Raw genomic sequence first — 288358 nt, forward strand, 5'->3', positions numbered from 1 at the left:
GACGGACAAATCTGAGTTTGGCGGATGCCAGGAGAACGCTACCTGTCCCAATGCATAGTGGAGGAGGAATAATGGTCTGGGGCTGTTTTTCATGGTTTGGGCTAGAACCCTTAGTTCCAGTTAAGGGAAATCTTAATGCTATAACATACAATGACATTCTAGACGATTCTGTGCTTCCAACTTTGTGGCAACAGTTTGGGGAAGGCCCTATCCTGTTTCAGCATGACAATGCCCCCATGCACAAAGCGAGGTCCATATGTGACTATTCTGTTACTTATATTGCTCCTGGTATTTAATAGAAAATGACGTGGAAACAATGGGTATCCCTTGGTGCTTACAAAGAACAATACTTACAAAGAACTTACAAAGAACAATACACAATATTGATACCTGGTACCATATATTACCATGTGGTGCTTGTTTGAAAGAATGCCAAAGGAACAAACAAGTAACGTAAATTATTGCTGTGCAATTACGTTTAGCTATTTTACTACATAACTAGTAAGATGGTAAACTATTTTCAAAAGATGCAACTACACACACTTTTTGTTTTATTTCAATTTATTTTTTTGTATTTTTGAATTCCTGTGTAATAAACCAATCGCTTCTACAGCAGTATTTTTATTTTTACATTCAATTTGTTACATTCAAGTTGAATAGTGATTCTATTTCATATTTTCAGTTTCAATGACATTTCAGTGAGACAACTCATGATTGTGGTCTTTCACTATTACGGGTGACCAAAGCACAAGACAATTGATACAGAAATCTATACAATCCAAAATATCACCTTGAGATTAAATTGTTATTTTAGAAAGTGCCCATGTGCAGGTTTTACGTTTTAAGTCACTATGTGAAAGGGGCACACATTTTAGTTCACGGAATTATGAATGTAATCTTAAATATTTTGGGGATAGCAAGTTACTTTAGAAACGATAAACACAGAAAATAAATATTGAATGAGATAAGATTAAAATGTGTAGTCTACATAATATGTACGTTGTTTGAATGAAACCTGGTATGAAATAAGAGCAATGATGTGATGATAATGATGTATAATGAATGGAGTTTTGTACTATGCGGACACAGTGATGTATTGAGGCTCCATGTTGCCAAAGTAGGATTTCTCCCACTCACTCATCAGGTCAAAGTGCAGTGGGCGATCACAGAAGGTGCAGGAGACAGTCGCCGGCCCGTTCAGAAGGAGCCCCGTTTCTTGCCACACCTCCACGAGCCTCTCTGTCAATCAAAGTGAAATGGGTGAAACACAAAGAAACTTGAGTCACGGCTAACACAGCTAGTAGTATTGGCTGGAGTATCTTATTTTAAGATTATTCAGAGGTTATTCAGGGATCACATTTTTATGAATACACTAAGGAAGGATACTATTGGTAGTTGAAGTTTTCTTTCTCCGGACCCCCTGATGTGTCAAATATGACCATTAACCATTAATGGGTTGAACACCACTGGATGTATTCACAAAGAGTCTCAGAGCTGATTTAGGATCAGTTTTGCCTTTTAGATCATAATGTATATGATTATACAGACAGGGGGGGAACTGATCCTAGATCATTACTCCTACTCGGAGATGCTTGAACACAGGCCAGTTCTACGGGAAACCCTGTCAGAGCAGTAGCAGCAGGTGGCTTGGTCACTCACCCACAAAGTACTCCATCATTGCAGGGTTGTGGTGAGGGGAGGGAGCCAGACGCAGCAGCTCCTCGCCTCGGGCTACTGTCGGGTAATTGATGGCCTGGACGTAGATGTTGTGTCGCTCCAGCAAGATGTCACACACCTTGGAGTTGAGCTCCGCGTTACCAACCTGAGAGATGACAATGCATGCACACACACATAAATACAGTCTATCACCTCGATAATGAACTTAGTGTATGTGCTCAAACAGGTTCCAAGTACATCCTTGCATCATTGCTCTATTGCCAACTTCTTATGGAATACAATAAGGGTTTGCAAGAGAGCATACAGTAAACAGACTGGCACTCAGGCTACAGAGGTAGTTTGAGTGGTCAAATATTTTGATAATAGATTACATGTTGTTTCTGGGGTAGGTATACCAGTAAGTCTTATACCTGTGGAATAACAAAGCTGGTATGATACAGTACCTCTTGCACACAGTAGTAATGACTAGGGCCTTTTTCTCCACTACCTGGCCTACTATGACATCTTCGACCTACAACTATACTCAAGGTGTCACTGCAGGCTTTTTCAGACACTTCCACAACCTTCTTACTCATTAGATAATTAACACATCAGACAATTAAGTCAGATAATTCATCTCTAGAAATGTTATATCCCTTTAGTCATGGAAATGACCCAGTTAAATGAGAGGTGCACAGACAATCCACATGCTTAGAAGCTTAATTTGTGGCAACTAGATAATTATTTGAGATGATTCAACTATCAAGATGTGATGATAAAAAAAATTAAAAAGTTTAACAGGTGTCAGTAGAAGGAACTATCTATGTCTTGGTGCAGGAGGACAAAACTACCAGAGAAACAAGAAGCTGAGAAAAGGGCAGGGCCCTAGTAATGACACAGTAACTCTCATAACTGGAGTGACATAGCTAGGGTATCCACTGCCCTTAATGCTGTAGTAGCAATAGAACATGTACTACAGTACCCATAATTCTCTGCTCAACATATCCAATCGTCTTCGTACTGTCTCCTTATCATCGCAAATGATGTAGTAGCAGTGTAAATCTCTTACAGTACCTTTATTGGGATGATGTGGCTGGGGCAGTTGACCACAGGCAGTCCCTTCTCTAGGAGCAGCTGTCTCATGTGTTTGACATTCCTCTGGTGGGCCCTGCGCAGCGCCTGGCCCTCGGAGCTCTTCAGGACTCTCACAGACTCCAGGGCCCCAGCCAGCACCATGGGGGGCAGCGAAGTAGTGAAGATGAAACCTGCAGCGAAGGAACGCACCGTGTCCACCAGGGAAGCGCTACTGGCAATGTAGCCCCCCACGCAGCCAAAGGCTTTACCTGCAGCAATGGCGAAGAAGAAGAAGAAGTAACAGAAAAAGAAGAAACAGAAGAAACAGAAGAAGAAATAATTATCAAATGGAATGATTTGTATACAGTGCCAGTCATAAGTTTGGACACGCCTACTCACACCTACTCTACTCTTTTACTATTTTCTACATTGTAGAATAATAGTGAATACATCAACACTATGAAATAACACATATGGAATCATGTAGTAACCGAAAGTGTTAAACAAATCAAAATATATTTTATATTTGAGATTCTTCAAAGTAGCCACCCTTTGCCTTGATGACAGCTTTGCACACTCTTGGCATTCTCTCATCCAGCTTCATGAGGTAGTCACCTGAAATGCATTTCAATTAACAGGTGTGCCTTGTTGAAAGTTCATTATTCTACACTGGGGAAAATAGTACAAATAAAGAAAAACCCTGGAATGAGTAGGTGTGTACACACTTTTCACTGGTACTGTATATACAATAAAAGGCATATACAATATCTATAACTTATAGATATATTATAACAAACACACCTCAAATCACAATGAACCATTATGCTTATTGGAGTTAGTGTACACTATTACTGGATGGAGCGATGGAGTATTCCTTGTTCAAATAGTGTTGATCAAGTTTGAATGTGACCCCAATGTGACCTAGCTAGATTGACAACCACATACTCTGAAATAAGTAGGGCTAAGACTAGATTTACTTAATACCACCTTGTCATCTAAGGTTGCCTTTATAAGCGCTGATCTGAAGTAATATTGAGTTCTAACTTCAAATGGTGACGGTTAGGATTGAAAGAAGGTAAGCTGACCTTAGATCTGTGCATAAGATGCAACTTTTCACAGAAACTGCTCCTAGAGAGACTTATCAGTATGACCAGACTGGGTGTGTGGGAGCACTTCCACAGCTGATATGTATATCCCCTGGCCTGCAGCCTCTGCCGTTCCCTCCGTTAGCCAACACCAGAGCATGATGAAAGTTGTTACTGCGATGTCAGCGATATAAATGTCAGTTTGTGCTTGATGACAGCAGGTAGCCTAGTGGTTAGAGCGTTGGGCTAGTAATTGAATGGTTGCTGGATCAAATCTTTGAGCTGACAAGGTAAAAATCTGTTGTTCTGCCCCTGAACAAGGCAGTAACCCACTGTTCCCCGGTAGGCTGTCATTGTAAATAAGAATTTGTTCTTAACTGACTTGCCTAGTTAAATAAAGGTTGAATTAAAAATGTATTTAATAAATGACCGGCGTTAAATGGGACCTCTTCCAGGGGAGACTCACTTGGCTCAATCAAATCTATCTCTGCTGTGAGGGGCATTTCCCTAGCTCTGAGACAAGCTAAGACAGACAGAGACTAAATGGTTATAGCCATGATGGAACCTGCTTCACTGCAAGTGTGTATAATTAAATTAGTTCATAAACACATATTACTACTTCAGTTTGTGGTAGCAAATCCAGGATTTTTTAGATCCTTGAAATAAAACAAATGAAATAAGTGGGAATCAACTGGTGTCCCTCGTTGGCCTAGTCAAGAACTGTCCTTGTTACAGCAGACACATCTGTTAATTTGAATGATTTACATTTTATTAAACCAGGTGATTACCATTGATATATTCATCTCTTTTTTAGGTGAGCCATGGGCAAGAGGAAGCACCAATAGTACAGAATAAAATGCAATACAACATGGTACAAAATACACTTATAAAAACAACAACAAATCCATAAAACACAGACACTCTTATCAAACCTGTTTATTTCTTACCCAAGGTTCCAGAGACAATGTCAATCTTGTGCATGATGTTGTCTCTCTCTCCCACACCGGCCCCATGGGCTCCATACAGGCCCACAGCATGGACCTCATCAACAAACGTCAAGGCCCCATAGCGATGGGCCACATCACATAGTTCCTCCAGGGGACATATAGCACCTGAGAGTGAGTGAGATGAAATAGGATGTACGACCTTTTACTGTAAATAACTGAGTGACCGTGGATATTATTACTGAGGCACTAAGCAATACAGAATTCTGAAATGTGTAGCACTCAAAATCAACACTGACGTGGATATTATGTTTTTAGAACTTAGTATATTAATATGAGAGGACGTAACATAAAATATTAGCAACAAATGAATAATACTGCTTGCTTATCACATGTTAAACCACCACAAACCCCTAGCAAAATATATGTTATGAAAGACAACCAAAGACGAACTAACATGCAACCTGACTGTGTAGCCCGTTTCGTGCCACTTACCATCCATGGAGTGCACGGTCTCAAAGGCCACGATTTTGGGTGTCTTGGGGTCGGAGCCACTCAGCAGTTCCTCCAGGTGTTGGCTGTCATTATGGCGGAAGATGAAGCGCTTGGCGCCGCTGTTCCTTATGCCCTGGATCATTGAAGCGTGGTTCCCCATGTCAGAGTATATCTCACAGCCTGTATTTCAAAGCAGAGAGCCCACAAGGCAGAATGAGCTTCGAACTCTATGTCTTCCAGAAGTGATAGAGTGTGTGCATTATAGTACAAAGAACGTATTTTGGAATATAGATTGGTGCCACTAATGTAACCACATTGCCCTTGAAAGCAATGCTGAAGTTCTGATTAGAATGAAATGCTATAAGTATTGACTATTCTTCTCATTGCTACCTCTCATCTAGCCTGGTCCCAGATCTGTTTTGCTATCTTGTCAGCTCCTATTGTCAATGTCACAAGTTAGCAAGATAGCACAAACAGATCCTGGATCATGCTACCTCTCATCCTCTGTCAATGTTTGACATTCAGCTGGGAGACCCGGGAGGGCCCTGGGTTTAGGCTAACCTGGCAGCATTTTGGCCAGGGTGAAGAGGGTGGAGTCGTTGGCCACGAAGCAGGATGAGAAGACCAAAGCTCCGTCTTTCTGGTGGAGCTGGGACAGTTCTTTCTCCAGCAGCACATGGAAGTTACTGGTGCCAGAGATGTTCCTGGTACCTCCGGCACCTGCGCCATGCCTCTTCAGGGCATCCCTGAGATAATACAAGAAGAATCACAGTCAAACATCACATCTTACCTCAGCTCCAACACATCAAAGAAGGTATGTTTTGAATATTTTGTTTTCTTCCCCATAACAATTATAAGGACAAATTGGTTTTAATTGTATAAATATACCAAATACCAAATAGCAGCGGGTACAATTATCATCAGAAAATGCAGTTCATGTGTAGTTAGCATTAAAACTTGCTGACAAATAGCAGCAGATACAATTTCATAATACATTTATATTTTCAGAGTTTTTTAGATAAACTAGTACAATTATTATTCCCCCATGTATCCAGAGAATTTACCAAATTAGGCATTAGTATCAACGATATGTGGAAGGAGTTCACTGGATTGACAACATACAATACAATATATTCTGCATATAAAGATAGCTTATGTTCCTGATCTGCAATAAGGGGACCTATGGTACTCTCATTAGAACGTATGGACTCTGCCAGTGGTTCTACGGCCATGGTTAAGAGAAGGGGAGACAGAGGACAGCCTCACCGGGTCCCTCTACTCAGGGGAAATTCTTGTGACCTTAAACCATTGGTAGAGACCATAGCTCTGGAAATGGTATAAATCGCTTTGACCCATTTGATGAAATTAGCAACCATATGAAATTTTTGCAAAACAGAGAATAGGAAATTCCATTCAACTCTGTTGAACGCCTTCTCAGCATCTAATGACAACAATATAGGAGGAGTCTTATGCTCATTTAAATGGTTGATAACATCAAACAGTCGTCTAACATTGTCCGGTGAATACCAGTTTTTTATAAATCCCATTTGATCGGGGTAAGCAAGGGTAATAGAGCCTCTACCTCTGGCTATCAATTTAGTTATCATTTCGGAATCAAAATTCAACAAACTTATCGGTCTGAAAGAAGAGCATTCTAATGAGCCCTTCCCACTTTTAACCAAGACACTGATAGAAGCTACTGGTATATTCATAGAATAAGGCAAAATTCCCTTAACACAAAAGTAATCTATCATGTAAATATAGGACAGGGTTCTGGCCAGAACTGCTTGTGAAATTCACCTGGGAAGCCGTCTGGGCCTGGGAATTTATTATTAGGCATAGATTTAATTGCTGCAAACACTTCCTCAAGGGTAAAAGGATAATTGAGAAACAGAGGCTCTGGTTAGGATAGTTTTGGGAGAGAACTGCTGTCTAAATAAGATTTTAATTCATGAGGTGAATAGTTGGATTGCAAAAATTGGGTCATAGGTGACTGAGTTATTCTGTAAGTTAATAGCATTAATCTTGCATTCGGATTTTTCCTTTTTCAATTGATAGGCAAGGAGCTTGGTTTATTACCATACTTGTAATGTTTTTGTCTAATGCAGAACATTTTTGTCATGAATACAGTGAATTTGTCCAATATTTAGTTTAGCCCTTGCTACGGTCAACTGCTTTGAACTTTATAATATAGTACTTGAACTTTCTTGAACATTCTAATATAGTATGAACATTGAACTGGTTGGTTTCTAGACGAAGCTTTTCTTCTGGGGGTAGCGTAAGAATATAATGTACTGCAGTATGATGAGCCATACATTTAAGCAGAATACCTAATTGAATATCTAAGGAATTGATTTGGTTGAATTTAGTCTTTGGTCTTTTTGCACTACATCATGGGCTCAATCTCTATTTGTCTTTCGGTGATTCCTTGCATCCTATTGCCTCCCCTTCTTCTCAACCATATTGGAAGAGAAGGTTCAAACTCCCTCCCCTTCTCCAATGCACTTTGAGGAGAGAGGATGTGAGGGATCAAGGAAAGATGAATTGAGAAAGAATCTTAATGTCTGGCTTACTGAATTCCGTTGAGGACCCGGGGGTGGCTACCCATGCCCAGGTAGTCGTTACTGCACCAGACAGACACCTGGGAGCCTTCCCGCCCGGCCATGGAGTAGTCTTCGGCAAAGGGAAAGACGTCAGCTCGCCGATTCACTGTCTTAAAGATGCGGTAGGTGTGGTCGTTCTTCTTCTCGGAGATCGTCCTGTCGAAGAAGCCATCGTAGTCGAAACTGGGGCCCACTGTAGGGGTTAAAAGTATAATAGTGTCAGCAAATTATTTTGTGAAAGACTTAAAATTATTCAAGAGACATTCATATAGTTTCTCAAGTTACATGTGATTCTAGATCCAATAACTTGTTTAATATGATGAAGAATGAATCATCATGTATCCATTGAATGCAAAGAAAATTGGGTCCCACTTTACATACCGGTAGTGATACCTGAATGTGGCAAATTCTTATTTACATTGACGGCCTACCTCAGCCAAACCCAGACGACACTGGGTCAATTGTACGCCGCCCTATGGGACTCCCAATCACAGCAAGATGTGATACAGCCTGGATTCAAACCATGGACTGTAGTGACACCTCTTGCACCAAAATGCAGTGCCTTAGACTGCTGCGCCACTCGGGAGCCCATTTACAAATCAACTCAAATTGCTTGCGTTTAAACCTCATTTCGCTGTGCATAATTACTGCACGAGATTACGCAATTGTAAGTAGGCCTATACTTGGTAATCCTTTCCCTTTAAAAGCTGTGCAAACAGATAAGTTGTATGTAATGCAACTTGTGTAAATGTATTTACACAGTACCTGCCAATGCAATAATCATTAAACTGGTATCAAATGACCACTTAATATAACGTGTGACTGAAAACAGTTCTGTTATGCACTGTATCATGTCAATGTAATTTCTTGTAGAACTACAGTGCAACTTTTCCTCTGATTGAGTCAATGCAAACGAGTCACACTGGTCTGATTCACCTATATTGTCCTTCAGGAGGTGGGACACTCTGGGGGTTTGGACCTTCGGCATGACGGAGTCCTCGAGTTCCTTCAAAAGAGATCTTTTCATACCTGTGACAGAGAGCAGGGGTATAACAGTCTGTACTATACTGTAAAGTATTTCTCATTTATGCTATGCTCGTCCATTTTTACCCCAGGTTGTTTCTTTGTCTTCAGTGATGCTGGTTTTGATATTTTTTTGTGGCAACTGTACATTTTTTCAGTGTTTAGAACTTGGACTTGTTGTTTGTGTCTATCAAAGTGTGTCTGCTGTGTTTGCACTGGTGTTTGTGTGTCCATTGAGCAAGTTTTGGAAGCTAAACTCCTAGGTATAACAGTAGATGGTCAATTATCATGGTCAAGTCATATTGACAAGGTTATTGTGAAGATGGGGAAGGGTATGTCTGTTATAAAAATATCTTTTTTTTTTACACCATTTTTTTTACTGTCCGGTAATAGGGTCAAGTGCAGCATAGAAATATCTAGCAAAGCTGCAGCTGGCTCAACACAGAGCAGCACACCTTGTCCTTAACTGCACACACAGAACTAACATCAACAACATGCATGCCAGTCTTTCCTGTTTGAGGGTTGATGAGAGATTTTTATGTTTTTATTTATAACCTTTATTTATCTAGGCAAGTCAGTTAAGAACAAATTCTTATTCTTGTCAAATTCTTATTTACAATGACGGCCTACAGATGAAGTGAGACAGGTTTAGACCAGGTTAGATGAGGTGAGACAGGTTTAGACCAGGTTAGCTGAGGTGAGACAGGTTTAGACCAGGTTAGGTGAGACAGGTATAGACCAGGTTAGGTGAGGTGAGACAGGTTTAGACCAGGTTAGGTGAGGTGAGACAGGTTTAGACCAGGTTAGGTGAGGTGAGACAGGTTTAGACCAGGTTAGATGAGGTGAGACAAGAGGTAAGACAGGCCTTGACTATTTGAGACACAACCTTTTGCTTTCAACGTAACTCTTGAAGTATTAATCTGAGTTAACTGCTTTAAATGAACTTCTTTAAAAAACATATCATGGAACGGCAGGGAACGTGAGGAGACAAACACACAGACACACTCTAACACACTATTTTATTTTGTTGTTGTATTGTTTGTATTATTTTTTAGTTGTATAGTTTGTATATCATTGTATTTTAATTGTGTGTGTCTGCCCTTGTCTATCAGTGTATCAGTGTTTTGTTATTTGTCATGTTTTGTGTTTTTTTTGTGGACCCCATGAACAGTAGCTGCAGCTTCTGCAAAAGCCAATGAGGATCCAAATAAACAAATAAACTACCATTGTGTTGTCTTTACCTGGGTTAGACTCCGTCGGGACGTCCTCCTGAACCTCAGGACTCGCTCTTACCATGCCAATCTGATTGGAGACAAAGGGACATCCCTTGGACATGGAGACAGCCACCTGGGTTGCTGATTGGGCAAAATGACGCTTTGAGTCCACACTCAGGGGCAGGATGCCTGCTGACTGGGTAGAATGGATGGTTGTCTTCCTCTCCTTGGGGATTGAGGCACAAACAGTGATCTGGCGGGCGATCATGGGGCATCGGTCGGCCATAGAGAGGAGGGCGGCCCCAGTTTTCAGCAAAACAGGCTTGGGGGCCGACTTCAGGAAGGGGCAGTGGTGAAGGAAAGCGGCCATGGCTCTTGAAGCAGTTTTGAATCTGGATCAACACATGAGACATAGGACATAAGACCTTTAAAACATAAAATTCTGACACAGTAAATGACATTTTAATGGCATCGGACCGAGGCTCTGCATCTGTCCTCGTGCTCCTAGACCTTAGTGCCGCTTTTGATACCATCGATCACCACATTCTTTTGGAGAGATTGGAAACCCAAATTGGCCTACACGGACAAGTTCTGGCCTGGTTTAGATCTTATCTGTCGGAAAGATATCAGTTTGTCTCTGTGAATGGTTTGTCCTCTGACAAATCAACTGTAAATTTCGGTGTTCCTCAAGGTTCCGTTTTAGGACCACTATTGTTCTCACTATATATTTTACCTCTTGGGGATGTTATTCGAAAACATAATGTAAACTTTCACTGCTATGCGGATGACACACAGCTGTACATTTCAATGAAACATGGTGAAGCCCCAAAATTGCCCTCGCTAGAAGCATGTGTTTCAGACATAAGGAAGTGGATGGCTGCAAACTTTCTACTATTAAACTCGGACAAAACAGAGATGCTTGTTCTAGGTCCCAAGAAACAAAGAGATATTCTGTTGAATCTGACAATTAATCTTAATGGTTGTACAGTCGTCTCAAATAAAACTGTGAAGGACCTCGGCGTTACTCTGGACCCTGATCTCTCTTTTGAAGAACATATCAAGACCATTTCAAGGACATCTTTTTTCCATCTACGTAACATTGCAAAAATCAGAAACTTTCTGTCCAAAAATGATGCAGAAAAATTAATCCATGCTTTTGTCACTTCTAGGTTAGACTACTGCAATGCTCTATTTTCCGGCTACCCGGATAAAGCACTAAATAAACTTCAGTTAGTGCTAAATACGGCTGCTAGAATCCTGACTAGAACCAAAAAATTTGATCATATTACTCCAGTGCTAGCCTCTCTACACTGGCTTCCTGTCAAAGCAAGGGCTGATTTCAAGGTTTTACTGCTAACCTACAAAGCATTACATGGGCTTGCTCCTACCTATCTCTCTGATTTGGTCCTGCCGTACATACCTACACGTACGCTACGGTCACAAGACGCAGGCCTCCTAATTGTCCCTAGAATTTCTAAGCAAACAGCTGGAGGCAGGGCTTTCTCCTATAGAGCTCCATTTTTATGGAACGGTCTGCCTACCCATGTCAGAGACGCAAACTCGGTCTCAACCTTTAAGTCTTTACTGAAGACTCATCTCTTCAGTGGGTCATATGATTGAGTGTAGTCTGGCCCAGGAGTGGGAAGGTGAACGGAAAGGCTCTGGAGCAACGAACCGCCCTTGCTGTCTCTGCCTGGCCGGTTCCCCTCTTTCCACTGGGATTCTCTGCCTCTAACCCTATTACAGGGGCTGGGTCACTGGCTTACTGGGGCTCTCTCATGCCGTCCCTGGAGGGGGTGCGTCACCTGAGTGGGTTGATTCACTGTTGTGGTCATCCTGTCTGGGTTGGCGCCCCCCTTGGGTTGTGCCGTGGCGGAGATCTTTGTGGGCTATACTCAGCCTTGTCTCAGGATGGTAAGTTGGTGGTTGAAGATATCCCTCTAGTGGTGTGGGGGCTGTGCTTTGGCAAAGTGGGTGGGGGTTATATCCTTCCTGTTTGGCCCTGTCCGGGGTGACCTCGGATGGGGCCACAGTGTCTCCTGACCCCTCCTGTCTCAGCCTCCAGTATTTATGCTGCAGTAGTTTATGTGTCGGGGCTGGGGTCAGTTTGTTATATCTGGAGTACTTCTCCTGTCCTATTCGGTGTCCTGTGTGAATCTAAGTGTGCGTTCTCTAATTCTCTCCTTCTCTCTTTCTTTCTCTCTCTCGGAGGACCTGAGCCCTAGGACCTGAGCTCCAGGACTACCTGACATGATGACTCCTTGCTGTCCCCAGTCCACCTGGCCATGCTGCTGTTCCAGTTTCAACTGACCTGAGCCCTAGGACCATGCCCCAGGACTACCTGACATGATGACTCCTTGCTGTCCCCAGTCCACCTGGCCATGCTGCTGCTCCAGTTTCAACTTCCACCTGACTGTTCTGCCTTATTATTATTCGACCATGCTGGTCATTTATGAACATTTGAACATCTTGGCCATGTTCTGTTATAATCTCCACCCGGCACAGCCAGAAGAGGACTGGCCACCCCACATAGCCTGGTTCCTCTCTAGGTTTCTTCCTAGGTTTTGGCCTTTCTAGGGAGTTTTTCCTAGCCACCGTGCTTCTACACCTGCATTGCTTGCTGTTTGGGGTTTTAGGCTGGGTTTCTGTACAGCACTTTGAGATATCAGCTGATGTACGAAGGGCTATATAAATAAATTTGATTTGATTTGATTTGATTTGACACTTTGTTATAGTTGTAGTATCTATGCTAAATGCTATTTACACTAGTTTAGACCTACAGTACTTTTCAACAGGCTTAGGTAAGTTTAAAGTCACTGTAGGCTAATGTACAATAGTCCTGAAGTAGCCTATGTAATGCTATTGCCACCATCTTCCAGAATCTTTCATAACCTAACATTTTAAAGGGGAAATTAAAACGGACTGTATACTATGTATACTATGTTCAAGAGAGAGGGGAACACACTTTGAATCAAACTTTCAGCAATATAAGGTTTTAGTGATTTGAAATTGTTTCCGAAATGTGTGAACAGTGTGGCCCATTATTTACGTTTGAAGAAAATAAAGAGAGTTGATGGAATAGGTGCGCCTGCGGGCGCGGCTTATCTTGTCTATGCAGGCGCGCTTTTCATGCTCTGCAAGGTGCTGAAGCAAGATTCCGACAAAAAGACGTCATTGCGCAGGGACTGTGGACGATTATTAGTGAGCGTCAGTGTATTTAAAAATCGAATATCATGAGAAGACGTGGATGTCTTTTCGTTTTTGATGACAAAACACAGACATATTTGGCCTATACTATTTCTGTCACAGTGACCAAACTAGTTTCTAAATCCTAATTAATAAAAAGTCCAAGCCAGCCATTTCGGATTATAATAATAAGAATAAGAATAATGGTTTCCGCACTCATTGTTTTAATGGTTGTTTTGTTTGGAACTAACCAATCCTTGTCTTGATCGAGCATTTCATGTAAAGAATAGAGGACCCCTATGGCTACTCAGCTGGTCTGCGGTTAGGGGATAAGAAGACAATTCTCAGGATCTGTAGTTTCTTCTTGTGGTATGAGGTTATCTGACCTCCAAGTTAGTCTATCTAGATCCACAGCAGCTGAGCATTATGAGTCCGTTATTCGGTCAAACGTCCCAGGGAACTAAACCATTGACCCTAATGCTTGAGGAGTAACGACCAAACACAGTTTACATTTATTCACATTCAAGTGACACGCTATGTGCATTCCTGTAGTCCATCTATGGTTTTAGGGTTATCTTCTTTATGTATTGTTTATAGCTTTCTTTATATCTTTGTTGTTGTTGTTTTTGTTTTGCAATTAGAGATGATACAATGAGGAGCACGACATAAAATGTATTTGGCTGTTATATATTATTTAGATAACAGTCAAAACTCTTATCTTAACATTCCTGAACTTGAAATGTAGGCTAGCTGTCAATGACCATATAGACACACAGCCTGCCTACTTATGGGTTCCTTTAGTGCAAAATTGCCTAATTTGCAGTATCATACGCAATAATATAATGCTAGCTAAATTGCATAGGGCCAAACAAATAGAAAAATTCTGAACATCTTACCTGTTGACCTGCACTGAGGACGAACTTCAAAACAGTAATAGACAGAGATGCATCTGTCGTCAAAAGTTCGGGGCAGTGACGTTGTCAGCATTATGCAATATTCTTCGAAAATTATTCTTGTTCACACCCATACGTTGTCACGTAGGGGGCCAGGCTGGGGACTGGGAGCAACCAAGTTGTAAAAAGTCATGATGCATTTGAGGATAGGCTAGCCCAAATGCTTTTTTGTCTAATTGCTGCGGTTTGTGATGTAATTAATAAAAGTGTAATTACTGTTAAATATGGGCATACAAAAACAAACACTTCTGTGCAATTTATATTTAACCTTAACCTTAATATACTGTATGAATAATATACAGCTTCAGACCAGCCTATAGTGGTATCCGAATGTTACATTTGTGTTGAACATTTTGTCATACCAACGACACAAAGTGCTCTATATATTTCAGCTCTCTCTCTCTCTCTCTCTCTCTCTCTCTCTCTCTCTCTCTATCACTCACACACATCAGTATCATACAATTAAATATAACACTTTTATGTAATTATATAGATGTGGTAATATAATGTATTTCTACGATCATCATAACCAAAAGCTCTCGTTAATTAGACAGGTTGGGTGGCATGGCCTTAAAAACTGTAAGCTACACAAGAGCTCGCCGGCAGATGGTGCATTCTACATATCTTTTCATCAATAGCAATTCGCTCGTGACAGTGGAAAGGCGGGGCCGGAGTTTCTTATGTTGTCAAATCAAATTGATGTGCAAACTGGAGAGCAGCCTCCTCGAACAGAAAGCGAGGCGGTAGCCTATCGTCATATGAGCAGCATCAGAGGATAGACCACGGACATCATAACCAGGACCAAGGATTGTCATTCATTCAGAGTTAATACATTGCATCCAAAAATATTTTCAAGATGCTGGCATGCACAGAAATGATCACCATATGTCTTCAGTCTGCGAAACATGACCACCACAGGAAACAGCAGCAGCTCCAGCAGAAGAACCAAAATCAAGGAATCTCTATCTTTCAAGATGTAAGTATCCCAGTCTGCATCCATCGTCAATATAAAAAAATGGAAGCGTTTTTACTGAGTATGTCGCATCATTTGACATAATTTGTTATCATGTGGTCAAAGTGCATAATGTGGTCATTATGCACTTTGATATTATACGCCAGGCAGCTGTCAAAGCGTTCAAAGATGCTCCAGGTCGACATATTCAAGTAGTCTATTTTAATCTAGGGCTACCTTTAATCTGTTGAACCAAAAAAAAAGACATTAGACATTATATCAAATAATGCAATAATGATTTTAAATTGCCTTTATTGCACTCTTGCATGTTATTATATGATAACAAGGTGAGGGGTGTTTAAAGATCATTAGTGTGTGAAAATCATCTGATGTTAACAATACCACGAAATCTCACATCTAATTAACACATCTGCTCGATGTGTTATTTATGACCCATAACAAAAAACGGCTATAGGCTCTGTTATGTATATATATAGCATATCATTTTGCCTACCGTTGGATCTCACATGGTCATAAGGGTCATGACATTGGTGGTAGAATGAATGAATGGATGATCAAAGGAATACATTAAATAATGAATGAATAAAATATTAGCCAATTCACTAATTCAAGATCATCGTTGACAGAATGTTTTTTTTCTTTGTTTAGTTTTCCTTTTTGTCGTTTAAAAAAAAAAGAAATGTATGTGATATGTTTTTATAGTAGATCACAGGAATGAGGAGGACTATGGAAACCTTGCATGTCTGAAGTGTTGGTATTTTACTACCATTAACTTGTCCTAGATTGACAATGGTCTGTTGAGGCATCTTGCCCAGACTTTTGCTTGGATTGGTCATGCTTGCCCCAGCATTATAAAAATGCTCATTATTAATGTTACTAATGATCTAAATGAGTCGCCTGTTCTGATAGGCCTGTAGCAAGAATTATTGGTCATGAATCATGTACATAATAGCCAGCCTACAGTACACCATTGCCCTCATGTCCCTTTTCCGCAGTAAAACCAGCTCAATCTCTTTATAGAGTTCATGCTAAGGGGAATTTAGCATACACTGTTCTGGTTAGTAACAGAAAATTCTTAATAAAATATGATTTCAATAAATTAGGTGATGGAGAGCTTTTGCATTTGCATTTTGATTCTATATTTGCCTTTAGGAAGGCTATTACATAATAAATACACCTATAATGAGTGAAAGGCATGATATTGTAATCAATGGAGGACTTTTGCGCATGCATTTTAATTGTTAGCCTAAAGGTAGGCTATTACGTAATAAGCATATGATGAAGAGAAGATGACACTGTAAGTAACCAATGACCCTCAACAGCATCACTGTCTTGTTGCCTCAGCCAGATATCCCTCCAATCGGATAGAAAGATGAGCATTTTCCACATTTCATTGAGGCAGGTAATTGGCCAATAACAGGAGCAGTAAGTGCAGTAATGGAGGACTTTTGCGTGTGCATTTTAATTGTTAGCCTAAAGGTAGGCTATTACGTAATGAGCATATGATGAAGAGAAGATGACACTGTAAGTAACCAATGATAAGTGCACATTAAAGGACGAAATGCAATCGACTCGCATTCAGTGAGTCCACTGTAATGTATGAGACGGCATCTCCAAAAAGAAGCAACATTTCCTAAAGGCCTTCTCTATGGGTGGGTAGTGGATGTTCATCTATCCTGCAGTACTGTATCCTAATGAGTGTACATTGAGCAGTTTACATACATAGAACATCTGTGCTTGTCGTCTAACCATATAAACCCGACAGGGTTGCTAATTTAATGTTCTCCAGCTTGACGAAGACCAAACCATTTAAAGCACAGTTGGCAGAACTAACAATTCACTTGAATGACACATGCTGTTATTGCTTTATCAACACATGTATTGTTTTCCAGCTAGATTAAGAAGTTGAAGCCGAAAAAACCATCACAGTAATGCAAAAGGCAAAACTGTCTCACCTCAGTTTATGTGGTCTGGATATTCTGTCACCACCTCAGGAGATGTTTACAATCTGGCTGCCGGTAACGCCCAAGTCTGTTGGAAATGGATTGATCCAGGAAATTTGTGTGGAGTCTACAGTGTGTGTTGAACCAAAGAAGAGATCGACAACCAGAGATTTAATGCGATGTCCACAAAGGAGAAGCAAGTTCTGAGTCACGCCTCAGTCTATATCCAGAACAGAAAACAACAATATTTTTGTCATGACAGCAACAGTAAGAGTAAAATAATAAAACCAAGCACAACAAATAGCCTACCGTGGCAGGGCGTTAATGATATCTTAGGGTTTGTGGGCAATAAGTTCAAAGTGCATAGTGAACGTCTTCACAACTCTTTCACAGTTGTCACATTTTGCTGCTTCAACCTTAACACTAGCAAGCTATTTACTGCATCGCATTAGAGTTGCATTTGATAGTTTGTTGAACGTTTAAACATGTAGACTAGAGACAATCGATACGGGACTATCCAATACATTGGGGCTTAGAGTTCCGCTAATGAGGATAATTAATGTCTAATCAAAAGTGAACAGGATTAGTAGGTGTGTAAAAACCAGTAAGTATGAATATGTTAAAGATAAATAGTACTGTAGGCTAGGTCTGCATATGAAAGATGTAGCAAAGAGTTTATTCATTTTTCCATGTTTAAAACGATTTTCACTGCACATGGGGATGGGATTGTATACAGACATTTTGGCTACAGTAAAGAGCCTTCTTCAGTGTGTAAGCCTTTGTACTTCTACGTGTAAGCGTTCATGCATCTGTGTATGATCCCCTCCCCTACGTGCAATTGGCAGAACAATAGTTCAGTTGAACGGCACAGTGAATGTGGGAACTCTTTTATGCCTGATGCTTACAGTGGTTGTTTTCCCCCTCATTTAGTTTTCCCTCTGATTTAATGAGGGAACGACTCTGCACTCTCAGAAAGGACTCATTTGACTTGATTAAGGGGTTCTATTCAATCTCTGTCGCTGAAGTGTTACAGGTTGCGTGATGAAAATTTAAAGGTCTTTCTGATTGAGCCGACATGCAGCATTTACCTGAAATGCAGCCTCCACAAACTCTGAGACATTGCACTTAAATTTCAATCACGCTGTAACTCTGAACTTCCGCAATACGGAATGAATATTTTCCTCTGCCTCTCTCTATGATTTTATTGGCGGTGATGCACATTGCGCTGAAGGTTTCCAGGTTGGCTCACTAAATTTTGCTGAGTAGGCTAGTAAGAGTTTATGATAAACAAGCTTCAAGACATGTTGCACAACACAATTTTCGTTTGGAGCTTAATATTTCCATCTGAAGGACTCATGTTGTGTGAGTGGTTAAAACCCTAAATTGGGGTATAATCTGTTGACCTGGATAAGAATCAGCAGGACAGGCTCACAGTTTGTCACCATGTGGAATGTCTGAGGGTCAGTTGGTAGATAGCATATCAGCCCCTCATGACATGGACAAAAATGTCCGCAGGAGGTTTCTGAGACCTGCACTGTGAGATGCTTAGACAACCTTTTATAGGACAGTTCAGATGTAATTTACATAGATATGTACCAGGGTTGGGGTCAACTCCACTTCAAGTCATGAAGCAAACTGAAATTCTACTTACAATTACAATACTCCTCATTGAAAAGCAATGGCAATTGGATTTGGAATTTCAGTTTACTTCCTGAATGGACTGAATTGAAATTAAACTCAACTCTTATAGCAGGGGTGTCAAACTCATTACACAGAGGGCCGAGTGTCTGTGGGTTTTTGGTTTATCCTTTCAATTAAGACCTAGACCAACAGGTGAGGGGAGTTCCTTACTAATGAGTGGCCTTAATTTATCAATCAAGTACAAGGGTGGATCAAAAACCACAGACACTCAGCCCTCCACAGAATGAGTTTGACATATTCTTTATAGGCACCCCAAAATAGCTAGCAGGACATATCAACCATTAGAACTTACCCACTGGGCACAGCCTTCAATTCAATGTTTATTCCACATTGGTTCAGTCATTTCATTAAAATGTGGAAACAACATTGATTCAACCAGTGTGTGCCCAGTGGGTACCATCCATTAAGCTAGAGTTGAACAATGTTGGGAGTTAAGGAGCTGGTCTTAGGTGTTTTCTGAGACAGTTATTTACTATGGGATGCTCAGTAGATCTCACTTGAATGAAGGTATACTGTTGTTTTAAATGGACACCCAGCGGTGCATGTCTTGGCTCCACAGCCGAGTGCGTTTGATAGGTAGCCATTATGAACCTGTGTGCAAAGCTCAATACTGCACTCAGCCAACCATTGGACTTGTAACGGCTTTCTTCCGTCGAAGGAGAGGAGGACCAAAATGCAGCGTGGTTAGTGTTCAACATCTTTAATATTGATGATAAACAAGAACATACAAAATACACAAACAACAAAAGTGAAAACCCAAAACAGTCCTATCTGGTGCAATGACACAAAGACAGAAGACAATCACCCACAAAGTACCCACAGAATATGGCTGCCTAAATATGGTTCCCAATCAGAGACAACGATAGACAGCTGCCTCTAATTGAGAACCAATCGAGGCAACCATAGACATACAAAACGACCGAGACAGGAAACCGCCCCATAAACATACAAAACCCCTAGACCAGACAAAACACATAAATCCCCCATGTCACACCCTGACCTAACCAAAATAATAAAGAAAACAAAGATAACTAAGGCCAGGGCGTGACAGGACTCTAGGTCTTTTAGTGGATTTTGCTCTGACTTAAATACACATAGGAGTTTCAATGGCTATAGAGCTGATTTAATTGTACAAAGTGTCACTAGTGTAACACTTGATGAAGGGCCTGATTGGACCAGAAGTGCAAACACAACATTCGGCCCTCATTTGTGCAAATATGTTCCCTGCGGTGCTTCAGCCTGGTCTCAGAGTGAAAAGTATTGTATTTGACAAAATCAGCGCCACTCCATTTAGTATCATTTTTTTACTTTACTTTAGGTTAAGTTACATTGGCCGACATAAATCCTGGACACTCTAATTAATATGATATGTTACGTTTGGTATGACAATAGGTTACTTAATGGTGAAAACAAAAAGAAGGGTGGTTGGTCTGGGTGGATGGGTAGGTGCATAACGCAAATGTCTAGCAACCCAAAGGTTGAATCTCATCACGGACAACTTTAGCAACTTTGGAAATGCTTTACAAATACTTAGCATGTAAACTAGCCCTTTAACTCCTAACCCAAAACCTAACGTAGCATATCATACTACAACAGTCAAATGTAATATATCATACTAAAGCAGTCAAATGTCATATATCATACTAAAGCAGTGAAATGTCATATATTATGCTAAATCAGTTGAACGTAATATATCACACTAAATCAGTCGAACTTAATATATCATACTAAAGCAGTCGAACGTAATATATCATACTAAATGTGTCAAAGCAAACTGGTGCGATCAAGACGTTGGATACTATACATCCTACAATTCATATCATATTGTACGACTGCTATTACATTGGTAGGGCAATGTAATGTAACCAAACGTAAAGTGCATATCATACTAAATGGAATGGCACAGATTTGAGTCAAATCTAATATGTTTTGCTCTGAGACCAGGTTGAGTGCTTAGGCAACCTTTCCGGAACAGCTCGATTACAGTGTTGCTGTCACGCCCTGGCCATAGATAGGTTTTTATTCTCTATTTTGGTTAGGCCTGGGTATGACTAGGGTGGGCATACTATGTTCATTTTCTATGTTTTCTGTTTAGTGTTTTTCACCTTTCAGGACTGTTTCGGTTATTCCCTTTGTTATTTTTGTATTTAGTGTTCAGTGTCAATAAAGAAACATGAACACGTACGACGCTGCACCTTGGTCCTCACCTTATTCCACCAACAGCCATTACAGTTGCCTGGTAAAAGACCAATGTTCCTCAAATGACCAAGAATCATTTGCCTAGCAAATGACCAACTTTCATCCAGAGTTGCATCCTGCTAAACATTTAACATCATCATTTCCTGAGATGACATCTCTCTCTCAGATATAAAAAAAATGTTTGCAGAAATTATAGTTAATCTTTAATGTTTTCTTGTGCACAAATGCAGCATACCAAAACATGTATCATGATATTATACATGGTCTATGAATCATACATACATTATCTTCCTTAACGTGCCTCACAGTTCTTTTCCATCCTGGTTTATTTGTCAAGGTACAATCTCACCCTTATATTTTGTGTATAATTATCCACACAATGCAGTTTTCCAGATTTTTTGTGCCACTTTTACTGCATGTTTCACCGTGTTGATATTTGCTTTAAACATTATGTCGATTGTTTGATTTAATGTTTGTTGTTTTTTCATTTCCAGATATTTCGCCGTGCAGACAAAAATGGTGAGTACGATTTATGCTATTAATAAGATGGTCACACAAAGGATTTGCTTTCATGGTTTTTCAAATGGCCTCCTTGCAAAAACTGTATATGTCTGCAACGTGGTCTCAGAGCATTTGGTATTATTCTGTAAATCCGAGACTCTCCATTTAGTATGATATGTTACGTTTCATATGTATGTATTAATTTGTTGATGTCCATCATCCATTTCGTATGATATGTTACGAAATCCAATTTCTTGTGGCTAACGTTAGCTTGGTGTCCAACTGTAGCTAGGCTAGGGTTTATGGGTTAAGGTGAGGGTTACAGTTAAGGCCAGGGTTAAGGTTAGGGTTAGGGTTAGGTTAAAGGGTTAAGGTTAGGGTGAAGGTTCGGGTTAGGAATTAGGTTAAATTAAGGTTAGGGGAAGAGTTAGCTAAGTAGTTGCAAAGTAGCACCCTCCTTTAGTTTTTTCCTTAAGTAACCTTCTCTTATGTAACCATACCAAAAGTAACATATCATACTAATTTGATTGTCCCAGGTTTACGGTTACTACAGTATGTTACATCTAATCTATGAGACCAGTCTGGTGACTGTAGTCTAACGCTCTTCTTGATATTACCAATCATTAAAAACATCCTTCATTGTTTGGGGCTCTCGATCTTAAAGGAGCAATTTTAGTTTATTGTAGGCACAGAAAATGAGGGACTGTGGGATAACTTCATTTTGAGAGACTGGTTAGATTAAAATCTAAAGCCTAGGGTAATGTTCATCGGGTAATGTTCATTCTTGTTCATCAGATACAAAAGCAGCAGAGCCTTATCTATCTACTTTGCTGATATCTTTCTCAAACTTAGGAGCAAAATCTTGCAGCGATGGCAAAGGGGCGGTCGGTTTTATATATGAAACATGAGGATTGACAGGGCAGGCCTTGTGGAGATTCAGAGATTCGGTGGATCCCCTTGACTGAGCCTATCCACAATGCAATGCTCAATGCTCAAGTCAGGCATGTAGTCTGTTGTATAAATTGTCAGTGTTTTTTGGTCTGTATTGTTTGAGATTTGACCTGTTATCGGAAAACCCCAGACAGATCATTTGCTCTTGCTTTGTCATATCTTGTGCAAACATGGAAAAAAGAAACATGGTTGGAAAAACACCAGAAATAGACCTGAAAATGTTATTGAGTGAAATGCAGCACAACCCAATAGCATACTAGACTATAGCATCCATGTTCCAACACCTTTAAACAAAATGGTTTCTCTGGTTTTAGATTTGTTTTAACTTGATTTATTTGTGATTCAAACATAAAGTCTTTAAGTGAGTGCCGTCCCTAAACTCCACGGGGAAAAACACATTGAAACGTTTGGCTTTGGGAAATTACAGTGACAAATAGGCATTTGTGTTTCCTTCTCATGTTTTATTCATGCCTCGCATTAGAGCGTAATGGGATGTGAAATGTAATAAGGATGGTGATTAATGCATGTATGAACGCAGGACAGCTTTAGCTGGAGAGCGTTGTTATATAACAGAGTGTTAATGATGCAATACATACTCCCTTGAGCAAAGGTCATCCAAGGACACTCCTGGATTCCTCGCAACGGCTCTCCTCGCCTCCTTCTCAAAATGCATTACAGCATTTGGGGCTGAGGGACCTTGGATCTTCTCCTCCAATATGGACAGAAGGAGGCAAATAGGATGCGAGGAATCACAGAAACAAACCCATTGGTCGATCATGTCATTCAAGACATGCAGCCCTAAAATATGCCCTTTTGCTGGTCAGTGAGATGGGCTGTTGTGTATAGGAGATGCAGAGAATGTACAATACTGACGTCCAGGAGAAAAGACGGACTCTTTCCTTATTATAGATTTGACCCGTCTCTGCCAGAGAGTGACTCTTTGGCTCTGTAGGATAACAGAAGAGCAGCATCTTGTAGCAAGTGGTGAACTAAATAATAATAATAACAATAATGAGCCTAAAAGTTTAACATTAACATGTCGGATGCTGTCTAGCTCGTTAACAACCTGGATTTTTATCCTCCCGAAAAAACATAAATGAGTTGCTTTTTTCACTTTGCTGTGAAAACAGAACTTGAGTGTGTGTGTGTGTTTTGCACTAGTTATCTTCAATTTGCAGTAAAAAAAAAAGAAGCCTTCCATGGTTTTCATCTAACTCGCTGAGCCGCGCACCCTGGAGGAAAATGTATGCTTCTGAGCAACACTAAGTGGGCCGCCATGATACGCCGTGAGCACTGCAGATTTACCGCATTATGAAAGCTGGCTACTTGCCATAGCAAGTCCTTCTCCCTATGCTATTGTAATGAATAATGGACTTTCTTAAGGAGCTCAACGATCCGCCATTTTCTCGGTTTGATCCAATGCAATATCATAATGTGTTTAAACAGGATGAGATCCACTTTTTCAGGATAATTAAATTGGGCTATGATAAAGTGAACAGTTAAAGTGATCTGCTCATCAAATGAAGGGCTTTAACGAAATGCCTTAAGTGCCTTAGACATGATTTTCTGAGGGCCAACTGAGGGCCAATGGAGGCCATAACTCTGGCATGTTTCCTAGGTTCTGACCCAAATGGCACCTTAGTCCCTATATATAGTGCAGTTATTTTGGTCAAAACTAGTGCACTATGTAGGGACTTGCCATTTGAGACACATATTATCGAGTCTGAAGACAAAGAGAGAGACTTAGCTATGGACAAATCCTAACTTGAAATACTTGTGCATATTTGCATGAAAAATCCACTTATGAGCATAAAAATAGATGTCTAATGAAATGACAATGCCCTTAAATACAAACTTACATACATTTGTTCACTTATTGTACTTGCCTGTGGTCAAATCCCTACGACAGTGTATGGATATGTATTTTTGCTTACTTAGGTATTTTACTTTATTGCTGTTTAATCCACTTTTGAATTGTTTTATGATACATCAAAACATTAAATTCTCTGTCGGAGTCTGGTCTAGTGGTCTAGTGTAGTGCTGCTGCCTCTGGACCACACATTGCCCCTTATGGTATGGGTTCAACCACTGCCTGCGACTTCATATCTATGTCTACCCCTCTCACTCATGACTTTCTATCTCAGTACATAGAAAAACACTTAAAAACCTTAAAATCTGAAAGTGATTAGTTGTATTGCTGTGTTTTTTTAAAGGTGTTTTCAGGATGAATGGGACTCTATGGTGATACTGACAACACACAACATGACTATCAAATATAATTTATGTTTGAAATAAAAATCTATTTAAAAAAAGTATTGGGGATTCAACTACAGCCATGGTAAGTGGAGAAATAAACTAAGGTTGTATTTTGGTTGGAAGATATCTTTCAAATTATAAGTTGCTATATAAAATGTATTAAAGGATTAACTTCATATGACCTGGACAGGCAGAAACTCTGGTCGGGGCCCAGTATCCATAACACATTCCACACGGCACGGCATATTCTCTTGAATCATACTTAATGTCACTAAGTGTTGTCATAGCCAATGGATGCATTTGCATACCAGGTGTATGTTGTCCATCACATGAGTTGATGGGCAGTATCAATTTACAGGTGTGTGGGTGAGGTCATGGTTGTGGGTATAAGTCAGTGTGTGGGTGAGGGTGTGTTGTCTGTCCTCAAGCCTCTTTCCAGAGAAGAAGAGAACTTCATCCATTCAGGTTTGTTCATTTTGGCTCTGACTTAGTTTTTTTAATGTGAGAAACAATGAGAAACAGTGCAATATTTGTTGAATTGATTCATTTCAATAGATGTGCACTAATAATTTGATATTAAACTGATTATGGCAGGGATAGGCTGAGTATGGCATTAGTCATGTAAACGCCTTATTCTGATTATCTTAATCGGCGTGAGGTCATAATCAAAGTAAGCATACAGCGATTACAGCACCTAGATTTGTTTATCAATCGTTCGAATAATAGGACATGTAAACACCTTAATCAGAGTTCCTGCTGTGCATTCAACCTGGTCTCATAGACTAGGACGTAACATAGTAAATGTACATTTAAGGACACTCAAATTAGTATGATATGTTACATTTGGACACTAAGGCAGAAGGTTATTTAAGGCAAAAACAAAAGGCGAGTGGCAGGTCAGGATGGATGGGTGGGTATAGGAATGTCTAGCAAGCAACCCAAAGGTTGTGTGTTTGAATGTCATCATGGACAATTTTAGCTAATTAGTCAACCTAATTACAACTTTTTAGCTACTTTACAAGCACTTAACATGTTAGTTAACCCTAACCTTAACCCTTTAACCTAACTCCTAACCTTAACCCCTAGCCTAGCTAACATTAGCAACCTAGCTAACATTAGTGTTAGTCACCTAGCCACTAGCTATAGTTAGCAACAACAAATTGGAAACGGTCGCTGTGATAGAACGTTTATTTTGATGATTTTCTGTATTTTTCAGTCCCATCAGGTAGCCTGATTATCAGATGTCTTCATGCAAACAGGATTATTAAGGAGATCGTTCTTCTTGCAAAAGCATGTAAACATTTTAATCAAACTGTTACATTAATTTGAGTATTCACAATAGTTGTGTGCATGTAAATGTAGTTATTGAGTGAAAGTAACACATATCATGTTGTGCCAATATTGATGCATGTCTTGAATTGACTGACTTCACATGGAATTGAACCCTGGTTAATTTGATTGTCTGATTTACTGTGCTGTTGCAACAGGAAATAATCAGAATGACAACTCTTTATCGTTGAAGAATATCGACGCTCACACACCAGTACAGAAGGGGAAGACATGAATATCTCAAAGACAAACAGCTCTTCAGTAGCTGATCGTTTAGAACACATCTATACTGCCTCCTGTGCAATCAACATCATCCTGGGTCTCCCCACCAATGTGTGTGTCCTGTGGCTAATAGTGACCGGAGCGGGAGGAACGATGGCCTCACAGTTCTTCACTCTCAACCTGACCGTGTCTGAAATCCTCTACTGCCTGTTTTCTCTTGTCATATTTCTCTGCAAGCTCATCCAAACAACTGCAGTTACATATATTGAGGTATTTTCAATTGGTTTATTGCACACTGGCCGACCTCTGTTTCAATGCTGCATCTGTGTGGAGCGCTACCTGGCTGTGGTCCGACCTGTTTTCTTCCTGAAATACAAACCCCTCAGATACAGGGTGGGGTGTTGTGGTGTTGCCTGGCTGATTGTGCTTGGGTCCTCTTTGTTCTGTATGGTTCCGCTTAAATTGTCTTTACTCACAAGCCTATTCAACTATGCTATCTTGGTTCAGGACCTCATCCTGATGTTTGTGGTATCATTCTGCTGCCTGTCAGTTGTCAGGGCTCTGAAACAGCCTAGGCTGGGAGACAGGGACAGAGAGAGGGAGAGGACAAACAGCATGAAGATGAGGGCATTTAAGATCATTTGGATTATCCTGGTGGCTATGATGGTGAATTACCTCCCTGAGATGGTAATTATGACTTTGTACAATGTCCTCGATGAGGCTGTGCGACTTTTTTCATTCGCTATTTCTGACTCCATCACTATGATTTTTGGGATTGTGCAGCCCCTCCTCTACCTCCACAGAGTTGGGAAACTTCCCTGTATCAGTGGTCTCTGAGAAAGAGGTGACAATCTAGTATGGGTTGCTCACAAAACTCACAGTGGCCAAGCTACCTAAAATGTATAATTTTCTATTGGAGAAGACTCAATGAGTCATTCAGCAGTTTAACCGTTGGTGACTAGATAGCTTGTGACCAAAGTTGAACGTTCAAACTTTAGGCAAGTGATCAGTGATTTTGGTTGTATTGTTTATCACAAATGCATTCACTGTATTAAAAAAAACTATAATGGCATGTTAGTAGTTATTACTCTGTAGATTACCTTTCCGATTTCTATTTTCCAATAAAGGTTCAAGATGAACTACACATGCTTGTCTTTCTTCATAGATTACAATACATGCATCATTTTAAAGGGTTGTGAGTATTTTATGGAACCAACATTTATACTGGACATTGAAACTATGGAAAATGACTAGCCTATAGGACCTCTTCATGTAAATATGACTCATCTTTATAATGGATTCTTATTGGAGACATTGTTAATTAACTAATAAGGATGGATTAGTGCAGCTTTTTCATGATGGTCGCTGATCAGTTGGTGAAGGAAGGACAATTGAGTTGCCAATGCCACCAATTCCAGTTGACAGTTTGAGTATACTGGGACATGAGATGCTTTAAGCTTTCTGGCTATGATACTCATATATCCAGTGTCCTCTTAAAACTAGGCTGGTGATGGGGCTTATGAATTATTGAATGTGCTGCTTTGGTCCAGACTCTGAGAATCCGTTTTTGTCTGCCTTACTTTAGCAGACCCTCAAAGAAATATGTTTCTAGTAGGATTTGGTTAGAGACACAGTGTTGTAGTGGGGATTGCTTTGATTTATGCCAGGGCTTTCCAACCCTGTTCCTGTAGAGCTACCTTCCTGTAGGTTTTCACTCCAACCCTAATCTAGCACACCTGATTCTAATAGTTAGCTGGTTAATAAGCTGAATCAGGTAAATTGCAACTGGGGTTGGAGTGAAAACCTTCAGGAGGATAGCTCTCCAGGAACTCTTACCAGCAGTGGTTTAATATAAACTTTTCAGCCACAAAATGTTTTGAAGGAAAGTAAATGTAATTAATTTATTCCTTACTATTATAGGTTGCCATGGTGCCGTGAGGCCAGCTAGGCAGAGAGCTCCTGTAAATGTGTAAATATTTGACTGTTTTACTGTGTTTTTTTGTTAAAAAAATATTGAATATTCTTTTTATTTTGTTAGCTTAGTAATGATTGATTATTTATATATTGATTCAACGGTATATTGAATACAGTACAATATTGACAATTCTAGCTAGCGTTTGTTTTTATTTGAAACTGGAGATGGCACATGCTTGTAGAACACAGAGGATTGTTGTAATTTTGAGTGCATCGCTCACTCCAGGAAGGACTATCCCAACTATTGATGTGTACCCCCTAGCAAAATCAAATGGGCACAGGCTTCAACCATTTGAGGTGTATCTACCCATGAAGTCGGCAGAGAAGCTGGGAATGACATGGGGTGGCCTGATGATTTTACTGCTGGATGCGACCACTGATTCCCCCCTACTCAAGCCTGCTTCAGGGCATCAGAGGAGCTGAGAATGGCGTGGTGGGGAGGGGGCTTAGGATGGAAAGTGAAGGCTCTTTTTGATTGACTTTCAGGAGACTGTTGGAGCCAGGCTAGACCTTTGTGCAGCCCACCAGAGTTGGATGTAACCTGGACAGCCCAAGAACTACATGTGCTTTTTAAAAAAAAAAAAAATTTTTTTTACATCTTTGAAATTATCTGTATAATGAAAAGGATAATAATATTATTATTATTATTATCAATAATAATCACAATTCACTTTCTGACAGATGAGTGATGGCTGTTGTTCTCAAAAAGCTTGTTTGGTCAGTTAGCAGAAACCTGGCAGAATGAAATATGGGCAGTGCCTAACTTGGCCCGGTCCACACCGGTACAGAGTATGGGCACCACTAATGTTCTTCTGCTTCTGTAACAGTACTGGTGCCTCTTTTAGATTATTCATTTTCAAATATGAACACTGGTAATGTACAGTATATTTAAAGTGAGTACAAACACATTTTACTTCCACTTCCAAGCACTGAATAGTTTTTTTCTTCTTCACTACCCTTGGTGATGGGACAGTAAACCTAAAATGTGCAGTGTAGCTTGGCCGACTTGATTTGAGGGAGAAATAACAGTAGTCGTCACCTAATCATGCTAGCAGTATAGCCCATCACTATTGGGAACATGCTTGGATATTGTGCAATCTGGATTATGTTGTCTGATTACACATTTAGGTATGTAATTGGGTGTGAAACTAGAACAAAGAGATTGAAGCATATAGTAGTAAAACTACTTTAGCATTCTCCCTAAGCAGTTACTGTACATCTATGAATGAAATAGAGCAGGCTTTGCGTTTGGAATACTAAGGAAGTTTGAAGAAATTGCTTTGGTCCTTTATTTGTCCGTTACTTTATTCTTACCATTTGAGGTCAAGCCAGATTAAAAATTCTAGTAGGAGTTGTGTCAAACCTTTTTCCTCTCCCAGAGCTAAAATATCTTTCATCCTCATATGCTCTAAAAGCAGCATTTTCAAATGTTGTCGTGCATAAGAAATTAAGATGAACAATATAATTTCATAAATGAAGCCCACTTGGATGACATTATGGTTGCTTAAAATGACTTGCCCTCATGAATTAAATTCATGACATGGCATTAGGCCAGAATGATTGCAAATTTCCTCACATATGTAATTATTTACTGTAGGCCTAGCTGTCTGATGTCTGTTGACTGGTGGATCTCTATCTCTCTCATAGCTCAGTCTCTAGTGGTAGTCGGGGTTTGTGGAGCAGAGCTGGGATAGATCTCATTAATCCACAGTCAGCCTGTCAGTGAGCCCGGACCACTCTAATCACCCCACACTCTGCCTGCCTGTCCCCCAGGGCCTCCACAGGCTCTCTGCAGAGCCACCAGCATGACTTACCATAGGAATACACTGTACTTAACTTTGTTTTACAGACAAATGTTTGTGACATGGTTACATGGCTGCATATTCATTACCTTAAAGGGATAGCTCACTTTTTTACATTTATTTGATTTTGACAGGCAATAAATGTGAACAACCTCTTTAAGACTATATGTCACGCCTGTTCACACTTCCCCTCCTTGGCACTCAAAAGTGCCAGGCTCCCCAGCATTACGCACACCTGTCTTCCCCCGTCACGCGTATCAGCGTATTATTGGACTCACCTGTTTATTACCTCCCCTATATTTGTTAGTTCCTCATCTCTGTTCCCCGTTGCTACATTGATTGTCGTTTGTCGTTGTGTGCTGACGCTGTTCCTGTCTTGCTCTTTGTCTGTTCCTCATTAAATGTCAACTCCCCGTACCTGCTTCTCGACCCCAGCGTCGGTCTTTACACTTTAAGAGAATGTTGAAATATTAGAAGATGAAGAGAATCAAAGGGATTGTCAAATGTAAATCATAATTAAATTGATGATCAAGTTATTCCTTCCATATCATTGGAGAAGATGAGAGACACTGATGTACTGTAAAGTAAGAAAGGGGAAGACAAAGAATCTGAATTCTGCATACTTCAGTTTCAAGAGGGAAAACTCTTCGAATCAAATATTGCCTTGAGATAGGGTTGCCATTGACAACAGTGGTTTTGTCTTCTGAATATTTTGTTTCAGCATAGGGAGTTATGTGAAATAATTGGAATTTATACAACGGGTGGGTCTAATCCTGGATGCTGATTGGTTAAAACCGCATTTCAGACGATGTCTATTCCACACGTTACCCCCGACTAAATCTATGACGTTGAAATGCCTATTTACTCTGTTCCATCCCGCTGTCTCATCAGCTCAGACAGGCAATTGATATACTATATAGATCTACACTGTAAAAAGCATCTAGACATTATCTCCCATTTCTTTTAGACTAACATTTAGTTTTCAACAGTGGAGATTTGTACAAACCTTGCTGTCTGTCTCTCCGACATTTGCAACATTGTTTCAATATTGAAATTTGAACTCCAGCTGTCTTATGGTAATGAACTCATGAATCAGCATCATTTGTATTGATTTACAAAGAAATGTCAATATAAAAAAAGAAATGCAGCTAGTTTGCTGTCATTCCAGCTTCAGTTTGAAGTGATTGTGTTAGCTGTGTTGTTGGCTTTCTAAATGTTCTATGCCAGGCGAAATTTGCTCATTAGCTCATTTTTATGGATGTATCCTAAAAGAAATCACAAGAAAACAGCTTAAACAAATGCTAATGCAGCTACTTTGCTGTTATTCTGGCTTCACTGTTTGACATGACTGTATTAGTCAAAGTTAGCTAGCTAGCAAGCAAGGGATAACAACGTTGCCAGCCATCATGGCAACGGAACACTTAGAATGTACGACTGTGTCGTGTCCATAGATTTAGAATAAAAATACGTAACGACCAGCTGGCTTGGGTAGCAACCCTAGATTTGTGTCGGGACTATATCTCGAGGAAGGTTGAAATAGCATGAATAATTCCATCAAAATAAAGTTTTTAAAGAAAATATGTCAGTCATTATTTGAATATGTTCATAACCCATTGTATAAAAGTGATAATGCTCTTTATTCACGCCTGGCATTATCTCAATTAAGTGATAATCCCCTCAAAGCTGGTGTTTGTCGGATATATTGGTACAGTTTGTTGGCCCGAGACAAATACCCATGCAAATATATCCTCCAAACACCAGCTTCTTGGGCATTATCACTTAATTGAGAAAGCCAGGCGTGAAGAAAGATATTCCTGTACTTAATTTATATAGTGCACTCGACTCACTGAGACAGTGTTAGGTACTAATTCTCAGAGAAAATAAACTCTACGGACACTATGAAAGCTTCACCAAGTTTATTTTCCCAGAGGATCAATACAGCTGCATTAGACAACATTTCACACAAGCACTGATATTTAACCCTTCCTCCTGAGTCTCCTCCTACACATCGGTACAAACATTGTTCTTTACTGCTAGGCAGGACACTAAATGATACGGGCCATAAACTTTTATTTCTCCCTTAACATGACCTGACCTGATCTCGACCCCCCTCCATCACTAATCCATGGCTCTCTCCCCTTATCATTGCCTGCCACATGTGATCACTTCCCTGCACTCAACACAAGGCTCTGTGTCTCTTCTCCTCCCAGAGGATCCCTCCCATAGGATCCCTGATGGCTAACAATAACATATCCTGACATAATGTAAACGTTATCTGTTACCCTCTCTCCCTCAGTGACATGAATAAGTGTATTTCCTATTCTCAGAACCCAACACAGTTATTTAGTTCCAGTAACTTGAGTCTTGAACAAACTGAGTCATGAATACTCCTTTATCGTCTTCTCTGTTTCAGTAGATAGTTAATATGTCCTTGGTTTCCCTCTCTCAGACGATGGCAAGCTATCCCTGGAGGAGTTCCAGTCGTACTTTGCCGACGGTATCCTCACCCCAGAGCAGATGCAGGAGCTGTTCTACTCAATTGACAGGCAGCAGACTGAGTGAGTGCGTCTTATTTGCCTCTGGGAATCCTATTCAGTCACTGCCACACAGGTGGGACGTTTACACTTCAATGAGGATGTGTCAATATTTCATCAAGGGAGCTTAGAATCTGTACCCACTGGGCACAAAAAAATGTCAACCTGTCATTGGATTTAGGTTCAAAGTTGAGGACTTTTTGCAAATCCAATCAGTTTTCCACGTTGACTCAATGTCGCCACAATTAATTATTTTGTTAAAATGACGTGGAAACAATGTTGATTGAACCCGTTTTTACCCAGTGGGTATTTTTAGTAGTATATTGAAGGCTCCAGGAGGGGTGAGGAGTGAAGCTTGAAGCTGAGGGTGTCCTAAAATGTACACCTGTACCCCAGCATGTTTATACACAATAGAATATAAAGACAGAGGGGGAAAAATGAAAGACAATGTAGTCAAACGATGTCCTCGTAATTGATACCGTTGGTCAGGAAAAGTAGAGGTATAAGGCTTTCTTTGAAGACAATGTGTGCATTATAAAAGAAGATACACATACTATGTAATAGACTTTTACACAATCCTTTGTTTTCTTTCTTTTTGCTCCTTTGTATCTCTAGGGAATGTATCACAGGATAACAATAGCGGCTTTTCTCATGGAAATGACTTGACCTGTTGTCCTTACCTGCAGTCAAAGGACCTAGTGGCTCATGGGTGGAATGTTATTCATATTTTTTCAGAATTCCATAAGTGATAAACATTAACATTTAAAAAAACATTAACATTTAAAAAAACACGCAGAAAATCCGGTGTTTCTATGTCAAACGGTTTTGTTATATTTCATTCTTCTGTGATCTATATAAAATGTAATATTGGGATCCAATCTCAAAATTGAATACATATCAACTCTATATCTGGCATGGTATAGGTGTCTTCTTTGTTTACACCCATAACCATGTGTGTGAAGTGTATACTTTTGTTTCAAAGTAGATTTGTTTTAGACTACCAAGAAATACCTTGTGTGATCCTGATTTAGCCCACTACAGTAAAAGGTTCAAGTGGTTTGATGAGATTTCTGGTCTTCCCTGATTCCATTAATGTTTTTGTCGTCTTCTTCCTCTGCCAATTTTCATACCTCTCAGCAACCTCGACACAGACAAACTCTCAGGTATTTCTCTCTGACTCTTCTCTGTTTTTATGGACTGTTTGCTGTCGAAATGCTCTCTCAAGGCCTTTACCATAATCTAATCTCGTCTTTTACAGGATTTTAAATTACAAAGGCTATGTATATTCAATATTGTACCTGACAGCTCTTTGTATATCCACCCCCAGAATACTTCTCTCCACACCTGGGGGAATATCTGAACGTCCTTTCTGCTCTGGAGAAGCTGAACGTCGCCATCCTGAAGGCCATGGATAAAACTAAAGAGGTTTGTGGCCAATACAGCATGTTTAAAAGGATAGTTCAGTGAAATGTCATATTTAGATATGTGTTTCCTTACCTCGAAAATAGTCTCTGCACAAAGTGTGACTGAGATCCACACTTTGCTTTTGTTAAACTAGCCACTGCCAATAAACGCTAATATTGCTGAATTATCTCTTTAACATTACAATCAACTGTCTGGGATTCTTAACTGCAGAACTCATTTGGTAAAAGAAACTCACTTGACCATCTCTTTCCATTACATTTCGCTGTTGTTACCGTTCGCCATTACATATGTTTCAAGCAACATATTGTTGATGTCTACTGAGAATATTAAGTGAGCAGCAAGACAATAGCCAGTTGATCCGCCCCTTTCCCCAGTAGGATTTTGCATAGGCTTTTGTTACCTTTTGAAGCGTCTCAGATTTCTCAGCTGTGACAGTGATATGACAGTATGGAAAGTAGATCTGCACAACTGAGTCCTCTTCCTCTTTCACACTGATGCTGCATTTGAAAATAACGGGCTGTAACCTGCAGGGACCCTTCCCTAACACTTGAGCTTCAACCATGGTGGTGTAGATATTTTTATTGTGAACTGTGGTGTCTGTATGAGGACCAACATATCTCTAGTTGGACAGGTGCTGTAAATTTGGAAGTTCTTAAAGAATAATCCCTTCCAAACCCAGCAAAGAACTTCTGGTTGGTAATTTCTGGCCTATCTTGGGTCACACCCTTTAGTTAGTATTTCAAGAGTTTAAACTACTATCAGGGTCCAAGCATGAAGTAAAGCATATAAAACCATGGCTGCCTTCTTGGTCGGGCAAAGGTGGCTGGTGACAACTTAATTGGGGAGGATGGGCTCAGAGTAATAACTGGAACAGAATAAATGGAATGGTATCAAACACATCAAACACATGGTTTCCATTTCCATTCCAGCCATTATTATGAGCCGTCCTCCCCTCACCAGCCTCCCAGGTTAACTGGGCATTGCTTCCCAAAACTAGACATCACTTCAAAGAATCATGCTTGGTTATGAAGAAACAAACTAAAAAGAGAATTTGTAATAATATTTTTGAAGACATGAAGCAGAACGGTGTTAATTTGGTGCAATCTATATAGGATTTCTGCTCAGAGCTCATACGGAGGCAGCCTGGAGCCCTGGGTGAGCTTAGTGAAATGATTGCTCTAATAAGCACTGCGTTCAGATCAACATCAAAGAACCCCAGAGAAGACTTAATCGATACCACTGCGTACACTTCATCTGTCTCATCTAATTCTTGATATTGGGATCAGGCTAAGCTTTATCGTTCTTCAATTTCAGAACTTATAAGCGGATTGTGCTGTGAAAAGATTAAGGCAACTTGTGTGAACGGATGCAGATGTACATTATTGATTGGTCCATGGTACAATATGCTGTGTCTCCCCATCCCCACTTTGTGCCATTTGTGTCAGTATTGCTATAGTGACACAGCAGTGTGTATGGGTGGGTTAAGGCATTATTTCCTAAACACAGTCCTGAACCCCCCCCATGGGTGCACATTTAGTTTTTTTCCCCTAACACTACACAGCTGTTTCAAATAATCAAAGCTTGATGATGAGTTGGTTATTCGAATCAGCTGTGTAGTTCAAGGGCAAAAAACAAAACGTTCACCCAGGGGGGACCCCAGGACAGAGTTTGGGAAACCCTGGGTTAAGGGACAGCAGTATATACAGTGCATTCGGGAAGTATTCAGTCCCCTTGACTTTTTCCACATTTTGTTATGTTACAGACTTATTATTATTATTTTTTTAAAGTATTACAGTATATTGTTTTCCCCCCCTCATCAATCTACACACAATACCCCATAATGACAAAGCAAAGCCTCAAGTCTTCTTGGGTATGACACTACAAGCTTGGCACACCTATATTTGGGGAATTTCTCCCATTCAGATCCTCTCAAGCTCTGTCAGGTTGGATGTGGAGCATCATGTACAGCTATTTTCAGGTCTATCCAGAGATATTAGATCAGGTTCAAGTCCGGGCTCTGGCTGGGCCACTCAAGGACATTCAGAGACTTGGCTGGAAGCCACTCCTGCGTTGCCTTGGCTGTGTGCTTAGGGTCATTGTCCTGTTGGAAGGTGAACCTTCACTCTGGGGTAGGTTTTAATCAAGTATCAAGCAGGTTTAAATCAAAGATCTCTCTGTACTTTGCTCCGTTCATCTTTCCATCGATCCTGACTAGTCTTCCAGTCCCTGCCACTGAAAAACATCCTCACAGCATGATGCTGCCACCACCATGCTTCACCATAGAGATGGTGGCAGGTTTCCTCCAGACGTGACGCTTGGAATTCAGGTCAAAGAGTTCAATCTTGGTTTCATCAGACTAGAGAATCTTGAGGTGCCTTCTGGCAAACTCCAATCGGGCTGTCATGTACCTTTTACTGATGGGTGGCTTCCATCTGGCCAATCTACCATAAAGGCCTGATTGGTGGAGTGCTGCAGAGATGGTTGTCCTTCTGGAATATTATCCCATCTCCATAAAGGAACTCTCCCCCGATTGCTCAGTTTGGCCTGGCGGCCAGCTCTAGGAACTGTCTTGGAAACCTTCAATGATGCAGACATTTTTTGGCACACTGTCTCGGAGCTCTAGGGACAATTCATTCGACCTCACCACTTGGCTTTTGCTTTGACATGCACTGTCAACTGACCAGTATAGATAGGTGTGTGCCTTTCCAAACCATGTCCAATCAATTGAATTTACCACACGTCGACTACAATAAAATTGTAGAAAAGTGCTTCAACAAAGTACTGAGTAAAGGGTCTGAAAACTTATGGAAATGTGATATTTCTGTTTTTATTTTTTCCAAAAGTGCTTCCACAAAGTACTGAGTAAAATACTGATTTACATTTTTTTCCAAAGGTGCTTCAACAAAGTACTGATTAAAGGGTCTGAATATTTATGTTAATGTAATATTTATATATTTTTATTCGTAATACATTTGCAAACATTTCTAAAAACCTGTTTTTGCTTTGTCATTATGGGATATTGTGTGTAGATTGATGAGGGAAATGTTTGATTGAATCCATTTTAGAATAAGGCTGTAACGTAACAAAATCTGGAAAAAGGGAAGAGGTCTGAATACTTTCTGAATGCACGGTATTTGGGCTATGTAATGGGTTTGAGGGATGTGACCATGGTAACAACATGCACGCATGTGTGCACACACGCACACACACACACACACACACACACACACACACACACACACACACACACACACACACACACACACACACACACACACACACACACACACACACACACACACACACACACGCACGCACGCACACACACACACACACACACACACACACACACACACACACACACACACACACACACACACACACACACACACACCAGATAAAGATTGTGATCTCATCTGTGAACGGAGAATGACGTGACAATAACCAATGCTGACATGAACCCCCCCCAGCACTCCTACTGTCTGACGTCAAACATACTCTAGAGATAGACCAGCACCAGAGCTACATAGCTGGTTATCGTCTTTCTTTCTCTCCCTCTCTCTATCTCCCTCTTTCTCCCTCCACCCCTCACTATATCTCTCTCTCCCCTTATCTCTTTCACCCTCCCTACCCCTACCTTTCCCCATCTATCCCTCTTTCTCTCTATGTAGGTATTTCTTTCTCCACCCCTCCCTATCCCCCCTCTCTCTCACACAGTCCTCCTTTGCCTTTTCCATTCCGTCATTATTCTGCCCAATGTCTGTTTTGATTCACTGCAAGGAGAAGTTATTGCCTTGAGGGCTATACTAGGATCAACCTTGCCTTCCCCCAGTCCTAGCTTGACTGACTTCAGGACAAACCCTATTAACACTCCTCTTTATATATCAGTACTAGTTAATATGTCTCTACTTGGAACACTAAAGTGGGGGTGAACACTAAAGTGTGTCTCTACAGCCATGGTGTTGATAACATTCAATCAAATGCTTTCCACAGCGCTGGTCCCATATTCTCAGAGTAGAAATGCTGATTTATCAGGTCCCGCCGATCCATACAATCGTATTCAGTATGATCTAAAAGGCAAAACTGGTCTTACAGTATATCAGCCATCCTATTAGGAGACACAGAATGTATTTTATTGATTTTATAGAAAGAGCAGCATGTATTTTATCCATGAGGAGTTACAACTGAATACTGTAGAATTATTTTCTTTCTTTCAGTGCAGTACTGAGATAAAAAGATAAAAATAATAAATCACCCATTTTCAACAGAAAATCTGCAACTCTGAGAGAAAGAGAGATTTAGTAAAACATTTCAAATTTTTCCTTGCTCCTGAAGTATACAGGATGCTGGGAGGGAGAAAGAAAACATTGGAAAGGAATGGGAAAGGGGGATACCTAGTCAATTGTACAACTGAATGGTTTCAGAATAGGGAAGGAAGAGATACAAAACTATGTTTCCATAGGTTGCAATTTTAGCACACCTTCAAGGCACTGCACACTCAATTTCGATAACTCCATTTCATAGCGCCATGGGGCATTTTCAGTACCTTACAAAAATAAAACCAATAGAATCATACAGAGATCGGTGAGAACACAGCAGGCTTTCTCAGCTAGTGAAGTGATAAAAAACACAAAAGTATAATGAAAAATAGTTCTATGATGTTACTTGTCACACACCGTTACACATGACACCTGGCACCCTCTAACATTTTCACATTAAGCATATTTAAGATTAATTTAGCTCATTTTTGGTGTTGTGAAATTCCTCAAAAACGACACAGGCCGGGATTCGATTAAGTGCCGATAGTAGATTTCCAGATAGTGCTGTCAGATAGTGCTGTCAGAAGTGAATGCAAAATAATGTATTCAAGGTTTTAAAAGGCTTGCAAAGTTTGCAATTTCCACTTTGTCAGACTTGATTTGCCCTGACGAAAAGTGTATTAATCTCCAAAAAAATGATACAAATTTCCTGTTGCTGCAGGACTATTTTCCTGCTGTAGCGGTTGGGATTCACGGTTGGGATGGTGTTCTTTGGCTTGCAAGCCTCACCTTTTTCATCCAAACATAACGATGGTCATCATGGCCAAACAATTCTATTTTTGTTTCATCAAACCAGAGGACATTTCTCCAAAAAGTATGATCTTTGTCCCCGTGTGCAGTTGCAAACCGTAGTCTGGCTTTGTTTTATGGCAGTTTTGGAGCAGTGGCTTCTTCCTTGCTGAGCAGCCTTTCAGTTTATGTCAATATAGTACTCGTTTTACTGTGGATATAGATACTTTTGTACCTGTTTCCTCCAGCATCTTCACAGGGTCCTTTGCTGTCGTTCTGGGATTGATTTGCACGGCTGTGTGGTCCCATGGTGTTTATATTTGCGTACTATTGTTTGTACAGATGAACGTGGTACCTTCAGGCATTTGGAAATTGCTCCTAAGGGTGAACCAGACTTGTGGAGGTCTACAATTTTTATTCTGAGGCTGGCTGATTTATTTTGATTTTCCAAGGATGTCAAGCAAAGAAGCATTGAGTTTGAAGGTAGGCCTTGAAATACATCCACAGGTACACCTCCAATTGACTCGAATGATGTCAATTAGCCTAACAGAAGCTTCTGAAGCCATGACATCATTTCCTGGAATTTAAAAGACACAGTCAACTTAGTGTATGTACATTTCTGACCCACTGGAATTGTGATACAGTGAAATAATCTGTCTGTAAACAATTATTGGAAAAAGTACTTGTGTCATTGCACAAAGTAGATGTCCTAACCGACTTGCCAACTAACAAGACATTTGTGGAGTGGTTGAAAAAAAAGAGTTTTAATGACTCCAACCTAAGTGTATGTAAACTTCCGACTTCAACTGGACAGTCGTGGCCAAAAGTTTTTAGAATGACACAAATATTAATTTTCACAAAGTCTGCTGCCTCAGTTTGTATGATGGACATTTGCATATACTCCAGAATGTTATGAAGAGTGATCAGATGAATTGCAATTAATTGCAAAGTCCCTTTTGCCATGAAAATGTTCTGAATCCCCCCAAAAACATTTACACTGCATTTCAGCCCTGCCACAAAAGGCCCAGCTGACATCATGTCAGTGATTCTCTCATTAACACAGGTGTGATGTCATGCTGATTGAGTTCGAATAACAGACTAACAGCTTCAAAATGAGGGTGGTGCTTGGAATCATTGTTCTTCCTCTGTCAAACATGGTTACCTGCAAGGAAACACGTGCCGTCATCATTGTTTTGCACAAAAAGGGCTTCACGGGCAAGGATATTGCTGCCAGTAGGATTGCACCTAAAACAACCATTTATCGGATCATCAAGAACTTCAAGGAGAGCGGTTCAATTGTTGTGAAGAAGGCTTCAGGGCACCCAAGAAAGTCCAGCAAGCGCCAGGACCATCTCCTAAAGTTGATTCAGCTGCGGGATCGGGGCACCACCAGTACAGAGCTTGCTCAGGAATGGCAGCAGGCAGGTGTGAGTGCATTTTCAAACACAGTTAGGTGAAGACTTTTGGAGGATGGTCTGGTGTCAAGAAGGGCAGCAAAGAAGCTACTTCTCTCCAGGAAAAACATCAGGGACAGATTGATATTCTGCAAGAGGTACAGGGATTAGACTGCTGAGGACTGGGGTAAAGTCATTTTCTCTAATGAATCCTAATGAATTGTTTGAGGCATCTGGAAAAAAGCGTGTCCGGAGAAGACAAGGTGAGCGCTACCATCAGTCCTGTGTCATGCCAACAATAAAGCATCCTGAGACCATTCATGTGTGGGGTTGCTTCTCAAGATTTTCCTAGAACTGGCCGCCCGGCCAAACTGAGCAATCGGGGGAGAAGGGCCTTCGTCAGGGAGGTGACCAAGAACCGATGGTCACTCTGAAAGAGCTCCAGAGTTCCTCTGTACTGATGGGAGAGCCTTCCAGAAGGACACCCAAATCTGCAGCACTCCACCAATCAGGCCTTTATGGTAGAGTGGCCAGACAGAAGCTACTCCTCAGTAAAAGGCACATGACAACCCACTTGGAGTTTGCTAAAAGCCACCTAAACGACTCTCACACCATGAGAAACAAGATTCTCTGGTCTGATGAAACCAAGATTGAACTCTGGCCTGAATGGCAAGCGTCACATCTGGAGGAAACCTGGCATCATCCCTAAGGTGAAGCATGGTGGTAGCAGCATCATACTGTGGGGATGTTTTTCAGCAACAGTGACTGGGAGACTAGTCAGGGTTGAGGGAAAGATGAATGGAACAAAGTACAAAGAGATCCTTGATGAAAACCTGCTCCAGAGCACTCAGGACCTAAGACTGGGGTGAAGGTTCACCTCCCAACAGGACAATGACCCTAAGCAACGCAGAAGTGGCTTCGGGACAAATCTTTGAATATCCTTGAGTGGTCCAACCAGAGCCCGGACTTGAACCTGAACTAACATTTCTTGAGAGACCTGAAAAAAGCTGTGCAGTGACGCTACCCATCCAACAGAGCTTGAGAAAATCTGCAAGGAAGAATGTGTATATATTTATTATTATTATTAATAATCATTGAAATGACCATTGAATAGGATTTGTTTCATTGAAGCTTTCTTCCCTCCACCCTCCACTCTTCCCTCCACCCTCCCTTTCCCTTTCTCTTCCCTTTCTTACCTCCACCCCTCCCCCCCTCCCTGTACAGGAGTACCAGGGCTCATCGGTGTTGGGACAGTTTGTGACACGTTTCCTTCTGCGAGAGACCAACACCCAGCTGCAGTCTCTGCAGTCGTCATTAGACTGTGCTATGGAGGCCGTGGATGAGCAGAGCTGCACTGGCAGGTAGAGTAGCACCGCAACAACTATCTATGATACTCTGCGTTCTCCCTTAATCACTCTCTCACTGTGCACTGCTACTGCATTTCAGTTGGTAAAGCATAGCGCAAGCTTTGGAGTTTGCAACTCCAGGATTTTTTTTGTATGTAAAGCTAATTATGTGATAAATGAAAATGTAAATGCTTTTATGTGCAAATATTGATATAATAACCATAATTTCAAAGTCAATTTGATATGTTGTGTGGTCCTCCCACACAAAGCATGCAGTTTAGGCTACAGATTAAATAAATTATGAACTTCAAAGGGAGCTTGATGCTCCTTTCCAATAAGATGTTGAGGGTCTTATTCTGGTGACGTGATGATCAACGTTTGGCTGCTGTTTGACAAATAAAAATAATATTTCTCTTTTGTCCATAATATTCTCATCATGTAGGCTATACCCGCACTGTATCGGCGAGCGGTTGGCAATTGCCAAGACCAGAGTGGGCACATTCGCTATATAATGCAACTGTTGTTGTGACAAAACCATCATTAGTGTTGAAAATGCATTGGAAACCCATTTAGCTTGTATCTTTTATTTGGTACATGGGAATTTAACCGCAAAAGTTATTATGTGCACTACGTCATCACACACAGCCTTTTATCTGACCCAAGTCAATATGATGGAAATACATATCTGGTGGGAAAATGTGCATAATGTTTTTAATGCAGATTTGTTAATATTCGTATGAAAATCTGTTGCCAATTGGATAGTAACCTAGCTAGTAACAATGATAAGGATGATACTGCTGTTGATGATGATAACAATGTTAAGATGACGTTGATGATGATTGTGTCCACTGCAGGAAGATGATAAAGAAACCAGAGGATCTTTCCCTCCAGAAAATTGCCAAACGCCCAGGCCGTCGCATCCAAAAGAACCTGTGTCTCTCCCCCACAGACCCTTACTCTGGCATGCTCACTACAGGTACACATTGACACCTGTGTTTTGCCTCATTCTAAGGGTCTGTTTCAATTTAATGGTAGCAACATGTCTTTGATTGCAATTACGCATATGGCCTATAGGCCTATGGCAATGTAGGAAAATATATTTAGTGCCGTTTTGAAATATGAAATTATACGATTATATTGTTTGCCACATTGACCAAAGGTTAGGTTCCCCGAAAACATAAAGATCACCTTCAGCACTTAGAGCATCTTAAGTGCATTGGTAGGCATTGAACAAGCAATGATCTTATTGGTTAAGATTATCTTCATTTTTGGGGGAAATTCACCCCGGATCAGTTATTTTTCACTTCATGACACAAGCCATGTGTGTAGTGGTGATCTGACATTCTGTTTCCCTGGTTAAGGTGTCAGTGTGGAGCCAGACAACCACCACTGGAGCTCCCAGGTCAACCGCCTGCAGCAGCTGATAGACAAGCTGGAGTATGAGGTATGAGGTTCAGTGGTTAGCTGGAGTATGTGATACAAAGTTCACTATTTGTTAGCTGGATTATGGGGAAGGGAGTTCACTATTTCTGAGCTGGAGTATGGGGAAGGAAGTTCACTATTGTTTAGCTGGGGTATGGGGAACTAAGCTCACTATTTGTTAGCTGGAGTATGGGGTACGAAGTTCACTATTTGTTAGCTGGAGTATGAGGAACAATATTCAGGAGGCCGTGTAAGGGCTATTTGACATAGAAGGAGAGTGATGGAGTGCTGCATCAGTTGATCTGGCCTCCACAATCACCCGACCTCAACCCAATAGAGATGGTTTGGGATGAGTTGAACCACAGAGTGAAGGAAAAGCAGCCAACAAGTGCTCAGCATATGTGGGAACTCCTTCAAGACTGTAGAATGTAGAAAATAGTAAAAATAAAGAAAAACCCTTGAATCATTCTTTATTTGAATTTTTCCTCTTGAGATTTCTGAGTATTCTGAATACATTTTTAGCAAGGTTCAGTGGTCGTTAGCTGGAGTATGAGTACGAGGTTAAGTTGTTATACATAGATCATTCCATTTAGTCTTAATGATGTGTTGTGAGTCTCTAGTCAAACACTACCGTCTCTGATCAGTGCCCACTGACTCATTTATGCTTAGTCGACAATTAGCTTAAGTCACAACATCGCCCCTCCTGTTGGGAAATACTAATATTTGATAGACAATGACAACCAGCTAAAGTGCTAACTGGCAAATTCTCATCTTATTTCCCAAGCTCTCAAAGCTCAATTCAACCTGCTAAAGGCCGATACAAGCTTCACTCCGTACAAGTAAGCGCCTGTGCGCTTGTGCGGTCCATGCATTTCTAGACCCCCGAATAGCAACAATCACAAGGCTATATAGCAGCGATTTTCTTGTTGTCTTCCCATTTGTGGTAAAAGCAAAGAATCGTGTTGAAAACATCATCACCACTGTTACCTAATTTCAAATAATCAATTGCATATTTGAGTAAATGCTGCATGTATGACATTTTAGGTTTGTTTGACATTACCTTGTTTTATGCCTGCCAGTTGGCTGTAGGCTACTCGACTAGCAGCTTGCTAGCTAGCTGCCTAAAAACATCAAGCATGCTAGCCTTTTAGCTTCCCACATCTTCCCCATGTGAAATAATCAGATTTATAATGAAATAATATGCCCTGGCAAGTATTCTTATACTTACCAGTGTAACATACTATAATTATCTCAGTTTGACATGCTGCTTCAATGTATTCGCTCCCATATCAGTTCAAAATAGAATGTCATCATTTTTGCTCATGGCTAGCAGCTGTTTTTACCATTTCAAAATAGCCTAGAATCACATAGTTATTACTTCGAAACAAAATACCTTTTGGGATGATTATAATAAGGCTACAATATTGATTGGTTTATTGTTTAAACACTCCAAGATTATATTTGGTTATCAAGGCAGAAGAGACTGCTTATTTGACACATAGCCTATAGTTCAGATCAAGGAACCAGGCAGGTTTGGCTCAGCTTCATTGCCTACACAACACTGTACCCACGGTATCGTAAGGAACGATATGTTACGTTTCAATATTTGAGCAGAGAAATTCTGCGTAGCAAGCGCCGGAGGAGCTGCCCATTGTACTAAAAGGAGCCGCCCATTTTGTGACGAAAAACGACATTGAAAATCAAATCAAAATCAAATCAAATCAAATTTATTTATATAGCCCTTCGTACATCAGCTGATATCTCAAAGTGCTGTACAGAAACCCAGCCTAAAACCCCAAACAGCAAGCAATGCAGGTGTAGAAGCACGGTGGCTAGGAAAAACTCCCTAGAAAGGCCAAAACCTAGGAAGAAACCTAGAGAGGAACCAGGCTATGTGGGGTGGCCAGTCCTCTTCTGGCTGTGCCGGGTGGAGATTATAACAGAACATGGCCAAGATGTTCAAATGTTCATAAATGACCAGCATGGTCGAATAATAATAAGGCAGAACAGTTGAAACTGGAGCAGCAGCACAGTCAGGTGGAAGTTGAAACTGGAGCAGCAGCATGGCCAGGTGGACTGGGGACAGCAAGGAGTCATCATGTCAGGTAGTCCTGGGGCATGGTCCTAGGGCTCAGGTCAGTTGAAACTGGAACAGCAGCATGGCCAGGTGGACTGGGGACAGCAAGGAGTCATCATGTCAGGTAGTCCTGGGGCATGATCCTAGGGCTCAGGTCCTCCGAGAGAGAGAAAGAAAGAGAGAAGGAGAGAATTAGAGAACGCACACTTAGATTCACACAGGACACCGAATAGGACAGGAGAAGTACTCCAGATATAACAAACTAACCCCAGCCCCCCGACACATAAACTACTGCAGCATAAATACTGGAGGCTGAGACAGGAGGGGTCAGGAGACACTGTGGCCCCATCTGAGGACACCCCCGGACAGGGCCAAACAGGAAGGATATAACCCCACCCACTTTGCCAAAGCACAGCCCCCACACCACTAGAGGGATATCTTCAACCACCAACTTACCATCCTGAGACAAGGCTGAGTATAGCCCACAAAGATCTCCGCCACGGCACAACCCAAGGGGGGGGCGCCAACCCAGACAGGATGACCACAACAGTGAATCAACCCACTCAGGTGACGCACCCCCTCCAGGGACGGCATGAGAGAGCCCCAGTAAGCCAGTGACCCAGCCCCTGTAATAGGGTTAGAGGCAGAGAATCCCAGTGGAAAGAGGGGAACCGGCCAGGCAGAGACAGCAAGGGCGGTTCGTTGCTCCAGAGCCTGCAACACTGTGCTATGCTCCAAATTGTCAGTTTGCTTAGGGTCTGTTTCTCGCTTTAGGGAAATATAATATACATACTGTATATCAATCCATTTCATATCAAAGGCAATGCTCTGTTACGTACTGTTACTAGAAGTTCATACTTGAGCTTGATTTGGTCAGGCTCGTTCTGTTACAGCATTTCTTTTCATGACTGACTGAAATATTTATGCCTCCATTTGCAGAGTCCACATCTGGAACCACTCAAAGAGGACACTTTAGCCGGAACATATAACTCGGTGAGTCCAACTCGGATGGCCACTTCCTTTTAGATTTGGAAAAGTAAGGTTTCAATGTCTATCAAAAGGTGTACCCTAGATTTCAATGACTTAACATGGTGTGATACATCTACTGTATCTGTCAAACTATATCATTCTCTGCTACAGTATTGTTAATTTGTCTTTAAAAAATACTAGAATGACAAAACCAATGCACTACTGTGGTCCTCCAGATCCCCAGTGTTGGCTGATTTTCTCTTACCCATGTCCCTCTAATACTTACAGTAGTAGAGGATCGTGTTTATTAGAGCATGCAACAGAGAACGAGTGTCTTATTGGACCAGACCAGGTTTTCTTCTGTCTGGTGCCCAATGAACATAACCCAGATGCCACTGGCCTGAACCATTTTCCCCTCTTTCCTTCTCAACAGAACATCCTGCTGGTGCAGAGACAGATGTCTGTGAAGGACAAAGACGCAGAGGAGTTCCAGCAGGCTCTGAAGATCTACACAGAAGCCACAGCCTGCCAGACTAACAATCTGCAGTAGGTCTCTCTTCTACGTTGAATACATTGCCCATTGTTTTCAATTAGGATTTTACCTATTGTGAATGTAGCAGCGTTTCCTGGCTAATCACCCTAATCCTGTAGCTACTCTGGATTTTGTGAACACTTTGGCTGTATTTCAATACTAAAAAGGGACTTTCTTTCCATCATAACTATTGTTTTGCAATACTGTCAAATAGGTGACAATAGTTCAGACTTTTGTGATAAAGAGTACATACCCTACTACAAGGAACTATGGCACTACTACAGGGAACTACAAATGTTTGTCATCAAAATGCCAATTTCATTAGCAATATACTTGTGACTTCCTTATCCCACAGTGTGTCTGTCCAGACTCTTCCAGAGAGATCCTGCTTCATCATGTACGAGTTCTGGCAAGACCGTCTCTCCTGGATGAGGTACATAAATAGAAAAAAAGGTTTATTTTGGCTGTCCCCATAGAAGAACCCTTTGAATAACCCTTTTTGGTTCTAGGAAGAACCATTTTGTTTCTGGGTTCAATGTAGAACCCTTTCCACAGAGGGTTCTACCTTGAACCAAAAAGGGTTCTCCTATGGGGACAGCCGAAGAAACCCTTTTTTCTAAGAGTGTAGTCCCAACAGTTTCAAATGAATTGACTGAATGAAAATGGATTTGCACCCAGATATAGCCATTCAGAAGTCTTCCAAATTCAGTTTTCCTACAAAATGCCTTGATTAAGATGGGATGTTGCAATGCTGTTGGACTTAAAGACATTCTACAAAGCCTTATTGACGGTATGACAAAGCACTGACAGTCCAGGGCCACCCATTGACTCCTCTGTCCCCGCTCTCCGTCCCTTCCTCCTACAGTTACCTGCAGTCCCCCATCAGCAAGACATTCCAGCGCTGTATCATTGACGTACTGGAGGACCCTGAAATGGTTGCCACCATGCTCCTCCCAGGTAAGTGTCATGTGGGGGATGGATTTTTGGGAGTGGATGAGGTAGGGATGGGTGAAAGGAAAGATAAGGAATGCCTCTGGGAGCTCAGAGGGACAAAGACTCAAACCCACTGGAGAGGATGTGGTAATGCATACCGTTTTTTGATGTTCATACAGTATATTGTTGTCAATAGATTAGAAATATGATGCTCATATGTAAACGACCAGTCTATTTATTTTGTTAATTTGTTTTTTTTCCAGCATCTTGGTGGATTATGAATAACAACTGACAGAAGTAAAGTTCCCATTGAAACAATGATATTCAAAACAATAAGAGGAGGAGAAAGTGTTTTATTCTTACATTTGACTGTTTCTACTGATATGCTTTGCTTCCTTTGTTTACCGCAGCATACTAATGACTATTTCCTAGACAATATGCTGTGTGTTTGCTGTATTGTCATAATTTGAGATGAACTTATGCACGACTTAACTATGCCTGTTCAGTTAAATCAGTCCACAAACATAATGCGTTAGTGAGAAAGCGTTTTGAAATATTGCAATAACTATTGTGTTATTGAAATCCATATCATTATAATAAGTATTTTTTTGCTGTGCATCTTTCGATACATTGACATGTCTTGTATGAGTTTAGATGTAGAAATAGATGTACAAGAACAAAAATATTTGCATGAATTTGAATGATTTCCCAATGCTACTTTGTTACTAGCCTCGAAATAGACATTGTTTACTAGTAAGCTAATTGATACCACATTGCTTTAGCATTCCATGATGTACTTTGTTAGTTCCCTCAAATGTGTATACATATTGATCATTCAATATGGTCATTCAGTACTCACATTCCTACTAAAATAACAGCAGATTACTGACTACAGAGGTAGAGTTTACCAGTGTCCAATTGTTCTACCTGTTGTATTGTGCAATGTTGAACCCTAGCTCATAAAAAAAGGTAAAATAACAAAGTACCACTACAGTGATTTCCAATGTGCTTCTTAGATATAATGTTGTCACAGATCGGTTGGTTCACACCCAACCCTGAATTGGATATCGTATTTATACTTACTGTATGTCACTCATGCACTTTAGTTGTGAATGGAGCTATATTTTTTGCCGATGCTATGGATATGGATGGATAAGTATGTGGACGGATAACATGGTAGGTTTTCAGTCACTTTACTACATTTGTAATATTAATAATGTAATCATATTTAATGTCGCACTCCAGTTTCCGATTCATCTCGTTTATCACCTGATTTACTCAACAAAGGCACATCTCAATAGGTGGTCCAGATATCCTCATTACATGGTACAAGTGAGGTGGGGGGGGGCTTTCTTCTTTTGTTCTCTATTGCTCCTCTATTGTTCCTGTAAGCAAGGGGGAGGCCGATGACATCAGAAGGCGCCATAAGACCAACTCCTTGAATGGACTACTTAATGAAGTTTGCACATGTATCTGAAAAACACTATTTTGCTCAAAACACATTTTTCGACCCTTACGTGTGTCTACATTACTGTGTTCATATGTGGGATATTGTTTTTCAACAGGAAATGTTAAAACATTTGGAGTGGATCTTTAATATGCTATATTAAATCTTTAATATTATTGAAATATCAATTCCAAGGGCTGAACCTGCACTGCTATCCCTCAGCTTAAACAAATCAATGCCATCAACATTAATTATCCAGCATTATTTATGGGATTATTGTTTATGGGAGTATTTGTTTTCTGTGGTGAAAAAAAATATGCAACCAACATTATGTGTGCAGAACAAAACAAACCCACATTGTATTTTTTTGAATAGTTTATCCCTGTTAGTATGAGAGTAATCACTTATAGATAGAATACAAGTCTGAGAATCTTAATGAAACTGAAGGTAATTCACATATTGTTAATGATTATTAGTAGATATTTTGTGATTTGAGTGTTGATCATGTCAAATGGGGATGAATTAGTCATGTCCAATTGAGGATGAATGAATATGTCCCTGCTATTCTGTACTGTAGTTGTTCTTCAGTCATCCAACATTTGAAATCAATGTTACAATAATTATGTGGATGCTATGTTTTTTTTTGTTGGCATGAATTAAAGCTAATGACTTGACCATTTCACATCATTATTGATTCACACCAATACAGCTAAGTGCATGTACAGTGCTATGGGTCTATGGTGCAATTTACAGACAACTCTAACTAGAATTTATAATAATGTGTCATATTATGACATGATATCAAATATGTCATGAGGTGAAAACCAGTATTTGACCTCATTGATTTGTTTAGCATACAGTGATGGTTTACATTATGGGCTCGACTCAATCCATATTGTGGATGTTTAGTGCTATAGTGTGATTGAAATGTAAAGATAATGCTCCCGTGTTCGCGGAGATGCCTTCATATGCAGTAAACGCTGCATATGTGGGCTCAATTCAAAATGATCTTTACATTTAAATTGAGCTATAACACTGAACTTCCGCAGTACTGAGCCCTATATCCCTGTCTGGAGGACTGAAGTATGACAACAAGAGATGCATTAAACCCTGTACATACCATTATTCCACAACAACAGATCAATTCCTCAGTAACTAATCCGAGAGGTTTCAAAAATGGTGCTTTACCTCCAGCTGTCTCAGAATCCTATTTAGAATAGCTTTTTGAAAATGAAAATGTATATACTATAAACCTAATAATAGGTCTATAGTATAAGCAGCTGCAGACTTTGATTTTAAGAGCTCCGAGTTGAATATGGAGCAGTTAGTGGACTTGGTTCCGTGCTTCTGAATTTCTACTGATGTTTAAGCCTGTTAGGGAGCCCAATTCTGATATTTTGACCAATTATTGGCAAAAGATCAGATCTGATTGGTCAAAAGACCAGTTAGTGACAAATTAAACCATTTGTCTTGCTCGTCTCTCACATCTTAGTTCAGCATTTGGCTATAAATCCAGAACCATGAGTCAGTCACGTAGACAAAGAGGACGTTTTCTGGCAGAGGGAGCAAGTCTCATTAGTACATTATATGACTTTAGTTAAATGGCTAGATACACTGGATAAACAATATAACAGCAATTTTCCACCACAGACAATAATAATTTACAATAAGTTAATCTGTTTGTCCAAAGCATTAGAAAAGACTCAAGTTATCCAATATTTGTAGGATTGATGGGTTCTCTTATGTTTCGTATCAAAGACAAAAATGAATCATTCCACTATGACAGAACCAGTGGAAATTTAAGATAGCAGAGGCAGGCAGAGGCAGAACAACAGTCTGATACAGCAGCAGCAGCAGTCCTCCACTGAGATACAGTAAATCCTTCCTCTGTCCCTAATCCCATCCCTCTACTATCTTATCTGACAAGTTTTCTATATCAGCCAATGTAAAGGAACACACAAGCGGCTAGCTTCATAGGCTATTCACAGTATGCCCATAACTATAATAAGGTGATTATTGCGTGTGTGAGAGAGAGAAAGAGAGAGAGAGATCTGGGAAGATGAGATGCATCAACATAAACAGAAGGGGAACAATCCTCCTGGTTCCCTACTGGATAAGCCACAAAACAGCTGAAATCTGGAAAACTACAGAGGAAGGATTTGTCAGGGAAAGTACTTAACCCCTTATTTGGAGGTCATTGCCATTTGATTTTGAATTTTAGATTTGGCTATGTCATCATAGGTACACTTCAACTATGACAGACAAAATGAGAAAAAATATTCCAGAAAATCACATTGTAGGATTTTTAATGAATTTATTTGCAAATTAAATTCCTAATTAGGTGGAGCGTAAGTTGTCCACAAGGGTGGAGCGTAAACCTGTAGACACTCGGCCCTCTGTGGAATGAGTTTGACATGTGATCTAGCTGATCTAGGATGTAATTATTAGTCCAAAATTTCAAATGAGAGGATTCTATTGGACGAATTCAGGTATGTTTATCCCCGTTTCGTTCCATTTACTTGAGTTTGTGTTTGAGATTATTATTATTTTTTTACAGGGACATTGCACATTAATTAACGTTTCAGTAAAAGTGCTGGTTTTAGCCAGCCAGCTAATTTTCAACCGCAGTCCCTGGGCAGGTTATTAAAAACAATTACAATACAGACAATCATTGAGCAGTGAGCACACGCAGAACAACATAGAACAAGCAAGACGTAGAATGCAGACAGAGCAACATAGGACAAGCAAGACGTAGCATGCAGACAGAGCAACATAGCACAAAAAGAAGACAAAATATATAAAAGCAACAAAATGTTTCCAAACCTCACAAGCTACAGACAACATGGAAAGCAGCAATACACAACTAGGGATTATGTTCACAAATCTGATTGGCCTTTAGCCATGTTTTCATGTTTTTTTGTGAGAGTGTGATAGGTGGTGCAGTTACAGTATGTGTGTTTGATGGCAGTGTATTCCAAACATGTGAAGCTCTCACAGAGAAAGCAGATTGACTAAAGGTGCTTTTCCTTAAGGGAACCATACAGTCACCTCTCATGGCAGACCTTGTGGATCTGCTGCTATATGTTTGGGTTTTCTGTTTAACAAAAGTACTGAGTGGAGGGGGAGCCAGGCCATTTAGGATCTTGAATACAAGACATGTGTCGGTGTATCGCACAATAATTTTCCTACTCAAGAGCTCATGCTTCCTGAGGATGTAACAGTGATGATAGCTATTGGGCTTCCTATCAACCACTTTGAGAGTCTGTTTGTAGACAGACTGAATGGGTTTTAATGCTGTACAGCAAGCTTAGGCCCAACTAGTCAAGCAGTATGTTAAGCGAGGGAGTATCATAGATTTGAAGTATAGTTTTGCTACCTCTGTAGTCAAACAATTTCGTATCAATTGGAAATTAGCTAGGTTGAATTTGGTTATTTGAATTACCTTTTTCACCTGCTTTTTAAAAGAGAGGTTGGAATCAAGTACGATGCCAAGGTGCTTAAAATCAGCTTCTCCCCTGACACATATACATCTTGCTAAGTAGCATCAGTTGCTCTCTTTGTGAAGAACATGCAGACAGTTTTTTTCCCATTGAGATGCAAACATGAGTCACTTAGCCACTTTGTAACTTGGACCATTACAGTAGTGAGTTCTTGTGCAGCTTGTTGTTTGCTCTTTGCATGCACATATATCACTGTATCATCTGAATACATTTGAACTTCAGTCCCAGTACAGACAGAAGGCAGATCATTAATGTACAGGCTGAACAGGAGGGTCCCCAGTATTGACCCTTGGGGCACACCCACATCATAGCTAAGAGTGGGCGACAGCTCATCTCTCACTCTGACACACTGAGTTCTGCCTTCAAGGTATGATTTCATCCATCTCAAGGCATCGGGGGAAAAGTTGAACTTGGACAATTCTGTGATAGGAACCTCATGGTTAACAGTATCAAAAGCCTTCCTTAGGTCCAGAAACACAGCCCCAGCAACGCCCCCCTTGTTATTATGGCCGACTTCCATACCCTTGGAAACACCCCCCATACCCTTGGAAACACCCCCTAGTTTTTAGGAAAAGTAGAGTCCAGCCCAAACACATCTTTGGCTTTAATGTTCTTTAGTGGGCTAATCATCTTGTTCACCTCTTACTCAGAAACCTCCCTTATGATGAAGACAGGTTGAGTGACATTCACTAGCCCTGAGCCCAAGAAACCAGTGGAGGGGTTCTGTGTCAGTACCCTGACAGAGTCAATAAAGTAGTAATTGAAGGCTATTGCTATTTCGACTGCATCCTGTGTAAGATTGTCATTCACCATGATTTCTAGTCTTTTTGCGGTGTTACTATGGTCTTTCCCTCTTTTTTAGATTCTCCCAGATCAATATAGAATTTCCCTTTCCTTCACCAACTATGTCAATAAGAAAGTTTGCCTTGGCCTGTCTGATTTCTTTCATCACTTTATTTCTCAACATGGTAAACCTACGTCTGTCATGATCTAATTTGGACTTTAGGGCTGTTTTTAGAGCATGATCTCATTCTTTTATCAGTTTCCAGATTTCTCCATTTAGCCAAGGAAGAGTGCTCGTTTGGCCAGGTTTGGATTTGATTTTCTTTTGGAAGCCATTTATTGTAGTCTGGATTGTGGATAGAAAAACCTGACTATCAGCTTCCACATCAATATAGGACAAGATATCATTCCAGTTAATTCCCTTAATTCTGTTCAAGAAACGTTTTTCAACAGAATCGGTGGAATGAATACACCCCTGATCACACACAAACACAGTTCACTTTCATAGCAGCCATATACAAACAGCATGATCACTTCTCTAGTTAATTCCTTCTCGCATCTACACACTCCTCCTCTCACCTTTTCCCTTTGCTTCAGTGCACAACACTTCAGCTGTCTGTGACCAGGCGAAAAAACCTTTCCAAGCCAAACCTTCATATCATAACCACTACACACAGCCTACATAGTTGTCACCATATTAGCTAACATCAGTCAACATAGCTAATAGAACTAACACATTAGTAAACCTGCTACAATCATGCAGTACAGTGTTCAGTTAGCAAGCAGTTTAGCAGTTACACCAGCAGGCCCCGGTGGCAATAAATTAATAAATCCAAAAGCTTTCCTTGACTTGGAAAAAATCCAGTGTTGGATAGCCATAGCCAGCTAGCTAACATAGCATCCCTCTCTGTTTGAGCTGGGTGTTTGAGTAGGCTAAACTAGCTAGCAGCATTCGCTAGGTAAGTGAAAGTTAAAAAAAAATACAACTAAATATCTCTCTCTTTCTCTCCCTCTCCTGCTTCTCCTTCATTTTTAAATAAATACACTTGTTCAAAACTGTTCAACTATTGTCTTTCTCTGAGTCAACTACTCAACACATTTTAGGCACTGCAGTGCTAACTAGTTGTAGTGTGTGCTTTCAGTTCTAGATTCATTCTCTGATCCTTTGATTGGGTGGACAACATGTCAGTTCATGCTGCAAGAGCTCTGATAGGTTGGAGGACATCCTCCAGAAGTTGTCAAAATTACTATGTAAGTCTATGGAAGGGGGTGAGAACCATTATAACTTTTTAAAAGATTCACTGTTTGAAATTCACTGAGGACGATGGTCCTCCTCTTCCTCCTCTGAGGAGCATCCACTGTGTGTGTGTGTGTGTGTGTGTGTGTGTGTGTGTGTGTGTGTGTGTGTGTGTGTGTGTGTGTGTGTGTGTGTGTGTGTGTGTGTGTGTGTGTGAGAGAGAGAGAGAGAGAGATTTATGAAAATATTAAATATCCTCTGTATAATGGAGTGGCCAGTCTCTCTTTTAATTAACCTTACTGACCGAGTTAATGGCAGGAGAAAATAAAGTTGTTATGATCGTCAGATATGACTGTACAGACACTGGGAAACATGGATCAAGTTACCCTGTGCTTTATTACAATAACCCCCCAAGAGAAGGAGGATGGAAGACCAGATATAGGATGGGGGAAAGGAAAACCAGAGGTTGAAAAGAGGCAGTGAAAGACAATAAGGAGGTACTGTGGGATTGAGAGTAGATGTGGAGAAGGGAGGGAGGATGAGGGCAGAGTGTAATTCCATATGGGAAACAAGATCAAGGCATGGGAGTATCGCAATTGGGGTTTGAACAAACTCTAATTATAATCAATTAATCATAATACTCAGAAAAATGTATTAACTTGAATCAAAACAAATGAGGTTATTGTTGCTTGAGTAACAATCATCAAAAAGGTGTTGAGAAATTGACTTAATATGTTAGTTTAAAGACGACTGTTCTTTTTCCTATAGGCGCTGTCTCTTTAAATTTACCCATGATCCTTTTAGAATGTTGCTCTGGATTTAGGAAGTAATTTTAGTATTACAACTCTTACAATATTATTTACGAGTAATTCTTTGCAATGAATGATCAATGTTGGAAAAGGGGATCCTATGCCCCTAAAAATTCTACTTCGATAGTTATACACCATTAGTTAAACCTGTGTTACTACTTCAAGCTTTATAAATATTTTAGTCGCTAGTCAACATACGGGCATTCAGAAGGCTTGTTGACTAGGCTACTCGCTGAGAACGAAGTTTCTCCATTCTCGCCTAGGGGAAAGTCCCCGGACACATGGCAGAAAGTGCCCTGCGTTGGTTCGCAGTTTACTCGGCTTGTGCGTTACCATTTGTGGCTAAGATGTTCCATGGGACGGAGCTTGGTGCTCACGAGTCTCCTTTGTCAGTGCGATAGAAATGCAAGTAATACTAGCGCATGAACAGAACGGGGCTCATTCTCAGAATGCAATTTTATGAAAAAAAATGTACCTTTGGTGAAAACATACTTATGCGGCCAGCTTGGATGTCGCAAAACAGAAATGACCAGCAAGCACAAGCATAATCAGGTTATCTAGGTGAATTCATATGTTAGAGTGCCATCTAGTGGAGATAAGTAAAACACACACAGCTTGTATATGACAGCCACGGTTTCAATGTCATATTCAATCATCACACGTATCCATATATTATTAGGGGTTAAAATGTTTGGTTACCTCCATATTATTATCCCTTGTAGTCATTGGTTAGGTGGGTCAAAGAGTAAGAAGCAAGGATTGTACCCCAAGGGAAATACAGTAGCTCCCTGTATGTATTTAGACAGTGCTTTCTTAATCTTTATACTCCATCAAATACATGTTCATCCACTCTATTCTATTTCCCCCATTAATCTTTCAGCAAGGGAGAGAGAACAAAGACATTGGATTTTCCCATCATGGCCACTAGATGGAGTGCCGGAGCTTTTGCATCCTTTGTCCATGTGTCACGCTTGCATCAAAGTACATAGCCACACGCATGCACGCACGCACACACACACACACACACACACACACACACACACACACACACACACACACACACACACACACACACACACACACACACACACACACACACACACACACACACACACACACACACACACACACACACACACACACACACACACACACACACAGCCCAAAAGCTGACAATGACCTAGTTCCACCCTCTCTGAGCTGAGCTCTCTATCGCTCCCATCATTCATCATAAGTGGGCGTAGGCTAGGTAGCAGCATCACTATCACCACATCAAGCACCACACTAGGTCTGCTGCCTCCTCTCCTGCACTACAGTATCACACTGGCGAGAGGGAGAGAAAGGGGATGAGAGATAGAGATAGAGGGAGAGAGCGAGAGAGAGACAGAGTGTATGAGAGAGAGAGCGTGTGAGGGTAAAAGAAGGAGGTAGACATCGGAGGAGAGAAAGAGAGAGGTGTGAGGAAGACAGAGAGAGAGAGACAGTTGAGGGGAAGCGTAGGGAGGAGGAAGAGAGCAAAAAGAAAGGAAGGAAAAGGAGAGAAGGGGGCTAAAGGAAGACAGGATGGCAGAGCCAGAGCTGAAATCACAGAGCAGCCTGGAGAGCTTGAAGAAGGCAGCCGAGGGCCAGGAGAAGATGGAGGGTAGGTACACCGCTACAGAATAACACACACACACACACACACACACACACACACACACACACACACACACACACACACACACACACACACACACACACACACACACACACACACACACACACACACACACACACACACACACACACACACACAAAGACACACACACAAAGACACACACACAAAGACACACACACTGTAGCCTAGCCTAGACACCACATGGTGCAGGGTTGCATCAGTCGCTCATAGGCTGCTGCATGATCTGGTGCAGCAATGGAAGCATGCATTTATGGATATATATATATGTATTTGTCATGCACAGCTATCAGGCTATTACTCAGTGAGGTGGTACGGGGGTCAGCTAGGGTTTTCTAATATAATGTGATTTCTTGCAGGGACATGTTATGACCCCCCCATGCTGCTTGCATCCTCTTACTTTCCCTTTATGGCATAGCCTTCAGTCTATTTACAATACAGGGGCATGTAAAGTCCATGTGCTACTCCTGGACTATCAGTGTGCCAACAATCCCTTCTCGTGAACTCTCCTCTGTTCCCCCTTCCTCCTACACCCTGTTTCTCCACCTGCAGCTGAGGCGGTTCCCGACAACCCAGACAAGCCTCCTTCACCGGACAAGCATCCATCCAAGCCTCCGTCCCAATCCACCATTACCGACACAGGCACCGTGGCAGCCACCACCCCTACTGCAGATGCCTCCTCCCCAGCCAAGGCAGCGGGCGGCAAGATCGAGCTGAAGCGCAGCATCACGCTCTTCAATGGCGTGGGCATGATCATCGGCACCATCATCGGCTCGGGCATCTTCATCACGCCCACAGGGGTGGTAAAGGAGGCTGGCTCGGCCGGTCTGTCGCTGGTGGTGTGGGCCGTGTGCGGTGTGGTGTCCACCATGGGCGCCCTGTGCTACGCCGAGCTGGGCACCACCATCACCAAGTCGGGTGGAGACTACACCTACATCCTGGAGGTACATGTGTGTGGGGGGTTGTGTGTGTGTGTGCGTGTGTGTGTGTGTGTGTGTGTGTGTGTGTGTGTGTGTGTGTGTGTGTGTGATGTGTGATGTGTGCTACTGCATCTGAAGCGGGTTGAGATATGAGCAGAAGCCAAATCTCTGTTGTTCACAAATGGATTAGTAAAGTTGTACTGTATTGTATTGTAGGTGTACGGCGAGCTGGCTGCCTTCCTCAAGCTGTGGGTGGAGATGCTGATCATCAGGCCGTCCTCCCAGTATGTGGTGTCGCTGGTGTTCGCCACCTACCTGCTCAAGCCCCTCTACCCAAACTGCAGTGTGCCCGACAGCGCCGCCAAGCTCATCGCTTGCCTCTGCCTCAGTGAGTATAACCAGCACTGCCACCAGAATTGGGTGGCCTGTTCATTGATAATACTTTTTTATATATAGTGAACTATATACAAATACTGACACAAACTGTAACACACATTGACCAATCAGGTCTTTCTCAGCCAGCTGCTTGAGTATATATTTGTTACAGCTACATCTGTATTCACTACAGTATTATCGCTGCAATACACAGGCCTCCTTTTTGTCTTATTTTGGACTCTCCCTGCTGTTAAGGGACCTTTTTTCCCCACTGATCTTCTCTCACTTCTATTTATTTTCTAAAATAACAAATGACACGAATGAAATAAAATAAATAAAATCATATGCAATTTAGCTTTAAGAGGTGCAATGATGTTCTCCCTTGCGCTTCCCTCTCTCAGCATCATTGACCTTTGTGAACTGCATCAGCGTGCGGGCTGCCACCAAGGTCCAGGACTTGTTCACTGCGTCAAAGCTCCTGGCCCTGATCATAATCATCGTTTTCGGTTTCATTCAGATCGGTACAGGTAAGGTCAACACCCAGTTCACACATGTACTGGTGTATGTGTGGGTACGTCTGACACGCGTTTGACACACACTCTCCTCCTGTCTATGGGTTAGTGCTTGTTAAAGGTATTTTGCCACGGCTTAACTTGTTACATGTACTTTATTCACCAACAATGTCTTTATAAAATACCAAAGTAAAGCTAAAATTGATTTTGATATTTCTATTGTACTATGTTCATAGACCTATCTGCTATAAAGGTACGCTATCTGCACCCACCTCATGAATTCATAGCAAAATACCTTTGTATGTGAAGACAACCCACCCGTCCGAGAGATATAATGTGCAGCCATCTTTTTCTTCGCACTACATCTGGTCCCGCTGCCACGCTGGCTAACATGGTGCTGCATGTAGGGTTGCCATGGAAACTAGGCGGTGAGCTTGTCGTGCTGTGCTTTTTAGATTCTGAAGTCTAGAGAGGAGGACAGGGGGAAATACGAAAACACTGCCATCTGAAACTGAGAGGTGTCTGTTTTTTCAGGTTCCTCTCTCTAGCATCTTCTTCTTATGCAGATTATAAAGTTGAAGAGAAAGACAGAGGGAAAATATCATTCATGATTTTTTTTTAAACTCAGATTAGGAAAGATAGGACCATAATTGGTCCAAAATCTTGATGAGATTGCCATTTTGCTGTGTTGTAACCCCCTTTTCATCTTATTTTAACTGGGCCTTTGATGTAGGATGACCACGAATGTCCACAACTCATAAGAGTCTCAGTGTTTGCCTCTACAGATGATGTTACTATATTCCAACATGGACGATAAGGACCAAATGCTTCATTGGTATGCGCCCTCATGCTTGTTCAGGGGCAAGAGAGAGAGCGAGACAGAGACAGAGAGAGAGAGAGACAGAGAGAGAGAGAGAGAGAGAGCAATATGGCAATATGTACATTGTTACGTCATGCCAATAAAGCGAATTGAATTGAATTGAATTTAATTGAAATTGAGAGAGAGAGAGAGAGAGAGGGAAACATATGTACAGTATGCAAAGTAGATTCTCTGAGTTGATATAACACATGGACCATGCAATGCTCCAAATCTATTCCAAGTAATGGAAGCCATGCCATTTACACCTGAAATGAAGCGGTAGACAAGACAGTGGAGTAGAAAACAACCTTTTTCTTTATCACGAAATAAAGTCAATCCTGAAAGCATCTTCCCTCGCTGATGTAGGCCTCTATAGTAGGCTTAACACTGGACTGGACATTGTGTGAATAATTGAGTGGATAGATGTTTCTTATCATCGAAAAGGTCTCCCTCCTCATGTTGAAATGTCAACTGCCAAACATTATGTTTTCAGTGCATCAATGGCAGACGGACTAACCCAGGGTTAGGCGTTTGGAGGGTGCAGCCTGGGTCGAAGAAAATATATTTTCTTTCATTTATTTCTCAAAATGTCATGTCTTTCAGTCAAACATACAGTCTTAGGGGGGGGGGAGACGCTATCTGGAACCTAAAAGGGTTCATCAGCTGTCCCCATAGGAGAACCATTTGAAGAACCCTTTTTGGTTCCCTGTAGAACCCTTTTGGTTCCAGGAAGAACCCTTTTGGTTCCAGGAAGAACCCTTTTGGGTACCATGTAGAACTCTTTTCACAGAGGGTTCTACCTGGAACTCAAAAGGGACAGCCGAAGAACCCTTTTTTCAAAGAGTGTAGCAGGTGTGCAACGGCAAAATATATTGGGCCAAATCGCTGCAACAATTGTGATTTTTTTTGTTGATGTTCTTTGTGTGTGTGTGGACATGTGTGTGTGTGTGTGTGTATCTACCATATTCCATGCAGCAAACATTCGTGCATGTGATATACTGTACTGTTGATATTCTCAGTTTGTTGAAGTCAGTCCCTTTTGCCAAGCAGTGATATCAATGCTCCTCTCTTGTCTGTCTAAACAGGTGATGTGCCATACCTGACACCAGAACTGGCGTTTGAAGGCAGCAAATGGGGAGTCGACAACATTGTGTTGGCTCTATACAGTGGACTCTTTGCTTTTGGTGGCTGGTAAGGCCTTTGCAACACAATTTAGGCATGTTTACACCCAAGTCGTATTAGGTTACAACATAGTAAAATGTTTCAAAATGTTATGCAATGGAAAGCGTAAACAAGCGCTTCTTATTGGACAAATTTAAATAGTGTGCTTCCGTTTTCTTCTGTTTTGTGCCCAGTGAATACGACCCTGGTTTTGTCATCTGACTTTCATCAACCAGTAAAGATTATCTGATCATATAGGATGCTTCTTATATACTATGAATGTAATTACAGTTTTGCAGACTGTAGAAGGTTGATGTTATGCTACAAATCTGATTTAATAATCTGATATTATATTTTTTTTATACAATGTTGTTGTACTATATAATGCGTCATATTCTGTTTCCTCTCCTTTAGGAATTACCTGAATTACGTGACAGAGGAAATGATCAATCCAGAGAGGTGACTTCCCACTGGGCACAGACGTCAATTCTCAATGTCTATTCCACGTTGGTTTAATGTAATTGAATTGAAATGACGTGGAAACAACGTTGATTCAACCAGTGTGTGCTCAGTGGGTTATGTGTTGTGAAGGTTTTATTGAGGATTGTACAGAGTTACCACAACTACCCTGTAAATATGTCTATCACTATGTGCAACATGTGTCCTAACATTTTGATTGTGCTTAATTGCTCTCGATTGACTGCATGAGGGTGTTTTTCAATGTGATAATGACAGATCGTGACATTTCAGATAGCAGGAAATTCACAGTACTAGTAATCTTATATACAATATTTTTCAAATATCACATTCATACAATTTAACAATAGAATAATCACATTGAATACAGTCATGAAATTGCATGAAATGAAACACAAATACAGTTGACTCAAATAACCTCAAATTGGATTGGCTGACACATTATGAGTGCTTCTCCATGACATCATCTGTCATTGATGACCTTTGACCTTGATTCTAGAAACCTGCCACTGTCCATCATTATCTCCATGCCCATTGTGACTGTGGTGTACGTACTGACCAATCTGGCCTACTTCACCACTATCCCCCCGAGTGTGATGGTTGAGTCCGAGGCAGTAGCTGTGGTAAGGATGGCTTTATTAAAACATCATGTTTTGGGAGCAGGAAAACAGTGCACTGATATTCCCTTTTTCATTCATAATGTGCCTGTTGTTTATTTTGCTAACAAAAAGGCAACAGGGGACAGCATAATAATAGCAAAGATAAAGAGATTGAATGTGAATTGGAGTATTGAATGGTAACGCTTTCCCATTACAGATCTTTGGGGAGTACCATCTTGGTGTGATGTCCTGGCTCATCCCTGTCTTTGTGGGGCTGTCCTGCTTCGGAGCGGTCAACGGAAGCCTGTTCACCTCGGCACGGTCTGTATCTGTTCTACACACAGATAACTCTGCAAAAAGTGTGTGTAGATCTCTGTGTGTTTGTGTGTGTTTAATCCAGTCATTTGATACTTTAATTAAAGGCTGGAGATTGTATCAAAATGCTCAATTATGAGGGTTTGCCTGTCTGTCTCATAGGCTGTTTTATGCTGGCGCTCGAGAGGGTCAGCTCCCTGCTGCACTGGGATTGGTCCACACTGACCTCTTCACTCCAGTGCCCTCCCTCATTTTCACGGTGAGTCCTGCCATTGGTCCCTAAATTGGTTTAAAATGTAAATTGGTTTCAAATTTTGAGATCCAATTTGAGAACTCACAATTGGGCAAGGCTAAAATCATAGTCATCAACTCAAATCAATCTGGCATAGATCATTAGTTGGTAAATACAGTACATCACAAAATTTTACATAGCAACCGAATAGCAGTTATTCCCATCGCAATGCATTTTTTATTGTCTTTTTTAAAAAGTGTCATGGTAATGTTTTACAGAAAAAAAGGCACATTTATAGTCAACGTACATAAACAACACAAGAATGCAATTACCTACCCCACAATTTGACTACAGATTAGGTTTAATGCAACAGCCAAATGTCTCCCTGCAGTGTTTCCTGTCCATGCTGTATGCCTTGTCCAAGGACATCTTCTCGGTCATCAACCTGTTCAGCTTCTTCACCTGGCTGTGTGTGGGCATGGCCATTGCCGGCTTGCTGTGGCTCCGCTGGACCAAGCCAGAGCTCAGGAGACCCATCAAGGTACTGTTACTGTAATAAGACCTGTTTGAATACTCTTCAAATGCATCCTTCCTTTATCCCTTCCTTGAATTAATCACTGATCTGATATGTCTGGATTGGTGTGAACCAGATGTCCTATGCATTGCTTTCAGCAGTTACTGTATGCCATGTCAGATCAGTGATTACTTTATTAAGGAAGTGAGAAAGGATGGATGCATTTTAAGATGATAAAACAGGGCCTACTTAAAGATGCACTATGTTGAAATTGCTCTACCATTTCCTGTTTGGTAAAATTCAAATAGATTGCTTAATTTTAATTTATGCGACAAGAGAATAATTGTAGCATCTAAACTGCTGTGAAATATATTTTCCATAACTAAAAACATTGTATTTTCAGCAGTTTGAAGCTGGTGTACAGTTTGAAGCTGGTGTACAAAAAAAACAAAACTTAAGAAAGGGAAGCAGAGAAATAGCCCACATAGAACAGATCCACTGCTTCTTAGACTTGCTTTCAATGAGAATGACAGATCTATAACTCACATTTCTATGTGAATTTAGTTGGGTGACCTAAAACGTTACAATTAAAATGAGTAACCGGAGAAAGTCAAAAATAACATTTTCCATGCAACAAGATAGCACGATTGAAGTGATATGAAGCCAAGTTTCTTTTAGTTCCATCCTGTAACCGTTGGGTTTGTGTACATTAATCTAAATTTCCCTGGCAGATTTGGTTGGTGGTCCCTGTGGTGTTTGTGCTGGGCTGTGTCTTTATGATCGTGGTGTCCTTCTGGGCAGCTCCCTTTGAGTGCCTGATAGGCAGCGGGATCATCCTCACTGGTATCCCTGCCTATCTCCTGGGGTACAAGTGGAAGAAGCCCCACGTTGTAAAGAAGATCCTAGGTGAGCTGGTCATGTGGTTTCTGTTACTGTTACTGGCTTAGTTCAAATGTGGGTAGCACAACTGATGTACTGTATGTGGAGGCAAACTCATAAATCACAATGTATCACTCCTGATGTGTCAAATGTGTCATTATACATCAATTGCTTGAGTGTGAACTAGGCCTTTATATAATGGGTTGTCAAGGCTGGAGATACATTTGTGACTGGTTATTTGATATTACCATTAGCAGCCATTTCTGTTTTTGCACTTCGCAAACTGTTTTGTGTCTAAGGTTAACATCCAGTTAAATCGGTTTCCAACCGATTTACTTCTTTTTACTCAGATAAAAATATTTCATATTTTCCCCAAAAGTAAATAAAACAAAAAGTAAAGAGGTTTAAAGGAAGAAAAAACATTTAAAAAAATTGAATTTTAAATAGTTACACATGTGCTTCTAAAAATGGTGCAAACTTTCCATTGGTGCAAATGAAATGTGTCCTTCGGAGTGTGAAAGACAACTAAAAAAGAAATAATGCGAAATGGCTGTTTTCTTTCCTCAGAGATCTTTACTCTGTTCTGCCAGAAGATTTTTATGTCTGTTCCAGAAGAGCGGGAAGAGAAGGAATCAGTCAAAGTAGCTGAAGAAGTCGAAACAACAAAGGAAGACTGAGTCAATCTATTAGTTGGAACATTACATGTTTACACTCATTATTGCTTTTGTGACAGAGTTCGATGACTCTTGGTAACATAGGGTTTATACATATAGGGTTTATATGTATGCTTCAGTGTACATATTTTGTATTTTACATGCATTTTCATACTGTATCATCCCTTTGTACTCTCTCCAGTAATTCAATTCCAGTTATTCCACTTTCCAGTCATATAGAGTACTTCAAACATCCTCACATTTTATCTTACCTAACCTTTTGTATTTTATTTTTTTAACCTATTTTGTTCTTCAGTATTCAATAGACCTGGATTAAGCTAACAAAAAGAGGAGTCAGGAAACAGACAAAAGAGTCATATTTTCATCAAGTTTTGGTATGCTCCTCAGACAATCATCCAAATCTAGATAACTACACTACCGGTCAAAAGTTTTAGAACACCTACTCATTCAAGTGATTTTCTTTGTTTTTACTATTTTCTACATTGTATAATAATAGTGAAGACATCAAAACTATGAAATAACATGGAATCCCATAGTAACCAAAAAAGTGTTAAACAAATCAAAATATATTTTATATTTGAGATTCTTCAAATAGCCACCCTTTGCAATGATAAAAGCTTTGCAAAACGCTTGGCATTCTCTCAACCAGCTTTCCCAACAGTCTTGAAGGAGTTCCCACATATGCTGAGCACTTGTTGGCTTCTTTTCCTTCACTCTGCGGTCCAACTCATCCCAAACCATCTCAATTTGGTTGAAGTCGGGGGATTGTGAAGTTCAGGTCATCTGATAAGGCACTCCATCACCCTCCTTCTTGGTAAAATAGCCATTAAACAACCTGGAGGTGTGTTGGGTAATTGTCCTGTTGAAAAACAAATGATAGTCCCACTAAGCCCAAACCAGATGGGATGGCGTATCGTTGCAGAATGCTGTGGTAGCCATGCTGGTTTAGTGTGAATTCAAAATAAATCACAGACAGTGTCACCAGCAAAGCACCCCCACACCATAACACCTCCTCCTCCTTGCTTTATGGTGGGAAATACACATGCAGAGATCATCTCAAAAATCATCTCAATCTCAATTTATTTTGATTTGTTAAACACTTTTTTGGTTACTACATGTTTCCTTTGTGTTATTTCATAGTTTTGATGTCTTCACTGTTAAAATACAATGTAGAAAATAGTAAAAAATTAAGAATAACCCTTGAATGAGTATGTGTTCTAAAACTTTTGTAGTAGTGTATATATTTAACTTTTGATTTATATTATTTATTAACCCCACTTTAACTGAAGGTATGTATTTAACTCAGTGTATTTGAATGAACTATCTAGTGCTCACTTAATGTGATTGAACAATGGCCATCCATCTATGAGAAACACATCAATTGATTCAGGTAACTCATACAGCACATTCTGTCCCTTGATTTTGGAGTGTAATGTCCTTTATGTAATGTTAACATGATTTATTTGTGCACTGTATTGCTACAACCAGTTTAAAATTCGATGTTTGGAACACATAGTAATTTGCCATACTCAAATTCACTTTGAAACATTTTCAAATTTAATCGACAGAGCACTATTTGAAGCACATTAGTGGATTTCTTCCGTGTTGTATTCTGATGTGTTGCCTTAAGGTTATTGTTACACAGGTCAGTTGCTTGTATTGATACACAATGCCCTGTTACTTCTCAGTTCCTGTGTCAAACCATGCCTTCATGATATTGTTGTAAGCATTGTTTTATGTTATTCGATACAAGCAGTTGTGAATATGGCATCAAGCCGGTCAACCAACTTCTTGTGTCTCAACTTTCTACCATACATTTTTAACCATTGTATTCGGTGAAGACATTTGTATCAATGTTTTGTATTGTTTGTACTCATCAGATACCATGCCAGATGTCTGATGTCCACATTGAGCTAGCATGACTATTTCGCAACTGATGTATATCTTTGTCATGTCAGTCCAGAATTAATGTTGTGAGCATTGTAAGTGGATATTGGAGGGTCTTTTCTCTTTTGAAGGAGCGATTGCTGTAAGCGCAGCTGTCCCTACCCCAGTCCAAACCTCGTCTCACCCCAAGCCAGACCAGTTCAAGCCAAAATACAAAAAAACACACAAAAAATACCTAAATGAAATTCTGGAGGGCCTTCAGCACAAAATATTAGCACAAACATGTACATTTGACTGAATTATGGACACAATTAAGTATAGAATGTTAACTGTTCCTATTATTATAAAATATAATTTCCCCCCATTTGATTATTGAGTGGATAGGAAAGTAGGCGCAATAGGTCAAGAGCACGGTAAGTCACTGGAGTTACAGAAAGTACAAAACGGTGAAGAAGCTCGACAGGCACAGAGGGAGTTTACAGGAAAAGAATGAAGGAATCGGACCAGGAAGAATTTACAGATAGAGTAAATAATGAAGTATAAGGAATAGGGAAGTTTAAATAGATTACTGATATATCAGTGTCTTGTCAGAGTATATTCATGACTGGCGGCATGAGGGAGAAACTCTTGGGGCACCTTCCAAAATTTTGTGGCCTAAAATGTATCGCACAACACAGTTCAGGTGTGTACAAAGTCTTGCGTATTATGTACTATAAAGTCTTTAATTGTATTTAATGTTATGGTAAAATACTTATTTGTTATTTGAATTGGAAGAAACAATTGTATCGCTGTCAGCTATTGTAACTTATATGTCAGTGACCATAGCGGGTACATCTACCATTAAACTATTTTTGTTCAAATGGTCTTTGAGGTGAAATTAAGAAACACATTTTTGTTCACACATTTCATGTTTTACTCACTGGCATAGCACACGCCCCACATGGGAACTCAGAAGCCCCGTGAAAAAAATGTGTGTAGAATAGCAAGAAATTAGCTCAGCGACTCTTGATCATCCGGACAATCCTTTTCAAGCAGTAAAACTTCATTTTTATACATACATTTATTTTGATTTTGTTGCATTATTTAAGCATAGCATTTACATTTAGGGGAATTTTATAAGGAAAATATTAGTTTGGGGAATTTTCCAAATACTTTCAATATTATTAAGTTCCATGTCGGCTCTATGCCTGGAAATGCCCTTGTCTGGAGCAAAGCATCCACATTTTAAACGTTCCAAAAAAACGTTTCAAATTCTAAAAACAGGCAATAATGGATATTAACTAATGGATATAATCTTAATCAAGAACGAGCAGGGTCAGCTATACCATAAGGACGCCTTATTCATGTCCTCAATACATGTACTGTAGTTCTACAAGATCACTAATGGTCTGTAAAGTTTTCTACTTTTGATAGATTTGAACAAACAATATTGGAATCACCATGGTCACAACCATAAACTTTCAATTCCTTCTGCTTGGTAGATTATGATAGAATATGAATTTTGGTTCAAATATGTTTCATTAGGTTTAGAGTCATAAAGCAACTGAGGGAAAAAATTAATTGCTTACTGTGCATACCACTTGAATGAAGAAGAAAAATGATCATTTGTCAACTCCGTGAAACATTAACTCCGTTAGATTTCAACTCCATCTGAGACGTCAACTCCATCTGAGTATCAAAATATCTGATAGAATGGTTATGTTTTTATTGGGGATTTTTCATATTTGACAAATGTTTGTATTGAACTTTTGATTTTTAGATGCAAAAATATGTCTGTGTTTGAGTATCTGTTATCAACTCGTCACTGATGGCTAACCCCCTTAAGATACATTTTTTTGTCAATATTCTGAAACAACATTTTAATCACTGACCTGCGACATACAGAATGCTTAAACAATTGAAGTTCGTGCTGTGCTAGAGCTAAGGGATAATGTTTGCTTTACGTTCTAAATCTAGAAAAACATGCAAAAAGGCTAAAGACATTTGCCCTGGAACATTTAATAGTGCTATAAAACAAAACAAAATCAGTTTTGAGATTTGTATTACATACACTATTTTAATAATCTAATGCTAGAATTAAACAATCCTTTAAACAAGGCGTTTAAACACTTGTTGGATGATAATTGTAAATATGAAATGCCTTTTATGGTGTCTGACGGAGTTGACATAAATCCAGTTAGTTTTCATTTGATGTTTTTTTTTTAAATAATTAATTTGGAGCTTGTTCCTTTACATGGCGTGATAGCTGAAACTTTGGTTTTTCAAAATATATATCGAATATGTTGCTAATATTAAGACAAATACTCGTGGGGAAAAAGTTGAGATTGTCCCATCTTTCAAGAATCCCTGACCTATAAAACAACACTTTCTCTCAGCCTCATGGCAAAATGTGCTTTGCTTGAACCTTGAAGGGGCCCAGCAAAACTGCGCTACGCCACTGATTTTATTGTATTTTCATTCTAATTTTCAAACCCATTTGGGGAGTGATGTTGGAAATAAGCACAAACTAAAGCATGAGGGTGCAATGACTCTTGATAATACAATGTGTCAACATCTTCATTGCATCTGATTACTTCAAATAAATAAGGACTTCCATGGGAAACAAAGTCAGCTACTGCAGAACTCAGTAGCCACTGGATGCATACAGACAACAACCCATTATCTGAGCATAAGGGAACCCACCAAATCATGAAAAAGCATGGCACAACTAGGTAACAACAAGATAACATCTCCAAAGAAGAATATTGCCTATATGAGGGTCTCAGAATACAACCATGATACCAAGTACTCCGTGCAATATGCTCTGTTTTGTCATTGTCTCTGTGATGATTTATTTCCAAAGCTAGTATCAAAGGCATGGCGCAATGAACTCTGTGTTCATTGATTCCCAAACGGTGATAAGATTGAGGCCTGTTCTGGGTGAGGAGTTCATATCCGCCAGGGAAGGAAATTAGGATGCTGCCTCTGTGACTGGGAGCCAGTCACGGATCTACTGAAGATCATATTAAAAGATGGAAGATTGTCTCAGTTCATAGAGTTGGATAGAGGGTGCACTTGCCACAAAGCCTATTATAGCATGGCCTGCAACATTTAGGACTTTCACCATTTTGAAGTAGTCAACTGGGTCAAATGTTATTTGTCACATGCTTTGTAAACAACAAGTGTAGACTAACAGTGAAATGCTTACTTACGGGCCCTTCCCTATAATGCAGAGAGAAACATATAATAATAATAATAATAATAATAATAACATGAAGAATAAATAAACAAAGAGTAACTTGGTACTGGTACCCCGTGTATATAGCCAAGTCGATGTGCAGGGGTACGAGGTAATTGAGGTAGATACAGTATGTACATATACAGTAGGTAGGGGTAAAGTGAGTAGGCAACAGGATAGATAATACACAATAGCAGCAGCATATGTGATAAGTCAAAAGAGTTAGTGCAAAGAGGGTCAATATAGATAGTCCGGGTAGCTATTTGGTTAACAATTTAGTAAGACTTCTTATGGGTTAAAGATGGAATCCGCATAAGGTGAAACAGTGCCACCTTTGGCTCCCAGCACCTCTGTTATTGTTTTTGCTTTGTTAATGAAACAGAGGAGAGAAATGTCCAGCATTGTGGTAAAAAGAGTGCATTCGGAAAGTATTCAGACCTCTTGACTTTTTCACATTATGTAACTTTACAGACTTATTCTAAAATTAATCTACACACAATACCCCATAATGACAAAGCAAGAACGGGAATTTAGACATTTTTGCAAATGTATAAAAAGTTAAAAACAGAAGTGCCTTATTTACATTAGTATTCAGACCCTTTGCTATGAGACTCGAAATTGAGCTCAGGTGCATCCTGTTTCCATTTATCATCCTTGAGATGTTTCTACAACTTGGAGTCCACCTATTGTAAATCAATTGATTGGACATAATTTGGAAAGGCACACACCTGTCTATATAAGGTCCCACAGTTGACAGTGCATGTCGGAGCAAAAACCAAGCCATGAGGTCGAAGGAAGTGTCCTTAGAGCTCTGAGATAGGATTGTTCGAGGCACAGATCTGGGGAAGGGTACCAAAACATTTCTGCAGGATTGAAGGTCCCCAAGAACACAGTGGCCTCCATCATTCTTAAATGGTATAAGTCTGGAACCACCAAAACTCTTCTCAGAGCTGGTCGCCCGGTCAAACTGAACATTGGCTGGCAGATCCTCAAAGTTCTACAGCTGCATCATTGAGAGCATCTTGACTGTCTGCATCAGCGCTAGGTATAGCAACCGCAAGGCGCTACAGAGGTTAGTGTATACGGTCCAGTACATCCCTATCCAGGACCTCTATACCAGACAGTGTCAGAGGAATGCCCTAAAAAATGTCCCTCCAGTCACCCGAGTCATAGACTGTTCTCTCTGCTACCGCACGGCAAGCGGTACCGATGTACCAAGTATGGAGCCAACAGGACCTTGAACTAATATCTAATATTTAAACATTTATACATCTACGTTTAGATTTGTGTGTTGTTGTGAATTGTTAGATAATGTACTACTGCACTGTTGGAGCTAGGAACACAAGAATTTCGCTATACCCGCAATAAACATCTGCTAAATATGTGTATGCGACCAATACAATTTGATTTGATTTGAGAACAGCTTATACCCCTAAACCATAAGACTGCTAAATTGTTAGCGAAATAGCTGCATAGACCCCCCCCTTTGCACCAACTCTTTTGACTCATCACATATGCTGCTGCTACTGCTCTATATCTATCCTGTTGCCTAGTCACTTTACCCCAACCTACATTATGTGTCAGTGGCTGTCAAGCCCTGACCATAGTAAGCTGTTTATTCTCTGTGGTGGTTGGGGCATGATAATGACTTGGGTGGGTCATCTAGGTTTTTTGTATTTCTATGTTGGCCTGATATGGTTCCCAATCAGAGACAGCTGTTTATCGTTGTCTTTGATTGGGGATCATATTTAGGCAGTCATTTCCCCTTTGTGTTTCGTGGGATCTTGTCTATGTTTAGTTGCCTGTCAGCACTATTTGTATATCTTCACGTTTCGTTCGTTGATTTTGTTGATTTTGTTCGGGTTTTCATTTATTAAAAGAGAATGTACGCATACCACGCTGCGCCTTGGTCTCACTCATACGACGATCGTGACAGAAGATCCCACCAAAAATGGGCCAGCAGCGTGTACAGGAGGAGTGGACTTGGGAGGAGATTTTGGATGGTAAAGGACCCTGGACGCAGGGCGGGGAGTATCGCCGTCTGAAGGAGGAGATAGAGGCAGCGAAAGCGGAATGGCGACGATACGAGGAGATTGCTCAACAAAGCAAGCACGAGAGGCAGCCGCAAAAAAATATTGGGGGGTGGCACACAGGGAGATTGGCGGAGTCAGGGTTCAGACCTCAGCCAACTCCTCGTGCTTACCGTGGGGAGCGTGTGACTGGTCAGGCACCGTGTCATGCAGTGATGCGCACGGTGTCTCCAGTACGCATTCATAGCCCGGTGCGTTCTGTTCCAGCTCCCCGCAGTTGCCGTGCTAGATTGGGCATTCAGCCAGGATGGATTGTGCCTGCTCAGCGCTCCTGGCCTCCGGTGCGTCTTTTCGGCCCAGGATATCCTGCGCCAGCTCTACTCACGGCATCCCCAGTGCGCCTTCATAGCCCAGTGTGTCCTGTGCTAGCTTCCCGCACTTGCTGGGCTGGAGTGAGCATCCAGTCAGGAAGGGTTGTGCCAGCTCTGCACTCTAGACCTCCAGTGCGCCTCCACAGTCCAGTGCGTCCTTTGCCTACTCCCCGCACTCGCCCTGAGGTGCGTGTCATCAGCCTGGTGCCACGTGTACCAGTCCCACGCATCAAGTCTCCAGTGCGCCTCCACAGTCCAGTACGTCCTGTGACTCCTCCCCGCACTCGCCCTGAGGTGCGTGTCAGTCCGGTGCCACTTGTACCGGTCCCACGCATCAGGCTTCCAGTGCACCTCCACAGTCCAGAGCATCCGGCGACAGTTCCCAGTCCAGAGCTTCCGGCGACAGTTTCTAGTCCAGAGCTTCCGGCGACATTTCACAGTCCGGAACCTCCTGAGACGGTCCACAGTCCGGAACCTCCTGAGATGTTCTACAGTCCGGAACCTCCTGAGACGGTCTATGGTCCGGAACCTCCTTAGACGGTCTATGGTCTGGAACCTCCTGAGACGGTCGGCGGTCCGGAGCTTCCAGTGACGGTTGGCGGTCCGGAGCCTTCAACAGGGGTTCTCAGTCCAGAGCCTCCTGCGTCGATCTACGGTCCGGTTCCTCTGGCGACAATCCATGGTCCGGAGCCTCCGGTGACAATCCACGGTCCGGGGCCTCCAGCGACAACCCACGGTCCGGAGCTTCCGGTGAGGCACCCAGCACCGGAGCCGCCCCCGACACCCTGCGTCACCCATCATATATGCCCACCCGGACCCTCCCCTATTGAGTCAGGTTTTGTGGTCGGAGTCCTAGACTGAAATATCATAAATATCTGTTTTCGAGTGCACTTGAAATATGCAGCATGCAATACGAATGGTCTTGATCATGTGAAGAGGTAACACCGTTGACCATTTAGCCAATGTATTGAAAGCTAGCCAATGTTACAGAGTAGCCAGCTAGCTACTGTAAATGTTCATTTGTGTTTTGTTAGCTATCTCTCAGTGAATTCAATTGTTGAATCATGTTTTGGCATATTTATATGTCTAATTTCATGTATTTAGCTGCAGGCTTAAAGAAACATCCATATACTTTGCATGGTAACCCAAATAAAGGCATGTGGATAGAAAGATGTGTGTATGCTAGAATGGAGGCTTAAAACCAACAGCTGCATATGCATATTAGCCTATACTTATGGCATAGCTACACATATAGCATAACTTGCAATACAATCTTCTCTAAAAACAGTTGAAAAATGTGCTCTGCAATAAAAACAAGAGTTCGATTTCGAAACCAGATGAGTTCTCAAATAGCAGATAGCTGCCCAATACCATGGTGGGCATGCATAATGTTGGATGCATTGGAATATAAGGTATATGGAGAATGATAAATCAAATCAAATAACATTTTAAAATCAAATAACATACACGTGTTTATCAGATGTTATTGTGGATGTAGCGAAATGCTTGTGTTTCTAGCTCTGACAGTGCAGTAATATCTAACAAGTAATATCTAACAATTTCACAACATATTCCCAATACACACAAATCTAAGTAAAGGAATGGAATTAAGAATATATAAATATATGGACTCCACTTTGTCTCTATACTGGCGTTTTGCCTGTTTGATTGCCATGCGGAGGGAATAACTACACAATAACTACACTATTCTGCCATGTTCCCAGTCACCTTGTCATGGTTAAATGCGATGGTTTGCGTTTTCAGTTTGGGGGAATGCTGCCATCTATCCACAATTTCTGGTTAGGGTAGGTTTTAATAGTCACAGTGGGTAGAACATCTCCTATGCACTTCCTGATAAACTCAGTCAACGTATCAGTATATTCATCTGTGTTATTATCGGAGGCTACCCGGAACACATCCCAGTCCGCGTGATCAAAACAATCTTGAAGCATGGATTCCGATTGGTCAGACCAGCGTTGAATAGTCCTTAAAACAGGTACTTCCTGTTTGAGTTTCTGCCTATAGGAAGGGAGGAGGTTGAAGTAGCAGTGGCAGAGTGTTTTAGCAGCAAGAGTACTACAGTCAATGTGTTGATATAACTTCAGCAGCCTTTTTCCCAAAATTGCTTTGTTGAAATCCCCAGCTACAATAAATGCGGCCTCAGGATATGTGGTTTCCAGTTTGCATAAAGTCCAGTGCAGTTTTTTGAGGGCCGTCGTGGTATCGGCTTGAGGGGGGATATACACGGCTGTAACTTTAACTGAAGAGAATTCTCTTGGAATATAATACAGTCGGCATTTGATTGTGAGGTATTCTAGGTTGGGTGAACAAAAGGACTTGAGTTCCTGGATGTTATCACAATCCCACCATTAGTGGTTAATCATGAAACATAAACCCTGGCCCTTTTTCTTCCCGGAGACATATTTATTCCTGCGATGAACTGAGAACCCAACTGGCTGGACGGACTGTTAACGTTTGTTGACAGTATATCCCAAGAGAGCCATGGTTCGGTGAAACAGAGTATGTTACAATCCCTGATGTCTCTCTGGTAAGAAATCCTTGCCCTGAGCTCGTCAACTTTATTATCCAGAGACTGAACATTAGCGAGTTATATACTCGTAAGCGGTGGGTGGTGTGCGAGCCTCCTAAGTCAAACTAGAAGACCACTCCGAGTACCTCTCCTCCGCTGGCGGTGTTTTGGGTCGGCCTCTGAAATCAGTTCAATTTCCCTGGGTAGTGTGAACAAATGATCAGATTCGGGAAAGTCTTATTCCTGGTCGTAATACTGGTAGTGCTGGTGAGTTACTGTCGCTCTGATATCCAGTAGTTATTCCCGGCTGTATGTAATAACACAACAAGTGTTCTGGGCTAGTAATGTAAGAAATATACACTGCTCAAAAAAATAAAGGGAGCACTTAAACAACACAATGTAACTCCAAGTCAATCACACTTCTGTGAAATCAAACTGTCCACTTAGGAAGCAACACTGATTGACAATAAGTGTCACATGCTGTTGTGCAAATGGAATAGACAACAGGTGGAAATTATAGGCAATTAGCAAGACACCCCCAATAAAGGAGTGGCTCTGCAGGTGGTCGCACAGACCACTTCTCAGTTCCTATGCTTCCTGGCTGATGTTTTGGTCACTTTTGAATGCTGGCGGTGCTTTCACTCTAGTAGTAGCATGAGACGGAGTCTACAACCCACACAAGAGGCTCAGGTAGTGCAGCTCATCCAGGATGGAACATCAATGCGAGCTGTGGCAAGAAGGTTTGCTGTGTCTGTCAGCGTAGTGTCCAGAGCATGGAGGTGCTATCAAGAGACAGGCCAGTACATCAGGAGACGTGGAGGAGGCCGTAGGAGGGCAACAACCCAGCAGCAGGACCGCTACCTCCGCCTTTGTGCAAGGAGGAGCACTGCCAGAGCCCTGCAAAATGACCTCCTGCAGGCCACAAATGTGCATGTGTCTGCTCAAATGGTCAGAAACAGACTCCATGAGGGTGGTATATGAGGGCCCGTTTGGTATTTTCCAGAGAACACCAAGATTGGCAAATTCGCCACTGGCGCCCTGTGCTCTTCACAGATGAAAGCAGGTTCACACTGAGCACATGTGACAGACGTGACAGAGTCTGGAGACGCCGTGGAGAACGTTCTGCTGCCTGCAACATCCTCCAGCATGACCGGTTTGGCGGTGGGTCAGTCATGGTGTGGGGTGGCATTTCTTTGGGGGGCCACACAGCCCTCCATGTGCTCGCCAGAGGTAGCCTGACTGCCATTAGGTACCGAGATGAGATCCTCAGACCCCTTGTGAGACCATATGCTGGTGCGGTTGGCCGTGGGTTCCTCCTAATGCAAGACAATGCTAGACCTCATGTGGCTGGAGTGTGTCAGCAGTTCCTACAAGAGGAAGGCATTGATGCTATGGACTGGCCCGCCCATTCCCCAGACCTGAATCCAATTGAGCACATCTGGGACATCATGTCTCGCTCCATCCACCAACGCTGCACCACAGACTGTCCAGGAGTTGGCGGATGCTTTAGTCCAGGTCTGGGAGGAGATCCCTCAGGAGACCATCCGCCACCTCATGAGGAGCATGCCCAGGCATTGTAGGGAGGTCATACAGGCACGTGGAGGCCACACACACCAAATCCAGACCTCCATGGGTTGATACATTTGATTTCCATTGATAATTTTTGTGTGATTTTGTTGTCAGCACATTCAACTATGTAAAGAAAAAAAGTATTTAATAAGAATATTTCATTCATTCAGATCTAGGATGTGTTATTTTAGTGTTCCCTTAATTTTTTTGAGCAGTGTATTAAAAAGAACAAAATACTGCAAAGTTTCCTAAGAGCTAGAAGCACGGCAGTGCTCTCGGTTGGCACCATTTTGATCTTGATAAGGAGCCTGTAGTAGGATTATAAAAAAATCAGTTTGGAAATGAACGTTTTAGTTTCAAAGAAGGCTACTAAATGTTCAGTGAATGTGAGTATATTTAAGTGGATTAAATTATTTAAAAACTTTCCTATGAACCTTCTAAATGTTGACGAAGCCAAAATCTTGCCAATCCATTCATTATTCGACTAACTTATTCTGCATATACAGTGCATTTGGAAATTATTTAGACCCCTTGACTTTTTCCGCATTTTGTTACGATGATTAATAGTTTTTCCCCCTCAATCTACACACAATACCCCATACATTTACATAAGTATTCAGACCCTTTACTCAGTACTTTGTTGAAGCACCTTTGGCAGCGATATAGCCTCGAGTCTTCTTGGGTATAATGCTACAAGCGTGGCACACCTGTATTTGGGGAGTTTCTCCCATTCTTCTCTGCAGATCGTCTTAAGCTCTGTCCGGTTGGATGGAGGAGCGTTTTCAGGTCTCTCCAGAGATTTTTAATCGCGTTCAAGTCCAGGCTCTGGCTGGGCCACTCAAAGACATTCAGAGACTTGTCCCCGAAACGACTCCTGCGTTGTCTTGTCTGTGTACTTAGGGACGTTGTCCTATTGGAATGTCATCCTTAACACCCGTCTGAGGTCCTGAGTGCTCTGGATCTCTCTGTACTTTGTTCTGTTCATCTTTCCCTCAATCCTGACTCGTCTCCCTGTCCCTGCCGCTGAAAAACATCCCCACAGCATGATGCCGCCACCACCATGCTTCACCATAGGGATGGTGCCAGGTATCCTCCAGATGTGACGCTTGGCATTCAAGTCAAAGAGTTAAATCTTGGTTTCATCAGACCAGAGAATCTTGTTTAGGTGCCTTTTGGCAAACTCCAAGCGGAGGTCATGCACCTTTTACGGAGGACTGGCCTCTGTCTGGCCACTCTACCATAAAGGCAAAGGGTCTCATAGCAAAGGGTCTGAATACTTATGTAAATTAGGTCTTTGGTTTTTTATTTGTAATACATTTGTTTTCACTTTGTCCTTATGTGGTATTGTGTAGATAGATAAAAAATAAAAATCTAATCTGTTTTAGAATAAGACTAACATAACAAAATGTGGAAAGACAAAGGGACTGTACATTCAAACAAAGAACACCATCACGAATAGTGTTTCACCATTTATTGATTACGGAGACAATAGCAAAGGTAGTTGAAGTATCTAAATATAGTATAACCTACAGTACCAATCAATATATTTCAAGTGCCGGGGAGAGCACAATCTTACAGTCCAGTAATGAGAGCGTTACCATCTATGCCAAAAGCCTGAGCCTCTGAAGGAGACATATCAATGCATGCTTCAGTATTCCTCCTTCTTTGTGTGCGTCGTGGTGTGCTCAGACCCCATAGGCATATCAAAAGTATCCCACCCTGGTCAGCGATGTGGAGAGACATTTACATTACAGATTTTTCACCTAGTCAGCTCAGAGATTCAAACCAGCAACCTTTCGATTACTGGCCCAATGATCTTAACCGCTACGCTACCTGCCACCCTAACACTGTGTAAGACAAACCACAAAGAAAAAAAACAGGCAAATGCAATGTCTAAATCGTGACGACAGGGCTAGTTCAAACTGCAGGACTTGGTGAATAGATCACAGGAGACAAAAGTGAGAGACAATGAATAAATATGCTCAAACAAGCACATGTATCTGTAATGGGTGTTCTTCAATTCTAAAATGCACTAGACTAAGACAATATGTGGTCCCAATGTATAAATACTGACGGCAGGGTTAGTTCAAACTGCAGTCGGATGGTTCTCACAGGTGAGGGAATCAGCCCATGCTTGGTGAATAGCACTTGGTTGATCTCTGGGAGCAGGACACAGGAGAGCTGAATAGGTCATGTGAGACAAAAGTGAGAGACAAGAATGAATAAAATAAATCACAGCAAAGGAATGTCGTTTGTAGCTCGAAAATGAACATCCCGAGAGCTCTGCAATCATCCTACTCCAACTATTGACAGGGATAATGTGTTATTTCTTATTTGTCAGTATGAATACAATAAGTGGGTCCTGCCTTGATGACTGTAGTATATTTATTCTACTTGTCCTATAGATTTTTGTAGTCCTAAATTATTACTTGGAGTAATCTGAAAGCTAAAACGATCATTGTCCCGGAATGACAAGCTAGCTCGTTATAATGCTTTCTGCTCCTGCTAGATAGCAACAGATCTACTTGTTGTAACTACAGTAGCTAGCTAACTAGCTACATTACTAAGGTTGCTGTGTTCTAAGTTGAGAGTCAACTTCTGCACTATTCTGTCCCTGGTAACCTCAACCTGCCTCTCTCACACCGGGAATTTCTGATCCTCAGCTCCATGGGCACCCCTACAATTAACACATACCACTACTTACCCCAATGCTACACATTATTTTGTCTCATGCCCATAAGCTTGACACCTGTAACGACGTAATGTATTCGACACAAAAGCTTGTGCGGGATAACTTCTATATCCTAACATCACTTTGTCAGGCAAAGCCTCAACATCAAAACTTGAAAGAACAGACGACTCTGTGAATCTTCCCCTTCAGCTGGTAAACTTTCACATTTACTGCTACCCCAGTAATCACTCCTTTCAATGGCACCCTTTTCATGAGAGCAAAACAAAACAAAATCTCTTGTCCCCATGTTTAACGCAGAGGGAATGCTCCCTCTGACCAGCAGAAACACATAATTATCACAAGACCACTTCTGGTTACCTTCACTGATTCCACAGCACCCAACTCTGTTTTCACCCACCCTGAAAACACAAATGGATCATCTAAAAAGGCAAGGGTCCACTTTTTCCAAAAATGTCACTCCTACCGTCACAGACTCATCTTTTTCCTGACCCTCGGTGCAAGCCACGGACTCTGAGAACTTCACCACACTTACCACCTCTGATACTTCGCCGTCATTCACTTCCATTTCTCCTCCTGTCTTTGATCCGGTGTACAGCTCACTCTGCTTACACTTCCTACCATTCTTCTTTAACAAACCATCTCCCCTTTTTTCCGATTGAAGCTCACCCTCTTCATTCCCTCTCTTCGACCTCTGCCTCTCTTTTTCCCTCCATTCCTCATCCGTACTCCAAGTATACATCTCCTTTTGATAATACTGCACTTCTCCTAACCTACATCTTGTTCTTGCCCTCTCAATGGACGCCATTTCCTTAGGCCTAATACCATAGGTAGTAAATTGGTTAAATGTACTTTAGTCAGAAAAAGCCCCAAAACTACCACAACTCAAGAAATGACCAAGTTGCAGACACAGGAAACAGAAGGTGCAATACACAGAGTAGTTTATGAAACTACAGGAGATGGGCAAAGGGCAGGTCGAGGACAGGCATAGGTTCGTAACCAGGTCCGAGTTCGACAGGTACAGGGCGGCAGGCAGTCTCATGGGTAGGGCAGGCAGAAGTTCGGAAGCAGGTCAGAGTCAGAAAAGTACAGGACAGCATGCAGGCTCGGGGTCAGGGCAGGCAGAAATGGTCGGAACCGCGACAACTAGTAACTATAGCAATAGGAGTACAGAAAAACATGCTGGTAGGCTTGCCGAGACAACGGACAAACAGAAACGCAGGTTTAAATACACAGGGGATAATGGGGAAAATGGGAGACACCTGGAGGGGGGTGGAGACAAGCACAAGACAGGTAAAACAGATCAGGATGTGACAAAGCGTGTGCTATCCGAAGGGCAAGTACAAAGGCAAACCTCCCGGTTGTTCTGGTGAGGTCTCCAACGAGTGCTACTTAAACTCTAGATTGGCTTCTACTGTAGCATTTCTTAATGTGGGGGTGAAAAAACAGCGAGTTCAGCCCCCTTTAAGGAAGGATCACATAATTCCAACCCCCTGAGCAAACATTTGATAGTTGTAGCTGGCAGTAATTTACTAATCTTGGCTTCATGCCTGTTCAGACAACACACTCTAGGTGGCGGTATGCACCCTTCAGTTTGTCTACCGACTGTCAATAAACTTATAGAACTAGAAGAAGACATTGACTACTGTACTTTAAAATGGAGATTGCCCTCAATGGCACTGCTCATAATGTCACAGGAGCCATAATGGAAAAGATGTGGCATCTATCCAACACTTGGATACACAGCTATGCATGGTGCCACACCTTTCGGCCAAAGGTCTTCCTCAGGCAGCATTAGAAGGTTAATGTGTCACTAGGTGGAGCGTCAACATTGCATGATAACTATAGTATTTTTTTAATTGAATCTTTATTTAACTAGGCAAGTCAGTTAAGAACAAATTCTTATTTACAATGACAGCCTACCAGGGAACAGTGGGTTAACTTCCTTGTTCAGAGACAGAACAACAGATGTTTACCTTGTCAGTTCAGGGATTCAGTTAGTTCAACCTTTCGGTTACTGGCCCAATGCTCTAACCACTAGGCTACCTGCCGCCCCGGTATAGCAACAGTATGTATACATATATAACACAAATAAATAATATAAAGAAAAAGTGTGTGGGTAAAGGTATGTGCTGCATAAAGGAAAATAAAGTCAAACATGAAAGTTTAGCACAACCTAGAAGCCCCTCCCACCTATGTCTAACAGGAAGAAAGCTGTCGAAAGTGAAAATAGATTTGTTCCATCAGAAGTCATTACAGAGACTGTTTATAACTTTCACTCTCACTGCGACACACAACTGGAATGTTTCTCCTTACAAATACCAAGAGACTAAACAATTACAAGGACATACCATCTAAACTGTAAATTCTAAGCGCAGCTGTTAAAAGTGAAGGTTGTAAAGTTGATCAAAGTTTATTGACTGTATTTTAGCTTCTGGATAATCTACAATGGCAACTCCTGCTTCTGTCCTTGAGCTGCTGCTGGACACTCTGGATAGCTTGGTCTCAAGCGAGCTGAAGAGATTTCAGTATCTACTGACTAAGAACATGTTAGATGGCTGGTTTCCTATTCCTAAGAGCCGTCTGGAGAACGCTGACAGGGAGGACACCGTGGAGAAGATGGTCAGCGCCTACAGCCATGAAGGAGCAGTGAAGATCTCACTGACGATCCTGAGGAAGATGGGCCAGAATGATCTTGCTATGAAGCTGGAGAGAGGCACTCTAGAAGAGGTGCCAGCACTGAAAAAGACTGCGTCTCACCAAAAGGAAGAACTGAAATCCAATTTAGAGAGTCTTCGAAAGAATCAAGAAACGTACAAAAGCATGGAGGTCCACATTAAGAAGCAACGTGCGGACGCAGAGAGGCAGATGAAGGAGCAGTTTGAAAAGTTCCACCGGTTTCTGCGAGAGGAAGAAGAGGCCAGACTGGTTGCGCTCAGGGAGGAAGAGGAGCAGAAGGGCAGGGCTATTGCCAGCGAGATGGAGAGAATTCTCAAGCAGATCTCTTCTCTTGAACAGGACCTGCAGAAAGACGACCGCTACAAATACATCCAGAACAGCACATTGCCGGGTACACAGCAGGTCTCAGGGGTGCTTATCGACATGGCCAAACACCTGGGAAACCTGCAGTTCAGAGTGTGGGAGAAGATGAAGGAGATAGTCCAATTCACTCCTGTGATTCTGAACCCCAACACTGCAAACCGCTGGCTCTCTGTGTCTGATAATCTGACCAGTGTGAGATTTAATAACATAGGTCAGCAAATCACTGACAACCCAGAGAGGTTCGCACAGTATGCCAAGGTTCTGGGCTCCGAGGGCTTCAGCTCAGGGAAGCACATCTGGGAGGTGGAGGTGGGGGACCATCCTGAGTGGAACCTGGGAGTAGCTAAAGAAACCATAGATAGGAAGGGGGAGATTCTTGCTTCACCAGCTTATGGAATCTGGGCTATACTGAACAGGAATGGTGTGTATCAAAGTGGAAAGGGTGAGCCCCTTGCTTTTGAGAAGCTGAAGAGGATCCGAGTGCAGCTGGACTTCACCAGTGGGGAGGTGTCCTTCTACGACCCCAAAGATATGACACACATCTATACTCATAAAGACACGTTTGCTGAGAGACTGTACCCATACTTTCTTGTTGGACTGGCTGGTGGTGCCAACAACCCTGATATACATATCTGCCAATCAGAGGTGTCTCTGACAGTAATGGCATCTCAGTGAGGCATGTGATCACATCTTACGATTGAAACTTATCAAAATGAATTCAAAGGCTAGAATCTTGTGCAGAATTTTTTTGGGGATAATGATTTGAAATAATGCCTTGAACAGAACAGTCATTTAAGAAAATAAATAAAGAATATAATTTATGCTTAGCTAATCCCCCCCCCCCCTAAAGGTAATTCCAATTGAGCCGGGACATGCAGCTTTTACCGTGAATGCAGTCTCCGTGACCGCGGAAACATTGTCTTTACATTTCAATCACTCTATAGAGCTGAACTTCAGCGATACGGATTGAATCAATCCCGAGTTATGATGTGAATAAAGTTGATTAAAAAAATGTGACCAGAATTCAGGCTGCTTGATTGGTTAGTGGCTTTCAGTACGACATGATACACATGCATTCTTGTATATTTTTCCCATTGCTGAATTCTAACCTCAGTGTAATAGCATGTTCGATTTCAGGGCTGTGCTGCTGACCTCAAAACATTTGACCTGGGTCATGTTCATTCGATACCAAATGGAAGGAAACGGACTGAAACAGGAAGGGGAGACCTGGACTTTTAGTTTTCTGTTGCAATAGGGGCCCTGGACATATACCCCAGCACGCTTATCACATCCCTTCCAGCAGATGCCATTAGAGTATAACAAATGGAAGACCAATTCAAATGGAAAGGTCAAATCAGTTCACCTCAGGAAATAGTGAGCACCAATTTGCTTTTGTGTTTTCTTCTATTACATTAAAGAGATCCTCTTGTACTTTTGTATACTTTTAGCCAGTAGTTCTGAAAGTAATGCTCACGAGCCTAAAGTTTCATAGTACGCCACATACACTGTGTATACCAAGGAACACCTTCCTAATATCATCATCATCATTATCGATCACATATCTCCCTGTTACAGAAAACTTACTGGAGATGAACCTTGAACAGGTTCCTCCTCTGAGTATGTGTTTTATATAGGGGCTTTGCGTTATATGGAAAATAATGAAAAACACGTTCCTCGACTCGCCAGCCCCCTTAGTAAAAGTACTTTTAATAGAAAATGACTCAAGTCAAAGTTAGTCACCCAGTAAAATTCTACTTGAGTAAAAGTATTTGGTTTTAAATATAATTAAGTATCAAAAGTACAAGTACAAGTGTAAATAATTTCAAATTCCATAAATTAAGCAAACTAGATGGCACCATTTTCTTGTTTTAAATTTATTTACGGATAGCTAGGGGCACACGCCAACACTCAGACATCATTTACAAACAAACCATTTGTGTTTAGTGAGTCCACCAGATCAGAGGCAGTAGAGAGGACCAGGGATGTTCTCTTGATAAGTGCGTGAATTGGACCATTTTCCTGTCCAGCTAAGCATTCGAAATGTAACGAGTACTTTTGAGTGGCAGGGAAAATGTATGCAGTAAAAAGTACATTATTATCTTTAAGAATGTAATGAAGTAAAAGTTGTCAAAAATATAAATAGTAAAGTACAGATACCCCCCAAAAAACGTCTTAAGTAGTACTTTAAAGTATTTTCACTTAAGTACTTTACACCACTGATCAGAAACGAATATTCAACAATGCCATGGTATAACTAACAGTAAGGCTGCGATTCAATCCAAGTTATAGAGCAGTGTACTGGACAGCTGACAACTGCCTTTTAAAGGTTATTCATGCCGATGTTCTCAGTGTTTACCATGAGTATGATCCTGGCTAACGCCTGTAAAAGTAAGATGTTCCGTGCGCTGCTCTATGATTGAATAGCAGAGGTTTGTCCCAACCAGGCTGTGTAACCTAGGAGACAGGGTGGTCTGTGTCACACGGACTGTGTCTTTCCTCTCTACAGAGGCTGAGGAGGTGGAGGAACAGAGCAGGAGGTCATGTCCCTCAGGCTGGTCCAGGCTGGTTTGTTCGTACCCAGAGAACATGGCTTGAGGCAGAGGTATGCCGATATTTTGACGCACCTCTTCCACTCGCAAAGACTCCATGGTCTACTACTCTACATGGAGTCTAAAAGATCAATTGTAAGACTTACTTGTCAGCGCTGACTCTGTCTCTCACCCCTCCTATAGCACTTTGAGGTGGACACATCAAATTATTTAACCTTTGCCTGGATCGGAGGATTGGACCACGTTCAGTGCCCATGTATTGTGTCACACCTTGCTGTACAGTAGGTTTGGGAAATGTTAGAACAGAACCACTAAGACCCTGTACACCACTCTGATGTTCAACACATTGGACACAATGGTTGTGATTACAACTGATCTCTGTTTTGATACGACATTGAGTTTGGGCTCGATTCAATCCGTATAGCTGAAGTTCAGCGCTGTAGCGTGATTGAGTATTAAAGGCAATGTTCCCGCGTTCACGGAGACTGCATTCAAGTCAAACGCTGCACATGTTGGCTCAATCGGAAATGACCTTAACATTTTCAAGAACAGTATAGTGTTGAAATTTGGCGATACAGATTGAATCGAGCCTTTTTGTCTGTACAGAAATCTTCACTCAACCATTTTGTGGTGTCTTCACAAAGCTTGTGTTATTGTTTCTCCCCCCCAAAAAAAAAAAATGTATTGTATGGGGCTTAAATTTGAGGCTTTAAAGGGATCTGCTTGTTCTCTGGTTAAATAAATAAAATGTTCCCTACAGAACTGGGTGTGACTATGGAGTGACAGGTCTAGATTGGATTACACTAGCTGGCACACAGGAGAACTCAACAATTACAATGCCAACAGAAAGCCTTGTTTCGTGAACGTGGGAGGGACAGTACTGTCATTTGATTCTAATCACTCACCTCATCTTCAAATTCACTTAATTTCAATTGGAGAGGTCATTTTTTTATATCGTTGTTTCCTCGATAGATGAGAAATGCTGTAATGTTGCAAATTATGAAAACAAATTTTATTCTAAAATAATCTGTTATTCTAAAATAATCTGTTAAATCCTGGGAAATGTAAACTGGAAACAAAACTGAAATTTATGTAGTACATATACCAGATACTCTATATAGTATCATGCTACAGGCTTTGGTAACAATATCCTACATGTGTTTACACTCAGTGCTCTTCAGACTCTTTGTACAGCATCACTGCTCTTGTCTGAACTATATATTGACTCATGACTGAAATACAATGTAAATCTATTTTTCTTTCATCAATAGCATTTCATTAATGCTGCCTTTAATGCCAAATGTCATTGATGTAACTGCTAATAAATGCATGATGTATTTTCTGTAAAATGTCCCAAGTGTCATTAGATATAAGATTATAAGATTAAAGGGATAGTTCAATGATTTTACGGTATTAGGTGTTATTGTTTAAAAACATGTCCAAAGCTAACACTAGAGGGCACTACATGATCATGTTTTACAGTTTCAGGCTGTGTGTCTGAGAGAAAGAAGAGCAAGAGAGAAAGAGAGAGATTCGGACGCATTACCTGTTGACAATATTAGGCATTATTGTTTAAAAATATGTCCAAAGCTAACACTAGAGGGCACTATATTATCATGTTTTACAGTTATAGGCTGAGAAAGAGAGAGAGAGAGAGAGAGAGAGAGATAGAGAGAAGGGAAAATATTTTTGCAGAATTCTGCATGCAGTCTCAATTTGTTTTTTGTCCCATTTTGTAAATTCTTGGTTGGTGAGCGGACCCCAGACTTCACAACCATAAAGGGCAATGGGTTCTAGAACTATTTTTTAGCCTGATCCTAGTTGGTATGTCAAATTTTATGTACCTTTTTGATGGGTAAAAATGTCCTCTGTGTACAACGTAAAACACCAACTATTTGCACATAATATGACATTTGAGATGTCTTTATTCTTTTGGAATTTTTGTGAGTGTAATGTTTACTATACATTTTTTTAATTGTTTATTTCACTTTTGTTTGTTATCTATTTCACTTGCTTTGGCAATGTAAGCATATGTTTCCCATGCCAATAAAGCCCTTATATTGACAATTGAATTGAGAGAGAGAGAGTGAGAGAGATTTGGACACATTTATTTTTATTTGTTATTGTTTAAGGTGTTATTGTTAAAAACATGTCCAAAGCTAACACTAGAGGGCACTATATTATCATGTTTTACACCTTCATTTTACTAGGCAAGTCAGTTAAGAACAAATTCTCATTTTCAATGACAGCCTAGGAACAGTGGGTTAACTGCCTTGTTCAGGGGCAGAACGACAGATGTGTACCTTGTCAGCTCGGGGATTCGATCAAACGCTCTAACCACTAGGCTACGCTGCCGCCCCGTCTGTTGAGGTTGAGAGGTAGAGAGGTAGAGAGAGAGAGAGAGAAAGAGAGAGGGAGAGAGATAGAGAGAGAGAGGAGGGATGATAGATTAAATGTATTTTCTAACTCTAATCCATCTGTGAAATTCATAAGTGAGAGCCTGTGTTTTTTCCAGCTAGGCCTAGCAGTATCAACTCTTATAGTCGTCTAATCTTCATAGTCTAACCTGATGAAAATGAAAACATGCTAAGTGAACAAAGACATCTACATTGGTTCAGACAACTAGCATCTAAATAACTGATATGTGCACATAACAAAACATACAGGATTGGCATAAGCATTGGTTGGGTGAAGTTCCCACCATTGTAAAATCCTTGCGAGACAGTGTGCAAATGCACACATCTCAGAAGGGTGAAAAATTTGGACTCAACCTATCACACGAGGCTGCCAAGCCTTGAGAGGAACTAGCCTTTCACTCACTCGCTAGCCTCACCATGTAAATGTGATACACCTAATAAGAACATGTACATTATAAGCAGAGGCAAACTGTTTATTTTCCACTTCATTTTTTTATTACACACAAAAGAAAACAAAAGAAGCATTGCAACACACAATGAACCAAATGCTGACAAAAAGTCAATGCACCAGGAAGAAGTGATGTACAAATAATAATTATTCAAATTACCATGGAATTTTAATAATAACAATAATAACAATGCACCCTGATGAAAACAAGCCAAAACTTTACTTCATATCATTCATAAATAGATTCGAAATCTGTCAACCGAATTAAATAGCATTACAACATTGTGAAACATGTTCTTCAACTAAAGGAAATGGGTTCTCTCATCGCTGTCTTTACAAATAAAATAAGTCATTTTTGCAGGTTTGTGCGCAAATGAAATATCTACCTGGCAACCATACCATAGAAACTTAAATTGTGTTACAGTGAAAAACTAAAATGTTTTAAGAATTAAATGCATTATTTATTTATTTATTTCACAACAAATTATAAAGATTAAAATCAACACAATTCTAAAACACCTAATGAAACTAGTCAAAAACTTTAAAACCCACTGTTATGTTTTTATCTTTAGTAACATTTCACATTTAGCAAGTGGTGTTGGGGAGTGGGGGGGGACATGGTCCGCTGGACCAGGAGAGGTTTAAACTAAGGGAGAGGTTTCACCTTTGACCTCTTCAGTCCAGTAACATCCTGAGGCCAGTGCAGAGGGTGTCCAAAATGGCTCCCTATTCCTCATCTAGTGCACTACTTTTGACTAGAGTAGTGCCCTAGATAGGGAATAGGGTACCATTTCAGACGCAGACACTCTCTCTCAGAGAGCCCCCAATAACAACTGGGGAACTGAATCATTTGCAGTCTTTGTATTTCTCTCTTCATTAGAGAGGAGTTAGCCTGGTCCCAGATCTATTTGTGCTGTCTTGTCAATTTATATGGCCATTGTCACCATAGAAGTTGCAAAGACAGAACAAACAGATCTGGGATCAGATTTAGTGTGTATTCCCTCACTGAATACAGCCCGCACAAAAATCACATAACCAGACAAAATAATGTAAAAAGCAAGGGGATTGCGGTTAGATACACACATCTGGGCATAGGGGGCCAGGTTCCATCTTGGTAGATATTTACAATCACTCTGAGAAAAGAAAAATGGGACACTTGTGTTTCTCCCCTCCAGACCTACAACGACCCCTTTGTCAAAACAAAGACAGACATTTTTTGGGGGAGTTTGTGTATGGTATGTTGATGTGAGCTTAAAGCTCAACCCCCCACAAAATGGAACATTCATGGAAAAAAATAAGCAAGGCTCCTGTCCAGTCTAAGTGCTTGGCAAAAAGGTGAAGTAGTAGCAGTCTTTGGGATTTTAAAAATCCTTCAGAAAAAAACAAGCTGGAGGAAAAAGATACATTGACGTTGTTAATGAATGTTGGAAAACTCCCTGGAGTCTTGACTTATGGAGGTCCACCAGCTTCAAGTGAGGTAGAGAGGCTTGTCCCGAACTCCCATGCCACTGCTGATGAAGAGAACAAAGAAAATATGCTGTTAAAACAGGCAAATGTTGGTCCAGGAACCAAAGCATCGAATGACAGACTTAAAACTATTCATTCAATTCTGTATTATTTATTTGGTGGCAAAGTAGTTGTGTGTCACTAGCATAGCAGTGGAAGTGAATGAACAGTGACGCTGCATGATCTTGTGCTGGAAGAATGCATGCATGCTCAAATACCTACATTCCATATAACAATGTGTACTTAGTCAAACAAAGGGAAACTTAATTGGATGTCACACTTTCTCACAGTGTAGGGAAAAGTGTTATTCCACTACTACCGCTTTTGAATAAACAGTATGACTCAGCCTCAAGCCTCACTCAACTGGCAAAGCACTGTTGATAAAACTGTTCCTCGTCCCAGTATACTAGGTTATCACAACGTGCTCACCTGCAGTGGTTGGGCCCACAGTCCCGGTTGCAGTACTCGCCATCCCAGTCGGGCTTCTGTCCATGCCCTGGGTTGGGCGCCCCCGGAGACTGAGACCCACCCACACTGTTCTGGTAGTCCTGAATGTGAGAGAACCCCTGGAGCAGAAGAGGAAACAGAAGAGTGCTCTCTTAAAAACCACTACCATTTCAAATGTTCCAATGTGGTTGGAGTGCCCAATAGGAAGAGGTTCACGTCCACTGCAGGCAATGGGGTAATGCTCAATTTACTTTAAGTTGGGGAATAAGTGGACACTGGCTTCATTTTTGAATTGATCCCCATTGAAAGTCAATAGATATAAAAAATATAAAAATAAATAAAAAGAGTTCTTAACAGGGAGTTCTAACCCTGGTGCAGATCTAGGATCAGAATGGATACCATGGTCTTCAAGATTTTTTCCTATTATTAATACTAGTCCAATCACCCGGTGTTATGAGATCCTGAAAGCAAACATTATATCAGTGCTCTATCACCTATTTCAAATGTTTCCACAACACTACAGGGCTGACCACTAAAGAACAGAGATAGGACTAACCTGTTGGCTGAGAGGAGGTGAGTGCAGAGACCCCTGGAGCCCCATTGAGTGTGACTGGACCTGCTGCATGCGCAGAGAGCTCTGGTGCAGGGCGAGCTGGGAGGGATGAAGGGGCGGGCTGATCTGGAAGGGGGAGGGGGGAGAGGCACTCATGCTGGGCGGCAGCATCTGGGATTGGCTGAGGGTCCGGGTCAGGGCATGGCGGGGCGGCCCGGCGAAGCTCTGCAGGTCCGACAGGGGGAAGGAGCCAGGGCCCAGACCGTAGGGGGAGGAGGGCTGCGGAGGCATGCTGTACAAGGGCTGCTTGGGGGGCAGCATGTGGGAGGGTTGGCTGCTTTGGGCACTTTTTGGTTCGACGGGGTCGTCGTAGGTCTGGAGGGGAGAAACAAAAGAAATAGGAAGTAGGAAGAGTTAGAGAAAGCACAAATAGTTATATGTGTAAATGTGTAAAAAAAAAGTCATGATTTCATATACTGTTGGAGAGTGGACTGTCCCCCTAAAACTCATCTCTCATCTATGGAATAAATTAGTCAAGCACATTCATTCAACTCTTCCCATTATCTTTGACTACAATGGCCACAGCAGAAAGAGACGAGTTTACAAGCCCTAGCCCCAGTCAGTGTTATTCAGGATTGTATTCATTAGGGCACAACATAGTAAAACATTTTAACATTTTGCGTGATGCAAAATGTGAACCAATGTTTCTAATTGGACAAGTTCAGATAGTACCTCCCCTGTTTTGGCCTGTTTGCTTCCGTATCGTACCCTAATGAATGCAACCCAGAACTGCCAGGTCATGTATCATGCGGCTTATAGGCTCCTTATGTATATCGTGGGTGAATCATTCAGAGCAGGTGCATCCCTCGTCTTGCCCCCGCCCCCCAACCCACACCCAACCCAGACCCTATGATGAGCTGTCAGATTGCTTATCTGCACCTATCAGTGTTGATTAGAGGGGTAATGGAGCCCATTTGTATGAATTGTGCCGCCATATAATGATCAGTGGACACCATGACAGTTGGATGGGAATAGAGAGAGGGCGTACACACACACACACACACACACACACACACACATAGAGAGAGGGAAATGAGACTGTGCCAGGAGAACAAATGGAATGACAAAAGGAATCTCCCAGACGCTACATTGTGGCCTGTTAACGCGACACGGCACTAAACAATGCAATTCCACCATTCCTTCCTTCCTTCCTATCCATGTTGCTGCACCGGAGATAGGGCGCCATTACTCATAGGCAAAAAGGAGAAAGCCATAAATCTAAATTAGCAGTGGGGTGTCACGCGGAGAAAATGCAACAAAAACCCAATTATGTGTAGCATTGAATTGGATGCACATTCTTGTATAAGCAGTGAAACAGAAGACATGATGGATGCATCAATAACAAGAATAAACCATTAGTTCCATTCATGTGTCTTGTATGAACAGGCATAGCTCAACTGTAGAGAAACATAGGACTATGTCTGGACAGACCAGATAGAATTAACATTTCATGTAACGACAGACAAAGATATTGGCTCAATGGAATACGGTGTACATATAGGGCATACATACATACATACATACATACATACATACATACATACATACATACATACATACATACATGCATACATACATACATACTGTATACACAGGGCATACATACAGTATGCTTCGCAAGCACTAAAATCACTAAACTCCCTTTCTAACAAAGCTTTATAGCTTCATACCCTTTGGTGCATAAGGGAGAGAATAGTATGACCTTCCTCTATCAGAACAACTGTCCCAACCCCCAACCTATGGAAATAAGGTATTGTCCCCATGGTATACAGTATTGTTGCAACACCTCACCTCCACTCTTCTTTAGCCCCTCCCCCGCCATTAGCCAAGATTTTCCATCCAATCCATCATCACTCTAAGCAAGCCTGGTGTGTCATAAGTGTTACCTTGGAAACCAGACTCGCTCTGTACGTGGCAAGGGCTTTCAGGTACTCTTTCTTGGCCGCCTCGGTTCTCCTCTTGTATGCCTGGAAATCAAAGAAGAAGGAAAATGAGAAGAGGTCTACAGACATACTCACAAATGTCTCACATCATTTCAAGAGGTCTTCCTCCACAGTCATTTAGTACACACTCTTATCCAAAGCAAATAGAGTTAAGTGCCTTGCTCAAGGAAACAGACAGATATTTCACCCTGTCAGCTCAGGGATTTGAACCAACGATCTTTCAGTTACGGGCCTAACGCTCTTAACCGCGAGGCTACCTGCTGCCCACACATTGTTTATATAGAAGAAAAATGAACTCAAACTCTCCATAATTTTAGCGCTACAATAGACATTGCATCACACACTCAAAAGGTTTGTGCAATTCAAAAAATTTATAAATGTGGTCAATGCCTTCGTGCTCCAATCAAGTGCATCAGTTATGTTTAAAATAATATTGTGTGTGTGTGTTTTTGTGTGTTCATGTGCGTGTGGTGTGCACCCACGTGCGTACACATGCATGTCTGTGTGTGTACATTTCTGTGTGCTTGCGTACATGCACATGCATGCGTGTGTATGCAGGTATGTGTGAGTGTGTGTGTGCGCGCATGTTGGTCTGTGTGTATATTGAGGCGGGTTGTAAATAACAAGCCCAGTAAGCCCCAGGAGAGAAGAGTTGTGGGGTAGATGGAACTTAAGCCCTGACGCACCATTGGTAGGTAAACCACCACAATCATTAGAAAACAAACTGAACGGTCTACGATTAAGACTATCCCAGCACCGATACATTAAAAACTGTAAAATCTTATGTTTCAGCGAGATGTGGCTAAAGGACGACACGGATAATATAGAACTGGCTGGCTTCTCCGTGCATCGGCAGGACAGAGCAGCTACGTCTGGTAAAACGAGGGGAGGGGGTGTGTGTTTACTTGTCAATAACTGCTGGTGCAGTCTAATATTAAAGAAGTCTCAAGGTATTGCTTGCCTGAGGTAGAATACCTCATGATAAGCTGTAGAACACACTATCTACCAAGACTGTTCTCATCTATATTATTTGTAGACATCTACAGTATTTACCACCACAAACCGATGCTGTATAAGGCCATAAGCAAACAAGAAAATGTTCCTCCAGAAGCGGCTCTCCTAGTGGCCGGGGAATTTAATGCAGGAAAACTTAGATCCGTTTTACCTCATTTCTACCAGCATGGGGCGGCAGGGTAGCATAGTGGTTAGAGTGTTGGACTAGTAACCGGAAGGTTGCAAGTTCAAACCCCCGAGCTGACAAGGTACAAATCTGTCGTTCTGCCCCTGAACAGGCAGTTAACCCACTGTTCTTAGGCAGTCATTGAAAATAAGAATCTGTTCTTAACTGACTTGCCTAGTTAAATAAAGGTTAAAATAAAAAAAATGTCACATGTGCAACCTGAGGGGGAAAAAAACTCTTGACCACCTTTACTCCACATACAGAGATGCATACAAAGTATTCCCTCGCCCTCCAGTTGGCAAATCTGACCATAATTCTATCCTCCTGATTCTTACAAGCAAAAACTAAAGCAGGAAGTAAAAGTTACTTGATCAATATGGAAGTGGTCAGATGACGCGGATGCTACACTACAGGACTGTTTTGCTAGCACAGACTGGACTATGTTCTGGGATTCATCCAATGGCAATGAGGAGTATACCACCTCAGTCACTGGCTTCATCAATAAGTACATTGACGACATCATCTCCACAGTGACCGTACGCACATATCTCAACCAGAAGCCATGGACTACTGGCAACATCCGCACCCATCTAAAGGCTAGATCTGCTGCTTTCCAGGAGCGGGACACCAACCCAAGCACATAAGAAATCCCGCTATATACCCTCAGACGAACCATCAAACAGGCAAAGTGTCAATACAGGACTAAGACTGAATTCCACTACACCGGCTCTGATGCTTGTCGGATGTCGCAGGGCTTGAAAATTATAACGGACTTTAAAGGGAAACCCAGCCATGAGCTGCCCAGTGACATGAGCCTACTAAACGAGCTAAATGCCTTTTATGCTCGCTTCGAGGCAAGCAACACTGAGGCATGCATGAGAGCACCAGCTGTTCCAGACAACTGTGTAATCACACTCTCTATAGCCGATGTGAGCAAGACCTTTAAACAGGTCAATATTCACAAAGCCGCGGGACCAGGCGGATAACTAGGACGTGTACTCAAAGCATGACCGGACCAACTAGCAAATGTCTTCACTGACATTTTCAACCTCTCCCTGACACCTAATACCTACATGTTTCAGACATACCACCATAGTCCCTGTCCCCAAGAAAGTGAAGGTAACCTGCTTAAATGATTAATGTCCCATAGCACTCATGTCGGTAGCCATGACGTGCTTTGAAAGGCTGGTGAATGCTCACATCAACACCATCATGACGGAAACCCTAGACTCACTCCAATTCGCATACCACCCAACAGATTCACAGATGACAAAATCTCAATGGCACTCCACACTGCCCTTTCCCATTCTGGACAAAAGGAACACCTATGTGAGAATGCTGTTCAGTGACTACAGCTCAGCATTCAACACCATAGTACCCACAAAGCTCATCACTAAGCTAAGGACCCTGGGATTAAACACCTCCCTCTGCAACTGGATCCTGGACTTCCTGACAGGCTGCCACCAGGTGGTGAGGGTAGGCAACGATTCTCAACACCGGGGCCCCTCATGGGTGTGTGCTTAGTCCCCTCCTGCACTCCCTGTTCACCCATGACTGCGTTGCCAAGCATGACTCCAACACCATCATTAATTTGCTGACGACAACAGTGGTAGGCCTGATCACCGACAATGATGAGACAGCCTATAGGGAGGAGTGTGGTGCCAGGACAACAACCTCTCCCTCAACGTGAGCAAGACAAAGGAGCTGATCGTGGACTATAGGAAAAGGAGGACCGAACAGGCCCCCATTAACATCGACGGGGCTGAAGTGGAGCGGGTCAAGAGTTCCTTCAATAACGAACTATAATGGTCCAAACACAACAAGACAGTTGTGAAGAGGGCACGACAAAACCTTTTCTCCTTGAGGAGACTGGAAAGATTTAGCCTGGGTCCCCAGATCCTCAAAAGGTTCTACAGCTGCACTATCGAGAACATCTTGACCGGTTGCATCACCGCCTGGCATGGCAACTGCTCAACATCTGACCATAAGGCAGTACAAAGGGTAGTGCGTACGGCCCAGTACATCACTGGGGCCAAGCTTCCTGACATCCAGGACCTATATACAAGGCAGTGTCAGAGGAAGGCCCAAAAAACTGTCAAAGACTCCAGTCACCCTAGTCATAGACTGTTCTCTCTGCTACCGTTGGTACCGGAGTGCCAAGTCTAGGACCAAAAGGCTCCTTAACAGCTTCTACCCCCAAGCCATAAGACTGCTGAACAATCAAATGGCCACCCCACCCCCCCTTTGTTTTTTCACTGCTGCTACTCACTGTTTATTATCTATGCATAGTCACTTTACAAATTACACCGACTAACCTGTACCCCCGCACATTGATTCGGTACCGGTACCTCCTGTATATAGCCTCGTTATTGTGATGTAATTTTCTTGTGTTATTTTTCTCCTTTAGTCTTTTTAGTAAATATTTTCTTAACTCTATTTCTTGTACTGGTTAAGGGCCTGTAAGTAAGCATTTCACGGTATACCTGTTGTATTCGGAGCATGTGACAAATACAATTTGATTTAATTTGATTTACAGTGAATACATCATAATGGATTTAAATTCCAGATGGAGCAACATGGCAGCATTTTGATTGACAGCTGACTCTACAATGCATACAAATAAACACATACAGCCGGCTCAACAAAAATGAGCTGATTAAGAATTTGAGCTGAAATTATATTGTTACAGTATCGGTGCGAGATAGTGTTTTCTAGTCATAGGACATAAAAGAGAGGGAGCTAAACAACAAGAAGATATTTCATAAGGATCTGATTGCAATTTGTGTTTTAGGGTTATTTTAGCTGTGTGGCCTTAACGTTCAAAGTTGTAAGTGGAAATACACACGCAATACTTTGGTTGAAAATCTTTTGTTGTAGTGCGCACACATAACAACGTCATTGTCCATGTTACAGCGAACAACGTAAATGTGGTTTCTTCACCGTTGAGACGAGCACAGGTTCAAACTGCAGTGCCCCTGGATGGAGAGCATATTGTGGTGTTAAAGGTCTTGATCAAGGGCCCAACGGTAGGGGAATGTCTTTAAGATGTGAACCCAGCAGCCCTCCAGTTGCCAGGTCAATTCCTCCCTTTATTCCATGACATGAATGATGCAATATCATTCATAACTACATTCATAACAACTTTCATTCATAACAACTGATGCTTTGAAGACCTTGCCTACATACTTACGGACGGACCTAGAGAGCACCAATGGTAATTTATTTATGCTCAGTTCTATGTAGAATATTTGGCTATGGGTTAATTTGTCACACCTCCCTGATAGTTAGTATTCCTTAATTACATTTTTACACAATAACTATATTACTAAAGACTAACGAGAGCAAATGCATGGTGAAAGGTAACATCTCCATGAAAATCCCTTAAATAAACTTCTTATTTTAGCAATTGCTTTTGAGACTGATGGGTGGAGAAGAAGATTAACGATACAGCTTATTTTCCTTAATAGACTGATACAGATACCGTTCTTTCATAAAGTATTCATACCCCTTGACTTTTTCCACATGTGGATGTGTTACAGTCTGAATTTTAAATTGATCAAATTTGGATTGAAGTGGAATTATGTTTTTAGAGTAAAAAAGATATGTACAGTGTATATAAAAATGAAAAGTGAACATTATTCAACCCCTTTGTTATGGCAGGCCTAAATAAGTTCAGGAGTAAAAATGTGCTTAATAAGTCACATAATAAGTTGATGGATTCACTCTGTGTGCAATAACAGTGTTTAAACCCATTTATGAAGGTCATACCAAGGATCATTTTGCTATTTGATTTAGAATTTTAAGACCCCTTGAAGTATCCCCCCGAAAAAGATATACACATTAAAAAAAATGTATTTGGCCTTTCTACTATTAGCCCATACAAACACACTGAATAACAGATGCACTACATGGAACAACAGAGTCGCAAAACAAATCAAAAGGAAGTTTGTTCCGAAGAGTCTGTCCTATATCTGAGAGATATAAGAGAGATCAGGAAACATTTGTAATTTTTGGCACTTAACAGTCTCCATATAAAGTGCATTTGGAAACTATTCAGACCCCTTGACTTTTTCCACATTTTGTTTTGTTACAGCCTTATTCTAAAATGGATTAAATCACCCCCCTCCCACCCCATCAATCTACACATAATACCCCATAATGACAAAGCAAAAACGGTTTATATTTTTCTTGTGCAAATGCATTAAAAAAAACGGAAATATCAAATTTACATAAGTATTCAGACCCTTTACTTAGTACTTTGTTGAAGCACCTTTGGCAGCGATAACAGCCTCGGGTCTTCTTGGGTATGACTCCACAAGCTTGACACACCTGTATTTAGGGAGTTGCTCTCATTCTTCTCTCCAGATCCTCTCAAGCTACATCAGGTTGGATGGGGAGCGTTGCTGAACAGCTATTTTCAGGTCTCTCCAGAGTTGATCAATCGGGCTCAAGTCCAGGGTCTGGCTGGACCACTCAAGGACATACAGACACTTGTCCCGAAACAAATGCTGCGTTGTCTTGGCAGTGTGCTTAGGATCGTTCTCCTGTTGGAAGGTGAACCTCGGCCCCCAGTCTGAGGTCCTGATCTCTCTGGAGCAGGTTTTCATCAAGGATCTTCCTGTACTTTAATCCGTTCAGCTTTCACTCGATCTTAACTAGTCTCCCAGTCCCTGCAGCTGAAAAACATCCCCACAGCATGCCGCTGCCACCACCATGCTTCACCGTAGGGATGGTGCCATGTTTCCTCTAGATGTGACGCTTGGCATTCAGGCCAAAGAGTTCAATCTTGGTTTCATCAGACCAGATAATCTTGTTTCTCATGGTCTGAGAGTCTTTAGGTGCCTTTTGGCAAACTCCAAGCAGGCTGTCATGTGCCTTTTACTGAGGAGTGGCTTCCGCCTGGCCACTCTACCATAAAGGCCTGATTGGTGGAATGCTGCAGAGATCATTGTTCATCTGGAAGGTTCTCTCATCTCCACAGAGGAACTCTGTTGCTCTGTCAGAGTGATCATTGGGTTCTTAGTCACCTCCCTGACCAAGAAAACCATTGTGTTAGTGAGAGTCTCATCTTTCAATAGAAGGGTCATAATAGTTTGTAGGCCAATTTTGTGAGAAGACCCATTTTCGGGATGTCACATGGTCTGACAAACTTCGCTCTAGCTCTGTCACCTTTCACCACAGATGCGGAAGTGTGACATCGGTGGATGTGGTGGATTGAGACGCATCCAATGATCTCTCAGATCTCTATTAAACTGACATATTTTTATGTGACTTTTGAATGACTACCTAATCTCTGTACTTCACACATACAATTTTCTGTAAGGAATTTCAAACACAGATTCAACCACAAAGACCATGGAGGTATTAAAATGCCTTGCAAAGAAGGGACCTATTGGTAGATAAAATACATTTTAAATAGCAGACATTGGATATCCCTTTGAGCAGGGTGAAGATATTAATTACACAACATTGTAATTATTTCACAATACTAACCCATATGACAGATCGAAAAGAAGGAAGCCTGTACATAATAAAACAATTCCAATACATGCATCCTGTTTGCAATAAGGCACTAATGTAAAACTGCAGTAAAAAATAATTTAACTTTATGTCCCGAATACATGTTTGGGGCAAATCCAACACAACACATCACTGTGTACCACTCTTCATATTTTCAAGCATGGCGGTGGGTGCATCATGTTATGTGTATGCTTGTCATCGGCAAGGAACAGGGTGTTTTTTGGATTAAAAAAAAAAAGAATAGAGCTAAGCACAGGCAAAATCCTAGAGGATCTGTATGCTTTCCAAAAAACTCTGGTAGACAAATTCATCTTTCAGGAGGACAATAACCTAAAACACAAGGCAAAATATACACAGGTGTTGCTTACCAAGATGACATTGAATGTTCCTGAGTGGCCTAGTTACAGTTTTGACTTAAATTGGCTTGAAAGCTGTGGCAAGACTTGAAAATGTCCCCCATCCCTCCCATCTTTGTATCCTACATAAGAAAATGTAGCTTCAACTGTTTTCAATTGAAAATCCAGATGACAACAACTGCTGTGGGTGTCGCTTCAGGCAACTTAGTTAGTACCTTGCCCTACAATACAATATAGGGGAAACTCCATTCTAGATTAGAACTCACATGATAGGCTCTGCTCTATATCAGCTGCTGTCAGGACAGTTAGAAGGAGGTACACCATTGCAGTGGGTGTTTTTTCTGTCAAAAACAGGTTTGTCTGTAAAACATCTAACTTAATTTGACTACATCAATTTAATTTTCTACTGTTGCTGCTACATATGGAGGCTCTTCTTGTGTTTCCTCTTTGGCTCAAATACATTTTTAATGAATAAAATACATTTAATGAGAGTCAAGGGACCGGGGATAAACAGACTGATTTTCTTGAGAAAAGAGCAGAACTAGCTCATTAAAGGTGAGTTCTATCTGCTAGTGCACGGGCTCCATCTGCTGGGAACTCAGCAATGTGTGTATGTGTGTGTGTACCTGTTTCTGCTCCTCCCCCAGGCTGTCCCACATGGAGGCCACGATCTTGGACACATCCCCGAAGGTGGCGTTGGGGTTGGAGCCCTTGATGGCCGCCTGGGTGTCCCTGAAGAAGAGGGCGTAGGCTGACACGGGCTTCGACGGCTCGTTGGGGTCCTTTTTCTTCTTCTTCTTCTGCGGTTTGGGCTTGGGCTTCGTCATCTCCGAGGAGGGCCGCTTCTCCCCTATCTGGAAGGGCGAGAGGAAAGGAGAAGGGGGGGGAGGCAGAAGGATTGTAAGCAACGACTGACATAAAAGTGCTGATCTCAATAAAAACGGTTTATAGTGGTTCCGCCTATTCTACTTCCATGGTTAGTCATCCTAAAATGATAACAGATAACTGTGGAAGCTGAGATGTAGATGGTACCTTAATCTTTTGTTTTCTAGGTAAATGGTAGGTAAGGGGGCTTGTCAGTGTAAAAGCCCTGTATCGAAAGAAACAGTACTTGAACCAATCTTCTCACAATGTTATCCCCAACAAGACAGTGGAAAGACAGGTCAGATATTTCCTTGTAGGGAAAACCTTCGACAAGGAAGGAGAGCAACACTGTCGTATTAATCACAAATACGACATCGATGGAACAGGACTGATCGGTCGGTACCCTTCACAAACACAAAGAACAGATTAGAGAAGGAGGGTTCTGAGAAACCAAGAGCCCCTTCTTCTGAGAAGAGAAAGAAAACAAATCAGTTACTGAGAACGAGGGTGAATGGCGGCTGACATTTCTGGACACCCTCACCTGAGTCTATCTACCTCCCCAGAGTATGGTTACATTTTAGGACACGACCTGAGGTAGAGAGACTGGGCAGAGTGCCATGGTCTGAAGGAGAGAGGAGGACACTAGGTAGAACCTTATCACAACTAAATGTGGTTTTATACTACTCATTCACACTATATGCTTGACTCTGCATTTGTTTTAAATGTTTTCGTTTCTGGGTGAGGAGAGAGTATAAGTGAGTCAATTGAAAGCTTGGGATGGTTAGGTGGCCATGATATGAGTGCCAGATGAGCATATCAAAAGGATTTGAGCAGACAAATTTCAAACTGCAGCTCTAAATAGTAATTTGCAGGATAAGTAAGACCACATGACACCTTCTTGTAAGAGCTAACCGTTTGTTTCATTAAGAATAATCATAAACAGCCATCATAATATATTTTCCACAGTAAAGTACAGCTTTAGCCTATATTTGACATTGAAGTCTATCAAATGTTTATGAATACATTACGTCACCTGGCACATAAAGCTTCGAAGAAGTCAAATCCAGGTCAACTTAGCCTCGGTTTGATTCTTTATGGAAATTTCATTCCTCCTGATGTGAGTAGAGCCCATCAACCATTTGAGGAAAGGGAGAAAAACATAAAGTGGAGTGAGGCTGTAGCTAATGGAGGATGGAAAGGAGAAGTGACTGCGGCTTGATGTGCCATTAAGAGTCCTGGTGACCATAAAGAAAAATAATCACATTTGATAGCCTACATAATTAGCAAATATATAATGATCATCTATGATTGTGTGAATTGAAAGATGCATGCATTCTTAATGTAAGGCTGAACCCATGACTCAAGTGACCATTTTAAGGGCTTTTTTCAGGTAGCATAATCACCGTCATATAAGACTATACAATCTATTTATCTCCAAATGTCATGTTTATGTTACCATTGTGTCAGATTTGACAAAATACAACTACTTTGAAAATGTTCTGTGAAAAAAAAACATTGATCCATACTGCTCTAGTATTAACAGGCAATCAGGGACACAAACCATGTGAAATAATTCTGAATGATCACTTGACTAGCAACTATCAAACGGCAACTCTAGGATGTTGAAAGCATTCCCATTTCATACAATCATCACTCCTTTTAACTGCGCTTTCTAAACAGAAATGATTGCCTTTGAAATGGCATTGTTTAAGAAACCATTTGAAACAATATCTTCCACACACAGCATGAAATTAGCTAATCAGAATCGGAGACTCGCAAACGCTTTGGGTATAAAAAAGGGTCACTTGAATATAACTTTGGATGTGATGTGGATGCGGAAATGAATGAAGATACCCAATTCAAAGTGAAAATGCACTCATGCCTGTTCTCTCTCTCTCTGGTTCGGATAGTATAAAAAAAATTCTCCGTGAGTGTGTGGTTTCATAAAAATAAAAAAATCTTCCACTTTTATGCAATTAGGCAAAAAAAAAGCTTTGAAATGACATCTGTTCCCCTCTGCCTTTGATGTAAAAGCTGAATAAATTGGAGTAGAGCTAATGAAATGACAAACTGAAAAGCAAAATAATCTCCAGGAAAAATCATTTATACTTATAAATGGCAAAGCACAGCAACCTGTCAGAGAGAGAAAAAAAAGAAGGAAATTCTCTCATTGCACCATTTTCTCTCTGTATACAGTATGATAGTTGGCTACACTAGACAGGGAAGAAACAAAACGTCAATGGAACATCGACTCAGATGGAATAGAATACTGAGGAAATGGAACGGATGAGTATCATTTGTAAAGCTGGGTAGCCTATACGTTCAGGTGTCAATGCCGTTGTACAGTAAAAGCAGCTTACTGATGGCATAAAAGCAAGATGGTCGTTCAAATGAACTGAACCTGCAGTTATAATATGTGCAGTCTTGTTCACAGATCAAAATAGAAATGGCCACTTCCCAACCACTACACCACACAGTCACAGACTGCTGATTGCACTATACTATAAACATATAACAAAATTGTATATAAATGATAAATAGATTTTCAGTTCGCAAGTCTAGGCCTGGATTTGAAAGTGTCAGCTCTAGGCCCATACAATCAGCATTGCTGTTGTCAGAAATGTGGAGAGGAAGAGAGGGGAAGAGGACGATGGGTAAGGGGGGAGGGGTTGCTGTAATTCTGCATGGACAGCACTGTGCAGAGAAGATGAGATTAGATTTGACAGCCTGATACCTGCGTCACTGTCAAAACTGGAGAGAGGGGGAGGGAGAGAGAGAGGGAGTGGTTGTTTAATCAGAGGACCCAGCACATACGTATATTTACACATCAAATGAAAAGCAAAATGGAACCCAGAAAGGGTAAGGTTATCTCTAAAACGTCTCCCAAGGGCTGGGTATCGATTTCAAATGGGTGGGAATGTGTACAGTGCCTTCAGAAAGTACATATTCATACCCCTTGACTTATTCCACATATTTGTGTTACAGTCTGACTTCAAAATTGATTAAAAAAACATTTTATTTCTCACACAATACCCAACCATGTAAATTTATTGAAAATGAAATACATAAATATCTCATTTCAATAAGTATTCACACCTCTGAATCAATACTTTGTAGAAGAACCTTTGGCAGCGATTACAGCTATGAGTCTTTCTGGGTAAGTCTCTAAGTGCTTTCCACACCTGGATTTTGCAACTTTTACACATTAATCTTTTCAAAATTCTTCAAGCTCTGTCCAATTGGTTGTTGATCATTGCCATAGGTCTTGCCATAGATTCCAAGTAGATTTATGTCAAAACTGTAACTCGGCCACTCAGGAACATTCACTGTCTTCTTGGTAAGCAAGTCCAGCGTAAATTTAGCCTTGTGTTTTAGGTTATTATCCTGCTGAAAGGTGAATTCATCTCCCTGTGTCTGGTGGAAAGCAGACTGAACCAGCTTTTCATCTAGACTTTTGCCTGTGCTTAGCTCCTTTCCAATTATTTTTTACCCTGAAAAACTCCCTGGGCCTTAACAATTACAAGCACACCCATAACATGATGCAGCCACCACTATGCTTGAAAATATGAAGAGTGGTTCTCAGTAATGTGTTGTATTGGATTTGCCCCATACCTAACATGTTATATTCAGGACAAAACGTTAATTGCTTTGCCACATTTTTTTGTAGTATTACTTTAGTGCCTTGTTGCAAACAGGATGCATGTTTTGCAATATATTATCACTGTGTCAACTAGTTTATTATTGTGGAGTAACTACAATATTGTTGAACCATCCTCAGTTTTCTACTATCACAGCCATTAAATTCTGTCACTGTTTTAAAGTCAAATCAAATCAAATTTTATTTGTCACATGTGCCGAATACAACAGTGAAATGCTTTACTTACAAGCCCTTAACCAACAATGCAGTTATAAGAAAATACTTTTTAAAAAGTAAGAGAAAATAAAAAATAATAATTAAAGAACAGCAGTAAATAAAAATATATACAGGGTGTACCGGTTCAAAGTCAATGTGTCAATGTGCGGGGGGACCGGTGTCGAGGTAATTGAGGTAATTATGTACACGCAGGTAGGGTTATTAAAGTGGCTTTGAAATAATCTGGGTAGCCATTTGACTAGCTGTTCAGGAGTCTTATGGCTTGGGGATAGAAGCTGTTTAGAAGCCTCTTGGACCTAGACTTGGAGCTCCGGTACTGCTTGCCGTGCGGTAGCAGAGAGAACAGTTTATGACTAGGGTGTCTAATTTTTAGGGCCTTCCTCTGACACCGCCTGGTATAGAGGTCCTGGATGGCAGGAAGCTTGGCCCCAGTGATGTACTGGGCCGTACACACCATCCTCTGTAGTGCCTTGCGGTCGGGGGCCGAACAGTTGCCATACCAGGCAGTGATGCAACCTGTCAGGATGCTCTCGATGGTGCAGCTGTAAAACCTTTTGAGGATCTGAGAACCCATGCCAAATCGTTTCAGTTTCCTGAGGGGAATAGGTTTTGAAGAACCCTCTTTGTGACTGTCTTGATATGCTTGGACCATGTTAGTTTGTTGGTGATGTGGACGCCAAGGAACTTGAAGCTCTCAACCTGCTCCAGTACAGCCCCGTCGATGAGAATGGGGGCGTGCTCGGTCCTCCTTTTCCTGTAGTCCACAATCATCTCCTTTGTCTTTATCACATTGAGAGAGAGGTTATTGTCATTACACCACAGGTCCATGACCTCCTCCCTATAGGCTGTCTCATCGTTGTCAGTGATCAGGCCTACCACTGTTGTGTCATCAGCAAACGTAATGATGGTGTTGGAGTAGTGCCTGGCTGTGCAGTCATGAGTGAATAGGGAGAATAGGAGGGGACTGAGCATGCACCCATGAGGGGCCCCCGTGTTGAGGATCAGCGTGGCGGATGTGTTGTTACTAACCCTTAAAATCTGGAGGCTGCCCGTCAGGAAGTCCAGGATCCAGTTGCAGAGGAAGGTGTTTAGTCCCAGGGTCCTTAGTGATGAGCTTTGAGGGCACTGTGGTGTTGAATGCTGAGCTGTAGTCAATGAATAGCATTCTCATAAGTGTTCCTTTTGTCCAGGTGGGAAAGGGCAGTGTGGAGTGCAATAGAGATTGCATCATCTGTGGAACTGATGCGTTATGCAAATTGGAGTGGGTCTCGTGTTTCTGGGATAATGGTGTTGATGTGAGCCATGACCAACCTTTCAAAGTATTTCATGGCTACAGACGGGGAGTGCTATGGTTCGGTAGTCATTTTGGAAGGTTACCTTAGTGTTCTTGGGCACAGGGACTATGGTGGGTCTGCATGTTGGTATTACAGATTCAGACAGGGAGAGGTTGAAAATGTCAGTGAAGACACTTGCCAGCTGGTCATCTCATGCTCGGAGTACACATCCTGGTAATCCTTCTGTTGACCTGTTTAAAGGTCTTACTCATATTGGCTGCAGAGTGCGTGATCACACAGTCATCTGGACCAGCTGATGCTCTCATGCATGTTTCAGTGTTACTTGCATCGAAGCAAGCGTAGAAGTTACGTAGCTCATCTGGTAGACTCATGTCTCTGGGCAGCTCTCGGTTGTGCTTTCCTTTGTAGTCTGTAATAGTTTGCAAGCCCTGTTTGCAAGCTCAAATCCAACGAGCGTCGAAGCCGGTGTAGTACGATTCAATCTTAGTCCTGTATTAACGCTTTGACTGTTTGATGGTTCTTCGGAGGGCATAGCGGGATTTCTTATAAGCTTCCTGGTTAGAGTCCCACTCCTTGAAAGCGGCAACTCTAGCCTTTAGCTTGGTGTGAATGTTGCCTGTAATCCATGGCTTCTGGTTGGGGTATGTACGTACAGTCACTGTGGGGACAACGTCCTCGATGCACTTATTGATAAATCCAGCAACTGATGTGGTGTACTCCTCAATGCCATCAGAAGAATCCCTGAACATGTTCCAGTCTGTGCTAGCAAAACCGTCCTGTAGTTTAGCATCTGCTTCATCTGACCACTTTTTTATAGACAGAGTCACTGGTGCTTCCTGCTTTAATTTTTGTTTGTAAGCAAGAATCAGGAGGATAGAATTATGGTCAGATTTTACAAATGGAGGGCGAGAGAGAGCTTTGTATACGTCTCCGTGTGTGGAGTAAAGGTGGTCTAGAATTTGTTCCCATCTGGTTGCACATTTAACATGCTGATAGAAATTCTGTAAAACTGATTTAGGTTTCCCTGCATTAAAGCCACCGGCCACCAGGAGTGTTTGCCTCTGGATGAGCGTATTCCTGTTTGCTTATGGAGGAATACAGCTCATTGAGTGTGGTTTTAGTGCCAAGTTCGCTCTGTGGTGGTATGTTGTCAGCTACGGAAAATACAGATGAAAACTCTCTAGGTAGATAGTGTGGTCTACAGCTTATCATGAGATACTCTTCCTCGGGCTAGCATAACTTTGAGACTTCCTTAGATATCATGCACCAGCTGTTGTTTACATAAATGCATAGGCCCCCATCCGTGTCTTACCAGAGGCTGCTGTTCTGTTTTGCTGATAGAGTGTATAACCCGCTAGCTGTATGTTCTTAATGTCGTCGTTCAGCCACGACTCTGTGAAACATAAGATATTACAGTTTTTAATGTCCCGTTATGATATACAGGCTTTCAGTTCATCCCATTTATTTCACAGCGATTGAACATTAGCTAGCAGAATGGAAGGCATGGGCAGATTAGCCACTTGTCGCCTGATCCTCGCAAGGCACCCTGATCTTTTGCCTCGAAATCTCTGTTTCCTTCTCCGGCGAATCACGGGGATCGGGGCCTGGTCGGGTGTCTGCAGTATATCACTTGCGTCCGACTCATTGAAAAAGAACTCCTCGTCCAATTTGAGGTGAGTAATCCCAGTTCTGATGTCCAGAAGCTCTTTTCGGTCATAAGAGACGGTAGCAGCAACAATATGTACAAAACAAGTTCTGAACAACACGAAAAAACTAACAAAATAGGATGATTGGTTGCAAGCTGATAAGACGACAGCTTTACCGTCCAGCTCCATCACCTCATGGTAAAATCCCTGAGCGGTTTCCTTCCTTTCCGGCAACTGAGAAGGACACCTGTAGCTTTGTAGTGACTGGGTGCATTGATACACCATCCAAAGTGTAATTAAGAATTTCACCATGCGTAAAGGGATATTCAATGTCAGTTTTTTTTACCTATCTACCAATAGATGCCCTTCTTTGCAAGGCATTGGAAAACCTCTCTGGTCTCTGTGGTTGAATCTGTGTTTGAAATTCACTGTTCGACTGAGGGACCTTACAAATAATTGTATGTGTGGACTACAGAGATGAGGTAATAATTCAAATATCATGCTAAACACTATTATTGCACACAGAGTGAGTCCATGCAACTTATTATGTGACTTGTTAGGCACATTTTTACTCCTGAACTTATTTAAGCTTGCCACAACAAAGGGGTTGAATACTTATTGACTCAAGACAATTCAGCTTTTCATTTTTAATGAATTTGTTAAAAAAATATTAAAACATAATTCACTTTGATTTTAGGGGGTATTGTGTGTAGGCCAGTGACAAACAAGTCTACATTTGATTAATTTTGAACTCTGTAACACAACAAAATGTGGAAGGTCAAGGGGTGTGAATACTTTCTGAATGCACTTTACCTGTCATGGGTTTGGTGGATGCCAGGAGAACGCTTACCTGCCTGAATGGATAGTTCCAACTGTAAAGTTTGGTGGATGAGGAATAATGGTCTGGGGCTGTTTTCATGGTCTAGGCTCCTTAGTTCCAGTGAAGGGAAATCTTAACGCTACAACATACAATGACATTATAGAGGATTCTGCGTTTCCAACTTTGTGGCAACAGTTTGGGGAAGACCCTATCCTGTTTCAGCATGACAATGCCCCAGTGCATAAAACAAGGTCAATACATAAATGGTGTGGAAGAACTTGACTGGCCTGCACAGGGCCCTGACCTAAACCCCATCGGACACCTTTGGGATGAATTGGAACGCCGACTGCAAGCCAGGCTTAATCTTTCAACATCAGTGCCCAACCTCACTAATGCTCTTGTGGCTGAATGTAAGCAAGTCCCAGCAGCAATGTTCCAACATCTAGTGGAAAGCCTTCCCAGAAGAGTGGAGGCTCTTATAGCTGCAAAGGGTGGACCAAATCCATATTTTTGCCCATGATTTTGGAATGAGCTCTTCGACGAGCAGGTGGCCACATACTTTTGGTCATGTAATGTAGATGTGGAAGGGGGGGCTTCAATGTATTTCGTAAGAAGATACTTTCGAGAGCTGTATTTTCGAGAACTATACCTTTCTACATCATTTTTTAATGTGGTTCACCATTGTGTGGCCCCCTTTCATCCGGCATTGGTATCAGAATTCTGATGGCACTATGGTGTGATAAGAGCGTCTGCTAAATGAACTAAACAGAAATGTGTAAGTAAGAATAGACAATTACAAAGCATGCTGAGTATTATTCTAATGAGCTCAGCCCCGAAACAAGGTTTTGTCTAGAAGGGATACAGCTTTTGTCAAAATTGAATTTTCGTAGCAGGTTTAAGAGAACTAGGTCACGCTGTATGTCATCTAGACATGACCCTGAAACGAGGACAATAATAATACTTGTGCTTTGCAGTTAATTCTGGTATGTTCATTTTCACATATACATTTACTGTACATTTTGGTAATTTAGCAGAAACTCTTATCCAGAGTGACTTACCGTCAGTGCATTCAACTATGGTAGGTAAACAACATATCACAGCCATAACAAGTAAAACATTTCTGTAACCATTACTGAGAATGTCGTTGCTGTTCGGGCCGGCTACTTGCAAATGCATTTCTGTATTTTAAAATACAAAATACATGTATTTTGATTAAATACATTTCAAAATACAAGTATTGTGTAGTTTATTTTGATACATTGATCTTTATGGTATTTTGTAATTGTAGTTTGCCATTTTATTTTCAAATGTTTGCCCATCCCTGGTTATTGTACCCCCTTAGCTCCCTGGAAAATGGACTCTTCCAACAACTGACTTTTATAAGGAGTGCTTAATAATGCAGCTGTTGTCTATAAGCCTTTGCAGGTTTAGAAAAAGCAAAGTGGGCATGGCTTGAACTGTGGTGACTGGTTATTGGTTTTTCCTGGTTATAGATTGGCAGAGTTTTTCCTAGTCAAGTCACATGGTCATAGCCCTACCTATACCAACAAGAGACTGACGTTTATGCTTTAACTATATACCACACACATCTGGAAACGCATGTCATACTGTTCCTCTGTAAGTAAGTCTGACTGAACATCATGACCCTGAGTATATCCAGGCATATGTGCAGAGAACCACACAAATCAAAAGGAAATACTGTTCAGACCAAACAATTATGAAGAGGAAGTGTAAATGTATGTGGCACATGATATTTAAGACATGATTATATTGGTTGGAAATTAATATTATAGCCCAGGCTCTTTGACTCAGGAAATTGCAACCAAGGCAGGCATTCGGCAACGGAAAACCTCAGAACTCTTGATGATTTATGGAAAAGATATTGACATCGTTTTCCCTCAAACATACAGCATACAGACAAAACTTGCACACCAGACATGACATCTACCAATAACCTCCATTTAAAAGGATAACAGATTAGGTTGATATGAACTAAACCTACAAAATATGAATGATGGGTCGTGTGTGGCTCTGTTCAAATCCCGCTGTGGCACTGATATAAAAAAGTCTGCTCTCAATGTAAGTCTCTATGGATAAAAGCATCTGCTAAATGGCATATATATACACATGGTTGGGTACATTACTTTCTAAATGTTACCTGTCCCAAATTGTAAACAGTAACTGCACTTTTGATTACCCAAACTCAGAAATGTAATTGGATTACGTTCAGTTAGTTTTGGATTACTTTCCCCTCAAGAGGCATTAGAAGACAAAAAGGATCCAACAAATGCATTTGGTGTGTAACAGACTCGCTCAGGTGGAACAAACTTAAACTTCCGCCTTTTTTTCAATGCTGAATTGAATGTCATTGAGAACACAGCAAGGTAACGCAACGTATTTTTTTTCCACATACATAATTTCTGAATGTCAAAGTAATCTAAGGAGTAATCCTCTAGTTTAACAACAAATATATATATTTGTAATCTGATTACAATATTTTTGCTGGTATTACATGTAACCAAGGATGGAAATGAAGATGGCCCGCTAGCCTGAGGCTAGAACTTTTCTAGTACAAAATGTTCTCAACTAGCCTGATGGCTAGTACCCAAAATCCTTAAATTCCATTCCTGCATGTAACTGATTACATTGCAACCAAGGCAGGCATCTCGCAATGTAAAACCTCAGATTTCTTGATGATTTCTGGAAAAGATACTGACATTGTTTTGTACATTTAATCAGTTACTCCCAAACCCTGTATATATAATTATAGTATGTACAATGGCACTACTGTCAACCCTAAAGGAGACATTTTTAAAAGCCTTTGCCCAGCGGTGGACCTAACTAAGCACAAATTGCTGAGCCCTCGTATTTGATAATGTGGTGAAAACAGTCCTAAGTGAAAACTAATTACATTAACACTTTGCTAACGAGCTGTTGGAGAGGCCCCTGGAGGTCGGCTCTTCATAAAGAGTGGCAAAGCATCTGCCACGCACTTCCTGACTCTGCTCACGTTCTAATTGGCCCCAGTGGGTTTCTGTACACAACCGTGTTATTTAGAGGTGGGGGAATTAAATGCTCATTTTCAAACCAGGTAGGCCTACAGTGGATCTGGAAAGTATTCAGACCCCTTGACTTTTTCCTTATTTTGTTACGTTACAGCCTTATTCTAAAATGGATTTAATTACTATTTCCCCTCATCAATCTACACACAATACCCCATAATGACAAAGTGAAAATAGGTTTTTATAAATGTTAGCAAATGTATTAAAAATTTAAAACAGAAATAACTTATTTACATTAGTATTCAGACCCTTTGCTATGAGACTCGAAATTGAACTCAGGTGCATCCTGTTTCCATTAATCATCCTTGAGATGTTTCTACAACTTGATTGGAGTCCAGCTGTGGTAAATTCAATTAATTGGACATGATTTGGAAAGGCACACACCTGTCTGCAGGGATGTTTTTCAGCGGCAGGGACTGGGAGACTAGAAAAGATGAACAGAGCAAAGTACAGAGAGATCCTTCCAACAGGACAACGACCCTAAGCACACAGCCAAGACAACGCAGGAGTGGCTTCGGGACAAGTCTCTGAATGTCCTTGAGTGGCCCAGCCAGAGCCCGGACTTGAACCCGATCAAACATCTCTGGAGAGACCTGAAAACAGCATTGAGTCCCAAAAAGTTTTTAAAAAACCTGAGTCGATTTGGATGATATTTTCTTCGTTTTCTATCTGACATGGCACTCTGAATGGGGCTTTGCAGACCGAGAAGCAATACAAGAAGATAAAACTATTACTCAAACATGAACTATTAATCAAACGCTGCTGGGTTATTTCCATAGCAATAGCCCGATGGAAAAATTTGGACCCTTTAATGGCCATTTGCTGTGTTTCTCTGTAAACATCAGACCAGCAGGAGAGATGGCCAGCAACAGAATGTCAGGCAACAGAGGCATCACAGGGCCACAACCTATTGATATCAATCAAACTTTCATTTTCTATTGGAAAAAGAAAGGAAAAACACTCCAGAGCAATATTCTGCTGCATATTGACATGGCATATCTGCCTTAACACTTTAAAGGCACAATATGTCATTTCACCAGCCTGCCCCTGCCACTTTGTTTGGCAAATAGAGGAGTGGGGTTAGGTAACTACTCTTACAGTACCACTGTAACTACCCTTCAATTCAAATGTAGCTACTCTTAACTACACTCCATGAGATCAACATGAATCAATGCATTGTGGTGTCAAGACTCAAATTACATTAAAAACATAAATAAACAATGGCGTACTACAACTATACATTTCAGGTTATGACAGGGTAAGCCAGCTGTACTAAGCCAGTGTTTCCCCTGGGATATTTTTCATCAGCGGTGGCAAAGTTAGCGGGGGGAGTAGGGTGGTTATCCAACCAATTTTTTTTATGTCCTACTCTTGGCCGCAGAGACAATATGTTGTTATTTTAAAGCAAATTGCCTGCAATTCTACACAATTTGCCATGGCTTAGGTCGTGCTCTTATGCTATCTCAGTGACTCAAAATATTATAACAAAATCAATGGGGCCCCATGCCATGCCATTTTTAAAATGAATATAGGGGAAACACTGACTAAGCTCATAATGCATTTAAAAGGTTAGATGTCTATAAGTTCATAAAGGGACGCTTAATTTTTTAGTGAACCATACGTTCCGATAACAATGCAAACGATAGGGTCTCCCGGTATCCCTAATCAACTTGGCTTGGCTTATGGCTGTATAGGAGCTAACTGCTTGCTTCTACCTGCTGCTGTAGAAAGCCTAGCTGACTTGAGCTGCTGGCGTACCCATTAATTCAAGTCAGGGGTTATTTTCCAACTTCTTTCCGCTCCTGCGAAAAGCATAAGTGAGCTTAGTCAAAACTATAATCTCCTCCATGTGCACACCTTATACCACATGCTCTGCCAGTACGACTCATTCCTCTTTCTCTCTGCTCCCCTCAATGAGATGGTACAGAGATGGTGTGTAAACATAACAAATTACTAATTGTCAGGATGGGGAGGGCTGTTGTTGGTGCAACAGGCTTTGTTTGGCTGCTGACGTGCACTGTCTCATACGAAAAGACTAGATGAAAAATGTGTGTCAAATTCACTTGTAGCACAGCACCATTTATTTGGATCCCCTTCAAACACGATTTAAAGAAAGGGAAAAGGAAGACAAGAAAATGAGCAACGCTCCAGGTTCAGGCCTATTATTCTCTATAAACTTCACTTATGCTTTGAAATAACATTCAATCAATTCCACAACAGAAATAACAGTCAAGTAAATTGTGTAGGCCCTATTGTGTTCACGCCCCAAAGGACGACACGCGAGATAATGTAAATATTAACTTGCGGTCATTGCCATGAAGAAATGGTCATGCACTGAATGTGTTATGAAGTCGTCGTTATGAAGCCCTTTCAAATAAAGTGTTACTGGTTGTACAGTAGTCCTACAGTATGTATGCTACACCCTCTCTTGCTCGTAGGCCTACAGCAGCTGTGTTGAGCGAACGCTACTGCTGGTGAAAGCAGGTAGTAAGGCCTAATCCTGCGAACAGACTGTCTAACCCTAACCACAGTCGCTCCCTGGGTGAGAGTGATGGCTTCCCTGTGCGCGGGGCCACGGCTGCTATTGTAGAATCACAGAGCGTTTAATTTAAACAAATGACTATAATAATGGCTTGTTGTGTGCAGGGCTTAATTAGCATTTCAAAGGAAATGGCAAGCCCCTTTTAAATAGGCTTTGTGTCCCACTGTCTATGTGTACTGTAAGCAGGTTCCCCTCTTCAGACTAGCATGGAAAAGCAACATGTTCAGTCTGTGTAGTCTGTCAGTGCCCTTTCTACTCACTCTCTGGGGTGCGTATCAATTTGGTAAATCGCTTCCTTCCCTCTGCTCTTACTTTCTGGATACTGATGTTATAATTGTACTAGGTTTATGTTAGTTATACTAAATAGTGAGTATGCTTCTCCCTTTTGTGCTTCTTCTCTCCATGATAAAATCTTACCTTAGAGTACTTTACTGTACTGGAACTAATATGTACTGCAACATGAAAATGTATAACTATTTTCATCAGGATAAAAAGTGCTTCTCCAAATTCAATTGTTTACTCAATTATAACATACTCATAATCTCAGAAAGTCAGCTCATGCAATGTTACAAAAACTCTACGACCATGCTGTTTTAAATATTAATTTGTCTTAACAGTCGCCTAAGGTTATTTGAATTAGCAGCATGAATATTCATGGCTGCAATGAATGCTCATTTGTTTTTGATGTTTAATCCTTTAACACACCTCTTCATTTCTTTACTCTCATCCATGCACGAGCATCCAAAAGCAAAGCTGTACTTTTATTATACACTGAATCATAGTGCCCTGACTATTATTGAGTTCCTGTGAAAGTGAAACAAGATGTCATATATGTTCCAGTTGAAGGCAACGGTGCAGGCAGGTCACATTAGATGTGTCTCAGGCCTGCCCAGACTGTCTGGAATGGGACTTCATTGCTAACTTCACTTCAAACAGCAGAAATCGTCCATCTTTAGCCCCACATGTAATCATTATTATTCATCCTGAGGTTATGCTGTTTGAATATGACCATTCATGTTTTTAAGATCAGATACTGATTTGTACAATATGTGACTGGCTCTTTCTGACCTTGTTCAACATTTGATTCGCTTTCCATGTACTATGATTCTGTCAATAACTGCAGCCATCGATACACTTTTTGTGTTGCTGCTTTTAAAATGGTTGTGTTGTTTTTCCTCGCTGTCTATGCCCCGGTCTATGTCCTAAAGGCCAAGTGATGCAATACACATTTCCTTTAACAGATTAAATTAAGTTAAGCTAACATTCAGTGAGTCTGACTAAAATGTATGCCGAAAACACACACAAACAGCCACAGGCAGTTTCAAAACTAACACTTTGTGTAGATCTAAAACGGGTTATAAAGAACATCTAGAAGTACCTGTAAAACACCCCACATGATTAAAGTGATAGTTCATCCAAATTTAAGAATTGTTTATTGGTCCCTTACCCTGAACGGAGTCTATGGACAAGGAGACAGTATTCTATACTTGGGCATGTCATTTAAAACATGTGATATTGAGTACATTGATTTCCATTTAAACACATTTTCTAATAAGGATGAACTATCCCTTCAGTGTGTTATTATTGGGTAGCAGCATAGTCAACTATTTTTTATATTGATAAAGCAAGTATGGCCTTCAACAGTCTGAAAATAACATTGGCTTTGCATCACAACAGTAATGTCAACTAGACACTATTCATAGTCTAACAATAACCCAAATTTAAAGTATTTAGACAACAGATATTCCTGAATACGGACAGCCTGTGGTCTAATGACAGATGCACCCTGCCAGAAATAGTTACGTAGCTCCACATGTTTAACTAGATTGAACAAATCCCCTAATTCGAACAATGTGAGTTCTACATTAACTTGCAGATTATACTGAGCTTTTGGGGCGGTGGGCAGTTTGCCAAACCACCCTCATTATGCTTGTAAGGAGACGTCGGCTGGCGTTCAGTTTTAATATTTAAACGTCCCGGCGTCCCCCTTGGCACTGTGCCTGTCCCCATCCTCGACACATTGCCGCCTGCCGGAGAATTCCCTCCTCTTTTTCAAATAATTCCCTCCTCTTCTTCTTGCAAACATAAGCCAGACGATCCAGGCTCGGGATCTGGTGGCCAGTCAAACATGACGCCCCCCACAGTAGCACACTGAGGAGAAAGCAACGTTGACAGTGATAGGTCTCCATGCAGGCATAATGAGATCTCCATCAAGCTTAGAAATGAAGTATTGTTCAATGTCCCATTCAAACTTTGTGTTCGTCTGCCCTTAGACAACAGAGTTTTTTGGGCATTGGAGAACCCATGTCGATAGACTTTACTCTATAAGTAGTGTCGGCTGCTGCCGTCTGACCACTGGAAAGCACCTCAGCCAAATGAGTAGTGGGCCGCTGACTTTACCGATAACAAGCCACCGTAAACTTCTAATTAAGGATAACATATCCGAACCATTCCAGCATGTTTTGGAAACTTATTTTGCTAGCTGTTTAAACGTGTGGTATGTCATTATTGTAATTAGCAACAAAGGCAGAGTTTGTTGTCAGCTACTACATACAAATGCATTGTAGAAAGGCAGGCTAAGATTCAAAGTCTCAGATGAAACATACAGTAGCTTGACGTAAATAGGAATTTCATTTAACTATCATAAAAAATACTACTACTTTCATATCCAAGTCAAAAGCTACATATCGTATCAACATTTAGTTGCTTCAGCCCATTTTCCCCCCCATCTCCTGCAGATCATCCTGTGAATTAGCAGCTAATTATTTAGCCTTCTGAGCAGTCAGAATGAACTGAGAGGGAGGAGCCTGTCAAAGATGAGATTAATTCATAGAAAAGAATATGAGGTTTCTAAATGAGTGGAAGGGTATTATCATGTGCTCCACCAGTGACCAGAGATTTGGGATATTTGTGCCACTGCTCTCAGTAATAAAAAAAAATCAATTTGAGACATCTATGACAAGAAATGAACAAGTGGGCTTATATGACTATGTCTATTTCTACAATTATGTTGATGCTCATGGTCAGATCAACTGCTGACAATACTGTAATGCCTTAAATCTGGGATGTTAAACTCATTCCACGGGTTCAGTTTTTTTTTGTGTCTGTGTTTTTTTTTTCTCCTTTCAATTACGCCCTAGACAACCAGGCGAGGGGAGTTCCTCACTAATTAGTGACCTTAATTCACCAATTAAGTACAAGGGAGGAGCGAAAACCCGCAGACCCTGGGCCTTCCGTGGAATGAGTATGACACATGTGCCTTTAAAGGGGTAGTTCAGCAAACGTACATATTTAAAAAATAGTGGCTAGTTTAACAAAAGCAAAAGGATTGCCGTCACTCCTTGTCCTAAAGACTGCTTTCAAGGTTAGACAACACATATTAAGAGTATGTAATTTCCCTGAACTATCTCTTTAAAACTGTTTGCGATGTGAGACCATGAGGTGCATGGAGAATCCTAAAGCAGAGAGAAGTTTCCTGAGCTTTAGCCTTAGGCTAAATGTTGTACTCAAACCAGCAACATCATCCCCAGAGATGAGCAATGTCTATTGCTCCAGCTGAGCTTGTAGTTCTGTATTTGTAAAGGAGTTTACATACCCTGTAGGATAGTTATCATTGCTGATATGGACTGTTTGCTTGAGGCATTGCTGTTGAATCAACTCATTTTCTTATCGGTTACAGTACAGCTACAATGAAAGAAAACACTTGACAATGAATTATAATGTTTCAATGTAATAATAATAATGATCAGCATATGCCTTCATCGAATACTAAGGAAACCTTTATGTTTTGCATTACCCCACGTTGAAAAACCGCACTTTCTGCCTTTTTCGACACAGTATGTTCCTAAAACACAAATACCGTGCTGTGGCTATGACAAAAATATGAATTTCATCTGTCAATTATGCCTTTATTGGCATGAAATTAAGGTTCATTGACATCATAGGAAAAACGTCAAATGAAACATCCTCATCTTCAATTCCTTTAAGATATTTCATGCTATACGTTTCCATGCCTCTGCCTGAGAAATAAGCTCCTCTTGTCCCCAGAGATAATAAATGAATTACATTTTTTTCCTTATCGGTTATCTTTTTTTCCCAGAGTAAGCTATTACTTGCTCAGGTTGCTAGGCAACAGGAAATATTAATAGTCACTATTATTAGCCAGGCTCCAGTAGAGTAGTACTAAAATGAGGAAGTGGAAAACATGAATGTGTTACATAAATCTTTGGACCGTTCACGGTGTGTGCAAGTCTCTGTTTGTGCAGTGATTTATGGCGATGACGATTCATTTATGAGAAAAGGGGGTGTGAAATAAGAAAATGGAACATTACCCTGAAGGACTACTTGAAAATAAATTATGGCAAAGGTGAAACAAAAGCTGTTAATAAACCAGGACTCTCTTTCTCAAAGAAATGTTATTGGCCTAATACACCAAGTAGGAAAGGGAGCAGCTTTCTCCCATACGTAAATGTCTATGTTTGTGCGCGTAAGCACATACGCATGGCATGCACATGAACACGCACCCGTGCATGCCTCATTCCAATTGTGTCAATTAATGCGGTCTTTGCTATGACAAATAGTAGCTCGAGCATTTTCTGACCACTGGCAAATGTATAACTAAAGAAATAAACGCAAAAAAAACACAATACGTAGCCTACTATATATCACTATACCACCCATATTCAGCTCACTGGTATGTTCAACACAGTGACTTAAGCCCAGTCTGCCACACACATAAAATGTACAACATATGCACTTTGATTCCAAAATCGCATAAGACCTGATTAACCAAGGATAAATGCCACGGATGCTCACATTAAACCATGAATATTTATAACCCAAAAGTTATATTTGTGTCAGATGAAAGTATATAAAACTGAATTATTCACACGCAGGTCCTCCATAATTCATCTCGTTCGATTTCGTGATTAAAAAACTTGAATGTGTACGCCAGGGGTGTTTGCATGTTCAGTGTGAACCATGTTTAACACGTGAAATAGACGCTTACTGGCGTTGGAATGGAGGTCCTCGGCATCCTTATGAAGGAGAAAAGTAGCTGACAAGGGAGAACCCTTTCTCCTCCAAGACCCCCCTTTTTCCGCCTTGTCTATTAGAGACTGAATGAAAATGTGCACCGCACAGCTCGTTGCTCCCTTTCTGTGTTCACTTTGAGCGAATCAAATCTTTTTGAGTTTGACGATTTGAATAGACATGAAGGAGTCTGTCGCAAAGGTCTGGGAGTTAAAAAGCATCATGTGTAAAGCAAAATTGTTGCATGTGTCTGCTGGGGTCTCTGTAAGCTTTTGTTCCACACTCTGTAATAGGCCTGTTAGACGGCTGCAAATTGAAACGAGCGTGTTTCCCTGTTCTAAAACCAGAACATGTCCCTTATGAAGCCACACTGAAAATATGTGGCAATTAACAAACCATTGAATTGAATCCTACTCTGCATTGGCAAACAAATACTGGTTATACCTTCATACCAACCCTAACAACAGTCCAACGACGACAAAACAACCAATTCAATTGTCATACATGCTCATAAACAAGTCGTGCAATGCATTATAACTGCATCCTAATGCGTTATACCTGCAGGCTTTAAGAAAAGTGTTCGCAAACATTCCATGACGATATACATAAACCAACCTGCAGCTCTGGATGAGTGAGGAGGAGAAAGAGGAAGAGACAGAAGAGGAGAAAGACTGTAACTGGTGAATCTTACCGAGTGCATGTTATGCCCCGAGAGAAGATGGCTATCTTGGCTCAGCATGTTGGACATCATGAGGGCTGCGGGCAGCTCCGGGTAGGAGTAGGGGTTGAGCAGGCCGTTGTGGGGCAGCGAGTGAAAGGTGTAGCCTGACTCAGGGTCCATAAGGTGCAGCAGAGAAGGATCCGCGTGGTTGGGGGGCGTAATGGGGGGGATCTCGTAGTCTTCATCCCCTCCTCCTCCACTGTTGCTTCCTCGGCCCTGACTGGAGTAGTTCTGAGAGGGGAGACAAGGTGATGGGATGAGTTTCAAGTTCAAGGTTCACATTTTCAGTTTATTTTCCATTTGTGATGAACACATTGGAAACCTTGCTAACTCGAGTTCTTACGGTAAAATGAGTGATATGGTGAGAGTGTAGAGCATAGGAGTTGAGATAATGAAATAAAATATAACAGCAAATGCCATCGTTCATGATGCCACAAATTACAGTCATCTAGTAGGAGATTAAACTACCATGAATTCAACTGAAACCACAACTGCACATGCTTCTCTACGTAGGAAAACATGAATATACAAATCCTACTTTAATAACCAATACTAATGTGCTCACTCAGCTTTTGAAATCAATCCTAGAGCATGTTATAATGCAGAATGATGTAAAGCTCTCTCTGACTAGGGGGCCTCAGAGTCAGCCCAGAAAGCAGGAGCATGTACAAACAAAGAAATCTGTTTGTGATGATGAAAATAATTTACTTCAATGTCTTTTGAAGATGAATGGCTTATTAATCAAGAAGCCAAACAAATCTTTACTCGTGGAGCACTGGCAACAAACACCAGGGTTGGGGTCAATTACTTTAACTCTTTGAATTAAAGATCCTCACATTGACTAACATTTCTCAATGTTCTGATTAATAATGGGATTTCAATCAAATTCCTGAACTGAATTTGGTGGAGATGGAGTTAACTAAATTCCCCTGACAGTCTTGACGTCATGAGTTGTATCTAAGGTGACTAAATAACTCTTCTCTCCCTCTATCAGAACAAGGTGAAAAACGTTCTCATGATTCTGCATATGTAAATCAGGTGGTAGAGAAGGAAGCCTCACTGTGGTATCTTCAAGGGCCATCTTGACATAATATTATGCTGAGAAATATGGTTTTGCACTCTCAAAAGCACACTGAGGGTATTCACCAGGGAATGAAAAGCAATTTTGTCAGAGGCAATCTGATGCTGACTCCCTTTATAATGACTGGGGAAAATTAATCATCACAAATGGTATTCCAGTGTCAGCCATTCAAGAGCTTTTTAATAGAATTTTTATGATTCATGTCTCGGGGTACACATCAAGCAGTCCGTTCTGCAACATTTCAGAAATCAATTCAATATCATCTTCGTGTAGGCCGTCACCTCGCCTGCCAGAGCAGCCATTTATCTTGCAAACAAATACTTTTAGCAAACAAATGGAAAGAAATACTGAGGAAAATAAAGCATGGTCCAACAGGCTGTGTTGGTGCATGGAACCAAGATAAAAGGCTGGGTTTTTTTCTTGATGTTTTCATGACATACACTTTACATGTGTACGGGCTGATAACACAATACTACAATTACTATTGTATTCAACTTCAGTGAGAGCTCGTATTCTCACAAAACAGGTTAATGACAACCCATATTTATTTTCTACTTTGTCCATCGGAATTGCACTTCTCAAAACACTTTCAAGGGCAGTGCTACTATAGTTTTGTCTAATGAGCAAGATAAATATTGCATATTATTGTAATATATAAGGATTTCTTGAAAAAAAGGCAAATATGTCCACTTAGCAAGTATTTTCAAGTATGTCATTTGGGAACACCATAATTAGACTACTGCAGAAAGTCCTATGAATTTATCTGGCTCTAATCAGTCCTATTATTCTCTGAATGAACCTACCAATGGTATTGAAGGGATACTTTATGGGACTCTGTGTGGTTTGTCATAACTTGGCTATACAGTAATATGAGGTAGTTTACTGTGCATTTGAACATGTGCACAACAATGAAAGAACAGCTGTTATTAAGACACTTTATGACATCAAGTATCAATTAGATACTTGAATCTAGGATACATTTATTGACTGTTACACTATATATACAAAAGTATGTGGACACCGCTTCTAATTAGTTGAATCTGCTATTTCAGCCACACCCGTAAAATCGAGTAAACAGCCATGCAATCTCCAAAGACTAACATTGGCAGTAGAATGACCTTACTGAAGAGCTCAGTGACTTTCAACGTGGCACCGTCATATGATGCCACCTTTCCAACAAGTCAGTTCGTCAAATTCCTGCCCTGCTAGAGCTGCCCCGGCTATTATTGTGAAGTGGAAATGTCTCTGAGTAACAACGGCATGTAGAGTGTAAAAATTGTCTGTCCTCGGTTGAAACACTCACTATCGACTTCCAAACTGCCTCTGGAAGCAACGTCAGCACAATAACTGTCATCGGAAGCTTCGTGAAATGGGTTTCCATGGCCGAGCAGCCGCACACAAGGCTAAGATCACCATGCACAATGCCAAGCATCGGCTTGAGTGGTGTAAAGCTCGCCGTAATTGAATGGGATTTATTTTGAGTAACAGACATATACAACAAAATGTACAACGTAGAACCAGAGGATATCACTTGAAAGTATTCATTAAAATGCCTGTTTTTCCAAAGTGGTCCTCGGTGGTAAAAACAATAACACATATAATGACAAAAGGCAAGACAAAATTACAAACAACCATAAATACATTCATTTATATTGACATCCTAAAAAGTGACACTATTCACTTCACTTCTCCCTAACCTTAAAAATCAACCATATTCATTTCACATTAAAACACTCTGTCCATTGCACATCATACATGTAATTCAAATAAATACTCCTGACCAGCAGTAGGGGGCACAAGGGGCAGTGGAGTGGTTTCTCTTACTTAGACAACCTTGTTCAAATGAACATTTTACAAGACATAACACTAGATCTGGTATTGTAACTGTGTTGGTTATTGAGCATATCAATGTGGTTCTTCATATAACCTGTGGCAAGATCATTTAAGATGTCAAACATAATGATTAAGTTTAATTAAGTTTGACTCCAAAGGCAACATGCCCACCTCCCGGAAGTCCTGTACCCCTGTGTGGGTCCTAGGGGGGACATTCAGCATATACCTGATAACATTATTTTGCAGGCCCTGCATATAACTTTTTTGATAGCCCACTATACCAAGCAGAGCAGGCATAATCAAAATGACACGGGATCAAGGTTGAGACAAGCAGTTTCTTAACTTCGATGTTAAAATATCAATCATTTCAATTTATTCGCCATTTTAGAAATCATTTCAGCAGCAATCAGATCTCCAGAAAGGGATTGATCTCGGGACACACCAAAATAAGTTACACTTGTTTTAGGTTCAATCTCCTTGTCTGCATAGTTTACCCTTATATTGTCAGCCCTAAGCAATCTACGTTTTGTTCCAAACAAAATCACTAAAGTGTTTCCCAAACTTAGCGACATATTGTTGTCAGTCAACCAATCTCTAACAAAATGCAATTCTTTACTCAGGGTTTCCTTTATGTAAACTGTATCCATCCCTGATACCAGTATGGCTGAGTCATCAGCATAAAGCACTTTACTGTACTTGGCATATCATTAACGCATATAAGAAATAAGAGAGGCCCTAAAATTGATACCTGCGGTACTGCACAGGATATTTATTTGGCCTCTGACAGAACATCGCCAACATTACATACTTGTGTTCTGTTGGTGAGATAAGACCCAAACCAATTCACTGCTACACCATTTAGACCCATGCATTTCAGTTTCATCAGGAGAATATCATGGTCCACTGTGTCAAAAGCTTTCTGCAAGTCTAACATGACCATTCCTGTATAGTTCCCCTTCTCACTTTCCTGCTTGTTGTGTCAAAAAGGTGGATAAGGCAAGTATCATTGGAATGAGCATCTTCTAAAGCCAGATTGGACTCTCGAGCAATGGAAACGCGTTCTCTGGAGTGATGAATCACGCTTCACCATCTGGCAGTTCGACAGACTAATCTGGGTTAGGCGGATGCCTGGAGAACGCTACCTGCCCCAATGCATAGTGCCAGCTGTAAAGTTTGGTAGAGGAGGAATTTTGGTCTAGGGCTGTTTTTCATGGTTTGGGCTAGGTCCCTTAATTCCAGTGAAGGGAAATCTTAACGCTACAACATACAATGACATTCTAGACGATTCTGTGCTTCCAACTTTGTGGCAACAGTTTGGGGAAGGCATTTTCCTGTTTCAGCATAACAATGCCCACATGCACAAAATGAGGTCAATACAGAAATGGTTTGTTGAGATTAGTGTGGAAGAACTTGACTGGCCTGCACAGATCCCTGACCTCAACCCCATCGAACACCTTGGGATGAATTGGAATGCCGACTGCGAGCCAGGCCCAATCACCCAACATCCGTGCCCGAACTGACTAATGCTCTTGTGGCATTAGTTCCCGCATGTTCCAACATCTAGTGGAAAGCCTTTCCAGAAGAGTGGAGGCTGTTATAGTAGCAAAGGGAGGATAAACACCATATTAATGTCCATGATTTTGGAATGAGCTGTTCAACAAGCAGGTGTCCACATACTTTTGGTAAAGCAGTGTATGTTGCTAAGACGTTACGAAACGCTAGCTTCTTTGCTTGTATGGATTCACCACTTTTTAAATGCTTAAAATGGCTAAAGCTTCCCCTGCATTTCATCCAGCTTTTATCCGAACTACCACAACATGTATTTCAGACAATTCATTCTCCAAGATTAAAGTAAATTGATGTAGGATTCATGTTAGAAGATTTGAATGCTGCAAGAGGCGATTTTACAATCAGGCCTTCCATTCTTTTAACAGGTCTGTTGGATGCCCTTGAGGATAAAATGTGGGACAAGGACATTACAAGTTTAATATGTTCAAATACAGATAAATAATTCATATATCTACTGTCTTTCAGGACATTGCGGCTGCGGAGAAAACAGAAGGGGTCAAAACTAAATGTAAAATTCAACCTCGCTACCCAACCATCGCACTCCCATGAAAGGTGAAATGTTTTGGTTTTTTTTGCGGAGAAAAAAATGCTTGTAAAGCTCTGAGGACACGACACAACTCCTCCTCTCTACAATTCCATTCCACATGTAGGCTGTCCACATATGCGATAATCTAACACCGGTGATTATATGGATTCATATCAATGTTGAATAAAAATATTGGATAAATCCACTAGTATCCCACAGCATATATGACAGTTGGATTAGGATAGGCTACTCAAACACAACACAACATTACATTCTAGGACTAGATCCAGCAGCCAAGAAGAGCCTCTTGAGCAGAGAGAGGACAAAAACGACACTCAGCAACGAGAACGAGTGCGTGTTTCAGAACGATGGTCAAAAAGACAAAGGACAGTGCGTTGGGGCACGTGACCTATCCACCAGGCTTTCAATTGACACAAAATTCCATTGGGTTTTATGCATCAGCAGAACCAGCCATCTACAATAGATGGCAATGGCAATAAATGGCCCTCGATTGAAAAAGAGCAGAAGATGGATTTCAGAGCCGGCTGACTGACAGCCAGGTAGAACTGGGATAAGTAACCTGAAAAGGGGGCGGTTTTCACCATCCAATCCCGTGTCAGGGTCACAGGTGATGTCCTTCAGAAGCCTTGGGGAGGGGGAGTGCGGTATCTTCCATCCTGCTCCCCTCACTGGCAATTCCCTCAAATGTCACACCAAAATAGATCTAATTTAGTTGGGTAAAAAACCCCTCTCCACACTCCATTACAGCTGTGTGTGGCCTATTTGAGCTGAGCTCGATCTCCACCAAAACCACATCAAAATAAATTATATGTGGAAGACTTTTGACCAGAGTGGAAAAAGAAACACACCATAATATGCTGACAGTCCCCTGAAATCTGGCACTAGAATTACCCCCAATGTTTTTGTATATGTTTACATCACTTATTTTCTTGATTTCACACCATTTCAGATGTCACAAGACAGCCATCCTGGGATAACATCAACGTCCTCTGTCGAATACTCGTGTATTAGCCTTTCTCCGGTGGTCGGCTGCATCATTAGATTCATTTACATTATTGCTTCTTCAAAGGACATTCAGCGTAGTACGTGATGGATGTGTTTTCAGAGAGAGTGGTGAAATCAAGTTCACTGCAACGTTACGTCAAAGACGCGGTCCTGATTAAAACATTTATTCAGCTCGACTGCTTCACCGCACAGACGTGGCAACGCAATCGTTGCATTTGTCTCGAGCAGGTGGATCGGAATACAAGAAATAAAAAGAGTGCGACGTACCACCTTAAACCTAAAATAAGTAACAAAGTCATTTTGTGTGGAAGTCAAACATTTGTTGTACATCGGAGGCAGAGACCTTGCATATGCTTTACATCGCCCGTCTCCCCTTGTCTATAGCAGGGACACACGCTGTTTAAATGGCCCAAATGTTGATTTAGACAGTCAAAAGCTGTTATTTTTTGTGAACATCACTAATGTCGTGATACGTTTGGTAAAGTAATAAAGAACGTGAATGATCTTGGGTAGATGTTTCTACAACAGATTATAACTATATATGGACATATTATAAATGTATGAAAAGGCTTATTCCTTCACATTGTTTAAGTATTTTTGTATATGTTTTATTATACTTTTATTATGTACTAGATCATATGGGTTGAAAAGTGTCTTCTTTCCTCAGACGGGGTAATAAGTGTATGTATAAAGAAATAAAGCTCTGACAGACTCCTACAATTGTTTGAAACATCCAGAAAGCATGATCTTTGTCAGGGGCCAAAAACAGGGATATTTGTGGTGCACCACATTTCCGTATTTCATCCATTCATTGTGGTTAAAATCACAAGAATAAATAAAAGATGTCAGCCTGTAGTCACTCTTCCCACTAGGGGAATGTGGAAGCCCTGGTAATCACATACGGCACAATAGCCTACCCATAATCCTCATTTATTTTTTATTTCCGTGATGTCATTCTCTTTAAGCCGTGGCAAACAGGGGGGGGGGTGATGATCCCTCATGTTCTTTCTCTATGCCCTCATTCCAGTCAGGGTAATAAGAGAACATTGTGATTTACTTCCACTGAACCGCGAGGAGTGCATCAGAGAGAATCTACTGCGGCAGGGCCATTCATATAGATTTAACTTTCCACAGTATTATACCAGATGTCTACACGTCTATTGTATTTCAGGCATGACCTTGGTCTCCATATGATGAGAAAGATCACTGGGGGGGGGAGAGCGAGAGAGAGAAAGAGAGAGAGCGAGAGAGAGAGAGAGAGAGAGAGGGTGGGGGGAGAAAAAAAGCTAAAACTATTTAGTCCTCTCTAAATCCCTCCGCAACAGCAATACTGCATATGGAGTGGAGCTGAAAATAGATCCAAGGTTTCAAGTTCTCATAAAAGAGTGCATGAATCATTCAGTTTACTTCCCCTGCTGATAAGGTGGTTTTAAGATGTTAGCACGATGTACATTTAGATGAGGAGGACCTAGCGAGTCACAGTCAAAGGAGGGCGTTCACTAGATCATCCTCATGCACTTTACTCCAGACCTGAGTTCAACTACTATTTGAAATATTTCAAATGCGCATCTGTCTGGAGTACCAGATCTTTTGCAACTATCCTATTGGTTCCATTGCGCCAGGCAAGCTCAATCAAGCCCAGCTTAAAAGCATTTTTAATGATTTGAAATAGTATTTTTGAAGTCTGCTACAATACTAAAGATATTGGGATAGTCTTGTATCGGTCCTGTTGTCTAGTCCAGTAGAACCTGAAACATAAAGGGAAATCTCAGCTAAAACTGGAACGCACTCACAGAGATTGTGGTGACCCTAGGCCCATTTCTTCTTTCATTTCTACTCCTTCAGAAGCTGATGATAATTGGATTTATTGGCTGACATAGGCTGACCTACATAAGACGACCCTAACAAATCCTCTCAGCATGGGTGTGGGCATCCTATTCCCTCAATGTTGTCTCAATGTTGTCTCAATGTTGAAGGAGCATATTTTTGGGGTGTAACTGCTTTAGAATAACAGTACACAACAGATAGAGGTAGACGATAAGGCTTTCATCTCTACTCTCTCCATTGTTTTATGCATTGCACAAAGTGTTCTAGTTGGGCTCGGGAAAGAGATGTGCGTCACCCTTTCCACATGATTAGTCATCTACTCATGCAACTTTTCACATTACCAGAAAGGAAAGATGATGAGAAGAGACCTGTATATGCACATCCACTGAAGAGGGAAGGGGTGTGTGTGTGTGTGTGTGTGTGTGTGTGTGTGTGTGTGTGTGTGTGTGTGTGTGTGTGTTGTGCTCCGACTATAAATGGTACACCATGAGTCACCATTAAGTAACTTTGCTTCACCTCACCATCACCCACATGTGGTGTATGTGCTACCACCGTGTCTCTGCTCCCTGCGCTGTGAGTCAGTCAGTGGAGATGTGTGTCGGAAACAGCGCAGGGCCAGAGAGGCCAAACAACATCTGCACGGACCCTATGGGCAGCGCACTTGACTGGACGAAGCTGCTGTGTGGTGAGAGGGGAGGGATATTGTGTCTACGTTGAGTGCATTATGTGTGTGTCGGTGAGAGGGGTGAAAGAGCGAGAGAGATTGGAGAGAGAGAGAGAGATGGAGAGAGACAGAATAAGAGAGAAAGGGGAGAGAGAAAGACAGAAAATGAGAGAAAGGGGACAGAGAGAGAGAGAGAGAGAGAGAGAGACAGAGAGAGAGACAGAGAGAGAGAGATAGACAGAAACAGAGAGAGAGAGGAGCCACTTTATCCAAGTTTCTATTCTAATCTAGACCATCAGCAACAGCTCCCCTGTGGTCGTGACTATATAAGAGCCCCACGTTGTCTTGCATTCTCAACAACAAAAGAAACAAAGGCACAAACACAAACAAGCTAAAACTAGCTGGTTCTTAAAAGACCCTGGGTATCTTTCTACAGCAAGGCAGGTTCGGTACAAAAGTGAAAAACGAGGTAACAGAGAGAAAATAATCTATCATTCTCTATCATTCTTTCTCTCCCTCTACACACCAGATCTGGGTTCCAATTCTATTTGAAATTACACTGAGTGAACAAAACATTAAGAACACCTGCTCTGTCCATGACATACAATATACTGACCAGGTGAACCCAGGTAAAAGCTATGATCCCTTATTGAGATCCCTTATTGATGTCAATGTTAAATCCACTTCAATTAGTGTAGATGAAGGGGAGGAGAAAGGTTTAAGAAGGATTTTTAAGAAGGATTTTTAAGACTTGAGACAATTGAGACATGGATTGTGTATGTGTGCCATTCAGAGGGTGAATGGACAAGACAAAACATTTAATTGCCTTTGAACAGAGTATGGTAGTAGGTGCCAGGCGCACCAGTTTGTGTCAAGAACTGCAACGCTTCTGGGTTTTTTCCGCTCTTAACAGTTTCCTGTGTGTATCAAGTGTGGTCCACCACCCAAAGGGCATCCAGACAACTTGACACAACTGTGGGAAGCATTGGAGTCAACATGGGCCAGCATCCCTGTGGAATGCTTTCGACACCTTGTAGAGTCCACGACGAATTGAGGCTGTTGTGAGGGCTAATGTTCGGTATACTCAGTGTATTTTCAATACTGGATCTGTGCTTGATTCAGTACGCCTGTCGCAAAGGAACCAATAGAAAAGTCTCAAAAGTGTTTTATTTAGCCTCCTTGCACTCCAGGTAGCAAACGCAAAATATTTCAAATCGTTTAAAAAAAACTCAGGTCTGCTCTCCTTACACTGATTATAACATAGAGAGGAAGTTATAAATCCAGTCTGTTAAAACCCTATTGTAAATGAAACCCCAGTGGGACAGGGACTGTAAAAACAGAGAGGAGGCCGACAGCAACGTAAACACACACCGGCTCCAGTCTGTAATCACCCAAACGGATCACCCTCACCGCTCATTCCAGACCAGTCCCAATCAAAGCATTTCCTGTCCGTCCCACTGGCCTGATATCCAATCAGCCTGATTATTTGGGGCACCACTGGATTCTCAATGCACTGGGCAGACACAGGCTAGAGCAAGGTTTCCCAAACTTGGTCCTGGGGCCCTCCCTGGGTGCACGTTTTCATTTTTGCCCGAGCATTACACAGCTGATTCAAATCATCAAAGCTTGACGATGAGTTGGATTTTTGAATCAGATGTGTAGTGCTACGACCAAAACTAAAATATGAACCCAGGGGGGGCTCCAGCACCAAGTTTGGGAAACACTGGGCTAGAGGAAGGCTCGTATGAGGACAACTACACTACACTACTACACTACCCATGATGCCACAGGTAATATGGCGACCATGATTGTTGATGTAAATCCACAATATGTACTACATTTATTTTACATGTATGTGTAGCAATTAACATCATTGCACTTGAAGTGTGTGGGTGTGAATAATGTGCATCCAATGATAGATAGGAAGGATCAAATGACAGGTGTGATGCTTTTTCTTGGAACATCTCAATCAGGATCATTGAACGAGCCATTAAAAATCCTGGATTCGAATCAAACGCGGCACACGGACGCGAGTCAATAGGGTGAATTAGTGATATTATGAGTTATACTGGTACAGTATGCAGTAGGAAAACACAGGTAACACTGATCAACAACCATGTCATGTTGATCCACTAAATAGGTCACCCGCAAGAATGTCAACTGGTAAACAAAGCAAAAATGACAAAGTCCCTTACATGTACAGTAACAACAAACAAATGAATACCTTTGGGAAAAAGCCACTGAGTGACTAGACCTGTTTCCTAGCTTAGAGTCAATGAAAGCTGTTTTTGTTTAGTGGCTTTCTCTTGAAGGGGCCTGAGATACTGTAATCTCCTGTCTCTGCGTTGAAGGGTGCTACTTAGACACAACGAAAAGCCCTGGACACAGTCACAAAGGCGACTCTGTACTAGACTCCACATTTTGTCCACAGACGTAGGACACAACATTGATGGGCCATCAAAAGTAACCCACATTAAGGGCAGAACAACTGTTTTGGATCATTCCCCATCCTTTTAAAATAGGCCATTAGGCATACTATATGTGCTTGAATTTGCCAATGATTCCACCTGAAAAGGTCAGGAAAATAAAGGCCATGATATGACAACAACATATACTCCCAAAATCACCAAAAACTGGAGATGCAATAAACAAAAGAAAACAAGGTGATGACTAAAGGGGTCCTGGCTCATATTGCCACATAACTACATAGGAGCCATTATCACGAGCCCATCCTCCCCAATTCAGGTGCCACCAACCTCCTGTGATGGGTTGGAATAATGGTTCATTGTTTAGCTAGCTAGCTAGCTACATGTCTAAACAAAAGACTCCACAGATGATTACATGACCCCTTCTAGTTAGCCAGGTGTGTCTGGAGGTGATTACGGCCATATTTTGTATAATAATGATAAAATATTGTATCTGTATATTTGTATCTGGAATTTGTCTTTCAGCATCAGTAGAACCCGACTGACTCTCCTCCACCAGTCATACAAGGAGAATGTTCTAATGCCTCTCATCAAAAAGAGAGTCGGCCCAAGCGAGCACAGGTCACACCTGAAGCATGAGGACTTGCAGTGAGTTGTGAACTTCGTCAACAACTATGCAGAGGATAATGCAATAGTATTACCAGGACGCCACCCAAGACACAAACACTTTGGGGGAAAGCTGCTGCCATCTCATGTGACAAAAGCAGCAGTGTGGCGTCTCCACAAGGAATCGATGACAACACTTGGAATGTAAAGCATAAACAACACGTTTTCATTATTTCATTTACCTCCAACATGATTGGCACTACTTTAATTGATCTCACATTATTTGTGTATTTTTCACAGGTACATGTAGTCAGGCTGTCTTCCTTCAGGAATCTATGGAGAAATTGCTGGTGTGGTCAAGGACAGCACTGTGACCGGGGGTCAACATCCCACAACAGGTTGGACTGCAGAATGGTATGGTGCTGGTGGAAAGTTATGGCTGGCAACAAAACATGACTGCGTACTTCAGGCCGCAACCACAGATCAAGTAGTACCAGCACTTCAGGTGAATATCATTTTCACTGCATTGTATGAGGTTATTCTTATTATCTATACTTGGGAGGTGAATTGATGTTATGCAAGGTTGTAATGTCTTCTACATTTTTTGGGGTCTATTTTCCTGTTTTACAGCTTCAATGCTCTAGAGCCTGGTGTTGTTGTCTGTCACGACTTCCGCCAAAGTCGGCCCCTCTCCTTGTTTGGGCGGCGTTCGACGCCACCGGCTTTCTAGCCATCGCCGCTCCATTTTTCATTTATCCATTTGTTTTGTCTTGTTCCCTGCACACCTGGTTTTCATTCCCCAATCACACTACATGTATTTATTCCTCTGTTCCCCCTCATGTACTTGTGTGAGATTGTTTTGTGTTACGTGTCTATGTTGACGTGCTTTACTGGTATGTGTTTATTCTGTGTTTTATTTCACGAGGTATGTTATTGTGTTTATACAATATTATTGTGACCGTTTGCGCGTTTGCACTTTTGCATTGGCTGGAGGTTTTGACGCAGTGGCGTCCGTCTGTTGGTTTCTCCTGCCTTAATAAAGTGTGCGCCTGTTCACAACTCTCTGCTCTCCTGCACCTGACTCCGCTCCCAGTACGCACGCCATTGACATTGTCGCCAAGGAGCATTCGGACTCAGTCAGGACCAGGTTTCAGCTGCTGCGCAACGCTGACGTCCATCCTCCCATAGATGGTCTGCCTGTACAAGCACCACTTGGACTGGACACAACTAGACAAACCTATTTTTTTTTAGAAGATCAGGGAGTTTTGCACATCACAATCTCCCTACCATCAATTGCACATCTCTAGCCATAGCCACAGAAAAACGATATAGTTAGAATTGGTCCGTAGTTGCATTAGTCAGTTTTTTGTCCAAAATATTGAGTCATTGAAACTGAAACAGTGCATCCCGAATGGTTGAAGGCAGCAAACAATGTACCAGGCCAGCTGTGATTTACAACCTGATAGCAATATTTGCTGGACTACCAAGAAATGTATTGTTGAATTTTATTAATCATGCATTGAGCTGTATCCATCTATTATACCAACAATGCCTTACTCTACGCCATGGAATTTTTTGTCAACTATAACTTATTTTTAAAACCTTTTATAAACTTGGTTTTGTAGCATAAACTGGGAATTTGATATGTATGACTGATATTATGATTGTCTTTTTGTTTCATATCCGCAAAGTAGTTCAAACGCTCTCTGTAACACTTTAAAGTACAGTAGGTGCTGATTGACATATGACCAGTCTGACCGACAATAGTGCCGAACAGTTTACAAGCAACCAATGTGTGTCCAGTGATGTCGTCAGGCAAAAGCATGTAGTCAACACGGTAGACCTTGTGCTTCTGCACTGAGCAACCAATGAGCTGCTAAATCTATCCTTCAACCCCTCATTATACGCAGTCAATCAAGACTTAAAAGAAAATACAAACTTACTAGGAAAGCTGGAGAGGGGCTTTGACTCATGCTCTCCTTCTCTCCCTCCACCTCTCTCTTTCTCTCTCTCCCTCCCTCTTCCCCTCTCCCCACCCTCCTTAGCTCTCTCTCTCTCTCTCCCTCTCGCTCTCTCTCTCTCTGTGTAGGCAAGTGCTAATTGATGAGAAGTTGGAACCTTGTTATGTTTTGTTTAAACACCAAGGCTTTGCCTCAGTATCAACAAAGCCTGGAAGATCTAAACACTGCCATATGTCAACCAATACTTTCTAACTCTGGCTGTGAGTACTCTGCTCCCCTCCCTCCCGTCCAAACTGCAGGTTGACGTTTATTGTCATGAATCTTGCCCTGGAGGCAGAACTGAGCGATTTCCGCTAGATGGGCCAGCTGCAAAGTCAAAATTGGCTATATTGTAAAAATTCATGAACACAAAAGTGTAAGGTTAGAGTTAGGCATTAGGGTCAGCTGTGTGTTTAAGGTTAGGATTAAGGTTAGGGTGTCACACCCTGACCTTAGTTATCTTTGTTTTCTTTATTATTTAGGTTAGGTCAGGGTGTGACGAGGGTGGTATGTGTTTTTTGTCTTCTCTAGGGTTTTTGTATATATATGGGGTTTTGGTATGTCTAGGTAAATGTAGGTCTATGGTGGCCTGAATTGGTTCCCAATCAGAGGCAGCTGTTTATCGTTGTCTCTGATTGGGGATCCTATTTAGGTTGCCATTTCCCATTTTGGTTTTGTGGGTTATTGTCTATGTGTAGTTGCATGTCAGCACTCGGTCGATATAGAGTCAAGGTTTGTTTAGTGTGTTTCCTTTAAAGAAGAATGTATTCATATCACACTGCGCCTTGGTCTTCTCTATACGACGAACATAGGGTTAGCTTTAAAATTGTATGACTTTATGACTTGTGTTAACTTGTGACCACTCTGCAGAGCTGCCTCCAAGATTCATGACAATAAATGTCAACCTACATCCAAACCACTGGAGTGAGTGGCGGTCCGCTCCTATCTTACACTCCTGGGCCCGTATTCACAAATTGTGTCAGAGTAGCAGTCCTGATCTAGGATCTGTGGCACTGTGGGGATATGGGCCCTGAGCTCCCAACATCCTAGTTAGACACAAATATAACAACACCTTCAAATACTGTAAAACCTCACAACACCAAGTCTGCTGGAGGAAGTTTGTGTATGGCCTATGCCCTCCAAGGAGCGAATGGGTTTGAGACAAGTAAGTGAAACCCATTTCGGTAACAACAAATCTACACTTTACCTTACCTGGAGTAGGTCACACAGCTATGGGTTTTGGGAACTACCTAAGAACTACACAATAAATAATCAGTTAGGGCAAACTTTCGGCTGGCATTATTGGTGTTTAACAAAAGTATTGAATGTTTCTAGAAGAGAACTACAGCGTGGATGACCCCCAGCGGGGTAGTTGCACTGAATCAGTATCATTCCTTTGTTTGTGCTTTCCAAACTTCGCCAATAGATATTTGAATGCTTATGTTAAGTCACCTAGTCACCACAAAGAGAATGTCTCTTGACCATAATGGAGGTATAACCTTTAGGATGAACCTTGGACCAGACTACTCACCTGGCTTGGTGACCGAAACTCCTGGTTATTGTCATTCATGTACATGTTGTCACCATCAAACTGTGAACAGAAAAAGAAAAACAAACATTTTGTGAATAATAAGCAAGATAGCGGTCCTCCAGAGTGGTACTGCGTCGCAGTGCTAGAGGCGTCACTACAGACCCAGGTTCCATCCCATTCTGTGTCACAACCGGCCCGTGATCGGGAGTCCCATAGGGTGTCGCACAATTGGCCCAGCATTCGGTCGTCAGTTGAACGTTGTTTCCGCCAACACATTGCTGCGGGTTAAGCGTGCAAGTGTTGAGAAGCGCGGTTTAGGTGGGTCGTGTTTCTGAATACGCATGACTCGACCTTTTCCTCCCAAGTTGCAGCGATGAGACAAGATTGAAATTGGGAATAAAAAAGGGGGTAAAAAATGATTTTATAAATAAGCAAAGAGAAGTAGTGAAGGCTCTACGGGAGGCAAGGAGCGTGAGTCTAATGACATTCACTAAACCTCGTTGCGGTGGCTTCGGTAATTACTGTTCGTCAGTGGGGCGGTAATTAGTTGAGCCGAGTGACAAGCGTTGGGCTTTCCCTGTGGGGTTGTTCATACCGTGTGTGTGTGTGTGTGTGTGTGTGCGTACACTGTCTGTGTGCGTGCATGTCCGAGTGCTGTTGAAGTTAGGTGATCCATGTCTCTCACAGGTAGGTAATAAGGAGTGTTCTAGTCATGGAGAGAACACTTGCCAAAACAAATGCCAAAACACTGCTAATTATGTTTTAATAAAGGATTAATACACAAGGGGGCGTGATTCATTGTGGTTTTAGAACTGCTGTGCTCATACAGTACATATGAGACAAAGCCAAGGCTTCACACGCCTCTTGGCCTATCAGATTGCATGGCAGAATGTTATGATATGGCCCTAAATGCCTAAAACTGGTTTTAACTACAGTATGTTGCTATGGTTAGCTTAACTGACTGGTCAATACTTAACAACCCCTGGGAAAGATACTAAGAGGCCCGTTTAAGGGCTCTGGGCCAGATATATCAAGCGTCTCAGATTAGGAGTGCCGATTTGGGATCAGTTTAGCATTTTTGTTCAAAATTAATAATATTACATTGACAGGGAGGACCTGATCCTAGATCAGTACTACTATTAAGTTGGAATCATCCTGCCTATCTGAGGAAAGATTGATGGTAGTGTGCTCAATCACAATAGGCAGTGGTGGAAAAAGTACCCAATAGTCACAATAGTCATACTTGTCTCAGCCTCCAGTATTTATGCTGCAGTAGTTTGTGTCGGGGGGCTAGGGTCAGTTTGTTATATCTGGAGTACTTCTCCTGTCCTATTCGGTGTCCTGTGTGAATCTAAGTGTGCGTTCTCTAATTCTCTCCTTCTCTCTTTCTTTCTCTCTCTCGGAGGACCTGAGCCCTAGGACCATGCCCCAGGACTACCTGACGTGATGACTCCTTACTGTCCCCAGTCCACCTGGCCGTGCTGCTGCTCCAGTTTCAACTGTTCTGCCTTATTATTATTCGACCATGCTGGTCATTTATGAACATTTGAACATCTTGGCCATGTTCTGTTATAATCTCCACCCGGCACAGCCAGAAGAGGACTGGCCACCCCACATAGCCTGGTTCCTCTCTAGGTTTCTTCCTAGGTTTTGGCCTTTCTAGGGAGTTTTTCCTAGCCACCGTGCTTCTACACCTGCATTGCTTGCTGTTTGGGGTTTTAGGCCGGGTTTCTGTACAGCACTTTGAGACATCAGCTGATGTACGAAGGGCTATATAAATACATTTTATTTTATTTTTGATTTGACTTGAGTAAATGTAAAGATAACTTAATAGAAAATGACTCAAGTAGAAGTAAAAATCTACTTGAGTAAAAATCTAAAAGTATTTGGTTTAAAATATACTTAAGTATAAAAAGTAAATGTAATTGCTAAAATATACTTCAGTATCAAAAGTAAAATTCTAAATCATTTTAAATTCCTTATATCAAGCAAAGTAGATGGCACCATTTAAAAAATATATATATTTTTTAGGACAGTCAGTGGGACACTCCAACATTCAGACATCATTTACAAACAAAGCATGTGTGTTTAGAAAGTCCGCCAGATCAGAGGCGGTAGCGATGACCAGGGATGTTCTGTGATAAGTGTGTGAATTGGACAATTTAAGCATTCAAAATGTAATGAGTACTTTGGGTGTCAAGGAAAATGTATGGAGTAAAAAGTACAATATTTTCATAAGGAATGTAATGAAGTAGAAGTAGTTCAAAATATAAATAGTAAAGTACAGATACCCCAAAAAACTACTTAAGTAGTACTTTAAAGTATGTTTACTTAAGTACTTTACACCAGTGACGATAGTCATCTAAAGACTCATCTTTTAAGAATAGGGAAAGTTCACAAAGCCCAAACTGAGAACACTACAAAAGAATAAGATGGTAGCAATTGGGATGGTGAAAAAAGTGTTATTGCCCAACAGAAGGGAATGTAAATATATTCCCTGTGCAACCTTGGACTCTCCATAGCAATCAGCTCTGTAGTGAAGCGGTTTGATAAAACTTGACAGTGACCTCACCGCCCATCGGGTAATACAGAAAGTTCACACATATCAACGCCAGCTCTCAAACTGCTGTGGAAGTGCTGAAAGACATGAAGAAGAGCCAATGTTTTCTTGTTTATTGACAAAAGTAATTCTTTGCATAGCGCATATCACCTAGCTCTGTGTGAAATGGAACAGACAGACCGCAATGAAAACATGATCAAACTAGACAGCATTCCATTTCAAATTCCAGAGATGTGGAGGTACATGGCGATTTGGTGTGTGGTATTTTCCGAGCCAGAAGACATGGACTGAAGGTTTACTACCTAGATAAACAGAAGAAAAATATCAGGGAACACAAATGGGCCACTACAATTAGCTAAGAAATTATGTCCTGAGAGCACTAATGGATACAATTCCTGAGGTCGAACGAAAACACCCACAATGGAAGACATTAAAAACTATTTCATAAGAGGGGAGAGTGGTAGATAAAGAGAGAGAGAGAGATGTGATAGATACAGTGCCTTCAGAAAGTATTCACACCCCTTGACTTTTTCCACATTTTGTTGTTTTACAGCCTGAATTTCAATTGATTACATTTAGATTTTTTTTCACTGGCCTACACACAATATCCCATAATGTCAAAGTGGAATTAATAAAAAAGGAAAATATGAAATGTCTTCATTCAATAAGTATTCAACCCCATTTGTTATGGCAAGCCTAAACATGTTCAGGATTAAAAATGTGTAACAAGTCACAAGTTGCATGGACTCACTCTGTGTGCAATAATAGTGTTTAACATGATTTTTTAATGAATACCTCATCTCTGTAGCCCACACATACAATTATCTGTAAGGTCTCTACAGATTCAAACACAAAGATCAGGGATGTTTTTCAATGCCTCACAAAGAATGGCACCTATTGGTTGATGGGTAAAAACACAAAAAGCAGACATTGAATATTATTTTTGAGCGTGGTGAAGTTATTAATTACACTTTGGATGGGGTTTCAATATACCCAGTCACTACAAAGATACAGGCGTCCTTCCTAACTTAGTTACCGGAGAGGAAGGAAGCCGCTCAGGGATTTCACCATGTGGTCAATGATGACTTTAAAACATTTACATAGTTTTCTCCCATCACAGCCATTAAACTAAGGATGGATCAAGAAAATTGTAGTTACTCCACAATGCTAACCTAATTGACAGAGTGAAAAGAAGGTAGCCTGTACAGAATTTTCTTTCTCTCTAAAACATGCATCCTGTTTGCAACAAGAAATGTGGCAAGGCAATTCACTTTTTTTGTTCTGAATACAAAGTGATATGTTTGGGGTAAATCCAATATAACACATTATTGAGTACCACTCTCCATATTTTCCACCATAGTGGTGGCTGCATCATGTTATGTATATGCTTATAATCGTTAAGGCATGGGGAGTTTTTCAGGATTGTCTCTCCTCGTTCACTCCGTTTGACTCTCCTGCACCTGACTTCCCTGCCACCTATACACACGACTCTGACAGAATCTCTGACCATAAAAATATGAAGTCAGCAGGAGAGGACACGCTCATGGAGGTGGAGGAATGCGTCCGGGAACAAGCGGAGGAGATTGACTGTTTGAGCGTCGTCATGGATCGCATTGTCAAGAATATGGACCGCTGGGAGAGACAGGGAGTTTCTCCAGCGCCTCCACCACCACAACCGGGATCTCCCCTGAACGCTTTTCCCCCTCCTGAACCGAACAAGATCCATATTTCCCTACCCACGGGATACAAATGAGATACTGCCGGCTGCCAGGGTTTCCTCCTTAAACTGAACTTGTATCTGGCCACAGTCTCCCCAGTACCATCGGACCGTGAGAAGAGTTGCGCCCTCGTCTCATGCCTCACTGGGAAAGCCCTGGAGTGGGCCAGCGCTGTGTGTAAAGAGGAGGATGCGGCGTTGGACCATTTTGAGGAGTTCACCCGCCATTTCTGGATAGTATTCGACCATCCATCCGAAGGCAAAACGGCGAGTGAGCGCCTCTATCATCTGAGGCAGGAGACGAGGAGTGCACAGGAGTTTGCTTTGGAGTTTAGGACCTTGGCTGCCGGCGCTGGATGAGCGACAGGGCCCTGATCGACCATTACCGTTGTAGTCTAAGCGAGGACGTCCGTTGGGAGCTGGCCTGTAGAGACACCACCCTCACCTTCGACCAGCTGGTGGACATGTCCATCAGGCTGGACAACATGCTGGCTACTCGTGGACATCTAGATCGGGGTCTGGTTGTTCCATCCTCCCGCACCCTCTCTCCCGAACCTATGGAATTGGGAGGGCTGGTGCGCAGGGAGACCGGAGGGGGTTCCCGCTCGATCACCATCTATGGTCGCAGAGAGCACACTGCTGGTCGGTGCCGGGTTGGTTCCTCTGGGAATAGAGAAGGCAGGCAGGGCCCTCTGTTGCACTAATGTTTGTCTCTGTCACTTTTCCGGATTTTTCCCTGCATTCCCAGTATAAGGCGCTAGTAGATTCAGGCGCGGCTGGGAATTTTTAGTTTAGGGATCCCTATTGTTTCTGTGGATATGCCTTTCCCTATTCATGCCTTAGATAGTCGACCATTAGGGTCAGGGTTTATCAGGGAGGTCACCGCACCTTTGTGTATGATAACGCAGGAGGGTCACAAGGAGAAGATTAGTCTTTCCCTTATTGATTCTCCTACGTATTCTGTGGTGATAGGCCTACCCTGGTTAGCTTGTCATAACCCCACTGTTTCTTGGCCACAGAGGGCTCTCACAGGGTGGACGCGAGAGTGCTCAGGTAGGTGTTTAGGGGTTTCCGTTGGTGCTACTACGGTGGAAAGTCCAGGCCAGGTCTCCACCGTGCGTATTCCCCCCGAATATGCCAATTTGGCTCTCGCCTTCTGTACCACCCCATCGACGGGGGGATTGTGCGATAGATCTCCTGGTAGACGTTGCATATCCCAGGAGTCACGTGTATCCCCTGTCGCAAGCGGAGACGGTGGCTATGGAGACGTATGTTTCTGAATCCCTGCGTCAGGGGTACATTCAGCAATCCATTTCACCCGTCTCTTCGAGTTTCTTTTTTGTGAAAAAGAAGGATGGAGTGCGTACAATCTGGTGCGTATTCGGAAGGGTGATGAGTGGAAGACGGCATTTAGCACCACCTCAGGTCATTATGAGTACCTTGTCATGCCATATGGGTTTATGAATGCTCCATCACTCTTCCAATCATTTGTAGAAGAGATCTTCAGGGACCTGCACGGGCAGGGTGTAGTGGTGTATATCGATGATATTCTGATATACTCCGCTACACGCACCGAGCATATGTCCCTGGTGCGCAGGGTGCTTGGTCGCCTGTTGGAGCATGATCTATATGTCAAGGCTGAGAAATGCTTGTTCTTCCAACAATCCATCTCCTTCCTAGGGCATCGGATTTCCACTTCAGGAGTGGAAATGGAGAGTGACCCATTGCAGCCGTGCGTAATTGGCCGACTCCAACCACGGTAAAGGAAGTGCAGCGTTTTTTAGGGTTTGCCAATTACTACCGGAGGTTTATCCGGGGTTTTAGTCAGGTTGCTGCTCCCATTACCTCACTGCTAAAGGGGGGCCCGGTGCAGTTGCAGTGGTCGGCTGAGGCGAACAGGGCTTTTGGACACCTGAAGACTCTGTTTACCTCGGTGCCTATGTGGCTCATCCGGATCCCTCTTTGCCATTCATAGTGGAGGTGGACGCATCCGAAGCTGGGATAGGAGCAGTGCTCTCTCAGCGCTCGGGTACGCCACTGAAGCTTCGCCCCTGTGCTTTCTTTTCGAAGAAGCTCAGCCCGGCAGAGCGAAACTATGATGTGGGGGACCGGGAGCTGTTAGCTGTCGTAAAAGCCTTGAAAGCGTGGAGGCATTGGCTTGAGGGGGCTAAACACCCTTTTCTCATCTGGACTGACCACCGCAATCTGGAGTACATCCGGCAGGCGGAGAGACTGAATCCTCGCCAGGCAAGGTGGGCCATGTTTTTCACTCATTTTGTGTTTACTCTTTCTTATAGACCAGGCTCCCAGAACGTCAAGGCAGACACATTGTCCCGGCTGTATGACACAGAGGAGCGGTCCATGGATCCCACTCCCATACTCCCAGCTTCGTGTTTGGTGGCGCCAGTAGTGTGGGAGCTGGACGCGTGCAGAGCCCTCTCCCCCTGAGTGTCCAGCTGGTCGTCTGTACGTTCCGTCTGCTGTCCGCGGCCGATTGATCTATTGGGCTCACACGTCACCCTCCTCTGGTCATCCTGGGATAGGTCGGACGATGCGCTGTCTTGATGGAAGGTACTGGTGGCCCACTTTAGCTAAGGACGTGAGGATTTATGTTTCCTCCTGCTCGGTGTGCGCCCAGTGCAAGGCTCCTAGACACCTGCCCAGAGGTGCTACAACGTTTACCCGTTCCTCAACGGCTGTGGTCGCACCTGTTGGTGGATTTTTTGACTGATTTTCCACCTTCACAGGGTTACACCACGATCCTGGTTGTTGTGGATCGGTTTTCGAAGTCCTGTCGTCTCCTCCCTTTGCCCGGTCTCCCTACGGCCTTAAAAACTGCAGAGGCCCTGTTTACACACGTTTTCCGGCACTATGGGGTGCCTGACGATATAGTGTCTGATTGAGGTCCCCAGTTCACATCAAGGGTCTGGAAGGCGTTCATGGAACGTCTGGGGATCTCGGTTAGTCTTACCTCAGGTTTTCACCCCGAGAGTTAACCAGGGTGTGGGTAAGTTTCTGCGGTCTTATTGCCAGGACCGGCCTGGGGGAGTGGGCGAAGAACTCGCTACGTCACTCCTCCACTAACCTTACTCCTTTTCAATGCGTATTTGGGTATCAGCCGGTTCTGGCTCCTTGGCATCAGAGTCAGACCGAGGCTCCTGCGGTGGACAATTGGTTTTGGTGCGCTGAGGAAACCTGGGAGGCAGCCCACGTCCACCTTCAGGGCGCCAGAAAATTGGCGCAGACTGTCGCCGCAGTAAGGCCCTGGTGTTCGCACCAGGGGACAGGGTCTGGTTCTCGACCTGAATCCTGCCCCTCCGCCTGCTCTGCCGGAAGCTGGGTCCGCGGTTTGTGGGGCCGTTTAAAGTCCTGAGGAGAGTGAACGAGGTATGTTATAGGTTACAACTGCCCACTAATTACCGTATTAACCCCTCGTTACATGTGTCTCTCCTCAGGCCGGTGGAGCTGGCCCGCTCCAGGAGGCTGAAGTGCGTGATGTTCCTCCGCCTCCTCTAGACATCGAGGGGGTACCGGCGTACTCTGTTCGATCCATTTTGGATTCGAGAAGTTGGGCGAGGGGCCTTCAGTACCTTGTGGACTGGGAGGGGTACGGGCCAGAGGAGAGATGCTGGGTTCCGTTGGAGCATGTGTTAGATCCTTCCATGTTAAAAGAATTCCACCGTCTCCATCCGGATCGCCCTGCACCTCGCCCTCCGGGTCGTCCCGAGGCCGCTGCTGGAGCCGCGTGTCAGGGGCGTGGTGCTGTCACGACTGCCTCTCCTTGTTCGGGCGGTGCTTGGCGGTCGAAGTCACCGGTCTTCTAGCCATCATTGATCCATTTTTCATTTTCCATTGGTTTTGTCTTGTCTTCCCACACACACACACACCTGTTTTCAATCCCATTCATTACCTGTTGTGTATTTAACCCTCTGTTTCCCCTCATGTCGTTGTCAGAGATTGTTTATTGTCAGTGTTGTGTTTATTGTATAGGTGCGCGACGGGTCCTCGTACCCATGTTTGTTTATATTCATTTCTTATTAGTGTTATGGAGCATGTTACGTGGACATTCATTAAAAGACTATTTTTCTCATTTTACACTCCGTTTGACTCTCCTGCGCCTGACTTCCCTGCCACCTATACACACGACTCTGACAAGGATAAAAAATAAACTGACTGGAGCTAAGTAGTGGCAAAATCCTGGAGGAAAATTTAGTTCAGTCTGCTTTCCACCAAACACTGGGAGATTAATTCACCTTTCAGCAGGACAATAACCTAAAACACAAGGCCAAATCTACACTGGAGTTGCTTACCAAGAAGACAGTGAATGTTCCTGAGTGGCCGAGTTATAGTCTTGACTTAAATCTGCTTGAAAATCTATGGCAAGACCTGAAAATGGTTGTCTTGCAATGATCAACAACCAATTTGACAGAGCTTGAAGAATTTTGAAAAAATCAATGGGCAAAGGTTTTCACAATCCAGGTGTGGAAAGCTCTTAGAGACTTACCCAGAAAGACTCACAGCTGTAATCGCTACCAATGGAGATTCTAACATGTATTGACCCAGGGGGTTGAATACTTATCTAACTAAGATATATTCATGTTTTATTTGTCTTTTTTTTTTATTTTATTTTTATTTTTTACAAACGTTTTTTTTTTAAATCCACTTTGAGATTAGAGTATTTTGTGAAGATCGTTGACAGAAAATGGCACTGTAGATAGATAGATGAGTTACTACAGACAGAGCATTAGAAAGAGAGCGAGAGAGAGACAGCGAGAGACGGGTTGTGTTCGAATACCAATACTTGCGTTCTAAATCGTAGGCATTTTTGGGATGCGAAAATTTAATTTCTAAAAATGTAGTATGTTTTAAATGCCAGGATGTCATACTGTTTTGGTTGTCATCTAGTCCAAATTCACTGCATGCTATTGAGGAAGAGAATCATCTATTCATAACCATGATCAGATTAGGGGACGTGCTGTACCAAAATGAATGAATGGCGGGAAACAACGCAATTCCACATTAGATGACGCATGTTGATATTTGTAGCTTACTGCATACGTTTTTTTTACTAAACAGTGTGTTCTAAATAGTATGTTGTTTGATCAGTACACAATATGCAGTTTTAGTAAGTAGTAGGCAACATGGATTTCAGACACGGCCAGGGAGAATGAAAGATACAGAGAAAAGAAGACAGAGAGGGATTCACAATTTACACCAAATTATTGCTAGTAATGACTGGGGAAGGAGCAGTGGCCCGAAGCAATGGTTGGTTAATGATGCATCTCAAGGAAACCTTGTGAGGATCGACTTGCTTATTCTAATAAACATTAATATTCGTCCCTATAGATTCACCACCCAGACACATAAATATGATGTCTTAATGACACCTCAGTTTCTTGTCTCCAATAATATATTTAACACATTTTTGCATGGCACGAAACACAATCATAATTAATTTTGGTTGTCAAAAGTTTGGACACACCTACTCATTCAAGTTAATATTATAATTTTGTATTTATTTAAAAAAAACTTTTCTACAATGTAGAATAATAATAATAATATTGAAAACACATATGGAATCATGTAGTAACCAAAAAAGTGTTAAACAAATCAATATATATATTAGATTCTTCAAAGTAACCACCCTTCCCCTTGATGACAGCTTTGCACACTCTTGGCATTCTCTCAACCAGCTTCATGAGGTAGTCACCTGGAGCACCTTGTTAAAAGTTCATTGCATGTATTATTATTATTGAGCCAGTCAGGTAGTATACAGAAGATATCCCTATTTGGTAAAAGACCAAGTATATATTATGGCGAGAACAGTTTAAATGCCAAGCACCTATATTCTGTTCACTTTGAATAGGTATGATATGTTCAGACATTTATCTTGGTGAAATCATTGGCCTATCTCCTTAAAAAACCGCACAACATACATTATGTGTACAATACCTTGATCAATGAGTGGTACGGGGTGATATAATTGTTTCATGAAAGCCTCTATATATGAGTTGAATTTCATCTATCAAAAACCACTGTCGTCGGTCGGCAGTTACATAAAGAGGTGAGGCTGGAAGAGACTCAGTCTGGTCTCATGTCAGGTCTCATAGTACAGTCAACAAATACAACAATTTTTAGATCCTTTTACCCTCTTCTTTTGAAAAATGGATACAAAATGTAAGTCTTTATCTGTGTAGTCACAGTCTTGTCTTTTCAACACTGACTTGGGACCATATCTGACGTTCAAATTGAATCCAACCGACTACCAATCAACCACCAAAAGGCCCCTATACAACAGAGAAAGGTCAGCCATTTTGTGGTTCAACATGGCTGCACATATATTCCAATGTAAGGCTTTTTCTCTGCTCTTCTAGCTCTCCTTGCGCTGCCTCTCTCCCTTTTAAAATGCCAATTTATCCTCGGCAGAACGCTATCAGCGCAGCCATTACTCCACATTCACTGCAGAAACCTCTCTCTCTCTCTCTCTCTCCTTCTCTCCCGCTCTCTCTCCTTCTCTCCCGCTCTCTCTCCTTCTCTCCCGCTCTCTCCCCCTCCCTCCCGCTCTCTCCCCCTCCCTCTCTCTCTCTCTCCCCCTCCCTCTCCAGTGGGCCCCGGCAGTGCTTCCCCATTTCCGGTCTAATTGTGCATTCGGCCTAGACAAGGGGCTCATTAAGCAGTAATTACACACATGTTGTTTTCGGGAAACATCTCAATTTGGATTGCTTTGCATGGTAATTGTTCAGCAGGGACCGCCACTTGCAATGTTTCCCAGTGTGACATGTGGTGGAGAGAAAAAGAGAGAGAGTGAGACAGGGAGAGTGAGGGAGAGCATGTATGAGAGATGGAGTGAGAGAGAAACAGGGAGAGAGATTGCTGTTGGTTGCTGTTATTGCTGTTGGTCCCACCATTTATTTATATATAAATATCTATATATTTTATATATAAATATATATTTTTATTTTATTTTTCGATACGTATACTTGACAATGTAAGTAATAATGAACTTGCCATGTCAATAAAGTCAATTGAATTGAATTGAAATTGAGAGAGAGAACACCATTGTAAATACAACCCATATTTATGTTTATTTATTTTCCCTTTCGTAATTTAACTATTTGCACATAATATGACATTTAAAATGTATTTGTAATGAGTGCAATGTTTCCTGTTAATTTTATTGTTTATTTCACTTTTCTTTTTAATCTACTTCACTTGCTTTGGCAATGTTAACAAAATAGGGAGGGAGGGGGAGGGAGGGAGGGAGGGAGGGAGGGAGGGAGGGAAGGGGGGAGGGAGAGCGAGAGAGAGATGGGGAGAAAGAGAGAGAGGTAGTCAGAACTAGGTCAGGCCTTACCATCATCGATGAGCATGGAGCTTCAAAAATAATGAACTTCAACTTGAACTATTTGCACATAATATGACATTTAAAATGTCTTTATTATTTTGGAACTTTTGTGAGTGTAATGTTTCCTGTTAATTTGATTGTTTATTTCACTTTTCTTTATAATGTACTTTGCTTTGGCAATGTTAACAAACGGGGAGAGGGAGACGGGGAGGGAGAGAGAGGGAGACGGGGAGAAAGAGAGAGCGACAGGCAGCGAGAGAGAGACAGGGAGAGAGAGAGACGAGGAGGAAGAGAGAGAGAGAGAGAGAAACGGGAAAAGTGAGATGGGGAGAGAGAAATGGGGAGAGAGAGACGGGAGAGAGACAGAGATGGGGAGAGAGAGACGGGAGAGAGATGGGGAGAGAGAGATGGGGAGAGAGAGACGGGGAGAGAGAGAAAGGGGGAGAGAGAGAAATGGGGAGAGAGAGAAATGGGGAGACATAGACGGGGAGAGAGAGACGGGCAGAGAGAGAAACGGGCTGACAGAGAGACGGTGAGAGAGACAGAGACGGGAGAGCGAGAGAGAGACGGGGAGGGAGTGAGAGACGGGGAGGGAGTGAGAGACGGGGAGAAAGAGAAATGGGGAGAGAGAGCGAAATGGGGAGAGAGCGAGAGAGAGATGGGGAGAAAGAGATGGAACGAACTGGGAAAGAGAGCGAGAGAGATTAGATAAGAGAGAGAGAAGGGGAGAGAGAGAGGAAGTCAGAACTAGGTCAGGCCTTGCCATCATCGATGAGCGTGGAGCTTGACAAATAATGAACTCAGAGGTGGAAGTAATGTTAACTAGCTTATACATGTAATATTTACAGAGATGTAATGGTTGAACACAATGTTGCTGTCTTCTCATCTTGGCTTTTGTTCAATGTTATATAATTTCCTCTTGAATATCAACACAACTATCTCATAGACCTGGCTTAAAACTTTATTTACAATCCTTACAAATACGTGATCTGGGTTTGATTGAGCTCGCCTGGCGCAATAGAACCAATAGAGTAGTGGCAAAAGTGCTAACCCTTGGTACTCCAATCAGGCTAAACTAAACGCTCAAAGTATTTGAAGATTTCAAATAGTATTCAAACCCAGGTCTGCTTTCCCACCATGACACGAAAGAATCCATTCCTGTTGGTGGGCTAGCCAAGCTAGCCAACACAAACACCTTACATAGCCCTACATTACATGACTTCATTCATTTTACCTTGCAGCATAGGCCTACTGCTGAATGGCAGTAAGAAAACAAACAGGCTGATCGATCAGACCACTCAACTGGGTTGTATTTGAGGCACCAATCAGAAAAAGGACTGAGAACTGAAGGCGTTATGGCGACACGTTGAATGTGTTACTGAAATCTCAATCACTGGCGAGGTGGCCTCGGAACCATTAACATTAGTGCCTACAATGTGTCACAGTTTACCATGGAAGAAGGAAAATATTTTGACAGTGATTTATTTTTTGTCAATTTATATAAGACAATCTATAAAGAGCGAGTGTATGATACTTGTGACTTTAAAAGCTTTTGCCAGTACAGTACACTAACTCTCCAAAAATAATTCTCTCACCGAGCGGAATTAACAAGCACTGCTCAGCCATTCTGTGAAGAACGGGGTGCGGTGGAGGGACTCATGCAATATGCATGTCGGTTTGAGCACTCTACTCCTCCATCTTCCTCTTCTCCCCTTCTTTTCCTGTGCAATTAACTGAAGGTCCTCGCCAGCTTCAACCTGAAACAATTCCTGAAACAATGTGTGACTGAATTTTGAGAGGGCCCAACCTGTCACAAAGAAAATAATTAAATAAATAAAAATGTTTTATTGCACACACACAAAGACACACACAAACACACACACACACACACACACACACACATGCACAGACACACACCCACACAGCCGTAAGCCCATAAAGAGTGCAGCCCGTGGCCATGGCGACACGCGCTCTGTTGTCGTTAGATAAGGGGAAACGGGGCCTCTTCCTGGGTCTGACTGCTTGATCCTAACTACACAGACAGAGCTGCACCAGCACTGCTAGGTCAAATCCACCAACAGTGCCTCAAATCCACCTTTTGTTTTCTCCTCTCTACCACACAATTCATTTGCGCATGCAAATATTTATTTCTATACCTAGTACACAGATCTATATTACAGATACATTACATGACCAAAAGTATGTGGAGTTGGTCGCCTCTTTGCTGCTATAACAGCCTCCACTCTTCTGAGAAGGCTTTCCCCTAGACGTTGGAACATTGCTGCTGGGACTTGCTTCCATTCCGCTTTCAAGAGCATTAGTGAGGTCGGGCACTGATGTTGGGAGATTAGGCCTGGCTCGCAGTTGGCGTTCCAATTCATCCCAAAGGTGTTCGATGGAGTTGAGGTCAGGGCTCTGTGCAGGCTAGTCAAGTTCCTCCACACCGATCTCGACAAACCATTTCTGTATGGACCTAGCTTTGTCATTAGGGCAGTGTCATTCTGAAACAGGAAAGGGCCTTCCCCAAACTGTTGCCACATAATTGTGAGCACAGAATCGTCTAGAATGTAATTTTATGTTGAGGGGCCTAGCCCGAACCATGAACAACAGCCCCAGACCATTATTCCTCCTTCACCAAACTTTACAGTTGGCACTATACATTCGGGCAGGTAGCGTTCTCTTGGCATCCGCCAAACCCAAATTCATCCGTCGGACTGCCAGATGGTGGAGCGAGCATTACACCACTCCAGCCGATGCTTGGCATTGCACTTGGTGATCTTAGGCTTGTGTGCGGCTGCTCAGCCATGGAAACCCATTTCATGAAGCTCCCAACGAATAGTTGCTGACGTTGCTTCCAGAGGCAGTTTGGAACTGTGTTGCAACCGAAGACAGATGATTTTTACATGCTACACTCTTCAGCACTCGGCAGGCCCGTTCTGTGAGGTTGTGTGGCTTTCCACTTCACGGCTGAGACGTTGTTGCCCCTAGACGTTTCCACTTCACAATAACAGCACTTACAGTTGACCGGGGCAGCTCTAGTAGGGCAGAAATTTGACAAACTGACTTGTTGAAAAGGTGGCATCCTATGACTGTGCCACGGTGAAAGTCACTGAGCTCTTCAGTAAGGCCATTCTACTGCCAATGTTTGTCTATGGAAATTGCATGGCCGTGTGCTCGTGTGCTCGATTATATACACCTGTCAGTAACAGGTGTGGCCACTCATTTTAATGGGTGTCCAAATACTTTTTAAAATATAGTGTATGACTGTCTATAATTAGCACTCAACACGAGTTAGTAGGGCGAGTGTCAAACTGTGTGGCATTATACCCGAATCCCACTACAATTTCAATGAAAAACTGTTTTAGCTAACCTTAGGATCAAACTACTACCAGTAAGCAAGGTTGGCCTAATGCTCCAACAAACTGACTTGAAGACAACAATATTCAACTCTATGACAATAAATACAGAGACTCAAAGAGAATATATTCTGTTGGTAGCATTATTTGGTCGACACATCAATGTAGTGCTAACGCATAAAATAATGTTTTCATTCTAAAATAATGATAATTTAAAGAGCAAAAGAAGGATGACAAACTATGGAGGCATGTTTACACTGCAAATATGTAAAAAGAAAATGGCAGCCAGCTGAGATGGTTGTCATCCATCCACTTGCTGTTGCAGTTGAACCACCACAACACAGCCGAGGTTGAACAATAGAGAGATTGAAAGAGAGATTGAAGAGAAAGGCGCTATGGAATGGGGTTGGGTGGGGTGGCGCTAAATAAGGTCTTGTTTTCACTGTGAGCGCGTACAATAGGATATAAATCTCCCATTCAAGCAGCGCTCACAGGTCAATAGTTGAAAGAAAGATGGAATCAGTTTTGAGAGATGTTTTTTTCTTTTTGCCCGATTTGATTTGGCCACTGTGACCATTTTCAACTCCAAGCTTTTCAACTCACTCCCATTATAAAAAATAATAATTTCACAATACTGGTGGATAGAGTTTGGAGTTAAGACAATAGTAGAGAAAAATATGTTCAAAACACAAGGACTAGACAAGATTGAAGCATAAAGAGTATCTAATTCAAAACTACTGCCATAGTATAACAAAAGGCCTCAACAGCCCACAATAGGGGATATGAAATGTAAAATAGCTGTATAATAAATACTGTTTATATTCAGTGAGTTCTTGGTCTATGTTTGCAAGTCTTTTATGCGTGTGAGGGTGCATGCATCCGTGTGTGTGCTTCTTCATGAGCTTGAGTGTCTGTTGCTTTGACAGTGTGAACAAGGATGTGTGTATGCATGAGAGAAAGTGAACGTGAGTAAAAGAGCCCTTATAAAACATCCCCCTTGAGTCCCCTGGAAAATGTGTTTCACCCAATCTGTCTTTACCCATCCAGCCACTATGGCCTCTGACAGCCCACCTATTAACCTGTGTCGGGCGAAACACTTAGAATTAATGAGCAAAATATAACTAGCCTGCCACTTTAGTCTTAGCATGAACAGGGGATAAGAGGACTTCCTTAGGTTCAACTGTGTTAGCTCATATACTGTAGTGTTGGCTAACCTGTGAACTATCAGAAACCTAAACATGAGCATGCATAGGGTAACAAGTGGAGAGGTAGATAAACACTGAACACAGACACTGAACGCCACACGCAAGCACACATGGACACACACACACACACACACATAACACAAACAATTGGTATATCTACTGCACCCATCCACAGACACACATTCTAATGAAACGGTAAGGTGCAGCCATGGAGGGGGAAGGGGATGGTGTAAGTGTGAGCGGGTGTCTGCCATTTCTTTGTTTGTGTGTGTGTTTGTGGGTGTATGTGTGTGTGCACGTGTGCGTGCACGTTTGTGTGCGCGTGTACACGTGTGTGTGTGTGCGCACGCGCGTGTGTGTATGTGTCAGTGAGGTTTCTCTGGCGGGGTAGAGGATGTACAGCAGAACCCACTTTTAACTGAATCTGGCAAACAGCGATGGGGAGATGAAGGGCAGAGTGAATGTCACATTACCCCAGCTCTTTGCCTCTGCTCGCCGCAACATCAGATAGGGGGGGTACGTTAGTTTTTCTCCAGCATATAATTGGTTATCTGAATGCGATCTACTGCTCTCGTGCCTCCCTGCACCATATGAACGTATGAAAGAGAAAAGGAATAGAAAGAAAAGAGGAAAAAAAGCGCAGCTGAAGTTTTGACTGTTCTGGCAGTGACAAAAAGAAATCATTACCAGCAAGGGAAGCGTATCAGTCTATTTACATCTCGGGCTTCTTTTCTCCCTGCATGGTTCCGTGTGAAAACAACCGAGAACAACCACAGGGGAAACATAAGGGATGGTTACATTGACTACTAGAGTGTTTGGAGTCTCGATGAGTACGGAGCAGTGTGTGTGTGCTTTAAATATGATTTACCATATTTACTATCAATGGGAACCCTCTAGAATATAAATAATTGGAGCGCAAGAACAATATAAACATACTCTCAGTGCAACTTCCAGTAAGATGTCCTACAAAAATTACCCGGACGTATAAAACGTCACAAAGATCCTTTGAGAAATCCCTACATGTGTTTATGGCCATGATATCCTATTAGATGTATAATAGACAACAAAAGTAGAACATATAAGAAGAGCATATTAGCTAATCTGCTACTCGTTCTCTATGGTAAATAAATAAATGGTGTGTGTACCTGCCCTGCATATAAGTGCCTCTGGGTTTGCTTGTTGGCATGCTAGAGGACCACTAATGTGCTAACTCTAGAGTCTAGGGAGTGTTAATTCATGGATCACAACCTTCTGAACCTACAAGGGGCTCAGTACCAACCCCTGGGGAACACCCTCTGGGGCTTTAGCATAGAGGTAGGAGGTTAGGGGGGCCTTAGCCATATCTCACCCCAGCAGTGGGCAGTCTTTTCCCAGCTGGGTTGGAGCCTGGGGGTGGGGTACCGTGGAGGAGGTGAACACCTCTTCCACCCGCACCGTACCGGGCCTGTGGTGAGAGAGACAGGAGGTAGAGAGAGAACAGAAGGAGGGGGAGGAAAGGAGAAGGGAATCCCTTTAGATCGGTGTTACAAGCAGGGCATTTTCAAAAGGAATATATCAAGCCCCAAAATATCCTCCCCTCTCTCACCCTTCCCTCCCCACGCGTGCAGGGGGAGCCGAGGGGTAATGACATGGGTCTCAAACCGTGGTTCCATACAGTGCCATGCTGCACGGGAAGAATGGAGCTTAATGAGCTGACATCCTCCGCCACCCCCTTACAGCCCTCTTCCCGGTGCCCCCCCAATTCCCAGAAGAGTCGGGTTGAACACTGACACAGAGCCAAGGCTTTGGAGACTAGGGAAGAGCCATGGAGCTCCCAGGCCTCATAGTAGTGGCTGTCTGACCAAACTAGAGCAGTCTATACGGGTTAGGATGAATGATGGAAAAGAGGGATCACTTTGAACTGTACCTAGAGAGGATACATAATCAAACATACATACACAGGCACACACACAAAAACTCACACATGAGAACAGACACCTCACTCACAGGCACACACACACACACACACACACACACACACACACACACACACACACACACACACACACACACACACACACACACACACACAACCAAACCCACAAAAACACACATGAGAACAAACACTACACACTCACAGACACACACATAGGCATACAATCACACACTCACAACCACCACACATACACAGACCAACACGTTTCATAATGTATGCACACCTCTGAGCACCACACTTACGCACATCTACCAACACAACACTGCTTTACTGTAAAGCAGTTTGGAACACAATTTGTGAAGCCGAGGCACACATACCGAAACCCGGGCCTCAAAACGTGGTGTGCCTGTGGCCTATCACCTTAAAGGACACTGCAAAATAACCAATTGAGGCATTGACAGCTGCCCCATTTCTCGTTTGTCACATGGTTTGTGGGTGAATAAAATGTTAAATAAAGTCTCAGAGGCCTTTTATGTGCTGCTGAGACTCAATGCAAAAGTACTCTGGTGATACAAAGAGAGAGAGGATGCGAGAGACAAGAAAAAAAACATGAGGCAAAGAGATGTGAAACCTTCATAAAACTCATATGGGTTCGCAAACAGTTAAGAAATGAGCCTGGTGTTAGCTAATGTAAACAAACTCCATTTGCGAGATCCTCCCTGAGGTAAAAATGAAAGAAGAAAAAAAGACGCTGATTCACTCAGCGTTGGCAGAGGGTAGATGTGTTTGTTTGCCAGTGAGGCTTCCCCTAGGAGAGCTGGCGCGTGTGAGCCCTGGCTACTTATCTACCGGCCTGTCGCCTGCCTGGCTCAATGAGGAGCTCCATTACCCCCTATTGGGAGAATAAGTGGATCAATCCAAGTGGGTCCCAAAATGGAAATCATTTTTAAGAAACTCTTCAAATACAATTTCTTTGAACCTTTGAAGAAGGTTTTACTTGCAATGTTTGTATGATATGGTTACTTCTCATTATTTGAATGCACTTATTGTAGGTCTCTATGTACAAGAGAGTCTCCTTTAATTACTAAAATATAAATGTTAAAAATAATGGGTGTAGTTAGAAATATAGAAGGCACAGGAGATAAAGGACATACCAAGCTATCCTCTGTACTAGACAAAGACGAGACAGAGGGCAACATCACATTTTATCAATTTGAAACAATATGGAGCTGATTGGGTTGTTTTAAAGGCCCATAGCGAATCATTCTAGTGAGTAATTTGTCGGAGGGCTGTACATTTTTTATAATCCTAACTGGAATGCCCTAGGAACACAAACTTTATAAAATAATAAGAGGCTAATTTCACCTTGGTGATACACTTTCCAAGCCGCTCAATTATTTACAGTTAATGAATATTGCCTCGGGTTACATTTCTTTCAAAGTATCAAAGATCCCTATGAGACAGTAAATCATCTCTGTAAAATACTTCACTAGATTGGTTCAATTTTCAATTATACCCGGTTTAGCAAATATGACTAACACGAGCGGATGTTCGCTTCCATCTCATCTCTTTTCCATACCAGGCGACATATTGATGCTGGCCTTCTAGGTAGAGGTCCTGTGTCCAGTGTTTGTGTTCTTTTGCCCATCTTAATCTTTTATTTTTATTGGCCAGTCTGAGATTTGGCTTTTTCTTTGCAACTCTCAACTCTGCCTAGAAGGCCAGCATCCAGAAGTCGCCTCTTCACTGTTGATGTTGAGACTGGTGTTTTGCAGGTACTATTTAATGAAGCTGCCAGTTGAGGACTTGTGAGGTGTCTGTTTCTCAAACTAGGCACACGAATGTTCATGTCCCCTTACTCAGTTGTGCACTGGGGTCTCCCACTCTTTCTACTATTGTTAGAGCCAGTTTGCGCTGTTCTGTGAAGGGAGTAGTACACAACGCTGTATGAGATCTTCAGTTTCTTGGCAATTTCTCGCATGGAATGTCCTTCATTTCCAGAACAAGAATAGACTGAAACGTTTCTGAAGAAAGTCCTTTGTTTCTAGCCATTTTGAGCCTGTAATCGAACCCACAAATGCTGATGCTCCAGATACACAACTAGTATAAAGATAGTTTTACTGCTTCTTTAATCAGAACAACAGTTTTCAGCTGCGCTAACATAATGGCAAAAGGGTTATCTAATGATCAATGCCATAAACAATGCCATTGGAATACAGGAATGATGGTTGCTGATAATGGGCCTCTGTACGCCTCTGTAAGTCTAAGGGGAGACCTCGGGAATTCGAGCCCTTTGGGTATTGACATAGAAATACATTAGAAGTGCCCATCCAAGAAGGCTCAAGGTCATTGGGTACAGATAACATTACGTCAAATCACGTTATATGTACAGTAGCTTCGATTGAACTGATCATGTGAACATCATACATTCAAAATCTTAGCTAGCAGTCAGCATCCTGAATCAAGTTGACAATCTCCTGGCAAATCCTTTTCAAATCCTCTTGTCATATGAAGAGAAATAATGAAGAGAAATTATAGATAAAACGTATCGGTGCACATCGGCCATTGGACATAAACTTTACACAAGAAGTTGGTAATCGCAAATTCAACAATGAGTTCAACAATGAGTTTACACAAGGTGAGCCCAAAAATGTATTGTATGCTGCTGCATCAATTATGTAATATGCCAGGGAGATATGTATACTGTAGCTAAGAAAGTAATACTAAGCGTATGTGGTATAGCAAGCTGTTGCCCATGTGCCTCACGCTAATTAATCATTTGGTCCCTTTTCCCCTCTTTCGCCTACTGTTCTGACTTGGTGGTGCACGTGCACCTGTAGCCTATAGCCTGTTTTAGAGAAATGTAATCATTGAATATTGTCTGCTTATATGGCCCGTTATTTATCCTACGGGTCTAACTTGGTGTACAGGGAGAATACTGTAGGAACGGCCCATGTTCTGATTTCGATCGCTGTACATTTAAAAAGTGCTGAACAAATAGTTATATTGACAACGTCCATCCTAGCTCGCTCATTAACGTCTTAATAGAGATTACAGATTGGCTCTTATCCGCTCGTCATTCCCTTATGCCATAGTTTGCACATTTTACATGTTTTTTTTATTTATTTAACTAGGCAAGTCAGTTAAGAACAAATTCTTAATTACAATGACAGTCTACCAGGGAACAGCAGGTGCATCAATACCAGTATACCACTGAGTAGGTTAACTGCCTTGTTCAGGGGCAGAACAACAGATGTTTACCTTGTCAGCTCTGGGATTCAACCCAGCAACCTTTTGGTTACTAGCCCAATGCTCTAACCACTAGGCTACCTACCGCCCAATGGTGGTTTCAAATGTGGTTTCAATTGTCAGTAGAAAACACATTTATTTAAACAAGTCAGCCATATCAGCTATGTTTTTTTAAAGGCAGTACTGTTTCGCTGCCAGACAAGGATCTGCTGATAGCCAGGTGGAGCAGTGGTAAGGTGTTGGTAGTGCTGTTGGGACAGCTTTATGTAGGCCCTAACAGTTTGTGGGCACCGTTATAGTGCAATTAATGTATTGTTTAGTGTTGTGGCTTTGCTGACATGCATAATTTGTTTTTGCCCCACCAAGATTTACATGCTCAAATCGCCGCTGTTCCTGTCACTCAAACTCTAATTCAAATGCTACAGCCTGTGCAGTGGCCAATTCAATTGCAATTTCAACTCATGGGTTGAATGGGAGTCAATTCCAAAATTCTGAATTAAGCCCAACCCTGGCACACATACTATTTGAAATAATTTCAAATACACTGCTCAAAAAAATAAAGGGAACACTAAAATAACACATCCTAGATCTGAATGAATGAAAAATTCTTATTAAATACTTTTTTCTTTACATAGTTGAATGTGCTGACAACACAATCAAACAAAAATTATCAATGGAAATCAAATTTATCAACTCATGGAGTCTGGATTTGGAGTCACACTCAAAATTAAAGTGGAAAACCACACTTCAGGCTGATCCAACTTTGATGTAATGTCCTTAAAACAAGTCAAAATGAGGATCAGTAGTGTGTGTGGCCTCCACGTGCCTGTATGACCTCCCTATAATGCCTGGGCATGCTCCTGATGAGGTGGCGGATGGTCTCCTGAGGGATCTCCTCCCAGACCTGGACTAAAGCATCCGCCAACTCCTGGACAGTCTGTGGTGCAACGTGGCGTTGGTGGATGGAGCGAGACATGATGGCTCAGATGTGCTCAATTGGATTCAGGTCTGGGGAATGGGCGGGCCAGTCCATAGCATCAATGCCTTCCTCTTGCAGGAACTGCTGACACACTCCAGCCACATGAGGTCTAGCATTGTCTTGCATTAGGAGGAACCCAGGGCCAACCGCACCAGCATATGGTCTCACAAGGGGTCTGAGGATCTCATCTCGGGAACCTATTGGCAGTCAGGCTACCTCTGGCGAGCACATGGCCCCCCCAAAGAAATGCCACCCCACACCATGACTTACCCACCGCCAAACTGGTCATGCTGGAGGATGTTGCAGGCAGCAGAACGTTCTCCACGGCGTCTCCAGACTCTGTCACGTCTGTCACATGTGCTCAGTGTGAACCTGCTTTCATCTGTGAAGAGCACAGGGCGCCAGTGGCGAATTTGCCAATCTTAGTGTTCTCTGGCAAATGCCAAACGTCCTGCACGGTGTTGGGCTGTAAGCACAACCCCCACCTGTGGATGTCGGGCCCTCATAACAACCTCATGGAGTCTGTTTCTGACCATTTGAGCAGACACATGCACATTTGTGGCCTGCTGGAGGTCATTTTGCAGGGCTCTGGCAGTGCTCCTCCTGCTCCTCCTTGCACAAAGGCAGAGGTAGTGGTCCTGCTGCTGGGTTGTTGCCCTCCTACGGCCTCCTCCACGTCTCCTGATGTACTGGCCTGTATCCTGGTAGCGCCTCCATGCTCTGGACACTATGCTGACAGACCCAGCAAACTTTCTTGCCACAGCTCGCATTGATGTTCCATCCTGGATGAGCTGCACTACCTGAGCCACTTGTGTGGGTTGTAGACTCCGTCTCATGCTACCACTAGAGTGAAAGCACCGCCAGCATTCAAAAGTGACCAAAACATCAGCCAGAAAGCATAGGAACTGAGAAGTGGTCTGTGCTAATTGCCTATAATTTCCACCTGGTGTCTATTCCATTTGCACAACAGCATGTGAAATGTATTGTCAATCAGTGTTGCGTCCTAAGTGGACAGTTTGATTTCACAGAAGTGTGATTGACTTGGAGTTACATTGTGTTGTTTAAGTGTTCCCTTTATTTTTTTTGGGCAGTGTACTTTATCTGTGCTTGATTGAGATAGCGTGGCTTATGTGACCAACAGAACAATCCCAATGACCATAACAACTTCAATTAGAGAGGAATCCAGCCCCTCGTGGACCAATAAAGTGAATGATGCTGTAATGCCTGACAGTATCTTTTCTTACAGCTACTTTTTTTTGTGGACCCTGCTGCTCTCTTCACTGAAGTGTTTGTTATATGTTTGCAATGTGCAAAACGTCATAATAATGAGTGACAAAGTTATGTCAGTAGGACTGGGCGGTATACTGGTATTGATGCAAGGACCGGTTTGAGTTTTTACTTTACTTTCTATAACAGTATTTGAATGTTTGGTTTGTTAAATGTGATGTGCCGTGTGTAACATCCATTTTTATAGTTTACTAAGATACTTGACTCATCTCTCTCCATGCCGCTTTTCACACAGACCTAGCCCCACTCAAGGAGCCCATTTGTTGTTTCTCAACCACGAGACACTTGCGTTCAGTCTGCATGGTCAATGCAGCACATGCAACAACATTGATGACAAGATGTTTTTTTTACTTTGCTTCTTAATATAAGTCCACTAGCATTCTATAATTACACTATTAGTTTGTGTTTCTTACATCTACAAACAGCTAGTTTGGGTCTAAATCTTGTAAGCCGCTAATGCTAATTGCTTGCTAGCTAATAAATGTACTGAGTCAGAGCAAACGTAATTAGCTATATAGCCTGATAATACCAGTGATGGTGTAGACGTAAATCAGCATATTGTTTGTGCAACAGTATCTTTTAATTCAAAGCAAGAAAATGTTCTTCTTCATCTTCTTCTGTGGGTTTTATGGCAGACTACAACACAAAAAGGTGTATTGCCGCCACCAACTGGATGGGTTGAAAAAGCAAGGGGGAAAAAATCCATACGTGATAGGGAAAACTAACTTAATCCACCCAAATAAAAAAAGTACATTGACAAAACAAAACCAAACTCCCACTTCTTCCTTCTTTTAAATCTCCATAGCTCCCTTCTCAGGCTCTAGGGCCTGAGAGAGTGGTACGGCTTGTGACAATACTCCATGCAACTCATCCGCCGAGAGATCTTTCAGTCCCAGGAACCACTCCGCCGCATCCACAATGATATCTACCTCAATCTCTTTCACCCTTGTCGGGCATTCCAAAGACATGGCTTCATGGGTTCCCACAATTGCAACATGTCACATTTTCAGCACTTTTAAAATACATGACATAGCCTGGTTCCTCTCTAGGTTTCTCCCTAGGTTCTGGCCTTTCTCGGGAGTTTTTCCTAGCCACCGTGCTTCTACACCTGCATTGCTTGCTGTTTGGGGTTTTAGGTTGGGTTTCTGTACAGCACTTTGTAACATCAGCTGTTGTAAGAAGGGCTTTATAAATAAATTTGATTTGATTTGATGACATGATCTTTCGGCAACTTGGACATCTCGGCATCTCCCTTCTGCAAACACTTAAAACATGTCCAAAACATTTACAGTGATCTTGCTGCATTGGTCTTGGGATAAATGCTTAGACTCTGTAGTTTATATACCCCAACTGCACTTGAGTATGGAGAGACTGCATATCAAAAAACAAAAGAACTGATAGACTCTTCACTTTTTAATCATTCACAACCAGATTCATCCAACGTGCATCAATCACTCCAGGAATATTTTTCATCTCTTCAACATTGACTTCCTACGAGACGCCAGATATTACCCCCTTGAGGGGTGCCCTGTTCCGAAGAGACACACACGACACATCTAACTTGTCAAATCGGATGAGACGCAACACACGTTACCTCTGATCCTCAAAACTACAAAAGATCTAAACAAGCCGCCTCTCGTGATCCTCACAGCCTTCACTTTTCCCAGCACTCTCTCCACCAGTTTGGCTATCTCAAATGGATTCTTCAATCCAATCTGCTGCTCATTAATAAACCGTAGTCCTCAGAAGGTCATTCTGAGGACTATACACTACTTTGCTTCGTTTTCCATTATTTTGGACATTATTCAAATTCTCCTTGATTCTACCACCATTAGATTCACAATCCACATCAGCGTCCGCTTCTACCATCTTAGATGCATGAAATTGTCGATGGTCAAACAGTTATTGATAAAAATACTCAGCCTTCTTATACGCTACCACAGCTGCAAGCCGATGCAAAATATGTTAGCTACATGAAGTAGCTAAGAGAAAACATTCAATGTAGCCAAAGATTATAGGGTAGCTGTTTAGTCCCCTTGCTTTTTTCAATCTTTACTAACGACATGCCACTGGCTTTGAGTAAGGCCAGTGTGTCTATGTATGCGGATGACTCAACATTATACACGACAGCTACTACAGCGACTGAAATGACTGCAACACTCAACAAAGAGCTGCAGTTAGTTTCGAAATGGATAGCAAGGAATAAGTTAGTTCTAAATATTTCCAACACTAAAAAGCATTGTATTTGGGACAAATCATTCAGTAAACCATAAACCTCAACTACATCTCGTAATGAATAATGTGGAAATTGAGCAGGTTAATGTGACTAAACTGCTTTGAGTAACCCTGGATTGTAAACGGTCAGGGAAAAAACATATTGATACAACAGTAGCTAAGATGGGGAGAAGTCTGTCCATAATAAAGCGCTGCTCTGCCTTCTTAACAACACTGGCAGGTCCTTACAGGCCCTGGTTTTGTTGCACCGAGACTACAGTTCAGTATGCGGTCAGGTGCCACGAAGAGGGACTTGGTAAAATTGCAGTTGGCTCAGAACAGGGCAGCACGGCTGGCCCGAAAAAGTACACTGAGAGCTAACAATAATGACGTGCATGTCAATCTCTCATGGTTCAAAGTGGAAGAGAGACTGACTTCTTCATGACCTGTTTTTGTAAGATATGCTGAATAGTTGAATGTACCGAGCTGTCCGTTTACAATACTAGCGCACAGCTCGGACACCCATGCATACCCCACAAGACATGCCACCAGAGGTCTCTTCACATTCCCCAAGTCCAGAACAGACTATGGGAGGCGCACAGTACTACATAGAGCCATGTCTACATGGAACTCTATTCCACATCAGGTAACTGATGCAAGTTGTAGAATCAGATTTAAAAAGCAGGTAAAAATAGATTGTAAATTAAAGATAAACATTTTTTCTAAAATAATTATTATATTATTGATTGATTGACTATGACTTTTCAAATCACCCAGTATTGCTATCTGCAGCGTTAGTTCTAGATAAATGTTGCAATTCTTCAGCCATTCCTGGACCTGTGACCAAAAACGAGCTACATATGGACAGTACCAAAATAAATTATCTAATGACTGCCTCCTCACAGCAAAATCTGCAGAGCTGGGAAGATTGTATCCCCTATATATATATTCTATTGGTTGCCAGCATTTTGTATAATAATTTAAATGGAAAAATTATTTGAAGTTTTGAATCTGTCGTTGTTTTACGTGTCAATTCATAAATCGTGTGCCATGGAATAGGTACATCGAAAATCTCTTCCCAACTATTTTATTTGGCACAGCTGTCAATTTTTCGGCCCCTAAATTAAATTGGTGTATGTTTTTATTTATCACAATTTTCTTTAACCATTTATGGTCTTTAATCCAGGGCCGACAGACAAGTTCCTTACTTTTTCCCCCTTTTACTTGCCTCTTCAATTTTTGTGGTAATGCTGCAATTAGTCAGTTGTAATTTTGGGTAGAGCAGAGATTTCCATATGTCTGTGTTAGCTGCATGTGTGACATAACTCCACCAGTCCTAATTATGATATAATTTTCAAAAAGTATACCTTTTTTAAACATTTTCATTGAAAAATATGTTTTTTTTAATCAATTAGTATTTTTGAGTTTAACCACAATATTTGTTGTATTATTTGTTCTGTCTTTTCAGGTGGATTAAACTGAAATTGCAACAAACTTTCTAAGGCTTTTTGTTCTTAAACCACGGATTTCTAATCCCTTAATATTATTCTTGGATCTAATTTTAACAGCTAACATTTCGATGGCAATAATAAATAAATATGCCGATAGTGGACAACCTTGTTTTACTACTGTTGATAGTTAAAAAATGTCTGAGATGTAGCCATTATTTACTATTTTACACCTAGGGTTACTATACATAACTTTAACTAATTTTATAAGAGATTCTCCAAAATTTAAATATTCTAGGCATTTATATACAATGGGGCAAAAAAGTATTTAGTCAGCCACCAATTCTGCAAGTTCTCCCACTTAAAAAGATGAAAGAAGCCTGTAATTTTCATCATAGGTACACTTCAACTATGACAGACAAAATGAGAAAAAAAATCCAGAAAATCACATTGTAGGATTTTTTATGAATTTATTTGCAAATTATGGTGGAAAATAAGTATTTTGTCACCTACAAACAAGCAAGATTTCTGGCTCTCACAGACCTCACAGACCAGAACTTCTTCTTTAAGAGGCTCCTCTGTCCTCCACTCGTTACCTGTATTAATGGCACCTGTTTGAACTTGTTATCAGTATAAAAGACACCTGTCCACAACCTCAAACAGTCACACTCCAAACTCCACAATGGCCAAGACCAAAGGGCTGTCAAAGGACACCAGAGACAAAATTGTAGACCTGCACCAGGCTGGGAAGACTGAATCTGCAATAGGTAAGCAGCTTGGTTTGAAGAAATCAACTGTGGGAGCAATTATTAGGAAATGGAAGACATACAAGACCACTGATTTTTGCCCCACTGTATAAACCCCCGTCATACTTTATCAAAAGCCTTTTCAAAATCAGCTTTGAAAACAAGGCCTGGTGTCCCCGATATTTCATAATATTCTATTGTTTCCAGTACTTGTCTTATATAATCTCCAATGTATCGTCCCTGTACAAAATAACTGTCTGATTTAGGATGAATAATATCTGACAATAACATTTTAATTCTATGCACCAAGCATTTAGTTCAATTTTTTTTATCGCAACACTGAAGTGTAAGACGCCTCCAATTTTTTTAAATGGACTGGATTTTATATATACCACTTGGATCCTGTTTCAGTAATAATGAAATCAGACCTTCTTGTTGGGTGATAATCTACCATTTATATAGGAGTGGTTAAAACATGCTAAAATTGGTCCTCTGAGTATATAAAAAAAAGTTTGGTATACTTCCACTGGTATGCCATCCAGCCCTGGAGTTATCCCAGCCGTAAAGAAGTTCCTCCTCTGTAATTTGGCCTTCACATGAGTCTTTCTGCACATATGTTAATTTTACATTATTAATAGGGAAGAAATCCATACAATTAACTTTGGTTAGTGGAGATGGAGGAGACTGAAACAAAAACATATTTCTAAAGTACTTTACTTCCTCTTTTAAAATATCATTCGGTGAATCATGCGTGACACACTGGATCATTTCTTGAATAAATTCCTCCATGCCTGTTACGTTCGTGCGATGAATTAGACCAAAATCCAGCGTGGTAGGCGAACATCTTACTTTATTTAAAATGAACACTGAAAAACAACAAAATACAAAATAAACGTAAAGTTCTGCAGGCTACCCAGCACCTATACAAAATCAAGATCCCACAAATTAAAGGGGAAAAAAGGCTGCCTAAGTATGATCCCCAATCAGAGACAACAATAGACAGCTGCCTCTGATTGGGAACCATACCAGGCCAAACAAAGAAATGGGAAAACTAGAATGCCCACCCAAATCACACCCCGATCTAACCAAATAGAGAAATAAAAAGGCTCTCTAAGGTCAGGGCGTGACAATGCCTCTATGGTACAGTTTTTATTTCTATCTAACTGTACTGTTAGTCCATCAACATCCTTTGTAAAGATGGACTCTTGATCTTTTGTTTTATAGATGAGTACTGAATTGCATAGCCTTTAAAGGCACATGTAAAAGTGTCCCATACAATAAGGGGATCCGCTGTACCTATGTTATGTCGGAAAAAGTCGGTTCAAAATTATTCTGTCCTAGTTATAAACAAGTTATCATCCAGTAGGCTTTGATTAAATGTCCAATATCCTCGCCCACGTGGAAATTCTGTAAGAGTAATATATATGTCAAATACGTGATGATCCGACCGCATTCTGTCCCCTATCAACACTTTTTACATTTTTTGTGCCAGAGAGAACGACATAAGAAAATAATTGAGACAACTAGCTTGATTAAGCCTATATCTCACTAAGTCAGGGTATTTAAGCTTCCATATACCGTTGAAGTCGGAAGTTTACATACACCTTAGCCAAATGTATTTAAACTCAGTTTTTCACAATTCCTGACATTTAATCCTAGTAAAAAGACCCTGTCTTAGGTCAGTTAGGATCACCACTTTATTTTAAGAATGTGAAATGTCAGAATAATAGTAGAGAGAATTATTTATTTTAGCTTGTATTTCTTTCATCACATTCCCAGTGGGTCAGAAGTTAACATACACTCAATTAGTATTTGGTAGCATTACCAATGAATTGTTTAACTTGGGTCAAATGTTTCAGGTAGCGTTCCGCAAGCTTCCCACAATAAGTTGGGTGAATATTGTCCGATTCTACCTGATAAAGCTGGTGTAACTGAGTCAGCTTTGTAGGCCTCCTTGCTCGCACACGCTTTTTCAGTTCTGCCCACAAATGTTCTATAGGATTGAGGTCAGGGCTTTGTGATGGCCCCTCCAATACCTTGACTTTGTTGTCCTTGCCACAACTTTGGAAGTATGCTTGGGGTCATTGTCCATATGGAAGACCCATTTGCGACCAAGCTTTAACTTCCTGACTGATGTCTTAAGATGTTGCTTCAATATATCCACATAATTTTCCTGCCTCACGATGCCATCTATTTTGTGAAGTGCACCAGTCCCTCCTGCAGCAAAGCAACCCCACAACATGATGCTGCCATCCCCGTGCTTCATGGTTGGGATGGTGTTCTTCAGCTTGCAAGCCTCCCCTTTTTCCTCTAAACATAACAATGGTCATTATGGCCAAACAGTTCTATTTTTGTTTCATCAGACCAGAGGACATTTCTCCAAAAAGTACGATTTTTGTCCCCATGTGCAGACCATAGTCTGGCTTTTTTATGGCGGTTTTGGAGCAGTGGCTTCTTCCTTGCTGAGCAGCCTTTCAGGTTATGTCGATATAGGACTCGTTTTACTGTGGATATAGATACTTTTGTACCTGTTTCCTCCTGCATCTTCACAAGGTCCTTTGTGTTGTTCTGGGATTGATTTGCACTTTTTACACCAAAGTACGGTCATCTCTAGGAAACAGAACGCGTCTCCTTCCTGAGCGGTATGACGGCTGCGTGGTCCCATGGTGTTTATACTTGCATGCTATTGTTTGTACAGATGAATGTGGTACCTTCAGGCGTTTGGAAATTGTTCCCAAGGATGAACCAGACTTGTGGAGGTCTACAATTGTTTTCTGAGGTCTTGGCTGATTTCTTTTGATTTTCCCACGATGTCAAGCAAAAAGGCACTGAATTTGAAGGTACACCTTGAAATACATCCACAGGTACACCTCCAATTGACTCAAATGATGTCAATTAGCCTAACAGAAGCTTCTAAAGCCGTGACATAATTTTCTGGAATTTTCCAAGCTGTTTAAAGGCACAGTCAACTTAGTGTATGTAAACTTCTGACCCACTGGAATTGTGAAACAGTGAATTATGAGTGAAATAATCTGTCTGTAAACATTTGTTGGAAATATTACTTGTGTCATGCACAAAGTAGATGTCCTAACCGACTTGCCAAAACTATAGTTTGTTAACAAGAAATTTGTGGAGTGGTTGAAAAACGAGTTTAAATGACTCCAACCTAAGTGTATGTAAACTTCCGACTTCAACTGTATCCACTAATTCCAATACATCCAATGCATTCATGATTTCCTTAATTGCCTGAGGGTGATAGTTTGTAGTGTGATTTCCTTTACGGCCCATAGAGATATTTAATACCGTATTAAAATCCCCCAACATAATAATAGAGTATAGTGTTGCTTGTAGAGTTGATCAATTCTTACATATATTTTCAAAGAAGCTTGGATCATCATTATTTGGACCATATAGGTTAATAAGCCATATCTATTTATTGTCCAATTACATACTTAAAATAATCCATCTACCACCTACCTTGGATCAAAATTACTGTTAATTATTATCATCACACCTTTTGAATGTCTTTGCCCATGGGAGAAATATATTACCCCCCCCCCCAGTCCATTTTCCACAAAACTTTATCTAAAATTGTTGAATGAGCTTCCTGTAAACAATAGATATTATATTCCTTCTCTTTTAGCCAAGTAAACACTGATTGCTTTTTCTTATTATCTGCTAAGCCATAACAATTATAACTGGCTATACTTATTTCACCACTTACCTTAATGAGACACAAGTTTCACTTCTATTTATCAAAATATATGTTTGTAAACATACCATTAAAAAGTAACATGATGATTGAGTGTCTATATAGCTGTACCATGATATTTGCATTGCTACTAAGTAAATCTCCAATTGGTCCGCACTATTCCACCCGCTAAAAGCCCTCCTCATCCCGAGTTGGGTTGTCATCCCAATGCCCGGAAGACCACTCCCAACCCCCTGGATCCCTTGGCCCCGGAGAGACCAGGACCCATCCTTCGAAAAGAGCACACAGTGCCACCCACAGAACAGAAGCAGAACAACCGCCATATGCATTTCCATCGACCTCATATCGATTTTAATTATATATAGCCATTAAATAAATATATATATTTTTAAATCATGTTCATCTTATTTTCCATAATTAGCTATTAATATTTGAAGTAATGTAAGGGAATTTATGCAAAGGATTTTTACCTCTCACCAGTCTCGCCATTACCAAAATTACATTATGGCAAGCAATTATTATATAAGCAAACAATTATTGTGAATCATCCTCTATTTTGTCTCTAAAATCTTTTACTCCCTCGCAACAGTTGTGGGATACACACTCATACACACTCATACACACTCAACCCCTTTCCCCCACAACAACCATAGACTCAGATTCTCAACAGTTGCAACATCCCAGAACCCAACTCAAGAAAGGTCTTGATTTACGAATGCATATACAGTTGCAGCTGTATGAGAAGGCCTGCAAAACTGTGCAAAAAATGGGCAGAAATGGGGAGATTTGATTAACCATTGTCACATCCTAGATGATGGAGGTCAGATACACCCACAACATGCCCCCCCGTATTGACCATATTCCCAAGCATCTCCATGCAGTCAGACCTTTGATTTTGTGCCACCAGGGCCATAATAATATGCCCCCTCTCTGAATGTCTGAGTGTGACCCCCTCCCCATGGGTTACTACAGCTAGTGTTGCCAGCACTGCCACTGCCTGGGTGGGGGCACCCCACTGGAATCCCCACCGGCTAGGTACAAGGTCATCAAGGTTCTCATTAGCAGCTTTGAGAATTTCCTTGTATATTATGCTCTCCCCTCAGGGGGCTTTGGCTTTGCAGGATCAAACCTGCCAAGCAGGCTCAGAATCTTGAGGGGGCGGTGCTGCTCTAGATCTCTGACCGCATTTTGGCTGCATACAGGCGGCTTACAGCAGGCCCATAAAACAGTTAGGGACTAGTATCTGGGTCATTCAGGTGTGTGTCTAGGGTATAGGGATGAGGACCATTCCATCCATATAGGACCATAAATAAATACATTAGATGTATAATTTATATTTAAAAAATTCAAACGCTGTTCCACCATGATAGGACAATAAATAAATACATAAATAAGATGTGTAATTAATTATAAAATGTATAGCCCTCATCTGAACAACATTAAAAGCTCTCTCACAACCCCTGCTCACAGCAAAACTTTGGCTCTGAGATATGCAAACATTTCCTTTCCCATTCAACGCCACACTTTCCCAAACACCAAAAAACACACACCACACCATCCATCTACACATACTGTGCCTTCTGTTTACTGAGTTTTTATCGTGGTTCCTACCCTGTCACAATACCTCCCTTTTATTTTCATTCATTGTCATGTCAAACAACACTGTTGTTCACAAAGTGATTTAAATCAAATCAAATTTGATTTGTCACATGCACCAAATACAATAGGTAACAGGTGTGCACCTTACTGTGAAATGCTTACTTCCAAGCCCTTAACCAACCATGCAGTTTTAAGAAAATAAGAGTTAATAAAAGATTGACTAATTAAACTAAAGTTTAAAAAAGTTACACAATAAAATAACAATAATGAGGTTGTATACAGGGGGTACCGGTACCGAGTCAATGTGCGGGGGTACAGGTTAGTCGAGGTAATTGAGATAATACTGTAGGTAGGGGTAAAATGACCACCTACAGTATAATACTATGAGTGCAAAGAGCTTTTCTCATCGGTTACCTTGGAGTCTATAGAGGATAACTGACACAAGAGACTTGATGTGTGGGCCTCCACCCTGTTTCAATTGAAGGTTCTAAATACAGTACATTTTCTACAGTATCATTACAATTATCATCACTGTCAAACAACCTTTCCAAAGGTGAATTTATTTGTGTGGGTGTAATTTTTTAAACTCTGTAAATACTCAAGATAAAAATAATTCCACAGTAACAACACAACTGTCATTATCATAACCATCATATAACATTTGAAAAGGAGAATTAATTCAGTATGGTTTTGACCAAACTGGCTCCATTCCATGTTACAGTGATGTAACTATTTGCTTTGCAGTATAAAACTGTGCCACAGTGGAATTAAAGTGCAAAGGATCACATTCCTAGACAGCTGGTAGTTGTAAATTCCTATCTGGAAAGGGGGATGGCGTTACTTTGAAGGAAAACATATACTTTTTTCATTTCAAACTGCTTTAGGGATTAGGGATTCAGATCTAGAAAAAAATGCATTAAAATAATCCACCATTTGCACGTTTTACATTCACAATGGAACCCCAAGCCCAGCACCCTCCTCTCACCCCCTCCCCCAAGAACACACACACACACACCAACCTGCAGCCATCTGCTCCGTTTGCTCTCTACAATCCTAGCAGAATACATTATTCACCACAATTACATCCCTTCACATCACAGAGACGCAGTCTCTATGAACAGTGAGAGAGAAGATTCAAGCGTGTTTGATTTGGTTTTTGCGTGAAACAAGGTCACCAGAGAGGGGTCTACCTGTTATAGCTAGTGGGCAAGATGAAAGTCACTGACAAGAAGGTTACTCTGCGAGTGCCCATAATGCACAACGGATGAAAAAGGTTTACCTGGAGCAGGAGCAGGCGCGTGTATGTGTGTGTGTGTGTGTGTTCTTGACTACATTATTGTCTTGACTTGTTTTGCATCCACCTGTTAGTGAGCCAAACCAAACATTTTCCACTGTCTGTTTGTAGCGCTCCTGCCCTGCCATCAACTCCAGTGCAAAGTGTGTGAATCTGCCCATTGGTGTGTCAGGTGCAACATCCAACGCCCTAGTCTTCCTCTGCACTGAACCACACACACAACACCTTCATTTCATCACAACAACGCACCAATGAAAACACACACACTCTTAGAAAAAAGGGGGGAACCATAAAGGGTTCTTTGACTGTCTATGTGTAGGAGAACCCTTTTTGCTTCCAGGTAGAACTTTTTCACCAAAGGGGTGAAAGAGGTTCTAAGCAGGCACATGCACAGATAGGGCTCTACCTGTGCAGAGCACATGCCCCTTTGCCCTCCCAGTTTTCAAAGTGCCCTTTTGGGTGGTGGTATAATTTCTCCCCCCCAAATACATTTTTAAAAATACATTTTTGTCATTGTTGTTCAGAACCCACTACCCGCAAGTCATCATCAAGTTCACCCTCACCACCCAGTCTGTTGGTTGTGCCCGTTTCCCCCAGTCTACCCTGTATGGAGATTGTGCACATCCGGTATCCAAACATGCATGGCTTGAGAGATGAGTTCACCCATCGAGTGTGTGTAGCTACCTAGTTTAAATATCAACATTACTGCCACACAGCAGCACAACATTTGATAACACTTGATTTAGCCTACATCATCATCAATATTCTGTCTGGTTGGCTGATATGAGCAGCAGAGAGAGGCAGAAAGACATAGAGGTAAATCACAATCTTACTAGTAGATTTACATCAATCATCAACAATCAGCTGATAGTCCACCCTCATTTGATGAGTGTGTTGTTGCAGAAATAAATAGCCTCCCTCCAGGACACCTACACCACCCGATGCTACAGGAAGGCCATAAAGATCATCAAGGACATCAACCACCCGAGCCACTGCCTGTTCACCCCGCTGTCATCCAGAAGGCGAGGTCAGTACAGGTGCATCAAAGCTGGGACCGAGAGACTGAAAAACAGCTTCTATCTCAAGGCCATCAGACTGTTAAACAGCCACCACTAACATTGAGTGGCTACTGCCAACACACTGTCAATGACACTGACTCTACTCCAGCCACTTTAATCATGGGAATTGATGGGAAATGATGTAAATATATCACTAGCCACTTTAAACAATGCTACCTTATATAATGTTACTTACCCTACATTATTCATCTCATATGCATACGTAGATACTGTACTCTATATCATCGACTGCATCCTTATGTAATACATGTATCACTAGCCACTTTAACTATGCCACTTGGTTTACATACTCATCTCATATGTATATACTGTACTCGATATCATCTACTGTATCTTGCCTATGCTGCTCTGTACCATCACTCATTCATATATCCTTATGTACATATTCTTTATCCCCTTACACTGTGTATAAGACAGTAGTTTTTTTTGGAATTGTTAGTTAGATTACTTGTTCGTTATTACTGCATTGTCGGAACTAGAAGCACAAGCATTTCGCTACACTCGCATTAACATCTGCTAACCATGTGTATGTGACAAATAAAATTTGATTTGATTTGATTACGCAACAAACTAAAAAATAACATTGTTTCAGAGGCATTTGGTATGTAATCATTTTTAAAATCCAAAGTCAAATGATCAACCAATCATACCCTACTCAACAAATTGGATGCCGTCTATCACAGTGCCATCCGTTTTGTCACCAAAGCCCCATATACTACCCACCATTGCGACCTGTACGCTCTCGTTGGCTGGCCCTCGGTTCATACTCGTCGCCAAACCCACTGGCTCCATGTCATCTACAAGACCCTGCTAGGTAAAGTCCCCCCTTATCTCAGCTCGCTGGTCACCATAGCATCTCCCACCTGTAGCACACGCTCCAGCAGGTATATCTCTCTAGTCACCCCCAAAACCAATTCGTTCTTTGGCCGCCTCTCTCTCCTTCCAGTTCTCTGCTGCCAATGACTGGAACGAACTACAAAAATCTCTGAAACTGGAAACACTTGTCTCCCTCAATAGCTTTAAGCACCAACTGTCAGAGCAGCTCACAGATTACTGCACCTGTACATAGCCCACCTATAATTTAGCCCAAACAACTACCTCTTTCCCTACTGTATTTAATTTATTTATTTAGCTCCTTTGCACCCCATTATTTTTATTTCTACTTTGCACATTCTTCCATTGCAAATCTACCATTCCAGTGTTTTACTTGCTATATTGTATTTACTTTGCCACCATGGCCTTTTTTTGCCTTTACCTCCCTTATCTCACCTCATTTGCTCACATCGTATATAGACTTGTTTATACTGTATTATTGACTGTATGTTTGCTTTACTCCATGTGTAACTCTGTGGCGTTGTATGTGTCGAACTGCTCTGCTTTATAGTGGCCAGGTCGCAATTGTAAATGAGAACTTGTTCTCAACTTGCCTACCTGGTTAAATAAAGGTGAAATAAATAAATAAATAAAAAATAAAAACATCACATTTTGTAGTCCCATATCCATCCACTGTGCTGGTATGAGGTTGATTAAAAAAAACTCTACATGGGACACACATTGCCTCCTTGGCATAGATGGCAATAAGCCTCGGGAGTCCATTGAAGTTCACAGTCATTTGACTGCCTGAGTAACAATTTGAATTGGAGAGAAAGTTGCTGTGTCAGGCGATTCACTTGCTTGGTCCTCTCCTTCCTTCCTTTCCTTTCCTCATCTCTCCTTTTTTCCCACCCTCCCTCCCTTTTTACCAGATGCTCTCCTGGCACTGCCTCGTGTTTGGCCTGAGACTGTGAGAGGTCACCGGCTGCCTTGTTCTCACACGTGGAGTGTGTGAGTGGGTCGGGGAGTCGCTAACTCAGTGCCAGGCCTCTCTAATGAGTCTGTCAGGCGCTGTTAGCAATGGCGTGCTCCCCTGGCTCACCTCGCTCCCACAGACAGACTATGATTAGCCGGGCCAAAGGCACACCACTGGGCCAGATTAAACAGTCACTGTGCACACACATACACACAGCTATCATCTCCAGCATTAGCCTGCTTTGATATAATAACTCACACTTGCCCCCCAGAGTAAGGAAATGTGATGTCACTGGAGTTATGGTTAGATGTAATATATGCTGGCTAAGGCAGGCAGCGCATGTACAGTACTGAAGCTACTTTGCCTAGCTTACATTACATAGAAAGCCTGCATAGAAAGACAGGTTAGAAGGCGTCTACTGAGAGCTTAACTTAGCGTACAATATATGTCTATGGGGATCAATGGCCTAAATATATAGTAATCAGGTCAAATGCTGATTTAGGATCAGTCTTGCCTTTTACATCACAAATAATAAGATTAAATGGACAGGGGAGACCTGATCCTAGATCAGCAATCATACTCTGAGACACTTGATACATATGGCCCCTGATGTGCATGCAAAACAAGTAGCCCACGCAGGCTTTAATTAATTCGAGTCATGCCCCGTCTTGCACATCATTCCGAACCTGGACTGCTCCTTCTGGCAGCTCTAAACATCCTCATTAAGAGGAATGATTCACTAATTACAGGTAATTACCCATTAAGGAGGAGCGCAGATGAATGGGAAAACCTGTGGAGATGGAAGTGATCTATGTGGTTGCTTTCCCTGGGGGCTACCTGTTTGACCCTTTTTACATGACCAGAACGTGACCTCTGTGAAACCGTACTCAGATTGGTGTAAAGTCATAGGCTGGTTCCAGATCTGTTTGTGCTGTATAGCCCACTCCTATATGGTCGACCAGGCTAAGAGAGTTGCTTAATGTAAACCTTGAAACTACCACACAAGAATATACAGCACGCCACCTTTCCAAAAGAGGGGTTATGAGTAACACTAGGCCCTTGGTAAGCCGAACAACATTCTTGAACAATTTTGGAGACAATAAGACAAAGATGAAAGATTGAACTGAAAGCCCACACAGACACCGAAGGGTTAAGTTTCTTATCTTTGCTCCCCAGAAGAAAGTCCCTGCTAGAAGCCACTGTCCACTAACTTCCTGCCCCTCTCTCCATGCCCTATTTTTACTCTCTGCTTTACTGTGTGCAACTGCCAGGGTGTTCCTTGTCACCGACACGTTTCCTGTCATTTCAGTGTTGGCTCACAGTACAGTAGATGTGCTGACCCAATTCAATCGCTTTTCAAGGAGAGTCTCTCGTTCTCGCTCTTATCATGCCTTTACCTCTCTGTATCCACTCTCGTCTCCATGAAGCAAGTTGATTAGTCATCATCTAACAATGACCCATGTGAGGAAATACATTTCTGAAATATGCCCCTGATGGTTCAGTTATTTCCACCTATAGGTACGTCCATTTTAAAGGTTGTGTTTTTACTTGCACTGCAATAAAGGCCAACTTTTGAATGCCCCCGACTGTACTAGGAGAGGGCTAGAGAGTTTGAGTTTCTGCGTTGAGGCAAAATAGAACTTTAACTCACTGCCAGACAGTATTTTTGGATCCAAGTTATAATTGTCGCTGAGACAACATTTATTTACCACATATCAGCATTCCCAAACATACCAAGTAATGATCAAATCAAACCAATCGTCAATATTTAAATTCAAACCCTTTTCGTGCCTTTTTGTTTCTCGCAAATATTCAGTCATTATTTTTCAGTTCACTTCCCTTTAATATAGAAACACTTGAACTGGAATATCTTTTTTTAAATAACCCATTGTTTACAGTATGTTATTCCAGTCACCACACTATTGTTCATTCAATGTATGCCTTGACAGTGAACCACCACCACCCTCCTCCTCTCAACCATATTGATCATGATGCCACAAAAAACAGTGCCTCTCTTCTCTGCCTGAAATGTGCAAAATGTGATATAAGGCACAGCACATTGAGTAATTATGTTTTTCCCTCGAGGGAAAATGACTGGGGAAGGGGGAATAACTGAAGTATGTCTGCAATGCAGCCTCATAGCTGCGTAGAAAATAGTATTGTAGACACATTATGAACTACCTGATTTCCGCACTATAAATTATGTGATGCCAAGAAAATGTTACTGAGTTCCATGGGCTGCTTTTAGTAGCAAATGGGACATCAAGCAATATTACCATATTACTACGGTGACTCTTAATAGACACTTTGCTTTAAAAAATGCAAGTTTATATTGCCACCTCTGAATTTTAAAGGCAGTCTAGCACTTATTTCTCAGTGCCAGAAACACATTTAATAGTTACTTAAACTTCATAAAAAGTGGGATACATTTGTAAGAATGAGGCGGGCAAATTGGGCATCTACTCGTCCATCTGCGGGGCACATTTCATCCTTGAGAACTTCCACCGCTATCAACCATGGAAGGAGTGCTTCAGTAAGAAGTTGCTTCTCAAAGTGGATGCTGTCCCTACCATAAATGTGGCTTCTAAAGCATCTCAAACAGCCAGCAGCACCAGCAGAGACAGGGCATTATCATGGGCTTCAGTGAGCATGAAAGTCCACCTGGTAAGTGAAATTCAAAGAGCTAGCTTGCTACCTCTATGCTAATGTTAGCTAGCAATAGCCCATTTAGCTCACGTCTTCCATCTAAACAACACTGATAAAACTAACCAAAATGTAAACATGTCTGCCAGCTGTTGGTAGCTAACTGCTGATGCTGTCGTATAGATATTACAAGCCTATGGGAAAGAGTAGTTTTGGCCACAACGGAGGTCACTGTTACTGTATAGAGCAAGTTTTCAATGTGTTTGTAGGGGCTGCGCGTTGCGAGCTAAACTGAAATGCATCACTTCGGCTATCGATCTGATCGAAGATCAGGAGGCATTTTGGAGAAGCCCCAGAGCCACGCTATTAAATATCCTAAACATAGCCAGCTAGATGGCAAGCACACACATTATCCCTCTCATTTGCCCCAACACAAATATAAAAAGATAACATGGCCACCTGTATGTCCAAATAGGAACATGTGTCAAAGCTACTCTTTTGGTAAAATAGACCCAGCTGGCACCAGATTCATATCAATCAAGTTGACAGACAGCTATCAATGCCAGCACAGAAAAGTGCTGTCTATTGTGGAAAACAATAAGGTCTAACTAGTTTCAAAATAAAGCTGTTCCAAAAACAGCAGTGAAGCGATAAAGGTCATAAAACATATTAATATGTCAATAAAATGATCCAGCAAAAAAAGAACATGAATAAGAAAACATACAGTGAGAGCTGCCCACCAGTCTTGAACAAACAAAGTGGAAAAAATCTATTTCCTTCCCGACAGGATATCCTCTCATGATATAGAATTCTTAATGACCACAGCAGCTGAAAGGTGTAAAAAAAACTAGCATGTTTCAACTGAGAAACTATCCATTTAGTTACAAATCTACCTTATCTAAGTGTGGTCCTGTTTAGCTCTGTTTGTAAAGCTGACTGCAATATGTCATCAGAACTTACTATTTAGAATATGTGTTGGATGCTAGGAAGAAAATCTGTAACATCAGACACACACGGTCATATTATCTTGTCTTATTAAATCGAGCCTAATTGGGCATAATGAACATGGTGTAGTTTGAAGTGCCAGAAACATGTCATGGCATCGGATGGCCACATTACGAGGTGTAAAATGAAGTTTTAAAAAAGCATGCATTTTCTGCAAGTGAAGCCCTCTTAAAAAATGTCCCCCTTTCTTAGTTTCTCTAAAACCAATGCCATCACTTTCCTTGAGAGGAACAATCTCATTACCTTGTTTTCCTGGCAAGAGGGAATAAATATTATTTTGAGTGTGGCAATCGGCGGGGGGAAATATTCAATCACACATCGCCGGTTCATTTTCCGTGTAATTAAGTCAGTTAAACGTTATAAAAACATTTAAACTCATCAATGACCTAAACCATTTGCATTCTTAATCATGCCAGATTAACTGTAATAAACTAGTCAGTGTGTGGCAGTGACAGAGCAGCCCATTGTCTGTCTGTCACAGGCATTTAATTCTGCCATTACATTCCCTATCCTATTAGGCTAATTGGCTCCTCTTTATTAGGGTTTATTTCTCAATCAACAACCAGCTGAGGCTATTAACTATCCATCTCTGAGAAGTGCACTTTCTGCCTTTAAACATCATTGACTTCATGTCGTTTCACAAAGAGAACAGGGTGTGAGTGGCTCAGTTTGTTTTCATTTTAAGTCACGAATGAAACGGGAAATGCTTTGAAATGTTTTGCAGCAGAAAACAACATTTTCTGTTTCTTATTGGACAAGTCCAGATAAGTCTTTCCTGTTTCAGTCCGTTTTCTTACGTTTGGTGCCTAATGAACACAACCTACACAGCACTCATGTTCCATCATCTTCCCATAGGGGGAATTAAAGTACCGTTCAAAAGTTTGGGGTCACTTAGAAATGTTCTTGTTCTTGAAAGATAAGTGCATTTTTGTCCATTAAAATAACATCAACTTGATCAGAAATACAGTGTAGACATTGTTAATGTTGTAAATGACTATTGTAGCTGGAAACGGCTGATTTCTTTATGCAATATCGACATAGGCGTACAGAGGCCCATTATCAGCAACCATCACTCCTGTGTTCCAATGGCACGTTGTGTTAGCTAATCCATCATTTTAAAAAGCGAATTAATCATTAGAATACCATTTTTCAATTATGTTAGCACAGCTGAAAACTGTTATACTGATTAAAGAAACAATAAAACTAGCCTTCATTAGACTAGTTGGTTATCTGAAGCATCAGCATTTGTGGGTACGATTACAGGCTCAAAATGGCCAGAAACAAATAACTTTCTTCTGAAACTCGCTTGGTATTGCACATGGTGATCTTAGGCTTGTGTGTGGCTGCAAGGCCCTGGAAACCCATTTCATGAAGCTCCTGATGTCAGTCTATTCTTGTTCTGAGAAATTAAGGCTATTCCATGCGAGAAATTTCCAAGAAACTGAAGATCTCATACAACGCTGTGTACTACTCCCTTCACAGAATAGCGCAAACTGGCTCTAACCAGAATAGAAAGAGGAATGGGTACAATATTCATGTAAATTTACACACTTAGGTTTATACCACATGTACCCGTAGACTTCCACTCTAAAGGAAAAAAACACGTACAAAATACATACAGAGAACTGATAATATTTATCACGCAGGATTTTGTAAAAATAAAATTGCTATGTAAAGAAAAATAAACAAAAAGGAGGTGGGCCTACACCGCCAACTCCCCATCCCATTCCCCCCAGCCCAACATGTCTCCATCCCCTTATCAACCTAGGATGCTTTTACATCCACCCTCCCCCCAAAAAAGAAAACACTGCCCATAACACCCCTTTCCTGTGGGCCTGGAAGCAAAGAAAGTAAAAAATTATGAAAATAAGTACAGTACCAGTCAAAAGTTCATCCGTTCACCTACTCTGCGTCTCACAAAGACACGGCGGTTGGAGCCAAAAATCTCACGTTTGGACTCATCAGACCAAAGGGCGGATTTCCACCGGTCTAATGTCCATTGCTCGTATTTCTTGGCCCAAGCAAGTCTCTTCATCTTGTTGGTGTCCTTTAGTAGTGGTTTATTTTCCGCAATTCAACCATGAAGCCCTGATTCACGCAGTCTCCTCTGAACAGTTGATGTTGAGATGTGTCTGTTACTTGAACCTTATTTCTAAGGCTGGTAACTCTAATGAACTTGTCCTCTGCAGCAAAGGTAACTCAGGGTCTTCCTTTCCTGTGGCGGTCCTCATGAGAGACAGTTTCATCATCACGCCTGATGGTTTTTGCGACTACACTTGAAGAAACTTTCAAAGTTCTTGACTGACCTTCATATCTTAAAGTAATGATGGACTGTCATTTCTCTTTGCTTATTTGAGCTGTTCTTGCCATAATATGGACTTGGTCTTTTACAAAATAGGGCTATCTTCTGTATACCACTCCTACCTTGTCACAATACAACTGATTGGCTCAAACGCATTCAGAAGAAAATAAATTCCACAAGGCACACTTGTTAATTGAAATGCATTCCAGGTAACTACCTCATAAAGCTGGTTGAGAGAATGCCAAGAGTGTGCAGAGCTGTCATCAAGGCAAAGGATGGCTACTTTGAAGAATCTCAAATATAAAATATATTTTGATTTGTTTAACAGTTTTTGGTGACTACATGATTCCAAATGTGTTATTTTATAGTTTTTATGTCTTCACTATTATTCTACAATGTAGAAAATAGTAAAACAAAATAAAGAAAAACCCTTGAATGAGTAGGTGTGTCCAAACTTTTGACTGGTACTATATATGCACTGAGCGTACAAAACATCTTTCCATAACAGACTGAACTGTGTAGATGATGGAAAGGAGACATGTTAAAGAATGTTTTTTAAGCCTTGAGACAATTGAGACATGGATTGTGTATGTGTGCCATTCAGAGGGTGAGATTCAAGGAGCTGTCAATGTTACGTAACATAGTAAATGCAACGCATTACATTTTAACATTCATGCACTTCAAAATGAATTTTGTAACTTTGTCCTAGAAGCATTTAACTGCAGGTCACTCCCACATCATATGAAGGAATGTGTCTACCTGATTTAGGGAACACAGTGAACAGTTGGGAGGTGGGGCCAACTTCCTCTGAAAACGTTTCTTTGTCGTTAAATACAGTCTGTGAACAAACAGGATGCCAAGGTCATATTTTTCCATATTCTGTTCCATTTAAAGGGTTGTTATTCACTTAGATCTGTGGACCATACTTTTTTAATGGCTAGCTCAGAATATGAGCTTTCCAAAAGCTGTTTATATATTATAGAGATCAGTCCTTCTGGGAGCCCAGATAATGTATTTATAAATCCCATCATTGGACAGTTTGGAGTTGCCTGGTAATGTATATGTGTCTTTCAAATCTTGGAATGTTCTCAAACCATTACTGTCCATCATATCGACAATGGTACAGATTCCACATGTTGACCATTGCGGGGATGCAAAAGGCCGCCCTGCCCTCCAGATCGCAAGGCATTATAGTGAAATAATGGGAGTACGGGCATGCCATTTTGATTCCCAGTTAGATAGCTTTTTTATTTTGAGGCAAATATAAATGTTGTGAGCAATAATAGAACCAAAGAGTAGTTTACATTGATTAAGGCACCTCTTCAGGGCAAAAGAAGACACCAAATTGCTCTCTATACTCAGCCAGGGGGCAGAAGAATAACGTCTAAACCCATTTAGGATGGGGCTAAATGCTAGTGCCTGGGAATACAATTTAAAGTTTGGTATGGATAGTCCTCCTACGTCTTCCACTCTTTGTAAGTTTGTTAATTTAATCCGGGATTGCTTACCTTGCCACATGAATTTTGAAACTGCACTATGAATTGTATCCCAATAGCCAGAAGGGGGAGACATGCATTGCACTACAGAAATTCAGCCGTGGCAATATATACATTTTTCCACGGCAATATATTCACATGAATGTAATTGGAGCCAATTCCCATGTTCCAAGACAGACCAGAGATACAGAAAGTATTCAGACCCCTTCCCTTTTTCCACATTTTGTTACGTTACAGCCTTATTCTAAAATGTATTAAGTAAACATTTTCCTCATCAATCTACACACAATACCCCATAAAGACAAGGTGAAAACAGGATTTTCAAAATTGTTGCAAATTTATTTTTAAAAACCCAGAAATACCTAAAAAAAACATAAGTATTCAGACCCTTTGCTATGAGACTCAAAATTAAGCTCAGGTGCATCCTGTTTCCAATGATCATCCTTGAAATGTTTTTACAATTTGATTGGAGTTCACCTGTGGTAAATTCAATTGATTGGACATGATTTGGAAAGGCACACACCTGTTTATATGAGGTTGCACAGTTGACAATGCACGTCTGAGCAAAAACCAAGCCATGAGGTCTATGGAATTGTCCGTAGAGCTCTGAGACACAGATCTGTGGAAGGGTACCAAATATTGTCTGCAGCATTGAAGGTCTCCAATAACACAGTTGTCTCCATCATTCTTAAATGGAAATAATTTGGAACCACCAAGACACTTCCTAGAGCTGACTTCCTGGACAAACTGAGCAATAGGAGAAGAAAGGCCTTGGGCAGGGAGCTGACCAAGAACCTGATGGTCACTCTGACAGAGATCCAGAGTTTATCTGTGGAGATGGGAGAACCTTCCAGAAGGACAACCATATCTGCAGCACTCCACCAATAAGTCCTTTATGGTAGACTGGCCAGACAGAAGCCACTCCTCTGTAAAAGGTACATGACAGCCCGCTTGGAGTTTGCCTAAAGGCACCTAAAGGCTAAGACTAAGAAAACAAGATTCTCTGGTCTGATAAAACCCAGATTAAACTCTTTGGCATGAATGCCAAGCATCAGATCTGGAGGAAACCTGGCACCATCCCTACGGTGAAGCAGGGTGGTGGCAGCTTTATGCTATGGGGATGTTTTTCAGAGGTAGGGACTGGGAGACTAGCCAGGATCGAGGGAAAGATGAACGGAGCAAAGTACAGAGAGATCCTTGATAAAAACCTGCTCCAGAGCACTCAGAACCTCAAAATGGGTTAGCGTCATATCCAAGACTCGAAGTTGTAATCGCTGCCAAAGGTGCTTCAACAAAGTATTGAGTAAGGGGTCTGAATACTTATGTAAATGTAATATTTCTGTACATTTTTTATAAATGAGCAAAAATGTCTTAAAACCTGTTTTTGCTTTGTCATTATGGGGTATTGTGTGTAGATTGATGAGGAAAAAAACAATTTCATAAATTTTAGAATACTGTAACGTAACTTAATGTGGAAAAAGTCAAGGAGTCTGAATATTTCCAAATACTCTGTATGACCATTCTAGTCTATAAAAACTTTTTCTGCATCAAGAGATAAAAAAAGTTGACGATTATAATAGTCGACGATTATACGACAATAACATTTTTTTACAAACCCGCTTTGGTCTATGTGGACCTCTTTGGGTAATTAAGTCTCAAGACGGGATGACAACATTTTGGAAAACAGTTTAATAACGGTGTTTATCAAGGATAGGGGGTGATAATGAGAACAATGGGTGGCATCCTTACCTTTTTTTATAAAAGCAAAAATTGTGCTCTATTCACAACTCTCCCAAATGAGCCTTTGTGAACGGCTGTTCTAATCATTTAAAACACCTAATTAGTTCCTAAATGTCAAATAGACCTCAGGAGGAATATCTTTATTCACGCTATCCAATGCCCTTTTCAGTTCATTGAAGAAGATTTGGGCTCCCAGCGCGGCGGCTTGCTCAGTTGAGAGAAGAGTAGTTCTTAATTATTTTAGAAAGGATTTAGTCTTGATGTGGATTAGGGCTGGGCGATATATCGAATTAATTTAATTAATTAGAATGTATGTTTTTCCACGATATTACAAATGCCTGTTTCGCTGAATTTAGTTTTCTTTGTATTTTTCGTTTTTATGAGCGTTTATGTCCTCTTGTTGTCATGTTAACTTTTTGGTCTCGTCTCGTTCGCTCCTTCTGTGCTGTGCTCCTTCCCATTTACACCAGAGATCTGTATATAATAACGAGATGCTCATGTCTCCGCCCTAACAATGGGAGTGGTTGTCCCAAAGGCGGGAAGGCAGGTGACACGCTTAGGTTTAAAATAAGAGCATAGAAAAGCATTGGGATTATTTTGGACAGGTTTTGGCGAGAGTGAAACCTCTCGCTTCGCCTCCATCTCCTAAGAGATCACGTCTTCCTCTCTGACAAACAGTTTCAACTCGCTATTTGTATTTGAGGTTTGGTGCAACAGAATCGGTCATATGGACACCGAAACACTTGGAGACATTATTTTACTGTAATAGAGGAGAAGCTAAAACCGTTCGAACCATTTCAGCTCCTCAAATTTCGAGCAGACACTACTAAAGCGGACGTACCAATGAACACTCATTCTGGAAAATGTATGCTCAGTTTGCACGCGCATTCCGGCACCATGTATCGACAGCAGCATTTCAGTCATATAAAGATTGCTATACTAGCTGTTGAGACTGTGTTTTATAAATGTGCAATAAGCATGAAACAATTATATCAGGAATTGGCAACTCATTCTCATTCTGAGAAATACGGTAGGCCACTTGATTTCAACATCTTAACAAAGTGGACAGGCTAGCACGCTGTTCAAACAGTTGGAGACGGACAGAAGGTTGTGTTCATAACAATTCAACCGTTTTGCCTTGTTAGCTGAATTCAGAGCTTGTGAAATTATACCTAGACCTAAGTTGGCTAAACTTGAAATAGAAATATTAGCTGACTACTCACTAGCACGTGGGCTTGTGCTTGAGAGATTGTTTATGAGACCTGTGTTAATTTTCTATAATGCCTGCTACATTATTATTATTATTATATGTTTTATTTAATTAACCTTTATTTAACTAGGTAAGTCAGTTAAGAACAAATTCTTATTTACAATGACAGTCTACCAAAAGGCAGAAGGCCTCCTGCGGGGATGGGATAAAAAAATAAGAATAGTATGCGGTAGTACGGGTGATGTTCAGACAAGCTCATATGTCGAATTTCCATTTTCTCAGGAGAATGTTTAACATTGCCTTCTGAAAGTATTCATACCTCTTAACGTATTCCACATGTTGTTGTGTTAGAGCCTGAATTCAAAATGGATTCAATCTTTTTTTCTCACACCCATCTACACTTAATACCCCATAATGAGAAAGTGAAAACATGTTTTGAGAAATGTTTGCAAATCTATTCATAATGGAAAATAGAAATATCTCATTTACAGAAGCATTCACACCCCTGAGTCAATACTTTGTAGAAGCACCCTGGCAGTGATTACAGCTTTGAGTCGTCTTGGGTATGTTTTTATCAGCTTTACACATCTGGATTTGGGGATTTTCTCCCATTCTTCCTTGCAGATTTTCACAAGCTCTGTTAAGTTAGATGGGGAGCGCAGGATAACAGCATGGGATTCAAGTCTGGGCTTTTGCTGGACCACTCAAGGACTTTCACATTCTTGTTCTTTAGCCATTCCAGCATTGCTTTGGCTGTATGCTTGGGGTCATTGTCCATTTAGAACATAAATCTTCGCCCCAGTCTAAGATAGTTTGTACTGAAGCAGGTTCTCATCAAGGATTTGCCTAAATTTGGCTCCATTCATTGTTCCCTCTATCCTTACCAGTCTTCTAGTCCCTGACACTGAAAAGCATCCCCATAGCATGATGCTGGCACCACCGCCCTTAACGGTAGGGACGGGTGATGGGCTGTGCCTGGTTTTCTCCAGACATAGTGCTTTGTATTCAGGCCAAAGAGTTAAAGCTCATCAGATCACGGAATGTTTTGCCTTAGGATCTCAGAGTTTTGCACGTGCCTTTTTGTAAACTCCAGGCGTGCTGCCATGTGATTTTTTTCTCAGGAGTGCCTTCCGTCTGGCCACTCTCTCACAGACCCCAGATTGATGAAGTGCTGTAGAGACTGTTGTCCTTCTGGAAGGTTCTCCCATCTTAGCCAAGGATCTATGTAGTTCTGTCAGCGTGGTCATTGGGTTCTTGGTCACCTCCCTGACCAAGGTCCTTCTTAGTAGTGACATCTTAAAGATGATCAAAGGATATTGGATGCACCTGTGTTACAGCCTTAAAAAAATAGATTTTGTGTCACTGGCCTACACACAATACCCCATAATTTCAAAGTGGAATGATGTTTTCAGAAATGTTTTTGAAAATGAAAAGCTGAAATGTCTTGTTATGGCAAGCCTAAAGTCATTGATTACACTTTGGCAGATGCATCAATACACCAGTCATTAAAAAGATACAGGCTACCTTCCTAACTCAGTTGCCGGAGAGGAAGGAAACCGCTCAGGGATTTCACCATGAAGCCAACTGTGATCTTAAAACATAGTTGCTGTAATAGGACAAAACAGAGGATGGATCAACAACATTGTAGTTACTCCACAATACCAACCTAAATGACAAAGTGAAAAGAAGGAAGTCTGTACCGAATACAAATATTCCAAATATTAATTAAGTTATATATTTATTTTTTATTTTACAAATGTTTGAATTTTACTTCCACTTTGATATTAAAGTATTTTGGTTAGATCATTGACACAAAACAACAATTAAATCAATTTTAATCCCACCATGTAACACAACAAAATTATGTCGAAAAAAAATCAAGGGGAGTGAATACTTTCTGAAAGCACTCCACATTGTGAAAAACAAAACAGTGTTTCCCAACTCCAGTTTTTGAGTACCTCAGCAGTCCCAGCCTAAATGAATGCTGCATGTTTAAGTGTGTCACCACTGTGGCTTGTGCCATGTAACCCTTTTCGGAAGTGGCGTAAAATGTGTGGTTAGGGACATTTTGACCCAAAATATGTGGTATTTCTTAAAATGTGAGTTGATATTCAACTAGAAATATGTCTATATGAACGGCAATCACAATGTTAAACGGTTCATGTTTTCCAGCAAGGGGTAATCAAAAATAACCTTGAACACTAGAGAAAATTAAGCATTTTCAATACAAGTAAGATGAGAAGCATGCACATTTGGATGGAAAATTACTGAGGATAATAGTGGACGATATTGCCACTCCTTTTTGTCATATCTTCAATCTAAGCCTACTAGAAAGTGTGTGCCCTCAGGCCTGGAGGGAAGCAAACACACTACCCAAGAATAGTAAAAAAAACTTTACTGGCTCAAATAGCCAACCAATCAGCATGTTACCAACCCTTAGTAAACTTTTGGAAAGAATTGTGTTTGACCAGATACAATGCTATTTTACTGTAAACAAATTGACAACAGACTTTCAGCACGCTTATAGGGCAGGACATTCAACAAGCATGGCACATACAGAAATGACTGATGAATGGGAGAAATTGATGATAAAAAGATTGTGGGAGCTGTTTTGTTAGACTTCAGTGCAGCGTTTTACATTATCGATCATAGTCTGCTGATGGAAAAACATATGTGTTATGGCTTTACACCCCCTGCTATATTGTGAATAAAGAGTTACCTGTCTAATAGAACAGAGGTTGTTCTTTAATGGAAGCCCCTCCAACATAATCCAGGTAGAATCAGGAATTCCCCAGGGCAGCTGTTTTGGCCCCTTACTTTTTTCAATCTTTACTAATGACATGCCACTGGCCTTGAGTAAAGCCAGTGTGTCTATGTATGCGGATGACTCAACCCTATACACGTCAGCTATTACAGAGAGTGGAAACACTGCAATACTTAACAAAAAGCTGCAGTTAGTTTCAGAACGAGTGGCAGGGAATAAGCTACATTTTAAAAAATGAACTAAAAGCATTGTATTTGGGACAAATCATTCACGAAACCCTAAACCTCAACTAAAACTTGTAATACAAGATGTGAAAATTGTTGAGGTGGACAAAACATGCTGATGCAACAGTCACTAAGATGGGGAGAAGTCTGTCCATAATAAAGCACTGCTCTGCCTTTTTAACAACAACATCAACAAGGCAGGTCCTATAGGCCCTAGTTTTGTCGCACCCGGATTACTGTTCAGTCGTGTGGTTAGGTGCTACAAAGAGAGACCAGCACGGCTGACCCTTAAATGAACACGGAGAGCTAACATTAATATTATGCATGTAAATCTCTCATGGCTCAAAGTGGAGGAGAGATTGACTTCATCACTACTTGTTTTTGTAAGAAGTGTTGACATGCTGAATGCACTGAGGTGTCTGTTTAAACAACTAGCACACCGCTCAGACACCCATGCATACCCCACAAGACATGCCAACAAAGGTCTCTTCACAATCCCCGAGTCAAGAACAGACTATGGGAGGTGCACAGTACTACATAGAGCCATGGCTACATGGAACTCTATTCCACTTCAGATAACTGATGCAAGCAGTAGGACCAGATTTTTTTTTTTATCTATAAAAATACACTTTATGGAACAGCTGGGACTGTGAAGAGACACACCCACATGCACAGTAACACATACACATGATAAGCCATGCACTCTTCACACACCTACACATGGATTTTGTATTATAGATATGTGATAGTAGAGTCGTGGCCTGAGGGAATACACTTAATGTGTTGTGAAAAGTGTTATGAAATGTAATGTCATGTAATATTTTAAATTGTACATAACTGCCTTAATGTTGCCAGATGCCAGGCAGCAGCTAATGGGGATCCTTAATAAATACAAATACAAATAGCTATCTTATTTGGCATATTTTACCACTCTACTCAACATAGATACCACAGTCTAAATGTATCAGTATTTTCACAACATGAAAATCCTAATTAAAATCTAAATGAAGTTTTTATTGAGATAAAGAACATTCTGAATCTAGTCACATACAGTACCAGTCAAAGGTTTGGAAACACCTACTCATTCCATGGTTTTAATACATTTTTACATTTTTTTTACATTGTAGAATAATAGTGACGACATCAAAACTATAAAATAACACATATAGAATCATGTAGTAACCAAAGAAGTGTTAAACAAATCCAAATATATTTTATATTTGAGATTCTTCAAAGTAGCCACCTTTGCCTTGATTACAGCTTTGCACATTCTCTCAACCAGCTTCATGAGGTAGTTACCTGGAACGCCTTGATAAAAGTTTATTTGTGGAATTTCTTTCCTTCTTAACGTGTTTGAGCCAATCAGTTGTGTTGTGACGAGGTAGGGGTGGTATGGGATGAAGTGGACTGCAGAGTGAAGGAAAAGCAGCCAACAAGTGCTCAGCATATGTGTGAACTCCTTCAAGACTGTTGGAAAAGCATTCCAGGTGAAGCTGGTTGAGAGAATGCTAAGAGCGTGCAAAGGGTGGCTACTTTGAAGAATCTCAAATATAAAATATATTTTGATTTGTTTAACACTTTTTCGTTACTACATGATTCCATGTGTGTTATTTCATAGTTTTGATGTCTTCACTATTATTCTACAATGTAGAAAATAGTAAAAAATAAAGAGAAATCCTTCAATGAGTAGGTGTGTCGAAACCTTTGACTGGTACTGTAATTATAAAATCGTTTTGAAAGCCCCTTTCTTTGACTTAGTTTTGTGGTCTCTTGTTGCCTTCCCCACTGCAGGGTAGTGGTGCAGTCTTCTCACTCAAAAACCGACCCTGAAAACTATTGCTAAATATAGCCTCTGAAAGCAGAAACTTGTCAATGCTGATTCAGCCAGACAGGTACAGGAAAGTGTATTCATTTTCTCGTAAGCCTGGAAAGTGCTTTTCAACGTTTCAATACCCCCCCACACACACACACACTTTGCTCATATTCTTTTGCATTAGGGGCATTTTCAGAAGTCCCTTGAGGTAAAAGGGAAATAACCGAATTTTCAAACACTAAAAACAACCCCCCATTGATGGCAAGATAAATATAAGACAACTGTGCACTACTGTATGACCACTATAGTCATTACCCATACATACGACTGCAAAGAGAGCCTCATCATTGACAAGCTCTCAACTCACAAACCTATGCGTATGTTTTCCCTCTTCTTTCAACTCGTACATTAAACTACAGTCACTTGGCTAGTACACAGTCCCTTATACAAACAATTAAAGGTCTATACTTATAGAGGCCTCGTTTTGTGCCCTGTAGCTATAGCCTCACTATTTACAGTACATATCACTCTATCCATCTCTGTTGACCTCAGTTATAAGTTCCCCCGGATGTAGAGAGTGTGAACGTTACTATGGGGACGTGGAGTGTTCCACTGCTCTGTGTCTGTGGCACAGTGAAGCTGTTCCATTGTGGCAAGAAAGAGAGCAAGAGAGAGAGAGCAGCTGTCTTTACCTTTGGCAGGCAAACAGGCTCATTAAGGGTGGCCATGTTTGTTTTTGTGCCCGATACCTAGCCCTGAGCAAACATTGCCTATCTTCTCTCTGCAGCCCTCACAGTCTCAACATTTCCTTTCCTATTGTGAGGCACTGGCGGTTCGAAGCCAACCGTGCGTTTCTGTGCAAGTCACATGCGCCGAATACAACAGGTAGACATTACAGTGAAATGCTTACCTTAACCAACAATGCAGTTTTAAGAAGAAAAAATTAATTAAGTAACGAAAAAAATTAAAGCGCAGCAGGAAAATAACAATAGCGAGGCTATATTCAGGGGGTACCAGTACAGAGTCAATGTGCGGGGGCACCGGTTAGTCGAGGTAATTGAGGTAATATAGACATGTTGGTAGAGTTATTAAAGTGACTTATGCATAGATAATAACAGAGAGTAGCAGCAGCGTAAAAGGGGGGGCAATGCAAGTAGTCTGGGTAGCCATTTGATTAGATGTTCAGTAGTCTTATGGCTTGGGGGTAGAAGCTGTTTAGAAGCCTCTTGGACCTAAACTTGGCGCAGTCCCTTATACAAACAATTAAAGGTCTATACTTATAGAGGCCTCGTTTTGTGGCCTGTACCGCTCGTTTTGTGGCCTGTACCGCTTGCCGTGCGGTAGCGGAGAGAACAGTCTATGACTAGGGTGGCTGGAGTCTTTGACAATTTTTAGGGCCTTCCTCTGACACCGCCTGGTATAGAGGTCTTGGATGCCAGGAAGCTTGGCCCCAGTGATGTACTGGGCCGTACGCACTACCCTCTGTAGTGCCTTGGTATATGATATTGATCCGTCCTTTACCTGATGTACAGTTAGTTAAAGTGTTGAAATGGCTTTTCTTAATTTGCTTGTGTTTGCAGATGACATAGGTCTGTATCTATATTAGGCTTGATTTGCATGTTTGACCTTCTCTGCACTGCCAATGCTTTTACATATAATTTTGGTTAGATTTTGTAATACATTAATGAGAGCGTTCCTGTCAATGCCATTCCCCGTTGATGAACTATAGTACAAGTATATAGACTAATAGCTATTGACTTGACATTATTTGACAAATGCATGATGCACTTCTGACTTGTAAAAACCCAAACCCCCCCCCCAAGCCCCCTTTTCCCATCATTTCATGTCTTGGGAATATATTTCTCCAGAACGAGCCCTCCCCACTTTTTTTATTTATTTAGTCTCTTTCCATCGTTCGTCAAGCAGCCGAGTCACAATGCATTCCGAAATGAGTCCTTAATGTGGAATAATGAGGCTGTCATGGCGGAGCAATCTCTGCTTGTTTGAGTTTGAGTCATGTTGTAGATTCAATTAAAATCAGCCGAAGTCAACCTGGCCTCAGGCCAAATCGGTAATGGATGACCTCATTCAAACAATGCCTCTGACATGTTGAAACAATAAGAGGAAGAGCCTTGAGCCAGTTGCAAAAGCAAACTCGACTCAAGTGCGCACAGTAAATGACATTCACTATATTCTTTCTAGAATAATTAATTTGATGGTGCAAAAGTATTGCCAGTGGATTTAGATCGGGTTCGGCTTCATGAAGAGATATAACACACAGTATAGGCCAAGTCAATCCTTTAAGATCCAATGAATATTGTTGCTAATGCAATAGCATTTCAAAACATTTTGAATATGCGATAGCAATGGACTAAACAGAATCTAATAAAAAGGCTAAAGCATGTTATGTAAGCTAATGAGATAATATTAACAATTCAATGTTTATTTAACTACTATCTTTTGTCTTGCCTATTCACCCTCTGAATGCCACACACACACAATCCATGTCTCAATTGTCTCAAGGCTTAAACATCCTTCTTTAACCTGTCTCCTCCCCTTCATCTACACTGACTGAAGTGGATTTAACAGGTGACATCAATATGGGATCATAGCTTTCACCTGGATTCACCTGGTCAGTCTGTCATGAAAAGAGCAGGTGTTCATAATGTTTTGTCCACACAGTGTTCTGAACGTATCATGGAAAACAATCTAGCATATTTTGTACAGCTGTTACTTGTCTTATTGGAGGTTTATTTTCCCACACAAGTCAAAACGGATTTGTTCCAATGTCAAACTTACTGGAATCTAAATCATTAGACAAACATTCCCAAGGCAATGTAAACACATTCAATGTTACAATCTACATGCATGGTTTCTAGGCAATAACTTTGACGCCTGAGGCAAAGGCACTTTCTCCACTTTACTAAGGCGGAGCGGGCCCACCTCCCTCACCCCGTACCCTTGTTATTACTGTAGCAAAATAAATGATTCAACACGGTTGAAAGGCACAACACCCTAGAACAACTAAGACGTTAGCCTTGGAACAGTCGTAAAGCATTACATTGAAAGGAACTCGGTTATTATCAGTCCATAACTGATAATGGAATACAAGTTCTTGAACACCACAAATCCACCCATCTAGAAGAATCCGGAAGGCTAATCAAATTTTGACGGATGATGAAGTGATGAAAGCAAACAGTACTCATACAGAGTCAGTTGATCTTTAGCTCTGAAGCAGTTTAACACACACACACACACACACACACACACACACACACACACACACACACACAGCATGCACTTCATTAAGCTCTGTTCCCGCTGGTCCTTATTCTATTAGAAATTAAAACTCAGGACAATTAGCTCCAGATTGGTCTCAGCTCGGTGCGCAACTCATGCGCTCAAGGCTCTGAGATGACTTAATTACAGTCTCATGTGGAAATCACAGGGGGGGTGGTCCTGTCTGAGATGTACAGTTCTAATTGGGAAATCGTATTAACTCTATCGTAACACCTGCTCTAATATAATAGGCCCTAGGCCAGTGTTTCGGTAAGAAAGCACCAGTGGTCTGAAGTCCTATGTGTAAACCAAGGACACACTGTATCAAGTGCCATTGTTTGGGTAAGAGTAAACGTTGAGCACTTGCCCGAACGGATTAGTCATTCATTTAACAGCCGCAATCTCTGAAGCATGGACATGGCTGTTTGTTTGTTTGTTTTTGGTCTTAAACGGTGCCAGCTTATGGGAAGCATGCAGTTCAATGAAGAGGGAAAGTAGGGAGGTTGATGAGAGAGAAAGGATGATGGGGAGGAAGGGATTAGAGGGGTGTCATTTTCCCCTACAACATGATATCTAATTTCCCACAAAGCACTGGGTAACCTGAGCCAGAGATTAGCCCACGTTATCTTGTTCAATAAAATATGACGACGATCTCTTTGTTGGCTCCATTCAGTTTCCCTTGATATCACATGACCTGTCGGACCGCAAACATTTGCTCCTGTTTACGACAGGAACCTCTTAGCCCACTTTCAAAAAGCGTCTCAGTGTAGGAGTGCTGATTTAGGATTCGTTTTCCTTTTTTGATCATAATGATTTAAATGGTATGGATAGGGAGGACCTGGGATTATATCCACAAAGTGTCTCAAAGAAAGTGTGCTGGGCTAGGCTCAGTTTTGCCTTTTAGATCACAATGAATATGATTGTATGGTCAGGTCCTAGATCAGCACTCCTACTCAGAGACACTTTTATGCATAAGGGCCCCGGTGCTTTATTTTCAATGAGAGCGCCCAACGATAACCCTTATTCTGACAATATAATCGATATTGACCTGCTCTTTCTGATGAAATGAGTCAGACATTCTTATTCCACGGGCCTTGTTTCGGATCATCAGAGCTCTTCATTTAATTATTGATACTCATCAAGCCCAAAACAGGATGGTTATTATGTTTTCATGAGCTCTTTTTAGCCTTGCTGGCATTGCACCCTCAAGCCTCTATCCTCTCTATGGGTTTTTACAACAGGGTAAGCAACAGAAAGGGTGAAGAGGTACAATTGACCAGCAGCCTATTTTCGTCTATAATCAGTTAGGCTTGATTGGTGTGTATTTTCAGACCTGTGTAGTGAAGTAAATCCCACCAAATATCGTATTGACCTCAGGCCTCATGGTTGCACTGTTTATGAAGGAAAGGACTCAAGAAAGTAAGTAAGGAGTCAAGCATGTTTTGCCATTTGAGTACTGGGTACCAGTGCATACCCAAAACCTGCTGTTCAGTAAATTAAATTGAGTTGGAGTGGTATCTTCCACATGTTAAATGCATTTATACATGGGCAATTCCATGTTAAACAAACCACACAACTCTATGCAAAATGACTAAAGTTCTCCTTGTGCATAGAGCTCTATGGTTTGTTTAACTTTGCAATCATTGTTTTATGTTTGAGGTACATTTTAAAGTGAGTCTCCACATCAGTCTGTTACCTTGGAATTGCCCACATACAGTATGCTATTTGAGATATTCAAAGTCACCACGTACATTGGAACGTCACGAATTTAGACAACCTGAGGTCCTGCAGGACATTGAGCTGCTGAAGAACAGAGATCTAGCCATTTTGGTAAACAATTCGGGTTTTATTTCAGTTTCAGATCCAGGCTGAAAGGAGCAACTGTTCAAATGTTCTCATACATTCCTCTTTCAGCGTCTCTGTTTCTCTCTCTTCCCAACACACATACACATGCATGTGCACAAGTGTGCACACACAGGCAGTGTTTTTTTCACTACTGTCTACTGTGTGATTAACAGTTCTATAAAAAAATATATGCTAAGGTACTCTTTCCTGTGTTTGCGGTGTTAACAACAATTACTAAGTTGTCATGGTGTTGTTTCGACGAAACGGAATCAACTGAGCACAACACGGTGTTACACTTTATTTCCTCTGTTTGTTTTTCTTACATCCCTCAACAGGATGGCTTGTCTGGCTGAAACTAAACAGCCGGACAAAACAAAGACAAATAAGGCCTCCCTCTCCGTCTCTCTCCCTCTCTGTTCTGCCACACCACTTCATTACAGAAATGCTGTGAGGAAAAAGACGGCTTCTGCTTGGCTCTGCCATACGCTGTAATGTTTCTCTCTGCCCATTGTGAATTAATCTCATCATTAAAGTCTCAATGAAGAAGAATGAGACACAGATTCGATCTCGCTGTCGCGCTGCCGGCGCCCTCTCCAGTGACTCCATTGGATGGGGCTATCATCACCTCGCACAGGCAATTATATCTGCTAGCTAAATATGTCACACACAATAAATCCGGCATTCCTGACAGACGAGGGACAAGGCAGGAGACACAGTCTCGTATAAGAGAGAGGCACAGTCATTCAAGTCCATCTCCTACCTGACAACCAATGGGATCGATAAGCCCAATGGATTTCTGAAGGAGACTGATACTAAATATAACACACATTCTATGTCATGGTGATGGATTGCATGTTTGCCATTTATCAAGGCTGAGGGCAACACACCACAAGCTAAACATATGTTGGATCGACAAGGGATGATGCAACACTGCCATTTTGCAACAGAACAGCGCAACATTACGACAAAACGTATCTTTGGTGTCTAGATAAGAGCCTTTTAAATAACTACTTGAACTGTTAGAACAGTTGGATAAAATGTAAGACTGGACCCTCTTCCCATCTGTTTGTTTGTTTGCATTTGGAGCTAGATCATTAATGAATGTAACCTTTTTCGTTGATACCATCCCTCCAGGCCGCAGTGCAAACACAGCATTGACATTCACCCGATAATGTTTGTAAAGGATATTCAGAAAAAACAAGTGTGGGAAAGAGCTTTTAAGCCAGACGAAGAGCTTGCCATTGCTGATACTATTTGTACAGGACATACCTCAGGAGGCTGAGACAACTGTGAATGTTTGTCCAGCTCACAGACTCTTCCATACATACACACAGCCCGAGCAGCTTGCATTCCTCCCCATTCATTAATAAATTCATTAATTTCCCCCCTCGTATTATCTCCCTCTGTTGGTTGATCACTTTAACAAGCGTCGATGTCCCCGCGGAAATGTAATTAACATAATAAAAAAATCTGTTTGCGTCTCAATCCACCGCATCCACCGATGTCGCACTTCCGCATCTGCGGTGAAAAATGACAAAGCTAAAGCTGTGTTTGTCAGACCGTGAGACATCCCGAAAATTGGTCTTCTCACACAACCGTCTGTAGCGTCCGAACGGTTTGGCCTGCAAACTATTATGGAAAAGATGAGACTCTCACAAACACGATGGTGTCACGCCCTGGCCATAGAGAGGCTTTTATTCTCTATTTTGGTTAGGCTAGGGTGGGCATTCTACGTTCTTTTTTCTATGTTTTTGTATTTCTTTGTTTTTGGCCGGGTATAGACAGTAGACAATAGACAGCTGTCCCTGATTGAGAACCATTCTTAGGCAGCTCTTGCCCACATGGGTTTGCCCACATGGGTTTGGTGTGTAGTTGTTTTCTGTATTATTAGTTTCCTTACAGAACTGTTCGTTTTCCTCTTTTGTTATTTTTTCTTCTACTGTTCTGATTTTAAATAAATATCATGAACACGTCTCAGACTGCGCTTTGGTCCAGTCATTCACAGGAAGAGGATCGTTACAGACAGTGTTTTCTGTTTTGCTCTACGACTCGTCTGAAGTCGGTACAGACGATATGCCAACTTCTGTCTGTAGCATCTGAACAGTTTGGACTAAGGTCCACAGGCCTTAGAAGACTCGTCTGAATATCCCCAGATAACAGTTTAAAAAATGTATGGAAGTATACACTGAATATACCTCCCCCCTGCCCTCAGAACAGCCTCAATTCGTTGGGGCATGGACTCTACCAGGTGTCGAAAGCGTTCCACAGGGATGCTGGCCCATGTTGTTTCCCATGCTTCCAATAGTTGTGGCTGGATGTCCTTTAGGTGGTGGACCATTCTTGATACACACGGAGTTGCAGCAGAGTTTCAGTTCTTGACACAAACCGGTGTGCCTGGCACCTACTACCATACCCTGTTCAAAGGCACTTACATTTTTTACTTGCCCATTCACCTCTGAATGGCACACATACACAATCCATGTCTCAATTGGCTTAAAAATCCTTCTTTAACCTGTCTCCTCCCCTTCATCTAGACCGATTGAAGTAGATTTAAGAAGTGGCATCAATGAGGGATCATAGCTTTCACCTAGATTTACCTGGTCAGTCAATGTCATGGAAAGAGTCATGTTTTGTATACTCCGTGTATATGGAGACAGTTTAGTGCTTAAGTTAAGGGGTTAAATACATGTACAAAAATAAGGGAGGGAGGGAGGGAGGGAGGGAGGGAGGGAGGGAGGGAGGGAGGGAGGGAGGGAGGGAGGGAGGGAGGGAGGGAGGGAGGGAGGGAGGGAGGGAGGGAGGGAGGGAGGGAGGGAGGGAGGGAGGGAGGGAGGGAGGGTGGTTGGAATGTGGTCATATCTTTGTACATTTAGTAAAACTTGAATAAAAATATATACAAAAAAAATGTTTTTATATTTTCTTTATACTTCAAGGGGTCTTAAAATTCTAAATCAAATAGCTAAACAATTCCATATAGCTTAGTGTACATCTTTGACTTTGAAATCCTCTACATTGCAGCCGGACTGGGCAGAATCACTGATCTACAAATCATCTAGCCTCAGAAGCCCAGGAATTTCTAACAGAATAGTCATATTCCAATAGTCGTGTCAAAGAGGCACAATTTGTAAGGTTGGCTTTGTGAGACTGCAAAACACCTACATCCCAAATATCTGTTCATTATGTGATCAGGATTATCGGTTTTGTCCCTCGCCTTGCTCAAACTGATCCCCTCAAATATTCTACACAACTCAACCCCACACACAAATGGCTGAAGGATACCAGAAAGGTCTATGAACATGTCAAGGCCAGTAGAACAATAGCTTCCTTGTGATGCTAAGACATCCAAAATGTTTGTCCATGCTTCTGTCCTCATGCAGCAAGAAATGGAACCAACGTGATGGACATACACTGTTATTAGCGCATCCATTTTAACAACCCCAGCTTTTGACTTCTCGGCGCTCGTAACCATTAACAAACATAATCAACGCTTAACACTACACCCAGGGGCCTAACCCACAGCAGTTTCTTTCTTTTCTGCAGGTAAAATTAGAGTGCCGTGGAGTTGCCCCATGGGAGGCTCGTTCTGACGAAGTCTTACTGGAACAGGCCGACTGGTCTTAATTATGCCAACAGCCGCTCCGAGGAATAGACTACTCCCCCCTCTCTCTCTTACAACAACAGGCAGCAATCCATGGCTGCCAGTCCCACTAATTAGTGCACGGGTATTCATTTTTCTGTCTCTCTCTCTCTTTATCGCTCTGAATCTCCCTCTCCCTCACACTATCCAACACACAGAGAGACGCTCAATACAAACACTACATGCACAGTACGGACTAGAGGTCGACCGATTATGATTTTTCAATGCCGATACCGATTATTGGGGGGCCAAAAAAAGAAAGCTTCCGATTAATCGGCCGATTTTTAAAATGTATTTGTAATAATGACAATTAGAACAATACTGAATGAACACTTATTTTAACTTAATATAATACATCAATAAACATCAATTTAGCCTCAAATAAATAATAAAACATGTTCAATTTGGTTTAAATAATGCAAAAACAAAGTGTTGGAGAGGAAAGTAAAAGTGCAATATGTGCCATGAACAAAAGCTAACGTTTAAGTTCCTTGCTCAGAACATGAGAACATATGAAAGCTGGTGGTTCCTTTTAACTTCAATATTCCAAGGTAAGAGGTTTTAGGTTGTAGTTAATATAGTATTTATAGGACTATTTCTCTCTATACCATTTGTATTTCATATACCTTTGACTATTAGATGTTCTTATAGGCACTTTAGTATTGCCAGTGTAACAGTATAGCTTCCGTCCCTCTCCTCGCCCCTACCTGGCTCGAACCAGCAACACATCGACAACAGCCACCCTCGAATCATCGTTACCCATCGCTCCACAAAATCCGCGGCCCTTGCAGAGCTAGGGGAACAACCACTCCAAGTCTCAGATTTTGTGACGTTTGAAACGCTATTAGCGCGCACCCCTCTAACTAGCTAGCCATTTCACATCGGATACACCAGCCTAATCTCGGGAGTTGATAGGCTTGAAGTCATAAACAGCTCAATGCTTGAAGCATTGCGAAGAGCTGCTGGCAAAACGCACGAAAGTGCTGTTTGATTGAATGCTTACGAGCCTGCTGGTGCCTACCATCGCTCAGTCAGACTGCTCTATCAAATATCAAATCATAGACTTATTTATAACATAATAACACACATACGAGCCTTTGGTCATTAATATGGTCGAATCCGGAAACTATCATTTCGAAAACAAAGCATTTATTATTTCAGTGAAATACGGAACCATTCCGTATTTTATTTAACGGGTGGCATCCCTAAGTCTAAATATTGCTGTTACATTGTACAATCTTCAATGTTATGTCATAATTACGTACAATTCTGGCAAATTAGTTCGCAACGAGCCAGGCGGCACAAACTGTTGTATATACACCGACTCTGCGTGCAATGAACGCAAGAGAAGTGACACAATTTCACCTGGTTAATATTGCCTGCTAACCTGGATTTCTTTTAGCTAAATATGCAGGTTTAAAAATATATACTTCTGTGTATTGATTTAAAGAAAGGCATTGATGTTTATCGTTGGGTACACGTTGGATCAACGACAGTCTTTTTTGACGAATGCGCACCGCATCGATTATATGCAACGCAGGACACGCTAGATAAACTAGTAATATCATCAACCATGTGTAGTTAACTAGTGATTATGATTGATTGATTGATTGTTTTTTATAAGATAAGTTTAATGCTAGCTAGCAACTTACCCTGGCTTCTTACTGCATTTGCGGAACAGGCAGGCTCCTCGTGGAGTGAAATGAGAGGCAGGTGGTTAGAGCGTTGGACTAGTTAACTGTAAGGTTGCAAGATTGAATCCCCGAGCTGACAAGGTAAAAATCTGTCGTTCTGCCCCTGAGCAAGGCAGGTAACCCACCGTTTCTAGGCCGTCATTGAAAATAAGAATGTGTTCTTAACTGACTTGCCTCGTTAAATAAAGGTGTAAAAAAATATATATATTTTTTTTTTAATCGTCCAAATCGGTGTCCAAAAATACCGATTTCCGATTGTTATGAAAACTTGAAATTGGCCCTAATTAATCGGCCATTCCGATTAATCGGTCGACCTCTAGTACGGACAGATCATTTCTTGGCTTCCTTTGCTCTCTCTTCAGGCTGATTTACATAAGTCCAACTCTTAAATAGGACTAATCCCTGTTCTAAGACGAGCTGCTCTTCTATGCTGTAATTACTCTCTTGATGATATTACAGTACAGTTGACAACTAGAGGTGTTTTATTAAAACTTGGCAAAAAAGTTCACACATTCAAATGTATATCTTCCTGGAGAATCTAAAGCTTGGGGCAGAACAAAATTTGCTCAGTTAGAGGTTCAAAATGAGATGGGGTCCGAAGACTTTCTCACATCTAACAAAAATAATCTAGTGAGTCTCCTGTACAAAATATTTGCCCCATGGATGATTTCAAATGGTATAAATTCACAGTAAAATCTCCTTGGAGCACAAGTGATTTACTGCATGTTGTTTCTCCTGGGCGCTCTGTGTCATGAGTCCACACTGTGGTATGCATGGCCTTCCCCTTCACAGTCTAGAAAAGCAATTGTGATTGTGATGTCTAAGTCAGCAAAACCAGTGAATGGCTGAGGTCAGAGTGAGAACACACTGGCTGCAATCCAAATGGCACCCTATTCTCTACACAGTGCAATACATCGTATGAGCCCTGGTCAAAAGGAGCTCACTATATAGGGAATAGTGTGCCATTTGAGACACACACACTGTCCACCTGCTGTGTGGCACTGATTATTTCAACCCATTCCACTCGCTCTCCCTTCACCACAATAGAGCTTGTTATTAGCTAATAGCTACATTACTACATTTGCTGCCCTAGGATATAAAACTGTACCGTAGCATGAATTATTTCCTGGCATCTAATGGAATTAACAATATTACAAATGCTTCAGACCAACAAGTTTTGCATTGGTTTCATGTGTGTGAATATACACTGAACAAAAATATAAACACAACATGTAAAGCTAAAATAAAAGATCCCAGAAATGTTCCATACATACAAAAAGCTTATTTCTCTCATATTTGGTGGACAAATTTGTTTACATCCCTGTCAGTGTGCATTTCTCCATTGCCAAGATAATCCATCCACCTGACAGGTGTAGCAGATCAACAAGATGATTAAACAGCATGATCGTTACACAGGTGCAGCTTGCGCTGGGGATAATAAAAGACCACTCTAAAATGTGCAGTTTTGTCACACAACACAATGCCACAGATGTCTCAAGTTTTGAGGAAGCGTGCAATTGGCATGATGACTGCGGGCATGTCCACCAGAGCTGTTTCCAGAAAATGAAATGTTAATTTCTCTACCAAAAGCCGCCTCCAACGTCATTTTAGAGAAATTGGTAGTATGTCTAACTGGCCCCACAACCGCAGACCATGTATGGCATCGTGAGGGCGAGCAGTTTGCTGATGTCAACATTGTGAACAGAGTGCCCCATGGTGGTGGTGGGGTTATGGTATGGGCAGGCATAAGCTACGGACAATGAACACAATTGCATTTTATCGATGGCAATTTGAATGCACAGAGATACCGTGATGAGATCCTGAGGCCCATTGACATGCCATTCATCCACCGCCATCACCTCATGTTTCAGCATGATAATGCACGGCCCCATGTCGCAAGGACCTTTACACAACTCCTGGAAGCTGAAAATATCCCAGTTCTTCCATGGCCTGCATACTCAATAGACCTATCACCCACTGAGCATGTTTGAGATGCTCGGGATCGACGTGTAGGACAGTGTGTTCCAGTTGCCGCCAATATCCAACAACTTCGCACAGCCATTGAAGAGGAGTGGGACAACATTCCACAGGTCATAATCAACAGCCTGACCAACTCTATGCGAAGGAGATGTGTCGTGCTGCATGAGGAAAATGGTGGTCACACCAGATACTGACTGGTTTTCTGATCCTAGCCCCTACTTTTTTTAAAGGCATATGTGACCAACAGATGCATATCTGTATTCCCATTCATGTCAAATCCATATATTAGGGCTTAATGAACATATTTAAATTGGCTGATTTCCTTTATACTTTGTGCATGATTCACTGATTCACTGTTATAATTCACTGTATCACAATTCCAGTGGGTCAGAAGTTTACATACACTAAATTGACTGTGCCGCTAAACAGCTTGGAAAATTCCAGGAAATTACGTCATGGCTTTAGAAGCTTCTGATAGGCTAATTTACATAATTTTAGTCAATTGGAGGTGTATCTGTGGATGTATTTCAAGGCCTACCTTCAAACTCAGTGCCTCTTTGCTTGACATCATGGGAAAATCAAAAGAAATCAGCCAAGACCTCAGAAAAAAATGAGAGCAATTTCCAAATGCCTGAAGGTACCACATTCATCTGTACAAACAATAGTACGCAAGTATAAACACCATGGGACCACGCATCTGTCATACCGCTCAGGAAGGAGATGCGTTCTGTCTCCTAGAGATGAACGTACTTTGGTGTGAAAAGTGCAAATCAATCCCAGAACAACAGCAAAGGACCTTGTGAAGATGCTGGAGGAAACAGATACAAAAGTATCTGTATCCACAGTAAAACGAGTCCTATATCGACAAAACCTGAAAGGAACAACAAGGAAGAAGCCACTGCTCCAAAACCGCCTTTACCTTCTCTAGGGTAGGGGGCAGCATTTGGAATGTTGGCTGAAAAGCATGCCCAAAGTAAACTGCCTTCTACTCAGGCCCAGAAGATAGGATATGCATATTAGTATAATTAGTAGATCTGGATAGAAAACATTCTGAAGTTTCCAAAACTGTTAAAATAATGTCTGTAAGTATAACAGAACTGATTTGGCAGGTGAAAACCTGAGAAAATCCATTCAGGAAGTAGGATTTTTGTTGTTGTTGAAGTTTTCTATTCAATGCCATTACAGTATCCATTGACTTAGGACTCAAATTGCAGTTCCTATGCCTTCCACTAGATGTCAACAGTCTTTAGAAATTGTTTCAGGCTTGTATTCTGAAAAATTAGGGAGTAAGAGCAGTCTGAATAAGTGGACCCTGCCGTGTCAGAGAGCTTTTTCATGCACGCGACCAAGAGTGCCTTTCTTGTTTACCTTTTATATTGATGACGTTATTGTCCGTTTGAAATATTATCGATTATTTAGGCTAAAAACAACCTGAGGATTGAATATAAACATCGTTTGACATGTTTCTATGAACTTTACGGATACAATTTGGATTTTTTTGTCTGCCTGTTGTGACTGTGTTTGAGCCTGTGGATTACTGAAGAAAATTGAGGTTTTCGGCTATAAAGAGAGACTTTATCGAACAAAAGGAACATTTATGGAATAAATGAATGTCTTCTGAGTGCAAACATATGAAGATCATCAAAGGTAAGTGATTAATTTTATCTCTATTTCTGACTTGTGTAACTCTTCTACTTGGCTGGTTACTGTTTGTAATGATTTGTCTGCTGGGCTATGTTCTCAAATAATTGTACGGTATGCTTTCGCCGTAAAGCATTTTGAAATCTGACACCGTGGTTGGATTCACAAGAAGTTCATCTTTAAACCTATGTGAAATTGTTGTATCTTTTCTGAATTTTTACAATGAGTATTTCTGTATTTGAATTTGGCGCTCTGCTATCTCACAGGATGTTGGCCAGGTGGGACGCTAGCCCTAGAGAGGTTAAAAGGCCAGACTACAGTTTGCAACTACACATTGGGACAAAGATCGTACTTTTTGGAGAAATGTCTCCTGGTCTGATGAAACAAAAATAGAACTGTTTGGCCATAATGACCATCGCTATGTTAGGAGGAAAATGGGGGAGGCTTGCAAGCCAAAGAACACCATCCCAACCATGAAACACAGAAGTGGCAGCATCATGTTGTGGGGGTGGTTTGCTGCAGGAAGGACTGGGGCACTTCACAAAATAGATGGCATCATGAGTAGGAAAGTTATGTGGATATATTGGCTTAAGGACAACAAAGGCAAGGTATTGGAGTGGCCATCACAAAGCCCTGACCTCAATCCTATAGAAAATGTGTGGGCAGAACTTAAAAAGCGTGTGCGAGCAAGAAGGCCCAAGTACCACCAGCTCTGTCAGGGGGAATGGGACAAAATTCACCCAACTTATTGTGGGAAGCTTGTGGAAGTTTACCCGAAACGTTTGACCCAAGTTAAAAATTGAAAGGCAATACTACCAAATACTAATTGAGTGTACGTAAACTTCTGACCCACTGGGAATGTGATGAAAGAAATAAAAGCTGAAATAAATCATTCTCTCTACTGTTATTCTGACATTTTACATTCTTAAAAGAAAGTGGTGATCCTAACTGACCTAAGACAGGGAATTGTATTAGGATTAAATGTCAGGAATTGTGAAAAACTGAGTAGGTGTATGTAAACTTAAATAATATATATATATATATATCCTACAGACAATGATTTACGTGGCCTTGGCTTGGTATATAAAACAGGCAGACAGGCATCCAGATGTCAGTTGTCGGAAATTATAGGACCTGGGTGTGGCCTCCACTTAAAGTGTTCAGCATACTGTAGGACAGAAGGACAGCTGCACTGTCTGATTTAGTTATACAAACAGTGGATTTGCCATTGCGTACCCTTATTTCCCAAAACAAACTGAACGTGCTGGATGACAGAATAGAAGACCATACATAATTACAGCTGAACAAAACATCTAGAAGTGGCAGTAGAAAAAATGTAGTTCAACTCCATTATTTTCTATCGTTTACAGACAACCTATGCAGCAATTTCTTGATGTGCTGAAAGCAAAGGTAGAGAACACTAAAACATAGTACTGGTTCATATTCCAAAGTAGCACAAAGACGGCAGTAATTACAACGTTTGATGTTATTTCTAGGCTGCGGGAGCGCCACAGAGTAAGAGAGACATATTATCACAGACATTATTCAGAGTTATTCATGGACATGTGAAAGTCTCAACTCCTTACCAATTCTCTTTTCCTTCTCCAGCAGCCCCTCTCGTGATAATTTCACAGAATTCCATTTGCCCTCAAATGTGCACGGTTCAGCTCCACCAGGTAAAATGGCTAGCTATAGGGTGTTATAGACATTATGGAGGAATTGACATGCAATGCTTTGGAGCCATATAAAAATGAAATCTGAAAAAAAGGCTTTACATTTTCTCTCATCAAGACATTTCAACCAATTATGGAGAGTGCCATGGTCAGTTGAACTGAATCATAGGGTCATTGATTAAACTCTTACTGAAATTAATTTCCTTGAAATACCTTTAAAATATGTAAGAGCAGTCACACTAAAATTAACAGTTGTATGCTAAAACAGACCCACACCATTCTTGATTCTCTGGATGCCTCATAAGCATGCTAATTAGTTACCATAACAAGGTTTGTAACCTATGTGGATTTGAAAGTAAGTTGTAAATTTGCTCTGACAAAATGCTGGCAAAGAAACATACCTTTTTATCTATACCAGAAAATGTTTTATCGTGTTTTCCAATCAAGCTTTGGTGAGACACGTGAGACTTGTTAATTCAAGACCTATGAAAAGAAAAACGATTCCTCAGGCTGCAAATTGCTTTTCAGGGGGATAGTAAGAAACAAGAATTGTTCATTCTCCCATATTTTCAGAGATGTGATTCGGCTTGAGGATGGATATTCAAGGGGCATACTGCAGCCAGCAAATCTTTCCGGGACCTTTTTTTAGGCAAATTACCTCACCGTTAAGCCAATCATATTCTCATCTCTCCTCCCAAAATACGCCATAGGTTTAACCAGGGATCACAATGTCTAATTAGGAAGTGTGCAACAAAAACCTAAAACAGCACCTGTGTAGCTCAGTTGGTAGAGCATGGTGTTAAAAATGGGTTTGACTCCCGCTGTGGCCACCCATTTGATTATTTATACACGCACTGCTGGAAGTCGCTTTAAATAAAAGTGTCTGCTAATGGCATATTATCTTGTCATGGAAATGAGCAATCATGAGACTCTCTTGCCTCCTTTCCATCTCTGAAAGGGTATGTGTCAAAATTCCTGAAGATCTCGGCAGCAGAGCCCACCTAAAACGATTAGCTACTGATAGATCAGATATAGATATGGCCTACATTAGAGAGGTTGATGCCACTCTTAAATGAGACAGCCAGTTTGACAACGGTTTGAGGATAAGAAACTGACCCTGTGCACCTTGTTAACATGAGATCAGACGGTCCCAATGGTCTCCGTCCCATTTGTAATGCCAGTGAAGGCAGTTAATGTTACATGTGGGATGATTGTAATCTCGCCTTGTGAGGGACCTATCAACCAGAAGCACAGGCCACCTTTAAATATTTCAAATAAATACCTGAGATTCAAGGGACCGAATACATATTTTGGAGCATTCCATTGTAGCCTATTATAGCCAACTTGATGCGTTCTTTCTTCCTGAGATACTGGCCGTGTCCTACTACCCATAATTGCATCCTAAATAGTAGGCCACTGGAGTATGCGGGAAAAAAATCATGTTTAATAGACATTTCAAACACAAAGTATACTTTAAATGCCCAGATGTCACACTCACTTTGGCTTTGACAACAGCTGATCAATTAGATATGGGGATGCACTACAGAAATCAATTTATAGTGGGGAAACAACGCAATTGTGCATGACACATTCTCAGTATGTGAAAATAGAAGTATGTGCATCTTTGAAAATCGACTTTAAATGCCAGGATATTATACTAATTTTGGTTTTTCATCTAGTAGAATTCTCTGCACACTTTTCGGGAATTTCACAGCCACAATACATTGGAAAAGGGAGGGCTGAGCGTTTTGATAGATAGCTTCACGTAAACAACAAAACAACTTGGAGGATAGTGAATAACGAACTATTTCATCATAACGTTACATCATTGAAAACAGATCTGCAGCCTGCTGCCTGCCGTGCATTTAGCTGGCTACGTGCTTTAGTAGGACTAAAGGTTATAACTGTTTGAACAGTAATGTTAGCTATAGGTTTACTTTCTTGTTGTTTAGCGATAACTTCATATTTGATATTAACCGAGTTAGCGAGCTACTTGTTGTAAATACCAGGGCTTGTGTTCAAACTGTTACAAGGTCTGATGACAATACAAGGCATTTAATTCAGTCATGAAATCAGCAGGAGAAATGCCACAAGAAAAGGGTTTGAGTAAGTCATGTGGACATAGTTAGTCCTCTTGCCAATGCACTATGCATTGCCACTAGCTGTGTTATAGCTAACGTTATTAACGTGGCAGCCCACATTCCTATTTTCCACAGTGGTGCTGGTCACAGCTCCAAAACTCTAGGTGGCATTCTGCCCTCTCCCTAAAGTTCACAGCCATTAGCTTTGCCCACGACTGCCTCGTGTGAACTACAATCCCGACTCTTGAGTTTTAACGTTTAAAAACGTCAATAATCATTGTTCGCTATCTCGCTTTTGAAACATATGGCCCTTATCTTTCATCAGCGAGAAAGAAGATACACTTACTGTAGTAGTTTTGAACAGATCCATACAGCTATGGGTGTCTCCGTCTGACGAAACTACACTTCCACTACACTTCCTGAGTTACTCTTACACACAGGAGTTCGGAGCATGCTTGATAGCTAATTAGCACATGTGGCTGCCTCGTCTCCACATCTGCAAGCGATGTGGGAATCTTAACAAAACTCCACCCAACAGAAGACGCCTTCGTCCAATGACTCTTATGTGTAATGTAATGGAACCGAGAGTCCTGATCAAGAGCTAGCTAGTCCCAACACTTCTCTAATCCCCTAGTTCTCCTGATTTGTCACTGTTTATCTGTGTAGTTTCATTGCACATAAGCTGTTATGGTGAAAGTAATGGTAAAATGCACTCATTACTGTTTCACCTTCCAATTTGACAAATTATGTGGCAGTCTAGCTATGTTTTGGTTAATGTTGTACTTCATCTTATGCCTGTTAAGAATATATGTGAAGGAGTGTGAGCTGGAGGGGCAGCTGACACCTGCATGGGTGAAAAATAAGTGGGAGAACCTCGGTCGAAAGTGTTCCACAGGGATGCTGGCCCATGTTGACCCTAATGCTTCCCACAGTTGTGTCAAGTTGGCTGGATGTCATTTGGGTGATGGACCATTCTTGACACACACGGGAAACTGTTGAGCGTGAAAAACTCAGCAGCTTTGCAGTTCTTGACACAGTCAAACCAGTGCGCCTGGCACCTGCTACCATACCCCATTCAAAGGCACTTAAATCTTTTGTCTTTCACATTCACCCTCTGAATGGCACACATACACAATCCACGTCTCAATTGTCTCAAGGCCTAAAAATCCTTCTTTAACCTGTCTTCTCCCCTTCATCTACAATAATTGAAGTGGATTTAACAAGTGACATCAATAAGGGATTACAGCATTGACCTGGTCAATTTATGCAATAGAAAGAGCAGGTGTTCCTAATGTTTTGTACACTCAGTGTTACGTGTTAGAAACGTGCAAGTGTATTCCAGAGAAATGTACTGTACTTGGCATAATACGTTTTACAGGCCTTTACATGTAGTATGTTTGATGACTGAGAGCTATTCTTTTGCATATTTTCCAGGAGTTAAAAGCTCCCCCCACCGGAGTCGGCACGGGGGGGAGGGGAGGTCACAGCCGCACACTGGAAGTGGTCCTTTTTTTAAACTCAAAGTGGATTTCTGTTTTCTCATTGAAAAGTGTTTCTTGTGTGTAATTAAATCATTTATTTGATACCGGTACATCTACTGTTGTTGTGTTCCATTTCAACATTCAAAACTGCACTCGCACATCTGAGCTATCTTGTTGCAGGTGCATAACAATTAAATACGTTAAAAGAAAAAAGAAACCCGCACACTGCTCTTGCTAACACTATCACTTTTATATTGAAGCTTACGTGTCGGCCTCTTGGCCTTTGTTAGAGCTTTTTGCTTGAATAAACTATAGTTGGTATAATAATAATTTGATTACATTTCTATAGCGCTTTTCATAATCTCAAGCACAACAAAAGCAAAAAACTAACAAGCAATAGATCATAAGTAGCCTAGCTATAGTTGGCTAGGTCAACCATACATCCTCCAAAGATGGAGATGAAGTGCCAGAGGTCAGTTCGAGAACTGAAGCAGTGGGGTGTAAAATGATGCGTCTCTAAAACCATTTTAGTATTCATCTCACAGTGAGACACCATGATTGGGACTCATAATCATCAAAGATACGGACAATATGGATAAATAGCCCATGGCCTATTTTGATCCAACATGCTAATTCATCTGACGGGATAGCCTCTCAGAACGAGAGCAGTAGCCTACCTACCGTGCAAGGTGATTGAAAATAATCCAAGAAGGTATGGATTACAGCGGCCCAGAGAGGGTCTCAGACCCCCTGAATGAGACATGAGCCCCCCTAAATTAACGAGACGATAACTGACTGAATAGACCCAGAAAAATACTATAACTAAACAAAGCATTTTTGTAATTTCTGTTGACGGAAACAAAATGTTAACTAAATGTTCTCTGTGACTAAAATCTTACTAGTCAGTGGATTTGACAAGAGTTTTTGGAGACATTGAGAGCTTTTCAGTGTTATTTGCTTGGTCTAATCAAAAGCATGCATGACATGAGCAGGATTGTAAGGCTTTCTCATTCAATTGTTGCAATGCGGTGGAAAATATATACCATGCCCAGGTCATTCACGAGTCACCTCTCTGCCAGGCAACCGTTCTCCAATCTGGCAGCAAAAATCAATCATGTGAATAAGACATGGCTACTCTCCCAGTGGTACAAGCTCCTGGTAGAAAAAATAGCGACATTTGGAGCCACTTTACGTATAAGGTCGATTCAAACAAGACAAGAATGCAATGATTTCCACGGGAAAAGACAGCGTTTGTTATATCGCTGACAGGGAGGCAGGTTGACAAGTTGACAGGGAAAAATACTACCAACCTCAAAAGACATCGGAAAGCACATCATTCCAATATATACGCTCAGGTAATAACAGATTGATAATGCTAGCAAGTTAGCTTGCTGTAACCACTACTTATGACATAACTTTGATTACAACATAGCTACGGTATGTCAAGGGACAGGGTTCCAGACTGCGACCATTTAGTCGCATTTTGCGACCCTTTGACTTGGCTGTGCAAGTTACATTTTTAATTGATCGCATCAGTGCGAGCTGAACATTCATTACATGGTCACCTCACTCAAAAGTTTCAAAACTTGTTTTTTTCTTTCTGCTAAAAGCATGATTTGGTCAAACAATAAACTGCATTATCCTCATGATGCCTGTAATGAAAGTGCCTACTGTAGCCCCTTTGCCTGTTTCTCTGGGGTCTGCTTCTGTGATCAGCGAGCCACTTGATGTGCACTCTGGGAGAGGGAAAAAAGGTGTCTGTTGTATAACATTTCAAAATTCAATTGTGGGAAATACATAGCTTTGGAAGAAACGACTTTAATAATTTAATTTTCATCTCTTAATATTGAGCTCAATAGGAACTATTTTACAACGAAGATATTTGATATGATACGAAGCCCGCAACATGACACAATTGCAAATTGGCCATTGTGAGTGTAGCGCCTTGCGGTCGGATGCCAACCAGTTGCCATACCAAGCAGTGATGCAGCCATTCAAGATTAGGGCTGTGGCGGTCATGATATTTTGTCAGTAAATAACTGTCAGTCTCACGGTAATTGACCGTTAATCTCCTAGCTTCCATGCATAGCCTACAAGCCACTGATGCAGACTGTGAGTTGTCCTTATTTTAGGCCCTGATATGGCTACGCCTTATGGCTGTGGCCTACAGTAGTTCATTTAGCAGACAAGATTTGCTTAGAATTATGTGGCATTATTTTTATTATTATAGAGTATGAAGAATACAATTGAATTTAGCTGAATAAAATAGAAAGGATGTGCACATGCGGCTATTCTGTGTTGAGCAGTTAACAAAGAAACAGGTCCTCCTATATTCTTAGTATTTATGCAACTTTAGTTGTGATACAAATGTTGGGTTATATGTTTGGATTTTAATAGATTCTGAAGGTTGCATGATGCGACAGTAATGATGATTTGAAAAAAAGTGTTGCATGAAAGTCATGAGCTCTGATTTGTTTCTTGTGCAGGCTGCACACAACTCATCAGTCTCTCATTCACAATTTGACAAGCACTTCATAATATTTTCACCAGGCCTCCAATTTCCCGGCAGCATCCCCCTTGTGTGGCCGTAATTCCCCCTAAAAATGATCTTGCTCAAACTTGAAACTCACTTGCCGCCTATGTATGCCAGTTAGGCTCTACACCAGTTGTGAAGTGGATTAATGTGCTTAATTTTAAGAAGTTATGTAGCCACTTTAGTTGTGATACAAACCTTATCAAAACATATAGGCCTATGGGCTAGGCTACATGAGGTGTGCGACTATAATTGGGAAAAGTCTGGGAAAAAAAGGCATGCGCTGTTTCTTGCCTTACTGCACACTCTGGGCATCATTCACAAGTGATAATACATCATTCACAAGTGACAGGCTAATATTTTCACCTATCTGACTATTCTGTATTTAATATTGTCTTCACATATACTAAATAATATATATATGAAATTAGTTTTGATTTAGAATGGACCATTATCATGCACCTGTCTCGGAACAGGGGCATGGGGAAAAAAAGGTAATATATGCCCATAAATAGCGAATGTAGGACGCTTGATAGGCTACTAATGACAATCAGCAGCATCAGAGCTTGGATAAGCCAAGTTACCGTGACCGTGAATTAGACTACGGTCATGACTCGTGTCCGCCAGTGTGGTGGTAATACGGTCACCGTAACAGCCGTAGTCAAGATGCTATCAATTGTACAGCTGTAGAACTTTTTGAGGATTTGAGGGCCCATGCCAATTATTTTCAACCTCTTTTTTCACGATTGTGTTGGTGTGTGTGGACCATGTTAATTCCTTAGTGATGTGGACACCGTGGAAGTTGAAGCTCTCGGCCCACTCCACTACAGCCCTGTCGATGTTGTTGGGGGTGTGCTCGGGCCTCCGTTTCTGTAGTCTACCATCAGCTCCATTGTCTTGCTGATGTTGAGGGATAGGTTTTTGTCCTGACACCACACTGCCAGGTCACTGACCTCCTATAGGCTGTCTCATTGTCATCGGGGATCAGGCCTACCACGGTTGTGTCGACAGCAAACTTAATGATGGTGTTGGAATCGTGCGCAGCCACGCAGTCGTGGGTGAACAGGGAGTGCAGAAGGGGATTAAGCACGCAGCCCTGAGGGGCCCCTGTGTTGAGGGTCAGTGTGGCTGATGTGTTGTTGCCTACCCTCACCACCTGGGGACAGCCCTTCAGGAAGTCCAGGATCCAGTTGCAGAGGGAGGTGTTTAGTCCTAGGCCTGAGCTTAGTGCTGAGCTTGGGGGGCACTATGGTGTTGCGCACTGATCTGTAGTCAATTAACAGCATTCTCACATAGGTGTTACTCTTGTCCAGATGGCAGAGGGCAGTGCGGGGTGCAATAGAGATTATCTATTAAAGAACAAAATTCTGAAAATTCTGGAGCCCTATTTTAACAGTAAAATATAACAACAATACCCTATTGTCAACTCACAATTCATGACAATCACTGGATTAAGTTGCACATCAACATCTTTAATCATGCATTCCTGCTTGGACATGTTAGATGAAACAACTTATTTATTGAATAGCCTACCATCTCAGTGGTCTATTACAGAGCCTAAAGCACTGTGAATGTCTTTCTACAGTGATTTTAAAAAAATAATAGTTTGCGTGACACGGAGGAAAAAAATTGGTGTGACCAAATCATGGGCTGGTGACATGGCACCAACTGAAAAAGTTAGTAGCACCAGTTCCACCAGGGGAAAATGTTAGTCTGGAGCCCTGTCAAGGGTGTGATTTAAAAAAAATCTGCTGCAGAGTAATGTGTTCTTCTGCCAATTTGGCTGTTAGGGAGAGAATCATGCGCTAGGATGTTAGGCCGAAAAATATGTCGGCAGGACAAGGCTATGTATGTTTGTGCACATGGAAGTCAGTGATTTATGTTTATTATAGATTAATGAAGCAACACAAATGTGATGTAACTAAAAATGAATGGGCATTTAGTTGACTAAAATGGCCCACTGTTTTTGTCATTTTGACAATAACTGGACTAAATCCTTATTCAAATGACAAAAAATGCGACTAAGCTTAATAGTATTTAAGTCAAAATGACTAAGACTAGACTAAATCTAAAAAAGATTGCAAAAATGAAGACTGCCCAAAATGTAAGAAAGCCAAACTTTGGAGGGGGTCTCTAAATAATGATGATTTAACCATTATCCTATTTGTTTAAAATGTCAATCCTATGCCAGCTGCTACAGTGGAAAGCTTATTCCAAATGAAACAACAACCCCACCTCTGTGTCATGGTTAAAAACATGTTTCCCCATGTGGCTGCACTCATCATCCAGAGACCGTCCTGTATTTCAGCCCCTTTTCAGATGTCCCAACTGTTCTTTCTACAAAAAAAAAAGGTAATTTCGTCAACAAGACTCCAAAATTAATTCAGGCAACAAGAAAGTAGACCCATCGACAATCGCCGAATGTCATAACAGTTAGGTGTTTTGTTACAGATGTCTCTTTCCATTCATTTAACGACGCGAGTGCATATTACTGTTTGGATGAAATTATTATTTTGGACTGAACGAACATGCGCAGGTATCCTACTTTTTGAAGTGATATGTTTGACAATAAGACGAAACCATGACTGGCTGTGTTCATGCCAAATTAAAAGATCATTTAAAAAAAATGTTTACCGTTAAATGACACGTCTTTACTAGTAGGCCCATAAAACATTTTATTGTACACGCAAGCGCGTTCACACAGGAGGTCCAGTGAAAGAAAACAGACCACCGAATGTAGTAATTCGCACTCTGGTTATAAATGTTGGGTAACGTGAAAGTGCATTCATTCATCTGCAAGAGCAATGCATTATGATAACAGCGATATGGTTTATCAAAAGTAACGTTAGCCTAGACTGATTCTAACAGCAATCATGTAGCCTATATATTGTAGCAGGTATCCAACTTGTGTTAAACATAGCCTAAAGCAAAATAGCTATATGTTCTAGACTAGAATAGTTATATCATATACCGAAAATGTTGACTGAATAAGATATGTAGTAGAGAAAGCCTAAACAACATTTATGTGGAGGTGTGGGTTGTCAGGGAACGAACACCATCTCAAAACATACTTTTTGTAGGAGGAAACAAATTAAGCTTTTAAACACCACATTCCATAGCCTACACGTGCATTGCGTAAATGTTGCAGACATGCTGAAGAAGAAGCGGGGGCAGGTGAGAAAACGTGTAGTCTTCAAACTCATGGTACTACTAGCACGAGGAGGACTGCACTTTGTATTTACCTTGTTCGCGTGGTAATAGTCCAACGAGCTTAGACAACTTGGATCAGAACCCACACTTGACGGGTGCGTAGGATAAAATCTCACGTCCATGTCAGGTTCTGTGAGACTGACGGCATGAAATCAGTTTCAGTGTCTTTGACTTTGACTCTATTGTTTAGCCAGGAGAGAAAGAAAAGGGGGTTGAGGTTCTCAGTGCACTCTTCCCTCACATCCGTTCGCGGTCGAACTTCTGCACCAACTCGCGTCCCGGTGATGCACAGTCCTTTTTTCGCTAGACTACAAGATGCGTCCACTTTGGAGAGCCAAATGCAGTTATCACTCAACCGTAGAACAAAAGTAACTGCAAATATCCAGATCGGTTATACTATTACGTACTCCAGAACTAATTAAATTAAATATCCCCCCTTGGTTTATGTTAAAAAAATATATTTTAAAAAGCGTAAGACTCTAATAATGTTGCTTCTTTTTCCCCCGCTGTTCTCATACTCCATAGGCTTTGTCACGGAGGTGCATATTCATACATTGGTTCCAGGACAGAGAAGTGGTTGGACTGTTCTCCATATGCCATGCGACCTCTGCTGATAAACGGGAAAAGGGGGAGGGGATATTGGGGGCTGCCTTGACAACCGCTCTCCTTTCTGCAACTGCGGGATTCTGATTAGCTGGAAATGTAGTAGTGTGCACGGCTGTGCATTATAAAGAACCTACTGCTACTACAAGGTCTACTTCTTTCCAAAGGTTCCATTTGTTTTCGTGTGCCAAGCTGAAAGGAACTCGTTTGGACCCACATTCTGCTGTCAATGCATGGTTTCTTCATGTTTTTTAAATTTATTTTCATACTTAAACACAAACCTCTTAAAGCACATATTTAGGAAAAACCTAGAACCAACCATGTATTTCCAATTTAAATGCAGCTAGCATTTTGATTTGGAACCTGATCAAGAAAAGGGTTCCCTTGAAAATGATCATTTCCCTCAGCGGATTCTTCAGTGCTGTACCTCATATATTTGTTATTATATTTATTATTACATGTATTAAAGTATAGCTAATTCAATGTACAATGTTTTTAGTAGGCTTTGCATCCTTTATGCAGATCTAAAGTATATGCTGCATGTTACATCCATTTTAGAAATGCATTTGGAGCTGCATTGCTTTTTTAAATCATTCATGTAACCAAATGTCATCCTACGGGTGGCAAAGGGGTAATGCCACATTTATTAAACCACCAAATTAAATATGAATAATATCCTTTATGACTTTGTTTATAAATTATTTATAAATGCCCTATAAAGCCTTTAAGTTGAAGTTTGTTTAAAGAACAACTGAAAGGATACAGAATTATTATGCAGACAGACTGGTGTGAGACAATGGGGCATAGTATTATACGAACATTTCTCAGTAAAGACCATCTCAAACTCAACAATAATTTTTGCACTATTCGTCAACAGCAGTATCGTGAGCTAGATCACATTATCCAGCTTTTACAAATACTATTGTTTTAACCCCAGCCACAATACATTTTATTTTGCATTAAAGCGGGTAGTGTTTTTGTTCCATTAATTGCCATAGAGCATTTAGTAATTAAAGGACAATAAAACTTTAGAAGTAATTTTATTATCTTGTTTGTTTGCTAGCCCATCAATTGTTCTTTAATAATACTGATCATTAGCATTCAGTGGGCAGTGAAGGCTGCTGGGGAAGGGAGCCCTACACATACAGCACTCCACATTCCATTCCCATGAATCTATGGCACTGGGCCACGGAGTTAACCCTGTGTGGCAAATGGCAAATCTATACAGTCCGGTCCACACGACACAATCAGCATGCACTATATGCTCCAGAATGAATCAGGTCCACAACCAATCATAAGGAACATCCATCGTTTACAAATACATTGTTGTTGTCTCCCGTCAAAATAACATCATCAGTCATACATTACCCTATAAGGGGAACATCTGGAGTTTACAAATAAACTGTTGAAGGCCTATCCTGGCAAAATATCATTATGACATAACCTACTGCAACTAAAAAATGTATTAAGATCCACATTCTTTGTTTTTTGGTTGGTAAATGCAAATCACAATAATTCTAAGGACTGGTGTGGAAGGCTTGAATGGAAGAAGTCTGCCCTCTCTGTTTGTGAACGCTGCAAGCAACAATATACAGTATGGAACAAATTGGGCACCTGAAATATTTACCTACTTTAGATAAACATTACAGTGCATTTGGAAAGTATTCAGACCACTTCACTTTTTCCTCATTTTGTTACGCTGCAGCCTTATTCTAAAATTGATTAAATAAATACAAATCCTCATCAATCTACGCATAATGACCAAATGAAAAAATATTTTGGGAAATGTTTGCGAATGTATTAAAAATATTATCATTGAGATGTTTCTTCAACTTGATTGGAGTCCACCTGTGGTAAATTCAATTGATTGGACATGATTGGAAAGGCACACACACCTGTCTACATAAGGTCCCACAGTTGATAGTGCATGTCAGAGCAAAAACCAGGAATTGTCCTTAGAGCTCCGAGACAGGATTATGTCGAGGATCAGATCTGGGAAAGGGTACCAAAACATTTCTGAAACATTGAAGGTCCCCAAGAACACAGTGGCCTCCATCATTCTTAAATGAAAGCGGTTTGGAACCACTAAGACTCTTCCTAGACCTGGCCTACCGGCCAAACTGAGCAATCGGGGGAGAAGGGCCTTGGTCAGGCAGCACTCCACTAATTAGGCCTTTGTGGTAGAGTGGCCAGATGGAAGCCACTCCTCAGTAAAAGGCACATGACTGCCCGTTTGGAGTTTGGCAAAAGCACCTAAGGGACTCTCAGATTATGAGAAACAAAATTCTCAGGTTTGATGAAACTAAGATTGAACTCATTTGCCTGAATGCCAAGTGCCACGTCTGGAGGAAACCAGGTACCGCTCATCACCTGGCCAATACCATCCCTACTGTGAAGAGTGGTGGTGGCAGCATCATGCTGTGGGGATGTTTTTCAGCATCAGGGACTGGGAGACTAGTCAAGTTCGAGGGAAAGATGAACGGAGCAAAGTACAGAGAGATCCTTGATGAAAACCTGCTCCGGAGTGCTCAGGACCTCAGACTGGAGCGAAGGTTCATCTTCCAACAGGACAACGACCCTAAGCACATAGTCAAGACAATGCAGGAGTGGCTTCGGGACAAGTCTCTGAATGTCCTTGAGTAGCCCAGCCAGAGCCCGGACTTGAGCCTGATCGAACATTTCTGGACAGACCTGAAAATAGCTGTGCACCAGCGCACCCCATCCAACCTGACAGGGCTGACAGAGACAAGAATGGGAGAAATTCAACAAATACAGGTGTGCCAAGCTTGTAGCATCATACCCAAGAAGACTCAAGGCTGTAATCTCTGTCAAAGGTGCTTCAAGTACTGAGTAAAGGGTATGAATACTTATGTAAATGTAATATTTCAGGTTTTATTTTTAATAATTTTGCAAACATTTCTAAAAACCTGTTTTTGCTCCCTCATTATTGGGTACTATGTGTATATTGATGGGGGGGGGGTTAATACATTTTATAATAGGCTGTGACGTAACAAAAATAAGAAGTGAAGGGGTCTGAATACTTTCCAAATGCACTGTATAAGCCATTTTGTGCATGGTGCATGATCTGCTACAGACTAGTGGTATGATAATAACAACACAGCGCTGCAGAGTGTATTCTGTACTTTGCCTTGACATGATTGAAAGACAATGGTCCCATGGATAGGCCATTTCAACATCAATGTGCATGCACATCACAGGAGAAGGGAGCACAATCCATCACATTCAGTGAGCTGTCAAAGGGAGCTAGTTCGCTCAACCTTTCCCTATACATTTACACTCACTTGGCCATATAAGATTCAGCTCCTGTTCATATTTTGCACTCCTTTGAGAATGTACAATATATATCACCTTTCATGGCAGTAATCAGCAACGAGACCTATTCTCTGTTGTATTTATCTTCATAAATGCTCACCATTAAACCTACACCTATCTGTTATTGTTTTGATAAAGGTGGTGCTAATTGTTATACCATGAAATCATCTGCATAAATGTAAGCAGAATTGGATAAAAAATATATATATATATATATATATATATATATATTTTTTTTTTTAACTTTAAGCTTAGATGAAGCATAATGACAAATGGCAATTTGTATTAGCTTATACTTTTATAATAACACTTTTAACTTTCCTCGTTCCAATGTGATGAATTTTGCCATGGTCTTTTGCCATAGCTTCATAATCATTACTAAAATCGGAAAGCATGCAAACCTCATTCTTCATCTGCTTTGTCTGAAAGAACATTGGGATGCTTTAAGGCAACATTGTTTTATCTTTCACATTAAAATAAAACAATGCCTAAGAGCTCACTCATCCTTTTGCTGTAATATAAATGGCATGGAATAAGATTACATTGTTGCAGGTTTCATCACAGCTCCGCTCTGTGTCCTTGGAAGTATACATTTATGTGTAGACCTAATAGAGTGTTGAGGAGGAGGAGAACCATTTGTGTCCAGAAATAATTTAGCCATTAATTCATTGTAGCCTTTGGCTCTTTTTGTAGAGTTGTCAAAGAACTCGTGACATTAATGGATTACTCATTCTACTAATAAAGTCAGATTTAATCAACAAATACGATAGTCATTTAAAATAAAGTTTTAAAATAAAGTTTGCCAACACAAGTCACTACATATCCAATCGAGCCAAATGGGAAGTTCCAAGACCAGTCAGAAACGTCCAGCTAATGCTACGCCAATGACGCCGGTGGATCTCAAAACTGAACATGGATCCGAGTTAAAGTAATGATATCCTTCGCCACCGTTGTCTTATGAAATGACAGATAGCTCAAACCAGTTATGACTATTCAACAAAACAATAAATAATTTAAAAGTTTCAGTCCAACAAATGACTTGATTACATGAATGTATAACTAGCAAAGAAGCATTGAAGTTGAGGGTGCAGTATTTTACATTTTTGTCAATCAGGACGAAAACTAGCCAGCTAGTTTAGCCAGGCAAAACCGGTGAAAACTAGTTTGGGACAGGATAATCTGGGTGCATATGCACACCAGTCTAATTCAGGACACAGACTGTAGTTTTTATGCCCTGATATCGAAAAGTGGCGAAAAGTTTGTTTAAACAATTCAGAGAGTGAAACGAATACATTAGATGACAAATAGTTAAGGATAGCGAATCGATATACAATCCCAAAACAGTTGTAACTGTCAATAGTAAAACAAAGCTTCAAACGATATTTGAGTGAACCTGAATCCAGAAAATGAATGGTGAAGGCGCACCTGGACACAGCAGACTCCTCCTCCTCACCACTCTGTAACTTCCCAAAACTGCATGTTTATGCAAATCTTGGAATTATATAGTTTAATTCTGTTTTATTTGATTTATTTCACCTATTTAACTTATTTTACCAGGTAAATTGACTGAGAACTTGTTCTAATTTACAGCAATGACTTGGGCAATAGTTACAGGGGAGAGGAGGGGGGATGAATGAGCCAATTGAAAGCTGGGGATGATTAGGTGACAGTGATGGTATGAGGGCAGATTGGGAATTTAGCCAGGGCACCAGGGTTAACACCCTTACTTTTACGATAAGTGCCATGGGATCTTTAGTGACCACAGAGAGTCAGGACACCCGTTTAACATCCCATCCGAAAGATACCCTACACAGGGCAATGTCCCCAATCACTGCCTTGGGCCATCGGGATATTTATTTTTTGGGACCAGAGGAAAGAGTGCCTCCTAGTGGCCCTCCAACACCCCTTCCACCAGCATCTGGTCTCCCCTCCAGGACAAACTCTGCTTAGCTTCAGAGTTTCATTATGTTAATGGATTTAGTTTCTTGCACTGTGCCTGAGAATGAAAGTGAGATTTGATTTTTACGAGATGAGGTAGAGTGGTGCTTGGAGCGAGGAGGGAGGACCGCGAGGGAAATATGGCGTCCCTTGAGAGGGCAAGAACGAGATGCACAATGAGCTTCAAAAGTTTGGAGCTCACTGTATGTTAGGAGAAGTGCAATAGTATTATAAGGAGGAATGGAGGGGAAAAGAGAGGCGGAGAAGGTCGAAGAGAGTGAGGGAGGTAGAGGGTGAGCTTGAAACGGTTGACAATGGTGGATAAAAGGGAGATGGTTCGTGGAAGTAGAATGTGTAAGCAGAGTGAGCCGTAAATTGGATCGAGGTCTGGAGTTGAAATGGAAGTGAATTACTGGAAGTGGCAGGTGTGGTGAAGTTCTCGGAGCCCGAGGCTTGCACCGATGGTCAGGATAAAGATGTTTCTGTGACGGTAGGAGTGCCATTTTTGGATAAAGTGGACCCCTGTCTTTTGGCTGATCCATACGGGATTACAGGGTGGGTGAAAATGGAGTTGGTAGCTGTGAAATCGGTGAAGATAACCCATAGTGGTCTTGTGATCACTGTTTGTGTTTCTGCCAGTCAGAGGGATAGGGAGCTCCACGCCACACAGATGAGGACAAGAGCTGTGACCTGTTTTGCGCTCAAGAAAAGGGAGCCATTGAAAGGAGTGATTACTGGTGTAGCGGTAAATGTGAAAGTGGACTAACTGAAGGGGAAGATTCCCAGTGTTTGAGATGCTCTTCGCTTGGTAAGACGCAGACAGGGTGGTGTGAGTTGTGAAACAGAAGAGTCATTGTCTGTTCTTGTGAGTTTTGATGTTGAGCCTTTGCCCAAAAAAGTTATCTGGCAGCTTCATTAAATAGTACCTGCAAAACACCAGTCTCAACGTCAACAGTGAATAGGCAACTCCGGGATGCTGGCCTTCCAGGCAAAGTTGCAAAGAAAAAGCCATATCTCAGACGGGCCAATAAAAAGAAAAGATTAAGATGGGCAAAAGAACACAGACACTGGACAGAGGAACTCTGCCTAGAAGGCCAGCATCCCGGAGTCGCCTCTTCACTGTTGACATTGAAACTAGTGTTTTGCGGATACTATTTAATGAAGCTGCCAGTTGAGGACTTGTGAGGTGTCTGTTTCTCAAACTAGACACTCTAATGTACTTGTCTTCTTGCTCAGTTGTGCACCAGGGCCTCCCACTCCTCTTTCTATTCTGGTTCTCTTTCTAAACTGGCTCAGTTTGCTCTGTTCTGTGAAGGGAGTACACAGCGTTGTATGAGATCTTCAGTTTATTGACAATTTCTCGTATGGAATAGCCTTAATTTTTCAGAACAAGAATAGACTGACGAATTTCAGTAGAAAGGTCTTTGTTCCTAGCCATTTTGAGCCTGTAATCGAACCCACAAATGCTGATGCTCCAGATACTCATCTAATCTAAAGAAGGCCAGTTTTATTGCTTCTTTAATCAGTACAACAGTTTTCAGCTGTGCTAACATAAATGCAAAAGGGTTTTCTAATGATCAACTAGCCTTTTCAATTATAAACCTGGATTAGCTAACACAGCGTGCCATTGGAACACAGGAGTGATGGTTGCTGATAATGGGCCTCTGTATGTCTATGTAGATATTCCATAAAAACCTGCCGTTTCCAGCTACAATAGTCATTTACAACATTAACAATGTCTACACTGTATTTCTGATCAATTTGATGTTATTTTAATGGACCAAAAATGTGCTCAAAAACAAGGACATTTCTAAGGGACCCCAAACTTTTTAATGGTAGTGTATGTGTTCCTGAGAGTCTCACCTTTCTATAGAGGGGGCAAACCGTTTGGCCAAACCGTTCGGAAGCTACAGACGTTTTCGTGAGAAGACCGATTTAAGAGTTAAGAAAATATTTACTAAATAAACTGATGTAAACAAATTTAAGAGTAACAATAATGAGGTTATATACAGGGGGTAAGGGTGCCAAGTCAATGTGTGGGGGTACAGGTTAATCGAGGTAATTGAGGTAATATGTACATGTAGGTAGGGGTAAAGTGACTATGCATAGATAATGAACAGCAAGTAGCCGCAGCGTAAAAAAAGGGGGTTGTCAACGCAAATAGTTTGGGTAGCCATTTTAGTAGCTGTTCAGCAGTCTTATGGCTTGGGGGTAGAACCTGTTAAGAAGCCTTTTGGAGCTAGACTTGGCACTCCGGTACCTCTTGCCGTGCATTAGCAGAGAGAACAGTCTATGGCTAGACTGGTTGCAATTTTTAGGGCCTTCCTCTTACACCGCCTGGTATAGAGGTCCTGGATGGCAGGAAGCTTGGCCGCAGTTATGTACTGGGCCATACGCACTACCCTCTGTAGCGCCTTGCGATCGGAGCCCGAGCAGTTGCCATACCAGGTGGTGATACAACCCGTCAGGATGCTTTCGATGGTGCAGCTGTAGAACGTTTTGAGGATCTGAGGACCAATGCCAAATGTGTTTTGTCTCCTGAAGGGGAATTTGTTGGTGATGTGGACGCCAAGGTACTTGAAGCTCTCAACCTGCTCCTCTACAGCCCTGTCGATGAGTAAGGGCGTGCTTGGCCCTCCTTTTCCTGTAGTCCACAATCATCTCCTTTGTGTTGATCACGTTGGTTGTTCTCCTGGTACGACACTACCAGGTCTCTGACCTCCTCCCTATAGGCTGTATCATCGTTGTCGGTGATCAGGCCTACCACCGTCGGAAAACTTAATGATGGTGTTGGAGTTATGCCTGGCCGTGCAGTCATGTATGAACAGGGAGTACAGGAGGGGACTGAGCACGCACCCCTGAGGGGTCCTACTGTTGCGGAGCGTGGCAGACATGTTGTTGCCTACCCTCACCACCTGGGGGCGGCCAATCAGGAAGTCCAGGATCCAGCTGCAGAGGGAAGTGTTAGGTCCCAGGGTCCATAGCTTAGTGATGAGCTTTGAGGGCACTATGGTGTTGAACGCTCAGTTGTAGTCAATGAACAGCATTCTCACGTAGGTTTTCCTTTTGTCCAGGTGGGAAAGGGCAGTGTGTAGTGCAATAGAGATTGTGTCATCTGTTGATCAATTGGGGAAGTATACGAATTGGAGTGGGTCTAGGGTTTCTGGGATTATGGTGTTGTTGTGAGCCATTACCAACCTTTCAAAGCACTTCATGGCTACAGATGTGATTGCTATGGGTCGGTAGTCATTTAGGGAGGTTACCTTGGTGTTCTTGGGTACAGGAACTATGGTGGTCTGCTTGAAACATGTAGGTATTACAGACTCGGTGAGGAACAGGTTGAAAATGTTAGTGAAGGCTCTTGCTAGTTGGTCAGAGCATGCTCTGAGTACACGTCCTGGTAATCCGTCTGGCCCTGCGGCTTTGTGAATATTGAACAGTTTAAAGGTCTTACTCACATCGGCTACGGAGAGCGTGATCACACTGTGGTCTGGAACAGCTGGTGCTATGCTTCAGTGTTGCTTGCCTCGAAGCGCGCATAGAAGTTTTTTAGCTCGTCTGTTAGGCTCGTGTCACTGGGCTGCTTGTGGCTGGGCTTCCCTTTGTAGTCCATAATAGTTTGCATGCCCGGTGTAGTACGATTCAATCTTAGTCCTGTATTGACACTTTGCCTGTTTGATGGTTTCTTCGGAGGGCATTGCAGGATTTCTTATTGAAAGTGGCAGCTCTACCCTTTAGCTCAGTGCGGATGTTGCTTGTAATCCATGGCTTCTGGTTGGGGTATGTACTGTTGGGACGAAGTCATTGATGCACTTATTGTTGAAGCCGTTGACAGATGTCGTATACTTCTCAATGCTATCGGATGATTCCCGAAACATATTCCAAACTGTGCTAGCAAAACAGTTCTGTAGCTTAGCATCTGCATCATCTGACCACCTCCGTATTGAGCGAGTTGCTGGTACTTCCTGTTTTCGTTTTTGCTTGTAAGCAGGAATCAGGAGAATAGAATTATGGTCAGATTTTCCAATTGGAGGTCAAGTCGGGGCTTTGTAAGCACCTCTGTGTGTAGAGTAAAGGTGGTCTAGAGTTTCTTCCCTCTGGTTGCACATGTTACTTGTTGGAAGAAATGAGGTAAAACAGATTTAAGTTTCCCTCCATGAAAGTCGCCAGCCAATAGGAGCACCGCCTTTGGATGTGCATTTAGTTGTTTTCTTATAGTCTTAAACAGCTAGTTCTTTGTGCTCAGCATCAGTTGTGGTGTTCAATAGACAGCTACAAAATATATAGATGAAACCTCTCTTGGTAAATAGTGTGGTCTATAGCTTGTCATGAGATACTCTACACCAGGTGAGCAAGACCTAGAGACTTAGTAATTAGTATTAGATATCGCGCCCCAGCTGTTATTGACAAATAGACACATGCCACCACCCCTCGTCTTACCAGAGACAGCTGTTCTGTCTTGCCGATGCACAGAAAACCCAGCCAACTGTATATTATCCATGTGTTCATTCAGCCACGACTCAGTGAAACATAAGATATAACAGTTTTTAATGTCCCATTGGTATGAGCTCATCGAGTTTATTCTCCACTGATTTCACATTGGCCTATAGGACAGATGGTATAGGGCGGGTTACACACTCACCAACGAATTCTCACAAGGTACCCGGACCTGCGACCCCTGTATTGGCTTCTCTTCTTCATGACAATGACGGGGATTTGGGCATTGTCGTATCAGCAGTAAATTCTTGACTTCCGAATCGTTAAAGAAAAATCTTTGTCCAGTTCGAGGTGAGTAATCGCTGTTCTGATATCCAGAAGCCCTTTTCAGTTATAATTGATGGTGGCAGAAACATTAAGTACAAAATAAGTTACAAACAATGCAAAAAAAAAAAAAAAAAATTTGCACAATTGGTTAGTAGCCCGTAAAAAGGCAGCCAGCCATCTCCTCCGGCGCCATTATACTGTATATATATGTAAAGATATACAGTATATGTTAAAGATGTGAAGATCTTGATATGAATACACTTTCTGCTATTACCCCCTCCTCCCTTCTCCAGACCATCTCTGGAGACCTCTCATTCCTTACTTCCCTCATCAACTCATCTCTGACCACTGGCTGCATCCCCTCTGACTTCAGAATGGGCGGAGTTGCTCCCCTCAAGAAACTAACACTCGAATCATCTGAAATAAAAAACTATTGACTTCTCTCTATAAACCAAGTCACTCGGCTCCATTATATCCTTACATGGTCTCATCTATCATTGATATGCAGATGACACTGCTTTGCAGATATCTTAGCTTAGGATGTCGGCTCACCACCTCAAGCTCAACCTCTACAAGACGGAGCTTCTCTTTCTCCCGGGGAAGGCCTGCCCGCTCAAAGATCTCTCCATCAAGGTTGACAGCTCCATAGTGTCACTCTCCCAGAGTGAAAAAAACCTTGGCATGACCCTAGCCAACACCCTGTCGTTCTCTGCAAACATCAAAGTAGTAACTTGCTCCTGCAGGTTCTTGCTCTACAACATCTGTAGAGTACGACCCTACCTCACACAGAAAGCCACGCAAGTCCTAGTCCAGGCACTTGTCATCTCCCGTCTGGACTACTGCAATTCACTGTTGGATGGGCTCCCCGCTTGTGCCATCAAACCCCTGCAACTTGTCCAGCCTGGTTTTCAACCTTCCCAAGTTCTCCCATGTCACCCCGCTCCTCCACACACTCCACTCGCATCCAGTCGAAGATTGCATCCACTACAAGACCATGGTAGTCTAGAATCGGCTTTCTATTTCGCAACAAAACCTCCGTCACTCACACCGCCAAACTGACTATCCTACCGATCCTTGACTTCGGTGATGTCATCACAAAATAGCTTCCAATACTCTACTCAGCAAATTGGATGCAGTCTATCACAGTGCCATCCGTTTTGTTACCAAAGCCCCTTATACCACCCACCACTGCGACCTGTATGCTCTAGTCGGCTGGCCCTCGCTACATATTCGTCGCCAGACCCACTGGCTCCAGGTCATTTATAAGTCTATGCTAGGTAAAGCTCCGCTTTATCTCAGCTCACTGGTCACGATAACAACACCCACCTGTAGTACGTGCTTTAGCAGATATATCTCACTGGTCTTCCCCAAAGCCAACACCTCCTTTGGCTGCCTTTCCTTCCAGTTCTCTGCTGCCAGTGACTGGAACGAATTGCAAAAATCGCTGAAGCTGGAGACTTATATTTCCCTCACTAACTTTAAACATCAGCTATCTAAGCAGCTAACCGATCGCTGCAGCTGTACATAGTCCATCTGTAAATAGCCTACCCAATCTACCTACCTCATCCCCATATTGCTTTTATTTACTTTTCTGCTCTTTTGCACACCAGTATCTCCACTTGCACATCATCATCTGCTCATTTATCACTCCAATGTTAATCTGCTAAATTGTAATTATTTCGCTACTATGGCCTATTTATTGCCTACCTCCTTACGCCATTTGCATACACTGTATATAGACATTCTCATTCCATGTATAACTCTGTGATGTTGTTTGTGTCGCACTGCTTTGCTTTATCTTGGCCAGGTCGCAGTTGTAAATGAGAACCTGTTCTCAACTAGCTTACCTGGTTAAATAAAGGTGAAATAAAATTTAAAAATTAAATGGTGTTTGCCTACAGAGCAGCAAGAGGGACTGCCCCTCCCTACCTTCTGCCACCTCTGGTCTCTTGGCCCTCCCACATCTACGGGAGGGCAGCTCCCTCTCAGCTCAGTCCAAGCTCTTCTCTGTGCTGGCACCCGAATGGTGGAACCAGCTTCCCCCTGAAGCTATGACAGCAGAGTCCCTGCCCATCTTCCGAAAACACCTGAAACCCTACCTCTTCAAAGAGTATCTGAAATAGTCCCATCCCCCCTTTCAACTCTTAATTTGCTGGTAGCTACGCTAATGAGGAAACGTGTACTTACTATTCCTGTGATATGTGGTTGTCCCACCTAGCTATCTTAAGATGAATGCACTAACTGTAAGTCACTCTGGATAAGAGTGTCAGCTAAATTATTCAAATGTATATGTATTACTCTTAATGCTAATGCTACTACTTTAGAGGGTAAATACTTATTTTTGTCTGTGATTTATGTTGGGAAATTACAGATACAGAAAACAGATACAGCCCAAATACCAACATTTTCAATTGTTCACCCATAAATAATTTGTTGTGAATGATCTATTAGTTAATTAATTACTCACCTTGCTAAAAGGTGATCTGAACTTACTCTACAATTGAATTTGAAGACAGGATACAAAAGTAACAGGGCATGAACATGTAGCACTAATAACCGCATCCTACTGCTAGCTTGCCTCTGAAGCTAAGCAGGGTTGGTCTTGGTCGGTTCCTGAATTGGAGGTCAGATGCTGCTGGGAGTGATGTTGGAGGCTCAGCATGAGGCACTCTTTCCTCTGGTCTAAGTAGATACAAATGCCCCAGGGCAGGGATTGGGGACATTGCCCTGTGAAGGGTGCCGTATTTTGGATGAGACTTTAAGTGGGTGTTCTGACTCTCCGTGGTCATTAAAGATCCCATGGCACTTATCGTAAGAGTAGGGGTGTTAAGCCTGGTGTTAAGCCTGGTGTCCTGGCTAAATTTCAAGTCTGGACATCATACCATCATGGCTGTCTAAACATCCCAAGCTTGCAATTGACTAATTTCTCTCCCCTGTGACTATTCCCCAGGTCTTTGCTGTACATGAGAATTTGTTCTCAGTCAACTTACCTGGTAAAATAGGGTAAAATAACAAAGGGACATATACTGTTAAAGCTATGCACATTTTCTCCCCCACTGGCAGTGGTGCAACAAAACTGGGGTCATAAAGTGAAACAAGCAGCTCTAATATATTTAATGCACTATGGAGACAAAGCCCGATAAGAGTCTCAATGTTTGCTCTTGTTGTTGATTTCTTGTCCACTTGTTTACCTTCATTCACTCTGTCTCTTTCTGTCTTGAAATGGCTGAAGTTTTAAAGGGATGGTTCTGTAATTTTTGCCCATTAAATGGAGGTTACCATGAGGCTTGAGTGCATTATTTCAGCTCACTTGATGGTAAAATAAATTGTTGGATTGTTATTCAAAGAATTGATATTGGAGAGGAAAGGAATTCATCAATGTAAAAGTCTGATGGAGAAAATGGTTTTCCATTGGATCAAGTTTCCTTAAGAGTGTAGAAATCAAATCAAATAAAATCTAATTGTATTTGTCACATGCGCTGAATACAACAGGTGTTGTATTACCTTACAGTGAAATGCTTACTTACAAGCACTTAACCAATGATGAAGTCTTAAGAAAATACATACACAATAAATAGTAAAAAAAAGTAAGAAAAATAAACAATTAAAGTGCAGCAGTAAATAACAATAGAGTTTTTTTTTACAGGGGACACCGGTGTCGAGGTATTTGAGATAATTATGTACATGCAGGTAGGGTTGTCAAAGTGGCTATTCATAGATAATAAAATAAAGTAGCAGCGTAGTATGGGGGTGGGGGTTGCAAATAGTCTGGCTAGCCATTTGATTAGCTGTTCAGGAGTCTTATCGCTATCACTTGTGGGTAGAAAATGTTTAGAAGCCTCATGGACCTAGACTTGGACTTAGAGGTCCTGGATGGCAGGAAGCTTGGCCCCGGTGATATATTGGGCCCTAGGCACTACCCTCTGTAGTGCTTTGCGGTCGGAGGCTGAGCAGTTGCTATACCAGGCAGTGATGCAACCCGTCAGGATGCTCTCGATGGTGCAGCTGTAAAATCTTTTGAGGATCTGAAGACCCATGCCAAATCTCTTCAGTCTCCTGAGGGGGAATAGGTTTTGTTGTGCCCTCTTCACAACTGTCTTGGTGTGCTTGGACCATGTTAGTTTGTTGTTGATGTGGACACCAAGGAACTTGAAGCTCTCAACCTCCTCCACTACAGCCCCATTCGATGAGAATGGGAGCGTGCTCGGTCCTCTTTTTCCTATAGTCCACAATCATCTCCTTTGTCTTGATCACGTTGAGGGAGAGGTTGTTGTCCTTGTACCACATGATCAGGTCTCTGACCTCCTCCCTATAGGCTGTATCATCATTGTTGGTGATTAGGCCTACCACTGTTGTGTCATCAGCCCACTTAATGATGGTATTGGAGTTGTGCCTGGCCGTGGAGTCATGAGTGAACAGGCAGTACAGGAGGGGACTGAGCACACACACCTGAGGGGCCTCCGTGTTGAGGATCAGCATGGAGGATGTGTTGTTACCTACCCATACCACCTGGGGGCAGCCTGCCAGGAAGTCCAGGATCCAGTTACTGATGGAGCTGTTTAGTCCCAGGGTCGTTAGCTTAGTGATGTGCTTTGAGGGCGCTATGGTGTTGAATGCTGAGCTGTAGTCAATGAATAGCATTCTCACATAGGTGTTCCTTTTGTCCAGGTGTTACAGGGCAGTGTAGAGTGCAATAGATATTGCATCATCTGTGGATCTGTTGGTGCAGTATGCAAATTGGAGTGGGTCTACTGTTTCTGGGACAATGGTGTTGATGTGAGCCATGACCAGCCTTTCAAAGCATTTCTGACTACAGACGTGAGTGCTACTGGTCGGTAGTCATTTAGACAGGTTGCCTTAGTGTTTTTGGGCACAGGGACTATGGTGGTCTGCTTGAAACATGTTGGTATTACAGACTCAGACAGGGAGAGGTTGAAAATGTCAGTGAAGACACTTGCCAGTTGGTCAGCGCCTGCTTGGAGTACATGTCCTGGTAACCCGTCTGGCCCAGCGGCCTTGTGAATGTTGACCTGTTTAAAGGTGTTACTCACATCGGCTGTGGAGAGCATGATCACACAGTCGTCCGGAACAGTTGGTTCTCTCATGCATGTTTCATTGTTACTTGCCTCGAAGTGAGCATAGAAGTTATTTAGCTCATTTTGTAGGCTCGTGTCACTGGGCAGCTCTCGGCCGTGCTTCCCTTTGTAGTCTATAGGTTGCAAGCCCTGCAACATCCGACGAGTGTCGGAGCCGGTGTAGTACGATTCGATCTTAGTCCTGTATTGATGCTTTGCCTGTTTGATAGTTAGAGTCTCGCTCCTTGAAAGTGGCAGCTCTATGTTGTCTGTAATCCATGGCTGGTTGGGGTATGTAAATACAGTCACTGTGGGGGGGGACGTCCTTGATGCACTTATTGATAAAGCCAGTGACTTATGTGGTGTACTCCTGAATGCCATCGGAGGATTCCCAGAACATATTTCAGTCGCTGCTAGCAAAACAGTCCTGTAGTTTAGCATCTGCTTCATCTGACCACTTTTTTATAGACCGGGTTATTGGTGCTTCCTGCTTTTATTTTTGCTTGTAAACAGGAATCAGGAGGATAGAGTTATGGTCAGATTTGCAAAATGTAGGGCGAGGGAGAGGTTTGTACGTGTCTCTATGTGTGGAGTAGAGGTGGTCTAGAGTTGTTTTCCCTCTGGGTGCACATTTAACATGTTGATAGAAATTCGGTAAAACAGATTTAAGTTTCCCTGCATTAAAGTCACAGGCCACTAGGAACGCCACCTCTGGATGAGCATTTTCCTGTTTGCAAGGCAGAATACAGCTAATTTAGTGCGGTCTTAGTTCCAAACTCGCTCTGTGGTGGTATGTAAAACAGCTACGAAAAATACACATGAAAACTATCTGGGTACATTGTGTGGTCTACAGCTTATCATAAGATACTCAATCTCAGGCCAGCAAAACTTTGAGACTTCCTTAGATATCGTGCACCGGCTGTTGTTTACATAAATGTATTGGCCCCCGCCCTGTGTCTTACCAGAGGCTGCTGTTCTGTCTTGCCGATGGAGTGTATAACCCGCCAGCTCTATGTTCTTAATGTCGTTGTTCATCCTGACTCGGTGAAGCATAAAATATTCCAGTTTTAAATGTCCCTTTGGTAGGATATATGTGCTTTCAGTTCGTCCCATTTATTTTATAGCGATTGAATGTTAGCTAGCAGAACGGAGGGCAAGGGCAGATTAGCTACTCGTCGCCTGGTCCTCACAAGGCACCCTGTTCTTTTGCCTCAAAATCTCTGTTTCCTTCCCCAGCGAATCACGAGGATCGGGGCCTGGTCGGGTGTCAACAGTATATGCCTCGCGTCCGACTCATTGAAGAAAAACCAAAGCTTTTATCAGCACTATCTTGCACTGTAAGGACATGTCATTAATTTCCTCATAAAAAAAACAGGGTGGACAAATTGAACGTACATCTATGCTGAACATCACTGTGAGAACAATGAATACTTTAATAAAATATTGCAATGAGAGGTGTTCAACATTCTTTGGGAACAACAATATCCTTTTAAGAGTCATTTCACTTAACTCCCCTCTCCTTCTCTACCTCCCTCCATCTCCCTCTCTCCATCCCTCTCTCACTCTCTCACTCTCTTACACACACACACATATTTTGAAAGGTGATGCCATTTCCACTGAACACAGAAGCTGGGGGGAGGGGGGTAAATCAATCATATTTGATTGCATGGTGATGTAGATCATGTTCTCTCCCACCACAGCTTAGAGAAAAGAGACCACATCACCACTATTCATCATTCTCTACACAACGACCACAGTTTTCACCTATCGAAACCTTTCTCTTTACGTGCATAAAACCCAATGAAATTAATTTAATCATGAAACCCTTCTCTTTGACATTCATATCGGGTTGATTGCAAACCAAATACACATTACTCACACACATCCCTGTTTGCTCAAATATCACACAAACCCATTGAATGCCACGGTGATGTACCACACAGACACGTATGAAAACAAATTATTCCCATACAGAAAATATACATGAACTTAAGGTCTGAAAGCCACAGCTGCTTGGCAAGCGCAAACTCCTTTAGTCTTTTATCTTTTTCTGTAATGTGCACAGGTGCTGCTTAATTCAATTGGAGAACGTTGCCATGGTTTTGCATTAATATATTTCCATGTTACCATTACCACTGTTGTCATGGAAATCATAGGACCTATTTAAACCGAATACAAAGATGGTTTGTATGGGGGTATTGCACTCTCTCTGTCTTCGTGTCAAGTCACATGGTATGCAACCAGATTTAAAGCTTGACTTCACTTGTTGTTTTTTACTGAAGCGAATTCACTGTCGTTGAAACTGAGACTGGAATTCAATCAAAACTTAACTGATGTGCCTTGACAAAAATCATATTGTTCCTCCATTAAGTCATGCAGGAAATATGTTTCCCCATTATTAAAAACACACAAGGTAGGACTGCAATTATACGACAGTGTTTATAATCTCAATGTTCACGCTCATGTCAGTCGAAACAATATTCACAAATCTCCCATATTGGTTCATATTGACTTATTTAATACTGGATTTTTTTGTATGACCCTGACTGAATGCATTTGGATTCACACTGAACAAGCGACCACAACCACAACTAATAAACAAAGCTAAAAAGGTTTTGCTAAAATTAAATTGAGACTTCATAAAATGAAGAATCATTATGGTGATCCTTATTTATTGTATATATGTTCTACCATACCTACGGTATGTCACTGTACACAACGAAGACAGATATATTGTTTAGTCAATTAAAGTAATACTTTATTGTTACAAAATCGATACCTCTCCACATAGCTACAATTATTGGTTCTTTCAATGCATGTAATGTACTTTCAGGAACCATGTTGTGTAGGATATAGCATTTTCTCCTGAAAAAAGGAGGTTGATGAATGTTTTTGTCTTTTCGAGTATGCTCATGGAATATCACCTAAGCTACTGTCAGTCACCTCGTCATCTCTTTATGCTTTGTTCACCATGCACTGCAACCTATTATACTTGTATCTAGGAAAAAAACACAAAGTATGTTTACTTTCTTTTATTTGTATTTTTTACATTTTGGTCATTTAGCAGATGCTCTTAAACAGAATGACTTACAATTAAAGTACCCACATACTTTACTCCTTGCTCCAAAATTGGAGTGGAAATACAGCAAGAGTCATAACAGCAAGAGGCAGCAGGTTGGTAGCTAGGTTGGTAGCTAGGTTGGTAGCTAGGTTGGCGCTATAGTAGGACCACGGTTCAAACAGTATAGCATTAATGTGCAGCACAGTATCAATGTTGTTCAGGTAGCGAGGCTGAGACTGGGGCTCAGTCCCATCTATGACTGCCTGTTGATAGGGTAGTGGAGCAACTGAGGCATCCTGCCACATGGCTGGTAGGCTTACAGGGTCGACTGTGTTTAACTTGACAGAACGTGCTCTCACTTTGGAGAGGTGGCTAGCATGTCGGTTTGTAGGTAACCTAATGTAGCAGGCGTGAAATAAATGCATGTGCAGCGTTTGCTTAATTCTGGTCCTGGCGAGAGAGAAACAAATGTCTGGGGAGGTCCTCTTCTCCACTGTTCAACCAATCCAGTAAATGTGGAGGAAGAGTTAAGATGGAGTGTTGCCTTGTTATCACAGAAATACTGGTTAACATCCAAAAAATGAAAGCCGCATCACAGGCTAGTTGGAAACCCTCTTCCCATTTCCCCTGAACACTGGATGCATCCGGTTGTTCCTGACCCGCTAAGGGTGGTCTGAAGGTGGTTGAATTTTGTGCAGATGTAATGAACCCTTTTCCTTCCAAGTGGAGATATAACTCTGGAGGCACAAACTGGGGCCTATTTTCTGTAAAGGATAACCCCAGTGGGCAAAGGGAGTCCATTAAAGCCCACACTTGGACTGTTTATGGGCTTTAGAATAGGCTAGCTTGACTTCCTACAACTAGGAAGGGACTTTCAACGTGGGTTAACACTCGATCTGATTGAATCGGGGCCTTAGTGCAGTTTGGTAAGAAGATGGTAGTAGAATCTTGCCATCCTAAGCTGCCAAGCATTTTGAATATGCTTGCTCTCTTTCCTTTCCCTCTGTCTTTCTCTTGCACACACACACACACACACACACACACACACACACACACACACACACACACACACACACACACACACACACACACACACACACACACACACACACACACACACACACACACACACACACACACACACACACACACATACACATAGGCACACTCCAAAAGGCAGACATACTCTTGTGTTTCAGGCTGATATTTATCTCTCTTTCCTTCATTTTGCTGATAATGAAAAATCTCTGAAACGAAACTTGACACTCTCTGAAATAGAACACACAGCATTCTGTTATTCTTATACAAACACAATGTGACAAGATGGTTACTCTCTCTCTGCAGTGACAGTTCATTCCGGACTAGGGAAAATGTCAAAAATGTTTAGTCGCGCATGAATGGAGTTAATTACAGTCCTCTAGGCTGCCTCCAACTCTGCCACTAATGGTACTGAGCTACAGATTCCATTTGCAAGAATGTTTTAGCTAAAGATCTCATTTACGCAATATTACATATTTACGCTGATGTAATTAAATTGACAGTGTTTATCTTCTAAAAGAAGGGCAATTCTGCTGCTGTTAAGATCACCATTCTCTTCAAATGTATTTTAGATTTGTCATTACAGTTATCCTTATCAATTTCATCAGAATCAGCAGTAGTAATGGGAAATAGCAGTATTGTTGTTGATGATTTTGTTGTAGAAGTGTTTGTAGTACCACTGTAAGCAGAAACAACAGTGCTAGTTGCATTGAAAATAAATTGTCGTAGGAGTGGTTCAATTTGTAATTGTTTGAGCTTCTACAATCAGGAAGTCAAAGTTCTGCAAGTTTTACTACCAATAGAAACAACCATACTTTTGCTGTCATAGACTAGAACATAGTAACATAGTAAACAAAAATCTGGGAAATTCAAATTAGTATGATATGGTTACCAGTGGTCCTCAGTGCCTTTTAAGATAAGGGAGGACATTTTTGTTTTAATGAGCATGACCTTATTTCTATTGTAGTTTATTGGATTGCTGTCATTCATATTCCATTCATGCAGTTCAATGTAACAGTGACAGGTTTAGGCTACTACATGATACTCAAATTTCCCAATACCCATCATGAGGTTACTACAACCTAGTCCAACCTATGAATGAAAGTTTACAACGTAGGTGCACACAGGTCGAGAGAAAATGTTTAGGTGACAGACAGTGACACGTTCAACAACGAATTGCACACTCTTGCCTGCATCTAGCTGATCTAGGGTGTAATCATTAGTCCAACAGTTGCAAATGGGAGTTTCTATTAGACAATAGTTTCTTTTGTTCTGTTTGAGTCTGTTTAAGAAACGTTTTTTTTAACAGAATTGGCTGAATGAATACACCCCTGACCAACGGTATACACAGTTCACTTTCATAGCAGCTGTAACTCCCTCGAGTAACCACGAGCACAACTGTTCCTTGATTTTAACTAGCGGTTATATTCTGTAGGTTTAGTCAGAATTATCACCTTCTGTGAGAACTATAAAATAAATGAAAATACAGTTAAGCACAATCTTACAACTTTCTTGTCCTGTGAGTGACTTATTAGCTTAAATCTGAAGTGCTTACATACAGTTGAAGTCGGAAGTTTACATACACCTTAGCCAAATACATTTAAACTCAGTTTTTCCCAATTCCTGACATTTAGTAAAAATGTCCTGTCTTAGGTCAGTTAGGATCACCACTTTATTTTAAGAATGTGAAATGTCAGAATAATAGTAGAGATAATTATTTATTTCAGCTTTTATTTCTTTCATCACATTCCCAGTGGGTCAGAAGTTTGCATACACTCAAGAAGTACTTGGTAGCATTGCCTTTAAATTGTTTAACTTGGGTCAAACGTTTCGGGTAGCCTTCCACAAGCTTTCCACAATAAGTTGGGTGAATTTTGGCCCATTCCTCCTGACAGAGCTGGTGTAACTGAGTCAAGTTTGTAGGCGTCCTGAATCGCACACGCTTTTTCAAGTTTAAATGAGTTGAAATGTATTTAAATGAGTTTAAATGTATTTGGCTAAGGTGTATGTAAACTTCCGACTTCAGCTGTACCATACCAAATGTAATATATCATACTAATTGGAGTCCAGGTTGGAATTCAGACATACTATGATCCATGGGTTTCCTAGCTTTTTTCCACTGACAAAGAACTTTATCTTGGGTGTCTGTTTCATGCTCTTCACGTATTTACTGTAACATTTGAACATGTTACATGCATCACTGATAACAGAACCGTGGAGGAGTAGAACGTGTAAGGCATACAACAAGGCACATAAAATAAATATCAGTTGACATGAATGAAAATGTATAGAAACTTGTCTGAACATAGAGCGGAGGCAGTATTATTTATTCATAGAGTGTGTCTAATTGACTAGCTGTTGACAATGGAGCTATTTTCATATACTGTTTCCATTCAGTTCTCTGTTAACGTTGATTTTGCTACCACTTCACAGTTTGCTTGAGAACAAATCAACTTTGTCCTTGAGGCCAGTTTGTATAAACAGGGATGTCACACTCGCTGTTGTATAATAATGAGTATTACATATTGAGTATAACAGTACTGTGGACAACCACCCTTCACAATGTCATGCTTATGAAGCCTTTACAAATTGCACTTTTATAGTGATTCCATTGTTCGAAAACCAATGCTCCACTTGCATAGAAAATCTTGAGTCTTCCTGGCTGAGCACAGGCGAAATGAGGCAAGTTGGGTAAACAAAGCCACCCAACATCCCTCTAATTTTGTCTGATAGTCGGCCTCCCAGACAAACTGGTCTCTCAGTAGAAGCTTAACAGCTTTTTATTCCACATAACATATCCTCACTTCACGAGGTGTACTGTACTGTGATGTGCGTGGGTCCAGTTTGTTGTGTGTGTGTGTGTGTGTGTAATAATAATAATTGGGTGGATGCTTATATTTGTCCTATTTCACCAGTGTTGGGGAAGCTTCTGTAGTTTCAGAGTAGTACATAAAAAAAACATGTTTCAAATTAGCATTATGCAGGTCTGATGACAAAAAAGAAAGAACATTCTTGCCTACTTCACACATATTTTATTTTTGCAAAATAAAGTAGTGTGTTGTTCCAGTAATTAGCTACATGGCTACAAGGTAAAAACAAACAAACAAATTAACTACTAAAAACAACCACCAACAAATGCATTTCACTACTCCACCAACACTGTATTTCACACAGGTACAAGTGTTTGCTCGGGGATTCGACCTAGCCGGCTTTCGTTTACTGGCCCAATGTTCTAAGCCATTGTTGCCCAACCATGGTCCTTGAGTACCCTCTATAGTACACATTTTTAGTGTAACCCTGGACAAGGACACCTGATTAAACTAGTCAACTAATCATCAAGCCCTCAATGAGTTGAATGAGGTGCGTTTGTCAAGGGCCACAACAAAGCTGTGTACTGTTGGGGGTACTGGAGGACCAGGTTTAGGAAACACTGCTCTAGGTTACCTACTGCCCTGTGTGTGTGTATGCTGCTGACCACAAATTACAACTTCTTAAATGTAATATAATTCATTACTATTGTCTTCATTAATGATTCTAGCAGGACGTTGTAATACATACACACATGATTAGATAGAGGACATCTGGAACCTCTGGTCTAAAGTAATACATTACACCACAAGACATCACAATAGCTGTAAAACCGATCCAAGTTATTTCAGTAGAGGCATCTACACACTGTACAGCCTCAATGCTGCACAAGGCATTGAATGTGAGAAACAATTTTATGAGAAATGATGTTATGATACATGAGAATTGTGGTTGACACTTACTGGCAAATGGTAACCAGTCTGTGTGTTTGTGTGTGGGCATGCGTGTGCGTGCGTGTGTGTGTTTTATTGCCGGTTCTTACATGGGACCTTGTTGATTCCACGCAGGGATAGCCCAGAAAGATTTTTGGTATCTCATGTTGTTTTGGCGATTTTCACTTACAAACTTAATTGGGAAGAAGGATGTTTGACATGCTTTTTACATTTGTATCACAAACAATCTTTGAGAAAAAGGAGGATAATGACACCAAGATGTTGTCTGTACCCAGTACGGTTCACAGATTATAGGGTTTTACAGGAGGCATGTATAGGTCTAAAAAAAGGCCTCTAAAATGTCCCTTTTCATCACGATTTCCTCCCCCCAAAAATGTGTGTTAGGAATGTAAGAAGCATGTCAAACATTCTTCCTACCAATGACATTTATATGTGAGAATTGCCAGAACAATCTGAGATACACAAAATATTTTCATGCTGTCCTGGCGTGGAATCTTTTCACCTTCTCTTTTCACACCACCCACGTTGCAATGTCAATCATGATGGCAGTTTAGCCAGGCTTTGACTATCGGTTTCAAGTGTAAGGCTTCATGGACGATATGGGTGCAATACAAGTCAAGCTTACTTGCAACAAGTTGAGCTAAAATATATTGTAGTATTGAACTTAATGTTAGCAAGCCAGCACAGCAGAAGCAGTGACTGACTGACTCCTCACATCACTGAGAATTCTATGTGGAAAACAAACAAGCTGACATCCGCAAGGGAAACACCAGTACCTCTTTCACATCCCTGCTAGCCAATTACAGCTTGCATGATTCCTCCCCTAAATGAAGAATTAGCTGAGATGAAAAATGCTTCTTGGCGTGTTGAGAGAATTCATTAGACAGCAAACAAATGAAAATATAATTAATTTGCGTTTTAATCCACCGCTAAACAGAGAGGAATAAAGCGCGCTCATAGACATAATTTGGCATTTGATATATGTCGACAGGAATAGAGGGAGGAAATGCTGTCACAATTAAGGGGCTCAATAAGTATTCATACACACTACGTAGACATTCGAGCAGGATGACACTTGTACAGTAAGCAATGAATATCAATGCTGGGTTTAGATCCTTTCTTTGAAAGGTTGCATGCATAAAGCCTTCATAACAATAGATGTAAAAATATGAATAACACATTCGTGAAGGTTTAAGTAACATTCATAAAGACCATCATAGTGCATAATGCAACTCATATACAGTACATATATACACACTGAGTTTACAATACTGAGCTGCACCCCATTTTGCCCTCAGAACAGCCTTAATTCATCGGGGCATGGAATCTACAAGGTGTTGAAACCGTTCCAAAGGGATGCTGGCCCATGTTGACTCCAATGCTTCCCACAGTTATGTCACGTTGGCTGGATGTCCTTTGGGTGGTGGACCATTCTTGATACACACAGGAAACTGTTGAGCGTGAAAAACCCAGCAGCGTTGCAGTTCTTGGCACACTCAAACCGTTGCGCCTGGCATCTACTACCATACCCTGTTCAAAGGCACTTCAATCTTTTTTGTTTTGCCCATTCACCCTCTGAATGGCACACATACACAATCCATGTCTCAGATGTCTCAAGGCTTAAAAATCCTTATTTCACCTGTCTTCTCCCCTTCATCTACACTGATTGAAGTGGATTTAACAAGTGACATCAGTAAGAGATCATTGCTTTCACCTAGATTCACCTGGTCAGTCTATGTCATGGAAAGAGCATGTGTTCCTAATGTTTTGTTCACTCAGTACAGTATATTCGGAAAGTATGGCTTTTTCTATGCAACTTTGCCTAGAAGGCCAGCATCCCGGAGTCACCTCTTCACTGTTGACGTTGAGACTGGTGTTTTGCGGGTACTATTTAATGAAGCTGCCAGTTGAGGACTTGTGAGGCATCTGTTTCTCAAACTAGACACTGTAATGTATTTGTCCTCTTGCTCAGATGTGCACCGGGCCTCACACTCCTCCTTCTATTCTGGTTAGAGCCAGTTTGCGCTGTTCTGTGAAGGGAGTAGTACACAGCGTTGTATGAGATCTTCAGTTTCTTGGTCATTTCTTGCATGGAATAGCCTGCTGTTCTCAGAACAAGAATAGACTGACGAGTTTCAGAAGAAAGTTCTTTGTTTCTGGCCATTTTGAGCCTGTAATCGAACCCACAAATGCTCCAGATACTCAACTAGTCTAAAAAAGGCCAGTTTTATTGCTTATTTAATCAGTACAACAGTTTTCAGCTGTGCTAACATAATTGCAAACAGGTTTTCTAATGATCAATTAGCCATTCAAAGGGATAAACTTGGATTAGCTAACACAATGTGCTATTGGAACACAGGAGTAATGGTTGCTGATAATGGGCCTTGGTACGCATATGTACTGTAGATATTCCATTAAAAGCTGCCATTTCCAGCTACAATAGTAATTTACAACATTAACAATGTCTACACTGTATTTCTGATCGATTTGATGTTATTTTAATGGACAAAAAAAATGTTTTTCTTTCAAAAACAAGGACATTTGTAAGTGACTCCTAACTTTTGATCGGTAGTGTACGTATCTACGGGGTACATATGTACCTCAATTAACTCGTACTCCTGCACATCAACTCAGTACTGATACCCCATGTATGTAGCCAAGTTATCGTTACTCATTGTGTATTTATTCCTTGTGTTATTATCTTTCTATTTTCTTTCTCTCTGCATTGTTGGAACGGGCCCATAAGTAAGCATTTCATTGTTATTCTACACCTGTTGTTCACATTGCATCTGACAAATACAATTTGATTTAATATTACATGGTACTACAGCTGAAACAGAGCTGTACTTTAAATTTGCAAAAATGTACCCTTACTCAAACCAAACAGTTATCATCAGCTTCCTTTATATTAATGACGTAATATGCAGGATTGCACAACACAATTAAATAAACTTTTTTTTTTAAGGTAACTTAGGATATGTATGTACTCTAAAAAAAAAAAAAAATGGAATACCAGTGAAATAACATTACCTTAAGCTTGGTGCAATGCATGCATAATATATTGTTGATTTCACTGTGCATATGGTAAGAGTTGGATTAGCTTCAAAGTGCACAAATTTGCATGATTCGATTTGAGGGATTCTGGAATTACAGAAAACACCACTACCACCCCCCGTTCACTGTGCTACAGAAAGGTTTCACATTCCCACAGATGGTGGAAAGCACTGTGGAAATATTGCCATTTAGATACGAAAGAGTAAACACATGAAATAAAAACACATAGGAGATTTTAACCACATTTGTCATTTGTTCTAAGAAGGGCAAAGTATGTTTTTAAACCAAATAATTAAATCCTATTTCGTAAAAGTAACTTTAAAATTAAAGGTCTAATGCAGACATTTTTTCCTCAATATCAAATCCTTTCTGGGTAAGAATTAAGTACCCTACTGTGATTGTTTTCAAATAAAATGGTTAAAAATAACAAAAATAGCTTCTTAGTACAGAGCAATTTCTAAGACTGTCTGGGACTGTCTGGGAGTGGTCTGAGTGGGGAGTGAAAAACTGAAAATTAGCTGTTATTGGCAGAGAGGTTTGGAACTCTTTTTCTTATTGGTCTGTTAACTCATTTACAGCATGGTGATGTGACTAGACATGCCACTATGTCCTACTAAAACAGGTGCACATTTTAGGCAATCTTTTCAGACAGCTCTTGCACTAAAAGGGCATTATCATAATTTTCACAATTTCACAGTATTATTCCAACCTCATAGTATGGAAATATATATATAAAACAAAGGAAAATCACATTTTGACTGCACAGGGCTTTAAGTATTGCCAATTTTATTAACATTTGTTTTTAGAGACTATGAATTAGAGTAGAATGCCACAGTAATAATGATCAATGCTTTTGGTCACTCAGTCCTACAATAACATACTTTTCACGTAAATTATGTGTTGATGTCAATGAGAGATTTGCACAAAAACTCAGGGTAGCGTGCGCACCCAGATCTCAAGTTTTGGATTCCATCCTTAGAGAACCCATTGCATCAGACATATACTGTATGTTTAGTGTTATGACACCTAAGATGTGTCATTCAAAGCAAAAGCTGCTGAACCTTCATTCCCGTTTGTTCCAGACAACAGAATAACTAGCATTTCCCCAAAAGGTCTTGTCCCTCTCTATCACAGTCAATGTACTCTTTCTTAATATGATATGGTGTCTAAATAACCTTGACTTACAGTGCAACTAAGTCACAAGAATAACTGGTATAAATACAAAGTGATTAAAAAAAAAATTAAAAAGTAAATGGCAGAAATTCATTTTTATCACATTTTCATGAACGCAGACGGTTTGCTCCTTTCCGTGTGACTATTGTCACCCTCATCTTTTGGTTCCATTGTGATCTAGACTTGGGTGAAGGCATATGTCTCTGCAATGGGATTTTCACAGCAGTGTGTACACATACTTTCATGCAAATGTCATGCCCGTCAATTCAGAGCTGTCCCTCTTCTCAATGGATAACCAGATTATAATTTAGATCAGGTCATCCATCTGTTTGCACACTCCCACACAGAGCGCTGTGTATGGAGAAGTAGTGCCACCTCATCATTTACCCAACATCCACCTCAAACAATATGAGAGAACAGCCGTCAAAAGGTTTCTTATGCCTGCCTCTCATGGTTATGCTTTTCATTTACATATATATATATTATTATTTTTTTCCAAAATGAATGGATTTGTCGCTGAGATGACACTGAAAATGATACAGGCACGCAAAACAATTTTTCTAAAGAAACCATGATAGCCTAAATCCATTTTGTCTTTCCAAATCAATTCAGTTTTCGATATGGATGATGTGCAGCTGTATTCTACGCAGTGTTTGACTGAAAAGTAGCATATTTTTAAAACGTGTCAAAATCAACAAAGGGCTATAGAAAGGACAACATAAAGATAAGGAATAGGGATTACATACAGATGGAGGATATTCATTTGAGCCAGTTTTTACAGCAGGAAAATAATCCTGCAGCAACAGGAAATGTGAATTATTATGTGGATTATAATTATTGTAAATGTTTTGTTAGGGCACGTCAAGTCTGAAATTCTAAATTGAAATTAGAAGCCTTTTTAAAACTAAAGTACACTACAATTTGACATTTTAGAAGAGTGATAAAATTAAGATCCTACATCTGTAGGGTATGCTGTCAAAGGACAAGACTTACAGTGCTTGGAATTCTGCCTATGAATTGACTACCAGGGTGCAAAGGTGATGCTATAGCATTTTGAGTTTGCCATTGGTAACACAGTCTATTGAAAACTGTGTAAGCTGCTTCCTTACTTGAGCAATGAACACGTCCAAGAAATGGAGGTGGTGGAGGATCCGAGTTGTGTGAATCATGGATAAATCAGAACATTGGATATACTTTACAAGTCCAGAGCCATACATTTCCAAGTAGAGCTCCTGAAAATGTCAGTTGTCGTGGAAATTTCCTGTATTTACCAAATCATGAGAGCAAACCACACACAAGTCAGAGTTATCATAAAGTCCATCTTTATTTATATGAGCTCCATCACAACCCTGTGACTCTTAGATCAATTCAGTGTCTATCAATGAATTCTCTGAGAGTCCCTTACACATTGCAACTGAGATCCTTTCTAGCAAAGACACACATAGCCAGACAGCATTGGCCATAATTTATCGTTCAGCTTTGTCTCCTAAACTATGTTCTTTTCTCAAACTCAGAACCATAAAACAAATCCTCATATCAATAGGCATATATCACATGCCCCCTCCTTGACAAGATCACAGATACACATTGACTGGCACACAGACATTGTGGAGCCAAGAGATCCACGCTTGACCTCTCCCCTCTCTGCGGCCCAAGTAACTTAGTCCTGACATAGAACAGATGACTGCAACCCGGCCACAGTATTATACAAAAATAAACATTCTGATGAGAAGTAACTTACACACATATAATGAATATAAAACATCTTACCTATGTTACCAACTAATTCTGATTATTCCCCAACACAGTTAAATTAATTTGAGGAAATATGGCCAGTGGTTGCACGTTCAGATTGATTGTTTTGATGAAGGAGATATTCTTATTCTCCCTCTGTTTACTTTTCTCCAAAGTTATTTCAGATTAAAGGTATTTTAAATGTAATTCAATGCAATTTAATTCAAAATTGGGTCTGTTTTATAGAGACTGAAGAAATCAAAGTGAGGCAAACTGGCCTGAAGTAATACTAATCAGCAGTATGTTATCGTGGTTGAATCTTGTGAGTGTGCGTCTGGCCCACTGGTCTTGTGATGTTCCAGTCCAAGTATGTCCGGTGTCTTTTAAATCAGCTGATGATCAGGTGCTTTGTAAGTATTTTTGAGGATGAGGGTTTCCCATTCATCCTCCTACCTTGGAGCTTCTATCTCTCTCTCTCTCTCTCTCTCTCTCTCTCACTCTCTCTCGCTCTCTCCCTCTGTCTCTGTCTCTGTCTCCCTCTGTCTCATTCTCTCGTTCTTGCTCTCTCTCGCTTGTTCTCTCTGTCTCATTCTCTCTGTCTTTCTTTCTCTCTCTCTCGCTCTCTCTCTCTCATTAATTGACATTGCAACAGCCTTGGTAACTAATGAACAGAACATACTGTATATTCCTGGGTCTCCTCATACATATTGTCAGACCTGGCTTCTCATACCATAATTGAATGTATTCTAATGACTGCTGGCCTTACATGAATAATGCAGTTGCACATTGCTGAATCAGAACAGATTAATTTCCATAATAAATGCCCTTAATTAAATACAAGCAATTAAAATAAAAGCCCTATCAAATAGAGCCTGACTGTCAGTCAACACAGTGGCATGTAACTGAAAATGTCCCCTTTCTTTGCTCTTGGTTCGCTCTGTAATACGAATCCATTTAGAAACAGATCAGGTAGCCAGAACCCTTGGGACATAGATTATACTTAATCAACTAATTGACACAACAAAGACATTTTCTAATGTGTGTGTTCAATAAAAAGCTTATGCAGAATGTAATAACGTCTGGGCATCTTGTGTTAATGCTGAATTATTCAAGAGGAAGACTTGTATGTCCAACTATCCAGAATTTGGCATTTGAGTGTTGTTGATCTTTGGTATTGCTGAAAGAAAGAACTCTTATGGTTGCAAGGGTAAAGGCAACTAATATCCAGAACTATTGTACAATCAAATACATATGTAATGATGTGTTGAAACGTGTGTCTGCACATTGATTGACAAATCAAAACATGACTGCGGATGACTTTATTTGGATAGTAGTCTATATATGATCTCTAGATAATCAAACTATCAACCAACATAGTTATAGCAACTTAAAGGGACATTACACTTCAAAATAAAACATTTGCCATTTTCTATACCTCATGTAGTCTAATATCAAGACAATCAATCAATCAATCAATCAATCGATTGTGTAGATCCAGCTATGTGCCTCAGCCCCAAATGAATTGAAAGGATAAGCACCACATAAGGTACTTATCTTTTCCATTCATTTAGAATTGTGGCATACAGTTGGATCTACAAAACACACTCGGACGTGGATTTATCTCGACAAGAGACCGCATTCGAGATTTTGGAGTGCAATGTCCAGTTAAACTGGAGTGATGTGCAAAAAATACAACATGTTCAGACAGGCTTGACTGTCCTATTTGTAAACACAGTACCGGTGTCACGTCCTGACCTTAGTTCCTTTTATATGTTTCTATTTTAGGTTGGTCAGGGCGTGAGGTGGGGTGGGCATTCTATGTTATGTTCTCGTGTTTATATTTCTATGTGTTTGGCCGGGTATGGTTCCCAATCAGAGGCAGCTGTCAATCGTTGTCTCTGATTGAGAACCATACTTAGGTAGCCTGTTTTCCCACTCTTGTTTGTTGGGGGTTATTTTCCGTTTCAGTGTTTTTCACCATACGGGACTGTTTCAGTTTTTCTTTATTCGCTTGTTCGTTTGTTCTCTGTGTTCTGTGAAATAAATATGACGAACACTTACCACGCTGCGTATTGGTGGTAACCAGGAGCAGAGGGTTCTGGACTCCTGGACATGGGAGGAGATTTTGGACGGTAAGGGACCCTGGGCACATGCTGGAGAATATCGCCGCCCCAGGGAAGAGCTGGAGGCAGCCAAAGCCTCTATTGCGGCAATATGAGGAGTTAGCACGTCAGCGCAACAGGGACGAGAGGCAGCCCCAAAAATGTATGGGGTGGGCACACGGGGAGTGTGGCTAAGTCAGGTAGGAAACCTGAGCCAACTCCCTGTGCTTACCGTGGCGAGAGGTGGCCCGGGCAGGCACCGTGTTATGCCGTGAGTGCGCAGGCTTAGCCCGGTGCGCTACAACGCAGCTCCTCATATCGGCTGGGCAAGAGTAGGCATCGAGCCAGGAGCAATGAAGCCGGCTCAGCGCATCTGGTCTCCAGTGCGTCTCCTCAGCCCGGGTTATATGGCACCAGCCCTACGCACGGTGTCCCCGGTTCGCCAGCACAGCCCAGTGCGGTCTGTTCCACCCCGCCGCACTTGCCGGGCTACGGGGAGTATCCAGCCAGGACAGGTTGTGCAGGCTCGGTGCTGGAGACCTCCAGTGCGCCTCCACGGTCCGGTCCATCCGGTGCCTGCCTACACGCACCAGGCCTCCTGTGGCAGCCCCACGCACCAGGCTGTCTCTCCGTCTCCTCTTTCCAGGTACTCCCTCCTGTCCAGCGCTTCCAGAGTCTCCCTCCTGTCCAGCGCTTCCAGAGCCTCCCTCCTGTCCAGTGCTTCCAGAGCGCCCCGTCAGTCAGGAGCTGCCAGAGTCGCCCGTCACTCCGGCGCTGCCAGAGTCGCCCTTCACTCCGGCGCTGCTGGAATCTCCCGTCTATTCGGGGCCCGCTGCAAGGGTCCTCAGTCTGAGGTCGGCAGCGAGGGTCGCCGCTCCTAAGGCGCCACCCAAGTGGGCCGAGACTAAGGTGGAGCGGGGTCCACGTCCCGCGCCAGAGCCGCCACCGCAGACAGATGCCCACCCAGACCCTCCCCTATGGGGTTAGGTTTTGCGGCCGGAGTCCGCACCTTTGGGGGGGTGTACTGTCTCGTCCTGACCTTAGTTCCTTTTATATGTTTCTATTTTAGGTTGGTCAGGGTGTGAGTTGGGGTGGGCATTCTATGTTATGTTCTCGTGTTTATATTTCTATGTGTTTGGCCTGGTATGGTTCCCAATCAGAGGCAGCTGTCAATCGTTGTCTCTGATTGAGAACCATACTTAGGTAGCCTGTTTTCCCACTCTTGTTTGTTGGGGGTTATTTTCCGTTTCAGTGTTTTTCACCATTCGGGACTGTTTCAGTTTTTCTTTATTCGCTTGTTCGTTTGTTCTCTGTGTTCTGTGAAATAAATATGACGAACACTTACCACGCTGCGTATTGGTCCAAATTTTCCTACTCCTCCTCAGAAGAGGGAGACGACAACCGTTACAAACCCGGCTACAATTCTACTCTGTCATTCTACACAACAAAGCAACATAGAAATTGAATATGAACAAAATTGAATGGATTATTGAATGGTGTTTGCAGTATTCACAATCTCTAAAAAGTAGAGATGACATTTAACTCACCAAAGCTTGTCAGTGATGAAGGGAAGAAAAGAAGGGATGGAGATAGATAGAGAAAGGGGGGGATATTATACCTCCTTTATTGACATTGACAAACTCACAGGCTGGAGGAGTAACCATCATTAGTGCTCGTCCTACTGTATAGAATGGGGAGGGACTATAGCCTAATGTAGCTACAGGTAATCATTGTTGCCCTACAGATGAACTAATTGGCAATAATTGAGTTAAGGTGGAAAACAAATCATGTCATGAGTGCATGAAGTGGAAGGAGCCAACTGATTTATTTTCAAAAAAATATAGCATGCCAGACCAAATCAGCTTTATGAGTGGTTTAGGGGGGTGGGGATAACACCACAGTCTTAGTTCCGTTCACTAGAGTGGGATTCAAACCAGGCTGATGGTGCGTCAATGATGATAACAAAATGGCATCACAATAAGACTGTCATAACTAGTGACTTTTGGTAATTGGACATTAACTTTGTTTGAACTGAGGGCTGAGTTACTGTGCACCGTGTAATCTGGACTGGGCCCAACATTTTGATCCCAGTAGTACACTGTCATGAGATGTTATGATATACAGTGGGGAGAACAGGTATTTGATACACTGCCAATTTTGCAGGTTTTCCTACTTACAAAGCATGTAGAGGTCTGTAATTTGTTATCATAGGTACACTTCAACTGTGAGAGACGGAATCTAAAACCAAAATCCAGAAAATCACATTGTATGATTTTTAAGTAATTAATTTGCATTTTATTTGATCACCTACCAACCAGTAAGAATTCCGGCTCTCACAGACCTGCTAGTTTTTCTTTAAGAAGCCCTCCTGTTCTCCACTCATTACCTGCATTAACTGCACCCGTTTGAACTCGTTACCTGTATAAAAGACACCTGTCCACACACTCAATCAAACAGACTCCAACCTCTCCACTGTATGTCATGTTACTCTTGTTAAAACATTTTCTGTGGTTATACCCTATTTTGTAATGTAGAATAACTGTAGAAAAGGCTCTAATTGTTCTTATACTTTTTAGGGAAACTGTCACTTAAATTGCACTTTTTAGTTAACTTTCTCTAACTGTAGGCACCTGTGAGCCATAGAGATGTATAGAGATCACAAGTATCAGTCCTTAATGGTGCTGCCCATGTTAAGAGAGGCTTTTGGACACCTGCAACCAATTCCCTTAATAAATACCTGAGTTCCCTTTGTCTTTTAGTTCAGTACCAAACAACCCATGCAGTTCTCCAGCATGTATCCCTTTTATTTGTATTATCTGTGCATCCAATACCCAACCACACACTTGTGGAAATGAAATGAGTAATTGAAAAGATAAAAGTGAAATCTCTCTCAACTGAAACCCCAAGTCTCTCTCCCTATCCTTGTCCTCTAACCGGGACACCTGCACCTGTGTCAGCTTCTACCTCACCCAGTACATTCAGAATAGGCAGCCTGTCTTAACAATTAACAATGTTCTCTAAGGTCACACTTTCCATTTTTCTTCTCTGCATTCTCAATCTGATAGACTACTAGCCACAATATGGCAGTAAACCGTCCCTGTAATTGTTGATGAAAACAGTTAATGACTAATACCATTTCCTGTACAGGAGCTGCATAAATGACTCATTGCGAGAACACCATTATAAATGGGTTGAAGGGCATTTGGAGCCGTTGACATTCAACTGTTAGATATTGATTCACATTTAGATTTAGAAAAAGAGTAGCATGATGAAAGTAACAAAAGATCTATTGGCTCTTGTCCTTTTTATGGCAAACAACTTCACAGAAAAGACTAATTGCGCTCAGATGAAAGTGGCCATAATTAATCCCCCCCCCCCATAATGGCACAGATGCATCCATTTCAAAGAGAGGCTGCAACTTCAGATGAAATTTACTTGATTAAGTGTAAGTGGAGCGAGTGTTCACGAGTGTGTGTGTGTGTGTGTGTGTGTGTGTGTGTGTGTGTGTGTGTGTGTGTGTGTGTGTGTGTGTGTGTGTGTGTGTGTGTGTGTGTGTGTGTGTGTGTGTGTGTGTGTGTGTGTGTGTGTGTGTGTGTGTGTGTGTGCAAATAGTCAGTATTTCTCATTGATAAATATCAGGGCCTTCAAATTATATCAGATTGCCATTACTATTGGAATTACTCTTAGCTGAATTCAAATTGATTGAGAAGCCCACGCTATGGTCTGCTATACAATTCAACTGTTGGACGAGATGGGTCCCATTATGTCTGGCGAAAACCGAGCACTGCATTCCACAATAAGAACCTCATACCAATGGTCAAGCATGGTGGTGGTAGTGTGATGGTTTGGGGATGCTTTGCTGCCTCAGGACCTGGACGACTTGCCATAATAGAAGGAACCATCAATTATGTTCTTTATCAGAGAATTCTACAGGAGAATGTCAGGCCATCCGTCTGTGAGCTGAAGCGCAGCTGGGTCATGCAGCAAGACAATGATCCAAAACACACAATCAAGTCTACATGAAAATAGTTTTAAAAAGGAACACATTTGAAGTTTTGGAATGGCCTAGTCAATGTCCAGACCTAATCCCAATTGAGATGTTGTGGCAGGACTTGAAACGAGCAGTTCATGCTTGAAAACCCACAAGTATCGCTTAACATTTCTGCATGGAAGAGTGGGCCAAAATTCCTCCACAGCGATGTGAGAGACTGATCAACAACTACAGGAAGCATTTGGTTGCAGTCATTGCAGCTAAAGGTGGCACAACCAGTTATTGAGTGTAAGGGGGAATTACTTTTTTTCACACAGGGTAATTGGGTTTTGTATAACTGTGTTAATTCATTAAATATAATAAGAATACATTTTTTGTGTTATTTGTAAACTTAGGTTCTCTTTATCTAATATTATGTTTTGGTTGAAGATCTGATAACATTCAGTGTCAAAAATATGCACAATAGAGAAAATCAGAAAGGGGGAAAATACTTTTTCACGGCACTGTACACTAAGTAATTCACTGAGAATTTACTTGTCATTGTCAAGGATTGTGATTTTCCCTGTCAATTATTTTTAATAGCAGGCCTTGTGTTCCCAGGTGACAGCACATCTGGATGACATTAGAAATAGAAGCTTGCATCATGGGAAAGTGTCCCATTTATAGTCTATGGCATCACATGGTGTCACATAGATAAGACATGACAAGGTTACAGTATTTTCCATCTTTGTGTATCTGAGAATCTCTTATGCACCACTGCTCTTCAAATGAGAACAGACCATGAACTGAATTACAGCTATGGAGTTCGGAGGTTAGAGTACATTTGGTCATCAGCTAGGAAGAACTTGACATTGGCAAATGTGCCAAAGGAAACAGAAACCAAACCACATGTATTTTAGTCAAATATTGTGTTATTAAACCAGGCAGCTAAAGTGGTGCTGCCTCACTGGATATCAAATGAAACACTGAGAACATGTTCTTGCCTTCAGTTCATGCTAATTCTTAATTGTGTCTTACATGCATGATAACATCACATTAATTTACCTGTCATGTTTTTGCATTTAAGAAAGAACAGAACACACAAATAGATAGAACAATTGTGTGACTCAGTTGTGGTTTGCAACAAGGTTTTATGTAGCTCGTACCATTGTACCAATTCAACACTTGGCCTCTATTCTTGTGTTTTCTTTATGGGGCAAAGCATGGTGGGAAAAGGAGTGGCCAATGTACTGATTACTTGTTGTGGTAAGCGTTTCTATTGTTCCCTGGAACCCAATTATAGAACAAAGGCATGTCTATTGAAAGCGTTTGAGCTCAGGAAATAGTACAACGCAAAGAAGCACAATGTTAATGTGTGCTGCACTTTCCATTGCATACAGCCTGCATACACACACACACACCTTACATTTATATAATATGCAAGTGCATACTGTGTGTGTTTGCACTTGAAATACCTTTGGGGAAATGTATTTTCTGTGTTACTGTGAGGGGAAATGCATAGCTTTAGATACATAAATCATGTGTTTTAGTCCCAAATATAGCCAACATTTGCTGTTCAATTTATAGGCTGTTTAACGATGTAAACAGATTATTTTGGTTTTGTTTAGTTGACTGTTCCAATAGAAATTGGCCTTCTCTGATATACACTGTCGATAAAAGTATAGTTTAGAAAAATGATATCTTTAGATATTTGCTTCCTTACCATGAAAGCAGTCTATGGACAAGGAGTGACTGCAATCTAGAATTAGATTTTGTTAATAAACTAGCCACTATCAACAGATGCTAATATTAGCATTTGGGACTTTAACCCCATTTAAGTCAATCTCCCCCATTTAGCATGTTTAAAATGTCATTCACAAATCCTCCCAAAATCATTTAAAACCAAGTCATGACCTACACAATCCATTTAACCTGTTGAGTGTAGGGGGCAGTATTTTGATGTTTGGATGAAAAACATACCCAAATGAAACTATTTATCAGGCCCAGAATCTAGAATATGCATATAATTTTCAGATTAGGATAGGAAACACTCTAAAGTTTCCAAAACGGTCAAAATATTGTCTGTGAGTATAACAGAACTGATATTGCAGGCGAAAACATGAGGAAAATCCAACCCGGAAGTGCTGTTTTTCCTGAAAGCTCTCTGTTCCATTGCCTGCCTTCGCTCCATTTAAAGGGATATCAACCAGATTCCTTTTCCTATGGCTTCCCCATGGTGTGAACAGTCTTTATACATAGTTTCAGGCTTTTATTTTGAAAAATGAGCGAGAAAGATCACATCGCGTCATTGTATGGCTGGGTGCCAGCAGCGTTTTGCATGTGCAACAGCTTGGAGCAGACATTTTCTCTCTTTCTCCTATTGAAGAAGCTACAGTCCCGGTTGAAATATGATCAATTATATATTGTAAAAACAACCTGAGGATTGATTATAAAAAACGTTTGACATGTTTCTACGAACTTTACGGATACTATTTAGAATTTTCGTCTGCCTGGTCGTGAGCCTGTGGATTTCTGAACATAACGTGCCAACCAAATGGAGGTATTTTGGATATGTGTTCCAGTCGGATGGATGTGTTCCAGTCGAATTTGACCGATTTCAAAGTTTTCTCTCTGAAAAATGTAGTTCATTTAATCTGATTGTCATAAGGTTCCATGACTTTATCCACACAGGGCATCTGAACACACAAAATAAATGTTGATGAGTTTCATTACATTTTGGGTGTTTATTTAACTTTGGTGCACCTGTGGTGTTCCCGGTCAAAAATGACCGGTCATTAGAAATGAATGGGTGAGACTACAATTAGTATATACAATTGAGTTCAGGCACATGCCCATTCATCAGCTGGACACATTTCCTCTCCCAGACCCCCACATGGATTAAGCACACAAGAGTAATTCCAATAGTAATGGCAATCTGATATAATTTGAAGGCCCTGATATTTAACAATGAGAAATACTGAGTGATTATTTTCACACACACACACACACACACACACACACACACACACACACACACACACACACACACACACACACACACACACACACACACACACACACACACACACACACACACCTTCTTGGCTTCCATGGCAACCCCCAAGGGAACCTTTCCCCAATATAATCTTTCCTCAACGGGAACCACACCAGTTGGCATTCTCACAAACAATCGCAACACTGTTTCAATAATATCTAGAACTTTTCTCGCAACTCTGGTATATAAGGCTTTTTTGAGGCCTTGATCACAATTCATTCTGTGGCAGCTCAATGACCAAACGATATACTGTATGTGAGGCTCTTGATGATATCTTTGATCATGACACTGGTGAGGAGGAGAGAGTCCTTATTCAACTTTGACACAAAGTAGTCTGTGATAAATATCACAATATGTTTCATCTGAGTATTTGTTATAGTCAAAATAATCTATATATTATGCTTTTTTACTAAAAAAAAAAAGTTGTATGAGCTCAGGTCAATCAGACCTACAGGCCATAAATAGCAAATAGAAGTTCAAAACTTGTAATGTTCACAATAACTTAAGTTGATAAAAAGATCTAACACCACATTAGGTGATAATATATGTATTGTTATGGATATATAATCAGCTTTAATGGGGGCGGACATTTTGGACCGGGAACACAGAATTAATTAACATGAAATGAACACAACAGGATGGTTAAGCAATCCCTATCTATGCAGCATGAATACAGATATACAGCGCATTCGGAAAGTATTCAGACCCCTTCCCTTTCTCCACATCTTGTTACATTACAGCCTTATTCTAAAATTGATTAAATTAAAATTAAAATCCTTATCAATCTACACACAATAACCCATAACGACAAAGTGAAAACAGGTTTTTAGATGATGTTTCCCCAACTTGATTGGAGTCCACCTGTGGTAAATTCAATTGATTTGGACATGATTTGGAAAGGCACACACCTGTCTATACAGTGGTTCCTCCTTCAAAAGGGTCGTCATACTACAGCACACCTTGCGGGCTGCAGCAGAATTCTATGGCACGTTATTTAATTGTCAGCCATTGTTACCATTAATGCTAGTTTGACGACCAGAGGGCATCTTTGAGAAGCATTTGATAGCCTTCAAAAGTGGCTGTACTAGATTATTTGCCAGATACATAGGTATCGATGGGCGATTACAGGAACGACGGAGGGAGAGGAAATTGGATTTTGCTCGCATGCCCAGGGATCCCACCTTGCCTCCGAGTCATCCCGGAAGCTCCCGCGGTCTCATTACCGAGAGAACCTGAGGCTTCCTGACCTCCCCCAAGGGCTGCTGAAGACGTCCGAGTCACCGCTTCCTGAGCCTATGCCACTAGAAAGAGCTGGGCTGTCGCCAGCGGAACAGCAATACTCTCGACACGAAGAGTTGTCTGTATTGCGGGACTCTTGGCCATTTCTTGTCCTTTAAAGAAACCAGGCTCACCAGTAGGAGCAAGTACTCTGGTGGGCCACATAGAGAACGTTCCTGTTTCCCCTGCTCGCACCCCTTTTCATGCCATTCCGCTGTGGAGAGACCTGTCAAAAGCTCTCCGTGTTCTCATTGGCTCTGGGGCCGACGAGAGCTTTTGGACACTGCCCTGGTGTCCGAGCTGAACATCCCCACTCAGCCCCTTTCCATTCCCATGGACGTTAGGGTGCTGGACGGGCCACTGTGTTTTCCAAGCTGGATCTATGGAACGCCTACCACCTGGTGCGGATATGAGAGGGGGACGAGTAGAAGACCCGCCACTGGTCATGCCCTTTGGCCTCACCAACACCCCTGCTTTGTTCCAAGCTCTGGTGAATGATGTTCTCCGCAACATGTTGAACCAGTTCATCTTCGTCTACATTGATGGCATCCTCGTCTTCTCCCGCTCCCCTCAAGAACACGTGCTCCACGTCTGGCAGGTCCTTCAATGCCACCTGGAGAATCAGCTGTTTGTGAAGGCGGAGAAGTGTGAGTTCCATTGCTCCACCATTGCTCAAGCTACATCCCTACGCCTTCATCTCCCATCACCTCAACGCCACGGAAAGGAACTACGATGTGGGGAATCGTGACCTTCTCACGGTGAAGATGGTGTTGGAGGAATGGAGGCACTGGCTGGAGGGGATGGAATGTCCGTTCGTCGTGTGGACTGACCACAAGAACTTGGAGTATCCCCACACTGCTTAGCGCCTCAACTCCAGGTAAGTCAGATGGGCCCTGCTGTTCACACGGTTCAACTTCTCTCTCTCATACTGGCCGGGATCCAAGAATGTCAAGCCGGATGCACTGTCCCGCCGCTATAGCCCCACGACCACTACCACTACCTTGGAACTCGAAACCATCCCACTTTATGCCTGGCAACGGCACTCAGCTGGGGAATAGGGAAGCAGGCCAATGAGGCACAGTGTGTCCTGGAGTGAGCCCACTTCTCCAGGCTTGCCTACCACCCAGGAGCTCATCGGACCCTGGCCTTTGTGCGACAGCGCTTTTGGTGGCCTACTATGGTCCTTGACATGTCCAAACTCATCGCTGCTTGCACGGTGTGTGCACAGAACAAGACTCCTCGTCAAGCTCCGGCTGGTCTCCTCCAACTTCTGCCTGTCCCCCACCGTCCCTGGTCTCACATCTCCCTGGACTTTGTCACGGGCCTTCCCCGGTCTGATGGCAACACCGCCATCCTGACCGTGGTGGATCAGTTTTCCAAAGCAGCACACTTCATTCTTCTCCCCAAACTACCCTCTGCCAAAGACGGCCCAGCTCATGGTGCAACACATCTTCCGGATCCATGGACTGTCCGTGGACATGGTCAGATGTTTGTCCTCCACTGTCGTCGTACGTGGAGGAGAGCCCGGCGGCCATCCTCAAAACCACCTCCATGCCCTTTCACACATGGTCAAAAGGAACACCTATGTGAGAATGCTATTCATTGACTACAGCTCAACGTTCAACACCATAGTGCCCTCAAAGCTCATCACTAAGATAAGGACCTTGGGACTAAACACCTCCCTCTGCAACTGGATCCTGGACTTCCTGACGGGATGCCCCCAGGTGGTAAGGGTAGGTAACATCGCATCTGCCACGCTGATCCTCAACACAGGGTCCCCTCAGGGTTGCATGCTCACTCCTGTACTCCCTATTCACTCATGACTCAACGGCCAGGCACAACTTCCAACACCATCATTAAATTTGCAGATGACACAGTGGTAGACCTGATCACCGACAACAACGAGACAGCCTATATGGAGGAGGTCAGAGACCTGACCGTGTGGTGCAAGGACAACAAGGCCTCGCTATTGTTATTTATACATATTTTGTGTGCATTATTCTAATTTTGCATGCTGTGTTTCTTAATTGATTGATTGTGTATTCCTCCCACTTTTCTGGTCTCCTCGGAAACAGGAGTTGGCCCATGTCTGCCACACCTGGGCCTGATTCAGTTAAAGAGCTCCATGCTGGTTATAATGGAGCTCCCAACTCACTTCTGGACTGTGGGGGAGAGGAGAGGAGAGGAGAGGAGAGGAGAGGAGAGAGAGGAGAGGAGAGGAGAGGAGAGGAGGAGAGGAGAGGAGAGGAGAGGAGAGGAGAGGAGAGGAGAGGAGAGGAGAGGAGAGGAGAGGAGAGGAGAGGAGAGGAGAGGAAATTAAGTAGTGGTGGTGAAGAATTGACTGAAAAGGAAGACTGTTGAAAATTGAAAGGGATGATAAGTGTATGTTGTACAAGGATTTGTTTTTTCTTGTTGTACAAGGATTTGTTTTTTCTTAGTGAGCACCTCCCTATGCATGTACAGTTGAAGTCGGAAGTTTACATACACCTTAGCCAATTACATTTAAACACAGTTTTTCACAATTCCTGACATTTAATCCTAGTAAAAATTCCCTGTCTTAGGTCAGTTAGGATGACCACTTTATTTTAAGAATGTGAAATGTCATAATTGTAGAGAGAATGATTTATTTCAGCTTTTATTTATTTCATCACATTCCCAGTGGGTCAGAAGTTTACATACTCAATTAGTATTTGGTAGCATTGCCTTTGAATTGTTTAACATGGGTCTAACGTTTCGGGTAGCCTTCCGCAAGCGTTCCACAATATGTTCGGTGAATTTTGGCCCATTCCTCCTGACAGAGCTGGTGTAACTGAGTCAGGTTCATAGGCCTCCTTGCTCACACACGCTTTTTCAGTTCTGCCCACAAATGTTCTATAGGATGGAGGTCAGCGCTTTGTGATGGCCACCCCAATACCTTGCCTTTGTCCTTAAGCCATTTTGCTACAACTTTGAACTTATGCTTGGGGTCATTGTCCATTTGGAAGACCCATTTGTGACCAAGCTTTAATTTCCTGACTGATGTCTTGATGTTGCTTCAATATATCCACAATTTTCCTGCCTCGTGATGCTATCTATTTTGTGACATGCACCAGTCCCTCCTGCAGCAAAGCACCTGTACATTTCTGACCCACTGGAGTTGTGATGAAAAATTACTTGTCATGCACAAAGTAGATGTTAACCGACTTTGACAAAACTATAGTTTGTTAACAAGAAATTTTGGAGGGGTTGAAAACACTTAGGTTGGAGTCATATGTAAACTAATGAAACCCAAAATGCTGCTGCCACCCCTGTGCTTCACGGTTGGGATGGTGTTCTTCGGCTTGCAAGCTCCCCTTTTTCCTCGAAACATAACGATGGTCATTATGGCCAAACAGTTCTATTTTTTTGCAGTTGCAAACCGTAGTCTGGCTTTTTAATTGCGGTTTTGGAGTAGTGGCTTCTTCCTTGTTGAGCAGCCTTTCAGATTATGTCAATATAGGACTCGCTTTACTTTGGATACAGATACATTTGTACCTGTTTCCTCAAGCAAACATAACGTTCATGGTCATTATGGCCAAACAGTTCTAGGCTTTTTTGTAAATATGTAAAGTATGTAGTATGTAAAGAAAGTGGATTTTGTGGTGTTCATAGCAAATGTGCTTAGTGTATTAACTGACCCACAAGAAAGGAAATCAAAGCACAAAAGATGTTGACTTGACAAAACTATAGTTTGTTAACTGTGACAGGGCTTCAGGAATTCACAGCAGAAGATTTGCAAGGTTTATTGGTGGCAGAGGCTCCTGACCCTGTGTAGGGATCAGACACGGATTATAGACTTTTTTTGTTGTTTTGGGGAATATCTACTTCTTTTTTTTCACTGGAAAGCTTTTTCACACCATCCAGTAGGTGACGGCATGCATCATAATAGGATGTAGTCCACTGCAAAACCCCACAGAAGAAGACTTCTGGCGCTGGAGGAAGACGACTGCCGGCGTGAGAACCTCGTCACACCCAGCCACTGATTACCTTGCAGCCAGAGGGGGACCAAACGTGTGAATGTGGTCGATTATGTTTGTTCAGAATGGCTCCCTGCTCATGTATGTTCTCCTCTCCCCCTTTGTCGCCTGCATGGGACCGGACCACGGACTGGGTGCCGCAGACACTTGATGACAATGGACACTGAGGAACAACTGGAAACTGACTACTAATGGCAAATGCTGAACGAGCAACCAACGGGTGGCGGCGGGCATTTTAACATCCCTCCAACAGCATGAACATTATTCCCTGGGATCGTATGTACTATCCCCCCAAAAAATTGCCTCATCTGTCTCCAACTAGATTTTTTTTAAATACTTTTTTATTTTGTTTCGACTAGCTTATATATGCTGTTGCCTCGTAAAATGAGAAGGATATGAAGTGGGAGAAAAATAAACAGCCCTCTCCCTAGACTTTGGTATAAATTATTTATTGTGCCTATACTGCTTATTCTTTAGCGGTGTAATAAGTAGGCTCCTTGTCAGGGAGCTCTTGTTTCAATCTGTTGCTTTAAATTACGTTTAAACTACTGAAGAGAATAGATTGTTTAGTGTTGACTATTTCTATACTGATTCTCATCTGTCACAAGGCTGTAGATGGCATACCAGTGTGATGGACGCTGCTGTTTTAAAAATAAAAACAATGTAAAAAAATATAAGGTTTTCAGTCATTTTCCGCTTGAGCTCAACCACTGGCATTTCTAACTCTGTTTTGGAGCGCTTGTCTCTGTGACAATTACAACAGCAGCCCTTAGACTGTGGAGGTAATAGTCAACTTCTCTTTACTTAATAGATATTGGTTGTACAGCCAGACTGAAATGGAGGGACTAGCTGAACCTTTTTGTTTTCTGTTGCAAAACGACACTCCTATGGTGTCCCCTAATGAACGGCGTTCTCTTCTTCTCTAGATCTAATCTACAATGCCACCTTTTATTTATTGGATTCATCTCACATGGCAGTATTTAGATGTTGAGGTCCTATGAAGCTTTCAGGGCAGGGTGAACACAATCTTCAGAGGGAACTATTGTAAACTCAGCAAAAAAAGAAACGTCCTCACTGTCAACTGCTTTATTTTCAGCAAACTTAACGTGTAAATATTTGTATGAACATAAGATTCAACAACAGACATACACTGAACAGGTTCCACAGACATGTGATTAACAAAAATGGAATAATGTGTCCCTGAACCAAAGGGGGGTCAAAATCAAAAGTAACAGTCAGTATCTGGTGTTGCCACCAGCTGCATTAAGTACTGCAGTGCATCTCCTTATGGACTGCACCAGATTTGCCAGTTCTTGCTGTGAGATGTTACTTCCACCAAGGCACCTGCAAGTTCCCAGACATTTCTGGGGGGGAATGGCCCTAGCCCTCACCCTCCAATCCAACAGGTCCCAGACGTACTCAATGGGATTGAGATCCGGGCTCTTCGCTGACCATGGAAGAACACTGACATTCCTGTCTTGCAGGAAATCACGCACAGAACGAGCAGTATGGCTGGTGGCATTGTCATGCTGGAGGGTCATGTCAGGATGAGCCTGCAGGAAGGGTATCACCTGAGGGAGAAGGATGTCTTCCCTTAACGCACAGCGTTGACATTGCCTGCAATGACAACAAGCTCAGTCCAATGATGCTGTGACACACCGCCCCAGACCATGACGGCCACTCCACCTCCAAATCGATCTCGCTCCAGAGTACAGGCCTTGGTGTAACGTTCATTCCTTCGATGATAACCGCGAATCCGACCATCACCCCTGGTGAGACAAAACCGTGACTCGTCAGTGAAGAACACTTTTTGCCAGTCCTGTCTGGTCCAGCGACGGTGCGTTTTTGCCCATAGGCAACGTTGTTGCCGGTGATGTCTGGTGAGGACCTGCCTTACAACAAGCCCTCAGTCCAGCCTCTCTCAACCTATTGCGGACAGTCTGAGCACTGACGGAGGGATTTTGCATTCCTGGTGTAACTCGGGCAGTTGTTGCCATCCTGTACCTGTCCCGCAGGTGTGATGTTCTGATGTACCGATCCTGTGCAGGTGTTGCTACACGTGGTCTGCCACTGCGAGGATGACCAGCTGTCCGCCCTGTCTCCCTGTAGTGCTGTCTTAGGAGTCCCACAGTGCGAACATTGCAATTTATTGCCCTGGCCACATCTGCAGTCCTCATGCCTCCTTGCAGCATGCCTAAGACACGCTCACGCAGATGAGCAGGGACCCTGGGCATCTTTCTTTTGGTGTTTTTCAGAGTCAGTAGAAAGGCCTCTTTAGTGTCCTAAGTTTTCATAACTGTGACCTTAATTGCCTACCGTCTGTAAGCTGTTAGTGTCTTACCGACCGTTCCACAGGTGCATGTTCATTATTTTTGTATGGTTCATTGAACAAGCATGGGAAACAGTGTTTAAACCCTTTACAGTGAAAATCTGTGAAGTTATTTGGCTTTTTACGAATTATCTTTGAAAGACAGGGTCCTGAAAAAGGGACGAGTTTATGTACCAACTTCATGCAGTGACACAACCGACTGAAACATACACACAATAGGCCTCTCCTATTTTCTCTCCATGTCTACTAAAAGCTAGCCCAATAGAGAATCTCTCCCTCCCTCCCCTCTTTCTCGCTAACATCCTATCATCAGAGAATATTCCCACTGGTGGTGGTGTGGGTGGAGATAAGATTGTCTTCAAGCCCCTTCTGTCTTACATGCACCCTATATCTGTATGCATGGGGGAGGCGGAGGAGGCCTGCTCCACTTTTTATTTTGATTTAAAGGGGTGGTGGAGAGCATCATCACGGAATCTCTTCATCTTCTTGACTTTATTACACATTTGTTTTCATTTTACTTCCAAGGCTTGGGCTGAATAGATGCGAGATTTCCCAAGGGATCTTGGGATCCTCGCCTATATAGAAGAATATGTGGAGGATTTCTAAACAGCATTGTTATCATCACCGTTATTATCAGTATTACTTTTGAATATTTATTATCATTAGTAGTAGTGGTTGAAGTTATTGTAGTTGTAGTAATATTGTAGCACAAAAAACTGTAGGCCTACAGTAACTAATCTGTTACGTTACCAGCTAAAATGTTGTAATCAAATTACAGATGCTTTTGAAAAACTGGATGATTACTTCCAGGATTACTTTTAAATCCAGAAAGGATGTTTGCGAGAGAAAAAAAATGGACACCTTTCAGTCCTCTCAATGACATTCAAAGCAGCATTGACAGAAGTTTAAGTTTGTTCTGCCTGAGTGAGTTTGACAACAAGTCAGAGACCACTATGATGACACACCAAATGCATTTGATGCATCACGGGAAAAGAGCAGGAATAGGCTTTTGTAGGCTACAGTCCAATGGTGCAACTGCTGTCGGCATCCAAAGATTATCCAACATGAATAAATGCTTAGAGTTAAGGATGACAGCACTGGTGTAGCCTACATGCGATACAAATAACTTACTATTGATATCTACATAGCAGCAGTGCGATTCACATCAATACGCTATCTCATTTAGCTATTAGGGCCTTCACTGGCGTACTACCAGTGGCGGATTTAGGTATAGGCGACATGGGCAGCCGCCCGGGGCGGCATTTTGCTGAGGGTGGCACGGGCGCCCGCACAAAATCATTCGGAATGGTGACATTTGCGCGATCGGTTTTCTATCGCTCATTTGCACGTCACGTCAATGATATCATGTCACTGTGTGGGACTGTGGGTCAATTAACCTTGTCGGAGTGGACGCCCTGATTCTAGTTTGTGAGCTAGGCAGGCTACTGCCTAGGAAGGTCTCCCACTGAGAAGTACAACATGCGGAGGGTGGCAGGGGTAGGTTGACCTCAGGTCTCCCCACTGGAAGCCCGAGGTAGGGGGGATCGGGGGAATCTATCAAATTGCGCACCTCTAACTCTGTACAGTGCTAATGCAATTAGTAAAATCAGTCACACTACGAAATGCTACCAAATGAACCACATTATTATTGTTGCATTTTTTCTGTTTGTGTGCGAAATTATTAATAATAATATTAAACCAGTCTGCACATCACCAAGGTGAATTGGTTTAGTCTTGACTCTTGGTTGACCGTGTTGGGGGGATGGGTAATGTATTGATGCTCCAGTGCCAAATCAATACAAATTTGTTTCTATTTGTCTAAGTTACTTTATTTTTTATTTTCGTATATATTGTTATATTTGTACAGTTTAAATGTTATGATTTAAAAAAAAATGTTGTTCCAAATGTCTGAATAAAAATTACAGTTAGTGCAGAATGGTGCTTCTTATTTTTTGGGTTGAGGGGGGGGGGCGCTGAAGTGGGGGTTCACCCAGGGAACCATGCAAGCTAGAACCCCCACTTCGTACCACACACCACCACAGCCCCCACATACAAACACAGACCTTGCGAGTACACCACTGTGCGCCTTACAAATGGATTGTGGTTGTTGTGGATGCCTGTTCACAAATGTATATGTGCATTTTAACCCAATAATGGTTTAATTTAAGAAATTTAAGCTGCCATTGTTTTTGTCAATAGCCAATGAAAAATGTGCTCTTGCAACAGCTACATAGTGCTGATCACAGCCTGTGGAATAAAAGTTTGAGGCAGTGCCTCCCTTCTAAACTCCTCTGGTATCAATCAAAAACGAGTTTAATTTAAGAACAACACAAGTGGAGCTTTTATTGTACATCTAACTCGTGCTGATTAAGTCCAAAGGCCTAATGGACACATGTCTCTCAGGTAACTCATTCTATTATCGCATACAGGCCCTGCCACTTGGCCAGGAATTTGCAGTCAGAGGTGGAGATGAGTACTAAGACCAGTGCTCCAGGAGATGGGCCCTCCTGTTGAAGACCCAGGCTTGGACCTGCTGAGCCTGGAGTATGTTTTCCCACATCAGAGGCAAGACTCTCGTCATGCAGTGGCACATCTCTTTCATGCATTCAATAACTGACTGGTTAAGGGAGTGTTGTTGCTCTCAGGCCTACTTTGCCAGGTCCAGCATTCCCCGGGGCCATCTGCTGTACAGGAGTTTGAAGGGTGAGAATCCTGTGGATTCCTGTGCACCTCTCTCATGGAGGACAGAACAAAGGGTTTTAACTTAGTCCCAATTTATTCCTCCTGCGTCAATGCCTCTCCTTAATATTTGATTCGGGGTTTTGTTAAATCATTCCACAAGCCCATCGGTTTGGGGATGGTACACAGAAGTACGTATTTTGCTCACCTTTAACATCCTGCACATTTCTTTCATTATCCGGTACATGAATCATGATACTTGATTGGTCAGGACTTCTTCTGCAATCCCAACCTGACTGAAGAGAAGGAACAGGCGCTGGTGGCACATAGTGAGATGGCCTCAGAGTAGCAGGTGCCAAAGTCCATGATTACCAAGATGTACCTATGTCCTCAATTGGACTTGGGCAGAGGCCCCTCTATTTCCATGGCTACCCCCTGAAAAGGTGTATTGATTATTGGTAAAGGGATCAACTGATTTTGATAGGTTACCTTTGGGGCTGTTTTCTGGAATTCCTCTCACTGCTGGCAGTAATCCTGGACAGCCTACTTCATTTCAGGCTTCATTTCGGGCCAGGATCCGATCATAGGTTTTCCCCACTCCTAGGTGTGCTCCAAGCAAATGTGAGTGTGGAGATGTAACATTTGGGCACTGGGAGTTGTTCCACCATTTCGTCTCCCACTTTCACAACCCGATAAAATAGATTATTTTTTACCGCAAAATGTGGAAAGGAACAATCACTCACCCCCTCTACTGGTTTTCCACCGACAGCTCCCACACTCGTCCTCGCCTGTTCCAGGTTGGGATCGGTGAGTTGGGCAGTGCCAAACTGTCCCGGGGATGTTCCCTTTCCCTCCTCCGCAAAGGGAAACTCTGAAAACATTTTTCCAGGGGTGTTCTCCTCCCTGGGGTTCTCTTCATCTCTGTCGGTGCCAGGGGGAGCCGTGGGGGGATCAGCTGGGGCCTCCACAGAGTCTGAGGAGGTGGGCGGGGAAGCGACGGCACAGGCTGGTATGACACTTCTACGTCGGGGAACCGTTCTCCTTTGCCCAAAGTAAAGCAACCGTTCTCCTAGGGGCTGTGGCCCCTCTGCTCCAGAATCTCTGGAAAATATGGTATGTGGATTGTGTAAATTCTGCATCTATATATGTGGTGCGTATATTCTGTTTATTGTCTCTATATTCTGTTTATTGTGGCAGCACCATTTCACAGAGTCAAATTCCTGTACATGCGAATAAAGGTGATTCTGAATCTTAGTGTTTGTACGACTATTGAAATGCACTATTCAAGTTTTTTTCACTGACAAAGGGCCTTACTAACCATATGACACGAATGGAGTAATAACAAACAAACACGGTATAAGGCTGCTTTATCCCTCAACAAGCTACATTTCTCACCTCACAGCAATGGGAACCATGTTTCCTCCACATCCAATCACAGCCAATCGCTTACACCCCCTGCATGCCCTGTATCCCTGAATTCCCAATTCCTGGAGATTGATATGACAAGCCCTTTACCATTCAAGTACCTAACAGTTGTTTGAAGATGCCTCAGGGCCTCAGGGCAATCTAGGGTCCAAATCTGATTCCCTCTCTGCAAGATGACTGGAATGAGAAGAACATTAGAGTGCAGATAATATGGCAATTGGATTTAGCATGTGGGTCAAATCCAGGGCATGTACAGTGCTATAATGTACATAACAGAATATTGTAATGTGTGTGTGTGTGTGTGTGTGGTCAGGGGGGGCAGGTGCATTCTCAAGAGTCAGAGGTCAAGTTAGACTTGTTTTGGGTCTGTCGAAAGACAATGGATCCACAAAGCATTCAATAACAAGGAGCGTTGGTTATTACAAGAAGAATATTACATGCAGTGAGTGGAGTATTGGTCTAAGTTGAGTTTACTGAATGGTACCATACTCTTCTTCAACCATATACAGTAGTTGCATCGATATCATTCACATAAATTGACATTTCAATCCTTACTTGTTATTAATTGCTTCACCTTTCCCTTTTCATTTTTTACAATTCAGTACTGGGTCTTTCTATAAAACTAGGATGGCAGTGAGGATTTCCCATGCTAGACAACTTGTTACAGCTGTTTATAAGTCATAGATAATAATCTGCATGTTTTTTATATGTCATTACATTAACATATACTGTAAGTGGGGATCATAGCTATGTTCAATCAAATTCACCAGTTGATTTTAACCATTTCTTTAACTTTATCATGTTTGGTGTCTTGACGGATTTGTCCAAAATCAAGTGACATAAAAATGACTTTTCTATCCTTGCATTTATGGCATATCCTATATTAAGCATTAATCAGTTAAATTAGACATTGAAATTGAACCCTGAAGAATCCTGGATCTAGCTGTCAGACAGTGTTTTGTGTAGATTTGTGCGCCAGAAATGCAGTGTAACTACTGTATGTAACATTTCTTGTCTCCTTATGTAAGGGGGTAAAAACTGTTTACATGGCGCACAAATCCAAAATCATGTATTCAATTGTTGCAAAATCGAATGCTTCCCACCAAAGAGTCACCGTACCTTGATACTTAAAACCTAAATCGATACTGTCATTTACGTGGTTCTTCAATAATTATGCATAATACTTGTTGGATGTGCATTTGGTTCCCAGCTGATTAGTTACACTGTGATATTTTCACACATCATCATCTCATCCAGGAAGACATTTTTAAACTAGTGAAGACAGTTGTGCCTGAATCCAAGTTGTATCTAATATCCCTAGCAAATTTATGTTGATAATGTGTTGTAGAGCAGGGACACCGAGTCTACTGTATACAATTGTATAGACTCCCAATGTTATTCTTGCTAATTATTCTGGATATAATGACAACAAATTACATAGCCCACAGGGCTTATTCATGATAAGATCTGATAATGACAAATACGTTTTACTTTCCATGTTACACCTGAAATTTTAAACAATAGAAAGGGCTTAAGGAGCCTACTTGAATTTGGAACTCAGAAATTCAAGTACTGGAATAGGCATACCTTGAAAATTTTACATTTCCTCAATTTGTAGCCAATTGATAAGCTCTCCTGCTCCCTTGTAATTATCTGTGATTTCTTTTTTTTATCCGTTTTTGAGAAATGTGGCCATTTTTGTTTGTTTCCCGCAGCTTCAATTGAAGGGTGTTGCGCTACTCTGTTGCGGTAAAACCACGTGTGATTATTATGGTGAGATTAATGCTACCGTTATTCATGGATTTATGACTGTCGGCCACATAGGCTACAGAAAAATCGCCATGCATCCAATCTATTTAGTCAGACAATGTCCACATTATTCTCACATTTTTTAGAATGTAATAATCATTTGAATATCAATGCATTGGCAAGGCCTAAAAATGCATTATTCTTAAAGTGGTAATGGCCTTCCTTTTGGAAACTTTTGCCATGCTTTTTTGGGGGGGGGGGACCCTATATGTACAATTAAGGTCCTCAAAAATTACATTTAAGTGCTTGCATTAAGTGCTTGCATTTGATTTGCCAATGTCTGTATGAACCCTGCTTAAAGGATGAATAGTCCTAGTCCTATGTTGTTGTATAGGAGGAGTTATGGGTCAATTTGCATATATTCACTTTTATTCATGTAAGTACACATGTGGAACTGCATGAAAATCCTTTTTTTTGTGAAAAACCAGTCTGAAATTTTGAAATGTCTATCCCAACGTTAATCCCACAGATTGCCCCCATTATTTAGGATATAGAAAGACCTTAAAGTACACATAAAAATGCCATACTTACAGTCCTATAATTTCCCCACTCACATACAGTATATTCAACATCCAAAATGATAAGTGAAAATGATATTATTTCAAGGACATGCAGCGAAGCTGTGTTACATGCATGGCAGAAGGCATTCTGCTATCCCATGATTGAATTCCCAAGGACAGAGAAAAGAGATGATGGTGGTGGTTTGTTTGGTGGGGGAGGCCAGCTAGGTGTCGGGGTAAACGCAACTCACACGAGATGCAAATATCAATGAGGGGAAGACAATTGTGCATCGGGAGAGTCTGGAATATCATGTAAAAGTGGTGCCCTGGGTTGTATTCATTAGACACCAAACAGAAGAAAACAGACTTAAACAGAGAGGGACTACTTGGACTTGTCCAAAGAGAGACGGAAATATGTTTTCCGTTTAATGCGCTGATGAATACCAATCAGGTAAACAAGATGGAGGAAATTGGCAATACCATATGAAAGTCCTGGCCTACTTCCTGGTTTAAGTCCCATACTGTTTTCTAATAGGTCATTTAAGATATAACCTATGTAAAATGATATTCGTATTTGTGGATTAATTGACCTTTACTCAAAATGAAGGTTTTTGATGAAAGAAAGAAATGCAATTGAAAACCTTCATGAAAGGCATCAAGTTTAAATGAATTCATCCATAAATATGAATATACAATTTTGCATATCTTAAATGACCACATTTCCATGAATTTGATATTAGCTTGAAGCCCATTCAAAAACAGTACAGGACTTGAACCAGGAAGTAGGCAGACTTTCTTAGCATATACCGAAAGCCAATGTGTATGGCAGATACTGTAGTCTACATGCAAAATAAAATATGTGCTGTGATATGTGACTGAGAAGATGATGCTCTTACATAAGGCTCTACAAGAGCTAGTCTTGAACAGACTACAGCCACATTTCCATTGGTTACTGACTGTGCACTCTATAAATGCAGTCCTGCACTTTCTTGGCCTTGCAAATTGCATGGCCTTTCCTTTCTTGGAGATAAATTACTCCTCACTGCACCCTGTATAATAACACTGTGTGAGGGATCTGGGGATAGCTGTCAATCAAAATGAACACAGAGAGCTGCTTTCATTGAGACAGACAGATTGCAGCCACTGGCAGGCTTATACAGCCTTATGGGTTCACATATTGCATGTTAATGATATTTTAGGCATTTCTAATGTGTTTTTTTCATACACTGACTAAAGCTGTAAGATTTCAGAATAAGCCTTTATTTGCTACAGTAAAACCTGCGGAAGAGGTAAAAAGCAATCTGTGGCTCCATGTTCAAGCAAAGACAACCATCTACAGGAAAACTGTGGTACTGCAGTGGAATCAAAACATTGGCTCTTTCTCAAGGTTCTTCGATTTCTTGCATCTTCTCTCCTTGCTTCTTTCTTAAAACACATTGGAGAAGAAGGTCCAAGGGGAGGGACCTTGGATGTTCTCCTCCAATATGGTTGAGAAAGAGGTGAGGAGGCGAGGAAAGGATGCAAGGAATCATGGAAAGATTAATTGAGTTAGAGACAGTTATCAAGTGCACACACTTTATGAAAATGGAGATGCCATTGTTGATACAAGCCATGAAAATAATCAGCATTGACTGACTGTACTGGCTCTAGTTATTGTTCATATTCATGTCATTGAAGTCAAGTGTCAATACATGTAGCCCTACTCTCCAGAACAGAACCACACACATACAATTTCTTTGCAATTAGCTTACAATTAGCTATAAAAATACCTTGCACATTTTCACTGTCATTTTCATGACTTGGCTAATAATTGAGCAGATGTAATGTGTCATTGTGTACTTAATATCTGTAGTGGCAGCTTTTGCTGTAATAGAACAATGTAGTGCTAACATAGGGTTTCTCTGCTTCTGGTGCGACAGGCAGACACCACTTTAAATCAAGATAAAGGGTCTGAATCAGAGCGACAGGGCAATCTCAGAGCGGAGAGTCCTATCTTCGTCCTAAATGGTTCCCTATTCCCTATATAGTGCACTTCCGTTGACCATGGCCTGGTCAAAATAGGAAACTTGGTACCATTTGGTACGTACGCAAGCCTGGGTCTCATCTTTGAGAGACGTGCTTGTAAGCCTCTATCTCATATTTGTTGGGAAACAGGGGCAAAGATGTTGGATTCATCTTAATTTCCTCTCTAAGGAACAGACAAATCATCTGGAGTGCCTTCCGAATTTTTTGGGCCCGATGACAAAATGCTCTAATAGGCTACAAGATTGATTTGTGGAGCTTTATTGGAAATTCTTATTGATTTATAAGCACATCTAAATTATTGCTTGTACAATTATGTCTATGACATGCAAAATAAAAAAATGAAAATTCTGCCGTATAATTATTATGTATCTTTTTTTTAAAATGAGAGCTTTATGGAAACTGGACAAATGTCATGGTATGTCAAATAAAATACAAATGTCTGTGGACTGCTGAATTGGAATTAAACAAGATTTTGAACACCAAGGGATTGATTTAATCCATATCGCTGAAGTTTAGCTTTGTAGCACGCTTGAAATGTAAAGGTTATTTCCAATTGAGCTGACATATGCAGCGTTTACCATTAATGTGGTAAGGGAGTAGGGAGTAGGGAGTAGGGCTACGCCAGGTAGGAGACCTGTGCAAACTCCCTGTGCTTACCGGAGGGCTAGAGAGACCGGGCAGGCACCGTGTTATGCAGTGGTGTGCATGGTGTCCCCAGTGCGGGTGGGCTAGAGTGGGCATCGAGCCAGGTAAGGTTGGGCAGGCTTGGTGCTCAAGAGCTCCAGTGCGCCTGCACGGTCCGGTCTATCCAGCACCACCTCCACACACCAGCCCTCCGGTGGCAGCTCCCCGCACCAGGCTTCCTCGCTCCAGTACCACCAGTACCAGCACCACGCATCAGGCCTACAGTGCGCCTCGCCTCTCCAGCGCAGCCAGAGCCTTCCTCCTCTACAGCGCTGCTGGAGTCTCCCGTCTGTTCAGCGCTGCTGGAGTCTCCCGTCTGTTCAGCGCTGCCAGAGCCTTCCTCCTCTACAGCGCTGCTGGAGTCTCCTGCCTGTTCAGCGCAGCCAGAGCTGCCAGCCTGCATGGAGCCGCCAGAGCTGCCGGCCTGCATGGAGCAGCCAGAGCTGCGGGCCTACATGGAGCAGCCAGAGCTGCCAGTCTACATGGAGCAGCCAGAGCTGTCAGTCTGCATGAAGCAGCCAGAGATGTCAGTCTGCATGGAGCAGCCAGAGCTGTCAGTCTGCATGGAGCAGCCAGAGCTGTCAGTCTGCATGGAGCAGCCAGAGCTGTCAGTCTGCATGGAGCAGCCAGAGCTGTCAGTCTGCATGGAGCAGCCAGAGCTGTCAGTCTGCATGGAGCTGTCAGTCTGCATGGAGCAGCCAGAGCTGTCAGTCTGCATGAAGCTGCCAGTCTGCATGGAGCAGCCAGAGCTGTCAGTCTGCAAGGAGCTGCCAGTCTGCACGGAGCTGCCAGTCTGCACGGAGCCACCAGAGCTGCCAGTCTGTAAGAAGCCACCAGAGCTGTCAGCCTACATGGAGCAGCCAGAGCCGCCAGTCAGCGTGGAGCAGCCAGAGCCGCCAGTCAGCATGGAGCAGCCAGATCTTTCAGTCTGCCAGGATCCGCCAGTCAGCCAGACTCTTCCAGATCTGCCAGTCAGCCAGACTCTTCCAGATCTGCCAGTCAGCCAGACTCTTCCAGATCTGCCAGTCAGCCAGACTCTTCCAGATTCGCCAGTCAGCCAGACTCTTCCAGATCTGCCAGACTCTTCCAGATCCGCCAGTCAACCAGACTCTTCCAGATCCGCCAGTCAGCCGGGATCTGCCAGGATCCGCCAGTCGGCCAGGATCCCCCAGTCGGCCAGGATCCGCCAGTCAGCCAGGATCTGCCAGTCAGCCACCAGCCAGCCAGGATCTGGTAGATCCATCAACCTGCCTGAGCTTCCCCTCACTCCCGAGCTTCCCCTCACTCCCGAGCTTCCACTCACTCCCGAGCTTCCCCTCAGTCCAGTGGGGTTCTGGGTGAGGACTACTAGGCCATGGTCGGCGGCGAGGGTGGACTATCCAAGGACGCGAGGAGAGGGGACTAAGACATTGATTGAGTGGGGTCCACGTCCCGCGCCGGAGCCGCCACCATGGACAGACGCCCACCCGGACCCTCCCTATTGTTTTGAGGTGGCAGCCATATTTAGGCAGCCATATTCTTTGAGTGTTTCGTGGGTGATTGTCCTTAGTGTCCTTGTTCCTGTCTCTGTGTTAGTTTACACTAGTATAGGCTGTTTCGGTTTTCGTTACGTTCTTTGTTTTGTAGTGTTTATAATTGATTCGTGTTTTACGTTTGTTTATTAAACATGGATCGCAATCTACACGCTGCATTTTGGTCCGACTCTCCTTCACCACAAGAGAACCGTTACATGGAGTGCATCTTTAAGTACCTTAGTTTACACCACTGCTGATAGCATCGGTAACGTACCATATTTCAGAGTGCACAAACCCTGTGATATGTGTTAGCCAACTGAGAACCTATCTCCTCGTTGACACAACTCTGCTTAGATCACCAGGTAGTAAGTTAAGTGGTTGTTTTGTTTACTGAAATGTGTTATGAAATGTAATGTCATGTAAAAAAAAAAAGTATTATACTGTATATAACTTCTTTGTTGCTGGACCCCAGGAAGAGTAGCTTCTTAATAAAGACATATACAAATATTAGTTTAGCGAGCTAGCTAACACTGTCGCTGCTGGCAAGTACTGAGTTAGCTTGGCTAGTTAGCTAGTTGGTTAATAATGTTAAGTATACATACCTTCGTAATCAGCTAAATAGGACCACATGGAATTTAAAGCCATTCTCCAATTTTCTTTTCGGCACTGACGATTTGACCTGGGTAATTCAGTGGACATTGTTTATGGTCACTGAAGGCACCGAGAGTAAACCACCAGATTTGGTGGGTACGGATTACTAAATACCGTAGTAATGTTAAATTGTTAAGGAAAGTTACTTTAACAATCAATTAAACCATTTTGGACACATTGATGAACAGTTATGGTTCAGATTGTGAGAGTCATTTGTGTTTGCCAAATTGTAAGCTTGGTAGAATAATGGTTTATAAACGCACTTAAAATGGTCATAAGTCAAACTCTTATTTCATCGTGTAACCTTGCACTATTGAAGAACATTTTCACTTTTGGATGTGATGCAGTGGTGCAATAATTTTTTTATCCCAGGAATTAAGGCTTAAAGGGATCGGCCCCTTTTTATATTTTCGCCTAAAATGACAATCCCAAATCTAACTGCCTGTAGCTCAGGCCCTGAAGCAAGGATATGCATTTTCTTGGTACCATTTGAAACAAAACACTTTGAAGTTTGTGGAAATGCGAAAGGAATGTAGGAGAATATAACGCATTAAAAACAGGTAAAAGATAACACAAACAAAAAAAACTTTTTTGTATTTTTTTAACCATCTTTTAAATGCAAGATAAAGGCCATGATGTATTATTCCAGCCCAGCTGAAATGTAGATATTGGCCACTAGATGGCAACAGTGTATGTAAAATACAATGTATTTTAGACTGATCCAATCCACTATTGCATTTATGTTCAAAATGTAGTATCAAGACTGCCCAATTGTGCCTAATTTGTTTATTAATAACTTTTCATGTTCAAAACCGTGCACTCTCCTCAAGCAATAGCATGGTATTCTTTCCCTGTAATAGCTTCTGTAAATTGGACAATGCAGTTAAATTAACAAGAAATTAAGCATTCTGACAATATCAGATATGTCAATGTCCTGGGAAATGTTCTTGTTACTTACAACCTCATGCTAATCACATTAGCCTATGTTAGCTCAACCGTCCTGCAGGGGACCCACCAATCCTGAAGAAGTTCATTGTCACGCCTTGGTCTTAGTATTTTTGTGTTTTCTTTAATTATTTGTTCAGGCCAGGGTGTGACATGGGTTTATTGTGTTGTCGTATTGGGGTTTTTGTAGGCATTGGGATTGTGGCTGATTAGGGGTGTGTCTAGCATAGGCTTGGCTGCCTGAGGCGGTTCTCAATCAGAGTCAGGTGATTCTCGTTGTCTCTGATTGGGAACCATATTTAGGTAGCCTGGGTTTCACTGTGTGTTTTGTGGGTGATTGTTCCTGTCTCTGTGTAGTGTTCACCAGATAGGCTGTAATTAGGTTTTCACGTTTCGTTTGTTGTTTTTTGTATTTATTTAGTTATTTCATGTATCGCTATTTTTTTCATTAAAGAACATGAGTAACCACCACGCTGCATTTTGGTCCGACTCTCCTTCAACAGACGAACGCCGTTACATTCATGTCTGCCAATCTGAGCAACAAGCTCGAAATTACAATGGCCTCAAATGTGTCCCTTTATAAAAGAACGGGATCAAGGAGGTCAGACTGCAAAATCCAGACATGACGGATTGACGCGAAATGAAAGTGTTGTAGACGAGACAAAAACATCAAGACAGGAGAGAGAAAGTACGTTTTCCATGCAATTTTTTTTTTTTTTTGGGGGGGGTACATTAATTCTGCTGAAGTATTTAGCATAGGAATTTAGCTATCTAGCTAGCATTTGCAAGATACCTAGCCAAGTGTTGGCTAGCTAGTTAGCAAACGTAGCTAGCTAGGTAGCAATGTTAGCTGGTGTTTTTGTTATGCCTACCAAATAGGCTAGATAGCTAGGTATTTACCATAGCACATTCTACAGAATAGACTTTCCATGCAATCTGTTGGGTTTTGTTTGGATTAGCAAGCATGCTAGCTAGCTAGTTTTCTAACCTTGACTAGCTAGCTAGCTAAGTTACTAGCTAACCTAAATATGGAAAATAGCTATGCTATGGTCGTTACTTGCTAGCTAACAATGCGCGGAATAGAACTGGGCTGACATTTTGATGATTTTGTCATAGATTAAACATTTTATCTCAATACAGTTTTCTGTTCCCAAAACTAGAATATTTTATGAACAGAGTGGACTCTGCCAAAGTTTCAAAAAAGGAAGAGCAAGGGCGAATCTAGTTATTGCACACACACACTTCAAACACTAGCATTCCTAATGGAAATATGCAAATACATGCTAGAACGTGCTAAAAAGATAATGCTTGGCTCTGCCCACATCCTTGCTTGTTCTGCCCACTCGACTCACTAGCTTCCCATTGGAAACAACAGGGAGTGGTCTATCTTGGGTTAGTTATACAAATCTTTGGCGTTACTGTAGCACGCACTTGTATAGCTGGATAACACAAGAACTAGCTAGAAAGCATGATGATGATAACTAGTATAGGGTAACATAGTGTCTAATGTTAAATTGTCATACATTCTTCTTCTCTAACACATATTTCCTCATGGTCTCAGAGTCCAGGAAGGGAAAATGCATTCAAGAAAGAAGCATATGAAGACAGAGACAGAGTTGTTGATTTCCATTGTTACATGTCAATAATCTATCTAGCCTACAGATTTGTGTCACCACTAGAATAGTTATTTTTATGTTATCTTTGTTTAATGTAATTAATCAAGTCATTAATATAACAATACAAATGCGTATTATATTGTAAGAAATGTAAGGTATTGTTACATGTTTGCAATAACATTGACTAAATTAGAAGCTCATTTATTGTTTGCAGGTATTTTCACTTGGTAATGAGTAGTAGGCCTACACTGTAAATAATTATATAGAAATTGCTCAATTCTGTGTAACACCTAGTAACATTGTATTTATGCCGATGTTACATGGACTCTGTGGTGTGCCAGTGTGTTTATTTCTCACTTGGATGGCGCTTTCAGAAGCTGACGATTAGATTGTCAGGATGGGTAACGTACTTTGCAGGTACACTATAATCACAAGTCAGTACCCCTCAAGATCAAGTTCATTTTAACTAGATCAATCCTGTGTATAACCTACTAATTACTTATGCAGATATTACATATGCTCTGTGGTGTAGTAGTGCTAGCAACAACGTTGACTGGAGATATGTTTTGAACAGAGCACATTCATGGTTAAGTAATTAGAGCCTATTGAGTATAGGCTATAATCTTAGACACCCAACGCATCAACAAGGGATCCCAACTTTTGTCACAGTTGTTAATGATCGGATGCAGCTGAGAAGAAGCAAATCACTAAGTTGGTGAATTTAGTGGAAACCTGCCAACTTGTAACAAGCATGGTAACAAGCATTCGTTGTTAGACTTCTGTAATTACAGACCGCAATTACTACCAGGTACATGTTGTTATTATACTGTACCTATGAGTTGTTACAGTTAACTACAATACTTGTTAGTGAAAGGACACATGTAATTACACTGTAATAAGGACCCCTTAAATGTAAGTGTAACCATATATATATATATATATACACAGTATATTATGGTGTGTATAAACATTATGGACAGTATATGTACATTAGTAGTTATATAGGATGAGCCTTGACTAGAATACAGTAGACACTGTACATATGAACTGGGTAAAACAGTTTGTAAACATTATTAAATGTTGACAAATTGTCAGCTGAATGTTCTGTGAATTGCTGTGTAGTAAGTAACATATGTTGCTACCCCTCTGAAGTCTCAGCTCGATTTTTTTACCAAATTCCATTTCCCTGAAAAATGCCTTTGTATCACTTTATCAACAACAACAATACACTGACTGAACAAAACATTATGAACACGGACTGATACAGACTGACCAGGGAAAAGCTACAATCCCTTATTGATGTCACTTGTTAAATCCACTTCAATCAGTGGGAAGGTAGAAGACAGGTTAAAGAAGGATCTTTTAGCCTTGAGACAATTGTGACATGGATTGTGTATGTGTGCCATTCAGAGGGTGAATGGCAAAGACAGAAGATTTAAGTGCCTTTGAACGGGGTATGGTAGGTGGTAGGTGCTAGGCGCACCGATTTGTGTCAAGAACGGCAACGCTGCTGGGTTTTTCACGCTCAACAGTTTCCCATTTGTATCAAGAATGGTCCACCACCCAAAGGACACAACTGTGGCATTGGAGTCAACATGGGCCAGCAAAAAAAAAAGAAGAAAGTAAAAATAAACATGGGCCAGCATCCCTGTGGAACGCTTTCAACACCTTGGAATGCCCATGCCCCGACGAATTGAGGGCAAAATAACTCAATATTAGGAAGATGCTCTTAATGTTTTATACACTCAGTCTATACTGTATATTCTTAGTAAGCAATAGGCTATCCTCTCTTTGGCTTTTGTTTATGCAGCCTATACGTTTGACCTATGTCGAGTTGTCTCAGTCAGGCATATAGAATGTGATGAGTATAGTCCTACAATGTTATTGTGAGAGAATAATGTAAGAAAATCCAATGTTAAGCATTTATTTAGTCCGCCAAATTGTTGTCAGCTCTAAGCCACAAGATGTCAGTGTAGTACAATTATGAACTTGTATAGGTCTGCCATTCATGAGCAAGACTGATGAGAGAAAATATTTGATAGAAATGTAAAAAGTTATTTTGGGACATGTATAGGCCTATTTCTTAAGATGAATTACAAGTAAAAATCATATATCATGTAAACAGAGCCCAACCGTTGCCCAAAAATCAACCAATCAACAGTTTTATAGCTCTCCACATACTGTACTTTGAAACATTTCGTTATGAATCATTATACATTGTGGATTGTCACCCGCAGTTTAACTGAAATCCAGTCAGTCATTGAACAACAAACTCAGTTGAAGACACACTAAGGACATCTAGTTGTTAATTGTTTACATCAAATTTTGGCTTGAATTTTTTTTTCTCACCATTATTTAAACAGGTAGGCAGGTTTACAATTGCAATTGCGACCTGGCCAAGATAAAGCAAAGCAGTTTGACACATACAACAACACAGGATGGAGTAAAACAAACATACAGTCAATAATACAGTAGAAAAATAAGTCTATGTACGATGTGAGCAAATGAGGTGAGATAAGGGAGGTAAAGGCAAAAAAAAGGCCATGGTGGCGAAGTAAATACAATATAACAAGTAAAACACTGGAATGGTAGATTTGCAGTGGAAAAATGTGCAAAGTAGAAATACAAATAATGGGGTGCAAAGGAGCTAAATAAATAAATAAATACAGTAGGGGAAGAGGTAGTTGTTTGGGCTAAATATATAGATGAGCTATGTACAGGTGCAGTAATATGTGAGCTGCTCTGACAGCTGGTGCTTAAAGCTAGTGAGGGAGATGTGTTTCCAGTTTCAGAGATTTTTGTAGTTTGTTTCAGTCATTGGCAGCAAAGAACTGGAAGGAGAGGCGTCCAAAGGAAGAATTGGTTTTGGGGGTGACCAGAGAGATATACCTGCTGGAACGCGTGCTACTGGTGGGTGCTGCTATGGTGACCAGCGAGCTGAGATAAGGGGGGACTTTACCTAGCAGGGTCTTGTAGATGACCTGGAGCCAGTGGGTTTGGCGACGAGTATGAAGCGAGGGCCAGCCAACGACAGCGTACAGGTCACAGAGGTCGCAGTGAATGTTGGCTGTATAGTTCATATTAATACATTTCTCTTTACGTTTAGGCTAACAATACACCTATTTGCTTTTGCTCATGGGTTTGGGGTGGTGTGCACCTTTCTGTGCAATGACGAAATTCTGTCCTATTTTCTGAACAATATCACTGTCCATTTGGGGGACCACTTTTGGATCAGTTCCATATATCCTCCTTAATTATTCTCATTATGTCACGTTTTATCAAGGTGGGTGGAATCAGGCGCAGAGAGCAGGTTTCAGTGATTCGACAGTTTATTCTCCGGCGCACAAAAAACACGGTCAACCCAACACACAGGGTGAATAATCCAACACAGGATCAAAATAGACCGGAGAATAAAACACAAGTACTACACCAAATGACATGAATACAAAAACAATCCCGCACAAAACAAGGGCGGGACAACCTACTACATATAAGGACGTTAATTAAACTAAAATACACACAGGTGAAACAAAACCAACAGACAAACGAAAAAGGGATTGGTAGTGGCTAGTAGGACGGTGACGACGACCGCCGAGCACCGCCCGAACAGGCAGGAGAGCCAACTTCGGCGGAAGTCGTGACACATTACATGTGACCTAAGCAAGTGTTCGGATCCGAACTCGGAATGTAAATTGAGGGGCATAGGGACCCTACAGGTGCATTGTTCCTTGTGCATTCATCTTTTCTAAGGTCTCTCCCCAATGATGTGTATAAACCCTGGATTGCTGGTGCTTTGTAATGGCCAATGAGAGGCTTTGAAGCCACTTGGCACTCTCCAGAAAGAGCAGTCCTCCATAGGAATGAATGGAATTCTACAATATTTCAATAAAATGTTTCAAGGGCACAATTTCATGTATTTAAGTATTTATTTGTTGTGGTGGGGGCAGTAACATTAACACTCTCAAAATATAAAATGTTCATGTTCAGATCACTTAATATAATTTTAAAGTATGCATTAAGGTGTCTGTAATAGAATAGATTTGTAAAACAACCAATAGACATTAATAAATGCATTTCTATAGCTTTGTTTTACAATGAAGGAGGAGTACCAAAATGGCTGTGCGATGGCTTCAAAGCATCGCCCCCCTCTTAGTCATCTAAGGTTAATTCATATTATGGTCTCCTCTTCTTCTATTGAATTGATTTGGACAGCATTTGCTCTAACAGTCTTGAAGTCAGCATGGACATGAATTTGTCAGCGCGTTGTGCTTTGGTTCTTTTTCTGTTGGCATTTGTAGATTTGAAAATAGTCTCTGCTGCAGAAACGGGAGGCACATCTACAGGTGAGTTGTTCTAATTAGCCTACTTTTCATTATTTGTCATGAAACAAACTGTGACAATTTGATGATTTATTTTAAGAAGCCTGCTACACTTGACTTAGGTGTTAAATCCTACCTAATTGGTTATAAACAATAGCCTATAATTGTGCATAGCCCCTTTGCAACCTATTTTGTTGCAACCTTACTAAGAAATACAAGCCAGCCATTATGACTTTGAAACAATCCAGCCTACCCTTGGCCATTTTACGCATACACTGTCAAATAAATTCTAGTTGTTTCAACAAATGATTATGAAGTAAGTGGTTCCAAAGCCTTTTCAGTTTATTCAACTTCAAGATAAAAATGTTACCTGAACTTAACATTTTTAGTTGGCCCAAACTTAGCTCCAACTTGAGAAAACGTATGCAACAATTCAGTAAACATATAATGATGTGTTTGTCAATTTGTATCATATGTTCATTTAACTAGAAATGATAGAAATGAAATGATAGAAATGATTAGAAATGATTATTTCTGCATCTTAATAGCACTGTTTGTGTGTCTGTTTTTAAACTGTTGCACAGTGACAGATACACCCATCTATTGCATTCATTATTGCTGCATTACTTTGGAAACAAGAAAGATGGAGCTTGTAATGTACATTTCATACACATAGATCAATATATTTCACTTACACTCTCTTTAGAGCTGAGACACTCAATTAAGAAGTCACATAATAGAAAGACTTAATTGGGAAGAGTCAGTGTAGGCTGACAAGTTGCTACTATAAACCTATTTGTAATGGGGAAATGTAGGATCACTTAAAGATCATATTTAGTTGAGAGTGATCAACAAAACATTTAGCGTATACAGTTTATGTAATACACAATGGTTCCAGTATCCTGGTTGTGACATTCAAGGTGTGGGTTGATGGTCACTAGACTTGATGCTGAATGTTATGGATTGTTCTCATATCTGTTGATAGTGATTGACGCCAGACTGGAGGCCCCAGTAGAAGGACCGAGGACACACTGATTATTCACTGTTGTATTGTACTGATGACATTCTGTGACCACTGTGTGATTCTGTAGCAGCTAACATTTATCGCAACGATCTCCACACAAATATGACAGATTTTCAGAAAATGGTTCAGTGTAATTGTGTCCATGTTCATCATGTGTCTTTGTGGTAAGTCGTGTTCCCTGACATGTCTGCTCAAATTGTGTTGTCCCAAAGCAAAGCCTGGAGTGTGCCCTCGTAGACCATGGGGCGTAGGGACGTGTGCAGAGTTCTGTTCCAATGACAGTGACTGCCCCAATGATGAAAAATGCTGCTACAATGGATGTGGGCATAACTGCATTGCACCGTACACAGGTAGGATATGTTCCCAGAGTGACAGATACACACATCCATTGCGTTCATTATTGCTGCATTACTCTGGAAACAAGAAAGATGGAGCTTGTAATGTACATTTCATACACATAGATCAATATATTTCACATACACTCTCTTTAGAGCTGAGACACTCAATTAAGAAGATTTCTGAGAGCCATGTAGGTATTTAGAGTTTTATATATATATATATATATACCATAAACATTTTGTAATGGGGACATTTAAGACCAGTAAAGCTCATATTTAATTTAGAGTGATCAACACAATGTTTAGTATAGAGCTTCTGTAATACACATGATTTCCATTGTTCTTCTTGTGACATTCAAGGTGTGGGTTGATGGTCACTAGACTTGATGATGAATGTTATGGATTGTTCTCATATCTGTTGATAGTGATTGACGCCAGACTGGAGGTCCCAGTAGAAGGACCGAGGACACACTGATTATTCACTGTTGTATTGTATTGATGACATTGTGGAACACTGTGTGATTCTGTAGCAGCTGACAATGTCACCGCTTTCTGTTTTGACTTCCTACAAATGCAAATCCCTATTTATCGTAACCATCTCCTCACAAATATGACAGATTTTCAGAAAATGGTTCGGTCCAATTTTGTCCGTGTTCATGTCTCTTTGTGGTAAGTCGGTCACCTCTGCTAAGGAGCCAGGACCTGTCGACCTAGAGCGCCAGAGATCTTATAATAAATCCCGCTGTGCCCTCTGATGAACCATCAAACAGGCAAAGTGCCAACACAGGACTAATATTAAATCGTACTACACCGGCTCCGACGCTTTCAGATGTGGCAGGTCTTGCAAACTATTACAGACTACAAAGGGAAGCAGAGCCGCGAGCTGCACAGTGATATAATTATTTTCTAAATAAAAATAATTACACGAGCCTACCAGACAAGCAAAATAACTTCTATGCTCGCTTAGAGACAAGTAACACTGAAACATGCACGAGAGCATCAGCTGTTCTGGACAACTGTGTGATCATGCTTTCCGCAGCCGATGTGAGTAAGACCGTCAAACAGATCAACATTCACAAGGCCGCAGGGCCAGACAGACTACCAGGACGTGTTCCCAGAGCAGGCGCTGACCAACTGGCAAGTGTCTTCACTGACCTTTTCAACCTCTCCCTGTCTGAGTCTGTAATACCAACATGTTTCAAGCAGACCACCATAGTCCCTGTGCCCAAGAAAAACTAAGATAGCCTGCCTAAATGACTACCGACCCATAGTACTCATGTCTGCAGCACTCACCACACCAAAAGATCCACAGACTATGCAACCTCTATTGCACTCCACACTGCCCTGTCACACCTGGACAAAAGGAACACCTATGTGAGAATGCTATTCATTGACTACAGCTCAGTGTTCAACACCATAGTGCCATCAAAGCTCATCACTAAGCTAAGGACCCTGGGACTAAACACCTCCCTCTGTAACTGAATCCTGGATTTCATGATGGGCCGCCCCCAGGTGGTAAGGGTAGGGGTGCGTGCTCAGCCCCTTCCTGTACTCCCTGTTCACTCATGACTGCACGGCCAGGCACTATTCCAACACCATCATTAAGTTTGCTGCTGACACAACAGTGGTAGACCTGATCACCGACAATGATGAGACAGCCTATAGTGAGGAGGTCAGAGACCTGACCGTGTGGTGCAAGGACAACAACACCCACTCAACGTGATCAAGACAAAGGAGATGATTGTGGACTGCAGGAAAAGGAGGACCGAGCACGCCCCATTCTCATTGACGGGGCTGTAGTGGAGCAGGATTCAAGATCCTTGGCGTCCACATCACCAACAAACTAACATGGTCCAAGCACACCAAGACAGTTGTGAAGAGGGCACGACAAAACCTATTCCCCTCAGTAGTCTGAAAAGATTTGGCATGGGTCCTCAGATCCTCAAAAGATTTTACAGCTGCACCATCGAGAGCATCCTGATGGGTTGGTATCACTACCTGGTATGGCAACTACTTGGCCTCTACCTGCAAGGCACGACAGAGGATAGTGCTTACGGCCCAGTACATCACCGGGGACAGTCTTCCTGCCACCAAGGATCTCTATACCAGGCGGTGTCAGAGGAAGGCCCTAAAAATGGTCAAAGACACCAGCCACCCTAGTCATAGACTGTTCTCTCTGCTACCGCACGGCAAGCAGTACCGGAGCGCCAAGTCTAGGTCCAAGAGGCTCCTAAATAGCTTCTACCCCAAGCCATAAGACTCCTGAACAGTGAATCAAATGGCTAATCACTTTGTCAACCACAACATGTTATAGACTGACTGTACAAAATATTATGAACATAGACTGATATAGACTGACCAGGTGAAGCTGCGATCCCTTATTCATTTCACCTGTTAAAACCACTTCAATCAGTGTAGATGAAGGGTAGGAGACAGGTTAACAGTCAGTCATATAGAATGTGATGTGTATAGTCCTACAACGTTATTGTGAGAGAATAATGTAAGAAAATCCAATTTTGAGAATGTATTTAGTCCGCCAAATAGTTGTCCGCTCTAAGCTACAAGATATCAGTGTAGTAAAATGATAAAAGCGTATAGGTCTGCCCATCATGAACAAGAAAGATGAGAGAGAAAATATTTGATAGAAATTAAAAAAGTTATTTTGGGACATGTATAGGCCTATTTCTTAAGATTAATTACAAGTAAAAAATCATATACCATGTAAACAGAGCCCAACCGTTGCCCAAAAATCAACCCATCAACAATGTTATAGCTCTCCACATACTGTACTTTGAAACATTTCATTATGAATCATTATACATTGTGGCTTTTCACCTGCAGTTTAACATAAATGCATTCAGTCATTGAACTACAAACTCAGTTGAAGACACACTTGACGTTTAGTTGTGAATTGTTTACATCAAATTTTGACTTAATTTCTGGACAATATTACTGTCCATTTGGGGGACCACTTTTGGATCAAGAGCACCCCCAGAGGCACAAGTTCCATATATCCCCTTTAATTATTCTCATTACATGTGACCTAAGCAAGTGTTCGGATCCGAACTCGGAATGTAAATTGATGGGCATGGGGACCCTGCAGATGCATTGTTCCTTGTGCATTCATCTTTTCTATGGTCTCTCCCCAATGATGTGTATAAACCCTGGATTGCTGATGCTTTGTAATGGCCAATGAGAGGCTTTGAAGCCACAGGCCGCCACATTGGTACATCTCAGAAAGAGCAGTCCTCCATAGGAATGAATGGAATTCTACAATATTTCAATAAAATGTTTCAAGGACACAATTTCATGAATTTAAGTAATTCTTTGTTGTGGTGGGGGCAGTAACATTAACACTCTCAAAATATAAAATGTTCAATTGAATTAATATAATTTGCAAGTATGCATTAAGGTGTCTGTAATAGAATATATTTGTCAAATGAAGGAGGAGTACCAAAATGGCTGTGCGATGGCTTCAAAGCAGCGCCCCCCTCTTAGTCATCTAAGGTTAATACATATTATGGTCTCCTCCTCTTCTATTAAAATGATTTGGACTGCATTTGCTCTAACAGTCTTGAAGTCAGCATGGACATGAATTTGTCAGCGCGTTGTGCTTTTGTTCTTTTTCTGTTGGCATTTGTAGATTTGAAAATAGTCTCTGCTGCAGAAACGGGAGGCACATCTACAGGTGAGTTGTTCTAATTAGTCTACTTTGCATTATTTGTCATGAAACAAACTGTGACAATTTGATGATTTATTTTAAGAAGCCTGCTACACTTGACTTAGGTGTTAAAGCCTACCTAATTGGTTATAAACAATAGCCTATAATTGTGCATAGCCCCTTTGCAACCTATTTTGTTGCAACCTTACTAAGAAATACAAGCCAGCCATTATGACTTTGAAACAATCCAGCCTACCCTTGGCCATTTTACGCATACACTGTCAAATAAATTCTAGTTGTTTCAACAAATGATTATGAAGTAAGTGGTTCCAAAGCCTTTTTCAGTTTATTCAACTTCAAGATAAAAATGTTACCTGAACTTAACATTTTTAGTTGGCCCAAACTTAGCTCCAACTTGAGAAAACGTATGCAACAATTCAGTAAACATATAATGATGTGTTTGTCAATTTGTATCATATGTTCATTTAACTAGAAATGATAGAAATGAAATGATAGAAATGATTAGAAATGATTATTTCTGCATCTTAATAGCACTGTTTGTGTGTCTGTTTTTAAACCGTTGCACAGTGACAGATACACCCATCTATTGCATTCATTATTGCTGCATTACTTTGGAAACAAGAAAGATGGAGCTTGTAATGTACATTTCATACACATAGATCAATATATTTCACTTACACTCTCTTTAGAGCTGAGACACTCAATTAAGAAGTCACATAATAGAAAGACTTAATTGGGAAGAGTCAGTGTAGGCTGACAAGTTGCTACCATAAACCTATTTGTAATGGGGAAATGTAGGATCACTTAAAGATCATATTTAGTTGAGAGTGATCAACAAAACATTTAGCGTATACAGTTTATGTAATACACAATGGTTCCAGTATCCTGGTTGTGACATTCAAGGTGTGGGTTGATGGTCACTAGACTTGATGCTGAATGTTATGGATTGTTCTCATATCTGTTGATAGTGATTGACGCCAGACTGGAGGCCCCAGTAGAAGGACCGAGGACACACTGATTATTCACTGTTGTATTGTACTGATGACATTCTGTGACCACTGTGTGATTCTGTAGCAGCTAACATTTATCGCAACGATCTCCACACAAATATGACAGATTTTCAGAAAATGGTTCAGTGTAATTGTGTCCATGTTCATCATGTGTCTTTGTGGTAAGTCGTGTTCCCTGACATGTCTGCTCAAATTGTGTTGTCCCAAAGCAAAGCCTGGAGTGTGCCCTCGTAGACCATGGGGCGTAGGGACATGTGCAGAGTTCTGTTTCAATGACAGTGACTGCCCCAATGATGAAAAATGCTGCTACAATGGATGTGGGCATAACTGCATTGCACCGTACACAGGTAGGATATGTTCCCAGAGTGACAGATACACACATCCATTACGTTCATTATTGCTGCATTACTCTGGAAACAAGAAAGATGGAGCTTGTAATGTACATTTCATACACATAGATCAATATATTTCACATACACTCTCTTTAGAGCTGAGACACTCAATTAAGAAGATTTCTGAGAGCCATGTAGGTATTTAGAGTTTTTTATATATATATATAGATATATAGATATATATATATATATATATAGATATATATATATATATATATATATATATATATATATATATATATATATATACCATAAACATTTTGTAATGGGGACATTTAAGACCAGTAAAGCTCATATTTAATTAAGAGTGATCAACACAATGTTTAGTATAGAGCTTCTGTAATACACATGATTTCCATTGTTCTTCTTGTGACATTCAAGGTGTGGGTTGATGGTCACTAGACTTGATGATGAATGTTATGGATTGTTCTCATATCTGTTGATAGTGATTGACGCCAGACTGGAGGTCCCAGTAGAAGGTCCGAGGACACACTGATTATTCACTGTTGTATTGTATTGATGACATTGTGGAACACTGTGTGATTCTGTAGCAGCTGACAATGTCACCGCTTTCTGTTTTGACTTCCTACAAATGCAAATGCCTATTTATCATAACCATCTCCACACAAATATGACTGATTTCCAGAAAATGGTTCAGTCCAATTTTGTCCGTGTTCATGTCTCTTTGTGGTAAGTCGGGTTCCCTGACATGTCTGCTCAAATTGTGTTGTCCTAAAGCAAAGCCTGGAGTGTGCCCTCGTAGACGATGGGGCGAAGGGACGTGTGTGGAGTTCTGTTCCAATGACAGTGACTGCCCCAATGATGAAAAATGCTGCCACAATGGATGTGGGCATGACTGCATTGCACCGACACAGGTAGGAATGTTCCCAGAGTGACAGATACACACATCCACTGCATTCATTATTTGCTGCATTACTCTGGAAACAAGAAAGCTGGGGCTTGTATATTTCATACACATAGATAGATATTTTTCACATACACTCTCTTTAGAGCTGAGACACTCAATTAAGAAGATTTTCAAGATCCATGCAGGCCTTTAGAGTATATACCAATGTTATGCAACATCTATACACTCTGAGTATACCAAACTTTAGGAACACTTTCATATTTTTGAGTTGCACCCCTTTTGCCCTAAGAAAAGCCTCAATTCACCAGGGCATGGGGTCTATAAGGTGTTTAAAGCGTTCCATAGGGATGCTGGCCCATGTTGACTCCAATGCTTCTCACAGTTGTGTCATGTTGGCTAGATGTCCTTTGGTTGGTGGACCGTTGGCGGCAGGGTAGCCTAGTGGTTAGAGCGTCGGACTAGTAACCGAAAGGTTGCAAAAGCAAATCCCTGAGCTGACAAGGTAAAAATCTGTTGTTAAGAACAAGGCAGTTAACCCACTGTTCCTAGGCCGTCATTGAAAATAAGATTTTTTTCTTAACTGACTTGCCCAGATAAATAAAAGTAAAATATTTCAGGGAAAAAGGATTTTGGGAATATCAGGCTGAGACTTCAGAGGAGTAGCAACATACGTTTCTTACGATACAGCAATTCACAGAACTTTAAGCTGACAATTTGTCAAGGGCCACCAACAAAATTCCAACTCATTGTAATAGTAAGACCTCAATGGAAAGAATCAGTGTACGGATGATTTCCAGTGTTCTACTTGTGACACTCAAGGTGTGGATTGATGGTCACTAGACTTGATGCTGAATGTTATGGATTGTTCTCATATCTGTTGATAGAGGTTCACGCCGGACTTGAGGTATAAGGGCCGAGGACACACTGATTATTCACTGTTATGTTGTATTGATGACATTCTGTGAACACTGTGTGATTCTGTAGCAGCTGACAGCCTGTTTGTTTTGACTTCCTACAAGCCTCTAGAGCTGGTGTTTACAGAACATTTGGTGCTGTCTGATTAGAATGTAAAGGGTATGTCTCCAAGATGCCAGTTAGACATTTTCTATGCTTCTGTGCTGGAAGTGTCTCCCTGTTGCAGCTTCTAATAAACTGGATATAATTATTTTCTAAATAAAAAATAATTAATATTAACCAATCCACCTCTTTGGAGGACACAAATATTTTGGAGTTTTACAGCTTTTCTGCTGTACATACATATTCATGTGTATCAAAATCGGCAGTGTATCAAATACTTGTTCTCCCCACTGTACAAGCACATACATTGTACATATACATTTGACATGTATAGATTTATTATGGATAGATTTGATTGACTTTACCTGCGACTGCTTTTCTCGATTGTTATCCTGGAAATTCCTATTGCACGTATGTTTCTACTGTATATCTGACAACTTTTCATTTGTTACCATAGTGAAGCCCGGTCGCTGTGTCCTGCCCAACGGGACCTACATGTGTGCCGAGTACTGTTACAAAGATGGCCAGTGCCCCGAGGAACAGATGTGTTTCCAGATATGTTGATTCTATGCCTGCAGTGAGCCATTGAAGCTTTATTGGAAATTCTTATTAGTTATAAGAAATAAGTAGAAAATACAAATCATTACATGTACAATTATGTCTATGAAAACTGATGATTTTATGCAATAATAAATATGAAAAATGATCATAGCTTTTATGGAAACTGGACAATTTTCATGGGCAGTATGTGAATTGACAAACTCATGTGGACTGCTGAATTTGAATAAAACAAGATTTTGAACACCTGTGCTTGGTTTTTTAGGGGGTTATTTGAGACTCGTGTGGTGCTCATGTGAATATCCTTCATTTTCCGGCTTCAGACCAATGCCTGTTCTCAGTTTAAACATAGTTTTTTGTTTTTAATTTCCATGGTTTTTATACCGGAAGGTGATCGTACAACCTTATTATAGAACATTATAATTAAGCAAAAATGCACAAGGAGGTGTGGTATACGGCCAATATACCATGCTAAGGACTGTTCTTAGCACGTGCCATGACATACAGCCCTTAGCCGTGGTATATTGGCCATATACCACAAACCCCCGAGGTTCCTTATTGCTATTATAAACTGATTACCAACGTAATTGAAGCTGTAAAAATAAATGTTTTGTCATACCCGTGGTATATGGCCTGATATTCCACGGCTGTCAGCCAATCAGCATTCGGGGCACGAACCACCCACTTTATAATATAGTTTAACACATGCTCTCCTTGTGAATCTTCACAATGTTGTACGTTTTATTTATTGATAAGATCCATGCTCATAATCATACTGATCATTGCTCATAGAAAATTGTCGAGAGCAAGGAAACAAAGACTGAAGCAAATATTTACTATGCGATTACACAATGTAGCTGGCTTGATTTTCCGACTATACTAGCCGGAAATATGGCCGAACTGTTCTCAGTTGAAGGGTTATGAAATATTCTCTCTCGCCGAGTCGAGTTGTGACCGTGAATATCGTCATCCATCTCGGTGGAAACAACTTGGACACACAAGGGGACAGCACTGGTGCGTCAGATGCGAGATGATTTGGAGGTAGTCCGCATGTCCCCTGGGACAATGGTGAGCTACTCTGACATCAAACAGTGGAAGATTTGCATGTTCCTCCGTGGCAGGCGCATGCCCACAATCCACCACTTTGCATTCAATCATTGTGTCCCTGGGCAGTACCATAGGGCAGGGTTTCCCAAACTCGGTCCTGGGGTTCCTCCTGGGTTCACGTTTTGGTTTTTGCTCTAGCTCTACATAGCTGATGAAAATAATCAAAGCTTGATGATGAGTTGGTTATTTGAATCAGCTGTGTAGTGCTAGGGCAAAACCCCAAATGTGCGCCCAGTGGTACCCATGTTAACAACCATTCCTGAACCTGACTCCAAAAACAAGCCACCGATGGACAGTACCAAAATAGATACTCTATTGATTCTGTTCAATGCCCCATATACTGAGCATTCTTTTTGTAGCGGGAATTTTATATAATAGCTTAAATTGAAAAGAAAGGATTGATTCTTCAATTGTTACTTTGTATATTACTTCAATAAATCTGATGCCATGGTATTGGGATATCGAAAATCTGTTCCCAACTATCTTGAATTTTATGTGGTATAGTTGTCAACCCTCTTGACCATAAGTGAAACTGATACATTTTACGATTTATATTGGTCATTTTAAGCCATTTACGATTAATTCATTCCTTTCTCTTTTAACTAATTTTCTCTTCCATTTTCGTGGCAGAGCTGCGATGAACTGGTTATAATTTTGTATTGAGCATACATTTCCTTATACCGTGATTAATTGCTTGTGTGACATAATTTGACCCCGCCAGTCTGCCCAGCGTCGTCAGTCTGTCAGGATCAGTTAGATTCGCCAGTCAGCCAGGATTCGCCAGTCAGCCAGGATTCGCCAGTCAGCCAGGATTCGCCAGTCAGCCAGGATCCACCAGTCTTCCAGGATCCGCCAGAAGTGCCAGTCAGCCAGGATCCGCCAGAAGTGCCAGTCAGCCAGGATCCGCCAGAAGTGCCAGTCGGCCAGGATCTGCCAGTAGTGCCAGTCGGCCAGGATCTGCCAGTCGGCCAGGATCTGCCAGTCGGCCAGGATCCGCCAGTCAGCCAGACTCTTCCAGATCTGCCAGACTCTTCCAGATCTGCCAGTCAGCCAGACTCTTCCAGATCTGCCAGTCAGCCAGACTCTTCCAGATCCGCCAGTCAGCCAGACTCTTCCAGATCCGCCAGTCAGCCAGACTCTTCCAGATCCGCCAGTCAGCCAGACTCTTCCAGATCCGCCAGTCAACCAGACTCTTCCAGATCCGCCAGTCAACCAGACTCTTCCAGATCCGCCAGTCAACCAGACTCTTCCAGATCCGCCAGTCAACCAGACTCTTCCAGATCCGCCAGTCAACCAGACTCTTCCAGATCCGCCAGTCAACCAGACTCTTCCAGATCCGCCAGTCAACCAGACTCTTCCAGATCCGCCAGTCAACCAGACTCTTCCAGATCCGCCAGTCAACCAGACTCTTCCAGATCCGCCAGTCAACCAGACTCTTCCAGATCCGCCAGTCAACCAGACTCTTCCAGATCTGCCAGTCAGCCAGGATCTTCCAGATCTGCCAATCAGCCAGGATCTGCTTGTCAGCCAGGATCTGCTGAAACCACCAGCCAGCCAGGATCTGGTAGATCTATCTACCTGCCTGAGCTTCCCCTCACTCCCGAGCTTCCCTCACTCCAGAGCTTCCCCTCACTCCCGAGCTTCCCTCACTCCCGAGCTGCCTCAGTCCCGAGCTGTCCTTCAGTCCCGATCTGCTCCTCAGTCCAGTGGGGTTCTGGGTGAGGACTACTAGGCCATGGTCGGTGGTGAGGGTGGACTATCCAGGGACGAAGGGAGATGGGACTAAGACATGAACTGAGTGGGGTCCACGTCCCGCGCCGGAGCCGCCACCATGGACAGACGCCCACCCGGACCCTCCCTATTGTTTTGAGGTGTGTTCGGGAGTCCGCACCTTAGGGGGTTCTGTCACGCCCTGGTCAAAGTATTTTGTGTTTATCTTTATGTATTTGGTCAGGCCAGGGTGTGGCATGGGGTTTTTGTAATTGTGGTGTGTTTGTCTTGGGGTTTTGGTGGTGGTATTGGGATTGTAGCTTAGTGGGTTATCTAGCAAAGTCTATGGCTGTCTGGAGTGGTTCTCAATCAGAGGCAGGTGCTTATCGTTGTCTCTGATTGGGAACCATATTTAGGCAGCCATATTCTTTGAGTTTGTCGTGGGTGATTGTCCTTAGTGCATTTGGTCCTGTCTCTGTGTTTGTTT

At 41.5% G+C, this 288358-nt stretch overlaps 6 protein-coding genes across 9 annotated transcripts; 4 read left to right on the plus strand and 2 right to left on the minus strand.

Annotated features, from left to right (window-relative positions):
* Window positions 1–605: 605 nt before the first annotated feature.
* Window positions 606–14289, minus strand: alas2 (aminolevulinate, delta-, synthase 2). The gene is made up of 10 exons (XM_024375489.2): window positions 14177–14289; window positions 10122–10486; window positions 8794–8886; window positions 7828–8050; window positions 5816–6000; window positions 5255–5434; window positions 4763–4927; window positions 2731–2999; window positions 1660–1822; window positions 606–1239 (listed from the first exon to the last, which is right to left on the minus strand). The coding sequence occupies exons 2-10, from the start codon at window positions 10462–10464 to the stop codon at window positions 1076–1078; spliced, it is 1785 nt and encodes a 594-aa protein (XP_024231257.1). The 5' UTR covers window positions 10465–10486; window positions 14177–14289; the 3' UTR covers window positions 606–1075.
* Window positions 14290–14926: 637 nt separating this feature from the next.
* LOC112215960 (N-terminal EF-hand calcium-binding protein 1) lies at window positions 14927–49885 on the plus strand. The gene is made up of 13 exons (XM_024375490.2): window positions 14927–15209; window positions 21544–21568; window positions 32534–32642; window positions 33756–33781; window positions 33946–34043; window positions 41710–41846; window positions 42686–42807; window positions 43193–43275; window positions 46270–46323; window positions 46733–46845; window positions 47187–47264; window positions 47697–47788; window positions 48028–49885. The coding sequence occupies exons 1-13, from the start codon at window positions 15090–15092 to the stop codon at window positions 48054–48056; spliced, it is 1086 nt and encodes a 361-aa protein (XP_024231258.1). The 5' UTR covers window positions 14927–15089; the 3' UTR covers window positions 48057–49885.
* A 7114-nt stretch (window positions 49886–56999) lies between these two features.
* On the plus strand, window positions 57000–65214 carry LOC112215961 (large neutral amino acids transporter small subunit 1). The gene is made up of 12 exons (XM_024375492.2): window positions 57000–57182; window positions 57768–58159; window positions 58352–58523; window positions 58912–59037; window positions 60967–61072; window positions 61457–61501; window positions 62019–62142; window positions 62336–62439; window positions 62596–62692; window positions 63057–63206; window positions 63911–64085; window positions 64626–65214. The coding sequence occupies exons 1-12, from the start codon at window positions 57104–57106 to the stop codon at window positions 64733–64735; spliced, it is 1680 nt and encodes a 559-aa protein (XP_024231260.2). The 5' UTR covers window positions 57000–57103; the 3' UTR covers window positions 64736–65214.
* Window positions 65215–81274: 16060 nt separating this feature from the next.
* LOC112215962 (nuclear factor 7, brain) lies at window positions 81275–83498 on the plus strand. Its single transcript, XM_024375493.1, has one exon. It carries the CDS (start codon window positions 81474–81476, stop codon window positions 82740–82742), a length of 1269 nt encoding a protein of 422 aa, XP_024231261.1. The 5' UTR covers window positions 81275–81473; the 3' UTR covers window positions 82743–83498.
* Window positions 83499–87492: 3994 nt separating this feature from the next.
* LOC112215963 (thymocyte selection-associated high mobility group box protein TOX) lies at window positions 87493–212313 on the minus strand. 4 transcript variants are annotated; one of them, XM_042299388.1, is made up of 10 exons: window positions 211768–212313; window positions 210761–210862; window positions 151522–151617; window positions 133991–134050; window positions 118872–119132; window positions 99673–99900; window positions 91934–92014; window positions 89991–90362; window positions 89417–89553; window positions 87493–88992 (listed from the first exon to the last, which is right to left on the minus strand). In XM_042299388.1, the coding sequence occupies exons 2-10, from the start codon at window positions 210791–210793 to the stop codon at window positions 88950–88952; spliced, it is 1311 nt and encodes a 436-aa protein (XP_042155322.1). In that variant the 5' UTR covers window positions 210794–210862; window positions 211768–212313; the 3' UTR covers window positions 87493–88949. The 4 variants fall into 4 exon arrangements, with proteins under 4 accessions (XP_042155322.1, XP_042155321.1, XP_042155324.1 ...); XM_042299387.1 differs by lacking the exon at window positions 210761–210862; XM_042299390.1 differs by lacking the exon at window positions 151522–151617.
* A 63773-nt stretch (window positions 212314–276086) lies between these two features.
* LOC121839551 (WAP four-disulfide core domain protein 2-like) lies at window positions 276087–285299 on the plus strand. Its single transcript, XM_042298606.1, has 5 exons — window positions 276087–276189; window positions 277402–277539; window positions 282429–282566; window positions 283350–283486; window positions 284954–285299. The coding sequence occupies exons 1-5, from the start codon at window positions 276087–276089 to the stop codon at window positions 284954–284956; spliced, it is 519 nt and encodes a 172-aa protein (XP_042154540.1). The 3' UTR covers window positions 284957–285299.
* The last annotated feature ends 3059 nt before the right edge of the window (window positions 285300–288358 follow it).

Source organism: Oncorhynchus tshawytscha, linkage group LG16 (genome assembly GCF_018296145.1).
Source record: "Oncorhynchus tshawytscha isolate Ot180627B linkage group LG16, Otsh_v2.0, whole genome shotgun sequence".
NCBI classification, from domain to species: domain Eukaryota; kingdom Metazoa; phylum Chordata; class Actinopteri; order Salmoniformes; family Salmonidae; genus Oncorhynchus; species Oncorhynchus tshawytscha.

What these genes read in the sequence shown, in the direction of transcription:
- alas2 (XM_024375489.2), bottom strand. Translation starts at nt 10,464, where the DNA reads ATGGCCGCTTTCCTTCACCACTGCCCCTTCCTGAAGTCGGCCCCCAAG. An exon ending in CATTGTCTCTGGAACCTTGG is followed by an intron (nt 3,000 to 4,762) that starts GTAAGAAATAAA and finishes CCATTGCTGCAG; the next exon opens with GTAAAGCCTTTGGCTGCGTG. An exon ending in GCCACATCATCCCAATAAAG is followed by an intron (nt 1,823 to 2,730) that starts GTACTGTAAGAG and finishes GTCATCTCTCAG; the next exon opens with GTTGGTAACGCGGAGCTCAA.
- LOC112215960 (XM_024375490.2), top strand. Translation starts at nt 15,090, where the DNA reads ATGCTGGCATGCACAGAAATGATCACCATATGTCTTCAGTCTGCGAAA. An exon ending in TAGCCGGAACATATAACTCG is followed by an intron (nt 46,324 to 46,732) that starts GTGAGTCCAACT and finishes CCTTCTCAACAG; the next exon opens with AACATCCTGCTGGTGCAGAG. An exon ending in TGCCACCATGCTCCTCCCAG is followed by an intron (nt 47,789 to 48,027) that starts GTAAGTGTCATG and finishes TTTTTTTTCCAG; the next exon opens with CATCTTGGTGGATTATGAAT.
- LOC112215961 (XM_024375492.2), top strand. Translation starts at nt 57,104, where the DNA reads ATGGCAGAGCCAGAGCTGAAATCACAGAGCAGCCTGGAGAGCTTGAAG. An exon ending in CATCGCTTGCCTCTGCCTCA is followed by an intron (nt 58,524 to 58,911) that starts GTGAGTATAACC and finishes TCCCTCTCTCAG; the next exon opens with CATCATTGACCTTTGTGAAC. An exon ending in TTTCATTCAGATCGGTACAG is followed by an intron (nt 59,038 to 60,966) that starts GTAAGGTCAACA and finishes CTGTCTAAACAG; the next exon opens with GTGATGTGCCATACCTGACA.
- LOC112215962 (XM_024375493.1), top strand. Translation starts at nt 81,474, where the DNA reads ATGGCAACTCCTGCTTCTGTCCTTGAGCTGCTGCTGGACACTCTGGAT.
- LOC112215963 (XM_042299387.1), bottom strand. Translation starts at nt 211,857, where the DNA reads ATGGACGTGAGATTTTATCCTACGCACCCGTCAAGTGTGGGTTCTGAT. An exon ending in AAAGACTGCCCACTGCTGGG is followed by an intron (nt 134,051 to 151,521) that starts GTGAGATATGGC and finishes TTCTGTTCACAG; the next exon opens with TTTGATGGTGACAACATGTA. An exon ending in CACCTCCTCTCAGCCAACAG is followed by an intron (nt 89,554 to 89,990) that starts GTTAGTCCTATC and finishes CTTCTGCTCCAG; the next exon opens with GGGTTCTCTCACATTCAGGA.
- LOC121839551 (XM_042298606.1), top strand. Translation starts at nt 276,087, where the DNA reads ATGGACATGAATTTGTCAGCGCGTTGTGCTTTGGTTCTTTTTCTGTTG. An exon ending in CTGCATTGCACCGTACACAG is followed by an intron (nt 277,540 to 282,428) that starts GTAGGATATGTT and finishes GTTGTCCCAAAG; the next exon opens with CAAAGCCTGGAGTGTGCCCT. An exon ending in CTGCATTGCACCGTACACAG is followed by an intron (nt 282,567 to 283,349) that starts GTAGGATATGTT and finishes GTTGTCCTAAAG; the next exon opens with CAAAGCCTGGAGTGTGCCCT.